A 255,007-nucleotide genomic window follows, 5' to 3' on the forward strand; every position below is an offset into this window, starting at 1 on the left:
GATCGCGTCGTTCTAACAAACAATTTGGCGGGACGTGCACTGGCAGACGAAACACTGAAACTACAAAAACGAAACACTGTGCGACACTGCAGCAAAAATGTGATGTCAGTTGAGGGGGGCCAAACAGAAAAAAAAAAAAGAACGAAAGTCCGTCAACTTATTGGCAAGTTTTTCATCGGGCCCGAAATGAGTTGCAATGGGGGAAAAAAAAGTGTGTCGGGGTGAATGTGTGTGTGGTGAGGGGTTGAAAACGGCAGGACGACTGACCTGAAAACGAAAAACGGGGGGGGAAGAGGGTACCTTCGCTGGGGCCCGCCAGATGGACGACTAAGGGGGGTGGGGTGAAAACCCCCTCCACCCCCCAACCTTTCACAATGCAAACCCCCACCAGTCTCTCTCTCTCTCTACCCTTATTACATATACAGACGTATACAGATAGCCAAAGGGAGTTCTTTTAACCACCCTTGGCTCCGCCTCTTTCTCCCTCCGTTCGTGCCTTCACAAGTTGAACGCGCCAAAAAAAGAATAAATAATTGGTTGTGGCTTTACTTACTTTTGCTGCAGTAAAATGATTTAATTTTAGAAACTGTTGTCATCTCTGGGAAATGTCTTATCATGGTGAAACGCAACGAATTGCACGATTGAAACTGTATGGACGAACGACCTATTTGCCAATCAGAACGTTAAATCATCCACGAATTGGGTGCACGCCGTGACTTTTATGCAACACTGAATGAAGAGCTTGGTTATGTGACCGCTAGGTGACGCAAAACTCGCAGTCATTTACAAACAACTAAATCGTTGAAATCACGGTGATTACGTCGTGAATGGTCAAGGAGTTTTCGCAAGGTGTTCAAGTGATTCAGTTGCGCCCAACTTTCTAACCATTCTGTGGAACACTTGCCTTTATAAGTTTATAATTTGAGCGCGTAAAAATGTCGTGTCATATCCCATAAGAATCAAAATTCTACAGATTGGATTTTATCAAGTTTTAAAATTATCTATAATAGATAATTTCTAAAATTATCAATATCGCGATGAGAGTCTTCAAACAACGACATGAACAAATAAGTAACAATATTTAACTTAAAAACCCACTAGCCATTCATCCATAACCTTGCATTCTAAAAAAAAACAAAAAACGTTAGGTAAATGGAGGTACAAAAAATATTAAGCAATAATAAATTCTATGGAAAAGGAAAGGTGAGGGGCTGGTGTGGTAGCGGTTGCTAGCCAGCTAACTACTATCATGCGAGTGTTGCTTAATCGGACATGCCATTTAAGCCGGCTTGAAAGGCCCTAGGAGGATCCCAATTAATTTTTTAGCATGGGCTCCGGGGATTCTTAAAGTCATCGACTTTACTTTCGCCTTGTTCTCGAGGTGTCGCCTCGATCACTCGATAGTCCCCCTGCGTGATTATCACCCGTGATAATCACGCTACATCCCAAACCACAAGGTGGGTGTGCACACAAGTCTTTTATACCGTTCAAAAACTCACAAAACATTGATTGCAACTTGCTCTCGATAGCAAACAAATGAATAATGGCTAATCGAATGAAATTTGTATGTAATTGTGTTCTACACCCCCGACTCGCCAAAGTTCATTTAATGAAACTATCGATTTTATTATAAAAACAATAAATTAATGCTGTAAAGAGTACCACTACTGATCAAGGGCAACACCCTCGTATGCTTTACTCAATGCAGTTCGGTAGTCTGGGATTTCTCAATGAAAGTCTTTTGAAATAACCTCTTGGTTTCTGAAATCTCAACCCACAAGCAGATGTTTGATCCAAGAAAATGTTTCCAATCCAAAATTGGAATCATTTGTCTAATGCTAACATTTATCCTTAAAGCAAATGTCGATTACCTGAAATCAGCTTCGTTCTCAACGGCTAGTAGTGTCACACCACGATGTCTCTGAAGGTAACGATTTTCAAATAATTGTCAAATTCGTCCCTCTTCATCAAAGTACGTTCTAGTCGATTATGGCTGCTGCATCTTCTTAGCTGACATCTAACTTCTGACATGAATATGAAATCCACAGTTAAACCACCATGCCACAAGCCCACAAATAATTGTTCCATGTCTTTACATATTTAAACCTTTTCCTTGTTCGTTTTCTAGTCTTTGTTTTTGGCATAGCTAATTGACATAAAAATCCGAACTCAGAGGATCCGAAACCATTGAAAATCTAACACGTTACCTCAGCTTTGGACATGCACTGTGATTTCAAATGGCAGCATTGCACTGGAGATCAACATGTGTTTGTTTTCGTTTTAGGCATGGTTTTTAGGCATTAAATCCGATGATTATTTTCTCAATCTCTCAGTTTTTTCTCAGAAAATGAAGATTCACTTGCAATTTTCTTTGTGATGTATTGAATAGTTTTTTTTTTTTCATTCGTGATGTTTTATTCACATGGAGGGCGTTTCGTACCCAACCTTATTTTTGTACATCTAATCCAAACTTACGCTTAGTCACTTACAGAATGGGCGCGCAAAAATCATATGGTTGTTGTGAGCCGTTGCCTACCCGATTTTGCTTCAATAAAATTATTAATAAATTAGAAATTCAAGAAACGCAAAAGGAATATTTCAAAATCTTGTTTGCATTTTTATTATAAATCATGATTAATTCTTAATCATTTTCTGAACGTTTTTACATTATTTTGCATAATACAACAATCAATACCATCTATCGGCCTGACTTGAAAAATATCAACTTCAATTTTTTAGCAATTTCACCAATCTGCCTCCGCCCTCATCGGGGATCATGTAAGAATTTGCAAGATCCTTTGCCACTGCCCGTTAATATGGAACGTGATTCAGAAATTAGTTTAATTAGAATATTTTTTACATAAAGGGTTTTCTTTTTTGTTTCTGTGCTGTAAGTTACCAGGAGGTATATAAAATACCCGCTAGGTGTCACAACCGAAATTGCCTTTCACAATTTTCTTCTGCTTCTTCTCGTGTTCTTCCACGTGTGTCTTTCAAAGTAATCGACAAAAGTTCCGTTGTTTGTTAAAATTTGATTCTTACTTGAGATAATTCAATTAGTTGTTTCTTGTGCGTCTTGAACCCTGGTCGTCCCTCATTGGAAAACTTCTCCCTGAAGGGTAATGAACTTCTGCTGCTTTTTATACAATGTATATGTAGCGTATCTTGAGACTAGTTCAAAACGCTCGGCAACTTTCAGGGACTTAGCGTTACGTTTATTGTTTGTATGAAATTTATGAGTAAATTCAGTTTTATCTGTGATAGAGAAAACCTGTCACACAGGCTCACATGAAAAGATTGTTGCCAAAGTGTCAATATGGAATATATTGATTCTAGCTCGTGACATATTGCTGTTTGAGAATAGCTCGTGTACAGTTTGTGATTTTTAACTATTTGGAAGTGAAGTGTTGGATCTGTTGGTCCAGAATAAATAAGGCCAATGGAGATGTTGTGAATGAGCATTCACATCAAACATTGGATGTAATCTGACAGATGCAACAATGAGGGAACCAGAAAGTGTCTGTGTAGAGACTCTCCCCATTTCCATTCAGTGCCACGAGTCTCTTCTGTACAAATTGCTGAGTACATCTGGAGCTGAATCCAGCCGGTACTTGGCATAGCCCTGAACATTCTGTTGTCCTGTAATAAGAAACACACGCAATGTATGGTTAGTCATCCCGTTTGAACGACTAAATTAGTTTAAAACTTACGCGCATCTCTCGGTCCGGACAAGCTGAGTGTTCTGTTGATCAGCCCCCTCCAAATTAACTACGTACATCCAATTTCCACGGGTGTTGACAGCCGTCCGTGGCGCAATGAAAGAAGATGTTGTTGGGCACAACTTTTCCTCGTTGGAAACCTGACGAGTTACTCGAGTATTGCCCGACACCGATTGTTGGTGCCTTGGCGCTACCCGAACGTACCTTGGCCACCAATGATCGTGCTCAATTTTACTATTGATGTAAGGTCCAGCGTAGGGTTGTTTTGCAACAACAGTTGGGTATTGTGTAGTGTGTATTTGCGGAGCGGTAATGTTGCTGGCGATATTTAGGAAGGTACGAAAGTTATGCTTAGCATCATACTGAAAGTAGCAATTGACTTACGTTGTCATTAAAGTCATGGTGTTCATCGATTCATCTTGCAAAAGTGTTTTGAAGTCGAAGCTGTAACGTTTCACTAGATATTCAATAACTTCCCTGGATTTAAATTTGGTTTTTTAAATTTCTTTATTGGACAATAAAGAAAAACTTAAATTGAATGTCTGAAGAGGAAATTTACACATGAACGACCGACAAGGCCCGACAGGTAGGCGTGGCGTCGGCCTTGGTTTCATTCTTTTCTATTGCACACTGAATATATTTGAGTGGGTACACTCAGCGGATTGTCACGGCCGAGAGCGTGCTTTTCTTCCATTTCTTTCGACAGTATGTACATCATTGTTTGTTTTATTATTTAAAAGTCCATGGCCGACTACGTCGAGGTTAGCGTTTAAACTATCGTACGACATATGCCATTTTAAAATGTCTCCACGAGCAAAGTGTGATTAACAACAGCAACAAACGCGATTAAGTTGCTTAAGAAACTTACGTTGGGTAATATTCTATTTGAGTGCAAAAAGTGTCCCAAGGTCCAGCGCACGATGGCCTCTTTCCGCTCGGTGCCGGCAGGTAAGGTTGTGATCCGCCGTGAGAAACATAATGAGGTTTTGGATAGGCGTAAGATCCGGGATTTCCGTCGACCAACTGCGTAGCCAGATACAACAATGGGACAACTAGCCAAAGATTGGGTGATGAATGGGACATTTCGACCGAGTTATTGCGCTGTGTCGTTACGTGGTTTTATCTAGCAATTGCAAACAACTGGTTAGATGTTGAAACAAGGAAGAACAAGTGAAAAGTATGAGTCAAAGAGACGGAACGACAAAAAAACGTTGCCTCACCGTCTGATTTCTGTAAGAAGACTGACGAGTCAGGCTCAGTTTTTTGGCCGAGTACAAACGACGTCGAGCGCCGCCATCCGCCTCTCTCTTCACCTCCGTCAAGGTAGATTGGCGAACACGTGCGCCTTTGATTATCGCTCCGCTCCGTTACTTTCACCTTTTATTATCGCCCTTTTTTACGCTAGAAATAAGATATCTTTTCTTCGTCTTTATTTTTAGCTGTTTCCCATTGGGATTTTATGAAAATATTGCATTTTATAATTTCATCCGGTGGGATTTCCCATTCACGGCTGTCTCAGTTGCTTCCTATTTCTGGCCACGCTAGTAAAATCGAATGTCGTGAATTAGATGAAACATTGGGAGGGAAAAACCAAACCACGAATGTGTATTCGGGCCGTCATGCTTTAAAGATTTTTATGGTATTTAATAGACCTCGAATGTAAAACATACCAACTGACCGTGAGAGAAAAAAAAAAGACAGCCAAATTAGCGCTAATAAAGAAAATACATTTTCTTTTCTTATAGAGCACAAAGTCTGGAATAACAAACGATTCGATCATGCCGAACAATTGGCCACTTCTTTAGCCGTGAAACAGAAAGCGAACAACAGGGGAGGGCGTCGGATGCTGTGCGTTCTTTGCTACCCTTTAAGTTGCTCGAGGTTATGGAAGTCACGATATTGCGCATAGATTGATATAATTATCGTACCTGTTATGTCTTAATAGACAATTTGTTTGTTCTTTATTTTTGCAGGCCTTTTGAAGAACTGATTTAAGTTGAAAAAAAAAAAAAAAGAGAACAGAATGGAGGACGCCGTCGAGGACAAGAAGAAGGCCCATCGTGAACGCCGCGCTGGTAAATTAGTTTGTCGAAAGGACTTTGTTCTTATGAACATTTAAATGGTGACGGCCGTGAATAATTATTACAGGGCGCAAGGCGGATAAGAAGAAAGCCAAGGATCCTCATGTACAAGAGATGGATGCTCGTCAGCGCAACCCTAAAGCCTTCGCCATCCAGTCTGTAGCCAAGGCTCAAAAACGATTCCACAGGTAAGTCGGTTGATTGATCAAAACCTTGGACCGACTTCAGTGTTGTAACAAGTTGTAGGGTGATGTAGTTTCGCTTGGCTGGAGGGTTGTCCTTTCATCTACGGGCGGTGATTTTGTTTACGTTACCTTGTCAATAACAATTTCTTTTTTTCCGCACAGGGCACAAGATTTGGAAACGAAAAAGCAACATATTCCGTTAGTAGACAGAACTCCCCTAGAACCGCCGCCGATCATCGTGGCCATCGTTGGCCCGCCCAAAGTTGGAAAAACCACTCTGCTGCAGGCCCTAATAAAGAATTTTACTCGACAAAATGTCACGTCCATCCAGGGACCCATCACCCTCGTTACGGGTATTACCATATTCACTGAATATATTGCGTCTTTTCAGGTTAAACAATTTATTTTGCGCAAAATTATAGGGAAGAAACGACGGGTGACTTTTATGGAATGTAATAACGACATCAACTCGATGATTGATATTGCCAAAGTGGCTGACCTTGTGTTGCTTCTGACTGATGCATCGTTCGGCTTTGAAATGGAAATTTTCGAATTTCTAAACATCTGTCAGGTAATGTTTACAGAAGACTTCCCACGACTGTAAAAAATTAATGGTCTTGAAACAATCCCAGGTGCATGGATTTCCCCGAGTCATGGGCGTTCTGACTCATCTGGACATGTTCAAAAATAATAAACAGCTCAAAAAGACAAAGAAGGTGTTGAAACATCGATTTTGGACTGAAGTTTACCAAGGAGCGAAATTGTTTTACCTTTCCGGTCAACTCCATGGAACTTATCCGAAACACGAGGTCAAGAATCTTGGCCGGTTCATTTCGGTCATGAAGTTCCGCCCTCTTTTGTGGAGAACGACTCATCCCTACGTTATGGTTGACCGTTTAGAAGACATGACGCCACCTAATCGGCTACACGAGAATCCCAAGTGCAACCGGGACGTCTGCCTTTACGGCTTTGTCCGTGGGGTACACTTGAGAAACCATTGCCCGGTTCACATCCCAGGCTGTGGTGATTTCCGTCTGAAAGACGTGTCGTTTCTACCCGATCCATGCCCGCTACCCGACAAAATGAAAAAACGTTCTCTAGTCGAGAAAGAAAAGCTAATCTATGCCCCCATGTCGGGTGTAGGTGGCATTATCTACGACAAGGACTCAATCTATATTGAGCTGGGGGGTAGTCACTCACACACCAAGCAGGAAGATCCTACAAATCCTAAATCAGAAATGATTTCATCGCTGATGAAGTTGCAAAGGACTTTAGATGCCCAAATGTCTGAATCGAGGGTGGAAGGACCCACTCTAGCTCAGGCAGATGATGACGAGGACGAGGAACCGTATTCCGATCAGGAGTAAGTCGGATTATATCTCATTTAAGCACGCAAATACTGATTAGTATTTAATAATTTCAGGGACGAGGCGGGCGGTAAACCGCGCGAGGAAATCGTTCATGACGAAGTGTCTGGGCGGACCAGAAGAAAAGCCGTTTTTAATGACAATCTCGAAGAAGAACTAGGTGACGATGATGACGAGGAAGATGAAGAAGAACGGCTGGACGATGAAGATTGTGAAGAAGAATTCGAAGAAATCAAACTGCGTTCCATCAATCCCAAAGTAATTGACGTTCAAAATTCTTCCGAAATAGAAAGTTTGCTAAAAATTTGCATAATATTGTAGGATCGAGAAGAGAAACTGGTTTATGAAGGGTCTGAAGAGGAAGACGAACTCCCCGCTGTTAATCCGAATGCGATTTCTACCGAAAAATTGAGTGCTACAGCGAAACTGCGCAAACAGCTTGCCGAATTTCTCGACGAGGATGAGAGTGAAGACGAAAGTGATGGGGACGATGAAATGCAAACCATCATTGAAGAAAAAGTGGAAGGAGTGGATGGTCAGTTCCGTCGAGGTGCCGTCATTTACGATCTAAACGACGCGGTTGAAGAAACCGCAGAACCCGCGCGGAAGAAACCTAAAACTGGCAAAAAGAAACCGATTGACAAAGACATGGAAGTCCACATGAAAATCAAGTCGACTCTTGAGGCCCTCAAGAAGCCGAATCTGGTCAACAAGAAACCACAAGAGCCAATGGAAATGGAGGACGAAGAGGAAGAGTCGGAAAATGATGATATCGACTTGAAATGGAAAGACAATCTGGCACAAAAAGCTTCTGAAGCGTTTTATCAAAGACAAACTGGCAAAGGAAATTTGCGGAAGTTAGTTTACGGTCCAGATATCACAGAAGAGAAAAATAGCGATGAGTCGGACGCCGATGATGGAGATGATGATCGTCTAGGTGGATTGTTCAAAATTGCGTCAGACAAGCGGCGTCACACCCAAAACACTATAAGCACCAAGGATAACGTAGACAGCTCATTCTTCCGTGTTGACAAACTGCAGGATTGGTCGAAGCCGGATGTACTTGATAGTATCCGCGATTGCTTCGTCACGGGCAAGTGGAAAGAGGATGAAGACGCCGAAGAACTGTTGGCCATGGACGATCTTGACGATATGAATTCTGAAGGTGATTTCGAAGACCTAGAAACCGGACAAGTCTCTCAAGCTGGCAAGAAAGACGGTGCTGAGAAGAAAGATGAATCGCCAGAAGAGGAGCGCCAAAGGTTAATCGAGAAGAAACGGAAACTCAAGGAGCAGTTCAATTCTGAATACGATGAAGGCGGTTCCAAGAAAACCAAAACATATTATGATGACCTTAAAGAAGAGATGGATCAACAGGCCAACCTCAATAAAAGCGAATTTGATGGTATGGATGACGAAACTCGCATCCAATACGAAGGTTTCCGACCAGGAATGTACGTCCGCATGGAAATTGAAGATGTTCCTTGCGAGTTGCTGACGAATTTTAATCCAATCTACCCGTTGATCGTTGGAGCTTTATTGCCAGGCGAAGAAAACATTGGATTCGTGCAGGTAAAAATGTAATCTTATTCCTTTTGACTTGTAATATTATATTATTTCTTTCTGTTTCTATCAATAGGCTCGTCTGAAGAAACATAGATGGCAGCGTCGTATCTTGAAGACGCGAGATCCCTTGATCCTGTCCTTGGGCTGGCGCCGATTTCAAACCATACCCCTGTACTCTATACACGATCATAACGGACGTCACAGACAGCTTAAGTATACACCAGAGCATATGCACTGTACAGCTTCGTTTTGGGGACCGTTGACACCTCAAGGCACTGGTCTGTTGGCCGTTCAGTCCGTCTCCCAAGTTCAGGTACGTATTCTACTTGATGCTTAAATTGCGCAATAATTCACGCGTTTTCTTTTTTTACGTAGGCTGGATTCAGGATATCAGCAACAGGCACCATTCTCGATTTGGACAAATCAACTCAGATTGTCAAGAAACTTAAATTGGTCGGTACGCCGTTCCAAATTTACCGCAAAACGGCTTTCATTGAAGGCATGTTCTCGTCGACCCTCGAAGTGGCCAAGTTCGAAGGGGCTTCCATCCGTACGGTCTCCGGCATTCGCGGTCAAATTAAAAAAGCCATTCGCAGTCCGGAAGGAGCGTTCCGTGCGACCTTTGAAGATAAAATTAAATTGAGCGGTAATATCAAGTTTTTTGTTTAAAACCAACACGGCGATACATATTTTTCGTTTATAGACATTGTCTTCGTGAGGACGTGGTTCCGGGTTGACGTTCCGGAATTTTATACACCCGTAACGTCTCTGCTCTTACCTCCCGACGCCAAGAATACCTGGTTAGGAATGAAGACATTAGGCCAAATTAAACGTGAACGAAACATCAAGAACGAGGTATTTAAAAAATTAGGCAATTCCCCTTGTGGTGTAATTTATTCTTCTTCGTTTTAAAAGGCCAATGCCGACAGCATGTACACGCCCATCGAGAGGAAGGGTCGCGTCTTCCAGCCACTGGTAATTCCACGAGCCCTTCAGAGTGCTCTACCTTACATCAATCGTCCCAAAGTGAAGAAGGCCGACCATACGCCGGGATCCATCGAAGCTGTTAGAGCCCAACGTCCTGCCGTGGTGTTGGAACCCCGAGAGCAGAAGGTGGCTAAACTAATGGCCATGCTCAAGACGCGCTATGAAGACAGAACAGATCGTCTCCACGTGGAAGCCGTGGAGAGACTGGCAGCTCACCGTGCTGTGGTCCAAGCCGAGGCACAAAGAAAAGTATAAAACTGCATTCTTTACCATTCGATTAGTAAGCAATTAACGGTTTTCTTTTTCTGTGTTTGTTAATTAGATGAAGAAACAGAAGGAAGCGCGGCAGTCAGTCTCGCGATTATTGAGTCGAGCTGAAATTATCAAAGAAGCTAAAGCGCGAAAGAGAGGAGGCTCAGGCGGAGGGGAGGACAGTGGAAGGGGTGGAAGAGGTAGAGGGCGGGGCAGAGGTCGAGGAGGGAGAAGGTAGTAACATTCTGACTTCCTATGTCGGTATTCCCCCCATATGCGTACATCTCTGGCCCTGTGTGTATACTTCAATCGATGAAACTCGATATAGAGAATTGACGAGCGGAATACACTTTCGTTTTCCGACCGTCGGTCGAACCGACCTGATGACGTCTTTTCCAAAAATAAAGGGAATGTTAACGTTACAAAATTTTGCTGTTAATATTTAAGTAGTTTCGTTTTGTTTTTAACACATTCAGGTGCCGACAATGAAACGTGTCGTCTAACTGGTAGCACAAAGTTTTGTTTTTATCCAATTTTCGCTAATGTTTGCTTCCCTGGCGTTTGGTGACTGATCCGAATGATGGAAAATCACGTTCTAGCACAACTGAGTGAGTAGTTTTACCAAATCTTGCATGACTTTGTAAATGATTTGGAATTTAATTACCCGCCAATTGATGCTTGTCGTTCGTTCAACTGTCGAGAACCTGAATGTTTTCCAAGTTCTGAGTTATCCAGTTCGAAAGACAGCTGTCAATGATTCTGAGTACATTCTACCTTTATCGGTGATTGATAGTGATAGCTCCGTTCGTGATCTCCTTTGTCTTTAAGTCCAGAATCGTGCTTTTGTTATAATGGTGCCAATAGATCGGCCGAGATCTCCGAACAGAGAGAGAGTACGCCAAAGAGAGAGTCCCTCTTTTTTTGTTTGGCTTCCTCGAATCTCTCGCCTTTCTTTTGTTTTTATTTCCGGGGGCCGAACAAACGCCATCATCTGGAATTTTCTTTCTGCATTGTTTCTTGCTCTATTATTGTTGAAATTGTTCCAGCGATAAGTCTCGTCTGTCAAACGAGGCCGTAGATCGCTCCAACTTCTCGTGCCCTCTCTCACGTTCCATTCTAATTGAATGCAAATCGTGAGGTCAGTCTTTATGGACATGGGGGCGAGCAAAATCCAATCTAGACGATCGGCGCCTAGGTGGATGTCGGATGATGTAGTGCCTCTCCCTGCTGACTGGAAGGACAGCCAAGTAGGGGGGAGAGATAGGAGCCCTCCCCGGCCCTCTACCCCCATGTGTCAGGGCCATTAGCATATCAGAATGGAGGAATACAATCAAGAGCTCGTCGATTTGAGAAAGACTCACTTGGCCGTGCCGCGAAGAAAAAAGACGTTAAAAGCCATCCAGTGGGTGGAGGGAGGATAGCTAAGCGGAAGATAAACGCTTCAGTCCCACAGGAGCGAAAGAGATACGAGACGTTTGTTTCTCCATCCGTAAGTTTTTTCTTTCAATGTTCACGAGCATCAGGTTGATTTACTTCTCTTCTTTTTCTTTTCTTTCTTGGATATATTTCTATAGATATGCGCTGTTATCCGGATTTGGAGGTGGAATGCGCAGTGTACAAATCTGCCTGCTAAGAAGAATAGGTGCCTGATTGCATCTATTGTCCAAATAAAAGGCCCTAACAAGTTAGCAGGTTGTTGATTGCTACATATGTTTCATTGCAATGTCAGAGCTAACGCAGTTGTATACAGTTGATATGTTTTCTCGTTAGAGAATTCGAACTAGTTGAACCCGATGGTACAATGTGGAAGACTGAGAGCGCCGGCGTGGAAGAAAAGGACTCCAAAAAAAAGAGGGTGGGACCGAAACGGCCAACTCTTTTGACTCATCGAGGGAGTCTCTGTTTTTCTTGCCTTGTGCGTCTTCTTTATGGAAGAGAAGCCGAGCCATTTCAGATTTTTAGTACCCCCAGTGTTTGGCTCTCGTAGATGATTCGTTTCCCGCCACTCTGCCGGGTCAGTCGCCTACCGTCTCCGCTGTGCGTGTTCCAGTTACGACGTTGGCCAGTACTACCCGCCATGTACTTACTACGCAATAATATCTAGTTGTTTTTTTGTTTTTTTTTCTAGCGCATGGTAAGTTGGAAATCGAATCCAAATTTTGTTTGTGTGTAGGCCTGATGTCCAGTTTGATGTAAACACAGGACGTTCTTAATAAGTTTAATTGATTGGTCATTTGGCCAGTATCAGTGAATCTTTTGAAAAGCCTGTTGATCGGACGATGCTTTTAAGTGGTTGACAAAAAAAAAATAACGATAAATAACTAAATAAAAAGGTTTTTGGGGGGGCTCCCGCTTGAGATATCCCGATGCTCCCGGAGAACGCGAGCGCTAGCAACGGGACGGTAGTGGAGGGCGGCGGAGATAAGCTCCAGTGCGGAAATAGCCCAAACAGTTCGTCGTCTTCAGCATCGGTTGAGAGTCTAAAGCAGCCGGACATGATGGCAAAAGAAACCACCCTGTCCGGCAAGGTTTCCGGAGCGGATGAGCAGCAAGAGCTCATTCTACTAAATCATCATCCCGACAACGACGAAGACAAAGCGCAAATCGTTTTCTTCCTTTCGGAGACGGCCGCAAGTGCCGGAATCCCCCGACCGGACGCCACCAACGATTTGCCGGCCCTAGAGGAACGTGAAACCTGGGCCAAAAAAGCAGAATTCCTCCTGGCCGTCATCGGGTTTGCGGTTGATCTTGGCAACGTCTGGCGATTTCCTTATATTTGTACGTATAAATTAGATTTCTATGAGATTTGCTCGTAACCAGTTAAAACTAATCCTATTTTATTTTCCGTTGACAGGCTACAAAAACGGTGGAGGTAAATTGCCATTTTTGATTTGTTTTAAATGAGGTGCAATAACCAGTGTCTTTCTAGGTGCATTTCTCATACCTTATGTCGTAATGATGGTGTTTGGTGGTCTGCCCTTATTCTATATGGAGCTTGCCCTGGGTCAGTTTCATCGCAGTGGCTGTCTCACCCTCTGGAGACGTATATGTCCCGCACTTAAAGGTAGAAACACATCAATGTGCTAATGATATTCTGATACCAAAATTGAATTAATGGTAATGCGAGGTGAAACAGGAAGAGTGAAAATGTCTTACGTAACTCTTCCGGCTTTCATAGGAGTGGGATACGCAATTTGCATCATCGACTTCTACATGGGCATGTACTATAACACAATCATCGGCTGGGCTGTCTATTATTTTGTTGCCTCGTTCACGTCCGAATTGCCGTGGACGTCGTGCGACCACCCGTGGAACACCAACAGTTGCGCGCTGGTCGGCCCCGTCGACAACGGCACATTCGTCCGCAGTCCCGCCCAGGAATATTTTGAGTACATCCTTCTCCTTCACCCTCATCCACAAAGAGTCAAATGTTCTCATTGCCCAATTTGAAGATGTCATTATATTCCAACATCTTAGGCGGAACGTATTGGAGAATTACCTGTCGGACGGTTTGGATGATATCGGACCAATTAAATGGTCACTAGCGCTGTGCGTATTCGCCGTATTTATCCTCGTCTACTTCTCCCTGTGGAAGGGAGTTCGATCGACTGGCAAAGTAATTACATTTTGTTCCCCGCCCCTCCCGTTCGTTTGAAAAATGTTTCGATATGATGCGTACCAGCATGCCGCATCATCGGCACATCACTACTACTACTACCCTACGTGTATTCGATCTGATTGGGCTACTCAACTCCTCTTTTTCCGGATTCCTCTTCCGCTTGTTATTGCATCGATCTCGAACCAGCCTTCCTTCTTGACTCGTCTGCCTCTTGGACTATCTATAGATTAAATCTATCAGTCGCTTACTTCTTCGCCAACCAAACTCATTTGGCGGAGTAGATACTTTCTTTTTTCCGATTGTTTTCGCTGATCGGGGTAACACTCCTCTCAGACTGCTTATTTATTTTCGCCTTTTTTTTATTCTCCCCTCCTGCAAACAAATAGAATTAAGGATCGCACAGACTCGCTAATGTAATCGACGGTGAAACGACGTATTGCTTTCTGATCTAGTAGTAGTAGTAGTCGTCTGTTCTTGTGTATTCCATTATTTTGGCACTCTGAGCGTCGCTCAGCTTGATTGGAACAATATCGTCTTTAGAGTGTGTTTGTTAAGCCACTCCACAGTCGCATACCATCACGCCGCACTGCTACCTTTCTCTGTTTCCTTATCACCATATTGAATAGAGCTAGATTGAGGGACTCGATAACTTGAGAAAGTCGAGAGAGCGTGATTTTCTCGCAGAAATTGGAAATATCCACTTGAAATGTCGTTTCATCGTATTCACGTTTTTAATTTTCTTTTTCTATTCTTTCGGTGCGAAAATCTAGGCCGTATGGATCACGGCTGTAGCCCCCTATATTGTCCTGATTATCCTTCTCATCCGCGGCGCATCACTGCCCGGAGCCGGCGATGGCATCCGCTACTTCCTCACGCCCCAGTGGAGTAAACTGGCTGAAACAAAGGTAATTTTTTTTTTTCTATTTCTTTCTTCAAAGATGTTTTTTTTATTTATTTATATATATAGATTTATTTTAGGTTTTTCATTCTTTTTTCTTCTTGTTTTTCATTAAATGGCTATAGCTAGAAATAAGCCTAGCGAATGAAATTTGACGAACTCGTTTCTTAGCGGGATGTTAAATTTCACTTGAAATTTTTATTAAATTCTGGAATATGGGCTCGGAAAATAGAATGTAAAGACGGCCTTCTTAGATAAGAAAACAAATTACTTTACACGACGCCCGTCTACCCGTTCAATCAATTATGAGGAAAAGGTGGGATGTTAAACTATAGAGTTGTAAAACTGTGTCAAGGTTGCAATAAGTTACTCTATCTCCATTAGCAATAGATGTTTGAATATTTCAGCGTTAACAATAATAACCTCTTGCCTATCTTTATCAGCTCTTTGAAAAAATTTGATTTGATGAATCTTGCTGCCGTCTCCTCTCGAATAAAATCCGTAGTAATAAATTTGATTTCTATGATGGTAATATGACAGGTTTGGACTGATGCAGCATCACAAGTTTTTTTCTCACTGGGACCTGGTTTCGGCACCTTATTGGCCCTCTCCAGCTACAACAAGTTCCACAACAATTGCTTCTAGTGAGTCTCTCCTTCCCTCTTTTTCGGTCTAATCTCTCTTGTTGTTCGAAATGAGCTCTCGATCGTTGACAAAATGCCACTTGAATGGAAAACCTTCTCACTATGTTCTATACAGCTGGAGGGGTGCCAATCGACAAAGCCCTAATAATCCGTGTGTGTAATCTTTTTTTGTTTTGTTTGCCTGGGATATTCGCAGTGACGCCTTGTTGACGAGCTCCATCAATTTGGCCACCAGCTTGTTGGCCGGCTTTGTCATTTTTGCCGTACTCGGTTATATGGCAGAAATCAGAAACGTCTCGATCGATCAACTTGGCCTCGAAGGTTTGCTTATTCGCTTTCTATTCAAAAGGCACCGTAGAATTTAACGTTCCATCCGATTTTATCTAGGTCCGGGATTGGTATTCGTCGTTTATCCAGAAGCAATAGCCACCATGGCCGGATCGACCTTTTGGTCGAATGATATTCTTCTTCCTGTTGATCACCCTAGGTAAAATTTAATCACATAGTTTCGGACTAATTACGTGTATTTAATGTTATCTTTAATTTACGTTAAGGATTGGATAGCACGTTTGGTGGGTTAGAAGCAATGATTACCGGCTTATGCGATGAGTACCCAGTTCTGCTGGGCCGGCGGCGGGAATTATTTGTTGGAGTGTTGCTCGTTTTCATCTACCTCTGCGCTCTCCCGACCACCACCTATGTAATAAAGGCTCAATGTAATCTACTTTAGATAAAGCTATAGAAGTTAATAATTCTGTGATGGGACAGGGCGGAATGTATTTGGTGGATTTATTGAACGTCTACGGCCCAGGCATTGCCATCCTTTTCTTGGTGTTTGTGGAAGCAATGGGTGTGAGTTGGTGTTATGGTACGCAGAGATTCTCCAACGATATCGAATCCATGCTGGGCTTTCAACCTGGACCCTTTTGGAAGATCACTTGGGCTTATGTCAGCCCCATCTTTATTTTGGTAATCAATTACACTATTCTGTTTTTGAGGTCGAAATACCTGGAGTTACTTACTTTTACCATCGTTTCGTTTAGTTAATTTTCATCTGTACTTTGGTCGATCCGGTCCCACTGGATACGCAAGATTACACTTATCCTGCCTGGTCCATCAAAGTCGGTTGGGTACTCACAGCCATTCCGCTGTCTTGCATCCCTGTCTACATGATCTACAAATTTGGCATTACGAAAGGATCTTTTACGCAGGTTCGTTGTTTCAGACGCAATACCTTTACGATTTCTTGAGAAACTGAAGAGAATGATGATTTGTTTGTAGCGACTGGTGAAAATGTTTACACCGGAAGACACGAGTGATCCTCGGAATTTGTCGCAAATATCTTTGACGGCTCGTGATGCCGTGGGACCCAGCAGTGTCGGCCACCACTCCACCTCCTACGGCACTCAAGTCTGAATCAACAACAGAATCCACACTTAATTAAGTATTTTTATTTTTGTTTAAAATTTTTTTTTCGGGGATTAGGAGTTAATTACCGTTCAGCTTTTTTTCTTTTGTTTTATACGATAAGTCATTAGTAATATATTCATGTTCATAGAAGTATAGTAGGGTAATATCATCTGTTATCATGGATGTTTTTCCTCTTGTTGTTTTATAAGACCCCTGTCCTTTCATTTTGGATTCGTTTTATTATTATTAAAAGATATTACAAGTAGCACTTGATGACTGTATAACCCTGAAGAAAGTTCCAGTAAGCAACAGCCGGCTTAAAGGGACTTTATTTTCCTTTTTTTTGTATGCTCTCTTATCTAGACGACAATTCCGTAAATAAACATGTGAGAGTCGGATTGTAATAAATCTTCTCACATTTTTCAATGACAATGCTCCTTCCGCTCAACTAATGGCAACAGCTGCTTTGTGAGCTTATTCAAATTTGTCTATTCAATAAAACATGCAGAAGACATTATGCACCCGCTACATGCGGAAGCGCCAAACAGATGTCAACATTTCCAGACGCATTTGTTTCGTACGTTAAATAATTCTAATCGGGTTGACAAAGAGCAGAATCACAGCGATACATCCTTGCTTTTAAAAAGACTGAAATTGTTTGATACATGTCGAGTACCAGTTTATGTAGATTTCTTTATTGGATTAAAGTTTGTGTTTTAAGCTATACAAAAAATGGAGATCGGAAGCATCTTATACTTCAACTTAGTACATGAACGGGTGTTTCACTTGTTTCACCAAAAAAATTTTAATTTTAAGAATTGTATGAAAGCAAACACGATTTGTTTCTTGTATGCACGGGGATTTTTTTTTCGAGCTTAGGGAATTTTTTTCAGTTTAACCCTGTAGTCTATTGAAAACAAAAATACTGAGAAATCTCATTCTTCCATGCTTAAAGCCAATCCAGCCAGCCAGTCCGAAGGTGGCAGCCACAGCACTACAGCAAAAAACTTATCCAATCAAACACATATTTTCTATTGACGTATAATTTATTTTTCTAAACTACAGGAGCCATTTAACTCACTTTTTATTGACAACCCCTGTTACCTGGTTAACCATTTATTTCGGTAAGTTGATTACAATCCTGCACTGCCTTGTGATAATTTATCTCAGTAACTGGGCACACTCACTTTTTCGTGGTTCCTATATTGCAAACCTTGAACCCACCTCTCATAAGCGAAATAAACCCAACTTTTAATGCCCGACTTTTTGTTAAAAATTTTGTCTTGGAGTTCAATGAAACCATGCCTGTTATAATAAAAATTAAACGCTGATTCCGAATAAAATATATGTTTCCCGCCAGTAAAGCGGTTATTGAATAAAACGGAATCAAATTGGTTTATCGCAACCGCTTTGAATTTGAGTAACTCATAATCTGTAGCTCTCAAACCAGAGCGAACTCTATTTTCGCCACTGTCGGGCTTATTTTTAAAGCTGGCTTGAATGTAATTTTCACTAGATGGCTACGCAGTAGCATGGCAAATTTTGGTTATAGATTGGGAAACTAGATGGCGTTCTGTGTCCTCCATTATGACTATCGACAAAGTAACGTGTGAATTTTGTGTTAACAAATATTTCTTAATTCTTATGGTTTCAAAGGATTGTTCATCTAAAATTTAACGGTATGTTGTTTCACGTTCAGTATTTTCATCGTCAGAAATGTTCTAGAAGGGCGAAATATTAAATAAGTTGCTTTTGTGTGCAATAGTTTCCCTTGCCATCCAATCCAAACTACTGAACGAGATACAATGAACATATTATCCTTCATATTGAGAAATCAATTTTAACACAAAGGCAAAAAGAATCCTGAAATGAAAGTAAGCCATCAATGACCATAGGTTACTAATACTCTGAACAGCACCTTGATTCTAAGAATTTTTATTAGCTTGTAGCAGTGTGTTTTAGTTTAATGATGGATATCATCTCACAATCGCAGTATCTTAATCTATTGGGTGGTGCCAACCATCATCTACCAACTTCCCACTTATCCTTCTTCGTAACTTCACTGTTGAGCTGACCATTATGCATAGACGTCTGCATCTCATATCATGTAACATAACATAATCTATTTATGTAATATTACAGCAAGTTAAATAATTTTGAAATCTTAGAGCTTTTAAATCTTCATCTTCCGATACCATCTCATCCATTTCTTCTAAGCAGCCTTGACCAGCCTTCAAATATTCTGAAATTTCAACACCCTCACCTATTTATGGTATTTATTTTAATTTATTTCTGGGTTTTTTATTACTATTTATTTATTTTTACGTGTTATCTAGTATTCTGATTTTATGATAAAAATTCTGTCATAGGATTGCCGAGTGTTCATCTTCGTATCTACTGGAAAATCATCGTCCAAAACATGTGCTGAAGTCTGGATTCCCGTGCGGCATGAACCACGTGAGTTATATTGGCTTCGCATTAAGAATCATTTTAGTATTCAGAATTTTTTTTTCGTCATTCAGGTGGCATCCAATACCGATAGATGTCGTTCCAGAAGGTGTATGGATCCAAAACAACCCACGGCTATGGCACAGGACATCATCGCGGAACGTCTTATTTACTGTGGTATTGTTTTGTTGTTTTGTTCGTGTGAGTTAACCCGTTGGCTGCCACCCACTTTTCTCCCATTTTTTTTGTAGCTTTAGGGACCGGCCGCACTGTCCTGCCCCATGGGGTGGGGCAGTTGCAATGGCCTTCGCCGAAAGGCGCGTAGGCAATGCACCAGTAGGGACTTCTCTTTGTTCGATGCGGTGGCGGAATCTTGAGGGTGTGCATTCCCTGTAATGGATTCCGTCATCGCATCAGCCCGGACTTGTCTTCGGACAAGTCCCACCTTGGTCGTGGATCCTTCAGATGCGACGCGTAGTTAAGTAGTAACACAACCTAAGGGTTGTAAGGCGTGGCAGCCAACGGGTTAACTATTTGTGTATGTGTGTATATATGTATTTCATTATGTATGTTTGACTTTGTATTTGTGTTGTATGTAAACAGTGGTGGAATTGTGGGAGGCGGTGGGACAATACAAACAATTCCTGTCATATTTTTCTATTTATCTTTTATTTAATGGTCCTCTAATATATACAAGGTATTTAATTGAATCACACCAGCAATGTCAACATATATACATTTCTTTGCACTAGATAGAAACTATCATATTTTTAAGAACAATATCTCCCATTTAGAATGTCTTAAGTTCCTTTTTCCTTAATGAAAATAGAGGTAGTTTTCAGCTACAAATAAAAACGTCAATTAACTGCCTTTCTTAACAAAAACAAAACAATTTTTCTTTTTGCATTGCACAGGCTTTTGAGTTACCTTAGACTAAACTGAACTGATTTCACAAATTAAGAATAGGCTACAATAATCATTTATTAAACAATGTCACCAGGAATATTATAGGCATTTTTGGATCCCTAATGATTTTGATTTGGCCACCACAGAACACCACGGCTTATCAGGGCAGATGTGTAAGAAGTTGTGAAACATCTTAGGCTTTCATGGTGATCACCTAAAATATATTTAAAAAAAAAAATTCTTAACACATCATCATTAGGCAATTGTCTATGCCAGGAAACAACAAAAAGAATCTTGAACAAATTGTAGAAACAAAATAGAATACAAGACAAGCTGCCCCGTTCTTCAAATTTAAATTTCAGCCAAGTTCTGCTTTCACCTTTTAATTTGAGAAAAAAGGAAAATACATTACGATAAATAGTAAAAAGATCATAATGATAGTTTGGTGAAAAAAACTGAACGCAAAGCTAAATTCCCCTTGGAAAATAGTTTACAGAGAAATTGAATTACGAGGAAGCATACCACGCCGGGGTATGCTGACACGTTGTTAAGATAAAACTTTCCCCCCTAAAATTCTGCTTACATTTTTTTCTTTCTGCCGACATTAAAACTTGTATAATGATATCAATTAGAAAAACAATGATAACAGTGCGGTATACTTAACAAATCTCAAATTCGGCAGGGCGTTTCCAATTCGCGAGACAACCATCATGGCGACCGAACTCGGCTGAGTCACCCGAAAAACAAACGACTGACATTGGAACGAAATTCTTTAGTAGTTGGCGATTTCTCCACCAGATGCTTTGACAATATGGCGGCAATCAGAAACTTGAATTGACGACTGTTCCATGATTGTCCTCCCTTGTTACATAATATTACTAAGGATAATTGTTAATTTTAAGTATAAGCTGTTTCAGTCACCTTTCAAGTGATCACATACTATTTTTTTCCAGGACTCTCCAACTGCGAACAAACAAGATGAAACACCTAGTGGGATTTAACCGGGAAAAAGTTATTCAACATATCCGAACTCCAGGGTACTAATACTAAATAATCACTAATAAAAGTAGGTTTTACTTTTTTAAATTCTGAACCAGTAGATTTCATTATTTGACTAGTTCATTGTGACAGAGTGGTTATTCAAAAAAGCATTTACTTAAAATTTTTTGAGTTTGGAAGATAAATTCTTGTGGAATCATTGAAAAAAATGTACAGATGTTAAAAGTAACTAGTTTAATGCATGCTTTATATCCTGCTTGACATTTTCACCACTGTCACAAAGTTTGGTATATAGAAACAATTACACAACCATTTGGAGTCACTATTAAGTTTTAGACATTCAAAAGATTTCAGCAAATCCTACTTTAACTTTAAGGAATTTCATTTTCAGGCATAAAAAAACACATGATGTGTTGTCCAAGTGGACTGGTGACTCCTCTAAACTCTTTGCATCTAAAACTTTTCTAAATCCGACTAACTATGAAGTTCTTCTCACTCATGAGCACCTGACGATCAGTCGTGTTGAAGAAATGATACGACAAACCATGGATATTAAAGTGTTCTATTAACGTTATTATCGACATTTGTTTTTCTTCTAACATCACGATACAGCAAACTATTGGTAAATTCGAAGACGACGTAGATGACTTCAATCCTTTAACAATAATTATCTCTCTCAACTTAACAAAAACATCCCATAATTATACCAGCAAGAAAACTTCGTAGTTTTTATGCTACTGCTTTGTTCCGCCAAAGGAAATTCGATTTCTATACTATTATGTCGACTTGAGGAGCCTCTATCTAACAGGACAGTAATTGTGATATTTCCGTCCCGTCTCCAACTTGAGAGCTGAAGGAAAGCCTCTTTTGTAAGATACCAAAAAGCTCCGCCCCACACCGAGTCGATTGGTTTATAGAATGACAACTGCATTAGTATAGGATAGGGTTTACATGTATAACCATATTGTTTATAGCTCACCAGATGAAGAAGCATTGTGTCCTGTTATGGGGTAGCAGCAAATTGTATCGACATCAGTTGCATTTCTAAAAGGAAACGTGTCCACTAGTCCAACGTTATTTATCGGTCTTTCTTTTTGGTAATGGTTGATTTCCTCTCTCAAAAGAAATCATGTGAAAAGCAAGCCAATTGCCGATAAAGGAATACCATAGGCAAAGTCCAAAAAATTTACGGAAGTTGCTCATCAAAAGCAAAACAAGTCCATCGGGTCCTATAGAAAGTAAGGTAACATTGGTCTACAAAGCGTTGTGAGTACCATGACAACTCACTGCAGTTGGGTGAATAAACCCCGCAGAGTTTTCACCGGAAGGGAGAAATCCAGCGGGTGACTTTCTTTGGCCAGCAGCAGGATCGTTTCCTCTTATAGTGTAGCACAGATACTACTTGTATACACAAGATATAAAAAAAAAAAATCCGGTTTTTTACGATAGGCCGGATGGGATACACTAGGGGATCCTACCAGCAAGTCTAGACTGCTGCTTATTTTGAAGAGGAAAGGAAATACACAGTTCGATACCATAAAAAGTACGAAAATAGTTTTCTTTCTTCAAAAACACGGACCTGGTTTAGTGACGTCACGCTGGCTATAAACCTCTTTGTCAGTTTCGATAGATGCTCGTGAAAACGGGAGCGATTTCAGGAAAGGATGGGGTTGAGCGCGTGTTATATCCTTCTTCTGGTGGAATAATCTTCTTTATTATTTAGGCTGATGGGGTCTCTAGCTCAACCTTCTTATATCGGCTGTATAATTCTAAGAAATTTAATAATGTCGTGCGTACGGATGGTCGCTCAATGTCCTTTTGAATTCTGTTTTCTTCTCTCCTTGCTGCTGAATATAAAGAAATTATGCAGGGCAGCATGTTGTGGTCAAACAAATTATGCATAAATACCTGAAAGTTTTCCTTTTTCTTAATATAATATATATTTTCTTTTCGCACATCAAATTTACTCGATGTCCATCACATACTTTAGCCTCGGGGAATAATTAAAAAGGCGTGACGCGTTTCATCGTAATGTCTTCCCGTCATTAGGTTTTTCGCACGGTCTGCGGTCGTCCTCTGCGCGTCGTTTGAATGGCAAAATTTACTGCACTATACCCGCTGGTGCTGTACAGTCAACTCTGCGGGTCATCCGGATACTAAATTATGCCAGCGCAGTGAGAGCAGAATTAACGACCTAAACACCAAAGATAAAAGATCTAAACATTAAGGATATTATTTTAATCTTTTAGAGAGAGAGAGAGAGAGAGAGAGAAAAGAAATAAATAAAAGGATAATGCACAGCAGTACTTTTCCCATGACCAACGATAAAAAGGGCGTGGTGGTAGCGTCATGTCGTTTGGTGTTCCTTCTATATTATAGGCGCATCCATTGCGAAATAAACATTCGGTCCCATAACCATCAGCTGGACAGACGATTTTGAAAGGAATCATCCATCAGCCGTCCATACAGAAAAGCTCGGGAATCGCCAGGTCTCACTTTTAGGGACCATACCGTTCACCGTTTAATGATGTAGTATACCCTACACGCGAAGAGGGTAATGTAATATTATTTCCATGTTATTAATAATAGCATTTAAAAATACCAGAAATAGAATGAAAACTAAAGTTCATTTTTGCTGTAGGTTTCCTTCTTTTTCCATAATCCCCGAGAACTTTATTTTAAAAAAGCGAATGCGAACGAGTAGAAAAAGAGAACCATGTGCAAGCTCACAGCATACGGTGGGCAGCTTCCTTTTAATGGACTGACGGACGAAAGAGATGAATTAACCCGGTTCGGTGGATTTATTCTTTTTTCTTCCTCTCTCTTTCATTCTGTTGTGTACATATCCACGCCACTCTGTCTGAATTATTTCCAGGAGAAAGAATCGTTTCAGCTTGGGGTATATAATCAAGATTGGAAAGAGAAGGCCACAGCAGCCCATCCAATCTTGTACGTATTTAGCTCTTCGTGCAAACCGAGTGCTGCTGACCTCCCAATGTAAATAATGTAGAGTGACTTTGTTTGCCGCACATGCTGATAGTGACACAACAAAACTGCAAGTCAAAAGGAACTTACCAATCTGCAAAAGGAATAAGAAGGGCATTTTTTCTCTTGGGCAGCAAGAACGATGACACATCAATATACTTGAGCGAACGAATTGGACCACTTGTGAATTGATCAGCACGCAGGATCGAACTTGGAGCAACAAAAGAATCGTTGCATAATGTAACGGGAAATGAAAAGGAAATCCACCCGTGGTAGCTAGTCAAATGCAGATGCTTCGCCTTTCACGTATAAATTAAATAGAAATCTAAAAGAAAGGAAAAAAAATAATTATTCATCAAGGGGAACGGGGTAGTCCATGCCCGAGCTACACACAAATTACAAAATTTCAATCAGTTTTCATTAAGGCTCTTTTCTTGCTTGTTTGTTTGTTCCGGCATGAGTCGGGTTCCCAGATTTGGGGGAACTCGTGTGTGTTTGTTTGGTTTAACTGCAATGTATACGTTAGGCCCTATACTTTGCGCTGTATACATCCCTCATGCTATGGCCGGGTTCTTGTTGTTGTTTTCTTTTGGAAGGGTAGAGGCGTGGGCGCTAGCGGACGGTTCGTAACAATCCTTTATCTTTCTCAGTTTCATTCCCCCCATATAGTTTTCTTTCTTCCTTCGGCCCCTCCCATCAGATAAGCACAGCAGGGTCATCAGGAGTTGACTGCCAGCCAAAACTTTAGTGTACACAGTATATGTAACACGGAAAAATATATAAAAAGAGAGAGAAAATATATATAAATAGAGCATCAAACCTTCCATGTCGATGATGTGAAAAAAAAAAAAAAAAATCGATTGAACCCCGGATTGGAATCCCCGCCTCTACTGGATTTTTCTTTCAGGCCGTTCCGATTAGAGTAAAAATATAATCGGCAATCCTGGACGATCAGTGTTTTGTGTGACATCCGTAGTCCAATCACAAATGGCTAGTTGTTTCCTAATGTAAGCCAAATTTCAACAGATTTCAATTACAAATCGTCCATTTTGAATACATAGAAATGCGTTCGAAGTGTAACGATATTTGATATCGAAAGAAGAATAGCTGCATCACGAGAAAATAGAAAGGAAACCTTATGGATCCATTACGCATATTAGGTACTGAAAGAAATCCGAATAAACAGGATAATCCTATTTCCATCACGAAACGATTGGGCCTCAATAGGCTTAGGTAAGAATCATTTCGCTAAGTGCCGACTACTTAAAATGAAATAGCAAAAACATTTCAATAATCAATATGGAACTACGTTAAGAGATTTCAAGTTTTTCATCTTTTAAAAGAGCCCGTTTTTACGAACACGTTCCCATTCTGCAAAGCGCCACTATCGAAAAATAAATGAAAAATGCGCCAGCTGACATTCGCGTAAAACATGACAGCCAACTACATCTCGTTAAACAAACACAAATTTCAAAGGATGCGAAAATATCTTTCCCGAAATCGTTTTTTACGTTCAAATGAACGGAGCAACGCCCAAAGTGTCACAACAAAAAAACAAATGTCCAGGAAGCGTATAGCACGGAATGGTTGTTGAGACATTTGAAGTGGCCCATTAGGACAATACACTGCAACACACGTATTTCTTTCTTTCTTTCAAAAAAAAAAAATAAATCCTTTCCCAGTGTGTAAAGACAAAAGAGTTTGATGATCTCAACATTCTGAAGCAAGGGAAACGGGAATCGATCCTTTGTCTTTCCTCCACACGCAATCCTTATATACTGTACACAAATAGCCAATAAATCCCGGGTGAAGTATACACAAAGCGAGGAAGAACTGAAGGGGGTTGTATTTTTTTATCGGGTTCTCAGAGCTTGAATAATCCGAACGCCACACAGTTCGCTATCCATCTACGAAATGGAACGTCTTTTATGTCGATATTGACTCCCAACATATAGGAACTGTCACGGGCACCTTTGAGTCAATGCCTTTAGTATCGGAAAAGCTGATCGACCGTTATAAAATAAAACAAAGTCAAAGATAGAAGAATGATTAAAAAAATCAAAACTTCATTGAGAGCTAAAAAGTCGTTTCTCTGGCGTATGTCAGCGATGCTGTTAAGCTTTAATTACATGCTAAGCATTTGAAAAGCAGCTCGGCGTTCATCGACTTCTATTTTTAAAGCGGATGCATGGAAAAAAAAAAGAATTTGGTGCTGTCTGTATAGAACTGTACATCGATGGCTAACTTGATTTACTTTCCCATTGACACAGACTTGCTGCCAACAAACACAGACGACGCTTATTGGATCATTTCGATAGATCGCCGGCTGCGACCAGATTTAATTCCCCCGGTTTTTCTCCTCACGACTCAAATCCCCCCCTCAAAAAAGAGATCCTCTACACATGTAAATAGTTCATAGGCAAGTTTAGCCAAACGGCAAGCAGATGGACGACGCGCTGCGTCGAGACTTAACGATCCGAATCGTGAAATAACACAGAGAAGAAGGGAGCGCGACAATGTCTCTCAACGCACATCGACTAGACTGCCCCGTCACGCTATTATTATTTAGGCCACGACACGAAAGAGAGACATTGGTTTTACTGTTGTTCAAATATCATTGTCCCTCCCCAAGACGCTGTGTGCCAAGTCTTCGTTCATATTTCCCAATAATGTTCTCGTCTTGCTGCTCTTTCACTATCTGTATTTACAGTTTGCTAACCCTTTAAAGACATTCCACCCCACTCTCCTTTTCCGTCTTCCAGCTATCTCCCTTACGCATATAGCCGTGCCCGAAGATGTTATGTCGACACCCTATGCGATGCAGTGCATCTCTATATAGGCTTATCGCAGAGTGTCGTCACCGCATCCGATTTATTTTTTCCCTATTGCCCCGCTAGCTGTTTGTGGGCCTAGACGGTCGAATATTCCAGCCCAGTTTTGTTTTCTTTTTCAGAATGCAAGATACAAGTAGACATGTATATGGGCTTTCTTGGAGATCGGATGTATAAAGAAAAAAAAAAAAAGAAATTGTAACGAGATACTTAGATAGGAAATACGAGACCGGAAATGTTCCTACCTTTCTGTAGCTATTTTTTTTTTCCCGAGGCAAGAAAGTGCATGCGAAATGATTCTGCTGGCAATGGTAGATACTCGAGGGCTGGGGAGTTTTCTCCAGTGTTTCTCTTATTGGATTTCGACCTAGACGAAGAACAATTACATGTGACGGATTTTAAACAAAAACAAAATAGGAAACAAACCTGGAAAGACAAGGAACTCACGAAAAGATCTAAATCCAATCAAGTCTGCGTAGTAGATACAGGACACAATCGGCCGGAGGGTAAGAAAGAACATGTTAAGCAAACAATAGCGAAATGCAAAGTAAAGGATGCAAAATGAAGAACGCGTAAACGCGCTAAATTCAAATGTTCATTCTTTCGCTTTGTATTTTGCGTAATTGTACGGCAGACGTATAAAGAAATTCTTGTTCAACATCGTCTCATTCCCCCCCATTCAAATGTACAGACACACTTACACACATAAGGATAGTCATCCTTAAAACGATTACGAGAATTCCAGCACCCAAACTACCGACGCATAAACATCGGGTTTAATCGACGGGAGCGGGCGGGACTTCGCAATAACGAGTACACTTCAGCCCGGCCAAATCGTTTGGACACTTTGCCTGACAGCGTGAAAATTTAAAAAAAAAGTGCCATTTTCTTCACGAACGAAAGAATCGGGCGACCAAATGTGTTGCGTCATGCGTCATCAATAAATCCCAATGTCATCCCGTCGCTCCATAAAATTACATTCTTTATAAATGATGAGAATAAATGGATGAATACACGGATGGATGGGTGACACAACCAAACAGCAGAGGGTTGACATTCAAGGGGGAGCACACAAAAGTTCCTTCCGGTCCACATTTCTTCTTCCAGATTTAAACTAAGCGCCATAGATGAACACAGAAGATACACAGCGACTCGTACTTAAAAATTTTCCACCCCGGTAACTACTTATGTGCATTTTTTTTTTTCTTCTTCCTCCTCCCCCTCGTCTTCTCCCGTTTTTTTTTTTATTGCCATATTCACGGTGCCATGGTTTCCTTTTCATTAAAATAAGATGCGTACATCACTTAGCTTGCGTGTTTGGAACTCTCGTGGGGCGGCCAGAGCGAAAGACGGTGGTGGTTTTATCCCCCCCGTTTTCTTTCGTGCACGATGACGGGTTGACACCAGACCGATTAAGTTAATGCATTAATAAAATTGGCGATGGGAAAAAAATTTAAAACTTCAAATTAATAATGAGTTTTCTTGTTTTTTTCTTTGAAACCAATAAAAAAATGAATGGAAAGCGAAGGAAGACGGTGTGAGGGCTAGAACAAACGGGAAAAAAAAATGGTGTGAAATCAAGTGGAAGTAGTTTTAAAATTGTACACAAAGAGGAGGTTTCAGCCCGACGGGGCAATCGGGACCAATAGGAAAACGGAAGCATGGCGAGAGGAGGTGGGAGATTCGCGCCGGGCGAAAATGATTGGCCCAAAACAACCGTAAAAATTACCTACTTTCTATAGCGCCTATCTCACGCTCGATACACGCATTTACACATTTTACACACAACACACACACACACACACTAGAAGAATAAAACAACATTCTTATTCCCTCCCCAACTGTTTTACAGATAGCCGGAAGGTTTCTTTTTTCGCGAGCAAAGACGACGCAATGCGTTAATCATAATACCGACCTGCGATCGACACACTTCAATTATATGTACACGATGTCACTACGGATTAGTCCTTTAAGTCAGCGACATTGGGCCCATAATCCGTGTCATGTGATGAATTTTCCTTTCTGCGTTTCTCTTCTTCTTCTATACATCATTCGGTTGTGCACACACGGCAGAAAGAAAAAGAAAAAAAAAGGGAGATAATAGAAGGAGAAAGGAAACACACCCAGAAAGGATTAACACGATCTATCCGGTTTTCTTTTTTCTTCTTCTTCTAATATACTCTTCTTTTGTTTGATTCTTTCTTCTTTTCCTTCCTGTTTTTCATCCGGTGCTAGCGCGCGGATATTCGGCCGTTTCTCCAACACACAACGTGAGAGCGCACACAGAAATAGAGTTTTCCCTTTTGCTGGATGCTGTTGTCATGGTAATGAAGCTGCTAGACGATGAGGATCCCGACAGAAGACGCAAGGACAAGTAGAAGAAAAAGTAGTAGCCTACCATTCATCCAGATGCTGGATGCGTCGAGATAGTAAGCATTCCGGCTGGCTGTTTGTCCTACACCATAAACATCAATCCAGGATAAAGGCGGAAAAAAAAAGTGGGGGGGAGTTTCAAATTAGTTATTCCGATCGAAATAAAAATCGGCTTGCTACTAATTCAATGCAATACTTTTGAAAATGTACAATGCTCTCAATTTCCCAAATTGAAACGTACACTGACTGCAACCATCTGATTTAGTTTGCTGTACACAAACTATCGATCCATCCCACCCTGCCCTTTCTTTTTTTTTTTTATTGCTTTGTCAGTTGAGAATGACAGACTAACAAACAGTCAGTCGGTGACAATAGTGAAAATAAAAGGCGAGCATGCAAAACTCGGCTGTTTCGACACGTTCATACTTAATACGTATGCCAAGCGCATAGCTCCTCCTTGCCGAGTGAAAACAAAAATGTATTTTGTCTTGATTTTTTCCTCTCCTCCGCTTTGTTGTTGATGCTTTTTTATTTACTTCACAAATTCTCCCCCCTTTTTCTTTTCGCTTCCCGTCAGGCCCGACGTGAACGATCGATAGTTAATATAAGTTGTATAGTAGCAAAGAGTCTCGAATTGCCTTTGGTGCGCACATAAACATTCCGATGCTCTCTCCATGTTCCGTATCCTTTTCAATAGAGACCTCCTGACTTGTGTAGTGGCGGTCATCATTTCCTTGTTGATTTAAAGTCACAGTATTTCAAATGTAAGAACCAAAAAAAAAAAAAAAAGAATGAAAGAAAAAGGACGGGGGCCAACGAGGTTTGAAGTGTGCTGGAGAATGTTTGATCAAACAACACACGGGATTCATCGATCGCTGGCGCTCGTCGCTTATTTTAGGAAGGGAAACAAGTAAAAAAAATAATAATGTGTCGAAATGAAACCGACCCGAAGTCCTTGGTCCACACATAACTTTGCACTTCAACAAAAGGGTCAATTCCGCACGAAACCTCCAATAGAAAAGAACAGACTTTGGGACTTGCCTACGCCGCTTCGAAATGAAGTTTTCAGTTTGCCAACACAAGTAATCAACTCGAGCAAACACACACAAAAATACGTAACAATGAAAATGATCTAACCTGAACTCATACTGCTGCTACTGCTCCGGATGGGCGCTGGACCTATACAAATTAAAAACAAATTTTTTTAAAATTAAATGGTTAATCATAGTCGGAAATATGGGAAACCCTTGGAATTAACCGAAATATATAGATCAAATACTCAAGACAAAAAGGAAGGAAAGAACAGACATCACACGCACTAGAATCTAACGCTCCGTGATGTGAATAATTCCAATTAGGCATTCAAATGAGAGATAGCAGAAACACTGCTCGAAGGTTGACATTTGAAATTTAAAAAATAAAAATGTTGGAAAATAGTCTATAGAAATTCTCTTTTACGGTTTCAGAAAATAGGAATGAAAAATAAATATCCTTTCGGGTTGAATTAATGATCAAAAGGGGGTAGTATGCTTCATGGTCCGGTATCCACGGTAAGTGATATAGCTTTTGAATGGCTTCCTCTATACGAAAGAAAACCAACAGAGGATGATGGAAGCGCAGCATTCAATGGATCTTTTTTTTTTTTCTAAATAAAAGAGTCCCAAGCGATCGAGGACGTCGCTTTTCTTTACCTCCCGCAACGCCCATTTCATCTTCATTTTCCAAGAATTTAAACATACAAGTTCCGACGAATAACGATATGAAAATGTCTTTTAAAAAAATACATATCGACATCATTTTCAATACAAAACCGGTTGAATTAAGGACATGATTGCTTCACTTCTCGATATCGATCGAGGGTACTTCATTTCTGTTCGAAAACAATGACACGAAATTTGAAACTTTTGTTTTCAGTTTCAAAACCACAAAACGCACCCCGCCCGCCTTTGTGCGTTTTGTGCCCACCCAGCCCAACTTTCGTCATTAAATGTTGGGAGGTTATATCGATCCAATTTTAAACATTTGAAGGGAAGGAAGGAAGTAAGAAAAAAGAACTCCACCAAAGACTTCCATTAAACTCGAGTTCAATCTTCAAAACTTTGAATGACTTTTTAACTTTTGCCCACCCCACCAAGCGCCTTCGTTTTCATTTGCTCCTTACGACAGGAGCGAACATTGTGACGACAAGAAGAAGAAAAAAAAAGAGCCATGTAAAATGGGAAATATCGACAGGATCCAATAAAGTCCTTGCCTAAAGGCTGACTCATTTAACATGGCGGGAAATATTCAATTTTTTCAAATTACCTCCAAGTTTCGTACGCCCCTTTTTTCTTTCCATTCCACCAAACCGATAACGGAAAATTAGACTTTACCATCGAATACAAAATTGAGAGAGATCCCGTTAAGCCTTTCACGCACAAAAAAAAATGCTTTTTTCCCCCAGAAAGTATGGATTTTAGTTTCCAAGTTGAACCACAAAAATGGATGGGAAGCTCGGCGGAATCGATCAACGTTTACAACAGCCTACCATATTATTCCCTTCAAAGAAATGAACAAGAAAATGTCGATAGACGTAGAAAAGGACAAGCAAATAAATAAGATGAAGGTAAAAAAAATAAATAAAAGGTGACCTGGATAGTAAATGAGTCTGCGAGCGATTTGATACTGCGTGGCCGGAATGGACAATACGCACTCGAAAATGGTTTCCTGGCGGAGTGAGCGGTCGTGGACTACCCGGTAGAGCGTCACATCGTAGAGTCCGCGTCGATTTACAACTTCAGCCGGCATTCCATCCATCTCCAATCTAAATCGATACATAACAAATGACTTCTTTTCACATCAGAAAAAGGTTTAAATCTTTTTTTTTTTTTAAATGTCAACCCAACCAAGACGGAATGCATCACGTGTCCAATATTTCACTAACTTTTTTTTTCTTCAGGCTTTCCCGTCAAATTAATTGCGTACTACTCCCCACCCAACGGTTACTAACTCCTTGTCGATGACTTGGGGCTTTCCAAACCACTTCGGGCTCAAGAGCTACCAATTCTGTATCCTTACAGATTAGGCGTTGGCCATATAGGACGCCTCCCACACACACCTACTCCAAACTGTCTTGCAACGAATTTATTGCTCGCACACGTACAACGTCGCTCACCGATGTAAAGAGAAAAAAGAAAGAACGGAGATGGGATTCCATCACCTGGGTCAACGCGACCGCTGCTACATGGCCGGCGGCCCCACTTTTGGGCGAAAATCCATCAGTCCTCTCTAAAAATATCGATAGAATCCCATCAGCCAGAGAGCGAAAAAGTATTACCTACACACACACATATAAAGGTCCTTTTATTCCTATATTTCTAATATTCCAGGTGGGCAAAATTGTGAAGGGTCTTTCTCAATGCCCGATAACACCGCCATGTGTAATGGCGGAAAGGCCATAATCCTTGGACGCGTTAGAAATACAAGAGATCGATTAATCAGGAAATAAATATATATAAACTTAGAAAAGAGAAAAGCAAGTCCAGGGCACTTAATAAAAAGATTTTTTTTAGGGGGGGGGGGCTACGGTAAAAGCGAAATAAACCTTAGAACGCACACACACCCCCAAGACAGTCAAAGAGTTAAGTAAGATGAATCGGAGCATGGCCCATCATCGCCAGGGTGCCGCAGATAGAACGACGGCCAACGAACGATCGAGTGATGGACGATCTATCACCCCCCCCCACTAAAAAACCAAACCCACATGCACACACCACCCCGTCCTTTTTTTTTTTCTCTCTAACTTTCCCATATGATCCGTCCACGCCCAAAAGATCGATTCATCCATATCTTAAGAAGTGCACGAAGAAGAGGAAATATCAAAGAAATATGAACTATGTCTTTGGAGGGGGGGGGGGGGAATGATAATCACAAAATAAATGCCGATTATCGTATGCAAATTAGTAAAAATGTCACATACCCGGGACGATCACCACGATAGAGCTGAAGCCGAGGTCTGGGCGAAATACCTTCGACTCTGCACGTCACGTTGACAGCGTCAAACGACATTTTCTGATGCCATATTTCAAGATTGCGAGCAGGAGCTATAACGGACAGGGAAAAAGAAACGTGTTGATTAGTTTAAGTTGTTCGCATTTTATCACAAGGACGAAATAGGTACATCATTTAATCTTCCCTACATCAACAAGCTAATGGTTTTACATTCCACCTCCATAACATAAGAAGCAGCAGCAGCAGTAAAAGAAGATGGACGATATGGCTGATCTGCCCTTGCCACGCGCATTTCTTTTTATTTTCCATAAAGTCTCCATCATTCACATGTTTTCTTCTTCTTTCCAACACCCACTTTGTCATCCTGATGTTCGCATATAGACTCACGCCATAACTTGATTCATTTCAATTTGAGGGCTCTACGCCATTTTCTTTTTTGCACCCCCTATCCCATAAGAAAAGAAGACAAACGAGTTCGAAACTCACGCAGGGAGGGGGGAGAAAAAAAAATAACAAGATGTTCCTAAAATCGACAAATGATGAACGGTCCACCGTAGCCGGAAAAGTCATTGAATCATGCTTCCAACCCCCCGTTCTTTTTTTTGTGTTTCGCCAACAACCTACCAGGCTGCGTACATACCCTATACAACACGCATCTAAATCTTTAAAGCCAACATGGATTCATCTTTCATACTAGTCTTGTTCAATATCTACTTGAATTTTCTTTTATAGCTAAAAGAGCGGAGATGGGCGACACACTATGTAGATGTGGAAGTGAGCCAATATTTTTCATTCGGAAACGGACCCCTCCCTCCTTATGGTACCCATCTCTCCCAGCTTTCGAACCATTTGGCGTCAAAGGGAAAGCCAACAGCTGCTACGCCCTACATCTCTTATCTGTATAGCTCCGGCGAGACCGTTGTGGCTTCCTCATCATGCAACCCCCCTTTTTTTACAAGGCTACTGGGTATAGAGAGAGTAGTTAGTAAGTTTACAAGACTACGTTAGATGGATGATGCGGAGGCAGGTTTCCTACACGACATTACCTTCATCATTTTAGGCTATAACGCGATGACGATTATTCACCGTGAACTCACGAAAATGTCGAATCAAATTTCATTTTTTTTTAAAAGAAAACTTACTGTAAATGATCATGGTCCGGGCGGCGACAGCCTCCTCTTCGACGGTGGCGACTTTGCAGCGATAGACGCCACTCAGTTCGTAAGTAGGTTTAAGGATCTCGAGCGCCCTGTGCCGCTTGTGCGGGTCATTGGACGCCCGATAGTCGAGATTGAGACGGCCTTTGAGCACACCAAGATCTTGCGGCCGTTTGCCCGGTATCCATTGATAGACGGGACTGGAACCGTTCTGGAAATACCATTGAACGACCAACTCGGATTTCTTGTCGGCAGAACGTAAAACGTAATCGCAGTCGAGGATGACCGACGTTGCCGAACCGTCTTCCACTACGGCCGGTACGCGCATTTCAACAATTTGAAGCATTGGTCCCGAATCTGTCACGCTGCTAACGCTCCCGGAAACGACCGGAACATTACCTAAATATTAATACATAAAAAGAAATAGTCAATATATTTTTTTTGAAAGAAAAAGAAGAAATAAAGAAGTTTTTATTATAGGTCAAATCACGCAAATCCGCACGACACAACGGAATTCCAACTTTCAAAGATAAGTACTGGAATTTGCGCTGATTTTCTAAGGTATTCTCTCTTTTTTTTTTTTCCTTGCTCTGTTGCCTGTCTACGCGGAAAGTTGCAACCGACACAAAATAATGATATTCACCGTGTGCTACCTTCAGATATTGATCAATCCCGTCACGAACGGCGAGTTCGGGGACCCACCAAGTTTTTATTCGTCTTTTTTTTTTATTATTCTCTCTTGTTCCAGACTTTCTTCATCGTCGCTGCGAGCCCTCCCCGAAACGTCGCACGCGTGCACACACAAAACAGGAACACGGCAGCGGTTACCGAGGTAGACTTATTGTCCTGTCCCAATATTGTTGTATTTGTGTCCCTGCGCGTGTACGTAATTGAACGAACTCTAGCGTGTCCAATCGCCCATCATCTTTTTTGATCAAAACATACCTCCCCCCTTGTCAAAAGATTGAAAAGTCACTCCTTCCCGGTTCGCTTTTGATCGGGTAAGAAAAGGTCGGTGGAGGCGACCGGACAACATCCCGCCCTAACTACGAAGATAAATCTAAGCGACGATCAAACGATGCGTTTGATCTTCATGCCTCGCTAAATCCATTTGCTTTTCGACTAAACGGTTCTCGACATCGCCAGCTGCCTGGCGCCACTTTCAAAAATAAACAAGGCGGGTGAGTGAATCGATAGGTACAATTTAACTGGTGCACCAAGTAAAACCCTGTTGGATGTTTGGTGGCCTGCAGTTGATAGCACCAAATCTGGGCACCGCGAGATACAAAGCTCTTTAATGAGAGTCACGTGACTTCAAGAGCACAGAGAGACGTATACGCTTTTTAAAAAAAAATAATAATAATAAAAACTATGTTTCGGGGCTGTCTCTACACTCTCTCTCTCTTAGCTCTGGATATACGTAACGATGTAGTGAACAATACAAAAGGATGAACGGTGGGGTGGAGGGGAGGAGAAAGCTAGGCGCCCAAAGACGGGAGAAAGACACACTACCCTTCATTAATCGGCACTCCCTGACGGATCGTATAGCAGTGGTAGTTAATTATCCGCACACAGCAGCAAGCGCTAGCAGAAAACTCTTGCGGCTGGTACACGACAGCAAGAGACCGACGCCATCATCCATCAAGACGTTGGCGATTTGTTTCGTCCCCAGCTTCTCCCCCCCTCCTACCGCCATTCGCGTGACATTGGAGCGACATCAGGAAGTTAGAAACATCACCCATCGCATCGTGTGCCAAAGGATTTTTTTTGCCCCTTCTTGTGATGATCCAACAGTAGAAAACCGGAAGGACTGCTTTAAAAAAAATTTTATAATGCACCAGGGTTGTTTCTTTTTTTTTTAACAATATAGGGGCGAATTTAACGTGTGCGGGTTTAGTTGACATTAGAATATTGTTGGACAAAGATCGCGTGGTGGGGTGCCATAATATCGAACGAGACGGGCCACAATTCCGGACTATTCAGATTTTTTCAATATGGACACACACACACAAAAAGGAGAGAGCGGGACCGTGAGTTTAGACGCGAGAGGTTTGGATGTATTTATGCCGACGACACACGCCCGCAGAGGGACGTGCGTGTAAGATTGAGGAATAAAAACGCAAGTTGTCCGAACACGACCTACTGGACAGAAAGGGAATGTAACAGTTTTCCTACCCCCAGCCGTTAAAGGTAGTAATATTAAAGCGGGTGGGAGGAATAATCGATTAATCGATGGGTATGGTGAAAAATTGTTTTTCTTTTTTTTTTTCTTTGTATCCGCCAGTTGGTGCCAGGCCAGAAGTCACATCGGCTAATCATAATAAATAATTGCTTTTTCCTAGATTTTTCGCTAATAAACCACTAAGGATAATACATTTTAAACTGGTCCACCCCATTTCTTCTTTTTTTAAGCACTTGCCTAACGAACCTGAAAAACGATCCGGTTCTTCAGATGAATCAATTGATTTTGAAGGAGGGAAAAGAATAAAAATCTTTAAAATGATGATGAAAAAGGGCGAGGGACGAAACGATCAAAAGTTCAAGCGAGGATTCTAGCGGAAGAGGAGCTCTTTTATACGACCTTGTTACCTTTTCTTTATCGTCTTTGAAAATAAAGACGACAATTAAGAAGAAACCCTGCGAAAAAAAAGGGGGGACGGCTAAAAACGTGGCGGAAGAACATCGATACGACATCAAAAACTATTTCTAAAAATCTCTTTTCGCTTATTTCAAAACGATCGATAAAAACCCTGAAAACATATTTCAACTGGCCAAATCTCGTCAAAATAATATCGTTTCAGGCTTAACGTCATGAACGATTTGACCGAATCGGACAGGATTCATCTGAAAATGGCGCTAGTCCCAAAGACGCGGAAAAAAATGGACCACTTTGGTGGCCCTTACCGATTATCAATGAAAACGTAAAAAAACGAGACATTTCTTAATAAGAAAAGAAGGTGGAGCTTAAAGAGTAGTTTTTTTACCTGTAACGGTCGAGAAGACGACGAGTGAGATGACCGAAAACATGGTGAAACACATGGGTTGATGATGGAAGCAGTGATAATGGTGGCGGATGCACCTAGTCCACGAGATGCCATCCAGTACCGCACCGCACCGAGGAAGAGACAGCAATGAGCTGCAGAAATGAATGCGTTTCCCACTAATGAAACAAAATGTTTTTCAATCAAAGATGCTAGACACGAACGATATTTGAAAACAACTCTCAAACTGCTGAATAAGGGGCAACGTAACTGACCGTGATGGTGGCACGTTTGCAACTGACGTGGTTTGCAGCCAATTCACCAGTCTATGTCCAAATGCGAAGCCCGTTTGATTCGGAACACGTACAGCGGGACCCGAACAACAGAGCCATCTAGTAGCATTTAAATTGCTATTCGCCAAAAAAAAAAAGGCAAATCCATTCCTTGGCACCTCTCACAGCTGGGGAGCCTCGGAAAGCAATGAATAATAGCAGATCGTATGACTCTTCTGCGCAGCAAGCTCCTTCTTCCGTCTTGGGGTGTCATTCATTATGGGGTGGCTTCTTTCTTAATATGGGGTAAATAACAACCTCATCCAAGATTATGAATTGTATGTAGAACCGTAAAGAAACCAGTAGTTGTAGTTCTAGAAGTTGTAGAGCCTTACTCGAGGCGGATGTTTTTTAAAACTTGTGAGTCGACTTACCTCATTTCGTAGTCATTTGTGTACACATCCGGCTGAGCGATGCGCTTAGGAGTGTGCGGCAGTTCAGTCGGCAGCTTCGCAAGCAATTAGCTTGATTGGTAACGTAATCCTGTGCCGTGTTTTCATAGCGCCGTAATTCTACACCAGCATACCCGCGACGGATGACTTCTCAAGAAAAATACCTGAATAAAAAGACAATTACAAATGTTAAAACCTTTCTGTTGTCAATTTTTCTTGAACAGAAAGTTGCACTGACAATAGAGGAAAGATTCCATTTCACAAAAGAGGGGGGGAATCGAGAAGTTGCCTGCATTACGAATATCGCAGAAATGTAAAGCGTTATTAGATAGCATAGAGGTAATAGATGCCAACCCATGAGCGGTGACTTAGGTCGAATAACACCAGTCAACAGAATGGAACCCTAGTGTCATATGACAACTCGTGACGAGTTTAGGTAGTACACGCGGATCTAGAATCCAATGGGCTCGGCTGTCCTTTTCCCAACGACTTTGTTCAAATGAAATCAGATCCAAATAATACTGGGATTAAAATTAAAATAATAAATTTCTTGTCAACCCATTTCATACCTTGAATAAAGTCGTTCGTGAACAGTCACAGTAGATTGGCCGGTTTTGGTGGATCGTGAGCATGCGACTGCAATCAACTGAAGTCTGGTCAATTTCCTTTGATGGCTGCAATAAAATAAAAACAAAAGTTTTTAACAATTTAAGTTGGATTTTAAATCGACGAGCGGAATTTTTTTTTATTGATTTAACATAAGATGGCAATAGACAAAGGTAATATGGCCATGGAATTATGACTTTTTTGCAAGTATCCCCATTGCGACAATTTCGGGACTTGGACGGTTTGGTTCAATAAATTGGACCGGCGGGAAATCGTGTCGTAAGATTTCTATTCAACACAAAAACAACAGTAGACCTCACAACATAATTACGACCTGGTAACGACCGACTAATCCCCCGGGGACAACGGAAAAGGCGGCTTTCTTTGAAAGTAAAAATAAAATCTATTACATGCATGTTTGTTTTTCCCAAAAGTTCGCAAGGTTCTACCTGAATGAAGTTAATGGCGGTTAAATATAACAAACCTAGGAGGGAAATTACATTTCGCACAATTCTATCTCAGGATATTGAACATTCGGAATATGTTTTTCATGGTTACCCAGAAGAGGAAACGGCAGGTCGCAGATGGCTAATCAGAACGTATACACGGCCAATGTTCACGGTACCCCCCCTAGGTGAGATCATTATCGCCTAGAATTCCGCAGCAGATCGATCGCATCGCTTCCGAAGAGAAAACGATCATTACGCTGATCCTGCCCGCGGAATCTTTTTTCACACAGTACTGGTTTTTCCCAGCTGAATTGAACACAGGGCACTAATCATTGAATTTGTTTCTTACCGAAGAATTTGCAGAAAGTAACCATGCCATATTTAGTTTCAAGCAGATTGCACCTATAAATAACGTGTAGAATATTAGTCAAGCGTTAGAAAGAGAATTCTTTTAATAGCTACCATTGCTTGTTGTTGAAAGGAGGATCAACTCTTTGGCTATGGTGTTGATCAAGGAGTTCTTGAAGTTCAGACTCAACAGCCCCAGTCTTTGATCTAGAAAAAACACTGGTGGCTTTGCTTGAAGTTGTGATGGGCTGTCAACAAGTGGCAAAAAGAACTGAATTTCCTTTGACTATGACGCAAACTTCCTGGCTGACGTCAAGTACAACGTACAAGTAAGGTTACAAATGGATTAAAGGTCAATCGGAATCAGTGGAACACATGCATCTATTCAACCAGACATCAAACTACTTTTGTGAATGCCGGATGGTTCACTGGATCTCCTAACGAGATGGCTCCGCCTGAAATTCGACTTGAAAGCAAGCATGACGTGCCAAACACAAGATTTTATGCTTAGGAATCCTATTCAAATGTTAAAGGAAAATATCTAGAACTTTTGGTCCTACAGTTGGCATTTCCTCCCCAACAAGTAGCTAACAGAGAAGTTGTGCAGCAACGAGAGCAGAAAAAGTTTTCTTTCAACATTTTTTGATTGTATAGCCATAGATCCTAATTACCAGATCTCTCACACAGCTTTTCAGTTTCTATGGGGTACCCCATGTGAAGCACTTCGAAAAAACTTGTTCTATCATTAAGCTGCACCTTGTTTGTTCCTCGGTGGTGAAACCATTTCTTACTAGAAAAGCTATTCAACACATCTGGATTCTGGAATATAGTACTGCTGAGCTTTAAGCGTGTGTCTGAAAGGACGAATAAACAAAGAGAGTTGAGAAAACAGATCGGTCCTTCACAGAAAGTGAGCATAAAACCACGTGATTGGAATCTTCTCAATGGCACGAGCAACAAGCAATTATTACAAAGACTAAAATTTAAGAATTAATTACAGTTTCATGGTGACGATGACGAAGGATAAGGAAGCGATGACAGTATGAAACAGTGTGCATAATCAATGCAAGTTCACTGGGATACAAACAGCAACCATTTTTGTTCACTTAACCCCTTTGAAAATTCACGCCATAAAAGGTTGCACGAACAGAAGACACATAACTGCCATCTACTGACTTTAACGTTAACTGGTCAACAGCAGTCTAAGTATCGGCAATCGAAAAACTAGTCTGCGCTCTGCACTGACTGCGGAAGCGAGACCGAAAAAGAAAATTCATGACAAGAATACTGCCACAATATCGTAATAAATTAAGCATTTAAACAATATGTAACCAGCAGTGTCCACGACTTCAATTTTTTTTTTTGCTGATAAAAAAAAAATCAAGATCAGCGACAGTAAGGTGCTGCTACCTAGCGGTCATATTTTAAAACAATTACTTCATTCGGGACCTAATTTTTAAAATATTAATAAAAAAAGCTAAATAAATAATTCAAAATCAAATATCCCTTTTCGGCACTTTCTAGTGGCATACTAATGCCATGAGAAGTTTTCGTCTAGCATTAAGCCGTAATGTCGTTCCCAGTAATCCTCAGGATTATTCTTTAATCAATTTTCCCTTGTTACTGGCTATGAAAATTTATTTCCCAAAACGGATAAGTTTGCTACGGCAACCTTCGCAAGGCAAAGAACGCTTTAAGGAGGAGCTTAAAAAGGCTTCGACCAAATAATTCATGATAAAACTATTATACCCCACAATAAAAACCCAATTAAGATTAAATGGCAGCACGAAATGTTGGAAGAAAACCAATCGTGTATAATTCGTCACGTGACAGAAGCACTACGGTAATTGAACGCTTTAGAAAATGGTTAGTCAAAAATTGGCTTCGTTGGGCTAGGTGTTACCACTCGTTGCTTGGTCCGATTTCAAGTTAAATTCGTCGACAATGGAATGTTATTTTTACGGCATTGGCATACCAGCTGGCCATGGGTCATTGTACAATGGATCTCTGCAGCAAAATCCTTCTTGGTTCGTGTCTTTATTCAGGCAAGCCTAATTTAAAAAAATAATGAACCGATTAATTTTTGTCAATTTAGCAAATGACTTTAATGCAGTTAAAACCGATAAAAAAATTATGACTGATAAATTACCATCAACGGAACGCGGAGGTACTCTTTCTCGTAAGGAGACAACCTTACTGGTGTGTTAACCATCACACCGTCAACACTGCAGAATTCTTCAGTCACGCATTTCATTGCAGCAGCGCATCCAGGAAAAGAACTACCCGGTGGGCCTTGGAGGATAGAAGCAGTACTGCCATCACAAATTGTTAGTATGCAACCATAAGTTAATACCCCAGGCGATAAATACATAAGTCATTGATTAGTTGAAAATTAATTTTGTCTTTTTACTTTGTCTGACTCTGAGAAGCTTGGTATGTAGGTTGGTGAGAAGAAGGTGCTGGCTGTTGATATGCAGGCCGGGCAGGTTTGAAACCAGAAGCCGTGTGTGGGGGCGTGGCAGGTTTCTGGGCAGGGGGTGGCAAATAGGATTGCGATGGTGGTTGATAGGATGCAGAAGCCACTTGGGGGCTGACGGGTCTCGGTGTTGGGCCCGGTGAAGTGGGAATAACATATTGGTTGGTCTGCTGCCCTTGTTGACTAAATGAAACCGCAGCACCTTGACCTACTACGGGTCCTTCCATTGCTACTGGATGACCCAGCAGCTGTGGCTGTGACGGTTGGTCGATTTCCATTTGACTGACCGTTGTTAAAGGACGAAACTGAAGGCCTGCCATTATTGGTCGAGACGGCAGCAACAGATGCAGAGACTACAGGTCGATTTAATGAAGCACCACCTGTTTGAGTTGGTACCTTGGTCATACCGGGCATAGGCATGCCAGCGGGCCAAGGATCTTCGTACAACGGATCCCGACAGCAGAATCCCACTTGATTAGTATCGGGATTCGTACATTCCTTTGAAGAAAATCACATTTTAAAATTTGATTCGTCAACAATCAAATTCTGAATATTAGACATTGGGCTTTAGAAACGTACCATCAATGGAACGCGTAGGTATTCCTTCTCGTACGGAGATAACCTCACAGGTGTGTTGACCATAACACCCTCGACACTGCAGTATTCCTCGGTCACGCATTTCATAGCAGCTGCGCATCCAGCAAAAGGTGGGGCCGGTGGACCTTGAAGAGTACTTTAATGGTGAACCATAAAAATTAGCATCATCCATCAACATGACATTGGATAGCTCTCTGTGAAATTTACTTTGTTTGCTGCTGGCTCTGAGAAGCCTGGTAAGTCGGTGTGGGCGGTTGGTATGCAGTGGCAGGTCGTTGAGCTTGGCCAGCGGGTTGCTGGTTAAAAGGTCGTTGTGATGGGGTCCCTGAAGGAGGGCCGTAGTGTTGAGATGGTTGTCCATGCTGAGCGGGTGATGCTTGATTGAATGAAGAAGCCGCAGCACCTACACTAGACACTGGCCTTCCATTGCTACCTGTAGAAACCGCAGCTGTGACTGCAACGGCGGGTCGATTGACATTTGACTGACCGTTGTTAAAAGACGAAACTGAAGGTATGCTGTTAATGGATGACACAGCAGGAGCAGAGACTACAGGTCGATTTAACGAAGCACCACCTGGTTGGGTCGGCAATTTGGTCATGCCGGGCATAGGCATATCAGCGGGCCAGGGATCTTCGTACAATGGGTCACGACAGCAGAATCCAACTTGGTTAGTTTCGGAATTCGTGCACTCCTTTAAGATTTAAAAAAACAATCTGATTAATAATTAATGAAATGCAATGGAAATCACGAATATTACCATCAATGGGACCCTGAGGTGTTCCTTTTCGTATGGGGATAGCCTTACGGGTGTGTTAACCATAACACCATCAACACTGCAAAATTCTTCGGTGACGCATTTCATTGCGGCCGCACATCCAGGGAATGGCGCAACATTTGAAGACTGACCTTGAGATGCAGCCCCACCACTATACAAAATCATTGCCGGATCGTTAAGCAAGATTCGTCACGCATGATGGTAGCCCCCAAAATAAAACTTACAAATTCTGGGACTGATGAGGAACTTGTGCCGAATGAGAGGATGATGCAGCAGTTGGAGGCAGGTACTGCTGGCTGACATAATTTTGCTGCCCATTACTGTTGCTATGGCTGGATGCTACTGCGGAATGACCAGCAGCTCCAAAACACTTTCCTCCACCACAACCAGGAACTAAGGGACGGGCGTGAGCTCGTGATGTATCGATAGCCCGAGCCCCGGAAGAAACACCTCTGTTTTGTGCTGCTGTTTCACTAAAAGGTGATTGAGATCCTTGCCACCAGTACTGTTCGTTATTAGAACGACCTTTCATTGTCGGGATGACAAAAGCAAATGTAATTCTCAGAGATAATAGAAATAAGATTGAGTTTACCTTGTTGAGGTTGTTGTTGAGCTGTTGCCTGGATGCCAAGGGAGTGATAACTAGATCCACTGTATGCGATCCCGTTTCCATTAGGACCGGATCTCGACGAGAACGAATGCCCGGAATACCGTTGATTGTTGTACGGATTGCTGTCTGCTAATTGGATAAGACAGACGAAAAGGCCAACGAATGTTGCCAAATTGATGCAAGTCATTCTTGAATGACACTGTTTACCTGATTAAGATTTAAATGAAATTAAATGAAAAGTGAATTTAGAGTTTATTCTATTACCTTGATCAGGGTACAGTTTCTCACGTAGAATCCGGACGAGAAATTGCCGGACGAAGAACGCCGAAAAAACCTGAAGATTGAACTGGTTGATGTTGAAGCCGAAGTCGTTGGTTTAAATACTCTTTCGGCTTTGCCACCTTGAGTTTGATGGGTGGGAGGGTATTCTTCTATGGCCACAAGCATTCACTTTCAATTGTTGCTCCGCCTTGTCGAGTACCATTGCCATGCAAAAATCGAGTTAAGGGGGAGGGATTTCCCAGTTTGCCTGTGTACGAAGGAAACAAGAAGAAACCCGGAGATGGCCCAGGAAGGAATTTGGTTTGTTTTTTTCTTTTATAAAAAAAAAGGCAACGTCACGATCCAATTGCGTGAACTTGAACATCCGCTATCAATCCACAACATCTTTTTATGCATCGATTTTTATTCCAGCATTTTTTTTTAAATAAAAAGAGTAATTACACTACTCGAATGTAGTTGCGAATTCGGGTGAATTATACAATAAAATCTAATATGACCTTGGGTGAAAACATTACTACATTTGAATTCTTGATGTGAAAACAACTGTGGCGAAATGATGGTAGACCACCGTAACGCCGTGTCCGTGACGCCGATTTTTGTTTCCAGTGCCGCGTCTGTGGCGTAGGCGGTACGCCCAATTTCTTCCGGACCAGGCGGAATTATCAACCCCAAACAAGAATAATAAAACAGATGAGTAACCTAAATTCATGGATAGACTCATTTTTATTATTTGTGATCAATTTGCGGATGTTTCTTTGCTCTAGCGAGGCAAATTCCTGCAGTGAGGCGTGACGATCGTTTGCATGCAACAGGATCTAGGAGGAGGGAAAAGGGTTTTTCCCAATCTTGTGAACCTTTTGAAACATCTCCTTAATCATGCTGGTGGTTTAATCACTTTCGTTTATCGTATATACTCACCGGAAATGTTAAAGATAAGAACTATTTCAATATCAAAAATTCCTCTAACTATTTGCGGATTTGAAAATTATTTGAACAGAACTAAAGCCAATTAGAATTCTACTTAGCCAAGCGAAGCTTATGTTCCAAGGATGTGGTTCTGAATTGGCCAAATCAATCATTATTTACAGACAAGGTAGATTAAATGGCATTAAAATATTGTTACGCAAGACCGAAGACTAATTTTGATGTTCTGAATTTCCCATGGTCGTCGTAAACCACCGATGAAGGATACAATCGAAATTCGCGTACACTAGAAGGTCTCGTGACAATTATTCGCTTTACCCGTAGGCGGAAAGATCCGCGCAATCTTGCAAAGAACTCATCCGAGTGTCGCATCACGCCTTCAAGGTTCTCTCGTCTAATTGCGAAACGATTATTCACTCGAGTTTGTGTGTGTGTTTCCCGCCCTGGTGTTTTTAGTTCCTGTGTGACTTGCATCAACGAACCCGCACGAGATTCTATTGTTGCACGAACGAGGGCTATAAGCCGACGTGTTGTGACGAGTCACGATCACACACCACCCACTCTCGTTTCAGAGTTATTTTTGATAAACTTCGCAGGATGATCGGTTGAGCGAAAAAAATGGACCTTTAAAACTGGTCGTGACCTTTAACCCCTTTTAGTTCCGGGTTGGGGTTTTTTTTTGCACGCATATCAAGTCACGTAATGCAATGATAACCGATAAGGCCGAAAGGTTTTCGCAAATGTCTTTTCGATTTATTGTTATTTCTATTGCGCGTAAAATAGAAAGAAAAAAATATTTGTTTTAGCGTACCATGTATAAAGAATAGTCCACTAAAAATGGGTAATCTATTTCGGGAACTTTCTAACTGCTACAATGGATATCCCAGGTGTGCATAACACACACAAAACTTTCTTGTGACCCTTCTATTTATATTTTCCCCGAAACCAATCAAGAATCTCTTTCGTGCTGCCATCGTTAAGCTTTTGGCTTTGAAAGACATCGTGAAACAATTGAATGCCGGTTAATACTCTCAAAATCTAAAGTTTATTTACACAGCATGGGCGCGGTATTCCATGTAAATAATTATGGAAATTTTCCACAAAAACATTTTCGTCCACCTTTTAAAGAAGTTTTTCATTAACCCCACACCCCATATCAGAATGCAGATTATTCTCTTCAATACGGAGGAAGGGATGAATAATAATTGTGTTGTGAGTAAACGACGGAAAAAATGAAGCGAATCTCACGCCCTGCAGATAATGTAAACACAATTGGATATTCCCATCACTCACGAACGGACATGTCACAACGAGACCGGCTTGAGAGTCAAAGCTGGCTATTGTCAGTTTATCAATCTTTAAAGGCACGCGCAAAGAAAACTTAACTGCTTGAAGGAATCCATTTTGGCGTGAACAGTGTCGCAACTTTGTTTGGGAATTCCCCCGAAAAGTAAATAAATTAATATAAAGACGTCATCCAAAAAGGTTTGGAGGGGGCTGGTGTGGTACCGGCTGCTACCACTACTATCATGCGAGTGTTGCTTAATCGTACATGCCATTTAAGCCGGCTTGAAAGGCCCTAGGAGGATCCCCATTAATTTGTTGATATGGGCTCCGGGGATTCTTAAAGTCATCGACTTTACTTTCGCCTTGTTCTCGAGGTGTCGCCTCGATCACTCGATAGTCACCCTGCGTGATTATCACCCGTGATAATCACGCTACACTCCAAACCACTAGGTAGGTGTGCACACAAGTCTTTTATACCGTTCCACAGCTGATAGAAATTGATAGTAAATGACGGTAAATGTTATTCGACGATATAACAACAAGTAACTATTTTTTACAAGAAATATTTGTGAAATTGAGTTGAATATTACTAAAAGATTAAAGTTCATTTTACAAAATATCTTTTTAAATCCATGAACATCTGAAATTGATTCGAAAACGGTAGTATACAGGTAGGAAGGTCTTGGCTAGTTGCAATTCCAACCGTTTTCATAATTGCTTCTAAACACCATTATGAAATTGTCAATCAAATTTGTTGTTAATTGTTTTTGACCATGTCTTAACTGAAATAACTCTAATCAACGTTATAGGCAACATCTACTTGTTATTGGCAGCCAGTCTCAACACCAGGTAAATTGTCCGTGGTCCTTTCTTCCACAACAAAAAACTGATTTCGTTATCTTGTCATGTCTAGTTGGGTAATGGGTATAGGTTAGGAAATCAATTCAATCGCTCCGTTCAAAACCGGATCATCGGTACCGTTCTGATCTCAAAACGCAATTGAATATTTTTCTTCATTCCACGTTCAATCTGGACTTGATGTATTGACGTATTGATTCTAAACGCTCATCAGTAATGACAATGGTTCCTACTGAACAAAATAGTTAGTAGAAAACTAACGTTTGAAATGAATGGATGGGCTTTTGAGTAATTGGCCTTAGGCAACGAGTGACTAGGTGAAGGTAAGTATAGACGATTTGTAGAAATCACCTTGAAAGATCTCACTAATCACGCACCACCGAAGCGTTATCGTGCAAACGTGCAGATGAAGGTGAGTCTTTTGAGCAGACACAATCACGTGGCCTTAAAACTGGAATGGCGTGGCTGTGAATTCAACTTGTCCCGTTACTCGGTTTCGCAATGCCCCTGATATTTTAATTGCCATTAAAGAAATTCAAATTGAATGAAGAGCATCCCAGTTCTCGTTCTTTATTGACCGTTAAAAAAATGCACAAACCCTTCAACACGACGGGAAAAAGCCATAAATTTGCATATCGAAATGTCAGCGTGTTCGTCGTGTATGATTTTTGATGTACAGAAAATCCTGGACGAACCGTAGAAAGTGCGCAAGTCACGACTATACAACTGAAAGTTCACGATTCACGTTTCGGGATGTAAGGATGCTACATTATTCACCTAAGAAGGAAATCAGTCTGTCATCGAAGTCGGTCATGGGTAAACGAATCCTCATGATGATTGTCGTGTTATCCTTTCCTTCTTCAAATTGTTGGCTGAAATGAAACAAAAAGCGACCCCAGCTCTTTCGTTTGAAATTTTTTAAAAAGATTCTGTTAACAATTAGCAACCATAGGTGGGTTCTTTTGAACTATATACGCATTCTAATGACCTTATTACGTCGTGAGTTGTAAGCAATTAAACTAGTTGCGGGTGCCGCCAAGAAGAACTAACGGTGGCTCCTGTTTCGCTACGAAGATCTAAAGAGGACCGGTTTGTTTTGCCTAAGCTCATTAAAAAGGTGTTTGTTTAAAAGAAGCAAATCGTTTCTTGTGTGGTGCACAAATTGCTGCTATTAACATACTAAATTAACAAACTGGAATTAGGAAAAAAAGTAAACAAATTATTGAGCAATAAATGTCTGTCTATTCAATGTCGTGAAATCAAACAGATGATCTAATCGGCCTTGAATTTCGTGATTGGAAAAAATGATGAGCAGCGCGCCGGTGACAGTGAGGGACATCGTCTTCTTATTGACTAGAACATGACATGCATTCTATACCGGTCGGCTGTTGATCATTGAATTACGGGGCGAATAATATACATGAAAAATATTCTACGATTGTCACATCATCCGGTTTTCAGCGGATGTTCTTCATCAATTCAACGCGCAGGTGGAATTGGAAATGAACGGCTGCTTAGATCATTGTCATGGTTTTTTCCATAGTTATTGTGTATCCTCTTGACGCGGCCGATTATTGTCAACAGTTCAATTTTGTGGCTTATAAAAAGGCATGGACTGCTTTCTCTTAAAACTACGCGCGTTAGTAGTCGTCCAGACACTCGACCGCTGTGCATATCCGTATCAAAAAATGGCAGACAAGTACATCATCCTTACCGTGTATTGGCTGAGGATATTTAGCAGCAACGTCTCATTTCTATTTTTGTGTTCCAGATTCGAGTTTTTGTACTTTGCTGTCGTGTTTTCCATCCTCCGATTGAGTCACGGTTTACCTGTCTCTTCGGACGTTGACACAACAGGTAAAATTAAAGTTTTCTTTTTTCTTTTCAAGCAGGGATTTTAAAATCCATTTAAATAATTCAAATAGCGGCAATCGAACTGGCAGAAGCTATGGATGCGACGGCCGATCCGTGCCAAGATTTTTTCCAATACGCGTGCGGCGGATGGATCAAAAAGAATTCGATCCCAACATCGAAATCGGGCTGGTCGCAATTCGACATTTTGAATCAAAAACTGACTCAGGACTTGACAGGTGGGAAAAAGTCATCCAAAATAACTTAACAATTTCATACTGAATTTGAAGAAATGCAGATATTTTGAAAGAGAAAAATTCTCTGGTCGATCCGCTTCCTGTGAGACTTGCCCGTCAAATGTACAGCGACTGCATGGACAACGGTAAAAAATTATTAAACGAAATTTGAATACACAACAGTCAGATGTAAAAATGTAACGCAAATTTAGATACGACCGAGAGTTTGGGATTAACACCTTTAACTAATTACTTGGACGGGTTTGGTGGCTGGCCGATGACGTTAGATCATTGGAAAGATTCTTCATTTAACTGGACAAAAACGACAGCGTCAGCTCTCACCACTTTCAATTTGCCCATCATAATCAGCATCTTCAACGAGTTGGACACCGATAACACGAATGCGAGTTTGATCTACATCGACCAAGATTCGCTTTATTTGCCTCGTTCAGTTCTCGTCAATATGACGGGCAATCCAACAATAGCGACGGCCTACAAGAAAATAATAGTCCAATCTGCCAAAGCGATTCGAGATTGGCAGCGGAGTAACGTCACCGACGTCGAAATCGAGAGCCAAGTCGACGCTGTTTTGAAATTCGAGTCACAGTTGGCGACGGTATTCTAGAAGACACTCGCGTAGTTATTCAGCGTTTCCTAATTCATTGTCGATTCTAAACAGATCACCGTTTCAGATGGAGATCGTCGCAATAGCAGCCGAATGTACAATCCAATGACGTTGATGGAACTTCAAAATTGGACTGACAGCCTGTCCATAAATAATTCTCCTAATAAAGTGTGCAATCTCAATTAACGTCAGGAATTTTCAAGAAATGCATTTTAATTGTTTGTTTGTTTGTTTGAAGATTAATTGGCTAGATTACCTCAACGCAATTTATTCTTCAGCTGATATCGCTATCCCGAAAACTGAACGACTTGTTATAGTCGAGCTGGATTATTTAAAACAGCTCGTTCAACTGTTGAATAAAACACCGCCTCGAGTGTTAGGTAAACTCATTTTAATTCCTAGATTTAGAAAAATAAAAAATAATTCAACATTTCAAAATGGCTGTAATTTTTGAAAAATTAGCAAATTACATCCATTGGCGCATTGTGGATGCTCTGGCCATGTTCACTAACCAGCGCATGGCTGATTTGCAATTTGAATTTGCTAAAGTGAGTGAGGGCATTTCAAAACCCATTTCGAGGTTCGTGTAAACCACCTTGTTAACGTTAATTACGTAATATATTTCCGTCAATGGCCAGGTCACACCAATGCGTCGATGTCGTCAACGAGCTCATGGGAATGGCATTGGGTTCAGTTTACGTGCAAAGAGTGTTTGACGATCAATCTGTTGAAGAGGTAATTTACATTCTTGTTTAAATGTGAACATTTAAAAACGATTAAATCGTACAGATTAAAGAGATGATTGTCAATTTGAAAAAATCGTTTAAATCTCTGCTAAGCGAAGCTTCTTGGATGGATTCGACAACTAAAACAATTGCAAAAGAAAAAGTAGACGCCATGATTGAATTGGTTGCCTACCCCACATGGTTAAAGAACAAAACTGCCTTGGAGAATTACTACGACGGGGTAAGTGAATTTACCATACGCTTTGCGGTGGGCTAAAATTCAACATTTTTCGGACAGATTATTACAACTTCGACGGGTTCCAATTTCTATAATATTCAACAAGTGCACTCTTTTCTTAATCGAAACAATTTGGCCAATCTCCGTGAGAAAACTGATCGCACCGAGTATTGATTTGAACATTTTGTTCCAATTGATGGTTTAAAATAATAACCTTAAAAAAAAAATTCAAATCGCAGATGGAACGAGAAACCAACTATTGTCAACGCTTTCTACTCTGGCACCACCAATTCAATTAGTAATTTTTTTTACCGTGAATTTGATTATTTGTCAAAAACGAAATTGAAATAATTTAGAAATAATTTTACCCAGCTTTTCCGGCTGCCATTCTACAGCCCCCGTTTTTCGGCAAAGGGCGTTCGGCGTAAGTACGATCTGATCAACGCTTGTCTCCAGACACACCCACAAAATTTAATTATCCTAAAATAAAACAGGGCAATTAATTACGGCGCTATGGGTAGCATGATCGGTCACGAAATAACTCACGGCTTCGACGACGAAGGTAAACCATTAATTCCAACGCTTTTCATCGATCAACTGACTGGCAAAGACTCGCGTAGGTCGACAGAGTGACAAGTACGGCAACACGGCTCAGTGGTGGTCGCAGAAAACACTGGAACTGTATCAAGAACGGGCCACGTGCTTTATTAACGAATACTCCAACTTCACCGTCTTGAACGGCTCAAAAGTTGCTAAATACGATTTAAAAATTTCATTTGAAAAATAGCAATTTAATTCCCATTCATTGACATTTAAAGTTGAACGGGGTCAATACCCAGGGCGAGAACATTGCGGATAATGGCGGAGTGAGGGAAGCCTTTAGAGCTTACCGTTACTACGTAGCAGCCAATGGCCGGGCTGAAACGACCAAATTCGAAAACTTGACGCCAGAGCAAGTTTTCTTTCTGGCTTACGCCAATAGTTTATGTGGAACTAATACTCCTCAAATGCTGAGGACTCTTATTGAAAAGGATCCTCACAGCCCTTATCGCTATCGCGTCATAGGAACTTTGTCCAATAACGAAGACTTTGTCAGGGCATTCGAGTGTGGTCCAGACACGCCGATGAATCGGTTAAATAAATGCGTTCTATGGTAGAACATTATATTGTAAAATTAAATAAATTAACATTGAAAGCCTTACTGATCATGCCACCGTATACCTTTCATTTTTTTTGTTTCTACGTCAGCCAATTAAGAAATTCATGTCAGTGTTTGGCCTACATCTCAGATGCTTATTCACATTCAAAAAGAAAGAAAATGTCAATTAAAAGATGTCATGAGCTGGAAGAAGACCATGACATCCAAATTATCTTCCACTAAAGCTGTAAATAGAAACAAAAACTGGGTTAGGAATTTTGGAAATTTGGTTGGCAATCAATCAATGTCGTCAACTCTTCACCTGGAATTACAGCATTGCATGATTCATAAAGCAAGCTAAATGCCATAATTGATGGATGCATGCAGTATTTTTGAATCACCTCACATTCACCAAAGTAAATGAAATCGGCAACCAAAACTACAAAACTTAACTGGCCTCATTTTCAAGGCTTCAAATGGACTTCACGGTGAATATTGGCCTATTGGTTATCCTATTAGTTCACACAACTAAAGAGGCGACCAGCATCTGTTGGCTTTTTATTGTTTTTCCAAACCACGAAAAGTGTTTCTAACAATATGCCCACGTTCCAACGGGACAGCCGTTTCCAAATTCACTTTCCCAAAAATAGACACGCAAGTACCTGTTTTATACGGACGAAAAAGAAATTTTCACAATGACGATGAAATGCAGGGTAACAGTAACGAACTATTTAGTTATACCTCGGCTAGGATTAATTAAACGAGTAAAAGAATGGCTTACCTGCGTTGCCGGAAAACAGGTATTCAAGTTCTAGTGACAAAGAAGAAAGAAGAAAGAAAAAACTACACAACGGATCGATTTGATTTCGCCTAGGGTATAATTCCTATTTCCACTTGATTACCTTCGCATAAGCGAAGAGGAACACAGAAAACCTTCCGTTGTTTTGACAACTCGCCTCTTTTCACGTCAAACCAAGTCGTCTGCTAGTGACAGCTGGTTGCCAGATAAATAATAATATCCTGATCTCTCGACTCGTTTTTTTTGTCTAGCTTGTGAAATGATGTACAAGAAAAAAGCGAAAGCTATTTACGACCTTAATATTATTATTTTGTGAAAAAAAAAAGGAAAAAAGAAAGGAAATATAATAGCATAGCCTCAAGGTAGAAAGCTTAACCTTTTGCAACATTGATCCGACGTCTCCTATTACGACTCATTGTTATTGGTCAAATCAAACGATAATATCTATTCCAACAACTAAAATTGACCCACAATATTCATGTAACTACCGTAATGTAGTTGCGTTGGTATGCGCGTCTTTGCCACGTGTAAAAATTATGTCTTTTGTGCGTTTTGACATTAAAAAGCCAACGTTAAAAAGCGGGGTCATCAAGAGATCCAACAATCGACTGCGTGTGCGTTCGCGATATGATCAATAATCATGCACGTTGAATTGCCGATCTTCTCAGACAACTTCCCTCCTTTTTTTCCCCCTCATGTCTGCGTGTAGGCTGCTGTCCTCTTTTACGGATCGATAGAAGTCGTGCCCTCTATGAATCGGTTCCGCATCGTCCCACCCACCACCACGGTCCCGAAAACCTTTTCACTGCTACCGTAATACGCGGACGGTTCTCTCTCCTTTTCATCAACGGCGCGCACACAAAACATGGAAAGGGATATATCTTTCAATGGCCGACAATCACAAGTAATCACATTGACAAGAGAAGGAGGACAGAAAAAAAAAAGGGGGGTGGGAGGGACTGTAAACGACGTCAAAGAGAAATAGATGCAGAGGAGGGGGGGAGAGAGAGAGAGAGTTAGAAAAGAGATCAAAGACAAAGTCAAAGAGCTCCGGAGTCGGTAAAATTCCACACACACTGCGCACATATGAGACTTTGAAAAAAAAAAATCCTTACAGAATGCGCATATATGATTCCGGCACACAATTTTTTTTTTCTTTTATTATTCTTTTGAACTCGTTGTGTTCCTACTTTTTTTTTTTTTCTGCGGCGATGGATCAAATAGTTCGTACACGCCAACCGAAATGTTCCATACATGGGGCCAACCGTTTCTGTTTCTTTCTTTTTTTCTCGACATATCCGTATCGATTAGCCGTGGGGCTCGTTCATCCGCCCAGACTACCCCCTCCTCTAAAAAAAAAAAAAAAGAACGGACATACAAAAAAAAAATATTCCTCCCATTTTGTTTTTCACTCCACCTACCCCGGCCGGAGTAGGTGAAAATAATTTTTTTTTTCACGTTCATCACCTAATCAATTTCCCCAAAGACACACTTTAAAATGAGTTCTCGAAGCGAACGTGAAAAAAAAATAAAATAAAAAGACGTGACGGCGATCCTGGAACTCCTATTTATAGCCACTCCCCAAATGTGTGTGCGTGTGTGTCGATGCTCTTTGCGTGTGTATACAAGTTCGAATTGCGTCGTCGTCCGGTTTTTCTCTACCACCTAAAAAATAAAAAATAAAAAATAAAAATAAATAATAATTTTCCTGTTCGACTCTTTTTGGTTTCGTGACGTCACGCATTTTTCCCGCGGGAGATTTTTTTTCTTTTTTCATTAAAAAAAAAACGAGGAGGGAGAAAACTGCCTGACGCGCTTTCCGTTACGGCACAACTTCCGTTATGTGTGTGTGTTTACGCTTAGTTCTGCAGTTCTTTTTTCTTATTCTTGTTGTTGTTTGTTTCAATTCTTTTTTTTTTTTTTCAATTTCATTTCAAAACAAAAACAAAAAACAAAAAATCCCGACGCGTCATTTTCGTATGACGCCACAGTGTCGTCGTCTTCATTAGTTTTTTAAGGAAGGGATGATATCAAAAGAGGATTAGCCGTTCCACTTTTGACGTAAGACACACACACACACACACACACTCACGCAATGGAGGTCACTACCGGGAACTTCGTCCGGCCGGGACCATTAAAAAAAAAAAAAATGTCGTTTCTTTCTTGAAATGTACCGTTTGGGGGGGCTGTTGTTGAGTTCCTTCAAACTATCGAGCAGCAAACAATATATCGACCTAGATTTTCAACCAAATATAATCGGGTATGCATTTTGTTGTTGATAGTAGATTTATATATATATATATTTTTGTAATATATTTGGTAATATACGCAGCAAGAGAGAGAGAAAACAAAACAGTATACACAATGTTGATTACACACACACGCAAGGACCAAAATGGATGGAGAGGGGACTGTGTATAATTCGAATTTTGCCAAACAAAACAAAAAAAAAAGTCTGTTGTTTTTTAATAATTCATTCCCGTATAACAATAACACAAAGGAGAAACAATGTCAGTCGTTGGAGAGGGAGGACGGACGAAAAAACTTTCACGCCCATTGTATAACTGAACCCACCCCCCTCCTTCTTTTTGAGACAAAAAAACCCCCAAAAAATTAATGAAAATGGCAAATTTTTTTTGTTTTTGTGTGCACGTGGAATTGTTCTGGCGTAACAGAACGGTGCGCTACTCCCGTCTTTTGTTTTTTTATTTTTCGGGAATTTAAATCCCCCCCCCCTCCCCTTTAAATCAATGACTTTTATTTTGTATGTGTGTTGCTGTACACGTCGTTGTGTGTGATTTTTCTTTTTCTCAAATCTTACTTTTTATTGTAATTAATAATAAAAAAAATAATAATAATAATAATAATTGTGTGTGTCGATAAGGATCGTGCGGTTGGAATTTCTTTTTTTTTTTTTTTTGTAGAGTGAGAACATGGGTGTGTATCGATGAAAGAAATAATTGTGTCATCGCGCGGCTATTTATGTACACACAAATAAATGGCTGGGGGTAAAAGGAAAAAAAAAAAAGGTCAACATAATCATCGATTTTTTTTTTATGTAGTTTTTCTTGTGATGAGGGGATAAACATTTAAATCAAATTTTTTTTTTAATCGTTTTTTTTTTTTTCATTTCTTTTTGCTTCAACGCGAATCGAAAATAGACCAGAGATTATTAGAATAACGATATACATGTGTGTGTGTGTTATATTATTTACAAGAGAGAGAGAGAGGGAGAGAGAGAGAGAGAAATGGCCGGAATTCCGGGTCATATTAATTGTTTAAGAAAAGATGGCACCATGTGCGCGGATTCCGGAATTCCGGCAGGTTAAGACATTTTCTTTCACATTCCGGATCTTGACGATGGATGGCAACACACACACACACACCACACCTTCCACCCAACAAAATTAAAAAAAAAAAAACGTACGTGAATGATCTCTCTCCCCTCCCCCTTTCCGCTCAACAGAAATGAATAGTAGAAAAAAAAAAAAAAGGGAGTCCAGCGGGGGGAGAGAGGACCGGAATCAATAACCGGAAGAATGGGAATAGGAGGAGGGAAAATAAAGAGACAGGACACGGGTATCATATGATGATGATGATGGCGGTCAATAAAGACACACACGGCGGTTTTTTTATTTTACTTTCTTTTTCTTTCCTTCTTGCTAATGTTTGACGTTAACGGGTTAACCGAATGGCGCTGGAGTTGGAAAGAGAAACGCATTCAAACGTCGTCTCGTCTACGATTCCAAAGAAGTGATGAGTGAGTGGAAGACAACCGACTGAAGTTCGCCGAAGAGCGAAGACTGGCCACAAGAGTAGGTCGACTGCTGAGCGGAAGCGGCTGCGGAAGAATTGGATGTGACCAGCGAGAGGCCGGAACACGACGTGTATCCGGTGAGAATGGGCGAATTGTTTTGATTGGTTGACGATGACGACGAGATGGACGAACTAGTTGCGATAGAAGACGATGACGTCGTCAGTGACGGCAACGAGTTACACGGACGTAGTGCCGGTCGATTCCGCCCACTGACGTCACTTCCGCTCGTAGTACTCGCGTTGCCGCTGCTCATCTTTGGCTTCTTGACGCACTGCCACGCCTCTCCGGCCTCTTCCTCATCCTCCAACGACGAGATCATGCGCGGCGTGGGCGGCAGGTACAAATCGCTGAAATTCAATCCGCACGACGAGTCGGGCGACGACGTGCACCCGATGGCCAAATCGTCCGTGACGTCAGCCGACGTCCGCCGCCTTTTAATCGACGCCGCCCGCGACTGGCCGTTCATGTTGGCCGCCTCCAGCGCCAAGTCGGCCGCCGAGACGGGCAATTCGTCGCAGCTCAACAACGACCTCGTCGTCGTCTGCAATTCGCGTCCGCTGTCCGCCTGTTCCAGTCTGACGGCCGGATGGTGGAGCCGACTGGCGCAGTCGGACGACGCGTTCATCTGCTGACTCACTCCGGCCGTCTTCTCGTCCCTGGCGTCGCGCTGCAACCGCCTCAACGTGTTGTTGAGCAAGACGGACCGCCTGAGACACGATTCCGCATCGTCGATGCGCCTCAATTTGGCCAGCGACAGTTTGAGGACGCGCTTGCGTTCATCGCGCAGCCTCAAGCGCGGACTCCACAATTGAAACGTGGCGCTGCTGCGTCGGCTGCCGTTGGTCGACGCGGCCGAGCCCAGCCGCCGGCAGTAGGACGATGAACTCAATCCGCTGTTGCTATTACTGTTGTTGTTGCTGTTGCTGCTCGGCGATGATGAGCTTGATCCGCTTCCGGCTAATCCGCTCATGGATGACGACCGGCTGTTACTGTTTCGACACCAAGACAAATCCGTTTTCGATCCTGTTTTGTTTTTTTTTAGTTTTAAAAAACACGGGTGTAAAAAAAAGGGAAAAAAACTGTTTTAATAATCGATAGTTTAAACGTTTTCTTTCGCGTTCAACAAACACGTCACGTAGACTCAATCATGTACCCCCCCCCCTTTTTTTTTCTTAAGACATTCCGGATGCGTCATAGAACGCAAGGAATGAGATTATTTGGAAGCTGAAAAGAAAAACGTCACTTTTTTTTCTTTCTCTCTTTTTCTTTCTAAAGGGAAACGGAAGTTGTGGTTGGTGGTGATTTGGTCGTGTGTCAGAAATTTCAGGAGACCAACGGAGGGAAAAAAGGTTTCAAATTTTTTTCCCTTTTGGTTTTTCTTATTTGTTCAGAATAAGAAAAAAAAAAATTGTCGGGAGTGTAGTGTTACATGGCGGATGAGACTCACGAAGTGGAACCGAGAGTTTTTTTTTTTCTTTTATCTGAGTTTAAAAAAAAAAAAAGATTTTTTTTTTAACATAGGGGGCGATGGTTGTGTCAATAAAAAAAAAATGGGGATACTGAAAAGTGCACGCAGGAGCCCAGTGGAACGTGATAACCCGTTTTTGTGTGTGTGTGCGTCTTTTACGCATTTCTTATCGTTGAACTCGACCATCGCATCACAAAGTCGTGTAATTGCGTTTAGATTTTCTCGTCAAACGCGATACGAAAATTGATAATTCGACCGTGAGAAAAGCATCATTTGACAATTGGGTGAGTTAAAATTTGTGTTTTTGTTTTTTTAATACATCAGAAAAAAATGGCCTAAACTTGTTTTCTGCATCTTGTTAGTGTTTTTTTTTTGTTTTCTTTTCCTACCGAGTTACAAAGAAGAAAAAAAAAAAAAGGAGACAGAAAGAGAAAACCAAAGAGGTCGTTGACGCGCTCCTTCTGCCACTTCCGGCTGACCGTGACGGCCCTCACGGTTTTTTCAACCTCTCTTCCCTCTATCGTTACATCTCCTCTGTTTTATCCCCATTTTCCCACCCAAAATTTGAACACAAAAGAAAATCCCCAAATTTCTTATTTCATTTTTTTTTTCTAATCTGCCTGAATTTTTAATCGAAAAAAAAAAATGTATATATGCTAATTTGACACAAGTTAGGGGGAAGAAAAAAAACAAATATTTGAATGATTTGTGACAGACTGAGATTTCCCAGATTTTTTTTTCAAGTTGATTGACCTTGGAACTCGGCTGTGTCCATCGGGACTCACGCCCCCTTCGTTCCCTGCCGTCTTTCTCTGTTTTGATACACACACACACACACACGGCGTCGTCTCTCAACAGCAATGTCTTTAGGGAAAGAAGAAGAAAGACAAGAGAGATAAGGTTGCATGATTCTAAACGCCCTCGGGCTACTGGATCGGGAGATTTTTCGTTTCTCTCGCACCAAGTTCCACACACACACACACACACACAGAGAGAAAAGACACAAAAGGTAAAACACGTCAGTGTGTACTATACACCTTTAGTCGCCAGTGTATACAGACGTGGTAGTCCAGGGGGGTAATTGACCTTGGTTTTTTGTTGTGTTAAACAGACGAGTAGCGGTCGCCCTCCCCTTTCAACGGTTCCAATTGGGGGCTCACTGTTGCCTCGTTTGAAGCTTCTTTTATTTATTTTTATTTTTTTCTTAATTTCTCTGTTGCTCAATTTTGAAAAAAAAAAAGGGGGGCAGATACTAAGCGACGAGCATTTTTTTTCTTCTTATAACGAGGTGACTGGAAGAAGAAACAAAAGTTAAAAGGGAGGGGGGAAATGTCCTGGATTATGCCTGGAAACCCACACACGAAGTCAACGAAATAGAGGGGAGTTCGCGTCGGCACCGCGCCAGGTGTCATCAACGCCAGGTGCAAAAAAAAAAGGTTCTGTATTGAGGTAAAATAGAACCAGAAGCTAAGGACGAATCAACAAGACCGAACGAATAAAAAAATTAAACCGGGAGAACGAAACCAGGACGATCTCTCTCTCTCTCTTCCTTAGAACTTTTTTTTTTGTTGTTGTTGATGATCTAAATAGCAACGGGATTCACTGACTTAAGAAAAAACAACTCGAATTTCAAGTCCTGAGGCTATTCCATAATTGAAAAAAAAAAAAATAAAAAATTGTGTCTAGTTGAATTTCGCCATTTTGGTTTTAGAAAAAATTCGTTTTTAGAAGAGGGAAATAAAAACTTTCACCGAAAAACCTCTCCGACCGTGACGACACGTAGCGGTACATCAGGTTCGACAGGTTTCGGCAACTTTTTAAACCCCATCACCAGAAAAGGGGAACACACACACATACAAAGATTTAAAGAAAACCGCAAATTAACATCTGTTATATAGTCCCCCCAATCGTTAACAGCAATCTATTATCTATTAATTCTTTAAAATGAAGGGGAAAGATTGAGAAACTCGCGAGAGATAGCGGAGAAAATTAAAATTCTGTATCTTTTCAAAGAAAATCGCGGCCTCAATCAGTTGGCAATTCAACTCTTGTCACGTAGCGGTAGCCATTTTTGATCCACCCTTGGTTTCATTTCCTCTAAACCTTGGGCACAGGGGAGGGAAGAAACGAATTGCCCTCCACCCGCTCTCCGTAAATGGTTCGATTTCATCGCAAAATGAGGGTAAAGTGACCGTGATCGTCTGAACGAATCCAAATAAAAATATGGCTACCTTGACCTCGATCGTGTAAGATGGGAAATTCGACCTTAAACACAAAATACACACACACACAAAGTCGCACCTGAATTGAAACAAAAAATAATAATATATTTGTTTGTTTTTTTCTATCTGATTAGGGAGGGGGGTGAAAGAGAAAAATTGCCCGTGATGACGTCACACGCGACACACGTGATTACCTTCATACGGCAAGGTCGCCACCTATCGAGCGCGCAAAAGCCACACCACGATAAACCACCTCGTTTCACCCAAGTTTGGTAAGAAGAAAAAGAAGAAAAAAGAAAAAAGGAAAAAAGAGCGCCAGTGCTCTTTTTCTTTAGTTAGCCACGGCCCCCGCTAGAGCGACATTTTGCAGCAGGGCACCCTACTTTCCCTCGGCCCTTCTCTCTCTCTCCTTCCGTTTGGTATGTTTCACTTGAAACATTGTTTTTCTTCTTCGTCACACCATTTTCTCTCGTCAAAGTGGGCCACGACGTGACAAACCAGAGAGAAGAAGAAAAAAAAGGGAAATCGAAAATACTTAAAACATTTGTAGAAAAACAAAACAAAAACTGACCTGCAATTGCTCCTATTCCATCGTTGGCGCAATTCAGCTGTTCCTTGTTGCTGAGAGAAACCATCAGGAGTGGATCGGGATGGTCAAAGTCTGTCACTGTGTGGCTACTGGCACCCCAACTTCCCGCCACTCCACCACTGCATTCGAAATCCATCAGATTTTCTTCGAATCCGCACGGCATTGCGACTGTTAAAGGCATTTGAGGCTATTGCGTGTAAAATGTCGTAATTTCTTTTCCTTTTTTCTAGGGGCTTTTACCCCAGAAGTGGGATATTGGAATTCACTGCTGATTGTGCAAAACGGAACGACGTCGTTGATGAAACACACTGAACTTTTTTTTTTTTTCGTTCTCTAGAAAACCAACGAAGCGCAGATTTGAAGAAACAAAAACAACGAAAAAAAAAACGGAACTTTTAGTTTTTTTTTTTTTTTTTGCTTGGTGCGACGATTTGAGATGTGCGACTGATCTGGCCGAACGGGGCGGACTGACTGACGTGCGAGCCGAGGGAGACCGCAGTGTCTATAGGACATGTACACACACAACCAGTGTAGTACTGTATATCTATTCTCTACGTGTTGTGTGTGTGAATATGCAGCAGCGCCACCACTATCCCACCACCGTTAAAAAAAACAGCGGAGCTCTCCTTTCTTTCTTTTCTTTTTGTCTCTTGCCATTCGTATCAAACGTACTGAATGTTTCACCAAGAAATCAAAATGTTTTGCCTATCCTTATCTATTATCGTTTTTTTTTTTTCCTTTTTTCGATGATACCAACAAACGAGAAAAAAAAAAACCCAAAACAACATTGCAACATCAGCTGTAATTGAAACCCCTAAGGGCAACATGCACCGGGCAGCTGGTCACCTCTCATCATGACGTCTTTCAATTTTGTTTTGCTCTTTTTGAATTCTTCTGGTCTAATAATGGCGGCGCGCGTGGAAATTTTCCTCAAAACAATTTTCAATATTTGCGATAGTGGCAGACGACGCAACTAGTAAGGATTCGTCCCAAAGATAAACTCACGCTTAGAGTCCCCCCCACTCTTTTCTCTTCAGCCAAGTCTGGACTGGTTTTTTTTTTTTTTGTCTCTCTGTGGTTCTCGAATCCAATTAACCGAAAATTGTTTCTTCTTTTTTAGATGCAAAATGGCAGACAGCGACTTGATGTTTTGACGGAGGAAATAGGGCAAAAAAAAATTTTTTTTGGGCGAGCATAAAATCAAATATTTTTTCAGAGAAAATTACACAAAAGCATTTTAAGAAAATAGTTTGAAAAATCAAAAATAATAATAATAAAAAAAAAAAAGGGGGAAAGAGGAGAGGGACTGTTGGGGAGCTTGGCGCTGTCATCATTGTTGCTGCGCGCGGCCTTGCCCCCTCTCTCTTCTCTCACTTTACACGTACACACACACGCACACACACCCAAAACTTGTTTTCTATCTCTTTTTTCACTGTACACACAGACACACGCTTTCCATCAGTTTTTTTTTTAATTTTATTTTCGCCTTGAGACAAAAATCGTCCCTTTTTCTTCGCAGAAGACGAAGAGAAAGGAAGAAAGACCAAAAAAATCTCTTCCTTAAAAAAAAAAAATTAAAAAGATGAACAAAATAGTTGTGTGTGTGTCCGGAAGTAACCATTACTTTTTTTCTTCTCCCCCGTGTGTCGCATTCCTATTTGGCTCGCACCCTGCAGAAAAATCAAAAATTTGTATTTCTTGTTTGCCTTGTCCCTATTTAAACGCGAGTGTTTTCTTCCTAGACTTGTGAAACGAGCGATGTTGCCTTTTTTTATTTAGTATATTTCAATTGCGCATTAATAATCAGCTGTTGAACATTGCCAGCGAAAGTTTTGGTCTTTCCGGTCGTTACGCGCCCTTCGTCCGTGCCACTTCGTAACCTTTCAACATCCACTTTAACGATGCTAATTTTGATTTTATATGTAAAATATTCGCTATCGACGAAATCCGAAAAATGAACTTTGTCCGCACTGTAATAGCAGTCAAAGTTCATTTATAACATCTCTTTAAAAAATATGGACAACATTGATTCGAATCGATGAAACAGATTGAAATTGGAAGAAAGAGAAATGGACGCTGAATCCTCCCAATTGGATCCAACGTGCTAGTCCCGTCTCTCTCTCTCTCTTATGTATGAGAAGGTCACGTAGACCACTCGCAGTCCCCCCAGCTTCTCCCTTTGTGTGTGTGTATGTGATTAGCCCTGGGCATCTCCCCCCTCTCTGAGCTCTCCCGGTGAGGAGTTTTTTATTTTTTCGAAGGAAAAGAGAGACTTGTCATGTTATACACTCTCTTTTCTCAACCGACACACATACACACACACACACGATGGTTCCAGTTCCCCCCCATTCTGTGTGTGTGTGTGTGTGTACTAGTCTCCTTTTTTTTCCCGTTTTCTTTCTTTTGTCCCTCAAAAATACTTTGTCTGGTTTGGAATGAAAATTACTTCGACAACAGATACACACACATTTGGAGGAAGCAAAAACCTTTTTGAAAAATATTTATATTTACTTTAATATATTTTAGAAAAAAAAAGAAGGGACGTGGAAACGAAATTCCCCCCTACTGTCAAAGAGTGTGTGTGTGTGTAGTCCCATTTGACGCGACTGTGTTTATTGGGTTCAAGGGCTCCACAATCGATAATCTCTTCAGCAGTACCACGGTTATCAGGCTATATAAGGTATACAGAGGCATGGTATTTACGAGAAGTAGATATATTTAATTTTTAATGAAAATTCCCAATTGTTTGCAGTAAAAAAAAAAAACGGTTTGCAGCCAAACATTTTTCATTTGGTAAGAAGAAGAAGAAGAAAATAAATGAGAGCAAGTGAGTTCTAATGGAAATCAGCCACTAGGGGGATATACCCACGCGTCTGGTTAAAAGGGGCGGAGAGTGTGTGTGTTTTTAAAACTGTGTTTAAGAGAGAACTCGTCCCGTTTAAATTTTGATAAACCACTAAACGATGGGGGTTTTGTTTTTCCTTTTTTTTCTGAACCGCAATCTTACCACGTTTTTCTTTTTTTACCGACGTGGGGTGTGTTTCTATTTCCCCCTGGTGACGGTGGCGATCAAAATTATCGCCATCTTGACTGGACTTGTTTTGTTTTTTTTCCGTTTCGACCGATTATCTCAAAATCGGCTGATAACCTGCGACCTTTCAACCGTTTCTTTTCACATTTACAACGATTAAATGTTGGAATTGTATTGAGAGTTTAGTTTTGTTTCAGGAAAATCAAATAAGGCTACATCAGTTTTCTTCTTCCTTTTGTTTAAAAAACCAAGGCCTTGAATTTATTTGGTTTGCTTAAATTTTAGGGGGAGACAGGGTCGATCACGAACTGAAAGTATCGATTAGAAATCGCTAGAAATCGTCTGCAAGTAGGGAAAGGTTGTTGCTGAATGAGGAAGGAATCCATTTTTTTTTCTCGCCTTCTTTTGTTTTTGTTTCCGATTCCATAAAACGTTAAAACTATGATGAAGAATTGTCCGTCAATTTTGTTTTATGGCCAAGAAAAAAAAGGCGTCGTCTTGTTCACGACAGTGTGAAATGAAGAACACGAAAAAAATTCAAAAAACTAAAAATACACGACTTCAAAATATCAACAACTCGACTTGTGGGGGGGCGGGGAGATATCTTACGCAAGAGAAAGCGTCTGTGTTGCAGAATCGTCAAGCTATACAGCCCCCCCTCCCACCCCAGAAAACCGCACGAATAAGAACGGGTTAACCTTGTTGTTAGCTTCACGCGGGCAACGTTGCCGTTCGTCGGCCTTCACGAAAGCAAAATAGTATTGCCTCGTGTGTGTGTGTCAACAACAACACAAAATTTCATCCAATAACTGTTTCTTTTTTTTTTTTCCTGTTGACAAGTTTTTGAGTGCAAATAGCAAAAAACAAAAATGGATGTTTGAGTTTGACTGTAAGCAGCCACTGGGTTAGGTTGTCCCGTATAGGTAGTACAACAACAACAACTGGAAACCGGATGAAAGTGGCCACCCGCCCGCGCATGTAACCGGCCGCCACCGTCTGTCCTCGCTGCAACTGTGTCAAGTGTATTGGCGAGTTTTACGGAGAGAGAGCGACCAACAACAAAACATTAAAGAAAAAACAAAACAAAAGAATGTAGTTGCCCCTTTTTTTTCAGGACGAGAATTTTCATTGCAACTGGTGATCATTGTAGCATTGAAAGAGAGACGTTTTGAAATCGAATTAGAATATTTCGAATTGCTTGGTTACTGTTGGTAATTTGATTGGATCCAATTCTGAACTTTGATCTTGGTCAAGATAATAGATTTTAATCTTTTCAAATAAGGATGTCTGAACTTGAATAGGATTTAAATGTTATCTACCGATGAGTCGATGAATGCGACAACGTTGTTACGCTGCGGGGGGGCATCGCTTCTAGGCGAATATAATTTTTTACATCAGAGAAATTGGGTTACAATGTCACCAGCCGCCATTTCCCTATCTACTCTACACAGACCTATATATAAACAGTTACATTTTTTGTTTCATTCCCCTACTTGTGTTTCCGTCCCTTGTAATAATAATAAAAAAGGATAACTCATCGCTAAAAGAAAAAAAAAAATGTATGTCAACCTGGATTGACGAACATCACTCTCCCGCTCAGGTGCTAATTGGTCCTCCAAAAAAAAAACATGGGCGCCCAGGGACCGGATGCTGCGTGGGTTTTCGTCTGCTAGTCTGCAACACATGGCAAATCGATGGTGTCTTAACATAAACGTTTCTTTATGTGTGTGTTCTCTTCTCTTTGGGTTTTTTTCTGTTTCGCCTTCATTCTGAGGAAACACTACACGCATAGCTTATCACTTTAGCTTTGAACCAGTGTTACCATAGCAACCTTCGAATTTTCTTCGATGGGCTGTCCGCTTTCTTTTTCACCGACATTTTGTTTTGTTTCACATTCCTTTATTCATTTCCATTTCAAGTAAAAAAAAAAACGAACTTTTTTTTTGTGTGACATATTTAGTTCAACAAGAAACGAAGTTGAAGAAATTCATTGAATCTACAGTTTGAAACACAAAACTTGTGTGTTTGTTTCGTCGGATGAAACTTAATTTGATGAGAGACACAGACCCCACTGCTCAAAACTTTTTCGGGTTCGACGTTCTTCTTTTGTTTATCGGATGCACTTTTCCCTCTCTTTTTGTTTCTCATCTCCCAAGAGATGGAGCCGAAACTTTTTGATCATATCATCCCATCAAATCAATCCAAATTTCATTCAAACTTGGTCTCATTAAAAAAAAAAAACGTGGAGTTAAACCGTCGAAAAATGTCCGTTTTTCACCAATTAGTTGCCTGATTTTCTTCTTTTCCTTGTCCGTCCTAGAAAAGGCCGGCAGATTTTTATGTTTACGAGATTTCATTGTTTGCACCGCTTTTCCACGTGAACCACACACACACAGTTAAAAAATATAAAATAAAATGGCTATTTTCGGTCTTCCTAGTTTTGGCGTACAATAATTTTTCAAATCTAGAATTTAAGAAAAAAAAAAATCTTAGTCATAACATCTTTAATGAGATCAAAGAATGTTTTCGGCTACCGTTTGTTTTGTTTCTTGCGTTTATCATAGAGGTATTGTGCGGTCAAAATAATGTAATTTTTTAAAAACCCACTTGGTATTTCGACCGTGTCATACAGCCTCCAGGGCTGTACCGCCATTTTTCTTCTGTGTGCAGCGTGTTTGCTCTACTATCGAAATGCGTGGGGGTGGTGAAGGGGGAAATGCGTATCGACAGTTTTTAGCGCCCAGATTGAACGATCGGTGGGTGGTAAGAAGCCTTTGGGCAAAGCGTGACGTCACAACCCTGTATACACACACACAGAAACGTGGCGGGGGCGCCCCAAATAAAAACGCTTTTCTCTCTCGAGCTCCCAGTTTTTTAATGAGATGCTGAGAAAACCAAGAGACGAAAAGGACGGTGAAACAGGAAACGGATGAACAGTGCCACATAAAGGACGTGGCGACGAATGAAGGAGAAAAGAAATAAGGATCCCTGTGTGTGTGTGTGTGTGTGTGTGACATCACGGACAAAGGCACAAGGTCAATTGGCTATGGCACAAGTTTTTTCCCTTCGTCGCAGGTAAACTATTTTTTTATTTTTCTTGAAACGATCAAAACAAATGAACATCGTAACTCTTTTGTTGATCTTTCCACATTCCTTGGAAATTGATTCCTTTTTTTTTGGAAAAATAAAAAGTTAGCCGATTCGAATTCTAATTGATCAACGAAGGTTTTCCGAGTATTTTGATTGTATGACAAGTGGCCATTTTGTTAGATCCGCCCATCCTCCGTTCCTTCCCTACATAAGCTAGTAGAAGTCAGATCCCTTGGCAATTTCCCGGTCTAATCCAGGGCTCTCTCTTTACTGTCTTCGTGTATCCTGCCTCCTGGCCATTTTTCCTTTCTCCACCATTTTTGTTTCTTTTTTAAATCGTGTGGTGGCGTCTAGCAAACTGGACGGGCATGGCGCCAAAAGACGAAAAAAGTCCCTTTTTTCTTCTTCCCTGTGTACGTTCGCACCCCATTTTTGGTCGTTTTCTAAAAAAAAAAAAAAGACGGCCATCTTTGGATCTTTCCTTTCTCTTTATTTTACGAAAAACCCAAAATAAATGTTTTGGATCTAAAGGTGTACATAAACCGCCATTGAAAGTAAAAGTTTTCTTTTCTTTCTTTGAACTGAGAAACAAGTGAAAGACAACCCTCGTTGAATAGGGAGCGAATTCGTTTTGCGCTAGGTCATCAGACTTACGTATACAATACCTAAAAATAATCCCACAAAACTCTCGCCAGCTTAATGCCCGAAGCTAGAAAATGAATGTGAAAGTTTTTTGGTTTTTTTTTTTGGTTTTCCGATAGATAGTCAACATTTAGAAAGAGGACCGCCGGCATGGCGCATATCAACGGGTGGGTTCTCTTGTATAAATATTCTGGCTGGGCAACAAAAATGAGGGACACAAAACTCATGAAAGCACACGATCGAGTTGCGGGACCCACTTTTTTCTCCCCCTGTCTTTCATGTCGTTCGTGAAGTAGTCGAATATCTGTGTTGTCTACTACTACGCATACACATATTGATTGATTTCTTCTGGACTGTGGTGGTTGTTGCTTATCCAGTTTAAAAAGACGGCACAGAGAGAGAGGCTCGTGTGTAACGTTTCTGGAAATCATGCCGTCGTCGCCGTGGCGACGTCTCGAGTAAAAGGATAAGGCATATACCTCCTTATTGCAAGATAGTCAGATTTCCGATTGAAATGGTTTGTTTTAGACAGGATATAACTATAAGTTTGGGAGGGGGGGCGGGGAGTTCTTTTGTATCTTGTCTCTTTTTGTAATTTTTTCTTTCTACCGTCTATTGAATTTCAAAATTCTGGCTGTACGAAAATGTAGGCAATATGGCCGCCGCAGGCCACCCCCTCCACAACTGGGCTACTGCAGGCAAACTGCTGCTGTGTGGCCTACAAAAATACCACGACACGGGCTTGCGCGCGATAGGGGCAAGGTCACAAGACCATAAAAGCAACGGTACAGCATGTTGGTCTGTGTGCGTTTCCTTCGCCAAGAATTGGAAGCGCCAAGAAAAAGCGGGAAAATGGTTGAAGTTTTTTTTTCGCTTTTTCTCGCCAATAACATAGGAAAACTCAAATTGTATTAAATGAACTTTATTAAGAATCGTTTTCCCTACAAAGTTCATTTAAAAGAAATTGAGAAATCCCACGATTGGTGGCCAAAACGAGTTGAAAATAGATTTTGTCTTGAAAGAGATGAAAACAAAGGTGGAAGGGTCGTGTGGCGACCATGACGGTCTTTTTATGGTTAGGGCGCTGCGTCGGTGTTTGGACAAGTTGTTGGTTAAGGTTGGATCTTTCGAAAAACGCTCGGATGCACTTGGATATAGACGCCGGTATCGGACAAGATGGCACCGCCTAATGGCAGTGAACGACGATAAAACGTTGTGACAACATACGTGTCGTCTGCTAGAGTTGGCTCACATTTGAATCACATCCACACACGTTGGTTATGAAAATAAAACGATGAGCAATCAGAAATAAGCCGAACTATTCGATGCGTCGTATTATTGTAGTGATTCATTCCAAATTCCGTACACAACACGTGACTCTTCCTTTTCTTCGGTTTGCTGTTTATTTTGTGTGTGTTTGGGGGAGGTTTAAATGTGGCCGAATGACGTCACGTAAACGGGTCAAGGTTTTTTTTTCTTTCTTATTAAGTTGATTGCAAAAAAAAAGTGGATCTTTTTTCTGTTAAAACAATTTTTTATTTGTTTAAAGACTCGGCTCTCTTTATCATTACACAAATTTCTCTCTTCTATTTGGTGTGTCGGCAGCGTGACATTGGCCCTGCTCCCTCTCTCTCTCTTGTGTGTTATACGCGCCTTTTCTCGGGCTAAATTATCGATCATCTGCTCTCTCTTTGTGTGAGTGAGAGAGGGGGAGCGAGAGCGAACAAAATAGTTTCGTATGTGTGTGTATATATAAAGAAAAGTTGGAGAGAGAAAGAGACGGATCAAGTGGCGGTGGCGCTCCTGTCTACAAAAGCCAAACAAAGGATTTTTGATAGCCAAAAAAAAAAAAAGAAGAATATAAAAATAACAAGGGAATGGACAAGGATGTAATAATAGTGGCGGTGATGGTGAATTTGTTTGTATTTGGGCGTAGGTATAAGTAGTACGTACAAATCTTTTCATCCGGATTAAAGTAGGGATCGTGAAATTGTTATCCATAAGACTTTTGACATAGTCCATCCCGACCCATTTCAAACTTTTTCATAGGTTTTTATGTTAATGGTCGATGTGGGAACTATTCTTGAAAAGTGTTGTTGTTTATTGGGTTGGTCATAACTATTTCCAGGAAATAAACCAAAATGATGATCATGGCCGCCAATGTGCCACAATTCCAAACGACTGACAGTAGAAACTTAGAAAGTGTTTGGTACGTATATTCAGAACGAGAAGAAGGGTTGGAAGTATACAGTGCGACTTTGTCCTTTTTTTTTCTTCTCGAAAATTGTATGCGTGCGTGTTTGTGCGTTTGACCGTGAGTAGGAGGAGACATCACTTGCCTGGAAGGGCGGTCAGACGTATCACAAGAAAGGCAGACGAATAATTAGTATCTTTCTCTGAATGCCCTTATTGCCATCTAGCGCCAGTATTGCTAGCCAGAAGCTTTTTAATAAGCACTAAAACATCTATGCTGTGCAGTTTCTCATTTTAGTTGCACACACATTAAAATAATCGATGGCGTTGTTTACATAACTTTTTTTTCCTCATAATCCTTTACTTACACGTAAAAATTGTTGGCGTCCATAAAAGTTGTTTGAAGAACAGCTAAGATTTATAAAGGGCGTGCGAAAATAAAATATTTTAAAAAATGAAATAAGAGAGAGAAAAATGTGTGGCAACTCGGGTTCACGGGACATAAAAAGTTGCCCAACGATGTCAACATAAATATTATACGATGTCGTTGGACGATATCTCCTGCTGCTAACTGTAAGACTATATCATACTGTTTAGATGAAGAGATAGGGCGTGATGACATATTTATAGAACGGTTGTTATGAATGCTACTGCTGCTCGTCATTTATTGAAGGGCGCTCTCGTCAAAACCAAATCAATTGTCGGAAAAATGTCGACATTCCATGGTGTTAAAGATCTTTTTGGAGGAATCATTGTTCGATCAAACCAGGAGCCGCACGAAAGGAGCAAAATGGAACAGCTTCTAAAAGGTATACTAATTGCACAAGATTTCATTTTAAATAAGATATTTCATATAAGGATAATAAACAGAATCTCTGCAAGCTTGGACTTGCAATGGTGTGAGGGGTGTGTGGTTTGAAGTTGAACCAGCCTTTTCGGAATGGATTCCTGTGCTGATTCAGGTAGTTAAGTGAGTCCTAAAAAAAAATTCCCTGATTAATTTTTAATCCAATAATTCCCGACTTTCCAAAGAATGGCTTTTCTTTTCATCATGCAAATCCAGAGTTGAGTGTCTTGCTCAAATGGTTGCCATCTGATGAACCCTGTCAAGTACCAGGCTATGCACATACAATGGTTGGTGCAGGGGCCATGGTTATTAATGAAAAAAAAGAAATTCTTGTAGTTCAGGAGAAGTATTATCAACGGCCACATTGGAAACTTCCAGGTGGCTATGTGGATCCAGGTAATTTTAACTTTTGTCAAAAGAGACTTTGGTTATTAAGGAGGTATACAGTAACTGACTTACAGGTGAGAGTATAGCAACCGCTGTCCGAAGAGAGGTTTTTGAGGAGACTGGTATAAAGACCGAATTCGTATCGCTCGTTGCGGTTCGTCATCTCCAACCAATAGAGAAGAATCCCAGTGCAAGATATGGCTGTTCTGACATCTATTTTGTAGCATATCTCAGACCTGTTGAAGGAACGGAAATCAAAATATGCCATCGTGAGCTCAAAAGTGCCTGTTGGATGCCGGTAAGTTTCAATCGTAAACATGTTTGCGGCAATTTAATTTCAATTTGCCTTGGGTGTACTAGTTAACCGAGTACGCGACTCATCCGCTGGCTTTCGAGGTCGGCAAAATCTTTGCAAACCAGCTAATGGCGATTACCGATGTAAATAATCCTGCCTCAGCAATTAGTTGTCTCGAATCAATCCATCAGATAACCAATAGCAATAGCCAAATTTACTTAGTCGAAGGGGGACACAAATTTCAACTACCATAAGTTCAGAATTTGGTGTCCCAACATTTAGTACTTGAGACATCCAAATTCTTAGTTTGAATTGTTGTAACAATTAATCCTATAATAATGCAAATAGGAAATTAAACACTGCCCAGTTTAATGTAAACGCGTGATCTTGTTCTGTCCAATACAGGTCAAAATTTTACTTGTATAATTTGTTAATTTCTTTCATCACTAGGTGGCGTCGGCATAGACGATTTCGTAAAGTTCCGTCAACAATGGCTGATCGTTTGACACAGCTTCAAGACGCGATTAATGCGGTAATTAGAGCAAACTGCATTCAAGGAGTCATGTTTTATAACAGATTTGTTTCCTCTTTCAATTTGTGCTTCTAGCAAGCAGATAATTTTTGCAATGCTATCGGTATCTTACAACAAACCGCCCCACCGGCTACTTTCCCGGGCTTCGATCGCGCAGGCAATCGAACCCCTCAACAACAACAAGAAGACCACGCTTCCCTTTTTGCCACGCTAATTGCTCGCTGTGCAAAAGACATTGATGTCCTTATCGACTCGTTACCCAGCGAAGACTCAACCACAGAGCTTCAAGTATGAATGGATCTTTACGAATGAGATTTAGTAATGTTGAACATTTGTTATTTGATTGTAGATCGCAAGTCTCAGAAGATTGGAGGAAGGCAACGAGGATGCTGCTGCACGACTGAGGGAGGTTGTGAGTGAGGGAGAGCTAATGCTAGAGAAGATCCAGAATGCCCTACATGACATTGCACAGACCCAACTAGCAATGCAGAGTACAAGCCCAAGCACGTAACTGATAATTTCTTTATTCCTTGTATCCTAATTTTGATAATGAAAGAAAGGAGTGAAACAAAATAAGTTCCTTACAAGATTTAGCATTTCACGACTACCTAAGTTTAAGGCTCTTGAAATATTCAGTGTAAAATTCTTAAACATGTTACACACAGGTGAGGGAAGTCATTTCAGGAAGGAAGGAAGATGGGGTGACAGATTGTAAAAAGAGACTCTTGAAAAGGATTCCAAACTTTATTTACTTTTTTTGTCTTCATTCTGAAGAAGAAGAAGAAAAAAGAAAAGTTTTTTTTTCCTTCTTAAAATGGAGAAGATGGGGGGAGTTGTCTGTTGAAGAAAGAACACGCAGACCATTTGTTTAGGAATGGCGTGCAACAAAAAAAAAAGACGAAACGAGAGGGGGGAGCGGGAGAAAGAAAAACGATAGAATGTTGTTTAGCTTTTAAAAGAAAGAGAGAAAAAAAAATCTCCCGTGTGTATAAATATGGTGCTGCCATCTTCACGATCCCTTTCGGCAATCTCTTAACTCCATTCCAGTCGTCGTAAGATGAAAGGGGTTGGCAATGAAGGGGGGGGGTAATACAGAGAAGAAGAAGAAGAAAAAAGAGTGGGTGGCGTGAAGTCACCCCACTTCCTTTTTTTTTCTTCTCCCCACCATTTTAACCCTTTACCAACGCAACAACGAAAGCATCAGTTGAATATCGGGAAACATTATTTTTTTTTCTTACCTTTCGGGAATAGACAAAATCTAGATTTTTTTCCACTCCCTTTTTTCCGTCGGCAATCGAAATCATTTGACCAACTGTTACGGAAAAAAAAAAATCTGAATATCATTTTAAAGAATTTATTATTATTGTAAAAATCCAGCAGTCTTATTATTTGTTGGAAGAGTTGAAGCGCCGCATACCGCTCCGGGGCCATCCAGCAGCAACTGTCTGCATCCCTCCTTTTATTCTTTCTTAAAAAAAAAAAAAAAAAATGTTTTAGTGTATTTATTTATTTATTTTTTTTTTATTTTAAAGAAAACAAAAAATAATAAAAGGAAAGGATAGAAAGGGGGGAGTGCTGCTCTAAGCTCGCAAAGGTTCCTCACTACTTTTTTTTTTCTACTCTCTTAAACGAGTTCTTCGGGCTGTGTGCAACGTCTGGTTCCCCCCTTCCACCCAACCCCTCCTCCTCCCCCCACTGAGATTCTTAACACATACGAGACTTTTATGTTAATTCTGTTCCTCTTTTCTTTTTCTTTTTTTTTTTCTTCTTCTCGTCTTCCCGATATTTTCTTATAACATTTTCGACCGAAATAATAAATACTCCAGTGTCTGCGTCTGCTGTTGTGTTGGTTATCAAAAAAGCCAGTCGAGGAGGTTTTATTTTATTCCGGACGTGAATTTTCGGGAACCCGGTTGCGCTTCGGCTGTAAAAAATAAAACCACTTCCTGGAACTATACAGAGCCCTCCCTTTTTTTTTTTTTATTTAAGTAATCTCGTTTTTTCTTTCCCTCATTCTTTTCTTTTTAATTTATTTATTTTCTTCATTAGTTTTTTAAAAAATTCCCTCCTGATTGATTATTGTTTTCCGATTTTTTTGCGCACGCGTTTGTTGATATTCGTGTTGGTTCTAGTTCTACACGCGTCTACGCTTTATTACTATTTAAAATAAAGCAAAGTACATTGTACGAGCCCCCTTTTTTCTTTTTTCTTTTAATTTCTTTCTTCTCTAGAAAGAAAAGTTAAAATAAAAAAAGAAGCTCCCTGTCCGGCTGAGTGAGCTAAGAGCTTCAGGGGGAAGAGAGAAAAAGGAAAAAAAAAGGACAACATTTTGTGGGCGTGAATTTCTCCCTTACGGACATTGTCGCCGACATTTTCTGTTTCTGGGGAGAAGACTGAAGAGAATTAAAAGAAAAAGGAGGGGAAAAAAATGTAAACAAATGGCCGCCGCTAGATGGCACTGTTCGGGACAGGTATATTACATACATTGCATAGACAGTGAAAGATGCACACCTGTAGATAGTAGGGGCAGGGGGGATGTTTCTTAAAGATATTCCCTTTCTTTCCAACAGGTTCTTCCTTACATTGTAAAATATTTTCATGATTTGCTTCACCCATATGTCATCGAGTATTTTTTTTTGTTCGTTTTAACTCACTGCGATCGCATAACACGAAATACTTAAAAAAAAAAAAACATGTAAAAAATGTTGACAATGTTTGAATTTTTGGCGGGAACGATTTAAATTAAACATTTTCTTTTTTACACGTTAAAATGATATTATACATTTGACGAGAAATGATGAAATAAGATGGAAACTGTTGATGGAGTTGAAGAAACGAGTTGGGAAATGGGAGGAGGGAACGACATGACTATCATTCTCTTTCCCTTTTTTGACCATATGTGGTTGAGAAGAAGGATGGAACAAACAAAAAATGTTCCTATCTATAACCCTTTTTACTTTTGTTGTTGTTGTTGTCTAAGGGTTAAAAACTCGAAAAAGAAAAAGAACGTTCTATCACACTCGACCATCTTTTCTACCCCTCATCGTTTTTTTTTCTTCTTTTCTTTCTGATTTCTCTACCCTGAAGAATCTATGTCGGTATAGAAAGATACCCCACATACAAAAAAAAAAAAATTCCATTTGATATTCAAATAACCAACTGACCTAATTCACAATCTATCCTTTCATGATACAACCCCGGAACCCTTTTTCTTTTTTACGTAAAGTTGAAAAAAAAAAAAAAAAAAAAGATTATTCTTTGAGCCTCAATATCAATTGACCTCGTCTAAAAGTTGATCCTATACCTTTTAAAATACTTGCAGGTTGAATCTTTAAATTTATGAATAATATTTTCAAATGACTTCAAATATTTGCCGGATGGAGACGATCGATATTTTTATTCCGAAATAGGAAGAGGATATCCGTCCATATATCTCCCCTCCAACACTTGACGTAATGTAGGTTACAATACAGTTTTTTTTTTATTATTTTTTTTTTCCTATAGAAATGAATAAGAATTTTTAGAAAATACACATTTGGGGGGGGGAGAAATGTTGGATAACGGGAGTGGAGGGGTTAGTTTTGCTGAGGGGTTAGATTATTCAAAAACGTATATACATTTGATGGAAAAGAAGAAGAAGAAGAAAAAAAAAAAAGGGGTGAACGAACTCAACAAAATGTTTTCTCCCCCCCTTTCTCACCCCCCATCCAGCTCCATTATTTTGTTGGCGTTCGTTCTCGTATATCTAGACCCTATACGTGTGCGGGGGTCGGGATTTGAAATTTATGTCTTCACGGTTCTCACAGAGACTTTAAAGAAAGAAAAAAAAAAAAATTTCGATGCTAGACAACAAACACGTACTACATTTTTTTTTTACTTTTTTTTAATTAAAAAATGGGAAAACAACAGACAGGGGTAAAAAAACAAAAAATATCATAAAATGAAGCGAGAAATTTTCGGTCGAGTTCCTTTGTCGGTCAAAAAATTATTCTTAGATATTTAAATGGGCACAACATATCGGCCGCAAACACGAACAAAAATATGATCCGACTCGAACTCTTTCCGATAAATAAAAAAACAAAAAAATGATGGTGAATTTTCGTGTTGATTATTGCCTATATGAAAGCGGATTTGAATACCATAGAAAGGTCACACTAATATTTCGTGTTTAATTTAATAAAATTTTTTTTTTTCAATTCATTTTCTCGAACGTTTAAAGAAACAAACACGAAATCATTGTTGCGAACAAAATTCATCAATTATCGTAAACGAGGAAGAGATAATGAACGAGTAGAAACATTACCAGCGTAATATTTAAAGAATGAATAATATACGCGGATGTATTTTTTTTTTAAATAATAAAAAATAAAAAAACTAGCATTCACCAGCAACGATTTCAACAAAAGCGACAACAACAACAAAAACCGTTTGATCGATGGACTCTTCTTTTATTTATTTTTTTTTATTTTATTTTTTTACGTAACGGAATGCAGAAAGAAAAGAATTCGAAAGCGGAGGTAGAGTCAAATGTATATTATATCATTGTTAATATCATTATTTATTCGTTATTTGGGAAGATTGTCTTTTCAACGGAAATTTACGTGATCATATTTAAATGTAAATTTAAATATGATTTCAAATAAAAAAATTTTGAACTCTACTCGAATCAATTTTTTGAATATGATAAAAAGGAAAAAACAATAAAAACAACGGCTAATCATGCTATAATAATCATAATTGTGCTCCTATTTGTGTACTAATGTCAGTCCTGGGGGCGCAAAAAAGTCGACCCCCCCCCTCCGCCTCACACTATGTAGATCCCCTTCCATTTTAAATATTTAACTTCACCCCCCCACACCACTAACTTTTCTTTTTTCTAGTACTGAACGTCATTGTAGCTTCCCCTTACCCCCCACTTAAAAAAAAAGTATATAAAATAAAATATAAATATACTAAAGTAGACGTATTCATATTATAAGGAATAAGAAGACAAAATATATATATATTGGACTCATTTCTGTGTTTGGGGAAGGCTATAGGGGGTGAGCAAGATATCTTCGTGTGTGTGTGTGTGTGTCAGTATGACCCCTCTTGATTTTTTTAAATTATTTTTTCTAGTTTTCTTTAAAGAAAAAAAAATCGTCTTTTTGAGCACACACACACACACACACACACAAAATAGTCCCCCCCTTTGAAAAACTCGTTTGGGGTACCGCCCATCTTCTTTACAATACTCAGACTCAGAGTTAACACACACACACACAAACATACGTAACTTTTTAAGTATTTTATTTTATTTTATTTTTATTTTTTTACGTCCAAGTGGGTAATTTCCGATTTTGTTGAAAATGCTTTAGGGACGGATTCGCGCATTGAAAGCCTCAAGCGATTTTAGCGCGCGCTAAAATGAAAGCCGATGGAAAAATCGAAAGTGAGTGAGAACACAACCTGCCTTTGACTTTGTAGCATTTTCACTACTTTGATATTTTTCATTTCGAAAAAATTCTTTTAACTTTTTTTTTATCGCATCGTTACGTCTGACGAAATTTTGTTCTCCCCTCTTCTTCAGAAAAAAAAAAAAAAAAAAAAAAAGTGGAACAAGGTCGTTCGGGAAATCGTTTGTTTCAATCGACCGCCACCAGGCGTCGCTGAGGGGCGCGGGAAAAATTCTAGTTTCAAAATCATAGAGCACTTGAAGCAAAGAAAAAAAGCTCAAACGACTAGACATTTTTCTACCACACCATCCTGTCTCATCCCCCTTTTTTTTTTTTCTTCTTCTTTTTTAACACACACATACAAGGATAATGTCTGTCTGGCCCCACCCCATCTCTTGATCCACCCCTCTTTTTTTTTTTTTTTTTTCACGGAAGAAAACAAAAAAAAAAAAATTTTAACGACCGGTCGGGGGGTGTATAGGAAAAGACGAAGAAGAGTAAGGGGGGAGGGGGGAAGAGAGTGATTATTGAACCAGCTGCTCGAGGGGGGAAGTTATGTGGGGGACGCAAGCGGCGTTAATACACACACCCCCTCAAGAAATGGGTAAAAATGCTTATTTTCGTGATGACGCGAAGGAAATGGAAACGAAGTAGACGCTCATATCAACCTGTTCCTTTTTCCTTAAAAAAAATAAAAAATACAAAAATAAATAGTTTATGCTTCACCTGCACATTTCCGCCATATTGTTCACGACACACCCTATACACGCACTTTTTTCTAAAACTCATGCGGTTTAGAAATAAGAACAAAAAAATATGCCGGTAGCGAGAGAATAAAATCGTGCCGTCAAAAGAAAATAATAATAATAATTAAAAAAAAAGGCTATTTGCAAACTATAATCTGTTAAGTAGATTCTAATCTCGGATTAGTGGTTGTCTTTAACACTAATCCCCACAAAGCGGCGAAGCGAAAGAAGAAAAAAAATCACAATCGGCAAAAGAATTCGAATTTCCTTTTAAACCATCGGTGGATGATACACACAAAGAGATGATTACACACAATAAGACAACACAAGAAAAATTTGAAAATTCAATCAAATTTAAATGAAAAAATATATCGGACGCATAGACTAATTCTTTATTTTGGAGGGGAAATGATGATGATGGGATTATCTATAGAAGCTCGCCCCCCCCCTGTCCCTTATATGATACTGAGGGTGGGGTGCACCTGTACATAAGTCCCTATACATAATATAAAAAAAAAAAAAAGAAAAAAATAGAGGGACCCCAACGTACAAAAGGATAAATATTACATCCTTATGCTATACAGACGAGAGAATTTATTCACCTGTTATTCAATGGAATTTTTCTTTTTTGCTTTCTATATCCGCCATGTTTTGTTGTTGTTGTTGTTGCTGCTCCTTCTCTATATATGGGAGAAAATAGAGACCCCCTGACGTATGGATCCCCCCACTGTGGAATAGAACGTCAATGTCACGTGACCCTTTTTTTTTCTTCTTCTTCTTTTCAAACTGTTACAAGAAAAGAAAAACGAGATTTTTTTTTTTCTTCTTCTTCCCCCACGGAGCGTGACCCCCCTGGTTAAAAATCCTGTGTTAAACTTTAAGTTTGATTACAACCAATTCAGCGTGAAAAGGTATATAGATATATTTTTTTCCTGATGGACTCCCGCCGTCACCGCCGCCCATTTTCCCAGTCCCGCGTTCATTTATAACATATCCCTCCCTTCCTTTTTTTTTTCTTTCTCTCTCTCTCTCTCTCTTTCCCCTTGTTATTCCCCCCCTCTTCCTTCCTCCCGAGTTATCAGCTTTTTCCCCTTTGTCGCGTCTATTCGCCTCTTTTTTCTTACCCCCCTTCGAGTTTTGAGCTTCACGTTTCTCCTTTTTTTTGGTTTTTTTTTACTGTTCGTCTTTTGTTTTTCAACGTGAAACTGTCCCGATATTATTCAAATTCATTTTGTTAACCCTCCTTCGAGAAAATCACCTGAAAAAATCCACATTTTTTTTCACCAGTCACGATTTTTGTTTTTTATTTCAAAAAAAAAAAAATAATAATAATTTCATTTTTCATGTACCCATCCTCCAACTCTCCAGTTGTGTGTGTGTGTGTGTGTGTGTATGTGTTGCTGCCCTTCGTTCGGGTCCTTATCTTTTTCTCCTCTACATAGGATGAGAGTAGGAGGAGTGGGGGTGTCGTCATGGCGACCGTGTGATATATAAAAGCTCTAACTTCTCTTTCTTTTCTCCACACCCCCCACCAGTGTGTGCACTCCCATCCCCTCCCTTTTATATATACACATGAGCAACATTCGAGGGGGGTCGTCCCCCTGGTCGGTTTTCCTATTCTATCCTCCATTTTTTTTTTCTTTTTCTTTTATTTTATGAAATATTTTACTTCTTGTAAAAGAAAAATAACCGTCCGTCGGTTCGGGAGAGAGAGAGAGCCAAAAAAAAAAAAAGAAGTTTTTTAGGGGAAGGAACGCGTGTGTACTCGATCACCAACCAATGGACACACACACACACATGAGGGGGGATGCTCCTCCCCCTCCAGGGAAACAGAGGGGGGAAAAAATGGGGGAGTGTGTGTGTGTGTGTTAGTCAGGGAGGAGGGGGGTTTAAATTACGTATAGTTGTATAGTATAGAGTAAGGGGGGAGACGAGGGGGAGTTGCCAAGGCGGCGAAGGGTGCAGCGACCCCTAACCGTGTGTGTGTGTGTGTGTGTGTGGATGCGGGTTTTTGAACGTTCAGTCTGTGGGCAGCAGGGACATCCCTCGGTTGTCTGCAACCCCCTCTACCCCCTGAAAATATCATTTCCACTTTTCAAGTTTTTACGCCATAGCATTTTCTTTTCGTTTCAAAAAAGAATTGAGTCTTCAGTGAAAACATTTGAGAAGAAACCGGCGTGAGATCGGGAGATATTGTGGTTATTGTTTTGGGTTTTTCGAAAAAAATGTTAGCCACCATCACCCCTCGTTTCCGAGTTTTACGCCGCTAGAGTGTGTGTGCAGTGTGTGTGTTGGAGCTTTTTGGGATAATTTACCACACATATTTCTGTAAGTTGATTCCATTTTTTTTTTTCAAATAGCAACAGACGATTCGTTATTTTTCAAATTTCCAGTTCTATCCCGATTATTTTTTTCCCCCCTTTCTCGTACAAAACATTAATACGAAAAGCGCTGTTGCCAGTAGCAGCAGCAGGTAGTTTTTAACATTCTCCCTAGACGCGTGCAGCCATCTAGCGGCGGCTATCAATTGCTGCGTTAAAATGACAAATATTGGCAGAGATTTTCCTTTTTATTTTCTGCAACGACTACAGAAAGACAGCAACAGGTAGAAAAACAAAATGGGGTGGTTTCATTTTTATTACTCACCCGCCGAAAATCTTTGCTGAAGATTACCGCATTCAAACAACAACAACAAAAAACTCGTTCAGGTTGTACGGAAAACGTCGTTAAAAATGTGGGGTTTTCTTTATCCTCCCCCCCACCCACCATCTCTCTTCGAAACGTCATAAAAAAAAAAAAACCTTTTTGTGTGTGTGTGTGTGTGTGTATGTTACTCAGAGACCCTGAAGGGGGGATTTTGAGTTTCCTTCGTGTTTCTCCCGAGTAGGCGGAGTCAGACGTTCGGGTGGTAGGGGGGGGGGACGAAAAGGGGGAGTTGTGGAAAAAGCTGGGGGGGTTGGAAATCGTCTCGTGAAAGGAGACGGGGAGGGGAGAACGTGAAAACTGGATAGTCGTGTCGAAGGAGGGAAGGGATGATTTTCTTTTTTTTATTAAAATATTATACACTAAGGGAAGACTAAAGGGGAAAAAAGAGTTAAAACTTCCATGTCGGTGATCTCACTAGGTCACTATCGGTCAAGACGCCATGCCGTTCACATCCCTCCTCACGCTACAGATTTTAAGTGTTAAGCCTTTCACGCTGTGCAACGCTCAAGTTTGATTTAATATCATTAAGTAATAGTGCGACGAAACAGCGTGCGTTTTCAGAACCGGTGTTTTGGAGAATTATATTGATTTGGTTTGTTTTTCTCGATTCTGCAGTTGCAGTTCATCCTCACAGATGGTGTAACGTTCGACGTCAACAAAAGACAAATTTGAAAAAGAACGATTTGTCTTTGAAAGACGTTTTCCTGGAAACAAGTGCATTTTGCAAGTGAAATATCTTGATTCTGGTGCAGCATTTGACTGACCTTTCGAACAGGAGGAAGAAAATAAGGAACAAGAGGTTCACTTCCTCACGCCACATGCAGCCCGGATCCTTGGCCAGCTTCATTGGACCAGCTACAAGGATCAGGCAGCCGCCATGGCCCGTCAGGCCGCCAGTAACAATCGAGATGAAGGGGGAGGATCAACAGAAGAGGACAGCGTACTGCGCTTACGCTGGAACAGCCACGTGGAGAGCCTGCAGCAGCTCTTTGAAAACCTCCTCGAGCAACAACTCTTTGTGGATGTGACACTAGCCTGTGAAGGTGGCTCGCTCAAGGCTCACAAGGTGATGCTCTCTGCTTGCTCAACCTACTTCAGGCGTGTGCTCCACGAGACTGGTTCCAAGAACCCAGTCATCATCATGAGAGACGTGTCTTACAGTGAGATGGACTTTATTCTGCAATTCATTTACCGTGGGGAGATACATGTGCCAGAGGCCAGACTTCCTTCGCTACTTAAAACAGCCAGGCTGTTGGAAATTAGAGGACTATCAGACAAATTAGATCAGCCATTTGACGAGACCAAACCCAGTGAGACAGAAAGTCGCAAGAGAAGGAATAGTGATGGAGCTACTAATGGGTTCCACAGCCCACCACATTCACCACAAGTCAATGGCAAAGCCAAGAAACCCACCCACACTGTAATTCAAATCCTTGATCAATTTTAAACTTAATATTGATTATTTCCTATTTTGAAAATATTAAAACAGGTGACCAAAGAAGAAGAACTGGATAATGAAGAGATGGATTCCGATTTCGATGAAACCGATCACTCTCAAACGAATAACGAACATAATCAGACCATGGTAATTATATAATTCAAAACTCTCCTCGTTAACATTTTAAATTATTTCTTAATCATTTTCCAATAGAAAAACGAAATGATGGACCAACGATTGACACCACCAACACCGTTGGATCTGAGTAACGGTGACATTGGTGCCAGTGACGAAGAGAATGAAGTTCCCAGTGGCCATCAGTCTGATAAGAAAAAATCTGCGTCACCAATTCCCGTGCATGTCAAATGCGAGGTTCCAGAGCTCAACCAATCGCAGCAAGGAGCTGATGAAGACGATGAAGAAGAAGAGGATGACGCTGTTAATCCTGATCAGTACCCATTTTCGATGCTGGCCGATTCGGACCAAAGCGGAGGCGGTGGCGCCGGTGTCGTAGTTCAGGCTGTTTGCCCGTTCTGTTTCAAGGACTGCAAACGGACCGCAGAGCTGCGGGCTCACATTCGAGCCCACACTGGCGAGAAACCTTTCCGCTGCGACATTTGTTCCGCTCCGTTTGCCCGCTCGGCACATCTCAAACGTCATCGCCGCGTTCACACGGGCGAGAGGCCGTTCGAATGCCATCGTTGCCAAAAGACTTTCTCCCGCCAAGACAAGTTGAAGCTCCATATGGATCGACACCGATTGAGAGACACGGGCGGTAAAATGATTGTTGGCCGTCCGAAAAAAATCGCAGCCAAGAAAAACGAAGAGCAATCAGTCACTACACCCAGCACGTCATCTGCCTCCAGTTCGACACCGACACCAACGTCTGTCGAAATGACGGGCATGGGTCAGTTCGCTTTCCCTGGAGCTCCAGCCCGTTCGGGTCCACCCCAATCGCCCAACGGATCTAATAGGACCACTACACCTTCACCCAGTTTACCCTACAGCGATATGAACTATTTTTCGTTACTATCGCTGTCTCAACGTGGATTGACTATTTCGTCTACAGCCACTACTCAATCAGGCCAGCAGTCTGATTTACCCTCACCGACCGTACCCAATTTGCTCAGTCCTCAGGCGTTACAAGAACTATCGCTCTTCCGGCAAGGTGGAACTAATTCCAACTCGACTCGTGGCCGTCAACAGCGATCGACTCGCAGTACAGCGGCAGCTGCTTCTAATCGTTCCAGCAGCCGCAGTAGCGTCGAATCCGCTTCGGAAACGCTACTCAATTTCGCCCAGCAAGTGGGCGAAGTGGTGGTTGGTCACTCGTCGGCAGCCCAATCGTCTTGACAAACGTCGATTGCGTTGAATTAAAAACAACAACCTTCAAAAAACAAAACAAAAAAGTTAGTGCCTCCAACATCAGCAGAATTATCAACACATCTTCACTCAACACACTTTCATTCTTCCCTTTTTCAGCTTTTTTCTTTTCTACTAGTTTTTTTTTTTTCACCCATGTTGTCGCCAAATGAATATCTCGTGTGCTAATTGAGGACATTCTTTTCTAGATTTAAATTCGTTCAAGAATAACGTGCGTGTTTTCTTTCGGCAATTTTCCCCGATTGAAAGGATTTCATTTCTTTTTTATGGGGAGAATTCCTGCTTTGAATCGTAGCTTTTTCGTTACATCGTCGATTGACGGGCGTGGACGCGTGCAATATCGTGTGCAAGATGACCAAATCTTTATCAACTGTTGGATAAAGAAAATGTTGTTTTATTTTTAGTTTTTTTTTTATTTTTTAAATGGTGCGCGAATCGGGTTTAGTATTGGAAAAAGAAAGCCTTTATTCATCACCCTCGCCCCATCACTCGCTTCAAAAGACGTTGTGTCAGAGGATCCATTTCAAAATTCTTTGTCGGCCACCTTTTTTTTTTTTTTTTTTTGTCTAATTGATTTTTATTTGATTTTTTTTTTTTAGTACGAATGGCTTTAGTTGTTTTTCTATTGCGATAAAAAACAACAATTTGAAATTCATTTTGCGTGCTAAAGATCCTCGGTCATGTTCACACTTTCTACCAAAGGCTCGTGTCGTTGTGAAAACAAAAGAAATCAATTTTTGGAAATTTATTTTTTATCGAAAATTTTTTTTTGCAAAATTTGTGTTCCAATCCTAAAAAAAAAAAAAGAAGAAAGATTCAAGTGTGCAATGACGCCATTCAGGTTAACAATTCCTTTCCTATAAAAAAAGATCCTAAACATTTATTTTATTTTTTTTTTTAAATTTTTAAAACAGATTCATTTACTTTCTTTGGGAATTTAGTTTCCACTTTGACTTGATCTAAAAAGAAATTTATTTTTTTTTGTCATCATTTATTTTCGTGTATGTGTGCGTGTTTTAATCAAGAAATTCTAATCGACACAGACGCTGTAGAAGCCTGTTAACGACCCCGTGAAAATTCTAAGTTGCATTTTTTGTGTGTGCATTTCAAGTGTGTTACATGCTGTGTAATGATCCAGTTTGAGGAAACATATGATCCCTTCTTAGATTTGTTTTTTGAAGATATGAAAATCACGATTTAAAAAAAGAACGCGCAGCAGTTTGCGTAGCAGTTTCTGGAAGATCTCTCTCTTTTTTAAATTTTATTTCTCTTTTTTCCCGTTTGTACAAGCACATGAACCAAAATTGAAAACGTTTCGGACCCTCCAATCACAACAATCGAATAGCTTTAAACTTCGATGCCTGCAACCTTTTTTGTTTCTTTTATTATTTTCGCTTCTCCCAAATCCCCCCCTTAAAATGAAATTTTAATTTCTTTAAAGTGTCTTTTGAAAGAAAAAAAAATTTTTTTTCGTATTCATACGTAAAATTACGATTTTGGCAAAAGGAAAAAATGATAAAACACTATCCCAGTTATGTGCACCAAATAGCTCCATTTCTCTTGGTCGAATTTTGTTTTTCTTGTGCGAGTGATGTGGCTGTGGCCAGTTTAACACAATGTGTGTGTGTGTGTGTGTATGTTTAACACAAATTATTCTTGCATAATGTGGTGGCCTCTAAAAAGAGGGACCTAAAAACAGACCCACTAAAAAATTGTCTCTTTCTCTCTTTCCTTATCTTCATGTCTAGCGCAATTAACAATTTTTTCTTCACACTTCACGTCTCATCGACCAAGAATTTGTACGTGTGTACGTTAGACGTGTTTTGTTTTCTCTCGAATGAAAAAACAAATATGGACGAATGTGTCTCAAAAAGCTACCTAAACCTAAGCTCTTTTAACCCAATGATTTCTTGTGTGTTGTTTCGAGCTTCGAATCCCGCACACACTTAAAAAATTTTTCACTCTAATCGATTTCGTTTGGCAAACAAAAAAAAAATTCAAATTGTGTACAGGAAATACGAAGAAAAAAAAAATCGGCCAACTAATTTTGGATTTAACAAAAACAAAAAAACCGCGAACCCAGTGCTTTTTATAGACATATTTGTATACATTTACATCTAAAACAATTTCTAATTTTGATTGAAAAAAAAAAAATAATTAGTTGTTACCTTTTTTTTTTTTTTCTTAAAAGGGAAAGACATTCACTTTTTCAGGGGACTAGTTCTCATCTGGGAGGGGGGGGGGGGCAAGACAATTAAAATCCCGTGTGGTTGGCTTTGTTCAATTGTTTTTTTTTCGTTGTAAAAGTGCGTGTGTATGTGTTGTGTTTCTTATAAACATGATCGATCTTTTTATTAATTGACGTGCGATTGTCTGAATGCCTGTTGATGATCAATCAAGAGCAATTGCACCAATATATGACGATTTGTCCAACAGTTTATCGTTTATTTTCTTCGATGGTGTCCATTGTCGGGTTTCATGCAAATTAATAATAAAAGAATCACCACAATTAATTCGTTTTCTCAGCACATTTTTGAACTTAATTAATAATAATATTAATTTAATTTAATTTTTATTAAGGATGTGAATGGCAGTCGACTGGATGCCTCACGACCCAGTGGAATTGTAACTCGAGCTCAGTGAAGGTCAATGAAGTTTAAAAATAAAAATATTTCAATAAATTGCTTTTAGGAAATCAATCGACCGGTACAAAAAAAAGTTGAAAAAGACTTTTTTGTTAAGCGTCTTGCTCAATGCTCGTTTAGTAAACGGGACAAGGTGACACACGAACAAAAAGGTAAAACTCTTCAAGCGTGATATTCTGTCGAGTATAATTCAAAATAATGATGTCGGTTCTACATTTATGGTTGATTGTTTCCCAGCAGTTTGTTGGAAAACAAAGGAAAAGCAAAAACAAATTGCTTTTCAATCTGCGAAAAACTAGAGCTCTCCTTTATGATATTCAGCCCAAAGTTTAATCTCAACAACAGTTAGGGCCTTACTCACGGCCGAACGTTCACTTGTGACCTTTCTATTTTTTTCGTATAAAAACTCAACGTCTTCGAAATAACTGCTATCAATTCCTCCAGCGATTCGACGATACATATCAACTACCGGTACTCTACGACATGGCAAAATTCGCTGTAAGTTTGAATTGTGTTAAACGAAAATTGTGTAATTTCAAATGTCATTCAACTGTTTCAGACTGTTTTAATTGTCGTATCCATCGTGGCTGCCGTTACAGCCAATGGCCGATATTCTTATGACGATTACAAAGCCCATCAACCAACATCTTATGATTACCAAAAGAATCAATATAACCAGCCTTCTTACGGTCACGATGAAAGCCATAGCTACCAACCGACAACCTACGAGCCTAAAGGATACGGTAACTATGGTTACCAACAGCCCAAAGCTTATGGTAAGCAGCAATACAGCTACGAACATGCCCAGCCCGCTTCTTACGATAAAGGTCATACTTATCAACCTTATGACAACAAAGGATCTAGCTACGGATACGATAGCACGTACGAACAACCGAAATCTTACGGCAGCTATCCTTCAACCTATTGAGAGACCATATCCTTTTTAACAATGTGCACCTTATGGTTAAAGCGTATTGTATTGAAATTGAATACTCCTGGACATGTCAATGATGATAAATAAAATTACGTTGGGACCCAAATGAAACTGATTAACTTTTAAGTGTAGACATAGTGCAACATGTTTCTTTGCATGTTTGTTGGTTCAAGAGAAACGTAATCATTAAGACTGAAATAACTTGGTGTGTGACGAATGATTTTAAAATGCCATTTTATTCATGTTTTCAGTGTCTAAAAATAGGGATTTGAAAACACTGCCATCGATAGATTTTCCAATATTTTTAAATTAATTGTTAGAAGAACGAATGCAATTTCAGATTTTCAGAAGTTGTCGTTGATGTCGGAGTAATTGAAAGATTTAGTAGCTTCCGTATTTGTTTGCGCGAGGGTAATAGGGGGCTTTGCTACCGTAAGAAATTGGCGAGTAGCTACCACCTTTACCGTAAGGTGAAGGAACGTAATCGCCACCGTAAGTAGGCTTTGTGTAGCGTTCATCCTTCTTGTATCCATCCATCGGATATGGGTGTTTACTGTATTGACCACCAGAGTATCCATCCTTCTTGTATCCATCCATGGGATATGGGTGTTTACTGTATTCACCACCAGAGTATCCATCCTTCTTGTATCCATCCATGGGATATGGGTGTTTACTGTATTCACCACCATAGTATCCACCATTGGCCATGGCGACTGCTGCAAGAGCAACGAGTACGAGGGAAGTCTGCCATCACAAACCATAACAATATAAACAAATGAAATCTGAAGATGAAATTCAAAGAATACAACAAACAAAGGTGCATTGAAAATAGGTGGATTACTTACAGCGAACTTTGCCATGTTGGAATAGTCGACTGTTGCTGGAACAACTGATGATCACGTCTCGGCTACGGTCGCTATTTATACGAAGAACAGGAGACCCAAGAACGAAACCATCGAACATGAAACTGTAAATGACATTGACGTCACTCTTTTTTTTCGTCATGAAAATCATGGAAACCTTGGCCTGGGTTGAACGACTGATATTAAAACACCACATTAGCCCCACCACTACAGATTGCTTTCGCAAGTTCAATGGGGAAAGTACTTGGGTGTTCTTCAAAAAGTTCCTTCTCCGCAATTTCTGTTAGAAATACTTACGTTGGGTAACTATACATTGTCCCTGACGTGTCATTTGTGAAATATTGATTAAGAAATCTGGCACATTTGCTTATGTAAAGCATGATATTTAGACGAAAGTGAATGTGAAGGTTGATACAAATTTCAACACAATGGAGTATACCAATTTATCTATTTAAAATTCCTATTGGTGGTCACCGTCTCCGAGTCCATTCTCATCATTTGTTTCCTTTCATTAGAAGTTATGTTATGCGCTTTTTTCCCCAGAACAACACCTGCGGGTACACGCAGCAGTTGCTGGTCAAGTGACTTAAATATTAAGCACATTTTTAAATCGTCCTACTTTTTGACGTGTCAAATTGATTGGTGATAGAGAAAAAAGGGTTTGTATTTCATTTGTCAATCATTTCCATTTAAAATTGCAACACTATTTAAAACGTAGTACTGAAAATGAGCTCTCGAGAATGTCCAAAAAGCTTTTAAACTTTTCTCTGATGGTCACATTGAACTTATACGAATGTTCTATTTCCAGCAGGCCATACTAGCATAAGACTTTCCCTTTTCAATATAAACGAATCTCTTTTTCATAGCGATCGAAATCAAGAATAGCAAATCAAATACCACAATGCAACACCAAAGAACCGTTTTAAAAATTTCTAACAACAGAGAATGCTTTGACCATCATTATGAAAACGATGGTATATATATTACATGTAATTCGCGTATAGAATTAAATTTGAGATGACACAATTGGATTTCTTTTTATGCTGCCCTTGTTTATTTCACCTTTAGACAAACAGAAAAGGATGTTTTCGATATATGTTTTCGTTTTTCTGGGGACATGTACTTAATAGTCTAAGAAGACTTAATCTATAACCAATTGAGAAGATAAAATTCTTGAAGTCGATCATCAGCTGGTCGGACTGCCAAACGTGAGTTGAAATGGAGTTGCTGTGAGATTTATACTAGCCCCTGCGATTGTTGTATCCTGATCCGTAAATCGAGGACGAGTAGTCTTTGTCATTACCATAAGCTCGGCTGCCACCGTTGTATCCGCCATGGTAAGATCCGCCATTGTTGTATTCAGCTTTCATGTAACCACCGTTACCATACGGGGATCCACCGTAACCATACGGGGATCCACTTTTTCCATACATGGATCCACCGTAACTTCCATACATGGATCCACTTTTTCCATACATGGATCCACCGTAACTTCTATACTGACCGCTGACCAAGGCAACAGCCACAAGAGAGAAGAGAACAAAAGAAATCTAGAAGCAACAGATGAATCATACAGTAATGGACAAAACAAGCCCGAAAAGATGTCACTCAAATATTATGTCTTTATAAGCAAGAATAGACTGGTATTAACTAAAGTTAACTTACAGCGAACTTGGCCATGTTCATTTGTTGATTGTTATTGGAGTGAACTGATGATTACAGACTCGGCTGCAATCAGTATTTATAGGAAGGAATGGAACGAAAGAACTTGGTGGGAAGCTAATGGCATTGCTGTCCCTTATTTTCGTCATGAAAATTATGCAAACCTTGGCAGACTCAAACAAAAGGACCACCTCAGCACTTGATGTAACAGCGCTTTCGTAAATTTGAAAACGAAAATAATCTTTCGATCTTGTATTACTATTTCAGTTGAAGTGCTGGTTACGTGGCTAAGTTTTAAAATAACAAATCTTAAATAGAGTCAAAGTTATTCAATATGCAAATATATGCACAGTTTTGCTAATCCGAAATGCACTTTCATTTAATCGCCTTAATATTCAATTTGGAATTTTTCAGTCGGAAATTCATATTGCAACTCGAATGTGGATTTATCCGAGCTCCATTTCACCTTACTATCTTATTACCAATCATTTTTTTATGCCAATGCTGAAATTCTTTCATTACCATATTCAGTATGAAACGCGGGCAATCTTTGGACAACCAACAAAATCGCCCTTTCTGTTAAGTTGAATGCGGGATTTCAACTTGTCGTTCATGAGTTCAGACCGCGGTCCGTTCTGCACTAATGAGATGCGGGTAGTACGTATAGTCTACGCACGTGCATTTTTATCTGGAAACCAAAGTCCTGATTTTACACGTGTTCTTACGGCAACTCTTGAAATCTAAATCAAGTCTTCACTTGATGAACGTTTACCGTGACAATCCATCATATCGTCTTGCTACATAAAAGGATGACCCAACGAATGTATACGTATTAAAATGTCATTGCTACGACAGGTGTTTTTCAATTTCACGATTTGTTCTCAATTTCATCATCAACGTTTTTAATGGGATCAATGACTTCAGATTTCAGCTTGGGTGTACCTGCATATCGTTAAGGTATTACATGAAAGCGTTAACTCTACATCGAAGGGCTCACCGGGCTCACCAGAGGTTGTTGAATTGGTTTAGGGCTACTTGGCCCACGATGTACCCCAATGTAAATTGGTATACATAGTAATTATGAAAAATAGGAAATATTTTTAAATGCTCATCAATTTTAAAGCCCAGATCCGTGTGCCGTAAAACTGGCCCAAGAAAGTCGGTTCAATTTGAAATTAGAATGCTATGTATTTATTGCTCACTATGAGAAATTCTGGGAAAATTCTTTCCTCAGTTGAAATGTCCACATACAGATATTTAAATTTGATATTAAAAAGTATAAATCTCAGCAGAGAAGGGAAAGCAAGTTGTCGTTGATGGCCGTGTTGCAAGGGGGTAGTGAGATTAATAATGTTTTCGTTTTGCTGAGCCATCTGAGCTGGATCCTACGCCGTAAGGGTCAGCCCCAAAGGTGGAATCTTTTGCCTTTGGCGGAGTTACGTAGCTGGATTTCGTGTCATAAGACACCGCCTCATATGAGGAACCTTTGCCATAAGATTGAGTGCCATAGTTGGGTCCTTTGTCGTAAGAATCAGCCGTGTAGGTTGAATCTTTCGCCTTTGGTGAAGCGCCATAGTTGGACCCAGTGCTGTAAGAGTCAGCATCATACGAGGAACCTTTGCCATATGATGGAGTGCCATAGTTGGGTCCTTTACCATAAGAATCAGTCACATAGGTTGAATCTTTCGCCTTGGGTGAAGTGCCATAGTCAGGTCCTGAGCCGTAAGAAGCAGCTCCGTAGGTGGAAGCTTTCGCCTTTGGTGGAGCTACGTAACTGGATCCTGTGCCGTAAGGATCAGCCCCATAGGTCGAATCCTTTGTCTTTTGTGAAGAGCTATAGTTGGGTCCTTTGTCGTAAGAATCAGCTCCGTCAGTTGAACCTTTTCCATATGATGGAGCTACGTAGCTGGGGCCTGAGACGTAAGAATCAGCTTCGTAAGTCATATCTTTCGCCTTTTGTGATGTACCGTAGTCGGGTCCAGTGACGTAAGAAGAGCTCGATTTTGTGCCATAAAAGTCAGCCCCGTACGTCGAAGCTTTCGCCTTTTGTGAAGAGCCATAGTTGTGTCCTTCGCCGTATGACTCAGCTCCATAGGTCGAGTCTTTTTCGTATGATGAAGTGGGATAGTCAGGCCCTGAGCCGTAAGAAGCAGCTCCGTAGGTGGAAGCTTTCGCCTTTGGTGGAACTACGTAGCTGGATCCTTTACCATAAGGTACAGCTCCATAGGTCGAGTCTTTCGTCTTTTCTGAAGTGCCATAGTTGGGTCCTTTGCTGTATGACTCAGCTCCGTAGGTCGAAACTTTTGTTTTCTGTGATGTGCCATAGTCGGGTCCTTTGCTGTAAGAATCATCTCCGTAGGTGGAAGCTTTCGCCTTTGATGGAGCTACGTAGCTGGATCCTTTACCGTAAGGTTCAGACTCATAGGTCGAATCTTTCGCTTTTTGTGAAGGGCTATAGTTGGATCCTTTGCCGTATGGGTCAGCTCCATAGGTCGAGTCTTTTTCATATGATGAAGTGGCATAGTCAGGTCCTGAGCCGTAAGAAGCAGCTCCGTAGGTGGAAGCTTTTGCCTTTGGTGGAACTACGTAGCTGGATCCCTTACCATAAGGTTCAGCTCCATATTTCGAGTCTTTCGTCTTTTCTGAAGTGCCATAGTCGGGTCCTTTGCCGTAAGAATCATCTCCGTAGGTGGAAGCTTTCGCCTTTGGTGGAGCTACGTAGCTGGATCCTTTACCGTAAGGTTCAGCCCCATAGGTCGAATCTTTCGCCTTTTGTGAAGAGCCATAGTTGGGTCCTTTTTCGTATGACTCAGCTCCATAGGTCGAGTCTTTTTCATATGAGGAAGTGGCATAGTCAGATCCTGAGTCGTAAGAATCAGTTGCGTAGGCGGAAGCTTTCGCCTTTGGTGGAGCTACGTAGCTGGATCCTTTACCATAAGGTTCAGCTACATAGGTCGAGTCTTTTTCATATGATGGAGTGGCATAGCTGGATCCTTTGCCGTAAGAGTCAGCTCTATAGGTCGAATCTTTTCCAGTGGATGGAGCTACGTAGCTCGATTTTGTGCCATAAGGGTCAGCCCCATATGAAGAACCCTTTCCATTTGATGGGGTGTCATAGCTGAATCCAGTGGATCCGGTGTTGTAAGAATCAGGTCTGTAGGTCTCCTTTGCCTTTTGCGACATGCCATAGTTGGGTCCGTTGTCATAAGAATCATACGAGGAACCTTTTCCATGTGATGGAGGGGCATAGCTGGATCCTTTGCCGTAAGAGTCAGCTCCATAGGTCGAATCTTTTCCATTGGATGGAGCCACGTAGCTCGATTTTGTGCCATAAGAGTCAGCCCCATATGAAGAACCCTTTCCATTTGATGGGGTGTCATAGCTGGATCCAGTGGATCCTGTGTTGTAAGAATCAACCCCGTAGGTCATATCTTTCGCCTTATGTGGAGCGCCATATTTGATTCCGGTTCCGTAAGAGTCGGCCCCATAGGTTGAATCTTTGCCATTGGATGGAGTGCTATAACTTGGTCCAGCATTGTATGGTTGGTATCCATTACCATTGTATGACTGTTTATTGCCCTTGTGGTTGTCATAAGACGGGTATCCATCGTTGTTGTATCCATCAGCCAGAGCAGCGGCCACGAAACAGACGAAAACCAATACGTTCTGTAATTAAGTCAACATAATAAATCATAAAATAATTATACGATCACCCCGAAATTGTTTCTAAACAAATTTTGTTGTTTTTTTGAAAACTTCAGTTTAAATGCAGAGGAGAACTTACAGCGGGATTGAACATGTTGCACTGTTGATTGTTGCTGGAGCAACTGATGAAAATGTTTGGAACTGGATTCGTTTTATATAGAAGGAGCAGAGGGAACGAACGAAACGGCCAGGGGGGCACGTATAGTGTCATCGATGTCGCTTTTCTCTGAATATCACGCAAACCCCTTGTCCTCGGTTGAACCACTGAAAGAGAGATGACCTCATCAGCCTCAGTGACGTACAAAAGGCGATTTTGCAAGTTAAAAGATGAAATCCCTAAGCCATTTTAAAAGTCCATTAATGCTGCAGTGGACTTTACAGAAATAAGCAACCGAAAATAGAAGCAGAGAATTTCAACGTTTAAAATTGAGATCATTGTGTTGGGTAAAGGCATTTTTATTTGGCGCGCAGATTGTTTCGAATTATTCTTTTTGGATTTCAAATTTGAGCAATTGCAAAGGTTTTTTATTTTTTATTTCATCACCAAAGCAATAGAATGACATTTGGCTATTAGTCCATTATGGTGATTAACTAAGAGCATTTACGACTTATTCACCCATTCGTATGATTCACTCGTTAATAGTCCCCTATTCTCATTTAGTGGCAATTTCCCTGATTGATGCAACAGATTGCGCGCGTCCCGTACAAATTGCTGGGGTGACTCCATTTTTATCGAAAGAACTCGAATCTAAAACTCTTCACAATCACCATTAAAACGAATAGCTTAAACCATTTAAAACTCTTTGCATAGTTTATGGGGGATACAGATTATCATATGTCAAAGGATTGATTCGTTTCTAGATTGCTCTCCGTAAATTTCACCCTTAACATATTGAGAAAGCAGTTCGAGTTAACAAAATGAAACAAATTGATAACGACTGATTAGGATGCGGTTGTTGTACAACAGCAAGATAAACGGGCCGGTCCGCGGCATGTGACAATGACGAAAGGCTTGTTGCATTCGAAAAATGCAAGTGTTTTTCTCCCTTTTTAGTTCCATCAAGTTGCAACAGTCTTCCAACTATAGAACATGGGTTCCCCTTTCTTTGTCACAGGCCAAGGCTGCATGAATTTAACATTATGGCGACATCAGTTTCATGAGCACCAATTCCGATTCTTTTTTTATTTTCTCCTTCTTATAAATACCTGCTGATTTCCAGCGAACTTTCGTCAGTTCGCTGTTTGGAGCACCTTGAAATCAATGGCCAGATTTGCTGTAAGTTCGTTTTTGCTATTCATTATTCTTGATCGCATTCATTCGGATGCAATTTTCTTTTACGGTTTCATTGCAGATGTCCAGCGGTGGATAGTGAAGCGATGAATAGTCTAGTGGTGGATCCCCTATAATCAATGGATGCTATTGAACGGTGGATAGCCCAAAGGCGGACCCCAACTTGTCTTGTATCAAATACAATCTTTTATTGTTGAAATTAAGTATTATTGTGTGGGGGAAAAAAAAAACGTAACTGAGAATTACAATTGATGAATGAATACACAGCAAAGGAAACAAACCAAAATGTCCGAGTTCAAAAACACTTTCTATGACAAATCAAACAAAGTTCTAAACGTTTTTCTTTCTGCATCTGTCATACACGTGTCAGTTCCCATCGTAAATTTCAGACGTATACAAGCCAAAGAGTTTGAAAGTTATGTGTGTGCCGTTATAGAATTCTATTTTTGAATCTGCTATCGGACGTTGCTTCAGTTCTGTTGCAAGATGAGGGCTCAACGATTGGCCATCGAACGAGAAAGTCTTCGCTTTAACACGAATATCGATTGCTTTTTTTGAATTCGCTAAATATACAACTGTACGAATCATGTTTGTAAATGATGTTTTACTCGTAAGATCGCTTATTACACGAGAAGAAATTGACCCAAAAAGGAAACATACCTCTTGTTGTCTGCCTTACTTTAAAATGAGATTTCAGCCTACGTGTATACTATTCAACAGAGTGAAATGAAAGCAATAAGCAACCGGCCTTTTGTTATGCTAGATTATATGTAAAACTATAAATATAGCAGTTAATAATGGCTGTCGCAATACGAGCAAGCTTAGCTCTGAATCTTATGACATTATAAATATTTGACTTTGATTTATACCTTATATGTAAATCGAATTCATTAGACAGCGGCTTCGTTACCGCTCCCGGTGAAAGAAGGAAATATCTGAAGGTTTTTCTAAAAATGGATGCAAGCTGTTTAATTTAATAGAACAGCCAATTGAAATTACAATTTCTAAATTTATCGCATTCTTTTTGTTTTTTTTTACCTCGTCCACGAAAGCATTTTGAATTCTTTTCAACAGATACGAAGCGTTTCTCGTTAAGAAAATTGCAAAAGAACCTGTTCGTGTGAACGACAAGGGATCCTTCATGTCAGCCATTCACTCCCAGGCCAAGGTTTGCATGGCTTTTTAAAACATCGTCGATATCCCGCCGTTCTTTTACCTCCTATAAATACTGGCTGGTTTCGGAGACATTGTCATCAGTTGCTTCTTGGAGCAATACGACCATAACACCTCTGAACATCGACTACCAAACATGGCTAATAAATTTGCAGTAAGTTAAATTGAATTTTCAAATTGCATGTGCAGATTCTGTTCATTAAATTGTGCCCACCTTTTTTGCTTACGAATATTTATGACAGGCTGCATTGATTCTCTTGTCCTTTATGGCCGTTGTTATGGCTAATGGATACGGTGGAAACAAGGGCCCCTCTTACGACAAGGGACAAAAGGGCTCGTACAACGATAAAGGATACAATGCCCAGCCTTCATCTTACGGTACGGGATATGGCAGTAAAGGTCCAGCTTACGACAACACGCCAAAGTACGAGCCTTCACCTTACAGTAGCAGCCCGAAATACGAGCCTTCGTATCATAGTAGCAGCCCAAAATACGAGCCTATGTCTTACAGCAGCAGCCCAAAATACGATCATATGTCTTACAGCAGCAGCCCAAAATACGATCATATGCCTTACAGCAGCAGCCCAAAATACGATCATATGTCTTACAGCAGCAGCCCAAAATACGATCATATGCCTTACAGCAGCAGCCCAAAATACGAGCATATGCCTTACAGCAGCAGCCCAAAATACGAGCCTTCGTCTTACAGCAGCAGCCCAAAATACGAGCCTATGTCTTACGAAAAGGGATACAAAGGTATGCCATCTTACAAGGGTAAAGAAAACAGCGGACCCACGTACGAATCCGAGTCTTACGATAAAGGATACAGTGGCACCCCATCATACAAAGGTGAAGGATACAGCACTGGCATGCCTTCCCCTTACGATAACGGTCCCAAATACGGACCTGTGCCTTACGGTAAAGGATACAACGCCCAACCGTCGTCCAATGCTGGTGGACAATACCCACCTTACGGGATGAAGGCAAACGATTACGGAGCTAACTATCAGCCCAAGGCGTACCCCCCACCGTACGGCGATACGTACCAGAAGCCGAAATCTTACAGAGATTACCCACCTTATTAAACTGTGAAGCTTATTCTGCTTATGCCTTGAACACGTCCATTTCTTATGTCAATCGCACTCTTGCTTTTACCCATTTTTAAGCACATTTATTGAAAGGTGTTTTTTTTTATAATATGATTGGTTTTAGTTGTTGGTTAATAAAATTTGATCTAAATGGTACGAAACAATTTGAAGCATTTACTCGCCAAAAAATAAAAGAGAAACACTGGAAATTCAGGGACTCGTAATAACACGTGTCTCGTAAATCTTACGTCAAGGATTTTGCGAAATTGAAACAAAAATTGAGGGCGTTTACCAATGCCGCTTTCCCACATTTGACGGCCGGCTGTGTTTTTTTTTTTTTTTTCTTCCTATAAATACCGTCCGTCTTCAAGTCGACCGTCATCAGTTGCTCCGTCCAGCAATTCGACAACATCAACGGACAAAGCAAAAGCAATCAAACAACCCAACATGGCTCAATTGGCGGTAAGTTTGAAATCAAATTCAGTTCAGTTTGAATCATGTCGTGTGTGTTATATTGTTTGTGTCTCTTGTTTTGTTTTACGTATAGATTCCTTTGTTAGTTCTCGTTGCTCTTGTGGCCGTTACGATGGCCAGCGATCCGTACGGTGGAAATAAGGGTTACGCACCATACGGAGGATCCTATTCTTACACGGTCAAGTACGATGGTGGATACGATGGCCAGAAAGGGTACGATAAGGATTACGGCTATGGTGCTGGCCCTTATGGTTATGACAAGAAGCCCAGTTATGGTTATCGTGCTCCTCCTTACGGTTATGACAAGAAACCAAGCTACGGTGCTCCATCCTATGGCTACGAGAAGAAAGGTGGATATGGTCACGATGCCCCATCTTACGGCTACGATAAGAAAGAAAGCTATGGTTACGATGCCTCGCCTTACGGATACGATAAGAAAGAAAGCTACGGCGGTTCTCCTTACGGATACAACAAGAAAGGAAGTTATGGTTATGAAGCCCCGTCTTACGGTTACGACAAGTACGAGAAGCCTAAATCTTACGGTAGCTATTCCTCAAGGTATTGAACCTTTGCCACAACTGACCCATAACGAATAACCGTAAACCTGTAATTCCAAAATTTTGATCTGAATAAAACGTATCTATTTTCAAAATTGCGCGCATTTTCACCCATTTCATGTCAAAATTTACTAACAAAGTACATTTAAAAAAATTGGAAATTATTGCTGAAAGACACTTTAACATTTTCGTTTGGCAAAGAACAAACAACCAATCGTAGCCGCTGCTGCTAGCAGTTCCATAACGGATGCAAAAACAAACGCCACCCAGTACGACCTTCCCGGCGTACTGTCCACTAGCAATCCAGCCTGTAAAAAATCGTATTTAAATGAAAATTCTTTTAGAAATACAACTCAATTATGTTGATTGAATAACGAGCTTACGATTGGCGGTCCGATGAGGATTCCAATACCTCCGAAAAACATAGTAATTCCAAAAATGCGGTTTAAATTTTGGCTTCCAAAAAGAGAGCGCGGTACGAGAGCTGAGCAACAATTCAAGTTTATTTTATAAATGTATTTTTTAACGTTCATTAGGAAAGCAAACTTACCAAGCAATAAACACTGACAGCCAAACGTAACGCTGAATAAAAAACCTTGGATAATCATTTGGATCCCGTTGACAACGACTGGAAATGAAGCGATCGCAATGGCACACACCAGCTGAGAAACGGCGTACACTTTCGTTACGTCCAATTTCCAGACTGTCACAAGTGGCCCGATAACTAAACGGCATACGAGATCACCTATTCCCATAGTGCTCAGCATAATGATATAATATCTAAAATAAGAAACGAAAATATATTTTTAAAAATCAGATCGTGAACGATCGACATACTCGACAAGATCGAGGGAACGCGCATAATCTGCCAGTAGAATGTACGGTATCGATGTAGCCACAGACCAAAGAAAGCAGCTGAGATGTAGCATCCAACAGCAATGGGTCATCCACTTTAACGACACAGCGGTGGGAAGGTCATCAAGTGCAGGGGTTTCCGCGTTTAGAGTATTTAATATCGTCTTAACTTCTTCGTCTGTGCAAATTTTATCGTTCGCGAGTGGCAAGCTTTCGCAGCTGACGATTTCTTTTGGGATTCTCGGTGGAAATATCAAAGCGCCCAAAAATGTCAACTGGAACGTGCAGGCACCGGTGATGAGCATCGCACCTCTCCATCCGTAAATGCTGATAAGAAAACTGAAGAGCGGACCGAACACGAAAATGCCCAATCCAACACCCGATTGGCTCAGCGAAAACGCAACTGCGTGTTTCTTATTGAAACTGTCCGAGATGGCAACGATCCACGACGTGTAATTAAGACCAAGTCCAAATGCTAAGCACGATAGAATAACCAATAAAAAAACATCCTAGCATTTATAAATACTATGATATATTTCTTTTTACCTGTTATCCCACCGTAAGTAAAAAAGAGCGTTACAAGATTTGGGGCTAAGCTGCTTAACGCTAAACCAATCATAGATGTCATCCCACCGACCATAACTGTCCGACGACAGCCAATCCGCTGTATGAATAATGTAGCTATCGGACCTAACGAAATAAAGCAGACAACCTTGAAAAGATATGTAAGGAAAAAAAATAAAGGAAAGCTGATAAACTCTTTGCGTGATGATAACCTGCTAACATGTACACGCCATTATTGAGCGATCCGACCCAGGCGGTGGCAGCGCGTGACGCTTCAAATTCGTTAAGAAGTATGGGGAAATACATGCTGAAAGTAAAGTAGACTCCTATTTTTATTCGAATGTAAGAAACAATGTGACTTTTTTTTTTTTCAAATGAATAAAAGAAAAATTGTTCGAACCCGACGAAATCGCTGCCGCAAAAATGGAAGCCACAGCAATAACCCAAGCCCATCCAGCGTCGATGTCTGGGCTTCGGTTAATGCTGGAAGGCGTGCGAAATTTTTCAGTCATTTTTGTGTGTGTGTGTGTGCCTCCCTATTCATTACACAAAAACGTAGATCGATATCGAATGTTACATTTGCTCTTTTAAATAGAAAACTATGCGTTGTAGGTCTACGAACTTGCCTTGTTTTATCTACCAGATGAGATGTTTTTGCTTTCTCTTTTTCTTCTTCTGGAATTGAACTAATTTTAGAAATCCCGACATGGGCATGAAAGGCGTGTAATTACGTGTGACACTATCGTTCACGCCACTGGACGACAAGGAGGTCTTAGAAAATCGAGAACAAGTGCCCTCGCGATGGTTTTGTGCTCAACTTTAAAGCGTTGCACATGTTGAAGAAAATGTTTGAGGCACGACCGTGAGCTTCCCTGTCATGGTGCTGTACTGCAGTAGGCGAATCAACTCGATACTAGTGTCGTGATGCTCTTGTTTCATGGAGATTGTGCTCTACGCATGCGCATCAACTCCAGACACTGAACGGGGGAAAACAGCCTCTCAGACACAACCAGAACTTTGGACACTGGTTCTTTTGTTGACGTAGGACGTTACACTGAAAGATAAAATCATTTAAAGGGGGACACACATGTGCCTCTATAAAGACATATTTTTCACGCCGAACGAGGCATACTGGCCCACAATGAATAATTCAAGGATTTTTGCCCAAAGCCCTATAAATGTGGTGTGTTTACCCAAAATTCTAGGTCAAATTAGAACGTATCGCTTTCTCTTCTGTGATTTCTTGTTTATTCCCTCCGTTTTAATGAGAGATTCATCATCTTTTCTGAAACCTTTTACTAAAACCTGTTTTCAATTTCAATCACGATAAATGAAAACCACAAAATCAAAGTTTTTCTAAATCCTTGTTTGTTACAAGGCATCTTTATCGGGGCTCTTGACGTCATAGTGCAATTATGAGCTACGCGGCATGTTCCTTAATTTACCTGTCAAACATTTTTCAAGCCGAGCCCTCCAATAATGTCAATTTTATTAATTAAATCTGGAATAAAGGAAATTACTTAAACGGAGTTGTTAAGTCTAATAATTCTATTCACGTTTGCCTTCTGTCACGGTTAGTGAATTCGCACCTTGAGGGACAGAAAAAAAAAAATGTTTTACTGAACTCCGGAAAAAAAAACGTCCATTTTGCTTTGTAGGACCTTCATTAATATCAAGGTTTTTGTGTATATGAAACTGAAAACTAGGGCGTCATCAATGTCGTGTGCTCATCGGTCCGTTTCCCTCATATAAATAGTGGCCGTCTGCGAGTCCATTGTCATCAGTTGTTGGATCTCTTTGCAGCTCTTCCACAATTTTTTGCAAAACGCGCTATTCCTTACCCGAAATGGCTAAATTCGTTGTAAGTTAACAGCTGTGTTAACGTATTTTTAAAAAAATTTCAGTTCATTTTAAGTTTTTATTTTCATGTGTGACGTACAACCAGACAGCTTTAGTTTTGCTCGCTGTCGTAGCAGTGGCCATGGCCAATGGCCCATATTCTTCTGGTTATGGATCTTACGGAGACAAGAAAGGAGGCTATGATGCTTCCCCTTACGGCTACGACAAAAAAGATAGTTACGGTTATGATGCCTCCCCTTATGGATACGACAAGAAAGGAAGCGGCTACCAGGCCTTCCCTTACGGCTACGACAAAAAAGTCTACGGCTACGATGCTGCCGCTTACGGCTACAACAAGAAAGATAGCTACGGTTATGATGCCCCCTCATACGGTTACAACAAGAAAGACAGCTACGGTTACGGTGAATTCCCTGTCACCTATTACAAAACAGGCGGCTATGAGGCCCCAGCTTATGGTTACGACAAATACGAGAAATTGAAATCTTACGGAAGCTACCCGTCCAGCTATTGAATCCTTAAACTAACACCTGTTTCTGACACGAATGCGTTGTATACTCTCCGGCCAAAGGAAAGCGGCTTACCACAAAATTTGTTATGTGAACGTATGTTGCATTGCAAAATCTCGTGAATGTCTATCATAACTAATACAATATTTGTAATAACACAGTTGTTTTTGTTTTAAGTTTATTTTCCTAATAGAAAGTACAAACAAAAAAGTGAAAGAAGGCGGCCATCATGGATTTTTGGTCTCCCTTCCCTCTGTTATGGTGTACCGATAAATTTCTTACATAATACTCCCCCCTCCCCTTAAGTGTCAACTTCGTATGATATTAAAAACTGGCATTTAGCTAAAGTCGATTGCGCAGTCAAGATCAGTGTGTTTGAACTCGTATTTAGTGCAAAGTCCATAAGCACATCTTCTTTTCCTTGCACCATCGTTGTCTGTCAGATAGTTATGGCGAATTCTCAGTGGATAAGGGGAGTGGTGGCTAATATCGACGACGTTTTCTTTGTGAAATGTACGATGTTATGGTTAGAAAAAGCCCGAAACCAAACGAATTCGGTCAAATGGCGGGGTTTAGTATAGAAACACTTGTGTGATGTCTAATAGTTTGATTTACGTCATTTGTGAATGGAATCACAAGAATGACGTGGATATCTAGCGATCATTCTTGCATTGTATCGAAGAATATGCGGCTAAAATCTGTGTTCAAGTGTGGTTGTTAAATTGCAGCATTGTTGCAGTTAAACAATTTCGTCAAACATCACCAAGGACAGTGCGTTTATCTGCCCAGTTTGAACGTCAGTTCTATTCGAGGTTGATTGCTTCTGTTACAGGCAGTTAACCTGGTAAAATGGTAGGATAGAAATAAAACAAATTCTATCACGGTCAAAGATAAGAAACTGTACTCCGCTCGAATAAACGCCGATGCGGTCTTTCAATTTAAACCCAAGGTTTGAATGCAATTGATTATACGAGCGCATTGTAAAGGCCAGCACGTTCTCACCGACTTTTTTTTTTCCCGCCTACTCGTTTTTATATAAAAAGCGAACGACGTTTAGTTCAACATCATTCAGTTGCTCGTTCCAGCAAGACGTCCATTACAGTCCCATTTCAGAAACAATTCAAAAATGACCAAAATCTCTGTAAGTTAAACTTTGAAACGAATTTTCCGATTTTTTTTTGTGCACACATTTGATTTGATGTATTTTCTTTTATGATATTTAAATACAGGTTGCTGTTGTTGTGATTTCTCTTATGGCAGCCGTGATGGCCAATGCTCCATACAATGGCAACTGGAGGGGCACTTATGGACCTTACGGTGACAAGAAAGACAGCTATGGTTATGATGCTACCCCATATGGATACGAGAAGAAAGGCAGTTACGGATATGATACCCCATCTTACGGTTATGAGAAAAAAGGAAGCAACTACGATGCTTCATCTTACGGTTACGACGGGAAAGGAAGCGGAACAACATCTTATGGATACAATAAGAAATACGATGCCCCCGCTTATGGTTATGACAAGAAAGTAAGCTATGGCTATGATGCTGCCCCGTACGGATACGACAAGAAAACAAGTTACCGTTATGAGGCCCCGGCTTACGGTTACGACAAGTACGAGAAACCAAAATCTTATGGCAGCTACTCATCAACTTACTAAACCGCCCAACTGCAACCCGATTGCCAAAATGAAAAATGCATTTGAATTTCTGACCATGCGCTATAGTTTTTATATTTAACGTACGTATGCGTTATGTGTTGGTGGAACATATGCACGAAAAAGAAAATTCTTCCTGTCTGTGAAAATATGGATAAATAAAAATAATTGGTTTCAAGTTAAAAACAATTGTAATGTCAATTAAAATAGATGATGGACAATTTGTGTATACCATTTGGCAAAGATTGTTTCGTTTACTTAATCACAGTTACGTTAGACAAATAAAAACACTGTCAGTTCCAGTCGATTCCATCTTTTCATCGACATGGATGGATTCGTCTGGTATTTACGGTTCAAACAAAAATCAATTGTTATGTGTTTTTGCAAAGGCTCATTGTACGTGTGTTCTCTAATTCCATCAGTCGTTGCTTAAGGATATCAGTGGAAGGACCCCATAGGATGGGGTATAGAAAATAGTAGATTTGACACGTGTCAATTTTAAGTAAGAGGGTTGGCAATTTGGAGTAGAAAAAGTGGGAAAAGAAAGAAATGATAAGTATATGGGAACGAAAAGTCCTTTACGTATACCCTTCCACATCGAAATTTTAAGGGAAAAGTGAGGACATTTGTTTGTTTTGTTGGTACCAACCTTTTCGAAACAAGTGATTTTCTGACTACGTTCTGTGAGTGGTTTAGTTTCCCTTTCAGCAACAAATGGATGAAGTACGACATAATTATCCCAAAGACAAAACTACACGAAAAATGATGACTATATCCTTGACAACATCTGTGCTAAGGCATGCCCGCAGTATAATAGAAACACGAGGATGTTAATAGCCAATCCATTTAAAACGGCCAACATAGTGGGAAACCGAGAACACACCAATATAAGGGTAATTATCAGCCAATTTTCTTCAAACATTAGCTCTGCATTTACGACTGATTGTTCATTATGGCCACGACTGGTTAGCACAAACTCACTTGTTTTGAAACAAAATCACAGTACTTTCTCGACTGTGACAAAACAGTTACGTAAGGTTTCGTCTAATGAGCGACCCAGTCCTTCGGTTATGTGCCACATGGATTGCATGACATTGAACACGGCCTATCCACCCCGTTCTTTTTCTACTATAAATACCTAACGAATCCGAGTCCACTGGCATCAGTTTGATCAGTCCAGCATTCCAGCAAAAGCAAGCCGTTTGCAATCAGTAGCATTTTTGCAGTTTAATATGGCTAAATTTACCGTAAGTTGCAGATCAAATTCTTCATTTTGTGCACCCAACTTAACGGCTAATGGCCATTTTTATTTCTAGACTTTAGCGGTACTTGTTGCTTTCGTAGCTGTCGCTATGGCTAGTGACCAATATTCCTACAAAAAGGGAAGTTCGAGTTTCGATGTTTCGTCATACGGTTACGACAACAAAGGTAGCTATGTACCCCGTTATGGTTACGAAAAGAAGGAAAGTTACGGTTACCATGCCGCTCCTTACGGCTACGGGAAAACACCAAGCCACGGCTATAATGCCCCTGCTTACGGTTACAACAAGAAAGGAAGTCACGGTTATCATAGTGCACCTTACGGTTACGATAGAGGAAATTATGGTTATCGTTCCTCGCCCTATGGTTACGCCAACAAAGGCTATGGTTATAACGCCCCAGCTTACGGTTACGAAAAGAAAGGCGGCTATGGGTACCACGCTGCACCTTATGGATACGATAAGAAATTGAGCTACGGATACGGTGCTCCAGCTTACGGCTACGAAAGGAAACCAAGCTACGGGTACGGTACTCCGACATATGGTTACGACAAGAAAGCCAGCTACGGTTACGATGCTCCCTCTTATGGTTATGATAAGCACGAGAAACCTAAATCTTACGGGACAGTTTACTCCGCAGCAAGTTATTGAATTGTTACGCAGCCTGGCCATTACTGACAACTCGTATTTCCCTATCACTTGCTACGATTTAATTGTGTTCGGTTATTTGAATATGTGTGTTGTGCTTTGCTTTTCTGTGTCTTTTAAATTGCTAATATAATGTTCGTAATGGACCAAAATGAGCAAAGCTTATTGGTCTCCAGCGTCAATTGTTAACCAGCACGTAAGGTTTTAAACCAAACGTAAACTTCCACGAAATTTCTAAAAGCGTTCTGCTTCTATTTTTGCGACGCTTTCCATTTACGAAAAATAATTGACGCCCAACAATTGCATTGTAAGTAGACGAGTCCAAGTAAGATGGCCGTTGTGGGCTCGTCTGTTTTTGTTTTTTAAATTAAAGTGTTTATTAGCGGTCGCAGGTTTAGTATGACGAAATTGTTTTAAACATGCAACGGGAAAGTAAAAAACGGGAATAGCAGTTGTGGAGCACCTAAATTTGATCACTTGGGCGGGACGTGTGTCCAGTTTCACGATTTACGATCAAAGTTGTACTTGCGGCTTATCGTTTTTCCCATCCGTGCAAATCTACAGAAGAGATGTTATGGTTGTTTTCACCTCAATGTTGCAAAACATGCCTTTTTTAAAAATTAACTAAATCGATTTCGTTCAATCTTTGGGCCAAGGTTTACATGGTTTCTAAATCGTCACGGTAAATGTTCTCGTCTGCATTTTCTATCTATTTCGTTGACGTATAAATACGCGACATCTGCAAATTCACTTTCATCAGTTGTACTCCTTTCGGTATAGTAGAGGAACAGTTCAGCTTATTCCGAAGAAACAACAGTTCCAGCATGACGCAAATCGCCGTAAGTGTTGAACACATTTTTGCATACTACTTTTCTGGTTTGAAATCATTTCATACAAAATGTAATGCAGGTTTTGTTAAGTGTCGTTGCTCTTGCAACTGTGACAATGGCCAGAGAACCTTATTCTTATGGTGGAAAGAAGGGCAACAATGCTTACGGAGATAAAAAAGGAAGCTACGAAAGTGGTACGTACAGTTACGACAAAAAGGACGGCTACGTAAGTGACACATTTCCTTATGGCTACCATAAGAAAGAAAGCTACGGTTATGAAGGCTCTCCTTACGGTTACGAAAAGAAAGGTAGCTATGGCTACGATGCATTCCCTTATGGTTATGAAAAGCATTACGGGTATGATGGACACCCTTACGGTTACGGAAAGCAAGCAGACTATGGATACGATGTTGTCCCATACGGCTATCATAACAAACATAGTTCCAGTTATGATGTTGCACCTTACGGCCGTTACAGTTACGAAGGCTCGCCTTACGGTTACAATAAGAAAGACAGCTACAGTTACAGAGGCTCTCTTTATGGATCCTCTCCTTACGGCTATGAAAAGAAAGGAAACTACGAATACGACACGTCTCCTTATGGATACAACAAGTACGAGAAACTTAAATCTTACGGCAGATACTCTTCGAGCTACTGAGTTCCATCACCATTTCATACTCTTAAGGCCTTAAGGAAAACTGGATTTATTTAACAAATATGCTTAAACAAGCCACTTTGTACATTGCAAATAATAAACGGGATGTAATTGTTTACACAAATCGGCCATTGTGTAATCTGGATTCTGCATTTACGTTAAAATACACAGATAAATGAATAGAACGTTCCGGTTTTCCACGACATTGTCTACGGCCGAAATTCCGGTTGGTGGGAATAGCAAATAGCAATAGAGTTTTTTTCCTGTGTTCCTGTGTATTAACGCTGCTAAATTTAGGGCAGCCATAATACTAAACCATTTGTTTCGCCATAATTATTCCAAGTTTGTTCGACCTTCGATAGAATTCTGAGAAACTTGGAGGCAGGGTCATCATTTTCGTCATGGCATACATGAATATTCATGAAGACCTAATAACCATAGGCTATTTGAATCCTGAAATCTTAGTAGGTATAGCAGTTCCACGCCACGTCTCAACCACGAACGTTGTCTCGAAGCGTTCGTCGTTCTAGTTGCAATTACTTGTTTAACTCTACATTCTCTAATCACAGTCACATTGTTTTTATTTCACGGTAGAAATTTTCACAGCTATTAAACGATAGAAAGTAGCACCAAGTAGAAGAAACTGTGTCCTCCATTAGTGAAATCGATTCAACATGTCCCATAAAGTTAACTACCCATTTTCGGTAACGACATCTCAGTCACGTGTGTGTTTCAAGGTAAATCTATACGTGTAATTACAAGCTCTTATTCGTTAACGCTTTCACACTGGTCAAGATCGTGTAGTTTTCTCGATGTATAAATGAATTTGTCGTCCATTCCAGGTGCCTCAGTTGATTCTTTCTACAACTTGAGAAACAAAAGCTTCCAACACAGAGTTTCAGTCAACTTACAACATGAAGCTTGTCGTAAGTTCCCATCTCAGTATTTGATTTGTGTGTTACAGTTAAATGGTTTGTTTTTCCAGATTGCCTCGGTGTTTGCTTTCCTCATGGCAGTATCCTTTGCCAAACCAATACATCTGTATGGATACGAAGATGGACCTTATGACGAATATTTCGGTTATGGCGCGTCTCCGTACTATGGTTACGATTTAGCACATTTCGGCTACGACAGAGAAATCAGTAGCTACGGCTACTACGTCGGACCTTATCCTACCAACTACGGTCATGAAGAATTCAACGATGGACATGAAGGCTCGGCTGATGGACACGATAATATCAGCGAGTAATCTTACATTATGTGTTACGGTAATGTTATACTCCTTGAGCTGATTAAGTCGATCCACTGCCAGATTGTCGTATTGTTACCGTGAAGGCTATTTATTGGCAGGTGTAGTACCTCAGCAAAATCTTCTGTTTTTGAAGATCTTAATAAATTATGTGATTTAAATTCATTTCATTATTAGATGTTAGATAGTTAAAATGTCGATTAACAGTTTAATGTGCTTTTTAGTAACATTTTTATTAAATCGAAAGTTGTCATTGATCAAAGAAAATCAGAATAATCAGCACAGTCGGAGAGACGTGAACATCAGTGAATGTTTTAAGCAGTTGAGCCAATAGGTCCAAACTTAATGTTGCTGAACTTGATAACGGCGTTGGCCTGTGTCACTTCCACTTCTGACGGTTCACCTGATGTGGTCGGGCACGGTCCACGAGCGATACCTGGTTGGTTAGGGTCTCCATTTGGAGGATAATTGCTGTCCAGCCAGAGCATGTTGACATCATGATCGTCCCAGATAGACATAACAAGGACCATGCCCTTTTTCATGGCTTCGCCCATCTTTTTAAGGCCACCTTTGTTTTTATGGTCGTCTATGTCGCCAAAAAGAGCCTTCGTGGCGGAGCACATCTCGTCGGTAAGGGAATCGTAAGGAGCAACGCCATCGAAGTTGACCTGTTAATTTAATGTAAATAATATTCTGTTCAACTGATTTTCTTTAACTGATTCTACTTTAGAGTTTTCAATTCGCCGTCCGTCCTGGATGTAGAAACGACGGAATTCCTTAAAGTCTCCGTTGTCAGTGCCATCGGTGGTGAGGAATTGGGAGACAACAGTGAAAGGTCTAGTGGTGTCAACCTGGAAACTGGAACCGGGACCGTAGAAAGTGCGGTCGTTCAAACGGTAAGAAGCAAAGTCGCAACCATCCTTGTCGCACATGCCATTGTACCTGAACAATTCAAGTTGTTGAAAAATCTAATCATTTTATAATTTAGACATAACTAACCTGTCACCAGAGTCATTATCACCGCAGACAGTTCCTTCACATTGAGTCTGGTCGTTGGTGGTGCACGGATGGGTGGTGAAAGCTTGGCTCTGCTTGTTAGCCTCCCAGATGTCCAATTCGGCGCAGCAGTTGCCATAGTGGCCTTTTCCAGAGTTGGCGTCTTCGGGGCTTGGCACCCAATCCTTTGAGTTGGCCTTTCCGTTGATCCACTTGATGTCGTGGGGGCACTGAGCGTCACAATAACCGGTACCGTACTTGGCTCCACCCTTGTTGGTCGGATATTTAGCAGCACCTCCATCAGCATCCATGGATACCTGTTTAATGGTATGCAATTCACCTTTAACTTGTCACGAATTTATTAAAAATAGGGCAACAGTTTTAACTTACGAAATAGAGAGCACCGTTCAAGCCACAGTCCAGGCTAGATACATCGACGTCGTAGGTGAATTCCCTGTTCAAAAGCTGGAACATGCGATACCTGGAAAAGGTAATTCCGAATGTTAATTAATCCGCTAAGATGATTGTGAAAGCTTTTACCTTTGTTTGCTGGAATCAAGTAGGTAAGTCCTGGAGCCGATGTTCTTGCTGTAAGGTCCCTGGGTAACGAATTTGAGGGAAAGGGCATTGCCGGAGGTGCTGCCACCATAAGTTCCGGTCCAGTCAGACAATGGGACACCATCGATGGCGCAGTTGGTAGTGCAAGTGTCCGGATCCGGGCAGAGAGAATTGTCCCACAAATTGCCGGTGTAGCAATTGGTGTAACCGGTAGTCTGCATCAGCGTAAGGTCAAACAATGTTTTAACGTATCAAAGAATATGATTTTATTTCTACATACCGTGTGGGTCCAGCGCCAATTGGCATCGAGGACGACACCATCGGCTTCCGTTTGACAGTTACCAGGGCCTGAGCAAACGGAAATGGGCATGTTCAGAGGCTCTTCTGCTGCTTGAGTGCCCACGTTCTGTGAAGAAACGGCTGCAAACAAGCAGAAGCACCACGAAGCCAATACGATTGAACGCATGACGGTGATTTTTGGGCGGTCGGAAATGTGTCAAGTGCACAACCAGTTGTGGACTAAACAACCTGAAGTAGAAGTCGACCAGTCCGTCATTTATATACCTGCTAGTCTACGCGTTTAGCATGGACGGTTATAGTTTTTCAAACACGAAACGTAAACAAAGCTTATCATGGTAATAATTGTAAGCTAGTATTATCCACCAATCATCTAACAGCTACTAAATTTTGAGTCAATTACAGATAGGGGATCGACCCGTGGATACGAGAGAACACGAGGATCTTGATCAAACAGCAGGTAATGCTACAAAGTTCAGTCAAAAATTTAGTGGCATGATTTTCGAAACTTTGGCTTATTTACTCCAGTTGTGTTGTTTGTTGGTTTTGGTTTTAGAGGGCACTTATTCCGTTTATCATGTTTACACGAACTTGGGTTATCGGCAGGGGAAAAACGTTGGGATCGTTACCATCGGCTATGGGCCCCGAGTTAATGATCTTTCACGTCGTGTGCACTCTACATGTTACGCACAATGTGGATGTAACGTTGTAGTTAATGTAGATACGAACGTTCATTTGCATTTAGTGGGTGTGGACATTGCCAGAAATATTTATCACCAAAATTTAGCTGTTTGACTGCAATAGGACGGCTGGGGATTAAAGACTTTGTTGTCCTCGTCTATGACGTCCATCCAGTTTTAGATAAATCTATTAAGCAGTATAGTTTATTGTTTAATAGCGTACAACTATTGAACTTAGGTGGTGCATGTTGAATTAAGGATAGAAGGACGCATGGAAAAGGCTTTTTTTTTAAAGTTTATTTGACGATTTAGTGAATCCCTTGCATGACGTCAATGCTAATCTGTTTACCCCGATCTGTTACATCGGGAATAAACTAGTCTATAGTACCAGGCGTGTCATTTTGACAAGTGACTTTTGACAAGCCTGTATGGTTTGTTTCTCAGCTGCAGTAGCCAATAATTTTTCAAAAAAATAGTTTATTCAAGGGAACGTGATCACCTCGTGAGCCATACTCTGATTGGGTGAATTTGGTAAACATTTTAGCTAATCTGGCGTAAACATTGTAAAGCGATCGTAAAAAGCGTGGGACGTATAGGCAAATAGTATTTTCAGGTCAGAACAATGACAAACCCTTGATTAACTTAGAGATATGAACCATTCCTACCTCAACTCTAATATAATCAGGTGAGACATCTCGATTCTAAACAAATTTTTTTTTTAATTATTTTTATTTAAAACTGCGTATTTTTTTGTATTATGTACAAGGACGATGGACGTTTCACATTAGCCAGTCGGGACGTTCATCTTGGCCGTCTTCACCATCGTCCGGTATTCTGATGGATTCCGTCTCAGCTTCGAAAAGGTATGGCCCAATAATTTCTTGAAGATTATTTTCCACTTGTTCAAGACTAATACGATCTTCAGGTTTCTTTAAAATCATAGCTTCAATCGTGCTCTTGAATCGATGTTGTTCCTCGGGTAAATCTATTTGAAAGTCAGTATTTATTGGAACGTTTAATTAGAATGGCAAACTTTGTCTTAACTTACATCTCAGAATAACAGGTTTTCCATTTAGAATGTTCATGTAAATTGAATCTAATCCAGAGCCAAAGGGATGCCAACCTGGAGTTAGGTAAAAGAAAAACACGCAGCCCGCCGAGAAAGTGTCACTGGCGATGGAACCTCTTTTCTCTGAGAAACCTTGATCGTCAGGGTTATCCAGCAGTTCTGGAGCCAACCACAATAGTTGACCATCCTGGTTAATTGAACGGTCTTGGCTGACAGAGTATGATCCGCTTAGGTTGCTGACTGATTTACTGAGCCCGAAATCGGAGAGAATGATGCGGGTTGGAAATGATTTTGAAATGAGTATGTTCTTTGGTTCAATGTTGCGATGGGCGAATCCTTTGCAGTGAACATGTCGTAAACCTCTTACTATGTGTAGTAGGACGACTGCAACAGGTGGCATTGGTCCGTTATACCGTCTCATGCAGTACTGATGAAGCGTAGCGGCACATAGTTCAAGTGCAAAGTATCTGAAACGTTGTTGCATTTAAACTGATAATTACTTTATCAGGCTGAATGTGAATAGCGTGTTGGAATTAGGATACTAGCAATTTGTGTACTTGATCGAATTTTCTTCTTCGACGTGTAACAGTTTGATGACGTTTGGATGGTCAAGTTGGCGCAGAGCTTCATCCTCTCGTTTGCTTCTCTGAGTGTCCTGTTTTATTGCTGCGATTTGATTATATGCTGCATCCGGCTGATTTTCTACTACAATCCATTTGATGGCGACCTCCTTGCTACCATTCAATTTGCCCCGGTGTACGTGACTGAACTGGCCTCTACCTAACAATAAGCGCCGTTCTGTTTTGTCCAACCAAATCTTTCCGACATCAATTCCTGGCATTTCAAAACGAATCTATTCAGTAGGTATCGTAACGGTGGATGAACAAATCCTAAGCTTGATTGATTACTGAGATGTACAGCTGGAATAGATGCACTATAGGTTTGGTTTTTCAGAAACGACTAAAAAATGTTGAGTTTTCATGATTTCTGCATGACCATATCAGCAACGTTATCTACGGAAGTGGTCTAATTTCGTTCTTTATTTATCATGCAGTTACACACGACAGTTTCTTATCAATTAACAGCTGAACATATCAAGCGGCAATCAAAGATTGACTATCGATCCCACTGATATGGAAATTGTGAAAAGGATACATGTGACGGGAAATTTAAATCGGAAGGTAAATATGCTGATTTTTTTGTTTTTGCGTATGTTGCAGTTCTTAAAGAAACGACCACCTGCGTTGAGACTATAAACTAATCACAGGACTTTTTCTTGTTTCAAAGAACGACGGTTAACTTTTTTTATAAACGTTTACGAAAATCACATAAACTGTGTAATGTTTCGGAAGCCGCAAATGGGCTGGATGAGACAAACTTACGATGATGATGCGTTGCGAATTAAATGCCATTCGGAATGTGAGATAAAAGAAATGGATATGGTGGTCTCGTATCCAGAGCATTTACATCCAAAAAAGCACCATAATTACAGTAATGTTTTTGTACTTTTGTTTTCATGTTCTCAAACCGGAAATTATTTATGGAGAATATTTTATAGGGATTCATTTCCGCCATTGGCGTGGCAATTAATATCCTTGCCCTTGGATTCTTTTTCTCATACCTGAGGAGCAGAGCATCGCCCAGCATAAGGAAGAGCTTCAAGCTGTGGAAGAGATGGGAACATCTAAGGTACTCATCTTTTTTTCACACGAGAAACTATCCTCCGTTTTTGTACATAAAAGGAACGCTGATTGCGATTTCAGACAGTCGCTTGGCTAACTTCACAACACATCCACGGCAAAGAATGAAGTTAATATACCTCCTCTTCGCCATCTCTTTTGCTTCGGTAATTAGACTATTGTAGAAATCCTGGTGAAATTTCGTTTATTACAAATCATTATTTATTCGCATCAATTCAGGCCCGTACGCTAACTGAATCAAAGGGTAAATCAGTGATCGGTTTCCGCGATGTCACCCTGGATCGTGTCGCCAAAATTGTGAGTTTTTTCTGTTAGGCAAACTAATATTTGCATATGAAATTTTCACGTTAAAATTTGTACATCGTGTAGGATTACGAAGATGACCCAGCTTCTTTCCGTAAACTGACGCTTGCGGAAATGGCCCGCGAGTTTGCCGCATTCGAGGACAGCAACGAAAACAAAGATGTAAGTAACACCGGCCTTGACATTAATGGATAGATGAAAAATGCAAATTTAACAAACACCATTGCGAAAATGCCATTTTTTAGGAAGATGAAAATTCAACAGTCTTGACGACACGTGTGGGCAAGAAGCGGAAAGGTGGGCACGGAAGTCGTTCACATGAACATGACCACAAAGACTCTGGGCAACGCGGTCACTCGCACAAACATAAACAAAAAGGCTCCGGACATCATCGCCATTCGCACGAGCATAAACACAAACATTCACATGAACGTGGACATCATCGCCACCATGGAGCTGGACATCACCACAACGGAGAACATTCACACGAGAGAGGTGACTAACCCGTTAACGCTCATATCTTGATTGCAGTAGAACCCAACAAGTTGTTTTGATTCATTTCAGAAACTGAGTTAAAATCTGGTACAAGTTCAACAACAGTCGCGATTACATCATCTTCGATCTCTACACCTACGCCCACGCCCACGCCCGGCACTACATCTACGTCCACACCCGACACTCCACCTACACCTTCCCCCGACACTCCACCTACACCTTCCCCCGACACTCCACCTACACCTTCCCCCGACACTCCACCTACACCTTCCCCCGACACTCCACCTACACCTTCCCCCGACACTCCACCTACACCTTCCCCCGACACTCCACCTACACCTTCCCCCGACACTCCACCTACACCCGGTACTACACCTAGCACTAAACCAACAACCACGACAGCTGTGGAAAAGAACACTAGCCGGGAACAAGGAGGTAAAATGAGTACATAGGTTATTTGGAAATAACGTTGCTACAAAAATGTCCCACAAGTCGCGAGAGAAAACTGAAGCAAAAAGTTATTTGACTGATTTTCGCAATTAATCTGTACTATTCATTTGTTGCCTTTTGCCATGATAACGCACACGCATGCTTACAAACCAAACATAACATTTTGATAAAAATTGCTTGTCATCTGTTGCTCTATGAAATTATGGGTTTTTCCATGTCCTCCCATTTTTACGGAAGAGAAAACCTTGGCGGATGGTCAATAAACCAACAGGTTCACACAATTATGAGGATTCTGATTTTTTGCTGAATAATCGTGTGAATTGTTGGCGTTGCTGCCATTCCACGATACACACGGTAGCCCAAGCTGTTTTTGAATCTTATTTTGGTGTCAGCCATTGTCAACAGGTCATTCAGCAACAGTTTCCTGAAGTATAAAATCTGGCAAACATTTTTGCAAACTGTCTATTGTTGTCCTGACAACGTTCGAGAATGAAACTCATCGTTATCCTGTCTATCGTTTACTTAAGTTCGGTAATTTAATTTGTATATTGCCTAAATACTGTAGTTTGTCGTAAAAAAAACTTGATCCATCCAGGCCAATCCGGTCGATGTACATTCGAAGCCATCAGGTAATCGCCTTCAAATGATTGAACAGGAAACGCTTGATCATCTCACCGAATTAGTTTTGGCTTTGAAATCAAATGGTAAGTTAAATTCAACACATTGTAGTCGCTTGATTTTCAACTTATTCGTTCTCTTTGGATTCAGACATTCCGAAACATATCGGTGAACTACCCGTGTCCCAATTGGTAACGTATTGTGTTTATCGTAGATTAATTGTCTGTCCTAAAAAATAATTTTAACGTAATTGTGTAAGACTGGCTGTATTACGCCTCTGCAACGTGGAATTATCAAGACCTGCATTTTCAAATCAAACTGTAGCAACAAATCGGGAAATGCGACACTGTCGGGTTTGTTTATAATATCCAGTTGTCCTAATTGACCCCAATTTTCATCACAGAAAAATGAAATTGCATATTTCTCTTAGATTGCAGCAAAATGGAAATTCCAACTGACAAAGGGCACGAAGATGTTTCTTCTGATGTCGTACACCATACAACACATTCCATATTTCCCGTAAGTCTCATCCGAACTAAATTCAAATTTACACAGCTATACGATTACGATTTTTTAGATGGTGATTGAATGTGTAGTTGGAACGCTCAGTCCTGTAAGTTATACCTGAAGCACATAAATTTTAAAATGAGACATTATTATACGACTTGGAAACTACTATTGTTCGTTGTTCTATTTCAAGCCGGGCATGGTTGGTTTCACCAACATTACATATTTGAAACAAGGAATCATTGACACAACTTCGCTGTCCGAGGAGCAAAGAACCAGTGCCTTACCTGTGCTGGAATCATGTTTGTCATCGACTTTTACTCTCCCTCAAATCAATGATATGAAACAATTAAGTATGAAGTCGGGAGAAGGTACATGTTCTTCCTTCAAGCATTTCTCAATTGCCAATATTCAAATTCGTTTGTTAATTTCGCAGGTAATAGTTCGACCATTGCGATGAAAGCTATGATCTGCGCTGCGAAGGCAATATTACTAAACGTTAGCTGAGTAAAAATTTGATGCAGATGATTTGTCTCTTTAAATCCAATGTTTTTGTGTCTACAAAGGGATGCCCGGCCGTCGTTCAAACAAGAATGGCTGAGCAGCAAATTCAAATGTCCGCCAACGTAGCTGTCATGACTGATAACGACTCTGCACGGTCAAACAAAGTATGAAGCAAGTGAAGACATAATGAAATTTTGATGCAATCATATGAAATGTCCATTCGTTTTTCTGTGTTAAAATACAGGAAGTGGTTGATGGTAACTCTTCGGTTTGCAATAAGTCGATGGAAACTCCTACCAAATACAGTGAATAACACGATAGAAAAAACAAATTTATTTACCCGACGATTGTAATAATGGCTATGCAGTATCAAGATTCAGCATAAATAATAACACATTTTCTGTGTTCTATATATCCTTTTTCCTTATTTGTTACGCCTTCTCGAAAAGCAGTTTTCTTTCAATATACAAACGCATTTAAATCTTGTTCTTTTTTTAAATATTCCTGCTCTGATTAATCAGCTATTAATATGTACGTAAATGTTTTGTATTTATACAAAAACTGCATGAAACATCGAAGACACGTAAAAGATGTAAAAAAAAACAAAAAAACAAAATATGTTTAGATTTACACAAACTAACGGAAGCGATATCGTACAAGCAGAGTGGCGCAGCGGAAGCGTGCTGGGCCCATAACCCAGAGGTCCGTGGATCGAATCCACGCTCTGCTAAATAACTTATTTTCGTCATTTCTACAATGTGGAAATGACTAAGGAAAAATAGGAGGTCCTGTAAACAATAACAATGACTGTATAAATCGATTCAGTGATTCAAATAGAGTTAACATCCGTAGGCTAGTCGACGTACGTGTGCGTGAAAAGTATAAGCTATGTACGGTGAAAACAGATTCCGGCGCTATAAAAGCGTCCAGTTGCGTATTCAGCGTTTCATTAGACTCATTAGACATCCCAGGTTGAACATGAGTGTTTTCATCGTCCTCTTTATCGCTTCTTTGGCTTTGGTAAGATTCTTTTTGCTTACGTTGTGCCTTGCTAAAGTGCTAAAGTCATTGTACCATTCATGTGGGCTTGTTAAACGAATCCAGGTTAACCAGGCTCATCCACATGGTGGTCATGGTGCCGATACGTTACATGATGGTGATCATCTCGATTTTTTAGACTTGGCCGCTATAATTGCAACATCCACGCAACACAACGGTAACTACCGAAATTTTCTTTTTATGACTCTACGTTTGATCAAATATCTTTTACCTCAGATATCGATGACGAAGCAGCACATTTAACAAAGTCCAAATTGGTGAGTCAATGTCGTCAAATTTCGTGAGTGAACTGTAGCTCTATTTTATTTTGTATGCACGCATTTACATATTAGCTGAGCTGTATTTCAGAAGAATCTCGAAACGAGATCCACGAGCAATGCGAAGAGCAATTTCATGGAAATCCTGATCACACACCTTCGGTAAATAGGCACATCCATTTGTTCTGGAACGTAACTAGTCAACTAGACTAATACTTTTCACGTTTTTTAAAGATGACAGCCATCTGTATTTTAAACATGATGAACGTAGTAAGTTAAAATCAAGAATTCATAACGTTACCAATGTGTTCTATTGCAAGCTATCTTTGCAAATAGATTGACAACGCTACAGGAATTGTTGATATCTCCTTGCTGAATGTGCTCACCATTGAGCCAACCTCCCTTACAACTGAGCAGAAAATCTTAGCGTCTGGAAACCTCAAATCTTGTATCGAATCTAACTACACTTTGCCAACACCTCCTGATTTCATGCTTGCTTCTAGAAATATGACCAAGGGTTGGATAGCAGTTGTTCCCGTTTTACCTGTAATCTGCTAACATTTTATTTTACCTGTTGTCTACTACAGAAGACTTTGTGAAAAAATACGATCGAAACAGTGCGATGCGAACTATTGTTTGCGCGGTAAAAGCTCTCATCGAAAACGCAAGTTGAAATATCTTTAAATGCAGCTGCTGTATATTTGCAATGTAATGGTTTCATAATTTTGCAGGGATGTTCCAGCGCTTCACCCATGGCTGCTTTAGTTGTTGCTCCAGTTAACTCAAACGATGACAGTTCCTCGGACGAAGATTCATCCCGTGTATTTTAAAAACTTTTCAGAGCTAATTTTCAGTTTGAAATATCTTTTAAAGTGTCCTTTGCAGGATAATGACGATGATTAACTTAAAAAAGGCCTACTTCGACACCCCTTGACATAAAAACGGAACAAAAATGTCTTTGCCGTCTCTGGATTTCATCGATTAGAGAAATTAATCAGCAAACAAAGGGATTTTGCTTCAAATTTACTACTTTCTGATATAAAATGGAATTCATAATATAGGCTATTTCTGCCGGTGTAATGAAATGTAATCTGAATACAGCATATTAAAAAATCAAATTTTCTTTTGCTATCTTTTGTTTCAACTTTCAAATGTATTTGATGTGACAGAGGGGATGAGTGAACATTCTGGTGTAATAATTGTCTGGACTTGACATTTTGCGTACCCTTCCCTGTGATTTACTTCTCGGAAATGCGACGTAAAAGCGGAAAGGAAGAGTAGCCTACGCAAACACGAAAAGGTACAAAATTTTTCCTGTGCATCACGCAAGTCTGTCATTTTAGTCTTGGAGCTTTGCATTGACACGTGTCTTAGAAAATCTATTTCAAGAGGACCTTGACCCATCAAAAATTTCGGTATGATTCTAGACGATTCTCATATTTATTTGCTTCGTTCCACTCGTCCCGTATTGGTAGGCACTGTATTCGTGTATTGCAGTTTTTAACTAGCTATTATGAAGTATTGTAGTCTATTCTGTAACTGAATTATGATGTTTTCTTTCGCTTTTGAATTGGGTAGAACTTCCTCTACGTCCGATTTCGAGGAATCGTGATTTTGAAGAGAGCTGTAAATCAACTAACTAGCCGAAAGAAAGAACTAGTTCCCTATTGTATATATTTGAATGGTACTATGACTGAACAGAAAAACGTTTCAATAGTTATTGCCTGTAACTGCTTAGAACAATTTGTTTTGAGATTCATGCTAGTTTGCTTCCGTTTTTGCCCTAATCGTTCAGCTTTGATGCAAAGGATGTCCCAAAATCCAAAAAATGGGCGTCAAGCTTATCGGAGATGAATCGCCGGATTAAATGAAAAGGGAATTTCATTTCACTGTTTCCCATCATCGGCATTGCAAGTCTCGTATATAAAGTGAACAGCTGTGCTTGTTTAGTAGGCAGTACTTCTCCCAACTCCGAGCGACTTAGATCGAAAAGAAAATGAAATTTTATCTTGTTCTTTTAGTTGCTGTCGTTCACGTTAACTTCGTATTGGTAAGTTATTTTTTTTATTTTAAATTTTCGCGCCGCTTTATTAATTGAAAAATAACCTGTAACCTTGAATATGTTAAGTCTTATCCGAATGGCGAAATCGTGCAAACGCGTGAGTCGCCTAAAGGCCTTTTGGCAACTGCACAAGCTGGTAAACTTGGATTTCCATATAAATAATTTGACTCATTATCAATAGTTAATAATTAAAGTTTTTGTTCAACTTAAAGGTAGTAAGCCAGCAAACTTTGACTCTCCTGAATTCGCACGCTTAGTGGTATGCAAAAATAATAATTGAGAAGTGCATTTTACTGGACGTGCAGAGACATACTATCATTTCCATTCTAGTTAAGCTGCGTTCCCGAGGAAATTTGGTCAATGATGAAGTCTTGCGAGGAAGAAACAACATCTAAGTTGAATACATCCAAGCCAGCTGCAGTGAAAATCGGTCCTCTTAGAGGTACCTACTATTTGCTTAAACATGGAATTTACTTTTAGTTACTATCATAACATAACCTTCAACATGTGAAAACCCACCGATGCTAGATCATAGCGTTGATGGGATTAACAAATCTGCTTTGGACAAATTGCTTTACGATAAAGACGAACTTGACAAGGTAAAAAATAAATTTTTTAATTCGTGTAGTCTACTATTTTGTTGTGCACCATTAAATGCTGGAGACAATTGTAAAATATTTAAAAGCAAATCTACAAAAGATTTTGTTAGCGCACAGATTAACCAGTGCCTTTAACGATGCATGTCTTAATTGCAGATTTTGAGCGATTGTCTTTTAAAGAAGACGGGAACGGTAAGAAAATATTTTCCTTTTTTTTAACGTTAAAATGAGAATGAAAATAGAATCTTATTCAAACCGTATAAAAAGGTGGACGAATTGACTGGTCAGTTAAACATGGGTAGTTATCTCAACTACTTCGAAAATACTACGCTATCTTCCGAACAGAAGTCTTCGGCTATGTCATCCTTTAAGTCCTGTATGACGGCTAATTTAATATCACCGAATTTACCTATTTTTATTCATTGGGTTGAATCAGGTAAATCAAACGAGTTAACTTACGAAGTTTTCCAAAATAAAATTCTAATCGTTTCCGTTCATCCCTGCTAAGCTGATAAAACGGAGGCTGATGCAAATAGCAATTTTGTTTCTTCTAGTTACACTTTAGGGTGTGACATAAAGTCCTTAATTCAGAACGTGAGTTACGAATGCAATCAATACTTACATATCTTGCATGATGCTGTAAGTCTCGTGTAATTTTGTTTGGCCAATTCCAGGGCTGTTCCGATGCTTCCGTCGGTGAATCCACCATAGCATGGGTACTACAGCAAATTCATACCGGTATTGCTAAAGACAATCATCATTAAAAGTGCTGCTGGCATTTGTGTAATGCTTCTTGAACGTGATACTAACCAGGTACTTTCTTTTGCGGGTGTTAAGGTTCCAGTGTAGCCTAATGAAGTTTTCTTAAAACACTCGTCGATCTAGATAGCAGAGACGAGTAGCTTGCATCAGCAACTTGGTAATTTTCAACAAATCAAAATTGTATTGATTTTTTTTTGTTTTAACCCCGGTTTTAACATTTGTACCAAGTGTTGACATTATTATTAATCGCTTAATCGCATGCTGAAAGTACCAGCAGTAGATCTAATAAACAAGATTGAACTGGGAAACTCTTGCACCAAAAAACTGAAGTTTTGTTGTACCCTAGATAAAGACAGAGATAAATATGCATCTCCAGTGGCGCAGTTGGTTAGCGCATGGTACTTATATGTCAGTAGTTATGTGACACTAATCAACAGAGTAATAAGTGTTTAAGGAGCAATGCCGAGATCGCGAGTTCGAGCCTCGCCTGGAGAACATCTATTTTGAAAAAACCGTACAAATACCCAGTGAACACAGAATTTGTGTGCTCTTAAGTTCTTAATGTTCTTTTGTAGTAAATTGACATGTTGAGGCTGTGAAGTAGAATAAAGCAATGGTAGTTTCTTTTATAAAGCTAAACAAGTCTCACCATAAAATATATGTAGCTCAGTGGGCAATTTACCAGTCCGGATAAAGGTTTGGCCTTTTCGCATTAAAATCTAGCGACATAGTTAGATTTGCTACTTACTTAACACATCATCTGGGATCGGATTATCCGGATAATTCCTAATTGTTCAACGACGATCTGGGAATTGTATTTGTCTTGGCTTGATTTTCTTGAGAAATTAAAAGTTATGTCGATATTCCATTCTATTTAGAATATTTATCAGGGTTACAGTCTCTGCTTGCTAATTTTCGGAAGAGACACATTTCCATTCAGTGAAAAAATTCAAAATGGCGGCCAATATTTTGTGTGTAGGCTATGAGGATTCTAAGCATGATTCTAGGCATAGCCCACTGAATGTAATAGTTCAAGCCTGAAGTCTAGAACTGTAAAAGTGACTCACCCCTCCGGCGATGGGAGGAGCTTATTCTCGAATGGACACTAGCACCACCACCAAAGATTCTTGGAACTTCATTGAACAATCGTTAACAAAACAAAAAACAAACAAAACAGTTAGTTGTCGTTTTAGCGTTTTGATGTTAGAGTTCTTTTTACTTTTTGAAAGTGTTGAAATTGAAGACAAAAGTTACGGGTTTGGAATATTTTTCATTGCAAGTCTTCTCCTGTTTAATTGAATAACAAGGATGTAAGTAAACAAAAATTATTAAGCATCAATTTTATCTTGTGTTTATTATTGCTAAACGTCAAGTTACGAAAAGGCCCTGTATAATCAAGAATAAAAAATTTTCAATCCAAAAAGACTAATTATTATTCTTATTAGTAGTAGAGTTATCTTATTAGTTATATTATATATTTCAGGTATAGCATAGCTGAGTGGTTAACGCGTCTGACAAGTGCATTAAATGAGAATAGGTATTAGGTTCAGACCCTATCTGATTCTTGCCTTTTTTTTCAGTGTTAGCACCATTTTATACAATATTTACATTAAATAAACGAAAATTTCAAAAAATAATTACATTGCATTTGTATTCATACAACAAAGAAAAAATTTGAAAATAAACGTAAAACACAATTGTTATATATATAGCGAAGTATTTGTAAAAACGGCATGTTTATATTTTGAAAAATGTTGTTCTTCGACACCAGTAGAACGCGCTGAAGTCCATTCCAAGTTGGAAAAAAGGAGGTAGGGAGTGCGTCAAAACGATTGAACGGGCAAGATAGGGAAGCTCCAGGCTTTAGCTATTACATCCAGTGGGCTATGTTCTAGGGAACATGAAGCTGGCCTAAGAGCGCCACCGTTGGCCAAGGCCAGCCTTGGCACCGAAATCCGTCGAGACGGTCGAGTCAAACAAAGAACATGAAACATGTCAGAGTGACGAAAGTTAGTCATACTTGGCTGAGTTAACCAGTTAAAATAACTTTTACAGGTAGCACCTCAGAATTTGGAGAGATATACAAGTAAGGATTTTGTTTTTTCAGCAGTAATATGTAGCCAATCCTCTCAAGTGGATTACCATTTAAGTTTCGAGGTGGCTTATCCTAATAGAAGAGATTCACTGGGATTGGCATTCCAGATTATAAAGCTCTGAGTGGCCACTTCAGAAAAAAAAAAGGTTAAAATAGTTAATGGCTTTCTATTTCTAAATGTAGAAGCTATAAATGCATGCAATTTTTGTGATCAGAGGAACACAGAACACCCTTGGAACATCATTAGCCAGCCAAACGTTCTCAGATGTATCCACAATGCTGGTGATGGAGAAAAGCTTACCCTTTTGAGCTTTTAAAAGTTATGGCTACTTGAAGGCATCCAGAATACAGTCAACACAAGAGTTGGCTAATCATGATCAGCATTGGTGAGCTTCAACTGATAATTTCAATCTTAGTTAAGGTGGTGCTGTATTACTGTGTTTTTCACAAATTTCATAGTTTAATTTCTTTAATTGATAACAGCTTTTTAAAACTATCTATCTAATCTCTTTTTCTTACTTTAGGCACAGACTATGAAGTAGTCTGAAAGTCATAGTCTCTTACTTCGTAGTCTGTGCTTTAGGTCTGTTTCTTTAATTTGGTGTAACTTAATGACTAATAGGAAAGGGGGTTGCTATTGAAAAACCTGGTACATCCAAGTGCACAGGACTTCTTTTCTGAAATGAAAAGAGAAACTTGTCATTGTTGGTCTAACTAAATGAAGAATTTATGTTTGTGGTGCCTGCTGTGCTATGTAGTGGATAATCATTAATTAACACAGAATACTTGCAAATCCAAGGTAATTTATTGAGAATAACTAATGCTGTTCCATGCAATTTGAGCCATTGATGTACTATATTCATTTCCTCTTGACCTGTTTTTAAAGTGGCTTCAATGACACGGCTACGTATACTTACGAACTGGCCTACCAATGTGTGATAGGACACGCATACTTTCCAGTCTTCCGATTTTACTTGTCACACTGAGCTCTCAGCCTGACCTCTCAGCCTGACTTTCGTAGTAGCTCCTGGGAATTTGCTGATTTACAAGTGTCCAAGATTTGTTCTTCAGATGGATGTTGAAAACCAGTCAAATAGAGTTAAGTATTTTCCAACAGCTTCGTTGACATCAACGTGTACACATCCTTATGCTAGTTTCATTATATTGTCGTGCAACAGTTGGGTGTTCTAGCTTGAAAACAACAACTCCTTCCGGTACTATTTTATTCGAAGAACGGATATCTTTGCTTCATCACTCCACCAGCAAGGAATTGAGAAAGCATGCAGGCAATCATAGAACCTAAGTAGCACACATACCTTATTAAAGTAACCAATTCTGACATCTTTATAATCAGGTTCGATTCGTGATCATTGGATCCCAAATTTCACTAGATTCACAACGGTACCAATGGGCTATTCTTTTGCACGAATGGATGAGGCGCCATCGAAAAACGTCCTCTGTCGAAAAATCGAAGGTAAAATATTAGTGCGCCAAACCCATCCAAAATATCCTATAGAAAATAATTAGTGTCTTAAGCATAGTGAGAGGCTTTAACTTAATTTTAATTTGGCTTGTAACTTAACTGTAACTGAGTAACTTGCTTCCTGTTAACGAAGGTTAAGATCTGTCGTAAGTGTGTTTTGAGACCGCGCGTTAGTGATTAAATTTGCAGACAAGAGTAAACCAGGGCCAATTAACAGATTCAGAGAATGTGTTTTTCATTTAGCGAGGCTGATAAACAGGTGGACCAATCTTGTCCAGTCCTAGTACTGGATTTAACACGATTACCTGCAATCCAAATTCTATATTTAATTGAATTTTTAATGACGTTTGGATCAGCTGTCCCATTTTGCGACTCATGTTTAACAAATTGGATTGCTTCCTCTAAAAAATGCCATGATGGGTAGACTGCATTTCCGGTGACTATGTGTGTATTTCGCAATGGGTGGTGGGATCGTGACCGACACTGTGCAAGATATTGTCTGTTTACCTCCGCAGCCAAATAGAATATTCCCAAAGATCTAAAAATAAATGTCATAGCAGAGCGTGGTTTCGATCCACGGACCTCTGGGTTATGGGCCCAGCACGCTTCCGCTGCGCCACTCTGCTAGTGATAATGCCCTCGTCTTTTGTTGTCCTAAAATTCTCTCAATAAGCTCTGTCCCTGTATGCCCCTCTACGCGGCAATTTCCCTGCTTTCGTTATGGACTAGGGAATAGTAGAACGTCTCCAAATGTACTAAATAATAGCCCGTTTTGCATTAGGAAAACTCGAAACGTTTCCAAATTCGGCGATTTATTGCATATGTTGTAACCAAGTTCTAAAACCGCGCGAAACTCGTAACCGCTTTGAACCCGAAACCGCTTTCAACCTTGATAACGTGCGGCCACCATAAAAGTCCAGCGATGGGGCAACGCCATGGAGGCAGTCACATCTGGTGTGGGCTGCACTACACGCGTTTTAAACAGTGTTCAGATATTTCGTGTTAATTTGAGGTGTATTGTATTTCGATTTCAGTTACTGTAAGGTGCACACCTGCTGCGTATCCTTCGTAATCGCGTTAACTTTTTGAACCTGATCACAATTCAACCCGCATGAAATGGCATCTAAAGCCAACGCCTCACCGAATATAACGTATAACAGGCGGGACGTGCTAGGCAAGGGACACTATGGCGTCGTTTTTCGAGGTTTATTTGACGGCCGTGAAGTTGCTGTCAAACGAGTACTGCAAGAATATGCCCCTATGATTTCTAATGAAAACGAATTTCTTCAGTTGAAGCACCCGAACATTGTGCAACTTCTGGTAATCGAGGAGACGGAAGAATTTCGGTCAGTATTTTAAGAATTGCTCTGGAAACTGATTACGGAAGCAGTTAGATCCGATGTAAGCCTTGAATATCTATTCTTTTTACATTTACAGATTTTACGCCTTTGACTTGGCCGTAGAAAATCTCGATGACTTTTGCCGAGGAAAATATTCTGGAACAATGCCAGATGATAAAGAAGCAATGTTACAGATGGCAAAAGGACTCGAATACATTCACAGCAAACAAATGATTCATTGCAATCTTAAACCTCAAAATATTCGCATTTCGAAAGAAGTGCCTACTCGGCTTATGATCGCTGTTTTTGGATGTTGCAAGAAAACAGGCGAAGGCGGATATGTTTCATTGTCTCGGATGAATGAAACTGACGAATGGATTGCCCCTGAAGTTGTTGAAGCTCGTCAAGATAGAGCTGAAGAAGAAGATGTTGGTGATGAAGACGACTCGGGTGAAGAACTGCATTCCGTGTTCAGCGATATCTGGACTCTAGGTTGTCTGTTCTTTTACTTCCTAACAAGGGGCAAACATCCGTATGGAAATAACAGCAACGATATTAACTGGAACATGTCCGTTACTCGTAAACCGGTCGAGCTTGAGAGTAAGTTTTGTCCACGTTAGTGGCACTGGACCAATAGTATTCTTTCTTAAAAGAAATGTACTCATTAAAATTTGTTTCCTTACATCAGGATTGGACTTACGTAGCAGCGTTGAAAACTACGCTGAAATTATCAAATCTATGGTTACAATAACGCCTACTGAACGAGAGGGATTGAACCAGGTTATATACAATCTGGAAAACGTCTACGTACACGCGGTGGCCCAAGGGGCTTTCGAACGCTCGCATCTCCCAGAGGTTTTCGAACGCTCGCTTCTCCCAGGAGTTCCACCAACCCAAACGCGATTCATCAAAAGTCAGGCAAGGTTTAGATTTCAGGCGGGAGGGACTTCACCTGATCGGCAGACAATCGCCGTGGCACAGATTGGGGGCACAGATTGGGGGCGGCAATTAGTTAGAGACGGGTTGGTTGCACAGGTTGGGGACCAAGGATGGGATTCGCGGCAGACACACCATGCTACGGAAGAATTTTCGACTTATCGCGGTTTAAGTCAGTGGGAAGAACGACTGCAGCGGACTGTTCACAGGCTCTCTAATAAAGTTGAAGAATTACAACACGAATTAAAACGAACTGCTAATATGCTCGAGGAAAAAATCCAACATTCCCACGAGAAAATAGGCCATCTAAACGAGACCGCTATACGCAAAAAAGTTACCTCTGATGCAGCAAAACGGAGCTTGGAATATCGCGAAATAAAATCCCTTACCCAACTAGTCAAGTGCTACTATGAAGCAAAAGGAACAAAATCGTCCGAAGAGGATATCGACAGTGTGTGTCGACACGTTGTCTCGTATCTTAAAAAGAAGAAAAGCGAAAAACACTTCTGTCGGTGGTATCACGAAGAAGCAATCAAGAAAGTAAAGCCAAAATCGATTAAGGATGCAATCTCCGAGCATCAGATCGTCAATAAGAAAGGCAACGTCAATTATGCAGTCACAGCCGTATACAAAAAGTCATCATTCCTCCGCAACTATATCGACGGACCCATGACGTCAGATGACTGGAACAACTTTAGCGGAACCAGGAGCTCAATATTGTTGTTGGCTTTATTTGAAAGTCTCAAAGATAAAAAAGATTTAATGTCGTTCCCACCGCCCGGAATTCTAACCATGGATATCCCGGTGAAAATATCTTCTGCTAAAAATTCAGTCCACATAGAAATCGGGGAAATAAAATCATCAGATGGCGATGCCGTCAGGAAGGCGAGAATGCAGCTGAAAAGAAGTTTACTTTGTTTCCAATGGTTGGATAAAATTATTGAGACATTACAAGTAGACTATTACGGATTGATTGGCACTATATACATTGATGGAAATTGCCATTCATATAAGGAGAATTTTGAAGATTATGAAGACGAATTCACATTTAAAATAAAGTATGAGACCTATACATAATTTTCATTCTTAAATGGAAATTAAGTAAATTAAAATGTGCCTTTTGTGGAGATTGTTAAGTCAGATCTACGTATCCAACGTAGTATTCGTCTTTTACATAAAAATAAACAGTGTGAAAAAATTGACAAATTTGCGGCACCAATAACAACAAATATCTACTTCCTGGTAAATCACCACGCACACCCTCGGAGAAGGTTTAAAAATGAAAACAAATATAGAAAAACAAATTCAATCAGATTTAGAACTAACCACCAACAATTTAGTATAAAGTGGTAAGGCTGCCATAATGGAAGTGAAAATACTCCAGGTTAAACAAGTTTGCTGGAATGTTACTTGTGGGAATCTTTAACTCTCTCAAGAAGAGATATAACAGCTGAATACATTTTGCATTTCCATAATGCTGTTGCCAGCATTCCAACAGTTGGGGTGGTTTCACAATGACCTTCCCACATCAGTAGCATTTGATAGATTACTTCTCTAAATTCATAATGGTTTGCTTTGAAAGGCTCCTCAAGCTGGTCCATTTGCCCATTAGAGAATCCTGCAAGTTCCTGACCAAGAAACCTCCAGTCAGAGCCTATGTGACTGTCCACAGCTAACCTATGCAGGTTTGTGACTTCTTCCTCATTTTCGAATAAGGCTATGAAATTTAAAATATCTGAATGTGCTCTTGCTCTCAGCTAACATTATTTGTCGGTACTCACCTGTTAGTGCTGGAGATAGTTCTGGTTTAGGCTCAGGAGGCTTTTGAATTTCTATGCTTGGGTTATTTCCAATTGATACACTGTTTCCCAAATGCACATTGCTGGCATTGTTTATCTGGATCGCACCTATTTTTACATTAAATTAAAAATTAAAACAACAACTTTTTACATTGGATGTCAACAAGTGTTTTACCATTCAGATAGAAAGGAGCAGCCGAGAGATTTCTTCTATTGATTTTAGCTTTGATCGTGTCCTTAAGATTTTTCTGGGTTTCATCAACTTTTTCATAAGTTTGGAATTTAGAAACGCTTCCCGTTTTACTTACTTCACCTTTATTCGCCATAGAATATCGTAAATAAAACAACTGAAGAAAATACAATAAATCCAGCAACTTTAATACTGTATATATTTGCATGACGTAGGCGGTTGCTTCATCGATAGATGGCGTGGAGGTGGTAAAATGAACTAAATTCTGAAATAATAAGCTTCACTCAAGGAAATTCTCGAAATGTAATCAAAAAGAAAAATCTTCTAGGTAAATATTTTTAAAGAGAAAACACAATATTTTGGAATGATACAAAACCACATTTTGCAGATTTTCGTTAATTAGGACATAACATGAACGTACGCAACGAATGGCCAAGCTCTGAATCAGCTGATTGATTGCGCAAACTGGTTCCAATACGAAAAACGGTAGCAAGCATCAGACTTTGATTAGAATTTTAGAAAATATTATTTTTAATTTAAAAAAACAGTGAAAAGGAGAAAGGAAAGAATAAGTTCTTTTCTATTGAATCCCGTAAAACATTTTCGCTGTCGGGCTATGTTTTGTATAGGTTGCTGAATCCGGTCAAGACAACATCGTAAAAGCGCGAAAATTATCGCACAGCGCCAAGACGTCTAAAATATGAACTACATGTCGATTCTCCATTGTGTTTCTTCGCTCTCGCCTTTTCGATCCAGACGACAAAATCGTTGGCTTGGCTTCTGATTTTCTTTTAAATGACGGTCAGTTTACAGATGTTAACGAGACATTTGACACTTTGTATGATCAGTGGTCCGTTTAAGACTTTGTAAGAACTCGATTCGGTCCACAATGATTCAATTTCCCGGATCACCTTGTAAGTTTGTCCTCACCAAAGACGCAGTTTTCCCACTCTTTGCCGGGAATAGGATTTCTCTCTTGTTCTCTCTCGTGGAAAAAAGGACTTTAGTACCACTATAGCATCTCTTTCTTTTATTTCGTAAACGCTGTTGGGTGTTCCGTGAAATTGCATCGTTTATCAAGAGTCCGAGGTATTTACTGACTGTTGCTACTTTTGTTTTACTTTTGCAGTTAACACGATGTCTCGCCACAAAGACAAGTATGAACCCAGCAACCCTAGGAGATCTCACACCTTTATGCCTCTTGAGGAAGTCAATGCGGGGAAAAAGTCCCAGTGGATGGAGTTGGAGATAACAGGTACAGAACTTTGCATATAACATGTGTCTAGGTATATCAGTGTATGATAGTATTAAAACTCCTTTCCCTTTCAGGTACTATACGCAACCTCAGTCCTAACCTATGGAAGCTGCAGCATCTGACGTCTCTCTACCTGAACGACAACAACCTTACTCGAATTCCACCTGAGATCTGCCGCCTCACATGCCTCGTACAGCTGGACTTATCTTGCAACAAGCTACGCAACCTGCCACCTGAGATTGGGGAGCTTGTGACTTTGCGTGAGCTCCTTCTGCACAACAACTACATCAGGACCCTTCCCTTGGAGATGGGAAAACTCTTCAAGCTACAGATACTTGGCCTAAAGGGTAATCCGCTCTCAACGGATATAATGAGTCTATTCAGCGAGGTCAACGGAACCGACAAGATTCTCTCCTACCTGTTGGATAATCTGCCCAGTAAGTCCAATATTTATTTGTTTCCTTTTCTTTTGTCACTTTGCCATCTTTTTCACTGGCCGAGTTACTGTCCCCTCCCCCCATCGATGATGCCGAATCATAATCGCCGCCCGCTTGATCTCAATAACAGTTGACTTATATTACGGGTTAGTGGTGGTGGTGGCACAGCAGGCTATATCGTAACCTCAATCGCTTTGCGAGGAAATGAGATCAAGAACTGAGCGAGCAAAATGGTACTCGTCTCGACAAAGAAGTAAACACATTTGTAAAGGTAGTCGGTCTCTTCTGATCCGCATTGGATCGATTCGAATTCTACGTTTCAAATTATTGAACCCAAAACTTTTTATCCGAAATTTCCCACCGACGTCTGATCGTTTCCCAAGGAAAACGACCAACATATTTATTTATTTATTTTTTTTTTTTTCCGTCGCCAAGCCGTTGCTTGCAAATCAATCGTTCGTTGCTATGGAAAGGTGAGAAGGAAGGTTGAAGATGGCACCGTTTCGGCGAAGGGAAGTAGGTGCCCAATAGCCTGAGGTGTCTTTTTACAAACCCAACAAACCAATGACGACAGCGCCCCCCCCATAGACAGCCCCCAAATACATCGTACACACACCTGTGTGTGCAGGTCTTGGCCCCGTTGGGCTTATGGGAGACTCTCTAAGGAAGAAACCGTTGTGAAAAGTTTTAGTTGCCGTTCAGCTGCCGACCACGACGGGTCCTTTTGGCTGCTGCTGCTGTCGGGCCATTATTATTTTTTAAAACTCTTTGAAAGGACAGTCCGTTACCCCATTTTTTTAAACGCTGCTGCTACTCTCTTTGTGTGTGTGTCTGTCCTGACCACGTGCTGAAGGAGACATCGTTTTTTTTTTTCTGGTTTTTTTTTTTTCAAACCAAGTTTTGTGCTGGAGACGAACGTGTCGTCGTGTCTTCTTCATCGATGAAGATGGGCACGGTCGACGTGGAGCGGTATACGGGACCGTGTCTGATCACGACGGCAGTCAGACCCAAACCCAAACCGCGTCCCGGCGTTGCAAACGATACGTCTTGTCCGTCGTCAACTGTTACCGACTGCGATAACAAACACGCGACGTCTAATACAAACAATAATGGCGGTCTCGCTCATCATCATCACCATTACCCCCAATTGGCGATCAATGATCCGCGTAACTGGGCCGGAGCCCCACTTTTGTCGATGGCGGCTTCGATCCGCAAAACGAAGAACGGAGGAGGAGGTGGTGGTGGTGGTGGTGGTTGTGGTGTGAACAAGAATTGGCATCCGCCGCCCGTCTATTTGCCAGCACCGATGATGCATCCGGCCAATGCAGTGTCGATGGAAGGCTATGCACCACATTCAAGTCATTTACAAGGAGCACCTTTGATTCGCGTACCGCGTCAGCAACAGCAACAACAGCAATCGATGTCGTACCACAAGAAGAGCATGTCGGCGGGCGTGCACGGCCCATCGGTGGTTGCGGCAAGGCGGCCAATAGTTTATCACCATCCCACGATGCCTCTGACATCGACGGCACCTCCATCGCCTCTTCCGGCGATTGTGTCGCAACGCTCTCCGACTGCATCCTCCGAAATGACGTCAGTCTCTGAAAATGGGGACGCTGGGTCGTCATCGGGTTGTCCGTCATCGAGCAGCGACACGTGTAGCGTGACAAGTGACGAAGGTCTGGCGTCGGGAGGGTCAGATTCCAGTCTGCCGCGGATCATCAAACCGCGCAAGCGCAGGAAGAAACCAGGTCAAGAAACGTCGTCGCTCTCGCTCCATCCCCAAAGGCTGGCCAAAGGCCTCCTGAATGGCGGATCGCACGATTTCACTGGATCGTCTGCTCTGTCCCAATTGGACGATTTGCTTTCGAATCAGGTCGATTCGTTAGCCGAACTGTTTCGACACACAAGTCTTTCTTCGACCAAAACGAACTCGGGTGCTGGTGGTGGTAGCAGCAGCAGCAGTAGCAGTAGTAGTAGTAGTAGTAGTAGTAGTAGTAGTACGACTTCATCGTCTGCTACCAGCACGGATAATTGTATTCTTCCTTCTGCGCAAAGTCCGCCATTGTGGCCCGGTCAGTCGTGCGGAGAAGAAGATATTTGGAGCTCGGGTTGTTGGCATTCGCTATCTCCCGTCTGGTCGCCTTCCGGAAGCGGAAATCCGTCGCCGTCATCTTCGTCGTGCTGGCCAGATCAGCGTGTGATTCGTCGACCGGATCGCCACCGTAGTGGCCAGTATCAGCCGTCGTCGACGTCGTCGTCTGTTCCATTTTTGGATTTGCCGTCGTCCTCATTTCTGAATGCCGGAATGCCGGAATTGGTGCAACATCAACAAAGCCAACACTATCGGCTAGAAGAGGGGCAAGAGCAGCAGCAGCAGCAGCAGACGAACGATTTGCAGTTGCACCTGGAATCGCCACCACCGCTGGGCCATTATCTTCAGGTTTCCAGTCAGCTAATCGCTTCGCCGTTTAACGGCCATCGCGACATTGAAATTCGTTTCTTCTCTTCAACCGGCCAGGCGAATACCACCACCGCTACCGCAACAACAGAAGAGTTAGGAGAAGTAAAACCGGAACAACAGCACAACAACAATCGCGAACATTCAGTTTCTTCTCCCGATTTCCCCCGTTAGGTCATTTGTCAGTGTGCGCAAATTTCGCTTCCTTTTTTTTTTTTCGGTGGTCTTTAACTTGATTTTTTTTTTCTTCTTTTATATAAATGGGTGGCGGGAGAATTTAATTCAAATTTTTCATTTTTTTTTTTTTTCTTTCCTTTGAGTTGTCGGAAAAAAACAAATTCGGACTCGATTTTTGCGGGGTTAAATCCTTTTTTTTTTTTTCTCATTTAATTATTGCTTTTATGGGGGAAATTCTTGCTAAACGAAAAATTAAAGACATGTTGTGACGATTAATTGGAGATAGGGGACGGAAAATTAGATGGAATGTGCTATATTTTGAAGAAGAAGAAGAAAACATTTGATTGGGTTGTTGGTTTTTGTTTGCCTTACGCGTGTTTTTGGTTCGGGAAACCGTATCGGTTGCGACTGACCCACTTTAATACTAATATTAATAAAAACTCGGTGACATCATCGTTGACTTGCTCCTTTTTTTTTTTTTTTTTTTTGTCGTTGGTTTGGTTGGTTGGTTTGTCGTTGTGTGCCGCGTGTGTTGTTGTGAGTCTCGAATGTCTGCCGTGTTGTTTTTGCCTGCCCGTTTCGACGAATTCTGGTAACCCAATCGAGTGAGAAACGGCAGGAAACCTAATACAGAAGAAAAGATGTTACGTTATTATAAACGTTCTTATTTGAAAACAAATAACAAACAAACAAACAAAAAAAAAACTACGGTTTTTTATTATTATTATTTTTTTTTTTCTTGGGTTTTGAACGTCACAAAGTGGCCCGTTGTGTTTTTGTGTCTCGGGAACGGGTGCGGATCGAGACGGGAAAAAGAACTAAACACCCGTTTTGATTCCGAGCGTAACGGACATGAAGGTCTGATCTGTTACTTTTTTTTTTTTTTATTATTTTCTTTTAATGATTTCAACGGCAAAGTTTGTCTTAGTCGTCTGAATATTGCGGTGGTTTTCTTCAGGTGGGGGGAGGGAGGCGGGCAATGGGAGTCTATTAAGAAAAGAAAGAAACAACAAAACAAACGGCTTTTTTTTTTCAAATCCTATTCATTTTGGGTTATGTAATTTTTTTGTTCTTTCTCGTCCATTTTCAAATGACGAAAATATTAAAAAAACGGAACAGGCTCCTCCTCCGGTTAACTTGTTGAAGCCGAACCATCGGCCTCCCCATTTCTATTTTTCCGAATGGGAGTCATTAAAAAAAAAAATGCCGTGCGCTTTATGCGCCTGTGCACATACATGAGCTCGAAAACGGAATGTCTCTCTCTCTCTCTCTTCGTTGAAAACTCCAGGTGCGCATATCGGAGGCACGAAATATGTAAGACACGGGCACGCAGGCAAGCCGGCCGGACGGATTGTAGGTCATCGGGAGGTGCCGTTACATCTCGCCGATGGGAGGTCGCTGCCTACTTTTTTTTTTTGTTTGTCTTCTTCTTCTTCTTCTATTTTCTCTACAAATATCGATGATACTCGAGGCATTTCTTTCCATGAACCGTTCATTATATCTGGTTTTATTTATTTAAAAAAAAACAAACCATATCTACGTTTCGGAGAGAACACGTGGAGATGCAAAAGATAAAGCGAATTCAAGCGAAAAAGGAAAAAAATGTATGTCTGTGTCATCTCTTTGTACGTTTATTGAGGCCACGAGTTTATCTACGCGACAAGTAGTACAAACGCAATTCTTTTGCGCGCATCTGTTTTGTATGTTTGACGAAGAGAGAGAGAGAGAAAAGAAAAAAGGGGGTGACCTACATTTCTCTTTCGTTCTTTATTCCCGTCGTTTTCTGTTCTGCCTCTTCCTTTTTATTCTTGAAGAACATTTTTAAAAAATTTTTTTTTACGGATTATTAAATCTGCATCCGGATTTGGCGTGGTTTAAATGCGGTCTCCCGACTCTTCTTCTTGTTTTGTTACGTATGCTCCCGCGTGCCAAAACGGACGGATCGACGCCGCTCGGTCAGTAGAACGCAACGATGCTGGTGACGTTACTCAACCGGCACTCTTCTTCTTCCTTTTTTTTTTTTAAAAGCTATTTTACACGTAATCACAATAAAAAACAAAGGCGACCAACAGCTTGGGCGGTGAGAAACTGAGGCTGAAAATGATGACTTTTGTGTTTAAAGGAATGCGCTCTTAACTGAGAGAAAATCATCGTTCACGCCTTAGTGATTGGGGCCAAGCGACGATGAATAAAGGTGGACAGGTTTTTTTTATTTTTTCTGTCTTTGTGCTGCTCTTGTTTTTGGGTCCATTTGATTCGTGACGTTGACGGTAGACGATTCTTGTTCGTCATCATCGCACCCGTTTGAGTAGGTTGGACTGTTAGAACTAGAAGAAGACGCAAAGCTAACGGATCAAAACCGTTAGAGCTTTTGGATACGTGAACACACACACACACACGCAGCTTACCATACGTACGCACATGTTGGGAGTCGCAATCCGTTTGTGGGGGGGAGAAGGAAAATGGGGAGAAAAATAAAAAAAGAAGGTCGGACCGCTTAAGAGGTTGAATTATTATGGATACTCTTTTAAGAATTTTTGTTGTTTTTTTTTTTTTTTTTGCCGTTACGGTTCGCCTTGTTCCGACCCAACCGAACTGTCTACACATAAAATGCCGCTTTCTTTCCCGATCAGTCACAATCAACCGTTTTTTTTTTTTTCTCCGTTCGTTTTGCCCTTTTTTTTTCTTTCTTTGTTTTGAAACGTTTCTACAAAAAAGTAACGGGCCTGAACATTTTCTTTCCGGTATGGCCAATCGGTTCCATTTAGAAGGCGCATTTAGCCATCCAGGAAACAACTGCGTACCTTTGAATGTCTTATTCCGTTTGTATCATTTGTTTTTTCCGCCTTCCGAAAATCAAGACGATTGGACAACACAATGGCTGTGTTTTTTTTTTATCATTTGAAGGCTTAATGCAACCTCGATCGTCCGAAGACGGAAGGAGGATTTGTATCCATAACCCGTTAACTTGTTGCCAGAAAGAGAAGTAAAAAATAAAAAAAGAGATAAGTCGTCCGGCCGTTTGTTGGGAGGGTATTTATTTTATTTTTTTTAAAACTTGAATAGGAGGAAGACGAGAAAAATGAGGTCAATCTCCCGGTGCTAGGAAGTAAACAGGCAGCAGCCTCACGGGAAAAGAATTGTGTGTTGTGACGGTTTAGGGCGGGGACGGATCAAAGGTCGTCGGTTCGTAACGGTGTATTTTTTTAGTTTTTGTTTTGTTTCTTTCCCTCCTTCTTCTGCCCTCCATGTTCTTCACAGTCTGTTTTGTTTTTCACTCGTTCTTCCGAGGAATGTTGAATCACGCATTTTTTGTGTTCTTTTCTCGTTTGACCGAGAAAAGATGACGTCGATGAGGTCTCACCCACCTGATGTTCCCTTTCCCCCTTTTTCCGGTCGACCCGTTACATCGTTTCAAGAAAACTGTTTTCGCTTCATCAATTACCGTGACATTAGTTCTGTATTTTTTTTTAATTTATTTTATTTGTCGATTGGCAGTTTGTGTGTGTGTGTGAAAGACGTGCGCCTGCTTAACGGGCATTTAATACGCCATTGGTCTCGCGTTTTGTTTGCCCTTTTTTTGTTCCGTACGATGAAACAATGTTTGAAAGAAACAAACAGTGGACGGCCTTGAGGCTATCGTCCACATTTTCGTGTTCGGGGGTGATGACGACTTCTTCCCTGGTTGTACACGTTGAGCCATTCAACCACATAGAAAACATATTTCCCGTTTACCTGCGTAGCCCCGAAAGGTGTGTGTGTGTCGGTAGTAGGACGCGAGACAGACACGGACCAAAGAAGGGGGTGTGTGTGTGCGTATTACATGCGCTTGAGCGGAGCAACCTAAAAAAGAAAAAGAAAAAAAAAACAAACAGGAGAAATATGTAGGACACTGACAGTGGGCCAAACAGCGTGAGTGGGTAGACGACCCTATTTGTCGGAATACAATCGGTTGCGTCGTTGCAAGGCTTATTTGACAACCAAATCGGGATCGTCACGCGCCTTCGTTTCGACGAGTGAGTGCAGATATCCGCGTATCTGTTGACGGTCCCCATTTTTCGTGCGATATTTTGAAACGTTTGTTGTTTTGTTTTTGTTTTTTTTTTGTTTTTTTTCGATTTTTAGTTTGTTCTCATTTGATTTCAAGGCTCTTTTCCCATAGATTTTCGATCGTTTTAAACAAGTGATTGAAAGAAGGGGGAGATAATGGTATGCAGGGAGATGGATTTGAGAGATTGAAGGGGGGAAAAGGGGTGCATCATTCTGTTGCGGTAGAAGAAGTGTATAAGCAGCGCAAGATGACCCATTTAGTTAAGGAAGGGTCACAGACCCCTTTGTGTCTGGTTCGCCTCTTTTCTTTCTTCTTCAATTTGATGCAAAGTCGGCCGTGACATCATCAATCGAGCCATTGAAGACAGACAAATCAAAACTCAATCACGCGTGAGAGAATTCTGTGTGTGTGTCAGTTTCCAGTTTGTTTGAGCTGGACCGGTCCATGATCTTGAAACGGTATCTTCTCCGTGGGCTCTTGTTTCGAAATGCAAAGAAGACGAGATGCGGTCAGGATGAGATCGTTAAAATGAAACTGCTGTCCCTCATCTTTGTTGCGTAGAAAGAAAAAGAAAAAAATGATGATCACAATGAGTAACCGGATTCGATCCGAATTCTTTGTTTTGTTTTTGTTTGGTTTTTGTTTTATCCAACTATCGATGGTTGACCTAGTGATTAATCACGTTTCACGTTACCCAAGTGCCTCGACGAGGTTATACGGTATGCCAAGTTTGGAAACGTCTTAAGAATGTTGTCCTTGTTGATAGTGAATCCTTGTTTTTGTTTTTGGTTTTTATTTACAAGATGAATGTCAATTCGATTTTCTAACTGTTTTTATTGATTCTGATTTTCCCTTTTTCATTTGTTTTTTGTGCCTCTAGTCACGGCACCCCTACCGCCAATGAGACCGTGGATCCCGCTGGGCCATCCCGACCGAAACCGGCCGACTTGTAAGTTTAATTCGCAACGTCATTGCGCTGATGACTACTTACTATTTTTGATTTAAAAAAAAACAACAAACAAATGGAAATGAGACATTTTCGTTTGTAATTTTGTGTCGTTTTTCTTTCTTATTTAAAAAACAAACAAACAAACAAATGAATTGTAGGTATCTTTACGGTGATGTGCTATAACGTTCTGTGCGACAAGTACGCCACCAGACAGATGTACGGCTATTGTCCAAGTTGGGTGCTCAAATGGGAATACAGGCGCAAAAGTATCCTGGAGGAAATCCGCCATTATTCCGCCGATATCATCAGTCTGCAGGTATTTCTAGCGTTGAATTTCGGCTGCCTAATGATGCTGCAAAAGAGAGAGAGAGAGAAAGCGAAAAGTCTGATTGATTTTGGATTGATTTTTATTTATTTTTTTTTTGCCTTTTGTTCTTATGTAACAGGAGGTAGAGACGGAACAATTTTACAATTACTTCCTGCCCGAGTTGAAGCGTGACGGTTACGACGGCATTTTTTCGCCGAAATCACGCGCCAAAACGATGGCCGAAAGCGACAGGCGCTACGTCGATGGTTGCGCCATCTTTTACCGCACGGCAAAGTAAATAATGAATCATCGTCCTAAAAAAAATGACGCAATTGGGATCTCCCACTCCGATGACGAATCTAAAAAAAAACAAAAAAAAAATCATTTTACATGTGTTTGGTTTAATTTAATTTTTTACGAAAACAGGTTTTCATTGGTGTACGATCACCTGATAGAGTTCAACCAATTGGCGCTGGCCAACGCCGAGGGATCGGATGATATGTTGAATCGTGTCATGACCAAAGACAATATCGGTTTGGCAGCGTTGCTCGAAACAAAAGAGGCCGCATGGAGCAACGGCATCCGGCCGGATCCCTCGCAAATTCACCAGCCGCTGTTGGTGTGCACGGCGCACATCCATTGGGATCCGCAGTACTGCGACGTCAAACTAGTGCAGACCATGATGTTGATGAACGAAGTAAAAGATTTTTTCTTTGTCAAACTAAGTTTCTCTTTGTTCAACCGGAAATGAGGCGGGTGATTTTTATCTTTTTGTTTTTGTTTTGTTTTCGTGCCAACAGTTGAAACAGTTGACCCAGGATGCTGTGGGCCATTCATTCCGGCCGGGGCACAATAAAGCAGACCCGTCTCACACGCAGTTGCTCCTTTGCGGCGATTTCAATTCGCTGCTGGACTCTGGCGTCATCGAGTTCCTTAACTCGTCGCGTATCTCGGCCAACCATCCCGATTTCAAGGAACTCGGATACAAGGCGTGCCTGCAGAAAGGCATCGCCAACTTTTCGGACAAGACCAACGAGTTTACGCACCCGTTCCGGCTGTCCACGGCCTACACGACGGACGTGATGCCTTACAGCAACTACACGTACGACTTCAAGGGCCTCATCGACTACATCTTTTACAGCAAGAACACGATGGTGCCGTTGGGTCTGCTCGGGCCCGTCGATGCCGAATGGTTTAGGGAGAACAAAGTCCTCGGCTGTCCTCACCGTGATATTCCATCAGGTTCCAAATATTTTCTGTTTTTATTTTTATTTTTGTTTTTTTTTGGTTTTGTTTTTTTATTTTATTATTATTATTTACTTTTATCAGTCTGACTATTTTGAGTATTCGCTCGATTATTGTTTTGTTTTTTATTGGTTTTTAACGATAATTTTATTTCGATATAAGATCATTTCTCGTTGCTGGTGGAGTTGGAAATGTCGCCGACCTACTCCGGTCTGGGCTCGAACGGTTTCATTCCTAGGCGGTAGCCCCTAGCGTCACAACAACAACAACAACAAAAAAAAAAAAAAAAGAACCTGACTTATAACTGGTGGACCTCAACAACAACAACAACAAAAAAAAACTGTTTTTTTTTTTTTCCCTTCTTTATATTTTTTTTCTTTCTTTCTTTCTTAAATAGTTGCAAACAGATTCGTGGTATCGCGTTCGGTTCTCGTATCCATTTCCTTCCCACTTCATTGGTCGTTTCATCCAACAGTCCCATCTTTATATCATCAGGATTCTTTTTTTTTTTTTTTTCCCCCTTTTTTTTCACACGACTTCCTTTGTGCTTCTTCATTTCTTTCTGGTTGATTGATTTTAACCTTTCCTCCCCTCTCTTGTACATCTAGGTTTCAGTCGCCCAGTCCGAGTTCTTCCTCTCTTCTAACCTCATCCTCGTGCTCCAACCCTCGTCTCTCAATTTTTATCAGAAAACGAAAAAGAAAAAAAAAAGGCAGAATTTAAACTTCCTTCCATTCTCTCTCTCTCTCTCTCTCTACCCTGGTCGAAGATGGAAATGCTCTTCTTAAAACTCATCATTATTACCATTAATTGAAAAGAAAAAGAAACGATTATTAGATATCAACCTAAAAATTGACCTTCTCTCCGGGATCAGTATGGGAAACCTTTAAAAAGAAAACACAAATTTTTTTAAATAACGTTCCGTACAGTAAAGTAGTATCCGAGTGTTTTGTGTCGAAGAGTGCAAGTGTGTGTGCGTAGTTTCGTTCGATGCGATCCCCCAATCCTCGAATTTTTGTTTTTTTTGTTTTCATTATTCTTTCCGTTCGTTTTAATCGGTGCTTGCAAAACGAAATTTTTTTTTTTTCGTAGTGTCCCTTTTTCGTTCACAATGTCACTGAAGAGAAACACGTTCATTCAAATTTCATCGCTAAACCGGATTACGAAAAAGGAAAAACAAAAATGAAGCCAGAGCTCAGGATCTCAAGCTTTTTTTCTCTCTCTTTCTATCCCACTCTATAAGGTCATGACTGCTAACAAAAAAAAAGAAAAAGAAAAGAAAAAAAGTTACTTAAAATAATTTTTATAAAAAATAAAAAAACAAAAAACAAAAAAAAAAAGAGAAAACAAATTTAAAAGTTAAAGAAAAAGAAAAGAAACGGACAAATTGTATATGAACTTTTACTATTACGTGCCGATATCTTCTTGTATGATGTGTGGAGGAAGGTCCGGCCGGTTGTACTTTTTGACACGTTGCCCATCTGATCCTCGGACCAATATTTTCTTTACTTTTTCGAATTTAATTTCCGGCCAATCTTTTTTTAACATTTTTTTTTTTTTCCTGTTCTTTTTCGGTTTAAACTTCTCCTTCAATAGCGCCATAGCTTTTTATTTCCAAAATCTATCTTCTTTTTTTATTATTATTATTATTATTATTTTAATTTCTTTCTTTGTAGGAATAGAGTAAATATTTTGATTCATTACTGGGCTTCAAAGAAAAGAAAGGAATTTGAATGAAATCGTGTCAAACAAACAAACACAAAAAAAATAATTCGAATTTTATTTTTTTTTTATTTTAAAAGGAAAGTTTTTTTTCTTTTGTCCTTCTTTTCCCCTCCATGCATGTTTGGTTTGTGTGTGAATGCTTTGTGATGACTTTTAAGACAAGGGGAGGACTAATGAATTGAAATTGCATGAATTTAAGAATTTCGTCAAATCTTTGATGACCATCCACTGTGCATGTGTGAAGTGAGAAAGAAATGGAGGAAAGTTGAAATCCTCCCTCAGCCGAGTGTACAAAAAGAAACTGTGAAACGACGAACGGGCCGACGATGAAAAAGATTGTATACTTCGTTTTTCATGTTTTTCACGACTTTTTCACGAAAAAAATCGTCACATGCGCACCAACTGAAAAAAAAAAAAACTTTTGTCCTCAATGTAGACTTGATCCTACTGTAGACACTCTTCCTCCTGTCCTCCACCCCACCCAAAAGAAGAAAGTTAAAATGAAAAAAAAAAACAAAAAAAAAAAAAAAAATGATTTCTGTACATCATCACAAAAATCCCCCAAAAGGATCGGAATCCCGTTTCCTGTACATTTCATCTACACATACAAACAACATCTTTCACCTTATCTTAAAGCCAATTCTTCCGATTTCTTTTTTTTTTTTTTAGATTTTATTTTTATTTTATTTTTATTTTTTTCAGTTTTTAAAACGTAAAAATGAATTAGAATCTTTACCCTCGACCTACCCACCTTTTCTTTTTCGAGCAATCATTGAAAAATATAAAAAAAAAAACATGTTCAAATTTTTCTCTCGGCTGTAAATGTAACGTTGATCACCTGCGATATGTGCATCGTTCAATGTATTCTATTTCTTTATTGATTGATTGGGTTCCCACTCGTCCCTACACTATACAAATTCTTTCTGTTTTCTTCTCGGTTTTTCAAGAATGGGGCCTGATGTACGAAGGGAGGGGAAATCTTTCATTTTTTTCCGTATTTTTTGCCATTGGGATGGAGCGGGAAAATGGATGTGAGTAAACGAAAAAAATATGTGTCATGCGTTTGATTTCTTTTTATGTCATTCACCGTCAACAACAAACACATCAATATGATATACCTGACAGACATTTGCAATAAGCAAAAAAAAAAAAAAAAATGAAATAATTTGGAAAGTAGTCTGCAAAATTACAACCTACTCGCCATTTTCCATTAAAGTTCGTCGGCTGCTCCATCATAGATTGCAGTTTTGTTCCAAAGCAGCCACTGAACAATGTAATGTATAAATATTTGCTGTTCACTCTACACATGTTAGAGGATAGTGCTTGCTGGTCAAGGTGGTTGATTATTGCGAGAACATAGAAATATTTTTTAATGAATATTTAATAATTGAAATGTTTAGCACTTACACGTGGTCATCGTAATGAAGGTAGGCTCACTTCTTAAAACTCATAGTTATTCAGTACTGTATGTACTACTTACTTTTTAGTTTTTAAAAGTAATCAAGGCAAGCAGTCTTTACTTTTTCTTGTATTTAATTGGAACAAATGACTATTGGCACTTCAAACTATATATACTTGAAAATGGTAGCCTCCTTATTTTCTACAGTTTGCAATTCTAATTTTACTAGACATTGCAACCAATTGGCCAGCAATTCTTCGCTGTAGCCAATCAGAAAATACATTTTCCGAGCAGGAAGACCTTGTCGAATTATGCCAGCTATTCTAATAAGATTGTGTTGACGTTTAATGATAACTTCAGAGCAGAACAAGTCATGCCAAGTTCCTGTCATGAATCGGCGAATGAAGACATCTTCCACCGAAGTTTCTGCTGCTCTTTGTCCATCCAGTAGAGAAGCTAGAACAGGATAAGTTATTATAGACTATGAAATATAGATTTTTTTTTTTTTTATAAGCATACTTGTATCCCAGGAATTCCATGATTTCCTGTGGGCTATGTAATATGGTGGATTGGCCATTTCATAAGTCAGTGGCCTGTTCCTTTTAGGGGTAATTTTGTATCTTCCTGACTGGAGTTTACAACAGACAGCACTGGCGTGGAACTGTCGCAGCTGAGGTACTATTACATTACTAGCGGTGTTTGGTGCCTATCGAAAAAAATTAAATATTAAGTAGTTATACATTACGAACTATTATACAAACACACCATAAGTCGCAACATTTTGAGAAAAACGTAAATACTATATCTTTTCGTTGAAATTAACGAGCGTGTCTTTCGACAAACATCGTCTGCTATTGTCTGTTGACAGGGTAACGCGACGCTGCCAACCCAAGAAATGCTTCTCAGAAAACAAAATTTCCATTCCAAGATTTCCAACTTTCAAGTAAAATATGAGCTATTGAGTTGGGTTTGCCTTTTGGTTTACAATCGTGTACCAAAAGAAGTATGGTATTTTTGTTTTGGTCCAGGTGTTTCCTGGGGGCGTCTATGCATTGTCAGGATAATTTTGACCCAAAGAGAGAGTGAGAGTGACTTGGCGGGGGGCTTATTGAAGAATTATTGAGAATGCGAATTGCTGCTTTTGATAACCAACGTTTTCCTTTTTTGTCGTGAGAATTGTCTTGGGTCGTGCACAACACATTTAAAAGATAGCTTTGTCAGGTTTTTCACCAAACCTATACGCCTATACACCTGGGTCAGTTCGGTTGTATTTTTGCCTGACCATGGCCTGATTAACACATTTTAGCCGGTCGCAGAAGTTAAAAACGCCCCACTCTTATGCTAACTCCAAAAAACAGCGGTTTCACTTTTGGGCTTCATATCGCTGCTTTAACCAGTTTTGAAAGCAACCAACTTGCATGTGCCACTATCAGATTTCGACGAACATGTACGGTCATACCAGCTGGTTGTGCGTGTGAGCCTGGTTGCTTATTCTTGCGTAGTGAAAAAAATCAATTTGTAAAAACATTCCAATATTCGTTATGACACGAAGAGTGAAAACACGTTGCTGCGGTCTTTCCCTACAAGTGGGAACGAAAATCATAGGTTTTTTTTCGTTGGTAAGCCGAGCAGCTGACGTCAGTTAGTGAACAACTTCTATATACGTTCTATTCTTATTCTCCAATAGGTTGGCTACTTGATTCAACTTGTCATTAGTATGATGCAATCAAGTGGTTTGGATTTGGAAGACGGTATGCAAATGTCTTTTATAATCCGTTTGCTGAATCTTTGCCTAAACCAAGTTAACCTGTCCAGTATTTGTTGTTGTTTTTTTGTCACTCAGCTTCACTAGATGCTGCTGAGATTTTCATCATCATTTCCAGCGTGATTGTTAGCTCTGCCCTTCTAGCATGTTGCGTGTTACTGCTACAAGTGGTTTTCAGCAACAGTCGTCCCGTCTTGCTGGTACCGTGGCTCGTGGGCGACATGATAATGAGATCCATACATGTCATTATCCTAATCTCTGGCATTATGCTAGCAATCAATTCCAACATCGCTCACGGAGTTTCTACCGTCTTCATCATGTCGTGCTTTATTGGTAAGTTGAGAATTCAGATGATAAGTGTATTACAGGTTGAACGGCAATATTTGCGCGTATCTTTTCCAAACGTTAGGATTGGAAACTTATTTGTGGTGGATCGTCTTGTGTTACTATCGAGAGCTTAGACACCACGAATCGACCTGCAAAGGTGCAACAACAGCCGAATTGGTTGCCATGTAAATGAAGAGCTTTCAGTTAACTGAACATAAAAGGTATTTCTTTCGAAATCAAAAATTCCACTAAGTCTGTAATCAAGTGATCGATATTTAAACTTTACTTGCGCGCAATATTTGTAAAAATGCTTTTATCCCAAATTCATCCGAACAGCTTAAGAAATATTTAAATCACAATAATGTTGTATACCATCAGATATACGGAAAAATTCTGGCTGAACTCTCATTGTATCGAAAAGTTCAGCGTGAATGGATGTAAAGCAACGAAGATATTGGTACCATGGTAATAGTTAGGAGCTCCACGTATTCATGGTTTTCTGAAGGGTAGCGGGATCCGTTTTCCACATGTAACGGGTAGCCGACATAATGGCTAAATTCATTAGTTCCCTTTCCAATTGGTCCACAACAGCTTCGACGAGCTTCTTTTCGTTCCGCTTAAAACGTATACCGCCTTTAAAGAAATGCGTTTTAATGACAATTAAATGCGCGCGATTGATCTGCTTTTAACAAAACAAAGCCGTTTTCTTACGTGTAAGACAGGATACGATGCAAGGCATTTGTACCCTAAAGCCCGGGGTCTCCCACCGACTCACGCGGTCATTAACTACGGTCATCAAGTCCAACAATCCGTAGGGTTCTTTGTGTGCGTACTTCTGAAGAACGTGGCATAATTCACCGACAAAGACAGCACCTGAAGTTATCAGTTAATTCTTTTACTGGCACCAAAACAGGTGAGTCCTTTTGATTGAATGAAGGTTGCAACAAGGCGTTTACCTTTGTGAGTAGACCGATAAGACAGGAAACCTGGCACGGTAGCCCATGCTTCGAAAAAGTTAGAAACGGCTGGCCGGACGACACTGTCATGTTGAATGTCGTCATAGCAGATCCGTTCTGTTATTTCCGACAAAGAGAATTAGCACTTACCACCTTTTTGCTCAAAATCAGAATAGTTATTTACTTTGATTTTCTTGCCCTTGGCATGCTTGCAAGAAAAATAATTTTGGTTTCTCCAAAAGATGGGGACAGCGATCTCCGTCAAAGTAAGACTTGATTAAATCCAGCGAGATTGGTATGGAATCTGCTGTGAAAATGATCCCCTTGTCGCCGTGCGTCAAGAAACACACGACCAAACTGTCATACTGTCTAAAGTCATACTTTGAAATGTTTTCCATTGTTGTTAGCAATTCATTCTTGCTAAGGTTTTCGTAAATTTCAACGTCGTGGCCAAGCATTCGGAACGTTTCCGATAGTTTATCACGATCAGCATCCGATCCGTAGCGGAAGGTAAGGTTCCCCCTTGTTCTCTGCCATGGAAAATCAAATGTTTTTAAACGTTGAATACTACCTAGCACATGTTCTGTATTACGGGTTGAGGAAGGTCTTGATCGACATAGAATCTCATTTGATTGATGATAATGCAAAGTCCATACGAGATTTCAAATTTGCTGGGACCTGCTGGTGAAACTTCAGGCTGTAATGGGAATTTCGCCTCGATGGCAGTGGCAAGTGGTAGGGGTAAGTCTACTTTGAGCTTCTCTAATGACGAGCTTTCTGTTACAGGTTTGGTTAAAAGATTAGAAAGGTCTTCGTGTCTGGATATTTTGCCTTCCGCAATCCATTTGAGGCAATGCATTTCGAGGCACCACGACGGGTCATTTTTGGGAAATCCTCTCTCAGAAGTCATCTGTTCAACCCATTTCTTTGCTTGCTCTTCATTCATTTCATCAATGAAATCAAAGAGCTTTAAACGTAGTTGATCGATGTGAACAGTGGAATTGACGGCTATTTCAAGAATGTTCAATAATCCGTAGTGCTTTACCACGAGCAGAACTTCAGTCAACTTTTCCGACATATTACTGTTTAGACCATCCTCTTTGTTGCAATGAAAAAGTGGAGTCAGAATAGTGTGACGCCATTCCGATTTATTATTGTAACTTTCTCGTAATGTCGAAATTTTTTCCAGAGCTTCGCGAGGATCTTCATACAGTAAAAATGCACAAGAAATATGATCATACCATTCCAAGGTGTGTTCGATTAAAGACAATGACTCGGTTATCCTTGTTTGAGGTCTGGGAAAGTCATCCAGCAAGAGAGTAGCATCTGATTCCATAAGATCAAACATCTTTTCTCTGCAACAAAATATGAGATTTTGGCATACGTAGGTAACATATATTTGACAACTATATATACAGCATTACCTGTCGTGAACGACTGTAAACGCACGTGAGATCAACGAGAAATAACTAAGTAGGAAGATGTTTTTCTTCTTGACTATCGTACGAACAGGTGCACTGATTACAGCTTGAATACCTTTACTTGAAATAGAGAAATTACACCGGGAACGGAACTTTGTTTGGGCATTTCGCAATCAAACGGCAGTATATAAGTTGGAAGGAGATAAATCTTGGGACTGATTACATACCCATGACTTTACAACGTAGCGTTTGAGCCATTGCTCTAACACAAACTGTGCTCGCGGAGAAACTTCTTCAAAAGATAGATAACCTTGACGCCTTGGGCCCCGTGGCAATGATAATGGAAATTGGAAACAGAACCACCTGATGAATAAAAACGTAACTTTTAATACTGTGATAGATTTATTCGAACCTATAAATAGAAAAAGGGAAGAAACTAAATTCGAGAGATAAAATTTCGTTAAGCAAAAAAGAATTTTAATATTCTGCTTAAATCACCAGGAACAAAAATAACAGCATTAGTACGCAGAACTATTGTGTATTATATCAATATTCAGTAAAACATATTTAGGGAAACACAGATCACATTATTTTTTTTTCGATTTGCTTGAATTGGGATTTAATTAAATGCATTTGGGTAAAACTAAATGTTGCACTAGCTCAAACTAAATTGTGAAGGCTTTAGCCTATGCAATATCACAAATTAAACAAACAAAATTTTTTCCAAAATCCAATGGCAATAATTATCATGATTTTTAACACAAGCCCATGTTCTTTTTACCAAGAGCTTCTTTAAGTTCATTCTTGATATTTTCCATCACTCCTGGATTCTGTTCTACAGTTTTACTTAAGGCAGTTAAAGCTGAATAGCTCATGGCTTGATTCAACGGACAGGATACAAATCCTTCCAGTCTTTCCCACAATCTCTCATAAAGATTGTTCCTCTCTTGCTCTGTAAAATCTTCTCTTAAAGCAGTCATTAAAGGCTTGTAATCACCATATCCTAGGGCCTTTGATATGCCAAGGATTCCTGTTCCTGCCATAGCTCCTTTAAAGACAAAAGTACATAGACAATCAACTGATGTAATGGCAATATGTTAATTTAGCAAATTTGTTAAACTAAATACCTAACACAGCACCACCAGGACCACCAACCAAGCCACCAAGAAATGTAGGAAAAGCAACTGTAGCAGAATCTTTCAGTGGTCCAGCAATGGAAACGGAAAGAGCATGTGTCTTGGATAACTCTTCAAGGAGACCCTCAACCAATTTAATTGCAAGAACCTAAATTCATAAAAAGAATTTTACTTTAGAGCAGTGATCTCTTCCAAACTGGATATTTAAACAACCTCCATGATTGTGGTTATCAGTTGGTATAAAAACTGACTTTAGATGTTGAATTGCACAATAATCAGGCATATAATTCTCACTATGATTGCAACGTTACTGACAAAATACTACAATCCTAAAAGCGCGATATTCATATTTGTATAAGCAATTAAGCCTGTTAGATAAATATTAGGGATTCAGAAAAACATCACCAGGCATGTGTTGCAATATCAGTATTGCCAATTTTTGAAAATAATTTTTTTCATTCCAATTTATCTTTCATCTGCGGCAACCCTGTCACCCGGCATCGGCGCCTCGCTACTTCGTACAAGCAGCGTATACTTTCGTGGCTTTCATTGTAAAAGGAACGTGCGATTGCCACTGGTTTATAGATTGTGTTTGGTTTTTTTAAGACTAATCGGTAGGCATTTTTATCTTTCTCTACGCATTATGTTTCCCTGACGTTAGTTTCTGATATCCGATGGCATACATAAATACTACACAAAGGGTCTAGGTTAATGAAAGTTGGCATGCTTGTATATGTCTAGTTCCTTGAAGGCTTAAGGTTGTTGAGTTGAAAATTCTAACTTTCTTGTTTCTTTATCAGGGCCGAAGCCCAAAAACTGTAACTCAGGATGTCGGGAATTCCCCCATTCTTCATTCCTGGTGTGACACCCCCAAACCCATGGGCAAATGCAGCCATGATGGCTCAAGCTCAGCAACAGGCACAGCAAGCTCAGATGGCTGCTGCCGTTCAAATGCAGGCTCAAGCTGCAGCAGCTGCACAGTTGCAGGCTGCTCAAATTCATGCAGTTCAAGCAGCTCATGCACAAGTCCAGGCTCAAGTTCAGGCCACACAGGGTAGGAAATAACTCTGAATTTCAGACATGTTAGATGCTAAATTTTGTATTATTTTGTGTAGGTCCCCCAGTAATTACCAGTTCAAAACAAGAGCAAATGACAGAAGAAAAAATGCAAGACAAAGCACGGAAATGGCAGCAACTGCAGACCAAGCGTTATGCAGACAAAAGAAAGTTTGGTTTTGTTGACTCTCAGAAAGAAGACATGCCTCCCGAGCATGTGCGTAAAATCATTCGCGATCATGGTGACATGACCAATCGAAAATTCCGCCATGACAAGAGAGTCTACCTTGGAGCCCTTAAATACATGCCACACGCTGTTCTAAAACTTTTGGAGAATATGCCGATGCCTTGGGAGCAAATCCGCGATGTTAAAGTACTTTACCACATAACAGGTTCGTTTCACTTTTCTATGTGCCCTCTCGAATTTAAGTAATCGATCATTTTTTTTCTTCAAAGGTGCTATCAGCTTTGTAAACGAAATTCCGTGGGTCGTTGAGCCCGTTTACATTGCGCAATGGGGTACAATGTGGATTATGATGCGTCGTGAGAAACGAGATCGTCGGCACTTCAAACGGATGCGTTTTCCTCCGTTCGATGATGAGGAACCTCCTTTGGACTATGCTGACAATATCTTGGATGTAGAGCCTCTGGAAGCTATTCAGATGGAACTGGACGCAGATGAGGATAAGCCAGTAGCTCAATGGTTGTACGACAGCAAGCCGCTGGTCGATACCAAATACGTGAATGGAACCACTTATCGCAAATGGCAACTGGAAATTCCTCAACTGGCGACACTCTATCGTCTAGCGAACCAATTGCTCACAGATCTTGTCGATGATAACTATTTCTATCTCTTCGACCTGAAATCTTTTTTCACCGCCAAGGCGTTGAACATGGCGATTCCTGGGGGGCCTAAATTTGAGCCGCTTGTTAAAGATGGCAACACACAAGACGAAGATTGGAATGAATTCAACGATATCAACAAAATTATTATCCGTCAACCTGTTCGAACGGAATATCGAATTGCGTTCCCGTATCTGTACAACAACATGCCAAACTTCGTTCATCTGTCATGGTAAGTCTTTCAGCTTTACTCGCTTGCGGTTTCAATGGCTGAGATATACACAAACTATCCACGAGTATTGGATGTTGGTGGCTGAAACAGTCGTAAATCAAGGGAAACCAAGAGCTGTGGTCTTACTATATTGTACCGTATCAAGCCCTACAATATTTTCTGTATTTTTAGGTATCATACTCCAAACGTAACATTCATTAAGACTGAGGATCCGGATTTGCCAGCCTTCTACTTCGATCCTCTGATTAACCCTATTTCGCATAGACGTACCGAGAACAAGTTAGCCGAAGTGGCTGAACAAGATTTGCTACCAGATGATAGCGAAGAATTTGAATTGCCAGAGTATGCAACACCTCTTCTCCAAGTAAGTTGTAACCAATCAACACCTCGTCTCCACGCTATGAATATTTCACTCTTGAGCCGTCTTTTAATAAATGTATCTATCAATAGGAGTGGCCGTTGTATACGGACAATACGGCAAACGGCATTGCGTTGCTGTGGGCGCCCAGGCCATTCAACTGTCGTTCCGGTTTCACCCGTCGAGCGTTGGATGTTCCATTGGTCAAAAACTGGTATCGTGAGCATTGTCCGCCGGGACAACCGGTAAAGGTGCGCGTTTCGTATCAGAAGCTGCTCAAGTACTACGTCTTGAATGCCTTGAAGCATCGACCACCTAAAGCCCAGCGCAAGCGCTACCTCTTCCGATCATTCAAGTCGACAAAATTCTTCCAGCAAACAACTTTGGATTGGGTCGAAGTCGGCCTTCAGGTAAACACTCTACCTTATTGGTTATTTTGGGTTGGAATTGTTGAATGATGAGTTGTGCAGGGGTCATGAAACTATCCTTAAAATGTTAGATAGACATTGGAAGTCGGTCTGGCCGTTTTGCTAGCTAGCTTTCGATGGGACAACGCACTCACTGACAATAACGAACCTCCCAAATAGTCATTTATATCTATTTTAACTTGTAGGAAATTAAACTAACCTCTTTTTTTTTCTTCATGTGAATGTAGGTCTGTCGCCAAGGTTGGAACATGTTGAACTTGTTGATTCACAGGAAGAACCTCAACTACCTTCATTTGGATTACAATTTCAACTTGAAACCTGTCAAGACCCTAACAACTAAGGAGCGTAAAAAGTCACGATTCGGAAACGCTTTTCATCTCTGCCGTGAAATATTGCGTTTGACGAAACTGATTATCGACTCCCATGTTCAGTACCGTCTTAACAACGTCGACGCTTTCCAACTGGCCGATGGTCTTCAGTATATATTCGCTCATGTTGGTCAATTAACTGGCATGTACCGCTACAAGTACAAGTTGATGAGACAGATCCGAATGTGCAAGGATCTCAAACATCTCATCTACTACCGCTTCAACACTGGGCCAGTAGGAAAAGGTCCTGGCTGTGGTATTTGGGCTCCCGGATGGCGCGTGTGGCTCTTCTTCTTGCGCGGTATCACTCCTTTGCTCGAACGATGGCTGGGCAACTTGTTGTCCCGTCAGTTTGAAGGCCGTCACTCTAAGGGTATTGCCAAGACCGTCACCAAGCAGCGTGTCGAGTCCCATTTCGATCTGGAACTTCGCGCGTCGGTTATGCACGATATCCTTGATATGATGCCTGAAGGTATTAAGCAAAACAAAGCCCGTACCATCTTGCAACATTTGTCTGAGGCCTGGAGATGCTGGAAAGCCAACATTCCCTGGAAGGTGGGATAGCGTTTTTGCATTCATTGCATTAGTTTTTAGTTATAATTTTTAGGGCAAAATGATGAGTTGTGCAGGGGTCATGAAGCCGTTCGCTGGTGTTGAACGGACGTCTGAGTTGGGCTGGCCGTTTGCTAGACGACTTGGGCGGGACAACGCACTCACTGATTAAAATCTAATTAGACTTAACATTATAGTTAATAAGCGCCGCCAATTTACATAACATTGTCCTTTATTATATTATAGGTGCCTGGGTTGCCGACTCCCATAGAAAACATGATCCTTCGATACGTCAAGATGAAGGCCGATTGGTGGACGAACACTGCCCATTACAATCGTGAACGTATCCGTCGTGGAGCAACTGTCGACAAAACAGTGTGCAAGAAGAACTTGGGTCGTCTAACTCGTCTCTACCTTAAGGCTGAACAAGAACGTCAGCATAACTACTTGAAAGACGGTCCCTATATTTCGCCCGAAGAAGCTGTCGCTATCTACACCACGACCGTGCACTGGCTCGAATCACGTCGTTTCGCCCCTATTCAGTTCCCACCGCTTTCGTACAAACACGATACCAAACTTCTCATTTTGGCTTTGGAACGACTTAAAGAAGCTTACAGCGTCAAATCGCGCCTCAATCAGAGTCAGCGTGAAGAGCTTGGTTTGATTGAGCAGGCGTACGACAACCCCCATGAAGCCTTGTCTCGTATTAAGCGTCACTTGCTGACGCAGCGTGCTTTCAAAGAAGTTGGCATTGAATTCATGGATCTCTACAGCCACTTGGTTCCCGTTTACGATGTCGAACCTCTAGAGAAGATCACCGACGCTTACTTAGACCAGTACTTGTGGTATGAAGCCGACAAGCGCCGCCTATTCCCGCCTTGGATTAAACCTGCTGACGCCGAACCACCTCCATTGCTAGTTTATAAATGGTGCCAGGGTATTAACAACCTTCAGGTAATAAAGAAAATACCTTTCGTGTTTCCTGGTTAACGATCTGTTATCGATACTAATATTCGTTTGCGAATTTTTCAGGATGTGTGGGAAACGTCAGATGGCGAATGTAACGTAATGTTGGAAACAAAATTCGAGAAGCTATACGAAAAGATCGATTTGACTTTGCTCAATCGTCTTTTGCGCCTGATTGTGGATCACAACATTGCCGATTACATGACAGCCAAGAACAACGTGGTCATTAATTACAAGGACATGAACCACACCAATTCGTATGGTATCATCCGTGGTCTGCAGTTCGCCTCGTTCGTGGCCCAGTACTTCGGTCTTGTTCTCGATTTGCTTGTCCTGGGTCTTCAGCGCGCATCAGAGATGGCCGGTCCGCCACAAATGCCGAATGATTTCCTCATCTTTCAAGACGTAGCTACAGAAGTTGCCCATCCTATCAGGCTCTATTCACGCTACGTTGATCGCGTTCACATGTATTTCCGGTTTACAGCTGAAGAAGCTCGTGACCTGATTCAGCGTTACCTGACAGAACATCCTGATCCCAACAACGAGAACATTGTCGGCTACAATAACAAGAAATGCTGGCCTCGAGATGCCCGCATGCGTCTGATGAAGCACGACGTCAATCTTGGTCGTGCTGTTTTCTGGGACATCAAGAATCGATTGCCGAGGTCGGTTTCAACCATTCAATGGGAGGGCAGCTTCGTCAGTGTCTACTCCAAGGATAATCCGAACTTGCTGTTCAACATGGCTGGATTCGAATGCCGAATTCTCCCCAAATGCCGTATGACTCACGAGGAGTTTACGCATCGTGATGGTGTCTGGAATTTGCAGAATGAGATCACCAAAGAACGAACGGCCCAATGTTTCCTGCGAGTCGATGACGAGTCACTGCAAAAGTTCCATAACCGTGTCCGACAAATTCTGATGGCCTCCGGATCCACCACCTTTACAAAGATCGTCAACAAATGGAACACAGCTCTTATAGGTCTTATGACATACTTCCGAGAATCGGTCGTCAACACTCAGGAGCTATTGGATCTACTGGTGAAGTGCGAGAATAAGATCCAGACTCGTATTAAGATTGGTCTCAACTCGAAAATGCCTTCGCGTTTCCCTCCTGTAGTTTTCTACACACCCAAGGAATTGGGTGGCCTGGGCATGTTGTCCATGGGTCACGTGCTCATTCCGCAATCCGATTTACGTTGGTCTAAACAAACGGACGTAGGCATCACCCATTTCCGTTCGGGTATGTCGCACGACGAGGATCAGCTCATTCCCAATTTGTATCGTTACATCCAGCCATGGGAAGCTGAGTTCATCGATTCGCAGCGAGTCTGGGCTGAATATGCGCTCAAACGTCAAGAGGCTTCAGCCCAGAACCGTCGTCTCACTCTAGAAGATTTGGAAGATAGTTGGGATCGTGGTATTCCTCGTATTAACACGCTGTTCCAGAAAGATCGACACACTTTGGCTTACGACAAAGGATGGCGTGTCCGAACGGAATTCAAACAATATCAAGTGTTGAAACAGAACCCTTTCTGGTGGACCCATCAGCGCCACGATGGTAAACTGTGGAACCTCAACAACTATCGTACAGACATGATTCAAGCATTGGGAGGTGTCGAAGGTATCCTGGAGCATACGCTGTTCAAGGGAACCTATTTCCCTACCTGGGAAGGTCTCTTTTGGGAGAAAGCTTCCGGTTTTGAAGAATCGATGAAGTACAAGAAATTGACCAATGCCCAGCGGTCCGGTTTGAATCAAATTCCTAACCGTCGATTCACGCTGTGGTGGTCGCCTACCATCAACAGAGCCAATGTCTACGTTGGTTTCCAGGTCCAACTGGATTTGACTGGCATTTTTATGCACGGTAAAATTCCAACGCTTAAGATTTCATTGATTCAAATCTTCCGCGCTCACTTGTGGCAGAAAATCCATGAGTCTGTCGTCATGGATCTTTGTCAAGTCTTCGATCAGGAATTGGATGCGCTGGAGATTGAAACGGTGCAGAAGGAAACTATTCACCCTCGTAAATCTTACAAGATGAACTCCTCTTGCGCTGATATTCTTCTTTTCGCCTCCTACAAGTGGAACGTTTCCCGGCCGTCCTTGCTGGCTGATTCTCGTGATGTCATGGACAACACGACGACACAGAAATACTGGATTGACGTCCAGCTGCGTTGGGGCGATTACGATTCGCACGATATTGAACGTTATTCACGTGCCAAGTTCCTCGATTACACGACAGATAACATGTCCATCTATCCGTCACCGACTGGCGTCCTCATCGCTCTTGATTTGGCGTACAATCTGCATAGTGCCTACGGAAATTGGTTCCCCGGATCCAAGCCGCTTATCCAGCAAGCTATGGCTAAAATCATGAAGGCCAATCCAGCTCTCTACGTGTTGCGTGAACGTATTCGCAAAGGCCTTCAGTTGTATTCTTCCGAACCGACGGAGCCTTACTTGTCGTCTCAAAACTACGGCGAACTTTTCTCCAATCAAATTATTTGGTTTGTTGACGATACCAACGTCTACCGTGTCACCATTCACAAGACGTTCGAGGGTAATTTAACGACTAAACCTATCAACGGAGCCATTTTCATCTTTAATCCTCGAACGGGTCAACTTTTCCTCAAGATTATTCACACATCTGTCTGGGCTGGCCAGAAACGATTGGGTCAGTTGGCCAAGTGGAAGACAGCCGAAGAAGTTGCCGCTTTGATTCGTTCTTTGCCCGTGGAAGAACAGCCCAAGCAAATCATCGTCACACGCAAAGGCATGTTAGATCCCCTCGAAGTCCACTTGCTGGATTTCCCCAACATCGTCATCAAGGGTTCAGAGCTTCAGCTTCCCTTCCAAGCTTGCTTGAAAGTGGAGAAGTTTGGTGATCTTATTTTGAAGGCGACAGAGCCCCAAATGGTTTTGTTTAACCTTTACGACGATTGGCTCAAAACCATCTCGAGCTACACTGCATTCTCGCGTCTGATCCTCATTCTGCGCGCCCTGCATGTCAACAATGACCGGACCAAGGTGGTGCTAAAGCCCGACAAGACCACCATTACCGAAGCGCATCACATTTGGCCCTCTCTGACGGATGAGCAATGGATCAAGGTCGAAGTGCAACTCAAGGATCTCATCCTGGCTGATTACGGCAAAAAGAACAACGTCAACGTCGCTTCTCTGACACAATCCGAAATCCGAGACATTATCCTCGGTATGGAGATCAGCGCTCCATCGGCCCAGCGTCAACAGATTGCCGAAATTGAGAAGCAGACCAAGGAACAAACGCAGTTGACTGCAACGACGACACGAACAGTCAACAAGCACGGTGACGAAATCATCACGAGTACCACCTCCAACTACGAGACCCAGACATTCAGCTCCAAGACCGAGTGGCGAATTCGAGCCATTTCAGCCACTAATCTGCATCTGCGAACCAATCACATTTACGTTTCGTCGGATGATATCAAGGAGACGGGCTACACCTACATTTTGCCAAAGAATGTGTTGAAGAAGTTCGTTACCATTTCAGACTTGCGAGCTCAAATTGCTGGTTACCTTTACGGCATTAGTCCGCCAGACAATCCCCAAGTGAAGGAGATCCGCTGCATCGTGATGCCGCCTCAGTGGGGCACACATCAATCGATTCATTTGCCCGTCCAGCTGCCTCAGCACGAGTACCTGAAAGACCTGGAGCCCCTCGGCTGGATGCACACGCAGCCCAACGAGTTGCCTCAACTCTCTCCACAAGACATTACGACTCACGCCAAAGTGATGGCAGACAATGCCAACTGGGATGGAGAAAAGACTGTGATTATCACCTGCAGTTTTACACCCGGTTCATGCTCGCTGATGGCCTACAAATTAACACCCAGTGGCTTCGAATGGGGCAAACAAAACACAGATCGTGGCAATAATCCAAAGGGCTATTTACCGTCGCATTATGAGCGAGTGCAAATGCTGTTGTCTGACCAATTCCTCGGCTTCTTTATGGTCCCCTGTCAGGGATCGTGGAACTACAACTTCATGGGTGTTCGCCATGACCCCAACATGAAGTATGAACTTCACCTTGCCAATCCCAAGGAATTTTACCACGAGGTTCATCGACCATCGCATTTTATGAACTTCTCTTCGATTGAGGAAGGTGACAGTGTTGGAGCAGATCGTGATGATTCATTTGCTTAAATATCTTCAATCACTTATGTCTGTGTGGTCATTTTGTATTCATCCCGGGTAAATCCCTATATACGCGTTCAGGAGCAAGAGAGATGTTAAAAGTAAACTGCTAAGTCCTACCTTATCGGTCTTTGTGTTTTACTTTCCAATTCTTATTACTTTGATTGGTTTCCCACTTGTATCTGTAAGATGATTCGCAGAATACAATAGAGCAAACATTTTATTTCCATTTGCAGTATTCCAGTTTTTGTTTAATTTCGACTGACAAGCCCCTGTCTACATGTTAGATGTTCTATAGATTAATAGATATTTTGGACTTTATAGTTCGAATGTGTAAACTGTACTGCGTTGTTTTAACTTATCAAAGGCCATTGTATTAATCTGGGAATATGTATTGGTTTTGGGCAAAGTAATGGCCGTCATAATAACATGTGATTGGACACTACTTGTTGATTTCTTTTGATTTTATTTTGAATACCCATCCCACTCGCTACGTCAGTAAGAGGTTTTTAAGAAGTAATGTGGTTTGGTTAGGTTTTAAAACGTTTTCGTTCAAAATTCTCAACCCAAAACAACGATTCCCTTTCATCAGAATAGTTTCATGCACAGATCTCTGAGTGCTTTTCTTTGGCTGAGTTTTTGACGAGAAAACCAGTTAAGAACGAAATCTTTTGTACAGCCACTTTCAACTTTCCCCATTTTTGTTTGAAAGGTTAACCCATTTTTTTTCGTTGTTGATGGGGGAAAGTCGTCTAAGGAATAAATCACTCCCATGAACTTGTTTAGTTTAGTGTACTTGATTACTTCTTTCTATCCAGGTTGCAGCCAACATGTGCTGCAATCTGAGGCAGTGCTGTACCTCCGAGTCTTGGCTACGACTAGGCGCCATTATTGTTGGTGTTTTATCCGTGGTAATTAAAAACCTTGCTGGGGATTCAAAACAATCAAACGTTTCTGTTTCCATATATGAACATGTGAAATTCTTTGTAGACTCAGGGAATTATGGGCTTTATTCTTGCTTCGTTTGGTGCCACCCACATCTTGCCTTACTACACAGGTTTACAGCCATATTACGCGTGATTTAGTCGTTGATTAAATAAATTTTTAGATCTTGATTGTTGCCAAAATAATGTGAAATTAAAATTTTATTTCGGATTGCAGGAAACAAGAAGTTCTTGTCCATTTTCTTGATAATGGTTGTCATCACACTCAACATGATTGTTTGCTCAGTTCTGCTTCTGATTGTTGCCGTAAAGAACCGTAACCAGAAGCTTCTTCTGCCCTGGCTTATTGTTGGAGCATCAACATTCACCATAGGAATTATTATAATTTATCTCCTGTTAAATCTGGTAGCTTACATTGGCCCTAGCAGCATCGTCGGTAGGGCTCTATTTATTGTCTTTCATCTTTTAACTATACGTGGTACTAATTTATCTTTGCTCTATTTTTGTAACACATTTTGGCAGCACTTTTATTCTGGTTGGTGGTCTACAGCTACTATCAACAGCTAGAGAAAAATCAACAAGAAACGTTCACTCAATTCATTTTCTAGTTCGTAGCTAAAATCATCCATAATGTTCGCCATACAGCCTTACCTGTTACCAATATAGATATTATTTATTCTGCATTTATTGTAAGTCACTGTGTGGCAACTGGCGAGAATGACAGAAGAATTATACTCCAACACTCGTCTCTCTAAATATTGGACACTTCAAATGGCGAGAAATGTTTTGTACCGCTGTGATTTTCGTCTACGTTTATCTAACTACAACGGCAGAGGGAAAAACTATTTTTTTGTAGCAAGCGAGAGGAAAGGGGGGGGGGGGGTTGTAGAAAACAATCCTTTACAAACCTAACAGCGGAGCAAAAATTTCCCTGCCACGTGGAAGGATCCGATGTTTATGGAGACCAGTAGTACCTACTTGAATTTACTTTTGCTTTTCATTTCTTACCCACATCTAAGTTAAAGTTCTCCATGTACTTTTATTTTCTTTCCCTAACTGTTTATTGACTACGAATTCTGCTCTTCTTTATTGTCGTGCTATTTGTCTCCGTGTATCTTCGTTAAAGGAAATTATTTGCTGCAAGCAATGTGTCAAATTAATCGAAAGCAAGTTGGTCCACCATTTTCGTAAATTTCAAACGTTCTGTTAAAATAATCGATGCAAGAAGGGCGTGAATAGCCTGTCTGGTCTTTAAAATATTCCAATTCTTTTCTTCAAATCGTAAAACGTCAGAGAACAGCACAAAAATGCCCATAATCTAAACTCTTTGTATTTTATATCACTTGAAAAACGAGATTGGGGTAAGGGCGAGGTAATACGTAACCCTTCCTATAGGTGAAGACTGAAGAGTGAGGAGAAGAATCAAACGAAAAAAGAGGGAAACCGGGTTTCCATTTTATTGTTATGTTTGTAGGGTAGTGGTATAGAAAAGAGAAATTGACGTAAATTTTTGCTAACCTTGGATTTTTCTCTTTTCTACGTACTGTACCTAAAAATTCGACACGTGTCATCCAGTTAAAACAGGCAGGGTCAGCAAAAGAAGTCTATATATCTTGGAGAGTCGATAGATTTCCCCATTGGATTACCGGCTTTGGTTTGGTGCATACTGCTTCAGTCTTGCCAAATTATCTATCATGGCACTTTGCAAATTGACACAATGCTGTTGCGGTTGCTCACTCCAAACCGGAACCAAAGTGATTGGCGTTTGGTTTTTGGTAATTCACCCTGATATTCCGTTCATTTTCATAGTAATTAATTTTTTTATATTGTTTGCAGCTAGGTGCAACTGGAAGACTTGTTCAGGCTTTTAGTCAGATGCTCGCCAGTTTCGACCGAGAAGATGGTACAGTGATGGAATACGAATTGTTGGAGTAAATGTGTTAAATATAGCCTAATCACGATGTACACAATTTTTATCTGTCATAGGAGACAGCATGCTTCTCGATTCCATTAGCTGGATGATCGGATCGGTTGCTGCAATCGCAGCCACCGTTTCTGTACTAGTTGCCGCCTGGAATAATCGCCATCCGGTGCTTATTGTACCCTGGCTCGTATTAAAATCTGTATCTTTGACTGTAGGTATTGCATTTGTGTCCTACAAGGGTGTTAGCTTTACAAGAGCTAATGGCAGTTCCAGTGGTATTTGTTACTTTGCTGTTGCCCTTGTTGCAACAGGTAATTGTTTTGACAGTTTTTACTTCAATCCACTTTATAATTTATGATTTTTCTGTAATGATGTTTCCACAGCTATTGTTTCCTATTCCTGGTTGGTTATCTACAGTTATTACCATGAACTGGTGGCGACTGGGAAGAAGTTAGCAAAATGCGACGAAGAAAAGGCGATGAAATTTGGTGCATGTTAACTTGCGCAAATAGACTGCAGCCTGTACTTGTTAAAAATTAAAAATGGGTTAACATACATTGTGTAAGATTGCTTAATGAACCACCTTATTTAAGAAATAATGGTTTTCAGTAGTTTGTTTCAGAGTCCGATGTTACAATGCAGGGTTTTGTTTGTCTAGTGGAATGATTTTCGGTTGTCCTTGATTGCTTGTATCAGCCACTTTTGATGACAATAGATGTTACCAATTTTTGGATAATAGTTCGTCTTGCCTCCTTCGATTCACTGTTTCGTGATTTGAGATGGAAGGTTTAACCACGATAGTGGTTTAACCTTAGCTCAGATTGGTTATTCTTTCTTAATTTCGTCTGCTGCTACTTGTTTATTGTTTTCGTCGTCGTTTTGTCGAGTGTTTGAATAGGTCTCAGTCTACCTGTTACTTTTCCCGAGCATGTTTTCGGTTCTACCAAAAAAAATAGTATCTCCCGTTTTGTACAGCTTTCCAATTAAATATGTTAGCTCAACTTCTATTAATTGTAATACCGCCATCGGCATCCCATTTGCGAAAGCCAAGGAGGGAAGTTTTGTACAAGATGCTCCGCACCTAGAAAATTCATTTGAAGGCGACGCTTTTCTTAAGAGAAACTTGGAGCGTATTTTGCCGAATAACGTGAGTAATTGCTTCTTTTCCCATATATTTTCCCCCAATGTGTGACATTTTGTTCTTTTGTTCCCAGGTTTATAGTGATGTGAAAAAGGAATTATCAGCCTTTGGTGCTCGTGTAGCTACAGACATCTACAAGTATTATAGACTTTTACCTATCAAGGATATTTGGGCTACAACATTTCATTGGATACAGGCTGGGTAGAGAATGTGAACTGAGTCCTCCTTACATGAAGCTTCAAGATGCCTGGGCAAACCCTCATAACAGAGTTGGTAAATATTTTGTGTAATTAAACATATTTCTATTGCAATTTGTTTTCAGTACTGATGTTTATTACTTGAAACAATCAAAATAGTAACTTGTGAATCTTGGAAGGAACTGAAACGAGTGTCAGCTAGAGAGGGCATGGTTGCTCTAGCATATGAAAGGAATCCAAAGCACCAAGGGTTTAGCCGCTTTATTCAGATGTCAAAAAATTATCTTTTTTATCCTTCATCAGGACTCTATAGCTGCCCACTAGCCATGACTGATGGAGCTGCAAAAACCTTAGAGGTAACCCAAAGGATCTGATTTAAACAATGGATACATTTACCTCCTAATGTACACATTTTCATAAATAGGTGAGTGGATTTAAGGATCATGGTGGAGCATATAAAAATTTAACATCAAGGGACCCGGAGAGGTTTTGGACATCTGGCCAGTGGATGACGGAAAAAAGAGGTACTGTGCAATATTTCACCTGTCTTAATAGAAAGTGCCACGTTGTGACGGCAATGTCTTACACCAACAGGTGGTTCGGACGTGGCGGGCGGCACTGAAACTCTGGCAGTGCAAGACCCAAACTTCAGAAATATGTACAAGCTTTATGGCTACAAGTTTTTCAGTTCAGCGACGGATGCCGATGTCGCTTTGACACTGGCGCGCGTAGTAGATCCTGCTACAGGCAAAACTACAGCTGTAAATTTACGTTTCATTTTATGGTACCTGGATAGGTTTTTAATTTTGCTTGTTATTAGGGAACTAGAGGGTTGTCGTTGTTCCTTGTCCATGTGGACCAACCGAGCAATTTACACCTGATTCGTCTGAAGGAAAAATTGGGTACTAAGCAATTACCTACTGGCGAACTCTTACTGGATGGAATGAATGCTGAGTTACTAAGTGAACCTGGCCGAGGAGTTGCTTCAATTTCTCACATGCTGAACATTACTAGACTGCATAACGCATCCGCATCGGTCTCTGCAATGCGACGGTAATTTGGTCGCAGAAATCCTGTCTGTGGTCGTCGAGACCAACATTAAATTTTTTACATTAATTCTTCGTCCTCTTAGAATCATCAGTTTAGCTCGGGATTATAGTAATAGGCGAATAGCATTTGGAAAAACCATTCGTAATCACCCGTTGCATGTTCGCACGTTGGCGGATATGGAACTAGAATGCAGAGCTGGATTTGTCTTGTTTGCCGAAGCCGCACGTTTGCTCAGTTTAGAAGAAAGTGGAGCCGCCAGTAACGATCAGCAACAATTACTCCGTCTGCTCCTCCCGCTCCTGAAACTGTATACAGGAAAACAGTGTATAAAAGTAGTTTCCGAAGGGGTTGAATCATTCGGGGGTCAAGGGTACATGGAAGACACAGGTAATAAAGCACAACCAGAATTCTTATCATTCATTCAAAGTTAATTTGCACTTTTGTTTACTTGGTAGGCATTCCCGTAATTTTACGTGACGCCCAGGTATGGTCTCAGTGTTAATAATTTCTTCAAGTTTCTTTTTGTTTTTTTTTTATAAAATAATTCGCTTTTAGGTAACACCTATTTGGGAAGGGACAACCAACATTTTGAGTTTGGATGTACTTCGCGCAGTGGCAAAAACTGAAGGACAAGTTTTGGTTGCTTATTATCAAAGGATCCAAGGTGTCCTCGATTCTTCCGTAAATCCCTCTCTATCTGAGTGTTGTTCTCTGCTAGAGCAATACCGTTCCCAGTTGATATCTTTTGCTCAGAATAATTCTGACCAGTTGGAGTATGTTGCACGTGACTTTTCTTTCGGCCTGGCTCGTACTCTAGCTGGTGCTTTACTCCTGGAACATGCTTCTTGGAGTGGGGCAGTCGAAAGTGATGTTGCTGCCGCCGAGCGTTGGCTCAGACAACGAGATCTTGTTGCTCAGTCACTGGCGGTAGAAAAAATTTGCAACCCATCTGTAACATCTATCCAGAAACTTGATGAGGCTTTAGTTTTTGATGGATACGATGCAAAAAATTTGCTATCGCCTCTGTTTTAACTTAATTAGCATAAATAGATTTATTGTAGGTGAAGGATAAACTGCTCGTGATACATTTTCAGCTGATTTACTTCCCTTTTGGTAGATATTTTTTCCCATTTACTTTTCGAATATAAAAATCTATTGTAGTTGAGCATATGTGTAGATAGCAGTAATTTCGAAAAAGAATTGGCAGACTAGACTATCCACGTGCTGGTGTGGTATTTTTTTATTTTATTCATTGTGCCGTTACCACTGAAAACAGAAGATAAATAGTATTTCCTGCGGATCAACGGTTAAATACAATGCAAGTAGGAAGGTTAGGGTAATTTATTAAAGTGCCTTTTCGCTAACATTTAACAGAATAAACTAAAAAAAAAAAGAAGCCTGCAGCATTTCATCAATATTTAGTGCAATTTTTTATATAATCGAAGGCTTCCTAGTTCCTGTTATATATTTGAACTCGGAAGGATATAGTTTTCTTGTTGAAGCTAAAGTTGAGATGGATTCCAGTTAAGTCTTTTTTATGATATTCAATTTCAAGCAAAATTTTTTGCCCGTATTCCATGACCCGATTAAATCTGCATTGATGGAAGTTTCTAGAAGTTAATTGCCAAGATTGATCTTTTTCCGCCCTAAATAGGCTACGTTGAAATGTTGTGATTTGAATATGGTTGTCTGAGTTGTCACAACCAAGCTATGTCTATTTTTTTGTGCTACATTATTATCGCGATGTCATTAATTTTACATTGGAATATAACGTGACTCTTTTGGGAATGCAGTGGGTACCCTATTCCTTTTTTCATTTCCTAATTTTTTTTCTAGCCCCAGTTCTATCTAGTTTATTTTTATTTTATTATTGTTTGTAAGTGGCTCGTCTCTTTTAGCCGAAGAATTTCGTTTGCTGCCAGAAATTCGTCTGCTACAAGGGGATGAGCAACAAACCATTCACAAACAATAGTTAAATAAAAATAAACCAGATAGAACTGGGGCTAGAAAAAAAATTAGGAAATGAAAAAAGGAATAGGGTACCCACTGCTAGGAAGAAAAGGGGGAAAATCTTAACTTTAGTTATGAAAACTTATTTTTTAACGTGAAGAAGTGGGTTTCTCCATAAGACTCTGCAGCAGCAGCAGACCAACTTCAACACAAATGAGATTTTCGCATTTGTGGAGAACGTGCAACCTAGGATGTTTTACTACTCTATTGCCCCCACTCTTCCCCTACTCTATTTAATATTTTTTCTTTTCATTCAAGCAAAGTTGATGATTCCGTTAGTCGTTAAGTCAGTAGCACCCACGTATGAATCCGGAAGAAGGGATGTTGCAAGCAGCAAACCGTTTCTCCATATTTTCTGTTTAACTGAGCAAAACCTTTAGATTTAGGTCAATATTTAAAAGAAAACCGGTAAGTCAATCGATTCGTGCAGTTGTATGCTATCAGTAACAAGTTTGACAGTGGGCGAATCACAAACAGGAACAAATACCTGTATGACGGCAGGATGCGTAGGGGAGAGTGGGGGCAATTGATACACTTTTTGGTTTTTTGTATCTCTTGAAAAAAATACTGAAAAATTTAATATAAAAATTATATGGGATTGTAGTCTATTATCACAGCTACTAAACAGTTTTTTTTATGAGGAAAAATTAAGTTTAATAGTAGTAAATTGTAAAAAACTGAGGTCGCTTCGAGTGTTTTAATTGCCATGGTAGCAGGGCATTTGAAACGGTGTGTCGGGGCAATTGCAACGTGGGTTTTCCCATAAGGAAGCTTCTTTATACCCACATAAAATCAAAATCACGATATCTCAGCAGCCACAACTGCTAGTGTGATCAAATTTTACCATTAGGTACAATGCAATTTACAGATTTTTAACATATGCTTATGGTATATCGTAATTTAGTTTAAAAGATTAAAATAATTAAATAAAAAAAAACATTAAGCAACATGCTTTTTCAAATAAACCCCAAAAGCTAATACAAGTATTATAGTTGTGTTAATATGTTGATTTACATTTTTTGAAATGAATTACGTCAAATACTTGCAAAAAAATGCAACCACTCGCAGACAGCGAATATAAGCAAAGTGTTTCAATTGCCCATTCAATTGTTACATTTAATTATTTAAAATTGTGAGAATTAGTATTTAATTTTAAAAATACGCAAAATAGTGGAAGAATTTCATCTTTCCACCGATTGATTCCACCGATTGCTTACAATCCTACTTCATGGTGACACACACACACACAGCAGCAACACGATCTCTGTTTTCGACTCTAAACCAGATTTTTTGTTCTTCTTAGTGTAATAATACCTATGCAATCATCCATCGTTCATTTCAATGGCTCTGAAGTAAAAAACGATGGAATGTAAAAAGATTTTTTCTGTATCTTGAAAGGTGAAAGTACAAATTTGCCAATCTTTATACACATATGTACTGTAATCCTGTCAAAATGCAGCTCCAGAATGTTAGCAGGAGACGTCATCAGTAACTGGTTTAACATATTCATACCTGTTTCTTTATTGACGGGTTTTGGGATTCGGCAAAATGAAAGTTAACTTAGACAAGGTCAAACCTGTTTGCAAATCGAGATCGTAACAGAATTAGGCTAAACGTGTTCTCCAGTCTTCCATCGGCGACCGCATTGATTGCCAGATTGTTTTGTGACCCAGTGACTACTTCGTAGCGATCAAGCCTTTTGTAATCACAGGCTTCTGTTTAATCATCCGAGCGTCACAATTCATACGTCCATTGTCGTGAACACACAATCGTCATGTGCTGTAAATTGAACCGATTTTGTTGCTGTGCCTTTTCGCTGCAAACGGGTACGAAAGTCATTGCCAATGTTTATTTGGTAAGATCCACTAAAGAATTTTACCAATTCGTTCTTATTAAACCTACTACTGTCTATTACGTAACAGCTTATTGAGGTTCTAGTGCTCACGTACTTTGGAATATCAGAGTACACAGGATTATTTTCCTCTACAGGTATTTTTTTATTGGTGACTATTGCTTTAACAGCTGGAATAAATATTCGATTGGCTCTATATAGATTTAATCACGATGGTGGTATTAGCCATGTTAAGCACGATCCTGGTTCTCATCTCTGCCACAAAGGATAGTAAAGCGTCGTTTCTCATGCCTTGGCTCTTCATGTGCGCCATTTTGATTCTTGGTGGAATGGGTTACGTTGGATGGATCGTCATTCAAACTGGAGGTCATGCAGTCATCATCTTTGGCTTCATGTTGGTCGGATTAGCTGGTCTTGAAGTGGCAGTCGTTTCAGTAGCTTCGGTTATTGGAGCAGGTAGTTAATTAAAGAGTGCATTTGATGAAGAGTCAAATCTAGTTAATCATTTAATGTGGTCTAATTGACTCAATGCAGCCCTTTTTCTGTATAACTGGTTGGTCGTCTTCAATTACTACCATCACCTGGTGGAAAAGAAAAGGCAGCCTTTTGAGGAAGATGCTGCCTCCATCAGTTACATAAAGTATCCTTAATGACGAACCGTCGACTCACAAGTCATTCCCTCCAACCAGACAGGAATCCGATCTAATATTATATGATTTAATAACAAAATTTCGTTATTTATTTTATGCACTGTCGATGTAGTCAAGAACTCAGCGGCGATTTACGTCCTTGATGGCTAAGTATTACTATTTTTTTAAATGTTTTCCCGTAGACCTATAGTCTATGATTACCACGATTGTCTCACTCGAAATCGTTTAAATTCACGTGTAATTTATATCAAGGTGTGCACGACTGCAAAGGCTAAAAGCATTTATTGTCCATTTATTAAAAAAATTATCCATCTAAATTATGGAACACCCCTTCGTTCGTTTAACCACTATCACTTATATGTAAACATTATAGTGTACTCCCTCCTTTTTTTAATACAATTCCATGGGTTGCCAAATGGAGTGAAATCACGTTTTTGTGCACCTGCAACAAACGATTTTACGAGTGACTATAACACATTTGCGTTATTCCGTTTTTCGAAGAAATATTTTTAAAACGAAAAATCCGCTTATTTGCCTTAACTCTGTAGAGGTGCGTACAGGAGTTAAATTTTACGTTTTCAATTGGGGATGGGAGTTCGAACGAGACTGTATAGTGTAATATTATATTGTCTAGAATGTGATGTCAAAACATATTAAACCTTTTTTGCGCATGCTCATTTTGCCATTCCTGGATATATAATTTTCATGGAAGCTTCTCCAGTTCACAGTTCTCATGGTGTAGTTGGTTATCACATCAGTCTAACACACTGAAGGTCTCCAGTTCGAACCTGGATGAGAACAACCAGTTTTAAACTTCAGGATTAGTCAGATTTAATTGCAATGTTTACGACAGGATTTTTTTTTTCTTTTGTGGCAAAAACATAAATATCAATACGATATTTTGTTAACTCAAACTAATTTGTTGTCCTGTGAACAACAAACATAGATTCGTCTAACAGATATTTGATATAGTTCTGTTTCTGCTAGAGCTCTCACAATTTTTGCAACTACATTTCTTATTTTTCCTTCATATGACCATATATTGGTCAATATATATCAAGTTCTCATGGTGTAGTTGGTTATCACATCAGTCTAACACACTGAAGGTCTCCAGTTCGAACCTGGATGAGAACAATTCTTTTATTGTAGCGTTTGGAATCACTTCATAAAATACACTGGTAAACTGACAAGTTTCATTTAAAGGCTTTGGGCTTCTGACTTCTTAGGCCTTGAGAAAATATTTTCTTTGGAATAATCTGGAGTGTTACTATCTAAAACACAATTTTGTCTAATTGCTTCTCAAATAAGCTGTAGTTGTTGTGTAGAAATTGAACTCAGTCATAAATTTTACTCAATGGAATTGATAAGCCAGACGGGGAGGCAAGCCAATCGCAATTGCACATTCTCTACTTTATTGAAGGGTCATTTAATATGTTCTCATGGTGTAGTTGGTTATCACATCAGTCTAACACACTGAAGGTCTCCAGTTCGAACCTGGATGAGAACAATTCTTTTACTTTTCAATAAACTTTGTACAAGTTGGTGAGAAAAATGTGTGAGTGAGAACCCATTTTATTTTAATTCTTTAAAGTAAATGTCAAACTGGAAATTCATTTAGCCAATGACGTGTTTTGGAAGTCTAAATGCTATAATGCCTATTACAACGATAGTAACCCTCTCGGAGTGCTAGCGGTATTGTCCAATAGATGGCATTAAATTTTGTTTCTTTTTGGTTTTTCCGTCTGCTAAGAACTCGTGCCTGTTGCCTGTAGTGTGTAGTCCATGCTGTAATCGAAGCGAACGAAGTGAAGTTATTTCTTCCTCAGCTGATTGAGTTGTTATCGAACAAGAAGGGAAAAAATAATAATAGTAATATCATTCTCATTTAAAGGAGTGTTTTGAAGTTTACTTTGTTTTCACATCATGACTCTTAATGCAGCTCGCATTCTCTTAACTATAGCTCCGATTCGGTGGAATAGTAAGGCAAGTTCAGCCTACAGACTTCAGTCCCTTTTTACAAGCTCTCAAGTTTCCCAGAGCAATGAACAAGCTTTCTGGGACAGTGAAGGGTCAATAATAGTTGATCAAACAAAACAAACTGGAGATTTGAAGCACCATGTTGTTAATAAACAAAAGGAATCAAGGAAGGAAGATTCTGAAATTGTAAGAATAACCAGCTTTGGGCATGTAAGGTTAGATCTGGATAATCCACCAATTGAACACAAAGACCTCAACATTTCTAAAGAACCAGATTCCTTCAACTTTATTGATTATCAGTTTTTTGGAGGCAAATTGTCTACAAAGGAAACTCCATATCCCACAACAGAAAACCCTAAATTTCAAGCATCAGATGTTCCAATTGACACAAATCCTGTTGACCAGGAATATTTTTATCCCTCTTCAGCTGAAACAGAAAAGGCAAATGAAGTTCTTTCTGCACCTTCTGCCTCTGAGCTTGAATTTGACGAAAATGAAGTTGATGATCAGTATTTTGGAAAGAAAAGTACCACAAGTGCACCACAAGCACCACTAGGGAAAGTATCAGCCTATACCTACCTGAAATCACTTCAAGGCAAACATGTTTTGAGTTTGAACAGTAAAACTGATGACTCAACAAACAATGATGATAAAAGCACCAAAAAAATATATGAAGAAATGCTTCCCAATTTATTTAAAATGCCAAATGATGATATTGTTTTCCTATTGAAAAAATCCATTATTTACAATAAAGGTAATTTGATTAGAGTATTTCGGTACACACAAATTTGACATTTTCACGGCCTCTCCATAGATGGGATTGTTGCATTAGACAAACCATACGGACTGGTATCGACAGATGCTGATGGAAATTCAACAATTGTTCTCGCTAATCTGCTTCCAGCACTAAGTCGAGTTTTGCGCGTAGAAAAATTATACACTGTCCATAGGCTTGACCGTGATACAACTGGTAATAATACAACCAAAACATGTTTAGAATTTTCCAATTAACTTGCTTTCGTGTTACTTTAAGGGGTTTTGCTTTTAGCTTCCAATCAAGTCGTTGCTAACAAGCTGAACAAACTCTTTTTCGATCAACAAATAAAGAAAAAATACGTAGCCATCACGAAAGGAATTCCTCATATCAGAGAAGGTACGTGTTGCCTTGCCACCTCTTTGTGTTACTCGATTTCAGCGTCCCTTTTTTCTCTTTAGGGACCATTAGTATTCCCCTTACAGAAAAAAGTATGGGTGAAAGACAGCGCATGACACTCAGACCAGTTAAAGTTCACAGCAAAGATTCCGTAGCAAGTAGCAAGTATAACGCTAAAGGAAAATCGTTTCACGCCGTCACCCACTTTAAGGTATATACATATAGTTTCATATGGAAGATTTTTAATTTACAGAATTTCCCATCTTGTGTAAAGGTGAAAAAATCCTCTGTAGGCGCCGCCTTTGTGGAGTTAGAACCTGAAACTGGAGTCCGACATCAACTGCGAGTTCATTTAAGTGAAGGCCTTAACTGCCCCATATTAGGTGATCATAAGTATTCACATGACGACAAGTACGCCCCCCAAAAGCTACCGCAAACTATGCTGGATCTTTTAGCTGTCAAACAGTCAAAAGTTAGAAATATTCCCATGCATCTTCATGCAGCTTCCATTGTTATTCCGGGATTTGGCGAAGAAGGAAAAGAACTTTGTATTAACTCTCCGCTACCCCAATTTTTCCGATATACGATGAAGAAACTAAAACTATTCAAGCCGAAAACAGAATGATACAATCATTTGTCCGTTTAAGTAGCAATAAAAGAATGATTTCCTATTTTGTATGTTTTGTCTCTTCATCTATAATTGTGTATGCTGTTTACTGAAGCATTTTCCGCCACGAGGTACGCCGTTTTCGATTTACGTGACAGCAACAGTGCAAAGATTTTTGAGGTGGTTTGTATTTTACTGAGCGCTAAATTGTTGTTATTAAAGGGAATTGTGATTGCCAAAAGCCTCAAACAAAAAAACTATAAACATATGGAAATTACAAAATGTTATATTGTGAATTGGCAACGTCTTGTTTTGGTGGGAAGAAAGAATGGTTTTTTATAGACGAGCAGAAGAATACTGAAAACCGTACATTATAATACGCGAACACCCCATTCTGCATCGAATACTGTTTTTTTTATTCCTGTCTGAAAGTTATAAACACAAAACAATCCAGTAATTGTCAAATTTGTTGGACAGTTGACTAAAAAAACGTTCCATATTTCTGTAATATGAATGCATTACCGATAGATGTAAAAAACAACGTGCTAATAAAAAACTATGTTTACAATATCTTTTCTACAGGATGGTGAACAGAGAGACGTTATGTCAGGATCTCGCGGGCGCAAAGTAACGGTCAGTAGGCCTGGTGCTGACCCAAGATGGCCAGAACGCCAACAGCCTTATTACAATCAAAATACATCTATACCAGATCTTAGAAGTGGCTGGGATAACTGGAATTTTCGTCCAACAAATGGGTTTAATGCATGGCAACATAGTTCTAACTTGCATCAGGTCTGGCCATCAACTCAGTATAGAGGAGGTTACTTCAATGAAGATCGTCTTCCAAGAACGGGAGATTTTGATAATTTTCAGCACAGATTTCCAAATTCATTTAATGCACCTAACCATTTTGCAGAACGTAGCTTGGCACATTTGAACCACACACCACTTAATGAATTAACTAGTGGCAGCCACAGTGGGTCAAGAGATCTAGCAACCCCTCGTGAAACTTCATCATCACACAATAAACAGCCAATCTCTGCAAAAGATAAGCAAAATGTTCAGAGTATGAGAAGTAAAGTCACCGACAGATCTGCTGCCGGTAGGAGTAGAATACCAAGTAGTGAATCACAACAAGATAGCAGTAATCAAAGTCCTAGAGTCCCAGTGTCTACAGCTGAGAAGCAAAGTGTACCTGCAAAATCAACCAGCTTCATGCCTCCTAATGACGATTTGAGAAATAAAGTAAAGGCTTCCCTTGAAAAATTTGCTGCAGCAAAAGATCAAGTTCCTGCGAAGATGAATTCGTCTACATCGGCCGAACCTCTTTTACCATCTTCACCCCAAAAAGTGCGGGAGTCTCGTGTACCAACCGTGGAAACTTTACCTTCTCCTACTACCCGGCATGCAATCAGACTCCCGGCAGGATGTCACCGACGCACATCGCAATCAAGCTCAACATCAAATTCAGCAGTAAACAACGATGCATCTAGCAACCCGCTGGAAGGCATTGGCTTCATTCAGAATACAAGTAGCGGAAATCCCATTTGTACTGACCAGGTAACAGTGTTTCTTTTTACTTTCGTACATTAATTTGGGGGAAGAGAAATATCACTATGCTGTTTGAAATTTGCTTTATATTCGTTGTCTTAGACGTCAAGGGTCGCCAACGCAGCTACGATCTCGGGTAGTGATGTGCCGGCACAGGAAAATGAGCCATTGACTACCATCCCCAAGGATCAGCTAAATAAGTACATCAGATCTATGGACAATCATCAGCGAAGGCAATTGGTGGAACAGCCACGAGCCATTATCTCGCAATACATGCTTAATCACCTAGTACAGGAAAACCAAACTGCAAGAGCTCGGCAATTATCATCATTACGTTTTCGAGTGAGCTCAAACGAATTGGAATTTTCTTCGAGAACAGAAACCAATGTCATACTGTCAGAAGAACTTGTTGACGAATTTAAGGAATTACTTTCACGAGGTGACGAAGAATCTGTTACGCCCGCATCAACGTCGAAAAGACCAGATTCCGAAGATGAAGACATTCAAGTCTTAGAACCACCACCAAAAGAGCCCCCCTTGTGCATAGACTTGGATCTGGATGATAAGTCATCACCAGATGCTTCGCCATCTCCACTTACACGTTTACCTGCCGAAAATCCCGTCTCTATCCAGCAAGATAAAAAAGCACCGGTATTCGGTCGGGTTGAAAGTCCTAGCTATCGTAATAATAATAATTTAGCTGGGGCAGACCGTACGCCCGCTTCCCCTCTTATGGCGTCTTCAAGATCAACTGTAGCATCTACGGAAGTTGTCCCTGTACCGGAAGTACCGGTGCAAACAAGTGTTGTAACGGAAACCACTACAGTGAGTCAAGCACCCTGTCCCGTTCCAGTAAATGCTTCTCCTGTCTCTCGCTGTAACCCTCCTTCTACCATGATTGCTCCAGTGCATCCGCAGTCAACTAAAAACAGGCCAAGCTCAGCCTCCACCAGTATCCCTCCGTGTATTACTACAACCGTTTCGGCGGGGAAGAAAAGTTTCCTAGAGAAACCAAGCAAAAACAAAAAAAGGAAGGAAAGACGAGAGATGAAGAAAAAGGGTGGCCAAGAGAAACCAAATTCGAAAAAACAAAAGAAAAATAAGAAAAAATCACCAACGACATCTCCTGTGAAAACGAATGCCGAATTGATGATCCACTGGAGAGAAGCGCAGAGTACCTCGGAAAATACGGCGGAAGCTGGGGAATCAGACAAGACGGAAATGGTGGCATCGGCCCTGGAGCGAGCAGAATCATTGGAAAAAGGACCCCAGTCGGGCCGGACGAAAAGTGCTCTCAACTTTCTCTTGGTAGATTTGCAAGCTGAGGAACAAGAAGGAAAAAATAGAATCGCTTTGATTGATCGAACAATTGAAGAGCTCCAGTTGGAACGTAAAGCTCTAACTGATAAGGTGCTTGCCCTCAAACAAAAACAATTTGATCTTTTACGCTCGGCACTGTGTTCAAATACTTTTGACGATGACAGCTCATCTGTGCCCTTAGAATCCGTAAAAGCGGCGATTAAGGTAACATTCTATTCTATTTTTTATTGAAATTAAACAGTTCGATTAAACATTTATCGTTTTCCTCAGGCACCTCCCGTCCCGGAAATAGCTAAAGATGAGCACAAGGTTGTGGAAGACAAAGCAACCAATGATGACACATCAACCATCCAGGCAACTCCTACTGTAGCCTCCATTCAGTTACTGAGTCTAATGCACCAGCTGGAAGAGAATGGGGTGCAGGTGAATCTAGGTGACGTGGAACTTGCTGTTCCATTAGATCCAGCTCCTCCAGTTAGTGCCATTACTTCGCTAGGAAACAAACGGAAAAGAATAACCGGTGATGATTCAAAACAACCGAAAAAAAAGGGCACGCCGACTAATTCTCCATCACGAAATGCTACCTGTGCCCAAGCTGTTGAGAAGCTGGATCAGTTGCCGGCAAACTCGCTTCTTATACATCCAATTCAGTCAAACCATACTCCAGGTCCATTGCAAACTTTGTCTGTTGGTCAAGTCAACCAGATTTCCTCTACTATTTCTGCCGTTATTGCGCAATCAGTAGAACCTAATTCTGAAAAAAAAGCAGCGTCGCCACTCGCCCATGGCGGTCAATCAAAAAAGGCAACAACTTCCGAGATATCGGTTGCCGCAGAGTCTCAAACCTCATCAAATGAATCATCTATGACAAAATCTCACAACGTGCCTTCGTCTGCTGTTAAAGCAATGGAGCCTAAAAAGCTAACGAGCATTCATGAGAAAACCGTCGTGGACAAAAGTGCACCTAAAACTTCTCAGGCGGTGGAAAAAGAAACCTATGTCACTATCTCGCGTCCCGCTGAAGCTGTTCGCACATATTCACGACGTGAAGATTCCACTAACCAGAAAACTACACCAAAACCTGCTCCTGTCAATACCCAGAGCGCTGGAACGAATGCCAAAACACCTCGTCCGGCTGGATCCAATCAAGTGATTGACCTTGCTGCAACCCACCCGATCCCTATAGAGAAAGCTACAAGTTGCCCTGTTCCTGCCGAGATCGCACCTCCGCCGTCTCTCAACGCATCTTCCTCTCCAGATTCATGCAATTTTGTTTTATTACGATCGCATCAATCGTCCGTAAGGTGCGTGTTTATTTGCGGCCCATGCGCGTTCACAGCTTCGGAAGATGGGACGGTGCATATCTACGACCTTATGACGAATTCGTTATCAATGCGGATACTTGGCCACACAAAGCCAGTCACATGGCTGTATGCGGCCTCATTGAATACACCAAGTGAAGTGCTGAAAACCATCAGATATACAACAGAATATCTTAATCATCTGACTTTGATCACGGGTAGCGAAGATGCCCATATACGACAGTTTTCTCTAGACAGTGGTGCCCTGCTTCACGAGAAATTTTGCGACTTTCCGTTGACGTGTGTAGTCGCTCACAAACTGCAATCGAAGCTCTATGTTGGTACTACCGAAGGAACTATTTACACCTACACTCCCAAACTCAACGCGCTGAGAGCAAACAAGTTCAAAGTAAGGGTAATCGCTTTAAACACTTTCTAATTGCAAAGATTCATCATTTTTGTGTTGCTCAGGCAAATGCCGAAGTAATTTTCATGAAGATATTAGTTGTTCGTGGCAAAATAGCAATTATTGTGGCAGCAAGGCGAATGGATCCTGTTATCTATGATCTGGAAACGGAAGAAGCACTCTTCACACTTACTTCCAACATTCCCAGCAGTTCCTTTTACTCCATTTCGACTGCTGCAAATCTTGTCTTCTGTTGTGACGCCAACAAAAACGTGTTCAAATTTGATATAAATAGCGATAAGCCTCTTTGTCAAACGGATACACGTAAGTTTCTCGTAACGTCTATTGGTTTTGTTAACGTACTTCATCTACAATTTTTTCCTCTCTGTAAAGTGCCTTCTGCTGCCGTGGGCTCGTTTTATGATGGCAAACGATTCCTTGTTTTAGGCTGCATGGATGGAGTCATTCGTGTGCTAGATACTACGCAGAAACCGCCTTCTCGTCTTTTTGCCTTGCCAGGACATGTTTTGAAAACACTCACATGTATGAAGGTCGTCGGGGAAAGGGTAATGGTTTTGTTTTCTTTTCGTTTTGTTTATCTTGGTTTACGGGTTGTAATTATTTCCGTAAATTTTGATGTTTATTTTAGATTGTTGGTGGATCTCTGAACGGAGAAGTTGCTTATTGCCGGCTCCCCAATCTAGAGGCCCTAAGTAAAAGTCAGCCGCAAATGTGAAGACACGTTTCAGTGTGAAGATAATCTACTTTAAAAGTAGTGGAATTTGAATAATACATGATTTGGTTTGATTTTCCTGTTTTTGTTGAAATTCCGATGACAAAGAATACAGTAAATGCTGGTGTCAATAATACACTGGCAAATGCTCGGAAACGGAAATTCATTTTCCATTGTTTTTTAAATTTCTTTTCTTTACATTTGGTGACTGGTACAACTTTGATTTACTGTTTAGTTACTTAGTTGCCTAGCAGACGACGTAAGTGCTGTTGTTGCATTTTCGTTCAGAGCTTGTCGGCAAACATTCTTGTATTCACAAAAGTTCAATTGGCTGCATTTAATATTTTGTTGGCCAGCTAGAATGCCTGAAAGTAAGAAAGTTCATTATCTTTATTTTTCTTGAAAACATTTACAAACATATTGTCTGTTTTTTCAGGAGATGGACAGGATTCAGGACCGGGGGAAGCGTAAGAGATTATCCCCAAATAGTTTCTACAAATAGATCTTGTATCATGCAATTGTTGGTTTAAATTACAGATCCTCTAGGTTGACCAATGATGATTTCAGAAAGCTGATGATGACACCACGGGCTGGATTTGGTTCAGGATTGTCAGGTGCTTCAAGTAACTTGGGTATGGGTTCTGTTAGAGGTGACAGTTCAAGTGTGCGGAAAACGTCTCATGGCAAAAGTGACCAGAAAAGAGCAAAAAAAAGGTAGTCTGTCAATTGTTACAAATATGTTGATATGTTGATACCAAATACATTTAAATTATTTTAGTGAATATTTGAAAGAGAAAAAAGAAGAAGAAGAAATTCTTGCTGAGCTTGCCAAGAAATATCGCGACCGTGCCAAAGAAAGGCGCGATGGAGGCGAAACATCTGGACCTGACGCTTTAGCCACACTTGGAGCATACCGTGCGGTTGCCCCAGATATTAAATCGTAGGACAATCATGGCTTCATAAAGCAATAACAATCAAATAACCAGTGCATTTTTCTGTTCAGAACAATGGATGCCGCTGAAAGAAGAAAGCAAATGATTCAAGAGTCAAAGTTTTTGGGTGGTGATATGGAACACACTCACTTGGTGAAGGGTCTTGATTATGCCCTACTTCAAAAAGTACGTAGTGAAATTGAACAATTTGAAGAAGAAGATGACGAACAGTTGGAACAAGCTGTGGAAGGGGAGAAGGGCGAAAAGGAAGTTGAGAAAAAGAAAGAAGGAGAAGATGAAATCCAGTTTAAAACAATAATTGGGAAAAATATATTCAGGTATAAATCATTTATCTTAAAAAAAGATCTCGTCTAAGCGTTTGGATTTATGGTTTCTGTGCTACAGGGCTGTATTCCGATCAAAGCCACCAGAAAGGAATGAACATTTTCTTCCCGGAAGAATGGCCTATCTTATTGAGTTGGAAGATGAAAATGCTGAATCAGATATCCCCACGACCGTGTTACGAAGCAAAGCCGATTGTCCTGGGCTGGAATCCTTGGCCACTTTGTCTACGAATGACATTGTAATTAATAAATTGACGCAGATTTTATCTTACCTACGGCAAGGAAAAATCGGCAAAAAAATCAAGAAAACCAAAGAAAACAAAGAAATGCCACCGCCACAACTAATCCCAGGACTAAAAGTCAACAAATCGGCAATAGTAGAAGACAATATCTATAGCAACATCGGGACATACGTGGCACCTACTAGGGAAAAATCTTTGTCTAGTAGGTCAAGAGACAAAGAACGGCGAGGCGATAAACGTGAGTACTTTGAGGACAAATCCCGAAAAGATATCGAAGGAGATCTTGATCGAGATAAGGCATTGGATGCCACGAAAAGTGCTACTGTCTTAGAAGCAGAACGGACCCTGGGTGCCCTTCTGAAACCTGGAGCGGCTGATGTAACTTGAAAGATGTGGTTGAAGATTAAATATCTCGTATTACATTTGCCATTGTTATTTTGCCAGAAACGAGAAGGAGCTTCTACCAAGAAGGCGGATAAGATGCTTTCGAAGCTGTCCGCTGAACCAGAAGGATACGCTGAATGCTATCCTGGATTTGAGGAAATGAACGACGCCCTGGAAGATTCCGATGACGAAGCCGATTACTCAAAAATGGATTTGGTATGAAACATATTTTTGCATTTTTCCGAGAGCGATCAAGTTAAAAGGATGTTTTGGTTTTTACTAGGGAAATAAAAAAGGGCCAGTCGGTCGATGGGATTTCGACACAGCGGAAGAATATGGCGATTACATGAACAAGAAAGAAGCCCTTCCTAAAGCCGCCTATCAGTATGGCATTAAAATGGCTGATGGACGCAAAACACGCAACAAGACTGTCGTCAAGACAGATAAAACAGAGAAAGCCGAACTGGACCGGGAGTGGCAAAAGATCCAGTCTATTTTGCATAAACGTAAAGGAGGTCCTTCTGGTGAAACACAGTAAGTGGTGTTGAGTTTGATACCTAACGTGTTTTGTTTTTTATTATTATTATTGAAGATGTTCGTAAATTTATTTATTTACTTTTTATTTTCAGCAAACCCGAGAAGTCTGTTCGTCGCAATTGATTTTATTTGTCCTCGTATTGACCGTCAAAAGTTAATAATTTCGCCTGCTTAACTACACAACGTGAATGAAAGATTGTTTTGATACCCTCACTAGCTTCATATATATTTCATCACAAGTGCAGTGAAACAATTCCAGATCAGTCAAATTTTGCCACTTTTCTCTAAATAGAAATGATATTGGCCAACGATTTTTAACAGGACAGAAAGTGAGAAATAGTGGTCTATCTAAAACCTGCTAAAATGCCGTTTTAAGACTGACCAAATCGAAAAGGGAAAAATGAAAATGCAAAAAGCCACAATGCACACCGACGAATGTCTGAAGTGGTATGTGACTACTATGGCACAAGTCTGTCTTAATTTTTTTTTAACAAGAAGATTGGGGCTGCACTCATCGCAACAGGCCAAATGGATGGAAAGAGGGAAAAGGCTGTATGGTAAGGGTTTCCATTTTCATCTCGAAAGTCATCGGATAGATAGCATATCGCGGTCACCACACTTAAGAAAGTGAGAAAGAAAAAATAAAAAATAAAGAGAAAGTATGATTGAATGTGTGGAATGTATCTAAACTGCAAAAAGGGAAGAAAGGAGGGTGGTGCCAGAGAGGGTGGCCACAGCGACAAATCATGTAGTGATTCAAGTTCGGTGTGCTAATTGTACTATTTTGTTTTTAGTATGGGACGTTGGAGAAAAGGTAGGACACCGATTCGCCATTGTGGGTGCGTCGTACGGCCTCAGCAAACATCATCGAGACGTCTATCACCTAGCATATCAGGAAATAAGCAGTAAGCAATAGAACATACAACTAAATCCAGTAAGGGCATTAACCTGTATTTTGGAGCACTCTTTCATGTGTCTATCTTGAGGTATAGAATTAGTGACCACTACCGCCTCGAAACAGGCGTTGTTGATGCGAGATATGGCAGGGCCTGAGAAAATGCCATGTGTTAAAATGGCATATACTTTCGTAGCACCTGCTTCAAGTAACCTGTAAAAAAACCAAAACAGAATGGGTAAAACAATTAATTTTTTTTAAAGAGAGAAGTATAAATTACTTGTCTGCGGCGTGGCAGATTGTGCCACAAGTGTCGGCCATATCGTCGACCAATATGGCAACACGATCCTTGACATCACCGACAAGCACCATAGCTGCTACTTCATTGGCTTTCTTTCGCTCTTTGTGAATCAAGGCAAAATCAACATTGAGTCGATCGGCAATCGATGTGACCCTGTTTCAAAAATATGTTGCGAGGATGTTAAAAAACATAATTCCTATTTCCAACTGTACCTTTTAGCACCACCCGCATCGGGCGAGACTATAATACAGTTGCGCCATTCGGGAATGTTCTCTTTGATCCACTTCAATACGGCGGGCTCGGCATAAAGATTATCAACCGGGATATCAAAGAATCCTTGAATTTGAGACGCATGTAAATCCATTGTAATGATATGATCTGCTCCAGCTACACTTAACATGTTAGCCACCAGCTTGGCTGAGATGGGGGCTCGACTCTGTTCTCCAGAATAAGTGATTCATTCAAAGATTAAAAGAGAAAAAGACATAAACACTATGGAAAGAAACCTTTTTTACGTACATCTCCAACTAGCAACTATTTAAGTTTTACGGAACAGGCACTGACCTTCGTGAAATTATTATACCCATAATACGCAAAGCTGTTGCGCGTTGGCGATTTGTGAAACGACAAAGATTCAGAAAGAAGGAGTACAACCTTTTACTAATAAATTCCCCTATGAAGCATCGACACCAGAAATCCCATCGGTTGCACAAATCGCCACCGGATCTTGAAGTGACCATAATCGCAGCCAGGGCTGATACTGTACGCTTTTTTTGAGGGCTTTGAAGGATCGTATTTTTTTGGACAGGTGATAGGAAGGAGGCGGTGCGCAGATTTCAGGCAACTACACAGGACAGCTATTTTTGTTCAAACCAAAAGGGGAGCACTTACCGTGTGTTGCACTCCCTGAAAAATTGGCAACAAATGAGCTATCAGCAAACTGGCGCAGGACAACTTATTCAACAACACTAACAGATAAGGGGGGACTGAAAAGTTTGTTAATGGGATCAACACAAAGGTTATTTGAATATTTAAATAAGATCTACCCGTAATGTATCAACTGAGCAGCAGGGCAATCCAAAGACGCCAGGATCTAAACTTACGTTTTCGACAAGTTTTAAATTCTAGATCTCACCTTGTCTTTTTTGTCCTGTCTGGCATAAGGAAAACATGGGATGACAGCAGTGACTCTAGAAGCTGATGCAATTTTACAGGCATTGATCATGATGAGTAGTTCCATGAGATTGTCATTAATTTCTCCAGATCCACTCTGGACAATGTAGACATCTTCTCCTCGTACAGATTCTCCAATCTCAACACTAATGGGAAGAATGACAGTAACTAACAATGAAGACCAGGGTTTAATAAGAAGGAAAGTTACTTGGTTTCGAGATTAGAGAACTTCTTTGCCACGACTCGGCCAAGTTCAATACCCAAACGGTCGACCACTTTTTGAGCCAAATCTGGGTGAGATGAGCCGCTGAAGACCTTGATGTTGGGCATTTTTCTGCCGAGATATTTACCGACAGAAAATTTGGGAGAGAACTGGGCGGTGAGCTTATTTTTCAACAGACACCGGGCTCTTCAAAAATAAAGAAACAAAGGAGGAACTAAAGACGTGTAATTTCTAAATTATTCAATTGTATTGATTAAATACCGATTCGTGTCCGCACGTCCTGGCATTGAGAGTCCACTCGCCTGCTTACCAATCAGTGGTGGCTCTAATATATTAAAATGTCTCCAGTCTTGAGGAGGCTGCAGGCTGTTGATATAATCGGTGTCGATTCTCAAATTATGATCTAGTTTTATCAAAGATTTGTGGCTTCTCATACGAGTATTTAGTCAACGTGAATATATTTATTTTCTAATCATCCATTGTACGTGACATACTTACCACTTTTATTTACAGGTAAACTAACGAAATGGCTTCTATGTCCTATCTTCTAAGTGTTGCATCTCGCATCCGATTGAAGACTAGATCCGCTACACTGCTGCAACTCTGCAAGCTTTCAATGTAAGGTCCTTAAGTTTCAATTTTATACAGTTCTTGAAGGTAATAACTATCTACAATTTAATTAGCCACATAAGCCGAATTTATAATGCCTTTCTCCTAAAATCCTAATTCCTAATTAATCCAAACGAAGAGTCGACTCCGTAATAGGCACACAAGGGATGGCATGCGAGAACCACGTGGTTATTATCTAGCTTAGTAACATAAGAGAAAGTCAGACGACTCGTCTGGTCCAGTTCATTGACCATCGGCACCTAACAAAATTGGAGATATGGAGATCGCCCGCCCAAGGTCGTGTACCCAAGACTGATGTAATGCCATACTGAACTGTTTACATAATTTATAGTAGTTATAAGTAAACTGTATTATGCAACACCCAGAACCACGTGCGAAAGATGTACCAGAACCTGAATTTAGTGGAATTGATTCATTAATAAACGTACGGCTGGACAGCTTGGCCATGGCTTGGCGATTAGTATTATTACCAACTAGTTCCCAATAGTTCATCATCTTGGAATGATGGCAAGCTGTAAACTGATCGATCATGGTATGAAAAGAAAAAACAAACATTGCATGTTAATCTACATTTAAAACTAATCAATTAATGGGGATGAATAATATCACTTTTTCACATTTTACAGGACGGACTATTAAGGATTAAATAATGCTTTCATACAGTGCCTGAAAATTGTCTACCAAGAGAAACATGAGGTGTGGGACCTCATCAACAATAGAGGTATGAAATCTGAGGTGGCAGATTACATTGCTGGTGTTAACTGATGTACTATTTTGAAGCAGATCCTATCGAATTGCTTGCTGAGATAAATGATTGAAATCTTATTTGGGTTCATCTGACAGATGAATGAGAAAATCTTTTACTTATTTGTGATATATCATCAGGAAATCTAGCAGTGAAATAATGGCTGGCTAAGTTAGAAAGATGACCGAATCGCGAGGTGAGACGTCATCAGGGCTGGGATCTCTAATTCCACCATTTTGTGGCATCTGACGTAGACGCAGAGCTTGAAAGTAACCCAGCTCAGGCCTCCTATCACGACCCTCTACCATATCTTTGACCTGGGTAAATGACAGAACAAATGTTTAATTTAATTGGTTTTACATTCGAATTTTTTTCTTTATAGTGACCTGTGAAGAATGGACGACAACGGCATTCTTCTCAGCTAGACTGTCACGAGTGTGATGGATATCGTCCAGCGATATGCCTCGACTGGCATCATCCACTAAAATCGTTCGATAACCATGTTCCAACGAATGACTGGCCGTCGCTCCTTGAAAAATAACCCGATTTAGTGGATGCTTTCATTCTACCTTCGCAGTCTTCTTGATTCGAACGCCATATTTTGCTTACCGACACAAACATCATAGGCTAATCCACAAACGTACAGGTCAGTAATTTTCTTTTTTTGCAGTAGAGAAGCCAATGGAGTCTTAGACATCTTGTTGTTATCCCAAAAAGCAGAATAGGAATCGATGTCCGGATGAATCCCTTTGTGGACAAATATCCCGTTATCCAGTACCTAGAAACAATTTGATAGTTTAGTTGATACTGCGCGTTTTTCTTTATTTCAATTGCGTGAAATAAAGAAAACCTTGACGGCTGAGTGGAGCTCTGCTCCCCATGAATTTTGGACGCAGTGCTTCGGCCATAGTTTTTGCTCGTTCAAGGGAGGTCCTTCAAATATGACCGTGTCGTATAGAACTGCTTCCTCCGCCTTTTTCTGCGGGTAACATGCATATAAATAACAGCTAGTAATGATGTAATGGACGGGTTAATTTCAAGTCTAATTCTGTCTAGTCACATCAACCGATTAAGTGTGATGGATGTGAATTTTCCATTTAAAAAATCAAGTTTCACATAATTATAGTGTGATGACGTACTTGGCTAGTTGGATGTAGTTTACGTTTTCCGACGTTCTCGATGAATGAAACGTGGTTTTCGGGATGCCAATCAAGGGAATAGAAGACCACTTCAAATGGTACGGTTTCCAGCATTTTATTGGTGGGTTTCAGTACATCTTGGCCATTCTGCATTTGTTAAATTTAAATAATTGTATTTTTTATTATTAAGCATTGTTTTTGTTTTCGTTTGTTTTTGTTTTTTTTCCTTTTTCTTCTTCTTTTTTTCACTTTTACCTGCTGTGCCGGGCAGTTAGATATGGAGAGAGATCCAGTAATAAAATCGTTTTGAACGTCGACTATAATCAAAGCGCTAATAGGACGGACAATCTAAGAATTCACCGATCAACAGAAAAGAAATTAGATATTTTTAAGTATCGATTCCACAAATTCCCTACTAGTATATCTTGCTACATCGAATAATTTTTCGAGTTGGCTTTAGACTTTACTTCATAATAAAAAAAGGGGTTCTTCAATCACAATTTTCGAAATTGCGCGTAAGATGGAAAGGCCGAAAGGGGAGGCAGTGGGCGGAATGAGTGATTGAATCGCGTGTCAGCGTGTCACACTATTGCAGAAATGTGTGTGCACTGGGCTGCAGACGTGAATGTAGAAAGTAAAAGTTTTCTTGTTGTTTAATGTTGCAAACTTCGACTTGTGATTGAGTAGCCCTTTATATTTATTTATAATATAGTGTACTGCTATATATATATGTTCCGAGTTCCATGGCTGACAGGCAGTAGTGGTATTACGCGTGTTTTCCAACATCGCATAAACATGCCGGGCCAATTGAAAAGACACGCGATGCAGTGAGTGTTGCGTTTCTTTTTTCGGATACGTTTTTCTCGCTCCCTACAGTGGCCGTCTTTTTCTTGCTTACTACCCGTGTCTCGAAATATCTAAAACATACGCGAGGTCATTTTTTTTACGACCCTTTCCTCGTGCTGCTGCACTAACACAACAAAAGCTCGGCCGTTTCATCGATCAATTTACTACGACGTGTTGTCTAGAACGTTCCCCAACAGGCCCTTATCTATGATCGATTCAGTGTTTGCGTTTTGATAATAACATTGAAGTTATAGTTCTGGAAGTTACCTATTACTTGTTACTACATGTTTTTTTGTTTTTTTATGTTATTAATTTTTGATCCCAATTTCTCTTTGTTAACGTAGGTTGTAGATATAGGAACTCTGAGTATTACAATACTGCCCATCGAAATGCAAATTTAAAAAAAAATAAACTTACAGGCTTTATCCATTGCTTCCAGCAGAAGGCAAACTCTTGGAAATCCACATATCCATCCTGTAAAAGGTAATATTAATTTGTTATTAAATTGATTTTCATTTGCATTGTGTGTTGTTTTTTTGTTTTTGTTTTGTACTTGGTTTCGATCAAAGACGTCAAACATTTCTTGCAGTCGACAATCCTCTATGGCGTAAGCTTTTCCTTGTTCATTACGGAAGAGAGTACGACACAAGGCAGCAAAGTCAGACAGCGTCATCAAACCGTCACTGCAACAACAAACGCATAGAGTGACACACTGGGAAAACGGAATATTTTCAAACTAGTGACGTCAGTGCTAGCGTGGATTGACCTTCATACGACCCGAACTCGAGAGAAAACTAGCCCGGCTGGTGTAAAAAGCCAATTCACGGCCTGCAATTTGAACGTATGTATATCTTGCATATTTGCACTTTGGATATAAAAACGCGAGGCATGGGAATATGCATTGTACAAGTGAACTGTGGGATCGATAAAATTGTGTACGTCATCGTTTCGTGACCGTCAACTAAGTCACCGAGGTATATAAAAGAAAATCCAAGAGGAAGTAGTCGTGAGGGGGGGGGGGAGCCCACACATAAACGTGGGATTCTAGTTGTGCACGTCCCTCGATGAGCTAGCATCGTAGGTATACATATGGAAGGATTGCGTGATTGGATATTGCTGCACAAAGAAAACTATCCGGATTCAGTTTTCTTTTCCGTTTGGCTCTCACGGAAGTCAAACTAGAGACCAGGTCTTGTCTAAATATCATTTGATGCAAATTTAAAATATTTTTTTTAAATTATTATTTGAAATAAAAAATTCGCAATATCGATCTTTTCATAGGAAACCTTGGATTAGTCATGTTTGTCAGGAGGCGCTACCGCAATAACTGCATTGTGTCTTTGTGTGTCCGTGACATTAATTTACAGACTGCAATTTTTTTTTCTTTTTTAAGGGGTTGAGGGATGTTACTTTATAGTCCGGTTTTCATCACCGTATAATGCCGCCTACTATTCTTGTACGCTAGCAAACATGGATTATGGAATGTGTAACAAAGTGGATATAGTGACATGAAAATGCGGAGTGAGCTAATTTAAGCACCACGCTGTAGCGTACAAGGTCCCTGTCACTTCAAACTTGCAACGTGTTTGCTCTAGTTGATGCCTGTACTCACACCGCTCTAAAGGTCACAGGTCTCAAATGAGCACCTACCCAGTTCACCAGCCTTAAGATATTACGTTGGCAACTGCCAGCTGGCTAAAAATAGCGGGAGGAGTCAATGAGGTGATGTTTTGGTACAATGTTTTCCAGCGTTTGCAATGACATTGTGTTTAGGATGTGCATTCGTATTGTCTGAATGGAAAATTGTACGCAGCTTAGCTTAGAAACAATGGAATTTGTGGCAGTGGTCGGTCGATACTGAACAAACATGCATAATGTTTTAAGGATCCAATGAAAATTAACCTACTTGTCTTTGTCGAATGCTTTGAAACAGGCTTCCATGTCTGAAGGAAAACTGCCGTTGTTGATGTCGACCACGGCTGGATGTTCTTGATCCAGCAATTCAACCAACTGTCCTTCGTCTGAGGCGGCGGCGATCAGGTCACTGCTGCACTGTTCGGCCATTCGAGCGGAATAGAGGACCAAGGAACAAGGCAAAACCTTTCGGCACGACTTGAGTAAATAGCTCCGGGTTGCTCTGGTAACGGTGAAACAGCACGGACAGTGCGGTCTTGTATATCGTATTGTATATGTTATTATAGGCCGTGCACGTTCAAACTTGCGCTTTTTCTCCGCAACTTCCTTGCTCCTCTCGTGACAATCAAGGACACGGAAGTTGATCCTGTCGTAAAACAAGAGTGCACACCGATATTCAAATCAAATTTTATTGTAATAAGAAAAAAATATATAACTAGCTTTTGAGGGGTTAAAACAATGGCCTCCACTTTTCACCTGTACTTACCATTTTCCAGTTTCTACCAATTAATTGCGATTGAATTCCTCGAAGCACTTATCGTTATGTAGTTGGGAATGGCTTTATCATTCGTATGCAAGTTGACAAAAGCCAACACTGTCATGACTCGCCAGATGGCAATAATCGGGATGTGAGAAAAAAGTGACAAAAAAAAATGCAACTCCCATCCATTTTGCTTTATGACGCACTGACCGCCCTCCGCCCAAGGCCTGAGTTATGTATGAGGGACTGTTGGTGCAAAACGAGTAACAAAAAAATTACTCGAATTTACCAAACTTTATGCCTTTCAACCGTCTGACAATGAAATCAATTCTAGCATATCTTAATTAAAATTTTTGATAAACGTAAAAAATTGGGAAAATTGTAGATGACGACTATCTTACGTGATATGCTTACTGTAAAGAGTTATGCAGGTAACTTTCGCACTCATCTTTCATTTTTACCTGCTGTCGTACGACGGTGTTGCTCTTACTGGACTGTCGTTTTTCACAACGTGGCGTCAGAAATAGGAATGTAAATTTATCACTGCCGGTGGCGATTGATGCAGAAATATTTCTTTTGTACCTTGATTTGAAATTTTTCTTGTTAGGAGGAAACGTATGCTGATACGCATAAAACAAGGTACGCCGAGTATAATCAGTTTTCACCAACAGCGAAAGTGGAGCGCGACTTCCGCTGCCATACTGTTATATTTTTGAGTAATTGTTAACGTGAAGCGCCGCGGCGTACAATTTGGGCAATGCGTGCTTAAATTTGGCCAATGCGTACATAATTTATTTTTATAGTTATTATTAATTTTTTTTGGTTAAAATTCGAAATCATCCATAATTCGTGAGATAGTCGTCTTTGTTGGCAGTTATTAATGCGCATTTTTTTGGAAGCCAAAATGAATACATCTGTTAACGACTATGCAAAGTGAGCTTGTCTCATATATTTCTAGTTAAATACAGTAAAAAACTAGTAATAATAAAATCCATTGGGAAACTGTATGCATATCTTTATGTATTGAACTATAAAACACAACTTAAAGAATTACAGTGAGCCAGGGATTCTTCTCTGCCTCATTTCATCAACCCATTCAGAAAGCAATGTTTTTGTTGTTTTAGGTGCAGTCTCAAAGAAGAAATGTGCAGGTGGACTACCTTCTTCAAGTCGAACAAAGTAGTGGCAATGGAAATAATGTACCAATCCAACTCTTCCTTTGGCATGTCTCCGTATACCTTTCATCACTAGTCCCTTGGTTGCAAATGACTCTGCTACCCATAAATTGCTTTTAAACTCCACGTTGTGTTTCTCCACAGCTAGTTTCTGTGCCTCCAACAGGACTTCTTTGACATGAACAGCTCCTTGCTTGTTCACAAAGCTCAGTTGCTTTATAGCTTCATCAACCGACATTCCCCTTATCATTGATGCCACATACCACATCTTAAAAGGGCTGTATTTGATGTTTGTTCTCATGTGGCAGACATACTGCAACAACAAAGTTATCTGATGAGTGATTTTCTGGATAAGAACAATTAAAACTTACAGCTGGTCTTCTTTCCTCCCCAGGAAGCTGTGGGGCGAAAATTTTCTTGTTGTAGATTGGCCATTTTCTGGGCCCTTTTGGTGGGTTGTATGGCATTGCGACTGTGTTTGAGGTGTGAAACAAAGTTTTACCCAACATTGCATTGCCTGATGTCCAAGAAGTGGCATGACTATATGCAGGTTCAAGGCATTTGCAAATGGAAAGGAAGCTCTTGGTTTGGAATTGTCTCAACAAGATCTCCATTGTTTAAATCCTGGTATTATAAACACGGTAATAAATAAAAGAACTTTAACTTGAACAAATGTTATTTATTCACCTGGTAGAATCAAAATTGGAAACGTTTGAGTGGTTTTTCAAATATTCGACATGTGCAAGATACATAAATATTACCAACTGTTTAGCTGTTTAGCAGAATGCTTATACAAAATTAAAGCAGACGCTCAGCTTGGTAATCATGACAACAGTGCTCGTGACGCTGATGTTGTTATAATTTGAACCTGTCCTTTTCCCTTTTCACTTCAAGTTTTCTTGGGCTTTTGACTTAAAAGACTGAATGAGATAGTTGCTGATTGCTATATATTTTCCGTGAAAATGGACGATGGCTACGATAATCAAGAGTGGGGGGAGAGTTCGGGAATGAGAGGGTCGTCGGAGATGGGAGACGTAAGTTTCGCTTATTCTCATGTCAAATCCCTTGAAAATCGATGACAGTGAATTCCCCAATCATTTTTGAATTGTATTGCCATATAGTCTGACAATGAAGATCAATATATGGAAAATCCTGCAGAAGTTTTGGAAGAATGTCTTCAAACATTTAAAACTCAAGACTACATCATGGAGCCAGGCATTTTCAACCAACTGAAAAGGTAATAATATATCATAGCTTAATCCTAGAACAAAACATTCAATTAGCTTTGTTCCCAGGTATTTTACAGTTGGTGGAAGTCCAGCTCATGTCATCGAACTTCTCTCCCAAAACTATTCTGCCTCTGCTCAGATGGCTAATTTGATGGCAGAATGGCTCATCTTAGCTGGGGCAACAATAAATGATGTTCAGTCAATGGTTGAAAATCATTTGAAAGAAATGATCATTAAAATGTTTGATCCAAAGAAAGCAGATACTATCTTCACAGAGGAGGGAGAAGTAATAAACACAAAGAGCAGTAAATTGCACACTTTTTTCCCTTAACAGTAATTTTATGAAATAATTTATTTAGACACCTGCATGGCTTACTGAAATGATTGAGCATCCTACTTGGAGGTCATTGGTCTACAAACTGGCTGAAGAATATCCTGACTGTCTTATGCTGAATTTTACTATCAAGGTACAAAGTAAAAACTACGTCTTTGTACGGGCTTGTAAATAATTCATTAAATTAAACTTTGCAGTTGATATCTGACGCGGGATTTCAAGGCGAAATTACAAGTATATCTACTGCTGCGCAGCAAATTGAAGTGTTTTCTAGGATTCTAAAGACATCAGTTGGCCAGTACTCTGAGAGCAATGACGACGATAGACAAAAGCACATTCAAGAATGCGCTGTAAGTGTAATTTATCGGCTATCGGTTATAATTTATAGTATTTTAAACATTGTTAATACTACTCTGAACGTTCTCAGCGGATGATTTGTCATGGTCAACATACCTTCGTGTACAGCGAAGTACTGCTAAATGTTTTGTCTCAAGAACCTAAAGGAGGCCCGTCAATCAAGAGGCTATCCCAAGAAATTACCCGTCACGCGATTCAATCGTCAGTATTCGAAATTTCTGAATCGACTTCCTAAAAAGTAATGGGAAATTCTTGTAAAAAGCTTTCTTCTCCGCCACTTCGCAGGGGTCACAACGTCACAGCCATCATTATGGGTCTTAATGGTTCAGCTGCACATCCGCGCGCCAGTCAAGCTTTATCCTCAATGTTGTCTCGCAACGCTTTAAATCCCGCTGACATCACCAACTTGTATAAGCTGTACTCGGCAGCTGATCCCCCACCGGTGGAATTGATTCGTTTACCACAGTTCATGGGTATGACAGTATTGTGTGTTTTTGTTTTTATAATTATTTTTTTTTATCGTTGGAATATTTTAGAGTTACTTCTTGATTCCTTGTTCAAGCCTGGAGTCAAGCTAAATCCTGAGCATAAATCGAAATACAATTATCTTCTCGCTTACGCTGCTAGCGTGGCTGAGGTGTATAAAAAGAACCAAAGGAAAAACACCAATCGAGATGAACTAAAAGCCACGATGCAGGTACGTTGCTTTCTAAAAAAAAAGTGTCTGCCTAACTAACCAGTATTTCTGCATAAGGCTCTTGAGAAGGCTCATCAAGTATGTACCACAGCAAAAGGCTCGACTGAACTGATAGCTGAGCTCGGAACTCTGTATCAATACATCCGCTTTCCTGTTGTCTCTATGGGCGTATTTCGCTGGGTTGAAGCAACTGTGCTTGAACCTTCCTACTTTAAACTGAGCACTGAACATACTCCTGTTCACCTGGCTCTACTGGATGAAGTAGCTGCTGTGAATCCTTTACTCCATCCAAACATTCTTGACTTGTTGGTTCGGCTCTTTGAGTCGAGACAGGACGAGTTAGAAATTCTTGTTCAACTTGAAATGCGTAAAATGTTGCTTGATCGTATGGTCAATCTGTTGACGCGTGGTTATGTCGTACCTATTGTCAAGTACATCAAACAATGCTGGCAAAGAGGCGACACCGATATTTCACTAATTCGGTACTTTGTAACGGAGGTAACATAGTTGGCATCGTTTTTCAATGATGTCTTGAAACAATTTTGATTTGATTCAAGGTACTCGAGTCAATTGCACCACCATATACATCCGAATTTGTCCAACTCTTTCTACCAATGGTTGAAAACGAAGAAATTACTGGAACAATGCGTGGCGATGGTGACAGTGATCTTGTCTCAGATTTCATAGGTTTGGTTTTTCTTTAAGCTCACTCTTAAAAATTTTATTTACGTCTTCTTTTCTACCTAGTGTATTGTAAAGCCAACTACGTCGTCGTGTCCTAACATATTACATATCGTCCAAGAAGATGTTTGTTTCCGATTATCGTAGCAATTTTACTCGATACGGATGTGACTTGTTAAATTTTTCTTTCTTTTCTTTTTTTTTTTTTGTGTGCTCAAAAAATAAATTGACTGAAATTGCTGATGATCAATTAGTACAACTTGGGATGTTTGTCTGCGCTGAGCGAGCAAAATGAACAACAAGGGGCTTACCTTGAAGCATAACCCCATTCGTCTCGTTAAGGGCTTCTCTGGCTCGATCTACATTTGGAAGAGTAATAAAAGCCTGACCTTTCATCCTACCTTCAGTCATAAGGCGAATATCGAACCTAAATATAAAAAAATAATAAAATGTATAACAACTGCTGAATTGCCACCTCAAGCCCTATCTTTGTAACTTACATGTTGCGTTCTTCTTCTGAAGTCCATAATACATAACGACCAAAGATGTGCTTCAAATCCGACTCTTTAATGGTTTTCGCTAAATTCTTTACATAGAGTCGTGAACCAGGAACTCCAGCCGAGTAGTTCTTGAAAATGGGAAGTAGCTTCATTTCTGTGAATAAATAATTCTATTATTAGGCTTATATATTTGACATGAATGGTTTTTAACCTTCTTCTTGAAGTTTGTTGATTTGAAGTTTTCTTTTCGAAATGAATTCGTAATTGTCCTCATCAGACTGATTTTCGGAAAGCCGTATTTGCTGTCCGTTTTCTTTGGGGCTAGCAGGTGGCGGGTCAAATGTTCCAAAACTTCCTGTATTATCTTTTTTTCTGTCGCATGGCTGATCGTTAACCTGAAGAACTTCGGATGATATTTTGAATTCCAGTTTTTTGTTCGAAGTTAACTCATTTTGCTCAAATATTTCTGAGACTGTGCGACCAGCTGAGGATACTTGCTTCACTTTGGTAGGGACAGTTGTTGGGTTGGTGAATAATTTAAGTTTGTTTGTCCTTTTCAATTGTTTTTGTTTTTTACGCCTCACACTTATATTAGGGATTACTTCTTTGTCACCAATTACAGTAAAATCAGTTTCCAACTCTGATTCTTCTGTTTCTTCTTTGTAGAGCTCTTCCATTTCAACTTCTTCAATATCTGATGGCTCCACTATAATAATAGGCTGGTTTGGAGTATGAAGAAATGGGGGAGGTAGGTTCATACTTTTCATAAGCTGCAGCACTTTTTGATAGAAATCAGCATTTCGTAACAATTCAGCCACAATATTATTCACTACATGTTCATCAGCAGGAGGGTATTTTGCACAGTTTTCCTCCTTAAGCTGTTTTGGTAGAAGGTTAGTCTGTGGAATGTCTGGCAAGACTGTGAAATCTGCATATTCTGCAACAATCCTTTTACCCAAGACTAGTAGCTGGTGCAAGCGAGTTAATGCATAGGAAGCATCTTCATGTGAGCTGAACCTTAAAATTATTGGGAATAAAATCATTACCTGTTAATTTTTATAATATTTTAATTTTCATTACTTGACAATAATGGTGCTATTCCTCTGTCTTCCTTTTGGTTGTTCTTTCTTCACTGTTTGAGCACCAAAAAATTGGAACAGACCGTTCAAATCTCGCTCTGTCAGACATTCCGGTAGACGGCGCACAATCAATGTATCAGGCAAAGCAGGCTCCATTTCTATTTCCCACTACTTCATCAGTGGTTCTTTTAATCCAGTTAACACTTCGACTATTACGTTCAAATCATCCAATTTTCACATCAACTGGTGTTATATTTTCGGCCTTAACGAATCTCCATCGAATGTGGTTGAATCATTTAGACAAGGTAAAGATTTGCCTGATGGCCTTAAAAACGAAGAACTGTTGAAAAACTGAAATCAACAGAGCAATCATAGAAATGATGATGATGAGATCATATCGTAGTTCTTAGATTTCAAAACGCAACAATAAGAGCACCGTAGAAAAAGAAGTTGGTGGCGCTGATGAAGCTTTCTGTTTAGGGTTCTTCTGATTAGTTCTTTAGGATCTTTAGTCCTATTCATTCATACAAGGCGTTAAATTGAATCAAGTAGTAGATTTCGCCGCCTTTTACATCTATTTCCACAATCCATTAAGTTCGCTGCACCCGTTGCCTGGGATCCTGGACATTTCTAATTTATCGCTTTTTGAAACGTGGCAGATCCATTGAAAACCATAATACATCGATTGGGTATTACCTTCGTTTAGGTAGGATATTTCGTTAAAGGATTGGGCGTTCCATCATTCAGAAAGAAAAAATAACAATAAGGTGCTATTGTAACAATTCTAAGATATTATTGGTAGTCGACTCTTCGCAGGACAATGTCTACGTGCTCGGTGAACGTGTTACGATTTGAGATTTTAAAACATTTTCGATAGAACCGTCTGCTCTTAGAACAACGAATTAGATATACATGTTTATATATATGTTATAATTACTTTTTTTAAATTCAGCAATTCAGTTTTGTTACCTGCAACTCTAAATTTTCTTTGATGAATCAGCTAGTTAAATATTCAAGATTAACAAGTTTTTTTTTGTTTAGGCTAAATCTGCAAAATGAAAAGCACAAGAGTGTTAATTCGAGCCAAGGGACGTGGTCTCTGCATTGAAAGAGGATTGTATGATTGTTTACAAAAAGAATTGTTTGCTGATGTCACACTGCATTGTAATGGAAGAAAAATACGGGCCAATAAAGGGGTCTTGGCTGCAGCTAGCCCAGTTTTTTGCTATCTTTTAAAGGATTGGCCATTGACTGATGATCCATGTGTCATCATGGCTGGCTACACGTACTATATGACCAAAAACTTTGTCTTTTATCATTTTTAATCCTTTTTTCTAATGTCCTTCTAAAGTGTAGAAGAGGTGCAAGGCCTTGTTCGCTATATCTACACAGGGCAACTTACTGCACCACAAGTTCAAGGATCTTCATGGGAAAAGATCATAGATGATTTTAAAGTTGGATCTCCAATAGAGCATGATGATGATTTAGCAAGCATACATGAACTGACAGATTATGGTGATGCCTCACCAGTGGTAAAGAATTTTTGTACTTCTGTTCTGGTAAACTAGGCTGATGACAACTTGTTGGAATAGTATGAGCCAGAAGCTAATGGGGTATGCCATCTCCAACAACCACAGCAACAGGTATTTCATCCAACGAGAAGTCCAGCTAAGGCTGTAGGTCCAAAGATCGTAGCCGTTACATCTCCGCGGCCTTTGATCGTACAAGTGCAAAGCCTTACGCAACCGCAATCCACAAACCATGGCTTAGACATAGCCAGTGATGCCAATGACATTCCCAATGGTAAGATCCTAGAGGAAGGGGGTCAAGTAGTTGCTAATATGGAGTTGAATGAACCAAGTTAAAAGTCAAAACAGGAGAATGTCACAATGAAAATAAACTTTTATTCCCCATTTAGAAATGACGGTCGATGAAGCAAACGAGGAACTTGCACCTGAAGTTGCAATACCTTCCATAGTGGGAAAACGGAGACTTGGGCGAGGTGGAAAAGTGTTGAAGCGGCTTCAGAGGTCGAAGCAGCCAGATGAACCTCTTTCGTTGACAGTGCCACCGGTTTCAGTAGCAGCTCTTAAAAAACTCGCTCCTAAAAAAACGAAGCCATCATCTAAATTTGCTCGGAAAAAGTATGCTTGCCCCCACTGTAGTCGACGCTTTCTTACCAGAGGGAACATTAAAAACCATCTACGGATACACAGCCGGGACAAACCATTCCAATGCCCGGTTTGCCAAGTAAGTCCTATAATTCTAGGTTTTCCTACATTCATATAGATTTACCTTTGTATTTTTCCCATCCTAGGATTTGTTTTCCTACCAAGGTGTTTATCAGCGTCATTTAATGAAGCATTGTGAACACAACGAAATTGGTGACAATGAAATAGCGCCAATGATTGCCGACTCACTCCGTTTAGCTGACGAAATCGGTATTCTAAATAAAAAAACAATCAGTGTTGTAGAAGGGGAGGAACAGCAACGGAAAAAAGAACTTGAGGAAAAAGAGCATCAAAATGCGGAAAAAGATGTTACACCCGAAGCAGAAGAAGATGAGAACGCAGAATTGATGGAAGACGAAGAAGCAAAAATAGCGCTAAAGTTAAAAGACAAAACAAAAGTAGCAGGTAATATCAACTCCCTCTCTTTGTAACTCAACAATAAACTATGCCTACCACTTGTAGGCTCATCGGAAACCAATGTTAGTTCAGATGAGAAAGTAGATAACAACCAAATTGAGGGGGGAAATGATACAGCAAAAGAAGATGAGGCGGAGGAGGTTAAAGGGAAAGTGACTAAAAAAAAAGATTCGACCAATGTCAGTCTTAAGGGTAAACAGAATCTTCCCGCAGCCCAAAAAGAGAAAACGCCACCTAAACCGCGTGCAAACTATCACTACCAAGTCATAGAATGCGACTTTTGCCCCATGCGTTACCACAAATGGTAACATTAATATTAATATTATGTGGAAATGGTCATTTGCTAACATCTGTAAATATTACATTAAGGAGTGCCTTTTATATCCACCGTTGCACCCATACAGGAGAAACGCCTGTCATCCCTTGTAGCGTTTGCGAAATGGAATTTCCGAACATCAAAGGTTTAATGAAAGATTTAAGAAATGAACATTATTTTCGGAAAATATTCTCATTCTTGTATTCTTAAAGCTTTAAAGGAGCACAAGATCAAGGAACATCGTGAATCCATCTTTCCATGCGAAGGATGTAGTCGAACTTTCTTATCAAAAAGCGCTCTGCTCTTGCATCAACCCGTCCATTCAACCGATTTGAATTATCAGTGCCGTTCTTGTCCAGAAAAGATGCGGACATTTAGAGAGCGTTACGTACACGAGCGGACTCATACGACAGCAGATGTGACTCAGACTCCTCACCAGTGCACTCACTGCCAAAAGCAGTTTAATACAGTAAGTTATACTAGTCAATCGTTAAGATTCAACTGATCCAATATAATCACCCATGGCAAATTCAACAGTTGGTGAACTTGCGGTATCATCTAAAGGTGTGTGGGAAGGAAATGGATTCCAGCACGGTTTAAACGGCAAGATATAAACACTTTTAGCTGGATCAGCGCCAATTCGAAAGTACTAAGAAAAGATCATTTTCATTTTGGCATGTATTGAGGTAATCTAGACAGCCAACATTTTTTTTTAAGTGCCCCCCATGTTTTCGTCCACAATCCAACATTTTTTCCCCTTCCCTCACGCCTTTTTCTATTTCTATTTCTTTCGATTTTTGACACCGTTTAATTTCCTTTGATTGTTCGAAGAACATGTTACATGCGACTGAGCAGTGGATTTGCGTCAAAGATTAAAACCGCATTTATTTTTTCTTTTGAAACGGAGAGGACGTAGTAACGATTTAATGTTAAATTTTTGGACGAGAAAAGAATAAAGGGAAAATCTTTTCATTTTAAACAGATTGTACACTGCATTCTCTAAGTAAATGTATCCTCCATTGTCCAGTTTTTTCCACCATCTACCTTTCTTTAAAGATAAACTTTTGTTCACAGATTGAAGGGATTTATATATATATATATTTTTTTTATTTGTTTCTCCACCTGGCGATGGTAAAATAGACGACAATTTAAATTTATTTATATTTTCGGACACCATGTTTTGTTTTCTGCGGTTTACTCATCTAGGAACTCATTTAACGAAGACGGGTCGTCCTCGACAACAATTTCTTCAAGGCTAGCTGTTTGGCGATTTACCTGACTCAATCCTGCAATCAACAAAAAATTTCGAACTGAACTGGTACAAAAAAATCGCCAAATACCTTAGACTTACTTGGAATAATTCCCGACTCTTTATACTGTCGGATTTCTGTTTCAAAAGCCTGTTCAAAAATAGCTTGTCTTTCTTTGGCTTTGAATATTTGCTTCGATTCATATTCTCTAACTTTCTGTAGATGTTGTGCCACTAAATTACCTTTGGAAGCCCGTAGAGTCATGATTAAGACCAGAGAAGTATGTAAAGATCTGTTGATTACAATTACTTTTTAACTTCTCCAGTTCAGCAAATTTTTGATCTTGCAGCATAATGAATTTTTTTTCACAGTCTTTTAATTCTGAATCAAATTGAGAATCTTTAACCAAGTCTTCTAACAAAGCTAACTGTTCCTCAGTTTTGGTCAAGGTAGCTTCAGTTACACCTAGGGAATGCATGCATTGTGCAATGAACTGTAATTATGACCCCCACTTAGCTTAGCAAATTTTCCCAGGTTCTCACCAATAGAATCAGTTATTTTCTGAAGCTGAACTACCATTGAAGAAACAGAACTCAAGTTGCTGGTTAATGTTGAAACTAACTGATGTTGCCAGCTGATGTAACTTTCTATTGAAGTAATGGCTTTGTCAGCTTGCTAAAAGTGAAAACTTAATCTTTATTTGTACATAGAAGCACATTTATTTCTGAATACCTCTGCTAGTTGGTAATTTATATCTGATGCCTCCCTCATCCTGCACCACTGAAACTGATAGTGGTTCAGCAAATCAGCTCCAGCATCCAACCGTAATCCTTCAAAATGTCTTCCATGGCGTGAAGGTATCACTAAGGGTACATTTGGCTCTGCCAACCCCAATGTTCTCAAACTGTTGAAACAAGTTTTATAATTTTTTTGTTTCTGCAATATTTACAAATATGATAACCTGCTTGCTAATTCTTCTTGAACCTGGAACAGCTTTTCTCTTAAATTAGTTGGTAGCATTGTTGTTCTTGATAAGCTATCCGCAGCGTTTTTTTTTACTGATTGTCCGTTGTCCTGTGCCTACCATCAAGTACTACATAAACAAACTTTCATGCTAGAATTTCAGCTGCATAGCTATTGCAGTATTTTAGCTCATTCGAATTTATGGGAACAATAAATAGAGAACTAAAGGATTTTGCGATAGGGATCAAACGCTTTTCAATACCAACAAATATCGTAAAATCTTCACAAAATAGCTTTACTGAAGTCTCATGGAATTGTACAACTTTACACTTTGTGTAAAGTTAAATTGTAGTTGGAGAGCAGACTACTGTTAAAGATTCCATCAAACCATCATCCAGGGTCGCCATTTCTCTAGAGCATGTTAAATTGACCAGTTGGTTTCATTCTTAGCTAAGAGGCTAAGAACCTGGATCATGAAAATTAAGGAAATTTGAATATTTTTTAAATTAAAAATTTCAAAATGATAGAGGTTAGTGCAAAATAACGCCCTTAATATGACGAAGCAGAAATATTCACACCCCATTGGTCATACCTGGTGGTTGAATGTAGACTCTTACAGATGGCTGTTGACAGGGGCGTAAAACTTAAAAATACGATACATTCATTTGGGTTTGAGATAGTTTTCCCGGACATCGTAATAGAAGAGAAACGCAACCTAGTCTACTAATCCGGTTTAAACAAGGTACACTTGTCCATTTCCAGGCATGCATAGCTATATGTGTCAAACGCCCTAACGGTACAAGTCCTTCCGAAGCTTTCATTACTTTGCTTTTATCGTTTTAGTTTATCGCTTACGTCTATATAAACAACCTCCAAAGATGGCTGTAGCTTCGGATTCTTTCCGCCTTCTGGCTGGTGAACTTATCAAGAAAACAGAACGTTTGAGAGATATGTTGGCTGTGGTGGGGCTGATTGTTATGGGAAAGGTGGCAGTTGACACTTCAATAGCGTTCCTTAGTGCTGTCAGAATTTTCCTTCTGTCCAAACTGCGTTCTCTATCCAACTTTAAGGAAAAGTATGGACCTTGGGCTATTGTCACCGGAGCAACTGATGGAATTGGAAAAGAGTATGCTAGAGAACTTGCTCGGCTTGGAGTCAATATCATATTGATGAGTAGGAGCATAGAAAAGCTTACCAGGGTAGCACAAGAAATTGGTAAAGAATTGAGTTTGATTTCTTTTGTTAATCATTTAAAGGTTATTGGCTTATCATTGATTCACAGAGGCAGAATTTCATGTTGAGACCCAAGTTGTGCAAGTGGACTTTAGTGGAGGTCGCTCAATCTTTGATAAAATTTCAGAAGCTATTCGTGGAAAGGAAATCGGATTGCTAGGTATTGCTTATAATACTCCTAAAAATGAACATGCGGTCATTTATCTTATTATTATTTTTTTAATAAACAGTGAATAATGTTGGTGTCATGTATGAGATGCCTATGGAGCTATGTGAGCTTAGTCAGGATGTGATTTGGCAGCATGTCAATATCAATATGGGCTCTTTGACCATGATGTGCTGGTTAGTGTTACCCCAGATGTTAGAGAGACGCCGAGGAGCGATTGTAAATCTTTCTTCCAGCTCCTCTGTCGGACCGCTACCCTACATGAATATTTACTCTGCTTCCAAAGTGAGTTTTTCTTTATTGAACTCTTGTGTTATTTCAGAAAAAGTAGTCATTTGAATTTATAGATTTATGTGGACTACTTCTCGCGAGCGCTGTCTCATGAAGTGCGAAATTCAGGAGTTACTATTCAAACTCTTATTCCATTCTACATAGCAACCAATTTAACCAAGTTCAGTGACTTCATCGGCAGACAGTCAGTATTGGTACCAAACGCGCAAACTTTCGTCCGAAGCGCCCTATCCACATTAGGCATCTGCGACCGGACAACTGGATACTGGTCGCACGAATTACAGGTGCGTCAACTTCAATTTTCTTCTAGATTGTTCCAAAATTCATAAAAACGTTTCGGAAACTCTGGCAGTTTTTTTCGTGTAACGTCGTGCCAACCTGGTTCTGGATCCGTTTTGGTGGGATGATGCAACAGTTTCTCCGGCGCGATGCGCTGAAAAAACGCAAATAATCAGAAAATTTGTGTCTTCCGATCGACGCGCGAATGGTATGTGCATGTGTGCTGGCGAGCGTATATCCATCGTATCTTGAAAATAGACCGATATGGAATCAAAGCCGTCCGCTATTTACTTGTCGTGTCATATTGTAGGTTTCATCAAATTGTAAAAGGGAAAGGCGAATCTGCTTAATCAAAGAATTAGTTTGGTGCACTGGTCCGTTACTTATTACTGTTGCCAGGTCAACTCTCTACTGTTTCATTGGTCTCCTTCCTCAGAGACATTCATACGATTTATACTCCTTTCTAGATTTTTTGCTCACTCTAATGCTCCTTAAATTAGAATTGTTTCGTTCCTCAATCTGTTTGCATTTTTACAGTCTGATATTGAAATACATTCCTTTTAAACGAATACTAAACAAACTTATTAAGATGGTTTTCTCGTGTCGAGGTTATCGATAATATATCGAACCATCGCTAAGTGGCGGGAAATTTTTTGTACCGCTGCCGTTTTTGTTCGCTGTTGATACCACTGCAGCAACGTGAAGGAAACCCCTTTCTTCTTTAGCAAGCGAGAGGTGGGGGCAGAAAACAACAAACTGCAAAAATGGCAGCAGACAAAAAGTTTCCCGCCACTTGAAGGAGCTCCATTTATGGAGACGGGTGTACCAAAACATAGCTCAAGGACGATTGAGCATGAAAGCCTTTGGTGTTTTTATTTTTGTTAACTGTGCTAGTCATGAACTTTAGTTTTGTCGGACAGGGGTTGGGTAAGAAAAAGGCACATTTCAGAAAAACAAAAACCCTGTTCTTTTCGCAGTTTGTCAGAAGTCTTCAACGTGTTCTGAGCTGTTGAAAACAATTGAAATAGACACGAGACACACGTGCCCACGCAGTTTTGCAGTTGCCACCTCCAAGTAGTGTTTGTCCACTTCAATCCAACAAGGTAAGATAAAGTCGTCGATATTTGTTTGTCTCAATCATCATGTCAGCTTTTGTGCCAATCGATATGTCACTAACTGTGATTTTTAACGAGAGCTTTGGTCTTTTGTGCCACCTATTTGAAAAGTCCCAATCCAAATAGTATTTATTTGCAAAAATAAAATGTTTAGCAGAGCGTGGTTTCGATCCACGGACCTCTGGGTTATGGGCCCAGCACGCTTCCGCTGCGCCACTCTGCTCTATTCAGTTTTTCAATAGTTGTGCTGATAATTTTCGATGATCGATAAGAGCAAGATAAATCTAGATTTTTCGCGTCACACTTTTTTTTCTAATTGTTTTCAGATCAAGCCCATTAGTACACTAAAATAATGACGCATCCCATCTCCCATGTTTCACTAAGCTCTTTCAGTCTTTATCCATGCAAAATGTACAGTATGTAAAATAATTACCACGTCTTTCTTGCTATCTTTGCCGGGTGGGAAAAAGCCCTTAAATCCGCCATCTGCTGCTCTACTTTAAGGCCAATTTCAAAAATATTTCTAATGCGTAAAACCCTAAGTACCGTAACAGCAAATGGCGACGGAATGGTGTAGGTTAGAGATTTGAAATTCCTTAAGAAGTTGGATTCGAAACCCTCAATTTAGTATGCCCATCGTTGTTTTTCTGACGTCTCCAGTGGCGCAGTTGGTTAGCTCATGGTACTTATAGACAGTAATTCAGTGATGCTAATCATCAGTGTAGATTCAGGTAGAAAAGAAAGAAATGCCGAGGTCGCGAGTTCGAGCCTCGCCTGGAGAATGAAATTTTGACGTAGTACCAAATCCTTTGTGTTGTATCTCATGTATGCGTGCATTCGTGGAAGTTGCAGGCAGAAAATGGCGTAGCTAAGCCTAAAATGTTTGTTGGGCTGTGGCAAAATTCTGATTACTTTTGATCACGTCGTTTCACGTTATTATTCCGCTTAATCGTGATTATAGGAGAAACAACGCATTTTCCCTAGACATGTATTTTACCTTTTTGTGCCGCATCAAAATCATAAAAAGATATCTATTATGGTTTCAAATGTAGCGTGCTTGGCCTGCTCAAACTTTCTTGTTGTCAGTAACTGAAGGTGCACCTGTTTGTCCATGTGGTGTACCTGTAAATGTTGATAACATTACATCGGCTTTGTGAGAAACCTGTTAATAACTTGATTGACGAATTACTTTTCGGTTTCCAAGAAAAGATAAGCTTTTCCAAATTAAGGAAAGATGCTTCTATACAAACGGAAATCCCAAATGCCAATCCGAAAACAATGATGAGCATACCGAAGTAAGTGGTAAACTGTCCAAACAATGTGTAATAATATTGCTTGCGCATGGCGGAATAGAAGAGGTTGATGTAATCGTAATGGATCAAGTAAACGCAATAGGTTAAACGGCCCAGTGGCAAAAATCCCTTCCACGACAGGATGTTGTTAATAAAACCTGCATGTGACATTACCAATCTGCATTTTCAATCCAGCCTCTTTGATTAATATTTATTTTGTACCTCCATAGCCATGGGAACAGGCGAAAATGATCCAGGCTATTACGCAGGCCCAGGCAGTTCGACTTAGAGGACCGTAGGTCATCTTTACAGCTGGACTAATCTCGGGTACTTCTTGTTGATCGACGTAGGGTGCCAGACCGTAAACGACCGCCAGACCAACAGCAGTAGAGAGCGTCCATCCTAAACTGACTAAAAGCTTTCAAGATAACCATTTAAGTAGTATTAGTATTAATGCATCATTTGATAATTGGTGGCTAATTTTATTATTTACTTTTGGTAGTCGAAATGAAGAATGTTTGGTGACGTGTAAATACCAGCCCGTCCAGATGCCTACAAGGTAAGGTGGCGCTCGAGTCCACGTTTTGTAATAATAGTTATTAAAGTAGCTATCTGATGTTTCATATGTATGGCTATCACTGCATCAAAAGAACGCCACTAAGTTAGTTCGATGCGATTAGAACATCCATTTTTTTTATCGTACGGTCGCGTGAAGAAGTAACTGGGGGGTAGGTCATCTCTAGCGTAAAGGTAGAAGATAAAAGCGTGACAGGCAAGTGCAACAAAGGCCAGAAAAGCAAGTCCAAATTTTTTCCAGCGCCAAAGTGGATAAACGAGGAGCGGAGCGATGATGAAAAGTTGGGTATCAGCTGCCAGATACCACGATTGCGATATGCACTGTTACCGAAAGTTGAAAAAGATTGAGGGCCTTCGGACGAAAATTAAACTGAATTCACCTACCGCGTAACGAGCATCATATGGAAAGAGATTATTAACTGTAGAAATCAATATTTAAAATTAGTAGATGTTTAAATTGAAAGCCAAGAGAAGCTTGAAACTGACTGTAGAGAAAGTTCCTCCACCAAGCGATGCGACAAGCATTTGAATATTGAGTCACGGTGTACCAATTAGGGCCTGTGCCGAGGTAGACAATTAGAGTTGCAACGAAGCCAAGGATGAAGGCGTATACGATCGTCAATCGTAAATATCGATGCAAAAAGTAGAAACCAATGTTGAACTTTCCTTTGTTGTTGTCCAGTTCGCGGAGAAGAAGGAAAGACACGAGCAAGCCGCTAATCAAGAAAAACGTGTCAACTGCGACGGATCCATTGGTGATAGGTTGCATACCCCAGCCATAAGCATCCTGCAATTAGACACAATGAATGCTATTGTACGGAATTTCGTTTAAAAGAAAACAAATATCACCATAAGAACTGCTTTTGGGTTCATAGTTTTGGAACCCAAAAAGCTCCAACTGTGTGCCAAGACAACCCAACAAGTGGAGAAAAAGCGGATACCGTGGATGCAGCCGATATTGTCGTTCGCCGACGGTACTGTAACTTTCATCGAAAGGATTTTTCTCCCATTGGTTAGCGCCGAGAAACAATGCAATGCGCGTATTTTGAAGTCGTCTAACTGGGCGTCAAAACCAATCACAAAGAACCTTCGCCAAGCTTCGTGAATAGTCGCCAAGACAACCAGTAGGCCAATAACACTCAACACCACTCTGGTTACAAAACGCGCAAATTGTTAGTTCCGTTATACCACAAGAGTATGTGTGATTTATATTTACATGACTGTTATAGTGGCGCCATCGAAAGGTGGTGGATCATTATTCTCTTTGAAGCAATACTGTTCGTCTGTCACGGTCACAATAGATTGATTAGCGATGACGTAAATCCCAACAAGTTCAGCGACGGCATGACCGAGATCATTGGCACTACAAGATGAGGGAAGGCAAAAGCTGATGCTAGGCAACAAGTAAGTGTACGAATTCGCTCTAGACAATTTGGGTTCGACGCGATCTGATCCAAAAAATGTGCCTAGGATTTGGAAAAGTGTTATGTAATTGCTTCGTTCGTTTTGCTCCTCAGTTTGCGATTCTGGTGGAAGTAGTTCCGATTGGTCGACCGGTGCAGTTTTGAAAAAGACCTTGCAGTACTGTCCGTTGAAACGAGGCGCCTGAACGGCCTGGCATTCGTCAAACAATCCGTCCGCTTGTACATTGAAAGATCCAAATAATCCTGGTGGTAGTTGACCGGATGACTCTTGCACTAATATAATCAAAAACATTGGCATTGTGCATTTTGTGTGTGTCATCATTGATAGGATTGCGTACAATGCGAGATTCGATCATTATAGATAAGTGACACGATCAGCAATTGGGATGAACGACCTTTTTATCAGTTTTGAGGATAAATCGCTACGTTGTAATGGGAATGTTTCTAACAATTCTTCCTTAACGTAAATGAATTAACACTATGACTGAGAGAAAAGGAGGAACAGCATGTCTTATTCATCGTATTTTAAAATAATGTTTTTACAGAATGATTTGCTGAAATTTCGACTCACTTTGCAAGGCCCACAAGCTCCTATTGGTGTAGAGGCTATGAACGTAAAATTGGCTATCCTCCAGACATTTTTGGCTGATGTTAGTGGCCACGGCGGTTGGAAACGAAGAAGATTTCAGTGCGACAAAGACATCGTGAAGTAAAATAGCAAAATCATCGATCTTTTCCGTGTTTCCTAACTCTTTCAAAATGGGGTATCCGAAGATTTCCAGGACTTCATCAACGTCCGGCGATATGACCAAACCTTGATTCATAAGCTGATGGGATTCCACTCCTAACGGCACTACAAGAAAAAGAAGCATCCATGAAGGATCCATGGTACCTGGGAAACTGTTAGAAGCTCGGTACGTTTAACTAGTTGACTAGTGATGGTTTTTATACGCTTCCATTGATTGAACGGGTTTGCACCTTTTTTGCTTGTCAGTTACAATCTTATCAGATGGAAAAAAGGCGTAACTGTTTTGAGGGTTTTGGGTTCTGTTATCGCAATTGCATAGATTAAAGGCCACAAAGGAGAATTTATGTACTCATTTTCATCTTATTTCTCACTAATTGTGGTGGAATCACGTTAGCAGCTGTAATGAGAAAAAACTCCGATGATTAGACGTAAATGTATTGACAAGACAACTTTTTGATTGAAAGAATTTTAAAAATGGATAAGGTCATATCCTTGTAACTGCTTTACAATGACTCGGCCACTGGTGCATCAAGATGTGTTTTAACATTTCGTTTTGTAGTCAACTGGAGGATCAATTACTTCCCCCTGTGGTTTGCCTGTAATTCAATCATTAAGTTTCATTAACGACGTGAGAGGTTTTTATTAATTAATATTTTTTATATGAATCACTTTTAGGCCTCGAAGAGAAGATGAACTTTTCTAAATTGAGGAAAGATGCCTCTAAAGTGACAGACACCACAAACGCCATTCCGAAGCAAATAAGGAGAATTCCAAAACAAGTTGTAAACTGGTCCGGCAAAGAATAGTAGAAACGCTTGCGCAACGCAGCATAGAATACAATCAGAAAGTCGAAGTGAATGAGGTAGACGCAATACGTCAGCCTACCCAACGGTAAGAATCCCTTCCACGACAGCAATCGGTTAACAAAACCTGCCAGTTGTGGACGTCAATCAATACCATAATCAGACGTGATCAAAGTTCAAATAGTAGGTACCTCCATAGCCACGTGAACAAGCGAAAATAATCCAGGCAATAACAAAAGCCCAAGCTGTTCGATGTAAAGGTCCATAAGTCATTTGGACAACAGGACTAACCTCTGGCACTTTAGACTGGTCGACGTAAGGCGTCAACCCGTAAATGATGGCAAGGCCAACGGCAGTGGAAAGAGTCCAGCCCAAACTAACCAAAAGCTTGAACAACACATGTAAGACGTTACTGTTAGTACTTGGTAATTGGAACATTTTTATTGTTTTACTTTGGACAGACGTTGCTGTGATTGCTTGGTGACATGTAAATACCAGCCGGCCCAAATACCAATCAGGTAGGGTGGTGCTCTAGTCCACGGTTTCACGTAGTAGTGATCATAATAATCAACAAAATTGCCTAATTCATCACTAAATTAAAAAGAGAAGAGTTTATTTAATAATCATAGGAAATTGATTTTCTAGCTCCATACGTGCGTGTGACCCAAAGGGTGGCACTGAGGTCGTCTCTAGCGTAAACGAAGAAAATACTCGCTTGGCAGAGAACGGCAATAAAGGCCAGCCATGCCAGTCCAGGTTTCTTCCAACGCCAAAGCGGATACACGATTAGTGGTGAGATGACAAAGAGTTGCATATCGACAGCCAAATACCACGTTTGTCCCATGCACTGAAAGATATTAAATGAAGAATGCTTAAGCCCAGTAAGGGAAAACGAAAAGAATTGTCTTACCCCATAGTCAGGATCCAATGGAAACAAATTGTTAACTGTCCAAGAAAAAGGAAAAATCAGTAGGTATTAACATTTTAAACACCAAGAATTATTATCATTTTTACTGTAGAGAAACTGTCTCCACCAGGCGTTGCGACATGCGTTTGAATACACAGTCACGCTGTACCAATTAGGACCTGTCCCGACGTAGATAGTTAGAGCTGCAATGAAACCGAGAATGAAGGCGTAGACGATCGTCAAACGTAAATATCGATGCAAATAATAAAGGCCGGCGTTGAATTTTCCTTTGGTGCGGTCCAGTTCACGGAGCAGAAGGTACGAGACGAGCAACCCACTCATCAAGAAAAAGGTGTCAACTGAAACAGTGGCATTTCCAATGGTTTGCATCCCAACTGTTTTGAGATCCTACATTATTTCGCGTAAGAAAAAAAATCTTTTGTCAATTAACAATTAGGTTTGAATCCTACAAAGAAATGTTTAATCTGACCTCAACTAAAGCTTTTCGATTCATAGTTCGACTGGCAGCAAGTGAAAAAGTGTGGCCTATAACAACCCAGCAAGTGGAGAAAAATCGGATGCCATGGACACATCCGAGATTGTCATTTGCAGACGAAACAGATACTTTCATCGACAGGATTTTTCGCCCATTACTTAGAGCTGAGAAGCAATGCAATGCGGTCAGAGCTTTGCCGTCTGTTTTGGAGTCAAAATCGGTCCCGCAGTACATCCGCCAGGCTTCGTGAACTGTCGCTGCAACAACTAGTAAGCCCACGATGCTCAAAACCACTCTATCGATAACACATTCAAAACAAACTAGTAAACCTTATTCTTTAGGTTTAGATAATATCTTGATTTTTTAACTACATGACTGTGATGGTGACACCGTCGAAGGGTGGAGGATCGTTACTCTCTTTGAAGCAATACTGTTCATCTGTCACGGTCACCAGAGATCTATTTCCGATGACATAAATTCCAATAAGTTCGGCGACGGCTTGCCCGAGGTCAGCAGCAGTACAAGATGACGGAAGGCAGAATGTGGTACTTGGGTAAAGGTAAGTATTTGAATTGGCAACTGCCCGTTTGGGTTCGATTCGATCCGTTCCGAGAAGATTGCCCAAGATCTGAAAAATTGTTACGAAGTTGCTCTTTTCGTTTACTTCTGTGGGCGGAAGGATTTCTGACTCATGAACAGTTCGAGTCATGAAGAAAACGCTGCAGTACTGTCCGTCAAAGCCTGGTGCCCGAACAGCCAGACATTCGTCGAAGAGTCCATCCGCATGAATGTTATTAGATCCAAAAAGTCCAGGTGGTAGTTGTGCCGAAGACTCTTGCACTGGCGGATTAATAGCAAACAATTATGGTAAAGGATTGCTTCTCAAGCCGTTTAACATGTAAAATTCTTTTTATTTCATTGTTCAATATTATGAAATGCACAGCTGTTAACGAAAATACCATGTCACGTGTAATAGGTACTGCTTCGTAACGTTGTTATCCGTTCTCCTTGTGACACCGGTCATAGTGACAAATGACTCAAAACAAATAAGATTGTGATCGTTCTTTGAATTGTTGTTTTAATGACACCGTCACACGTCCATCATATGATGCAATATGATAGCATCTCATTGAAATGAAATTTTTATACGCATTGCTTGAATTTTGTTAATTTAGGTTGGTCAACGGAAACGAAAAATTCTAAATTTCACTTACTTTGCAAGGCCCATAGACTGCTGTTGACGTAGAGACTGTGAACATAAAGCTGACTGTCTTTTAGACATTTCTCGCTGATATTGGTGGCCACGGCCGTTGGAAACGAAGACGATTTGAGGGCCGCAAAAACGTTATGAAGTACAGAGGGGAATTCAACAATGGCTCCAGTGTCTTCCAGTTGCTGTGTGATGGACTTCCTTAACTTTTCAAAAATTTCTTCACTGTCTAGTGACATGAACAAAGCCGGATTTTTTAAGTGCTGAGATTTCCCTCCTACACAAAGTAGGAGAAAACTTGTCATCCACACGAGGCGCATGATGGGTAAGTTGTGTCAGTGAAAGCAGTTCATATGCTTTAGATGGGCGACTAACGACTAAACCTTGAGTACTTATACTAGTAATTAAACTCCGCCTCCTGCAATATCTATCTGACATCCCAATATTCCTGTTTGGAAGTTGGAATCTATTATCTAATGAAGTGACAACAATTATCTGGACAGTGATTTACGTTACGCAACAGGAATTCCGTTTTCGAACATGTTAGATTGATCACCATAAATGGTAAGCTGTACATACATTACGCATGTTTTTTAATGTTATTTAAACGGTGTTCTAGTTACAAATTTTACAACACAAACTTGGTGTTTGTGCTAAAAGATCGTTGCTAGCCGTGAATTCTATTTTTTCCCAATCGAACCTTAGAGTATGTGATAAGGAATTGTTGAGATGTAATAACTGGCTGAATAATGGATTAGGAAATTTGTTTTTAGTGTCTTCATTGTATTATTATTAGTGTCTTGATATTGTTGGGGTTAACCCCAACAAATATTTGTTTGGTAGATTTAAGTTACCGTTGAAAGATTACCTAAACAATTGAAGGTATCATCAACGTCATAAAATCCCCCTGTGTTATAAGGTAAATTTAATATTTTTTTTTTTTTGTCCTGGAATGAATTGCCTTTTTAAAAAATAAGAGCTAAGTCTGATATGCCTTGAGTATTTGTTAACCGATTTTGCATTTCCCGCAAAATCCTTGGCTCTGTACTAGTCGACAAAAGCGCCACCTATTATTTGTTCAGATTTGTTTGCCAACATCTCAAAGATGGCGTTGCAGTGAACGAAAATTTCTTTTATGATAAGTTTTGTTGACCAACTACTACTCTCCCATTTCGTTTTTCTTTTAATTTATTTGTCGTTTCGTGCATACCCAATGTGTTAATCAAAGCCTACTGAAATAACAAAAGTATGGCCAGTGACTTTGACGAATTTGCAGCAAGGCTAACTGCTGCTGATCCGGAAGAAGTCCAAGTTGCAGGTCCGTCACTTGAACAACGTAACCAAAGAGCGAGTGTTATTGTTGTCCAAACTGCTTCCACGGAAAACAGAATTGGTTCTGTGGAATCGGACGTGACCAACGAGGTTCATACAGATCAGGATAGTCGACAGAGTTTAGCTGAGAGTAATGGGCCATTGTCTCCCATTTTGATTACAAGTAGACGCCGGAGAGCTAGAGGTATGTATAACTGAATTTGTTTTTGATCATAGGTGACATTGCAATAATTTATTTAATTTTCCTTTCTTGCACAGATGAAGGTAATGAGGAGGAGGAAATGGAAGATGCTGGGCCCCCCTCAAGAAAAGCTAAATCAGATGCTGAAGGAGGTTTCCTTTTAGAAAAAAAAGACAAATCTATAGTGGATGATGAAGAAGATGGTCAAGTATGTTTGTTACCAATTGCATTATTTCTAAGAAATTAGTCTTATGCTTTTGGCATGCCTTTAGGTCTGCCCAGTTTGTTTTGATGTATGGAGTAACTCTGGGTCCCACAGAGTTGTATCTTTAAAATGTGGACACTTGTTTGGGCAAGCTTGCATAGAACGTTGGGTTCACTCTGGTGGGAAGGGGGCCAGGTGTCCCCAGTGCAATGAATCAGCTCAAAAAAAGGATATTAGACCCATTTATGTTAGGAATTTAAAGGTAATACTCACTCATTTAAAAAGTCTCTTTATATACTTAATTTGAATTGGTTGATTGCAGGCAATAGATACCACAGAAAGAGACAGAGCCTTGGCAGCTCTGGAGCATGAAAAAGAAAATCGCCGTAGGCTAGAATTAGAATACCACAAACTTCAAATTCAAATGACAGCCAAAGAGCAAGATATATTACGATTGCAACACGAACTCCAGCAATGTCGGGCAGCCTTGTCAGGCGCTTGTTTAGCAGCCAGTGGTCAGGGTGCCGAGTTACCTTTAGCGGGGGCGGGTCCTCTATTTGGGTCTCAGCCTCCTGGAATCTTAGGCCGTCGTCTAGTTCTTGATTCTACATTAGAACTGTGTAAAGAAGGTCAATGCCGAGTCATGTCCTATAGCGAGCATTTAACTCTACTAGTAGTGTCTTATGCTGGAACAAATTCGCATTTGACGGGCACTGGGGTCAAGAAGGTCAACGCTTTGGGAGGATTTCGCACCGTTGGCTACATTGCCGTTCATAGGAAGCCCATTCGCGATATGGCCTTTCATTTGGAGCAGAATGATCTGCTCTTAACCGTTTCCTTGGATAAGACGGCCAAGCTAGTAAACGTTCATAGTGACATCGCTGTTACCTCATATTCGTGCGATGCACCTCTATGGAGTTGCGCCTGGAATGCCGACAATAAATACCAGTTTTTTGTCGGAACCGGTACAGGCAAGGTGTTACTTTATGATACACGTAAGCCCGGTGATGCTGTTGACTGCTGGTCGGAGCCAAATAGTATGTCGCCTGTCACAGGCCTTGCGTACCTTCCGTTCAGGTGAGCTTGACATCTCTGCCAATCGGCCATAATAGTACCCGGATTAAATGTCGTATTTTTTATTTCTAGTCCGGTGACAACTTTCCCAAGAGGCGGGCTCTTCGTTCAACGTCTACAGTCATGTGTCTTCCACGAGTCACGGACAGACGGCTTTGTTGCGCATCCGCTGCCTTTAGATGGGTCGTTTACGTCGCTTTGCGTTGAACCAGAAACGCGACATTTTCTTGCGTCTTCAAGGCCTAACAACGCTCATCCGCAGGTCAGTATTTATTAGTACTTAACATATTTTTATTAGAATCTTGAAGTATGCTGGTAATCAAACTAGGCTCGCCATACGGTCTGTGCTCCTTCGTGGACTGTTCTGGGCAGCGATTCGTCCAACGGTGTTTGCAGTAGTCATGCCATTACGACTATTCAAGCCGGAACACAGCAAAAATTGCTTTCGCGTTCGTGCCTCCTTACTGCTCCAGGCTCCACTGAAGGTAGGGATCGATTCATTTCGACACGAATCAGCTTTATACTCTTAACAACTCGTCATATCAATTGTATTTTGGATTTAATTATTATTTTAGGTAAGCAGTTAATAGTGGCTGCCCATCAAGAGGCTGCCCAATGCATTTCGCTGTGGGATGTTAACTCGTCAGCTGTGCTTCAAAAACTGCCCTGTTCAGATCCTGTTTTGGATCTCCTTCCTATCCGCGTTAATGGCGTCCATTTTGTTGCCGCCTTGTCCGAAAAGAATGCACGTTTCTACAAGTGGACATGATCCAGGAAAGCTTTCACTTTTTCAGTAATTATCATATACCACTGTGGTCATTTCATACCAAAACTCAGATTTGTACAAAATTTTTGTAAATATGAACACGTCCAATCGGATTCTTGTTTTCTTTTACCAGTTTAAAATTATATTGTGTATTTGGCTTTTCTTTTCATGTTCTGTGCCTAACATTTAGAAACAGCAAATCGTTTTCAAAAACGAGAAAAGGATTTTAAGATCAGAGTTTTTTAAAAATTAATCACTTGGTGGTCCCAAATATTCTTGAGAACTATGGAAAAAAAACGTCTGCCTGACCATCAGAGAGGAAACGATTTCACTTCCATTCAGCGATTTGACATCCAACTCATCTGGCACAGGAAACGTTCGGTGAAATGGCAAAGGTTTTCTCATAAATTGCACAAAAAAGGTATTATAAAACCCAAATATGTGAGCGACAAGTAGCTGGTGCGTTCAATTTCTAGTTACAGAAACTTAAGTATATTGCAGTAGACGGCGCGATGCAACAGTCCTGGACGTCGTAAATGTTTGCCGATAAAACATCATTGTCGAGAAATCCATTCGTCTTCAGGACAACTTCGTCGCGTAGAGATGTGTAAGATAGACTATAGTTATTTTGTTCTGAGAATAAGTATCTGAGGATTATGTGTGCACGTCATCTAAAATATCTGTCTTCAAACGACGAATCCCGAAAGGCCACCCTCAAACTCGGTCAGGATGAGATATTTGAGAAAGGTCAAGTAGTCGGTCTCCGTTGCGAAAGCCATGCAATGACCAAGAAACAGGTGGCCCCTTTAGGAAAAGAAAAGAACAAATTAATAAACTATTGCAGCATATGACACCCCCTCTCCCATACTTTTTGGGCACAGGAACATCTCGCTCGATAAAGGTAATGCACCACCTGGAAAGAAAGATTTCGCAATTTGGGTCAGTTAGCTTTTCGTTAGGGGAAAAGATTATTACTTTGTGGGCGCGTTGCGCCTTGAATCGCCTCCAAGGTACCACAGGATATTCTCCAAATCCCAACGACCGTATATGGTATGATTCTATTATAAGATTATGCTTTTTATTAACTGTTTTCTATTGGATTACGACAGAAGCAAAACTAACCTTCAGATCTTTAAGGAGAGTAAATCTGGCTTGACAGAATTCGAAAGGACATTGCCTGAAGCCTTTGTTTTTAGGTCCGGAATAATGGACCTCGAAAATAGATTTGGGTGACAAACTCTGTGAAACATAAATGTTGATTACCATGGTTAGGGCCAAGGAAGTATCATAAAAGTTTTCGACGTCTCACCTTGTCGTTATCACAGAGCTTCGCAATGGTGGGATGTTGACCAAAAAGAAGATGATTATCTTTGCGATATTCTTCAGACCAATCTGCCCATTTGAGTAAAGCAGGAAGTAATAACTCTTTTAAATGCAGCGGTCTTCTGAGATCACCCTGACATATAGACTCCATCAGGATAGCACTATTTGCTTTATGGTCGGCTGGTCGTAATCCAGGTATGACGTCGCAAACTTTTATCCTTGGTCCTATCTGTGGAGGAACATAGTGTCATCTACGATTTATTCTATCTACACGGATAACACTGAAAACTAACCTCGACGGCGATATCTTGGTCAATCATTTCGCTGAAAATCCAAGTACGGATATCTCCTGCCGTTTTTTTGGCGAACGCCCCTTGTTCTAACCTCTCTTGCATTTCGGAGATCTGATCGTTTACAGCTAGCTTCTCCCGATCAACGTCAAAAAGCCAGGGATAGTACTGAATCAGTTGAAGGACTACATCCGTTTCCGCGTTTGTGTGGCTGCAAGAATGAGAAGGATTAATGGTAACAAAAATCTATCCGAAGTAAAAAAATGTTAATCCTACCTGAAGTTTGAAGTATGGTCACGTGCGCTCTCGACAGTCATCAAATTAGGCCCCCAAAGGGCTGCCAAATTACTGACTGACATCAAGTTTTTTTCGCATTTATTTTGTACAGCGTGTAGATGACCAAGGAGTTTGCGTAGGGTTCGCCTGTTAACGTGTGGCAGCCCACTGATTAGATGCTTGTAGAGTTCCAACTGATGTTCGTGACTGTCCAGGGTCAGCCCGTCAATCCACTGGGAATAGAGCTCGTTTGTGAGCAACGGCTCAGGTAATGTGCGAAAAAACCTTTTCAGAACGTTAGCAACGTCGTGTTCAGTGTACTCGTCGCACGAGATGTGGACATTCCAAGCGTCATAGCGAAGTCCGACGAGCAATCGATTGATTTTAGATTGAACTCCACTCCTTCTATAAATACCCTCGGTAAGCATACCATAGGTTTCAATGAATTTAATGCAACATTCCACCAGAACAGGAACATCGTCTGCTGTTAGTTGGTGATCTTCCAAATCGGTGCCAGATTGAAGTGCAACAGCGCGGCTAAGAAGAAACCATGCTTCTGTCTCAGCTTTGAGATCACTTTGGATATAGCAGGTGTGGTCTGGCCAGTGGATAACTATCGGTGAACCAACTTGAAGGGCGTACGGACTACCTCCGCCATCGCTCAACTGAGACACTGAATGAACCTTACGTAAATCTTCACAGACGATTGGCCCAGCTGTCTTTTTCACCCAAAGTTTTTTGCTGTAGGATTGGATAAGCAACCAAGCTATTTGCCATTCGCCAGTTATGCCATCTTTGATAAATACCCGACCGCTACGAGTAAAGCACTTCCGCAATTCGGGTGAGAAGATATCTCCGTAGGCAGATTCTAATATCCACTCCATCCACTTAAAGCGTTCTTTTGCAGTATTTACAGTTATAATGAGCTTGGATTTTTCTTTAGAATGTGCTAGCTCGAAGCAGAGTGACTCTTCTGCGCCAGACAGACCAATTGACACAAGTTTTTCTAGATTTATCTCGTAAATGGGGGCCTCGGTTGTTTGGCCGGTGAATGCGCTCAAAACACGGTTCTTTAGTTCAGTCCACAAGTTCTGTGGATCCTTTTTACTTCCACTTATGCTCCAGATAAGCATTCCCGCATGGCCTAAAGTATCAGTGGTGCCAAGCTTCAGTTGTTGTGTGGTTCCAGACTCTGTCAGATCTGATTCTTTGATTTGTGGCACATTGGTAGTGGAAAATCTCTTGCGCCCTGTCAACCAATCTACATTAGCAACTTTATTCATCAGAACTTTGACCTTCTCCTTATGTGTTGCATTTTTTGGTGCAGATGGGCAAGCAGGAAGTTCTTCCTCTTCTTCACTGGTGGTTGATGATTCAACACATGGTATAACCAGTGCTGGAACTTTTTCTTGCTTCATCTGGAATTCAACTCTTCCATTTTCAATAGCTACAGGGTCATACTGGTGAACCTTAAAGCTAGCATTCCTTTTGGGCAATGGAGGTGGCGCAGAGTGATCGGTGAAGTCAATATGACTCAATTTTAACACTTCAGAGTGCTTTGGCCGACTTGACGATGTCACAGATTTTCTCTGAAGTACCGGATCAAACGCATCTAAAAGACTTTGGCGAGGTCGAGTAGGCTTGGAGGTTTCTTGAGATGGATCCGTCCGAAATATTCTTGAATCGGCTGAACTCGTCGGTGTCAAGTGGCAGGCCATATCTGGGGGATAAACAATTTGCGAGTTCCGGAAAACCACATTCTCATACAAGTCTTCCTGCTCATAAGCCATGTTTTGTTCAGCAGATAAGTAGATATGTTGTATACGGTGTTACAGAAAACTAAACAAACATGCATATATTTTGACAGCTATCGATTAACTAATCCACACCTTTGTTTTGTTTTTTTAAAAGAAGCAAACGCCATCTATCGAGTAGCATGCGTGGAGTGATGATTCAACGAGATGATGAAAACACTTGGGAATGATTCATCAAGGGCCACAACGTGGCCCCACAAGCCCACATGAACAGATGCGCAATACATCGAACGCGGGGTTCAACTTTCTGGAAATGTGTCCTTGTTCATCGTTGCGCATAATGTTTTTGTTAGCAAGGAAAATGGCACTCGGGGAGCCTTGTGTTTTGTAACAAAAAACAAATGAAATAAAACAGCGCGTGTACGTTTCAAGATCCTTCGTTGTGCAAATAAACGCAACTTGATTTTCTCACTTACAGCAATTGCGTTAAAATGAAAAAAACAAAGCACTTCTTCTCCTCAATAGTCCTAAAACCATGTTTTCCGAAAATGTCCTCATGATACTCCAAGATATTTGAGATGATGAACGACAATGAACGAAAGCAGATCCAATTTCGTTAAAAAACGCCCTTGCTATGTACATATGTGTCAGCACGAGAAAGGCCGGTTCAGCTCTCTTTATCTTAAACAAAAGGATTACTCATATTCCTTAAAATCCCAAACGATTTTCGATGCAATTTTTTATTGTTCTTAAGGTCTTAAGTTTTCTTTAATTCAATTGACTATAAAGGCGCCATTTTTTTGGCTGCTCAGCCTGATAAAAACGGGGAACTCCCATCCCATAGACTTCTAGGCTTAATCAATATTAAATCATTATCCGCAGAATTTATCTTCTTTCTTTCAAGCAGATACCTCAATGGGAACTGGACCATGAAAGTTTTCCATAATGGCCCACGAATAAGCTTTCTCTCCGCGTGAAAGGTGTGAAAATTGCAAGAGAAAGTTTTGATTCAAATCTAATTGAGGCAGCAATCCAACAGTTTCTTACGATGATTGTCTGCAAAGAAATTTTAGTAATCCATCAGCCTATTCTGTCCGGTACGTCCTTTTATGCTCAACAGTCAACACTTTTTATTACATTTCCTTTGTGCTGCCCAAATGTTTGTGAAATTCGTTTGTAAATAAAGGGGCGTGTTTGAAGTTTAAATCTTTGTTTCTTAAGGCGGTCCGAATGGGATACAACGTGGCGATTGGATCAAGAACGGCCTAGCAACCAGATCAGCTGTTTCTCCTCCCATATCCTACCTTAATAAAAGTACTTTACCGTAAAATAACAAGCAGAAGAAGCTATTCGATTATTTTTCGATGAGAAACGAAAGCGTTAGGGGTTGGTGTTTATTATCCTCCTATAACTTAGATAAATTTTGGAAATTAGCAGATTCAAAACTGATCAACTTAAACGAAAGAAAAGATGTGGTGTCTGGTTGCTCAACCGAATGCGACCAAAAATGCAGATTTGGTCATAGAAGTGAGGCTCAGTCACAAAGCTACAGGACAGGAGTGCCTCAATCAGGTGAAAAAAAATTACTTTTCCAAATGTCATCCAGTCACATTTTGGTAACAGATGCATTTTTGTATATTTAATAGGTCTGTCAAAAGCTTGGAATAATTGAGTCAGATTATTTTGGCCTCCAATTCACTACAGCCAGAAAAGAAGAAATCTGGCTTAATCTAAGAAATGAAATACGACAAGAAATTCATGCCCATCCTTTTAGACCAACCTCTACCGATGGAAGTAAACCAGCAGCCATACGTTTTAGATTGAAAGTCAAGTTTTGGGTTCCTCCTCATCTAATCTTGCAAGAATCCACAAGGCAACATTAAAGATTTATAAAACTCTTTTAATTTTCTGAATCATTGTTTTGAAAATAGGCATCAGTTCTATCTGCAAGCCAAAGTAGATTTGATTGAAGGCAGGTTGTCAGTTGCAGATCCTGCTCCAACAGTTCGAATTTGTGCTCTTGTAGCTCAGTCTGAAATGGGAGATGCAACAGGAATGCCCTGCCAGACCGAATCTTATTTACTCAGCTTTTTCCCTCATGTGACTGTTCAAGACCTTGAATCTTTTCAAGCTAGCAGGGATGAGTGGATAGCACGAATTCTTCAACAACATCAAACCTTAAAGGTTCTTGTCATCCTAAAAGTGTTTGTTGAAATCCTTAATAAAATTATTTCATCACTTTAGGGTATGTCAGCCACTTTGGCTGAGTATTGGATGTTGAAAGAAGTTAGCCAGTTAAAAGACTACGGTACTGAAACTTTTCGGGCACGTTGGATTCTTGCCGAACACGGGGCATCTATGCGAGAATCGGTCCAAAGTACCGTAGCGGTTAGCCCACAAGGTGTATGCATAACAAGTATCGAAAGCGATCATCGCTTAAGGTAAATATTTCAAACAAATTTTATTTCCGCTAGTAAGAAAGCTGGTGATTTTTCTCCCTATAGCGTTCCGTTCTGTGCAATTCAAGCTGCCACGAATCACAACGTACGTTTTCTGTTGAAACATCGGAACGATTTTGGTGGCGTGGAATGTGCATCGCTTAAATTAGAGACTTATCAGGCATCGATAGCATTGTATCGGTCCATAACGGAGAAGCACGCATTTTACAGTTGTGAGACTGTTCGCAGCGCAGTAACTTCTCAATTTGTCCGCGATTTGAAAGGCACTATCGCATCATTTTTCAACGAAAATACTGATCTTGGTAGCGTTCTACGAAATGAAGCCTTTATCTGAACTTTACCAAGAACGAACGCTTTCTTTTTTGTCGTTTTCTAGGAAAAAAATATATTTTTGATATTCAACGCACTTGTCGTGAGGTCTACGACAATGCTAGACGGATTCTTTATCAAGCCGGAGACACGCAGGTTCCGGCTCCTTCCTCACCTTCTTTGAGCTTCGCAACTGGTGTGACATCTTGCTCGGATGCCTCGTGCAAAGTAAGTCTGATTTTTTTCTTTTTTTCCTTTTCAATATTACGTTGTTCTTATGCAACGAATTTTCTATTGATCATAGTCTACACGGGAACAACTGAATCGGCTACAGGAAGCGCTCCTTTGTCGTATTTGCATGGATGATGATATTTCTGCCGTTTTTTGTCCCTGTGGACATGCCGTGGCGTGCTCTCTATGTGCAAATCGCTGCGTACAGTGCCCAGTGTGCCGAGCTCCGGCCAATCATACGCAGCCAATTTTCTTACCTTTGTCGGTTGTGAAAGAAGGTTTCACAATGAACAGCGGTATTGTACTTTGTATTCCTACTGCCAGTGCGTTATAATTTTATCTTTAGTTATATTAGGTAACAACGGTGCGGAACAAATCGAGGTTTAGCTGTCTACCCAGTTGCGCCACCATAAAATTTTTTTGATATATTTCGTACTTCAATGCAAACTACGTGACTTCTGTGATCCGTAATTTGGCGGAATAAGAGCGGCCTGCCCGTTTTTGTTTTCACTTACTTTAAATACCTCTCTATTTGTACAACTAACTTCATGTGATGGCTTTGTATTTTCCAGTTTGATTTTTCCAGAGGCTGATAAATGATGCTTTACATTTCAAACACTAAATTTTTTTGGCTTGGATTCAACAATGAAGGCAACAATTTATTTGAAAGAAGCTTAAGACTGTGTATTTCAGACTTTTCAGCAAATGATCAAAAAGGAAAGTATGTACAGAACCAAGAGGTCTAAAGAACCGATTCATATTTTCAATCAATCGTCGTCAAGGGCTGCACGCCGTCGGTCAAATTTGACGGTCGTTTCTTGTTTGGTTTGCTCACTAACTTGTTCCAGCAGGCCTTTCAGCTCATTTTCTCCAAGCTGGCCTCCTATCTGCCCCCGTCTTGCCATATTTACCAGCAAGTTTTCCACCATTGCTGCCTTCTCTGGTTTAGCAATCCTAATTGTATTCACTGATAAAATAAATACATAAGAAGCCAAACTTTCCACAATATCAAGAAGCTTTATCAGAAAGATTTTTCTTACATCGTGCTCTAGCAGGCTGATTAAGAACTTGTGACAAGATGCTATTTTTCATATCCTCTTGCTGCTTTCTTTCATCCTCTTGTTTCTGGGCAGCCTACAGGACAATGAAATACAAAACTTGATCATTTGAAAATGCAAGCCAATATACTTGATTCGGATCTCCGTGGTTCTGTTGCTGCTGTTGACGCATTGCAGCCATCCTCTGTGCCCTAATTGCTTGCAGTTCATCGTCAGCCATCTAAAAAAAAACGAATAAAATAATTCCGGAATAACATGATCGAAGACCAATTTTGACCGAAGACAAATATTGTAAACCCTGTTTTGATTGACGAAAAGGAAAACGAGTGCAAATAAGAAAGCAATTTTCCTTGAGGTATCAAATAGGGCATACCTTGAACCAATCTTTCACTATTTATTCTGGTTAAAAACTGAGGGAGATAAATTACATACAAAACCCCAAAAAGGCAAACGAAAGTGACTGTCTACTGCTGGACGTGCTGTAGTGCCCGAGTCTTGGGAGTGGTGGAGACACAGACACGGAGACGGAGCCAGACTGCCTGTACCACAGTCAGAGTCATGTAACCCTGGTTGGTTCACGCTGAGAGGAATCCGTATACCGCGTTTCGTTGGTCTTGGTGTCTAAAATTTCGATGGTTTTGGGGCGGGGCATAGTCGTGGAAACTCGAATCAGAGTCATCTATTGAGAGAAACTGAGTTATTCAACTGCCATTGTCAGTGTTTCTTTTCGAACTTAAATTTTTCAGAGTCGTGATTGGCTGTTGAAGTTTTCAAGCACGTTTCCTGATTGGTGCATACATCACACACCCGCTGCAGGCTCTGACTGCTATTTCCGAAATTAGACACAATGATAGACGATTTTCCTCATGTAGTGAACCAACCAGGTTTCCATGACTCTGCCACAGTCTATATTCTTTTTTGTTTGCTGTGAATTGCTAGATAAAATGTAATTTTCGTGTTTCGTATCATACTTTTCAACAACTTTCTTTCTTTGTAAATAAATCATTATTATTTCTTCTTTTTAAATGAGTTTATTGAGAAATTTTGTAAAATTTGAAAAATGTGAGAGACCACCACCACGGCACCACCAGTCCACCAGAGAGGAAAAAAAAGAGATGGGTCTTCATTTGTTTTTATAAATAACAGGCAATGTTGCAAAAGGCCAATTTCTTTAGTTACATAGTGAAGGTCGTTTTGCTGTGTTGTGTTTTTAATCTCATTGGTTTCGTTCGCTATAATTTCGGGTAAGTCAAAAATTTTGGTTACTCCTTGATAAAGACAACTGATCCTCAGCTCATAAGTGTTTGGAATGCACATGAAAAAACAGGAAAAAGGTTCAAGATTTACCAGTAAGGTAGAAGGATTCCATTCATTTTCCAAATTGTCATCAATGACAGTTTATCAAGCAATCTGCTAAGGTGTGGACGTCTATTTTTCTGGTCACATCACTGGAGATGCTCGTGAAATTAAAAAATGTGATTTGCAAGATTCTGTTTAGCAAAGGGTTTAATGCTCTGATTTTTTCATGGCAGGATGGAGAGCTGAATAGCGAACTGAAAGCGAAAGGTGTTCTTTTTACTTATACATTAAAAAGGTTGGAGAGAATGGCACCTTTCTTTAAGTAAAATTTTTCTACTTAGTTCTGACAGCCTTTTTATTGAAAAACATAGCTCATACACTTATCTTGTCTGCTATTAATAGGCAAAGCTGTTTACAGTAGGAGCTAGTGTTTTTGGTACAGTTTTTCAAGACCTGTGCCCTGTCATAGTAGGATGGGGATAAAACTACATACTGTTTAAGATTCATGTTTGTGTGAAAGTGATGTATGAACCAGTTAAAGAAGACCAGGTTAAAATTTATTATCAACAAGGTATTGGCAACCGCTGTGAAAATGCCGTAAATGCCGTAAATGCGTTCATGTGTTCATGTGTTTTGGCATGGCTTAATTATGTCAGACATTTGACCATTAATATAGGAGAGATAAGAAATGTAGAAGAATGGGGGCGTTTTTCACTCTTTGATTCATGAGAGAGAGGGTACAATATCAATCCACTTAGCTAAGTTGTGTGGGGGAACCTTTTTGTACTACGGGTGAATAGATTGAACAACTTCCTTTTCTTTTGCAGATTATCGTCTTGTTTCACCCTTCGCGTTTTCATAGGATCAAAATAGAACCAGTGGCGAAGAAGGAAAATGTTATCTGATGCGCTGAGCGAGTAAAATCTCGCAGGCACTGCCTCAATCTCTTTTATACGAGCTGACCTGAAGAAGGTGACAAGATACCAATTCTTCTTGGTGTTAAAAAAAAAAAGAAAAAAAAAAGGAAATCTGTATAGTTAAATCAACACCTAATTGCAGTCAGTCGTCAAAAGACGACACGAAAGCCTAATGCAAAAAACAGCGGGACTCACGCGTGTCGGATCAGGACGAGCTTCAGCTGGTCGTGGTCAACGTAATAATTTTGGCTTTCATTTGTCCAACGTAAGCTACGATGGCAAAATTGCCGGACTCTATGACTTGGAGGAAACCCTTGGTTAGTTAGTCATTCAGTTTTATTTAATCGGCTTACTAAAATTATCACCTTTGTTTTACTGAAAGGTCGTGGTCATTTTGCTGTCGTGAAACTGGCGAGACATGTCTTCACTGGAGAAAAAGTGGCCGTCAAAGTAATTGACAAGACTAAATTGGATGAAATTTCGCGAGCGCATCTCTTCCAGGAAGTGCGATGTATGAAATTAGTCCAGCACCCGAACGTTGTTCGACTTTACGAAGTCATCGATACGCAAACCAAACTTTATCTGATTCTGGAACTTGGCGACGGCGGTGATCTTTATGACTACATAATGCGGCATGAAAACGGACTTGATCAAGAGTCGGCGCGACATTACTTCAGACAGGTATTCGCCTTTTTGACAATTTGTCTGACCAAGATGATAAGCGTGTTACGATCCTCTTTGGATTGTTACAACGGTAGGGGGGACGTATTTCTATTAATATCTCCTCTCTGTCGCTGGTCTGGCGCCGTTCGATTACGCTATAAATAATTTGGCAAAGCTTCTGGAATGTCTTGTGAAGAGTTAAGCGGTTGTAGGGCAATCTATTTACAGCCTTGATTGATGAATTCTTACATAGGTGGAAAGAGAGAGAGAGTGAGAAAACATCATTTACCCATTACTTTTTATGCAGGTAGTGCATGCTATATCGTACTGTCATCAGCTCCACGTAGTCCATCGAGACCTCAAACCCGAGAATGTGGTGTTCTTCGAGAAATTGGGAATGGTGAAATTGACGGATTTTGGCTTCTCAAATAAATATAACCCTGGCCAAAAGTTAGAGACTTCTTGCGGCTCGTTGGCTTATTCAGCACCTGAAATTCTACTGGGTGATTCATACGATGCACCCGCAGTTGATATCTGGTCATTGGGAGTCATTCTATACATGTTGGTCTGTGGTCATCCGCCTTTCCAGGTAATAGAAAAAGAAAAAATTCAGCATTTTTAGTATGTATCTTTATTTTTGGTATAGGAGGCAAATGATAGCGAGACTTTGACGATGATTATGGATTGCAAGTACACGGTACCACCCCATGTATCTGAAGGCTGTCGTAGACTAATAGGCCGAATGCTCCAACGTGATCCAGCCAACCGCGCTACTCTTGAAGAAATCGCAAGCGATGTATGGTTGCAAGATGGTGCAGCGGCTTTGCCACCCTCTCATTACCTGCCTTTAGTATCACGTGAACACCTCACGGAAGATGATCATGCCATTATATTGCAAAAGATGGTTAATGGCAACATCGCCACGAAGGAAGAAATTTTAGACGCACTGGACAAAGACGAGTACAACAATATCACAGCTACTTATTTTCTTCTGGCCGAGCGTAAATTAAGAGCGCAGCGTCAAGAGCAAGCACAAATGATTAGCCGGCGACAACCTACTCTCGCTCCTCCACCTTCAGAACCAGAACCCCCCGATCCAAAGGTACGGATGGGTTTGTTTTCTGTGTATTTAATTCGATAATATTAGAAGCATTATTAATAGGAGCTGATACCATTACCGGATGACAAGCTTCCGTTCAAGACTATACCGGTTTTTCCCAGTCGAACAGTAATGGAAGCGATGCAAACGTCTAGTGTTGGTCGTCCGCGAAAATACAGTGACGTCGCAGAAGAGGACGAAGCCACTGGAGGTAGCGGAAGTGAATCTAGCCGACGGAGCCAGAGGTATAACTCTAACAACATTCCTTTTTCCTTATTTTTATTATCAAGTATAAATAAAAACAAAAATAAACCATCGTTTCTTAGATCGTCCAGCAATTCGTTGACGAGCCAGAGAACGTCAAATACGTCTCTAGCCAGTCAAAGGGCATCAAACAATTCATTGGCCGGTAGCTTGAGAGCTCGTGGGTTGTTGACTAATGTCTCCACTATTCAGTCAGTCAATAAAGGACCCGCACGTTCATCTGAATTACGCCTCGATTTTGCGGATAAAATCACTCCCCAAGTCCCGGTTTCAAAGTTAGCAGCCACTAGCACGAAACCACTGGAAACGCAAAAAAGTATCGATCAATATATGGAAGTACCTGCGCCATTCCCCACTACCTCTAATATTGGCCTGGGTCTACGGAGTCCTCGAACTTCACCTTTGACGTCGCCAGTCACATGTCAAAGGGCTGGCATTTTGGCATCCGGACGAGCAACTCCAGCCTCCATTTCGCCAACATCGCCCTCTACAACCCTTTCTTCGCCTGGATCTTCTCCAAACGTCATGTCACCAACTGTCAACAGCAAGACCCGTTCGACCTTGCCATCACCAAACCGCGTTTTGCATTCAGTGCGCAGTTCCCCTCAACTGATCCTCAACGAAATCTTTGAGGAGGCCGAGAGTTGCAGTGACAGCGAATCAACTAGCAGGGGAGAGCCAACAGTAACGTCGGCCAAGTCACCTGGTTTGAGAATCAGAACAACTATAAATGGCCATAGACATCGTCCTTCTCAATCTGGACGTGCTACGTCGGCCGGCCCTAGTGCACGCTCATCAACATCACCGCCCAGTTTGGTTAGGCGGTACGAGCAAAGGCGCCAATTAGCAAAAGCTAGAACAGCGTCGTGTTCGTCTTCGGACGCCAGCGATGACGATAACGAAGGGCGGAAGAAGCGTGCCGAGAAAATAAAATCACTTCCACCTAGGAGAGACTCGCACGATGACTCCAGCGACCCAGGTTGCGATGGTCCCGGAGGCGGTAATGATGGTGCTGGGATATCAGGAGGTAATGCCGTTTTCATTGTCGTGGTTGCCTTTGAATGGCTACATAAATTTTTATGTTTATTTTTAGGTGGAGGTGCAAGTTCCATGGATAGCTATAATCGGGCCGGGTCTAGCTCACAAGCACCGAAGGGCTCGGATAGCGGTCACCATAGTGGTGGCTCTTCTGGAGGACGGCGTCACCTGCAAACGACTGATGCCGTTGACCAGCGCAATCCCAGATCTAGATATCGCATTGTAGGTAGCTCACATGGGCGGAGATATACAAATGCCAGTTTCTCGCTTCTGAGCCCCCATGGGCTTGGAAGCGAAACTCACCTTCGGGTCTCGCAATCACTCACCTGCTTAACTGAAGTCTGTGAAACACCTGAAAGTCCACGCAGCACGACAAACATGTTGGAAATTCCTCCATCTCCATCCACTATGGCCCGCATACCCGCAAAAAGCTGCGGAAACTTGGAAAAGATTGAGGAAATTGCTTCGCTAGACGGATCCCCGGAAATGGTGCTCGTTTTACCTCCGTCGCCTTTGCCAGCTAGTCAGCCTTCCTCCGAGAAAGGATCTCGAGAGACAGTCATGATCCAAGATGATGTGGTCATGGATACGGAGCCGGAGCCCCCACTGACGGGCTGCAGTTGCAGTTGCACTACGCCAACCGGTGGCAAGAAACACAAACGGCTTAGACAACTCTTTTCACGTCGAGAAGGGACAAATTCATCGTTCAAGGTAAATCGTTGTATGTATTATAGTGAAATTCATTCTAACAATTCACTAATTTAGAGATCGGATAAGCGTCCGTCTGGATGGAAAAGCCGTGGTCGAAGCAGTGGTGAAGACGATACAATGGATGCCGATTGTAAACCGCCAGGAGCCACCGATCCAGATGAAGCCGCAGAGGTTGACCGAGGCAAAACAATGAATTTCCTACGAAGTCGGCTCTACAAGGCCCGCTCACTCGGCTGTTTGGTTAAGGAAAGGATACTAGTAGAAGCATCACATTGTCAGTACGAGTTATGGAAACGCTTTGGTCGCAAAGGGGGCATCGTGGGTGTCGTGACCCCTAGCGATGTCAACATGAACGGACCAACTCACTCGCCAATACCGGCCAAACTTTCATCTGTTACCTCTTGTTCTTCGTCGGCTGAATGTTCCACTCCATCTCTTGCGGTTGTGCACAACGTCACTCAGCACTGTACCTCGTGTTAAAAATTTTGCCGTTTCATCTCCCCCTTTTCTCTTCGTTTTTTGTTTACCATAAGAGTTTATCGTGTTTGAAAGTTATCGACTCCGCTAACGAGCCGCAAGAAAAGTACGATTGAATTGTTGGTGTGTTTTTGAGAAGAAAAAAGAAAAGGAAAGATGAAGGTTGTCGTGCACGTTTTGTCTTCGTGTCTCGATGTGTTCACACGTTCCCTTTCCATTTGCAATCACTCGTCAGCTGGAACCAATGCCAGTGATACGTAGCAACACAAAGGAAACCAAATTAATTTGCAATTCAGATTTGTTGGTATTGTAAATCTTTTTAAAAAATCTCCTGTCTATTCATTTTAATTTAACCCTTAACTTATGTGTTGTCTCTCGTTGGACTGCTGCGATAGGTGGTTCTATCCGCGTCATATCTCTATCTTCCAACACGTTAAGTCATTCTCTGTACAACTCCCACTTTGTCTTTTAATTTTTTCCTTTCGACAACTGTGCTATCTCCAGAGTCAAAGAACTTTCAATTCCCACTTGATTTATTTTAGTTAAAATGCATGAAAAATAACCAGCAAATATTGATTGTTGAATGAAAAAATTTGTGTGGACACCACAGTTACCGAAACCAAAACCCAACTCGTTGTTCTATTCATGGAAAATACTGTGTCTCTCCCTCGGAATATCCATTGCCGTAGAATATCTTAACGTTGTGTGTTCCTGTTTTAGCTTCACTATAGACATTATAGAGAGAAATATTACTTTAATACTTGTTTCTATTTGCGGTCATTCTTGTCCGTTCATAGCGTTTAGCATGCGATTCCGCTTAAGAAAATAGACAACTGTAGTAGGGAAACGATATAAGTCCTCCCTTACTCCCCTATGGTGTTTATGGCATGCGTATCAGTGAAGAAACAAAGAAGATATAATTGGTCATATATGTTGTAAAAAAGCGAAATCTTATCGCTAGATGGCCAGTGCGTTTTTATCAAACACAGCTGATTAAAAGAGATGTTATGATTGCTGTCTTTGGTGCCTAGTTTTTGTGGGGTGCGAAGGTGTAAGTTTCTTCTGGTGGTTGTGATTCAGCAAAGAAACGAAAATGAGTGAATCTGCCAATGTGATAGCCTGGGAAGAGGGCGAACCAGCTGCAGCACTTCTTGCACCGGAGCAGGCCATGACTGCCGTGGTATCCAGTAGACTCGGTCAGGTGTTCTTCTTAACAGAAGACGGTAGAGTTTACTTGTCGACCCTCAAACAAGATGGACTTAGTGGAAAATTGCAGGAATTAGCATTGCCATGCCAGACTGTGGTTGGTATAGCATGCAACTCAGTACATACAATTTTTGTGACTGATCGTGGCAGAGTTTTGAGGTCTGAACTAGAGACACCTGAAAAAGTTGAAGAGCTGGCCATCAAACAGCCCAATCTTTGCTGCCCCCATGGTGTTGTTGAGGATGGAGGAAGACTCTTTGTAAGGGAAGTGTCATCTCACTCCAAGAACGTATTGTTCATCTCAGATTCTAGCAAAATTTGGGCAGTAGATGAAACAAAGTCTTTGTTGCCAGATAAGCTTCCAGCCTTCGAGAACAAAGTACCCATCAGTATTATGTGTGGCACCAACTTCAGTGTAGCTCTTGTTCAAGATTGTGAAAACCCTACTGATAGTATTAGTAAGTCCAACACTTCAATCAAAAGCAACTGGGATTCCCTGGATGGAGTAAATATTTCTAAGGGTGGTCCCTTTGATGGGTTGTGTGTGGTTGGTTCCTGCCTTGAATGCAGGGAGCATAGTCTTCTTTCACTTCATTCACTGGATCTCAATACCTCACAAAGAATTAATCAAGAAGATTTCAAGGACAATGTGAACTCCCTCGCCCAAGTTTGTTGGTCTAAGGCAGATCATTTAGTCCGCCAAAGCGCGTTGTTGCTCAATTCAACACCTCAACTCGGCGCGGCAAAGCAATTTTTAACTAAGCAGCTGTCTTGGGTTACCGGTTTCGAAGCGGATGATTGCAATAACAGTTTAGCAGCCTCATCGACGCTAGACTCTGGAAATAATGTGACTCAACAAGTGGCTAGCCGAGTAGCCGAAGGAGTTCGAAACTTGGGTGATGCTGTCAACCGCATGTCTCGCCATTGGAGCGGCACCAGCCAAGAGGAAGCAGCCCTTCAAGTTGCAGCAACTCCTCTTGAGGTTTCTGCCACGACGGAAACGAGTAGTCTTCCCGCTGAATTGCTCAGCAGTAGCAGCGGTGAGGATTCCCCTGCAGCACCGGCCACCCCGCGGTTTATTGTTCGACAGTCTCTCCAGAGTCATCATCGTTGGAAGCGCAATGGGTCTTCAAGTTTATCGCTGGATTCTACACTACTCCGAATAACTGACCGAGAGAAAATGACGGGGCTTCAACCGGAACGACTCGTTTCATTAGGCCGGCAGCTACTTCATACATCTGTTTGGGCTTGGGGTCAAGGAGGTGTAGGTCAACTTGGATTGTCTGATTGCGTCTCACGCGAAACGCCGACATCTGTTCGACATTTGTTGGGTATTGGAGTTTGCAAAGTGGCATGCGGATCGCGGCATTCGCTGGCCCTAACGTTGGATGGACGTGTACTGGCATGGGGAGCCAATAATAAAGGGCAAGTGGAACCAGGTGAAGATCTTTCTTTCATGTCAATCCCGATTGAAGTATCGCTACCTTTCCATGCCACCATCCGAGATATCGCTGCCGGAAGGTAAATTTACAAATCGTTAATTGAAAGCGCCTTTATTATTGACAATAAAATTTGTTTATTACTATTGCAGAGAACACACGTTGTTATTGACGAGTCATGGTGAAGTTCTTTTTATGGGCTTTTCTATGGCTACTCAAAAATCAACGATAATGAGGCTTAACCTACCTGCCCAAAGTCCCAATGGTAAACCGAGTCGAGTATGGGCAACCGGTCCTCTTAGCTGTTGTTTGCTGTGCAATCAGAGCTGCCGTTGCTGGCCACATTGGTCAGAGTTTGTTTTATCTGAACAGCTTTTTTTGCGCAATTGTCTGAAAGTTGCCCGGGGCATTTTGGATCAGTTGGAATCGTCAACAACTAATTCAGCTGTTCGTCGTGAGTTATTTGATCGCTATCGTGACCTAATGGCCTGCACTGCCGTCAATGTTCACTCTTTGATCGAGACGGACGACTGTGCTAACCTAAGCATTGGCCTCGTTCGTTGGATTAACGAATATATGCACGTATGGCGTAGTTATGGCCAGGCACTTTGTAATGCCACAGTTGTCCATTCTCTTGTACTCAGCAAGAGCGAAAATGCACTTTTGGATCCGGAAATATTTCCTCAGGTACGTCGACCAGGTAGTGATAATTTTGCAACGCTAATGAACGAACCGCTCGGTCGGCTCAAAGAGTATTCAATTCATCTGGAGAACCTGATTGAAAGTCATCGTCAACGAAATGATAAGAATATGGATCGTTATAAATATGCTAGTCAACGGTGTCTCGATATGGCTGCTACTTTGATGCAAGAGTGCCGGACTGCCGATCTTACAAAGGCTTTTTGGGATAGCTGCTCCGCAAAACTTACTGGTATGTATTTATAATTAAAGTAATAATTGTGTTGACAATGTTTTATTTTATGTTATCTTATTTTTTCTTTTACTTTTTTCCTGTCGTAGATACCCTGAGAACCCCAGTCCGCCGCCTGATTCGCGAATCCCGATCTCACCCTATCGGTCTGGTCAATTCAGGCCGTTTTTCATCGCATTGGTTTATTATCTTGACTGACGTGTTGGTCCATGTTAGTGGTTCTTCCAGTCATGTTACCTATCCCTTGGCCACTATTTGGGTTGAGCCGATGCAGGAATCCGAAAATGTCCAAATTAAGGTACTGCATTGAAATAATTCATAGCCATTAGCAATTATGGTAGTTATCATTACTACATAAACATTTCACTTTTTTCTTTTTCTACTTAAGAATGGGCTTTCTTTGACGATGCCGGAAGAGTCGATGACGCTGACTTGTCCAACTTCAGCCGACAAGATAGAATGGCTAGTAGCTCTACAGTCTGCCATTAAGCAAGCTCTCTTAATCGGCGACGTAGAATCCAATAGTAACGGGCGAACAACACCTCCGCTTGTACGCTCTGCGTCTTATACTTTTACCAAATTGCCACATCTGAAAGATGTGACCTATAAAGGTAGAGTTTTGAACACAGGACTGCTGCCTTGTCGTTGAGTCCAACTTTTCTATTTACAGGAGCCTGGCTATGTGGGAAAATGCATGGGGAGGGAGAATTGCATTGGCCCGACGGCCGTGTTTACCGAGGAAGTTTCCGGCAAAACCAACAGTACGGCTTTGGTTCCTCTGAGTCTTTTGGCCCCAATGGGACGACTTACGAAGGCAGTTGGAAGGATGGCAAGATGAATGGATACGGCATTCTTAAGTATTGTGCGATTTGTTATTTCTATCTTTCGTTGAACCGTGGATTTAACTTTCAGTTTAAATATCAGGTACGCCAACGGGGACGTTTACGAAGGGAATTTTCAAGACGGCCAGCCGCACGGACACGGTACGCTGAAACGGGGTCATTTTCTCACGTCTGCCGCTCATGTCTATGTTGGGCAATGGGAGTCTGGCCAGAAAAACGGGTACGGTGTAATGGATGACATAGTCACTGGTGAGTGTAGAATAGTGAATCACCATATTTGAGCGTTGCCTAGACTTTACATGTTCGTTCCAGGTGAAAAATATATGGGCATGTGGCAAGCAGATGCTAGGCATGGGCAGGCTGTTCTAGTTACGCTAGATGGCCTCTACATAGAAGGCAGTTTTACTAACAACAAGATGACCGGCCAATGTGTCATGTTGTTAGAAGACGGGACGAGCTATGAGGGAGAAGTGGCTGGTGTAGGTATTCTTGGTGGAAAAGGACTCCTCCAATTCCCAAATGGTGATATCATTCAGGGTACATTCCACGGCTCTTGGTCTGACGGCATAAAAATCAATGCTACCCTGACCAAAGCTTCATTATCCGCACAATCACCATTGGGTCCTCCTACTGGTCTATCTATGGGCCACCTACAGCAACAACATGGATCTGGTGTTCCAGCCGAACGAAAATGGGGAGCCATTTTCCATCAGTGCTGCTTAACTCTCGGTCTTTCTCCGGACTGCGCTCAATGGACAGCCGATGATTCACTTCGGGCTTGGGACCAAATTGCCGCTGTTCTTAATCAGTCGAAACAAAGAACGACCAACGACAATCAACTCCGACCCAAGATACACCATCACCGTCGCCAGGGATCATCTGTTTCATCAAAATCAGTCAAATCGGAACGTTTAACATCAACTCAACCAGTAAATGTGGAAATTCCCGAAATACTTCAACATATTCCAGACTACGGTCGAAACCAGCTCAATGGCGATGAATTCATAAGAATTGAAGCTTATTTACATATGGTATGACTTGGTGTCTCTATTCCTTATGCGTTTTTGGTGTATTGTACCATTATAAGGTTTGTACGACAGGCTTTAGAATCGGAGATTCACCCATTAGGGAAATTGGCTTCCCAGATAGGGGATGTCTATCGAGCTACTTACGTCGGAGTGGGTGCCCACCCCCGACTTCTACCTCATGCTGTTGCCGAAGTTCACTCTTTCGTGAGCCGTCTGTATGCATTTGTTCGGCTCCTATTTCCGGCTCTTCCAGAGGATCGAACTGTCCATCTAATTCCAAATGGTAATAGGTCTTATTTTATGAACGTTTAGTATTTTTACTTATTTTGTGAAAAATATTTTTCATGCTAGAACCGTCCAGCGGATATCAAGAACTGCAGGCAGTTGTTTCAGCTAATACTCTACTTCTCCCCTTACTTTTGCCTCGACTTTATCCACCGCTTTATACTCTCTATGTTCTACACAATCAAAAGCTGGACGATCTTTATTGGGAACGACTGCAAAAATGGAATCGTCAATCAGACTCGGCGTTGATGAATTTTCTGGGAGTGGATCAAAAATTTTTCATTGAAGAAATTGCCCCCGATGGCAGTCATTTTCCAACAGCTGTTGATTGCCTACAACAATTAAGTACGACCTTTTCTCCTGGCCAGAAGCTTCGTGTGATTCATCAAACATTCCAAGAAGTTAGCCGTTCAGTGCAGACTCATTTGGGGGCAGATTACGTCATGAACATGGATGATCTTTTCCCAGTGTTCCTTTTCGTCGTTGTCCGTTCAAGGATTCGTCACCTTGGCACGGAAATTCATTTAATTGAAGACTTCATTGACAAGCATGTACAAAACGGCGAGCTTGATGTGATGTTTACTACGCTGGAGGTAAATTTCACATATAATTATTTATTTTCCAAATAATTATTAGTTCTCCTTAGGCTTCCTACCAATACATACAACATGAGAAGATGACCTTTAATTAAATTCTGAACAAAGTATTTTAAGAGTTCGTTGTCTGTCGCAATAAATATCCTCGAAAATAATCTAAACATTGAGTTCGAATGTCACCAGCGTTGTATTTCAGGTAACACAAAGGGTTAACAAAAGTGCTTACAGGGAACAGCTTATTCCCTTTGTGACAACTTTTGGCGAGCCAACTTCTTCTTTGAAACCTTCTTTTTGTTGGTAACTTCCTCCTCCTTGACTTTGGAAACAATGTCTTCCTTCTCAGCCAGGATCACTTCCATGTGGCAGGGGCTGCTCATGTATGGGTTGATTCTTCCGTGAGCACGGTATGTTCTCCGGCGCATGTAGGGAGCTCGGTTGATCTGTAGATACAACAAAGAGCCATTTAGCAAATTCCTTTTACATTCTTTCAATTAAATACTATAAATTTAAGTCAGATCCGTCTTGAAACATTGCAATCTGTCAGCGTTTAGTCTAGAATGCTAAGTGGTATAATCATACTAAAATGCAGTTTTTTTCTTTAGAAAAATAACTTATTTCTACCTGAATGTGATCAATGACCAAGTGATCAACATCTAAACCCTTAAGGTCAGCATTGGACTCTGCATTCTTCAGCAATTGAAGAAGGAACTCAGCTGACTTCTTGGGCCAACGTCCCTGAGTGGTACCCCATTGTTTAGCCTGAAAGGTTGGTAGTTGAGATTAGAACTCATTCTATTACAGCAGAAAAATAACAACACTTTTTCATGTCAGATCCGTCTTGAAACATTGCAATCTATCAGTATTATGTCTAGAATGCTTTAAGTTACATCACACAATCAAGATCCTCGAAACATAAATTTTCTTTTACAAACCTGTGCGCACCGGCCGACACCTCCATTGTAACGACGGAATGGGACACACTCCTTATGCTGGATGACATTCTTGAGGAAGGCTACAGCCCTCTTCAATGGCATACGCTTGATTGTGTTGGCTGCTTCCCTCGTGTTCTACTCAACCAAGAACGATTTTTGTAGAACACAAATTATCAATGAGACAGAAGTAACCGTATAATACCTTGAAATGGACGCGGAGGTTGGAGCCCCTAGCCTTGCAAGACTTGGTCGGGTTGTCTGGTTCACGTGAATACCGACCCATTTTTCTATAAAAAGATTCAAGAACGTTATACAATAACCACAAAACAAACGAAATTAATGGTTTCTCAATAAGACTAAACAAATAAACGATGTTTTCAATATATACGGATAACAGAAAGACACACTGTTCACTTACTAGTTCCAGTAAGAGAGAAGACAAGACAGACAGAGAAAAGAATTGATGATAACTCTCGCTAGGTGGACGTTACCGCTTCCTAAGGGTGCGTTCATGGAATTGTGGTTAGTTATTAAAAATAATTAAAATCATATTGGCGATATTCAAAATTTTAAATTTAGAATAAAATCAATTAAATTTTTTATTATGTTTTATATGCTAGAATACTTACATAAAAATACGTTCGAAAAAAATTCATCATTGCAACCGTGGATTATTGTCGGAGGGCTGTCAAATTTTTGTGGGCTGTAATTTTGCAATTCCGGTCTGTTGATATAGCTACTTGTTTATTCGTGTTCGATTTTGGAATAGTTTTTGTTAGATATCTAGTTTTTCATTTTATTATTGAAGTGAAGTCCACAAACCTTCTTTGCTACTCACCAAAGTCATTTGGAGAATTTAAGCGTAGCGATTCGATATATCGGAAACGAGAAAAGAATGTCAAAAAACAAATTCAATTTAACTCTTCCACCAGTGGAGCCAGACCCAGTCTCCACTCCCAGTCCTGGAGAGACATCAGGCAGAAGTAGTAACATAGCAGCAGCTATCAACTCTGCCAAGTCAATGACACAGACTAGTAGTGTAGTAATACACACTGGAATTGAGTAAGTTACTGGCTGCATTTTGACACACCAACCTCTAGATTTTTATTAATTTAATTATTTCACAGCAGTGGAAATACAACAATGGGAAATACAACATTAGAAGCGTTACAAAGACAGCTAGAAGAACTAGATATTGATGACCTTCAGAGACAGAGATTGCACAAGTTTCTCTCACAAAAACAGGAAGTTGGAGAATTGACTGATGATGATTTTGACAAACTTGGTGAACTAGGTGCTGGAAATGGTGGAGTAGTAACAAAAGTCAGACACCGTCCTTCAGGTTTAATCATGGCCAGAAAGGTAAAACCAAAATAATTGCAAGCAAATATTTTCCTGACACACCACTATATCTTTCAGCTAATACATCTTGAAGTGAAGCCTGCTATCAAAAAGCAAATTATAAGGGAGCTGAAAGTCCTTCATGAGTGTAACTCACCTCACATAGTAGGTTTTTATGGAGCATTCTACAGGTATTTTAAGTAAAATGAGTCCTAAAGCACAGTTTTTACTCTGTTTTAAATTTTTTACAGTGATGGGGAAATAAGTATTTGTATGGAATATATGGATGGGGGATCATTGGACTTGATTCTAAAGAAAGCAGGCAAAATTCCAGAACAATATTTAGGAAAGATAACCATTGCTGTAATGTGTCTTAACAAATTTCAGTCTTTCTATTGAACTTTGAAAATAAAACATTATTTTACAGGTTCTGAAAGGGTTGAGCTATCTCCGAGACAAACACCAAATTATACATCGGGATGTCAAACCAAGCAATATTCTGGTCAATAGTCGAGGCGAGATCAAGATTTGCGACTTTGGAGTCTCAGGCCAACTCATTGACTCTATGGCGAATTCATTTGTAGGAACAAGAAGTTACATGTCGGTATGTTTAGATAATCAAAAGGCTTTTCGTTGTTTTCTAGTCCTAATTCACCATTCTTTAACAGCCAGAGCGGCTACAGGGAACACACTATTCTATTCAAAGTGATGTATGGTCTCTGGGGCTTTCGTTGGTTGAAATGGCAATAGGCATGTACCCTATTCCGCCACCTGACCCGCAAGCTTTAGCTGCCATTTTTGGTGCGAAGTTCAGTGAAGACCCTGACAACATGACACCGTCACCCAGCAGTCGATCCCCTCGTCAAAGTAGTGATAGATTTTTTCTTCTTCACGCATAAGCTGGATATTTCAATGAATTTTGTTTAAATAAAGGCCAATTTCCCGGAGGAGTAAGTAACGGTCCCAGGCCAATGGCAATATTTGAGCTTCTGGATTATATCGTCAATGAACCGCCACCCAAACTACCATCTGGCGTCTTCTCCGTAGAATTCAAAGACTTCGTTGATCGGTGTCTCAAGAAGAATCCGGCTGAACGCCCTGCTCTTCGCACCTTAATGGTTTCTTTTACTACACAGTTATTTGTAACCTTAACAATAGCATTTAAAAAATTATTTTTACATTAATTTACAGGGTCACGAATGGGTAAGGAAATGGACTTCTGAAAATGTAGAAATTGCTAGTTGGGTATGCACGGTCATCGAGTTACAGCCTTCCACACCCACTAAACATCCCGAATAACTTTTTTGGTTTTCCACTTTCTGATAAACTTCTAACAATCATACTGTTTAAAGAAAGTCCATTATCTTTTCTTGTGCTTTTCTACTAAAAAAAAACATTGCAGATTACAGTTGGAGTTTTATATGTTATCCATCCACAGTAGCACCCAAAAAGCCCTTGAGCTTGCAAATGTACTGTTTGTCCGAATCGTCCAATTTTGTTTGTCAGCTCGTCCGCCCGGTTAACACAGGGTAAGTAGATGTGTTTTAATTTTCCAAAAACAGTCGTAGAATTTGTGTGCGATGCTATGACATGGTATACGAAGCAAATTAATGCACAAAATTCGATATTTCCAACGTGTACCCCTTCTTTGTTCGCCCTGCCACTCCAATCCTTTGTCAGATCGAGAAGCTAGATAGTTAATGAAGACAGATCCGTCTTTGATGTTAAAGCTTGGAAAGAAAAGATGAGGAAGTTGGAATTTTCTATTTGATGAATTTGGCGGCGTGCTGGAATCACCCAGACTGAACATTCCAAGCTCTCCTCACCTTTTTTTTTTCCCCTCCAAATAAATTCTGCTGTTCGCGCCTATATAGCTGCAATTTTTCTGACTTATTTCCCATTCCTTCTTTGAATTGTAGCAAAGAAGCAGAACTTAATTGACGCAAAAAAGAAAAAAAAAATCGCATTGCATGCTACTGGACTCGGCAGAGTTCGATAGTCCAGAACTATTGTTTAGTCCCCTCTCCTTTCTTTGCTTTGAAACGAAGAGTGAGTGCACATAACTGTGTATGATTTAGGTTTCCTCATGAATCAAATATAAAAAAGTATTGGTTCAATCATCGTGAGTGAATTTAGTGCGAAGTGCGGTGATATTGTGGCGAACATCTCGTGACAGCCGCAGTTGGGCAGCCGCATGCGTCAACTGGATGGCACAATCTGGATGTGCAGTATGTGGAAGAAGAGTGCATTCTCGATCCAAAATAACGGCCATCGTCTCCATTAAATCAGCAAACCCCATGGAAAGCGCTGCTCGTTTAAGCCGGTTCAGCTCCTAAATGCAAAACAAATTTATCTAGTACCATGTTGGTTTCTTTACTCTAACAATTCGTGCACCTTATAAAAGTGCTGAGTCTTATCCGGCATTTTCCTTGCGTGGCGTAAGATTTTCTGAATGTCAGCCTGTAAATTGCCTGGTTGCACCCAGACCACACAACTTTGGGCATAACTTCGCTTTTCATTAGGTTTGATTGGAAAAGTGGTAAAACTGCCCGGGGCGGAGGCCTCGCTTAGTGAGCCAAGCAAACTTAAGTCCCCAAGCCAAGGTATGCACTTTGTTCCTTTCGAAATAGATTCGGGTGAAGTTAAAATGAGCAACAGTGTTGATAAATTTTGAACGGTACCTGGTTCGAAAATAGAAAGCATCAAATTCGATTTCTTTTTGCTGTCGGCCCAAGAGTATAGAAGGCCGAACCACTTTTCTCCTACGCTGCATATAGCGCCCATGTTTTCTACCTTACATAACGATTCAAATTGGTCATGGTACTCGTTTAGAACTACATAGAAAAAGAATAGTACTTTAAGCGCCCCATGAAGTAGAACGCAGAACGACGGATTCTTTCCTTCTTCTGGCACGGCCAACAGATCGTCCTCCGTTTCGCCCTCAGCTTTTAGCTCGGCCAACGAAGCATCACCCTTGTTGGCCGAGTGTACGGGAAGCACTAGGTGTCTCGACACGGCAGGCGGACTTGCAACATCAACTAGGTCGACGAAACCACATATGGTGATATCTTTCGAAATTTTACAATGAATAACTTCCATATCTCCAATGTGGTGATGATCCTATCATACGACAAACGGTGTCACTATATCTTGCACTTCAAACATATCGCTCTTTGTTATACTTACTCGAGGAGGAGGATATAGTAAGATTGAATCGGACAGTGAACCTGATCGCAAAGTGCCCTCAAACGAACTGTAATGAAGTTCGGCAATTTTGGCGAACAAGTTTTGCACGCTCTTTAAGAATGGTATACAAGATTTTACAGATAAACCTGACTAGCTAAGCAAATTATTTGACAAACCTTTGAGGAGAGTCCTCCTTCTGGTACAAAGACACTTCCTTCTGCTCCAGACAGATCAATTAGTTTTTGATATACTGGCATACTAACAGCCAGAGATGGGTCATCTGGGGCTGTGATAGGTATTACATGGAATTTGGCTGGAAAATTGAAAGGCAGAAAGGGTAGAGTTTCTTCTGTCCTTGAAGCACCTCTGTTGCTTGCATTTAGCAGACTTCGTGACAGTCCCAAAATATTAAGACTTGAGCTCCCATCCGTAATAAGGAGTATCTGCAAATGTTTAAGGATTCAGTTGGGATAAAACCTACACGGCAACTTGAAAGCTATTTCCTACATGACAAGGTGTGTTTTGTCCCCACTCTTCATTTATCAACATACTGACACCATGTAAAGCAGCTTCCAAACAGGTTTTATCACGGTCTTCTATATTCTGCAGTTTGGCTCTAACAGCATCATAATCTCTGGTAAATGAGCTGAGAATTTCATACAGTGACGAAAAGACAACCTGAAGATTATACCATAGTAAAGATTTCGAAATTCATAAACTTAAGGAAGGAAGACTAACCAATGAAACAAACTCGAGTTTAGAGTGAGCGTTAAGATGATCCAATAAAACGTTAATTCCTTGAACGGCTAAATGCTTTCTCTGGTATTCTTCCTCGTCGTCTGGAGTACTTGCTACTCTTGACATAGAAAGAGAAACGTCTAATACGATCGCAAGAGGCATTTCAATTTAATAATTAAAAAAAACAAGTTTCATTCATTAGATTTTCAAGTTTCAAAATATTGAACATGGTCGTCTTCTCGTCTACGGAGTAGACTAGAAAATCTAAACAGTAAACAACAATCCCGGTGGCTTTTTTGAAATCGTGGCAACGCTGGATTTATACCACGACAAGTTTAGTACCACATAGCGGCCTTTCGTCGAATTAGGTGTTGAGACCAAAACCCCTGTTCTCCGCCATTTTCCTCCAGTCCCGAAGAGTTTTTCTGCCTGTCTGTGGTGTTGTCGTTGTGTGTGTACGTCGGATGTGTGTTGATGTACGTAACCTCGTTACGTGCGTGATAACGCCACTGTTCAATTAAATATTGTGTGATTGTCCGACGTGTTGCACAGAAGTAATCTATAGTCGTCTAGTATTTTTATGGAATTGAATCGCGGCTTGAAATTCGAAGGCAGAGGCAGAGAGAGTGGCGCCATTGACAAATGTCGAAGTTGAAATGGAGGCGTCGTCCATCATCACCCAGGTTACCCGTGAAGAGGATCAGATAACTAGTTTTGCCCAAGAAAAAGGTGATATATGCAAAATATTTACACGAATTCCGAATTTATGTTACCCTATGTTTTCCGCTACTCGGCTTATTAGACCGCCGGGGATGGAGGGAAACTGCATGTGTGTCTGTGTGTGTACATGTATGTCTGTTTGTGTGTGTGCTCTGTGTTCCTATAAGGTGTGGGAGGGGTGGGGAAGATCAAGGGGAGGGGTATTAGTAAAGAAGGAATGAGAGTGGAGGTGAGGCACACAGGTGAAATCTTTGTGCCCCAGAGCTATATTTTGCCTTAACCCCATTTGGAAGCCTGTTCATTCATTCATTAGGTTTCTGTTTGATTTTTCAGTTATTGTAAAAACAGTCAGTGGTTCAAGCAGTACTACTGGAAGTGTAAAAAAATCAGCCAGAGGTTTTCTTAGGTCCTTGTTCTGTTGCCTGGGAAAACGAGGCAGCTCTGATCAAATCAACAAATCTTCTAATAATGGTAACAGTTTCTAAAAATGTATTGCTTTTATGATTTTCAAGTTTGATAAAAAAAATTAGGTGGCAATTTAGTTATCAATGGTGGAGGAGCTGGCAACGGAGGTGGATTTGATACAGACAATGGAGAAGAAAATGGACGCTGCTCACCTTTGTTACAACAACCATCAGCAAAGTACCTATTGCCTGTACCCCACTATCAAGATAGTCAAAGGAAGTGTATGGTGATAGATCTGGATGAAACGCTGGTCCACAGCTCGTTCAAGGTGAGGATTAACCTTTGATATTCGTCGATTTATATCTTGGCACACATTTTTTAGTAAACGCCAAGTTATCCGTCGCCTTGAATGAAGTTCAGGTTCCCCGACGTTTGGCTGCTAGTTAACTGTTTATTTTTGTTTTCGCTGCCCGCCCTTTTTTCCTTTTCCCGTTTTACTTAACAGCCCATAAGCAATGCTGATTTTATCGTTCCCGTGGAAATTGATGGCACGGTTCACCAAGTATATGTGCTCAAGCGGCCACATGTAGATGAATTTCTTCGCAAAATGGGCGAGCTGTACGAGTGCGTGTTATTTACAGCCAGCCTGGCTAAGTATGCTGACCCTGTAGCTGACCTTTTGGATCAGTGGGGCGTCTTCCGATCCCGCCTCTTTCGGGAATCGTGTGTCTTCCATCGTGGGAACTACGTTAAAGATTTAAGTCGGCTTGGCCGAGAACTCCAAAAAGTGGTCATTATCGACAATTCGCCTGCTTCTTACATCTTCCACCCTGACAACGCCGTAAGACAATTATCTTTTCTTCCATAACCAGGACCTCATTAATTAATGGACGATATTGAATTTCAGGTACCGGTCGCTTCGTGGTTTGATGACATGTCAGACACAGAGCTCTTGGACTTAGTCCCCTTCTTTGAGCGACTTAGCCAGGTTGATAATGTCTACACAGTTTTGCGTAATTCAAATCACGCTGCTCTTACCAACCGTAGCGATTCGCTCAATCCCAACGTTGATTTGAATTCGATCCCAATTAATGTGCCCTAACCTATCTCCTTCTCATAAGACGGGCGATCCATCCAATGCAGGGGTTTTTACAAATTTCAATCCTAACCTATTGTAACGCCGACTCTTATCTAGATTGTGAGTGATTTTAATCTCGTCGTGAGCCTTCGGTGTGGCCTTCGTCTTTTTTTTCCATGCAGCTAAATGACTTTAGAAGAAGAAGAAGAAGAAATTTTTTTGTTTTGACTCGATGTTTCACACAAGTGCATATTAACGGACCCCACCAATTGGCCAAGGAAAGAAATGTAATCAATTTACCCCATACTTTCTGTGAGACGGTTGTGCGTTGTTTGTGAGCGTGGTTTCCTTCGTCCACCGAGTGGTTGTATCACACACGAGAAAAGTGCCTGCCTCTTTCGTCATTATCTATCTACCTGTCAACCCGCGTTAGACACGAGAATGACCTACGAGTTATCAAATGTAAGAAGACGGGATAGCAAAACAGGAAGAAGAAAGTAGCCAACTGACCATCGTTCGAATGACCTTTTGATATCTTTCTTTTTTTCCTTTTTTTATATTACCTTTCATTAAAAAAATTATTATAATCGACTGGTTGTATTGTGTAGATAAAACTGTGAATCTACAGCTGCATTATTTGCTGTACATAAGAAAGAAAAAAAAATAACTCCCACTTTAGATTTTTGATCTATATTGGATAGGCTGCGTTGGATGTTTTCTTTTGGGGTCAAGTGCCTTGTGTTTTTTCCCTAAAAAACTTTGTTTTTAATTTGTTCTTCCCACACACAAAAAAAAAAATCATCCAACGTACCGATCACTAACTCGTGTTCAGAAATCATTTTTTGTAACTTCGAAAATCGTGTTCCATTTTCTTTTCTTAGTGTCCTAAGTTGATTTGTTTATTCATTAACTCATACTCATCATCTTTCTTCCCCTTGCTCATCCATTTACTACAACCTGGACAGTTACTCTGTAGAGACATAATCCAAGGGTGGGAAATTTATGGAACTAATTCGGTCTGTCTTATTGGTTACGTTCCCATTTTCTCTCCACGTTCTTCATCCGCCGGTGTTGATTCCTTGAAAAGTTTATTATTTCTTTAATTCTTTCGCTAATGTTTTATAACCGTTTTTAATGCTTGTGGTTTCATCCACATTTCACGCCAGCTAAGCCTAAAACATCAATATTACCTTTAAAGTGTTATGTCCCCCACTTTCTGCGCTCTTTTTCATCTTGACTTTTGTTACCGTTGGTTTGTTTATTTTTATTTTTTCCTTTGTCTACTTCGTCATTTCTGTTGATTGGAGCATCCGTATATCTTTTCTGCACGCCATGGACTACGTCGTTTCAAACGGTCATGTCCTAGCCCCTCATCTCAGCCGCAAGTGCCTCCCCCCGTTTGCGAATTTAATCCTTAAAGGTGTTGGTCAGAAATGATCCTTTGAAACATCACTCTAACATGGTCAAACGAGGTTAAATCGCATCTAATAAAACTACCAAACCGGTGTGCCATATACAATCCCAATTATAAGATCTTAAGCGAAAAGAAAAACGTCTGGCGGTGGAAACCTGAATGATCAGCAAAATTCGTCTGCCCCCATCATTCGTCTGTTTTGCATTAAGGACGACGGACTAGCTGCCACCCCTCCCATCCACTCCTCGCAACACCCAATCCATGTATTACGTTACTAGATTAGCTCTCGCGTCCTATCATCACCGGCTTCTCTTTTTTTTTTTTTTTTCATTTGTGCTCAAGACGACGCAATACATAATGATTGAGCCGACTGATGATTGGTTTAACAAAATTTCAGCTTAACGTCGTTTGATTGAGCCATTCGCACTAGTTCGAGGAGAAAAAAGTAGTGGACACCGGGATTAGGTAGAGGTGAGGGGTTCCTTTTTCATTGTACTTCTCTTTGAAGGCAGAGGTTTTTTAGGCGACGGTTGTATTAGACATCAAGAACCTGACGATAGCAAGTTAAAACATGGCCTTACTTCTTTAATTTTTGGCTCACGAATGTGTGTCTGTGTGATGGATACATTGGAAAATAATCTGCTCTGTAGCCACAAAATATACAAAGACATACTCATTCTTTTTTGTTATTTGATTGCTTGATAAAACCAATCTTATTCGATCCATAACCTAGTTTCCCGATAGGGATTCTTGTAAAACGGAATGGCATACTACATGTCTCCTCATGAATCATGTCGACCGAAATTTTTTCTGTGATTTCTCCCGATAGATGGTGCTATTTTTCCGCAAAGGGTTCTCTATTAATCTTTTATACGTACGTTTTATCACCTTCCAAGTTAGAACGCGGCCAATGGTATCGTCTTGTATAGAAGATAACGCTACAGTCCTAAGTCGTGCTCCTGTAATTTTGGACTGACGGTGAGAGATTGCCAAGCGATTTAGACGACCGACCCGAGTTTTGGGTATATTTTTTTGACAACAGATGGCGTTGAAAAAAAGTCACGAAACTAGGCGAAATCAGGCCGCAAACTTACTTTTGGAGACCAGCTTTCAGCGTCGCCTAGCAACGGGCTTCATATGAAAGGCCGTGTATATAAGCAATTTCTATTCAGTTTACGTAAGGTTGTTGTGTTTTGTGTTTGTGTTTTCTTAATCCCATTGCTTCGCCGCGTGTGGAACTTATTCATCGCATTGGTAGGTGTGTCTTATTCTGTGGTATATTCAACTGAACGGCTTTGTTGGAGATTTGTTTAACGGGGAGCTAATAAATGGTAAGTGCGTTCCGTTTTAAAGATCTTTTGGCTACCCTTCCCACTTTTTCATTTTTGGCCAAATTTCAAATTTTGCTTAAAATACATGATTTCGATTCAGAATTGAATGAAAATCACGAAAATCAGGTTGATTTTTCCATTTGTCTTATAGTTTTTTATTTAAACGTTGAACATCATCAATTAAAATTGTGCGCTAACAGCACTGTTTTCGTTAATTTTTAAAACGGCTGGTTTAACGAGAAAACCAATGACTAAGTCGAAATCAGCGTTCAATTTCGAGTATGCCGTGTGATTTTTGGAGAATTTCAAGAGATGTTGTTTTTGCCGATTTTGACAAAAGTGGGAAGGCTATACCCTTCCCACTTTTTCATTTTTGGCCAAATTTCAAATTTTGCTTAAAATACATGATTTCGATTCAGAATTGAATGAAAATCACGAAAATCAGGTTGATTTTTCCATTTGTCTTATAGTTTTTTATTTAAACGTTGAACATCATCAATTAAGTTGGTGAGCTAACAGCACTGTTTTCGTTAATTTTTAAAACGGCTGGTTTAACGAGAAAACCAATGACTAAGTCGAAATCAGCGTTCAATTTCGATTATGCCGTGTGATTTTTGGAGAATTTCAAGAGATGTCGTTTTTTGCCGATTTTGACAAAAGTGGGAAGGCTATACCCTTCCCACTTTTTCATTTTTTGGCCAAATTTCAAATTTTGCTTAAAATACATGATTTCGATTCAGAATTGAATGAAAATCACGAAAATCAGGTTGATTTTTCCATTTGTCTTATAGTTTTTTATTTAAACGTTGAACATCATCAATTAAAATTGTGCGCTAACAGCACTGTTTTCGTTAATTTTTAAAACGGCTGGTTTAACGAGAAAACCAATGACTAAGTCGAAATCAGCGTTCAATTTCGATTATGCCGTGTGATTTTTGGAGAATTTCAAGAGATGTCGTTTTTTGCCGATTTTGACAAAAGTGGGAAGGCTATACCCTTCCCACTTTTTCATTTTTGGCCAAATTTCAAATTTTGCTTAAAATACATGATTTCGATTCAGAATTGAATGAAAATCACGAAAATCAGGTTGATTTTTCCATTTGTCTTATAGTTTTTTATTTAAACGTTGAACATCATCAATTAAAATTGTGCGCTAACAGCACTGTTTTCGTTAATTTTTAAAACGGCTGGTTTAACGAGAAAACCAATGACTAAGTCGAAATCAGCGTTCAATTTCGATTATGCCGTGTGATTTTTGGAGAATTTCAAGAGATGTCGTTTTTTGCCGATTTTGACAAAAGTGGGAAGGCTATACCCTTCCCACTTTTTCATTTTTGGCCAAATTTCAAATTTTGCTTAAAATACATGATTTCGATTCAGAATTGAATGAAAATCACGAAAATCAGGTTGATTTTTCCATTTGTCTTATAGTTTTTTATTTAAACGTTGAACATCATCAATTAAAATTGTGCGCTAACAGCACTGTTTTCGTTAATTTTTAAAACGGCTGGTTTAACGAGAAAACCAATGACTAAGTCGAAATCAGCGTTCAATTTCGATTATGCCGTGTGATTTTTGGAGAATTTCAAGAGATGTCGTTTTTTGCCGATTTTGACAAAAGTGGGAAGGCTATACCCTTCCCACTTTTTCATTTTTGGCCAAATTTCAAATTTTGCTTAAAATACATGATTTCGATTCAGAATTGAATGAAAATCACGAAAATCAGGTTGATTTTTCCATTTGTCTTATAGTTTTTTATTTAAACGTTGAACATCATCAATTAAAATTGTGCGCTAACAGCACTGTTTTCGTTAATTTTTAAAACGGCTGGTTTAACGAGAAAACCAATGACTAAGTCGAAATCAGCGTTCAATTTCGATTATGCCGTGTGATTTTTGGAGAATTTCAAGAGATGTCGTTTTTTGCCGATTTTGACAAAAGTGGGAAGGCTATACCCTTCCCACTTTTTCATTTTTGGCCAAATTTCAAATTTTGCTTAAAATACATGATTTCGATTCAGAATTGAATGAAAATCACGAAAATCAGGTTGATTTTTCCATTTGTCTTATAGTTTTTTATTTAAACGTTGAACATCATCAATTAAAATTGTGCGCTAACAGCACGGTTTTCGTTAATTTTAAAAACGGCTGGTTTAACGAGAAAACCAATGACTAAGTCGAAATCAGCGTTCAATTTCGATTATGCCGTGTGATTTTTGGAGAATTTCAAGAGATGTCGTTTTTTGCCGATTTTGACAAAAGTGGGAAGGCTATACCCTTCCCACTTTTTCATTTTTGGCCAAACTTCAAATTTTGCTAAAAAATACATGATTTCGATTCAGAATTGAATGAAAATCACGAAAATCAGGTTGATTTTTCCATTTGTCTTATAGTTTTTTATTTAAACGTTGAACATCATCAATTAAAATTGTGCGCTAACAGCACTGTTTTCGTTAATTTTTAAAACGGCTGGTTTAACGAGAAAACCAATGACTAAGTCGAAATCAGCGTTCAATTTCGATTATGCCGTGTGATTTTTGGAGAATTTCAAGAGATGTCGTTTTTTGCCGATTTTGACAAAAGTGGGAAGGCTATACCCTTCCCACTTTTTCATTTTTGGCCAAATTTCAAATTTTGCTAAAAAATACATGATTTCGATTCAGAATTGAATGAAAATCACGAAAATCAGGTTGATTTTTCCATTTGTCTTATAGTTTTTTATTTAAACGTTGAACATCATCAATTAAAATTGTGCGCTAACAGCACTGTTTTCGTTAATTTTTAAAACGGCTGGTTTAACGAGAAAACCAATGACTAAGTCGAAATCAGCGTTCAATTTCGATTATGCCGTGTGATTTTTGGAGAATTTCAAGAGATGTCGTTTTTTGCCGATTTTGACAAAAGTGGGAAGGCTATACCCTTCCCACTTTTTCATTTTTGGCCAAATTTCAAATTTTGCTTAAAATACATGATTTCGATTCAGAATTGAATGAAAATCACGAAAATCAGGTTGATTTTTCCATTTGTCTTATAGTTTTTTATTTAAACGTTGAACATCATCAATTAAAATTGTGCGCTAACAGCACGGTTTTCGTTAATTTTTAAAACGGCTGGTTTAACGAGAAAACCAATGACTATAAGTCGAAATCAGCGTTCAATTTCGATTATGCCGTGTGATTTTTGGAGAATTTCAAGAGATGTCGTTTTTTGCCGATTTTGACAAAAGTGGGAAGGCTATACCCTTCCCACTTTTTCATTTTTGGCCAAATTTCAAATTTTGCTTAAAATACATGATTTCGATTCAGAATTGAATGAAAATCACGAAAATCAGGTTGATTTTTCCATTTGTCTTATAGTTTTTTATTTAAACGTTGAACATCATCAATTAAAATTGTGCGCTAACAGCACTGTTTTCGTTAATTTTTAAAACGGCTGGTTTAACGAGAAAACCAATGACTAAGTCGAAATCAGCGTTCAATTTCGATTATGCCGTGTGATTTTTGGAGAATTTCAAGAGATGTCGTTTTTTGCCAATTTTGACAAAAGTGGGAAGGCTATACCCTTCCCACTTTTTCATTTTTGGCCAAATTTCAAATTTTGCTTAAAATACATGATTTCGATTCAGAATTGAATGAAAATCACGAAAATCAGGTTGATTTTTCCATTTGTCTTATAGTTTTTTATTTAAACGTTGAACATCATCAATTAAGTTGGTGAGCTAACAGCACTGTTTTCAATAATTTTTTAAACGGCTGGTTTAACGAGAAAACCAATGACTAAGTCGAAATCAGCGTTCAATTTCGATTATGCCGTGTGATTTTTGGAGAATTTCAAGCGATGTCGTTTTTTGCCGATTTTGACAAAAGTGGGAAGGCTATACCCTTCCCACTTTTTCATTTTTGGCCAAGTTTCAAATTTTGCTTAAAATACATGATTTCGATTCAGAATTGAATGAAAATCACGAAAATCAGGTTGATTTTTCCATTTGTCTTATAGTTTTTTATTTAAACGTTGAACATCATCAATTAAAATTGTGCGCTAATTCAGCACTGTTTTCGTTAATTTTTTTTTGTTTGACATAACTTTGATTTTCGATTCAGAATTGAATGAAAATCACGAAAATCAGGTTGATTTTTCCATTTGTCTTATAGTTTTTTATTTAAACGTTGAACATCATCAATTAAAATTGTGCGCTAACAGCACGTGTTTTCGTTAATTTTAAAAACGGCTGGTTTAACGAGAAAACCAATGACTAAGTCGAAATCAGCGTTCAATTTCGATTATGCCGTGTGATTTTTGGAGAATTTCAAGAGATGTCGTTTTTTGCCGATTTTGACAAAAGTGGGAAGGCTATACCCTTCCCACTTTTTCATTTTTGGCCAAATTTCAAATTTTGCTTAAAATACATGATTTCGATTCAGAATTGAATGAAAATCACGAAAATCAGGTTGATTTTTCCATTTGTCTTATAGTTTTTTATTTAAACGTTGAACATCATCAATTAAAATTGTGCGCTAACAGCACTGTTTTCGTTAATTTTTAAAACGGCTGGTTTAACGAGAAAACCAATGACTAAGTCGAAATCAGCGTTCAATTTCGATTATGCCGTGTGATTTTTGGAGAATTTCAAGCGATGTCGTTTTTTGCCGATTTTGACAAAAGTGGGAAGGCTATACCCTTCCCACTTTTTCATTTTTGGCCAAATTTCAAATTTTGCTTAAAATACATGATTTCGATTCAGAATTGAATGAAAATCACGAAAATCAGGTTGATTTTTCCATTTGTCTTATAGTTTTTTATTTAAACGTTGAACATCATCAATTAAAATTGTGCGCTAACAGCACTGTTTTCGTTAATTTTTAAAACGGCTGGTTTAACGAGAAAACCAATGACTAAGTCGAAATCAGCGTTCAATTTCGATTATGCCGTGTGATGTGATTTTGGAGAATTTCAAGAGATGTCGTTTTTTGCCGATTTTGACAAAAGTGGGAAGGCTATACCCTTCCCACTTTTTCATTTTTGGCCAAATTTCAAATTTTGCTTAAAATACATGATTTCGATTCAGAATTGAATGAAAATCACGAAAATCAGGTTGATTTTTCCATTTGTCTTATAGTTTTTTATTTAAACGTTGAACATCATCAATTAAAATTGTGCGCTAACAGCACTGTTTTCGTTAATTTTAAAAACGGCTGGTTTAACGAGAAAACCAATGACTAAGTCGAAATCAGCGTTCAATTTCGATTATGCCGTGTGATTTTTGGAGAATTTCAAGAGATGTCGTTTTTTGCCGATTTTGACAAAAGTGGGAAGGCTATACCCTTCCCACTTTTTCATTTTTGGCCAAATTTCAAATTTTGCTTAAAATACATGATTTCGATTCAGAATTGAATGAAAATCACGAAAATCAGGTTGATTTTTCCATTTGTCTTATAGTTTTTTATTTAAACGTTGAACATCATCAATTAAAATTGTTGGTGAGCTAACAGCACTGTTTTCGTTAATTTTAAAAACGGCTGGTTTAACGAGAAAACCAATGACTAAGTCGAAATCAGCGTTCAATTTCGATTATGCCGTGTGATTTTTGGAGAATTTCAAGAGATGTCGTTTTTTGCCGATTTTGACAAAAGTGGGAAGGCTTATACCCTTCCCACTTTTTCATTTTTGCCCAAATTTCAAATTTTGCTTAAAATACATGATTTCGATTCAGAATTGAATGAAAATCACGAAAATCAGGTTGATTTTTCCATTTGTCTTATAGTTTTTTATTTAAACGTTGAACATCATCAATTAAGTTGGTGAGCTAACAGCACTGTTTTCGTTAATTTTTAAAACGGCTGGTTTAACGAGAAAACCAATGACTAAGTCGAAATCAGCGTTCAATTTCGATTATGCCGTGTGATTTTTGGAGAATTTCAAGAGATGTCGTTTTTTGCCGATTTTGACAAAAGTGGGAAGGCTATACCCTTCCCACTTTTTCATTTTTGGCCAAACTTCAAATTTTGCTAAAAATACATGATTTCGATTCAGAATTGAATGAAAATCACGAAAATCAGGTTGATTTTTCCATTTGTCTTATAGTTTTTTATTTAAACGTTGAACATCATCAATTAAAATTGTGCGCTAACAGCACTGTTTTCGTTAATTTTTAAAACGGCTGGTTTAACGAGAAAACCAATGACTAAGTCGAAATCAGCGTTCAATTTCGATTATGCCGTGTGATTTTTGGAGAATTTCAAGAGATGTCGTTTTTTGCCGATTTTGACAAAAGTGGGAAGGCTATACCCTTCCCACTTTTTCATTTTTGGCCAAATTTCAAATTTTGCTAAAAATACATGATTTCGATTCAGAATTGAATGAAAATCACGAAAATCAGGTTGATTTTTCCATTTGTCTTATAGTTTTTTATTTAAACGTTGAACATCATCAATTAAAATTGTGCGCTAACAGCACTGTTTTCGTTAATTTTTAAAACGGCTGGTTTAACGAGAAAACCAATGACTAAGTCGAAATCAGCGTTCAATTTCGATTATGCCGTGTGATTTTTGTAGAATTTCAAGAGATGTCGTTTTTTGCCGATTTTGACAAAAGTGGGAAGGCTATACCCTTCCCACTTTTTCATTTTTGGCCAAATTTCAAATTTTGCTTAAAATACATGATTTCGATTCAGAATTGAATGAAAATCACGAAAATCAGGTTGATTTTTCCATTTGTCTTATAGTTTTTTATTTAAACGTTGAACATCATCAATTAAAATTGTGCGCTAACAGCACGGTTTTCGTTAATTTTAAAAACGGCTGGTTTAACGAGAAAACCAATGACTAAGTCGAAATCAGCGTTCAATTTCGATTATGCCGTGTGATTTTTGGAGAATTTCAAGAGATGTCGTTTTTTGCCGATTTTGACAAAAGTGGGAAGGCTATACCCTTCCCACTTTTTCATTTTTGGCCAAATTTCAAATTTTGCTTAAAATACATGATTTCGATTCAGAATTGAATGAAAATCACGAAAATCAGGTTGATTTTTCCATTTGTCTTATAGTTTTTTATTTAAACGTTGAACATCATCAATTAAAATTGTGCGCTAACAGCACTGTTTTCGTTAATTTTTAAAACGGCTGGTTTAACGAGAAAACCAATGACTAAGTCGAAATCAGCGTTCAATTTCGATTATGCCGTGTGATTTTTGGAGAATTTCAAGAGATGTCGTTTTTTGCCGATTTTGACAAAAGTGGGAAGGCTATACCCTTCCCACTTTTTCATTTTTGGCCAAATTTCAAATTTTGCTTAAAATACATGATTTCGATTCAGAATTGAATGAAAATCACGAAAATCAGGTTGATTTTTCCATTTGTCTTATAGTTTTTTATTTAAACGTTGAACATCATCAATTAAAATTGTGCGCTAACAGCACTGTTTTCGTTAATTTTTAAAACGGCTGGTTTAACGAGAAAACCAATGACTAAGTCGAAATCAGCGTTCAATTTCGATTATGCCGTGTGATTTTTGTAGAATTTCAAGAGATGTCGTTTTTTGCCGATTTTGACAAAAGTGGGAAGGCTATACCCTTCCCACTTTTTCATTTTTGGCCAAATTTCAAATTTTGCTTAAAATACATGATTTCGATTCAGAATTGAATGAAAATCACGAAAATCAGGTTGATTTTTCCATTTGTCTTATAGTTTTTTATTTAAACGTTGAACATCATCAATTAAAATTGTGCGCTAACAGCACGGTTTTCGTTAATTTTAAAAACGGCTGGTTTAACGAGAAAACCAATGACTAAGTCGAAATCAGCGTTCAATTTCGATTATGCCGTGTGATTTTTGGAGAATTTCAAGAGATGTCGTTTTTTGCCGATTTTGACAAAAGTGGGAAGGCTATACCCTTCCCACTTTTTCATTTTTGGCCAAATTTCAAATTTTGCTTAAAATACATGATTTCGATTCAGAATTGAATGAAAATCACGAAAATCAGGTTGATTTTTCCATTTGTCTTATAGTTTTTTATTTAAACGTTGAACATCATCAATTAAAATTGTGCGCTAACAGCACGGTTTTCGTTAATTTTAAAAACGGCTGGTTTAACGAGAAAACCAATGACTAAGTCGAAATCAGCGTTCAATTTCGATTATGCCGTGTGATTTTTGGAGAATTTCAAGAGATGTCGTTTTTTGCCGATTTTGACAAAAGTGGGAAGGCTATACCCTTCCCACTTTTTCATTTTTGGCCAAATTTCAAATTTTGCTTAAAATACATGATTTCGATTCAGAATTGAATGAAAATCACGAAAATCAGGTTGATTTTTCCATTTGTCTTATAGTTTTTTATTTAAACGTTGAACATCATCAATTAAAATTGTGCGCTAACAGCACTGTTTTCGTTAATTTTTAAAACGGCTGGTTTAACGAGAAAACCAATGACTAAGTCGAAATCAGCGTTCAATTTCGATTATGCCGTGTGATTTTTGGAGAATTTCAAGAGATGTCGTTTTTTGCCAATTTTGACAAAAGTGGGAAGGCTATACCCTTCCCACTTTTTCATTTTTGGCCAAATTTCAAATTTTGCTTAAAATACATGATTTCGATTCAGAATTGAATGAAAATCACGAAAATCAGGTTGATTTTTCCATTTGTCTTATAGTTTTTTATTTAAACGTTGAACATCATCAATTAAGTTGGTGAGCTAACAGCACTGTTTTCAATAATTTTTAAACGGCTGGTTTAACTAGAAAACCAATGACTAAGTCGAAATCAGCGTTCAATTTCGATTATGCCGTGTGATTTTTGGAGAATTTCAAGCGATGTCGTTTTTTGCCGATTTTGACAAAAGTGGGAAGGCTATACCCTTCCCACTTTTTCATTTTTGGCCAAGTTTCAAATTTTGCTTAAAATACATGATTTCGATTCAGAATTGAATGAAAATCACGAAAATCAGGTTGATTTTTCCATTTGTCTTATAGTTTTTTATTTAAACGTTGAACATCATCAATTAAAATTGTGCGCTAACAGCACTGTTTTCGTTAATTTTTAAAACGGCTGGTTTAACGAGAAAACCAATGACTAAGTCGAAATCAGCGTTCAATTTCGATTATGCCGTGTGATTTTTGGAGAATTTCAAGAGATGTCGTTTTTTGCCGATTTTGACAAAAGTGGGAAGGCTATACCCTTCCCACTTTTTCATTTTTGGCCAAATTTCAAATTTTGCTTAAAATACATGATTTCGATTCAGAATTGAATGAAAATCACGAAAATCAGGTTGATTTTTCCATTTGTCTTATAGTTTTTTATTTAAACGTTGAACATCATCAATTAAAATTGTGCGCTAACAGCACGGTTTTCGTTAATTTTAAAAACGGCTGGTTTAACGAGAAAACCAATGACTAAGTCGAAATCAGCGTTCAATTTCGATTATGCCGTGTGATTTTTGGAGAATTTCAAGAGATGTCGTTTTTTGCCGATTTTGACAAAAGTGGGAAGGCTATACCCTTCCCACTTTTTCATTTTTGGCCAAATTTCAAATTTTGCTTAAAATACATGATTTCGATTCAGAATTGAATGAAAATCACGAAAATCAGGTTGATTTTTCCATTTGTCTTATAGTTTTTTATTTAAACGTTGAACATCATCAATTAAAATTGTGCGCTAACAGCACTGTTTTCGTTAATTTTTAAAACGGCTGGTTTAACGAGAAAACCAATGACTAAGTCGAAATCAGCGTTCAATTTCGATTATGCCGTGTGATTTTTGGAGAATTTCAAGAGATGTCGTTTTTTGCCGATTTTGACAAAAGTGGGAAGGCTATACCCTTCCCACTTTTTCATTTTTGGCCAAATTTCAAATTTTGCTTAAAATACATGATTTCGATTCAGAATTGAATGAAAATCACGAAAATCAGGTTGATTTTTCCATTTGTCTTATAGTTTTTTATTTAAACGTTGAACATCATCAATTAAGTTGGTGAGCTAACAGCACTGTTTTCGTTAATTTTTAAAACGGCTGGTTTAACGAGAAAACCAATGACTAAGTCGAAATCAGCGTTCAATTTCGATTATGCCGTGTGATTTTTGGAGAATTTCAAGAGATGTCGTTTTTTGCCGATTTTGACAAAAGTGGGAAGGCTATACCCTTCCCACTTTTTCATTTTTGGCCAAATTTCAAATTTTGCTTAAAATACATGATTTCGATTCAGAATTGAATGAAAATCACGAAAATCAGGTAGATTTTTCCATTTGTCTTATAGTTTTTATTTAAACGTTGAACATCATCAATTAAGTTGGTGAGCTAACAGCACTGTTTTCGTTAATTTTTAAAACGGCTGGTTTAACGAGAAAACCAATGACTAAGTCGAAATCAGCGTTCAATTTCGATTATGCCGTGTGATTTTTGGAGAATTTCAAGAGATGTCGTTTTTTGCCGATTTTGACAAAAGTGGGAAGGCTATACCCTTCCCACTTTTTCATTTTTGGCCAAATTTCAAATTTTGCTTAAAATACATGATTTCGATTCAGAATTGAATGAAAATCACGAAAATCAGGTTGATTTTTCCATTTGTCTTATAGTTTTTTATTTAAACGTTGAACATCATCAATTAAAATTGTGCGCTAACAGCACGGTTTTCGTCGTAATAATTTAAAAACGGCTGGTTTAACGAGAAAACCAATGACTAAGTCGAAATCAGCGTTCAATTTCGATTATGCCGTGTGATTTTTGGAGAATTTCAAGAGATGTCGTTTTTTGCCGATTTTGACAAAAGTGGGAAGGCTATACCCTTCCCACTTTTTCATTTTTGGCCAAATTTCAAATTTTGCTTAAAATACATGATTTCGATTCAGAATTGAATGAAAAT

General features: G+C 40.2%; 62 protein-coding genes, 5 long non-coding RNA genes and 5 other non-coding genes across 145 annotated transcripts in view; 44 read left to right on the forward strand and 28 right to left on the reverse strand.

Moving 5' to 3' along the window:
• LOC116917382 (DNA N6-methyl adenine demethylase) overlaps positions 1–1,096 on the reverse strand; it is a 13,934-nt gene extending 12,838 nt beyond the window's left edge. The window contains exon 1 of one of the 2 annotated variants that reach the window (XM_045173957.1): positions 554–1,096. The gene's annotated coding sequence lies outside the window, so the exon portion shown is untranslated. Of the gene's footprint in view, positions 491–553 lie in introns of those variants that run through there. The other variant, XM_045173946.1, reaches the window with a different exon arrangement.
• A 1,865-nt stretch (positions 1,097–2,961) lies between these two features.
• Positions 2,962–10,579, forward strand: LOC116936510 (ribosome biogenesis protein BMS1 homolog). Of its 2 annotated transcripts, XM_045173964.1 has the most exons (14): positions 2,962–3,119; positions 5,465–5,600; positions 5,693–5,794; positions 5,868–5,988; positions 6,148–6,338; positions 6,408–6,556; positions 6,618–7,348; positions 7,409–7,610; positions 7,674–8,924; positions 8,992–9,231; positions 9,294–9,564; positions 9,622–9,773; positions 9,834–10,154; positions 10,228–10,579. In XM_045173964.1, the coding sequence occupies exons 3-14, from the start codon at positions 5,743–5,745 to the stop codon at positions 10,393–10,395; spliced, it is 3,849 nt and encodes a 1,282-aa protein (XP_045029899.1). In that variant the 5' UTR covers positions 2,962–3,119; positions 5,465–5,600; positions 5,693–5,742; the 3' UTR covers positions 10,396–10,579. The 2 variants fall into 2 exon arrangements, with proteins under 2 accessions (XP_045029899.1, XP_045029896.1); XM_045173961.1 differs by lacking the exon at positions 5,465–5,600.
• On the reverse strand, positions 3,305–5,063 carry LOC116936527 (protein spaetzle 5). The gene is made up of 5 exons (XM_032943688.2): positions 4,940–5,063; positions 4,588–4,842; positions 4,104–4,196; positions 3,711–4,037; positions 3,305–3,639 (listed from the first exon to the last, which is right to left on the reverse strand). Exons 2-5 carry the CDS (start codon positions 4,800–4,802, stop codon positions 3,468–3,470), a joined length of 807 nt encoding a protein of 268 aa, XP_032799579.2. The 5' UTR covers positions 4,803–4,842; positions 4,940–5,063; the 3' UTR covers positions 3,305–3,467.
• Positions 10,580–10,729: 150 nt separating the features above from the next.
• LOC116936546 (sodium-dependent serotonin transporter) lies at positions 10,730–17,157 on the forward strand. The gene is given in 17 exon segments (XM_045173986.1): positions 10,730–11,646; positions 11,732–11,849; positions 11,908–12,291; positions 12,491–12,935; positions 13,012–13,029; positions 13,087–13,221; positions 13,336–13,546; positions 13,635–13,773; positions 14,547–14,681; positions 15,215–15,318; positions 15,515–15,639; positions 15,706–15,773; positions 15,775–15,805; positions 15,873–16,018; positions 16,087–16,287; positions 16,362–16,529; positions 16,600–17,157. Coding segments are annotated over 14 exon segments (2,028 nt in total). The 5' UTR covers positions 10,730–11,646; positions 11,732–11,849; positions 11,908–12,291; positions 12,491–12,523; the 3' UTR covers positions 16,735–17,157.
• A 1,107-nt stretch (positions 17,158–18,264) lies between these two features.
• On the forward strand, positions 18,265–19,828 carry LOC116936547. Its single transcript, XR_004401765.2, has 6 exons — positions 18,265–18,407; positions 18,494–18,602; positions 18,671–18,835; positions 18,897–19,000; positions 19,098–19,185; positions 19,251–19,828. It is a non-coding gene; the product is annotated as an uncharacterized LOC116936547 (long non-coding RNA).
• Positions 19,829–20,139: 311 nt separating this feature from the next.
• On the reverse strand, positions 20,140–40,816 carry LOC116936524. Of its 30 annotated transcripts, none has more exons than XM_045179914.1 (24): positions 40,524–40,815; positions 39,640–39,732; positions 39,527–39,579; positions 38,692–38,796; positions 38,477–38,611; positions 38,105–38,286; positions 37,674–38,044; positions 37,402–37,577; positions 34,403–34,816; positions 33,229–33,352; positions 31,901–32,073; positions 30,408–30,449; positions 27,324–27,368; positions 27,143–27,264; positions 24,157–25,068; positions 23,684–24,065; positions 23,389–23,620; positions 22,990–23,275; positions 22,369–22,925; positions 22,061–22,310; positions 21,004–21,069; positions 20,747–20,943; positions 20,408–20,461; positions 20,140–20,296 (listed from the first exon to the last, which is right to left on the reverse strand). In XM_045179914.1, the coding sequence occupies exons 8-15, from the start codon at positions 37,454–37,456 to the stop codon at positions 25,048–25,050; spliced, it is 996 nt and encodes a 331-aa protein (XP_045035849.1). In that variant the 5' UTR covers positions 37,457–37,577; positions 37,674–38,044; positions 38,105–38,286; positions 38,477–38,611; positions 38,692–38,796; positions 39,527–39,579; positions 39,640–39,732; positions 40,524–40,815; the 3' UTR covers positions 20,140–20,296; positions 20,408–20,461; positions 20,747–20,943; positions 21,004–21,069; positions 22,061–22,310; positions 22,369–22,925; positions 22,990–23,275; positions 23,389–23,620; positions 23,684–24,065; positions 24,157–25,047. The 30 variants fall into 30 exon arrangements, with proteins under 30 accessions (XP_045035849.1, XP_045035846.1, XP_045035847.1 ...); XM_045179911.1 differs by having other exon boundaries at positions 20,742–20,943; XM_045179912.1 differs by lacking the exon at positions 20,408–20,461 and adding an exon at positions 20,666–20,677 and having other exon boundaries at positions 20,742–20,943.
• Positions 40,817–41,316: 500 nt separating this feature from the next.
• LOC116936515 lies at positions 41,317–44,396 on the reverse strand. The gene is given in 9 exon segments (XM_045179824.1): positions 41,317–41,576; positions 41,675–41,837; positions 41,936–42,207; positions 42,209–42,734; positions 42,806–43,290; positions 43,357–43,525; positions 43,599–43,899; positions 43,967–44,191; positions 44,249–44,396. Coding segments are annotated over 8 exon segments (2,214 nt in total). The 5' UTR covers positions 44,172–44,191; positions 44,249–44,396; the 3' UTR covers positions 41,317–41,483.
• Positions 44,397–48,945: 4,549 nt separating this feature from the next.
• On the forward strand, positions 48,946–52,211 carry LOC116936516 (neprilysin-1). Its single transcript, XM_032943669.2, has 15 exons — positions 48,946–49,192; positions 49,261–49,425; positions 49,485–49,568; positions 49,635–50,038; positions 50,102–50,215; positions 50,286–50,427; positions 50,510–50,627; positions 50,686–50,782; positions 50,837–51,013; positions 51,071–51,177; positions 51,250–51,308; positions 51,383–51,434; positions 51,505–51,572; positions 51,631–51,758; positions 51,829–52,211. The coding sequence occupies exons 1-15, from the start codon at positions 48,946–48,948 to the stop codon at positions 52,165–52,167; spliced, it is 2,301 nt and encodes a 766-aa protein (XP_032799560.2). The 3' UTR covers positions 52,168–52,211.
• On the reverse strand, positions 49,040–54,486 carry LOC116936548. The gene is made up of 9 exons (XR_006651991.1): positions 52,930–54,486; positions 52,471–52,810; positions 52,232–52,393; positions 51,901–52,158; positions 51,557–51,762; positions 51,379–51,490; positions 50,518–50,771; positions 50,304–50,445; positions 49,040–50,207 (listed from the first exon to the last, which is right to left on the reverse strand). It is a non-coding gene; the product is annotated as an uncharacterized LOC116936548 (long non-coding RNA).
• A 759-nt stretch (positions 54,487–55,245) lies between these two features.
• Positions 55,246–61,526, reverse strand: LOC116936523 (uncharacterized protein DDB_G0271670). The gene is made up of 2 exons (XM_032943677.2): positions 61,026–61,526; positions 55,246–57,787 (listed from the first exon to the last, which is right to left on the reverse strand). The coding sequence occupies exons 1-2, from the start codon at positions 61,222–61,224 to the stop codon at positions 56,685–56,687; spliced, it is 1,302 nt and encodes a 433-aa protein (XP_032799568.2). The 5' UTR covers positions 61,225–61,526; the 3' UTR covers positions 55,246–56,684.
• LOC123476947 lies at positions 58,354–63,723 on the forward strand. Its single transcript, XR_006651994.1, has 2 exons — positions 58,354–58,516; positions 60,589–63,723. It is a non-coding gene; the product is annotated as an uncharacterized LOC123476947 (long non-coding RNA).
• A 993-nt stretch (positions 63,724–64,716) lies between these two features.
• LOC116936552 lies at positions 64,717–70,490 on the reverse strand. Of its 2 annotated transcripts, none has more exons than XR_006651992.1 (3): positions 69,760–69,901; positions 66,609–69,613; positions 64,717–66,538 (listed from the first exon to the last, which is right to left on the reverse strand). It is a non-coding gene; the product is annotated as an uncharacterized LOC116936552 (long non-coding RNA). The 2 variants fall into 2 exon arrangements; XR_006651993.1 differs by adding an exon at positions 70,368–70,490 and having other exon boundaries at positions 64,718–66,538; positions 66,609–70,145.
• Positions 70,430–74,246, forward strand: LOC116936525 (mediator of RNA polymerase II transcription subunit 21). Of its 5 annotated transcripts, XR_006651989.1 has the most exons (7): positions 70,491–70,808; positions 70,870–70,961; positions 71,032–71,242; positions 71,308–71,531; positions 71,594–71,671; positions 71,979–72,060; positions 72,136–72,278. XR_006651989.1 is itself a non-coding variant. In XM_045179941.1 (6 exons), the coding sequence occupies exons 2-6, from the start codon at positions 70,640–70,642 to the stop codon at positions 71,780–71,782; spliced, it is 885 nt and encodes a 294-aa protein (XP_045035876.1). In that variant the 5' UTR covers positions 70,430–70,572; positions 70,630–70,639; the 3' UTR covers positions 71,783–71,951. The 5 variants fall into 5 exon arrangements, 3 of the variants coding, with proteins under 3 accessions (XP_045035876.1, XP_032799576.2, XP_045035885.1); XM_045179941.1 differs by lacking the exons at positions 71,979–72,060; positions 72,136–72,278 and having other exon boundaries at positions 70,430–70,572; positions 70,630–70,808; positions 71,594–71,951; XR_006651990.1 differs by lacking the exon at positions 71,594–71,671.
• Positions 74,247–80,253: 6,007 nt separating this feature from the next.
• LOC116936519 (zinc finger and BTB domain-containing protein 14) lies at positions 80,254–86,281 on the forward strand. Its single transcript, XM_032943671.2, has 4 exons — positions 80,254–80,569; positions 81,563–82,367; positions 82,437–82,532; positions 82,599–86,281. The coding sequence occupies exons 2-4, from the start codon at positions 81,825–81,827 to the stop codon at positions 83,736–83,738; spliced, it is 1,779 nt and encodes a 592-aa protein (XP_032799562.2). The 5' UTR covers positions 80,254–80,569; positions 81,563–81,824; the 3' UTR covers positions 83,739–86,281.
• A 470-nt stretch (positions 86,282–86,751) lies between these two features.
• LOC116936541 (transcriptional regulatory protein LGE1) lies at positions 86,752–87,453 on the forward strand. Of its 2 annotated transcripts, XM_045168151.1 has the most exons (3): positions 86,752–86,911; positions 86,973–87,189; positions 87,271–87,453. In XM_045168151.1, exons 1-3 carry the CDS (start codon positions 86,897–86,899, stop codon positions 87,339–87,341), a joined length of 303 nt encoding a protein of 100 aa, XP_045024086.1. In that variant the 5' UTR covers positions 86,752–86,896; the 3' UTR covers positions 87,342–87,453. The 2 variants fall into 2 exon arrangements, with proteins under 2 accessions (XP_045024086.1, XP_032799607.2); XM_032943716.2 differs by having other exon boundaries at positions 86,973–87,453.
• Positions 87,454–87,564: 111 nt separating this feature from the next.
• Positions 87,565–88,462, reverse strand: LOC116936539 (cysteine-rich and transmembrane domain-containing protein WIH2). The gene is made up of 2 exons (XM_032943713.2): positions 88,193–88,462; positions 87,565–88,091 (listed from the first exon to the last, which is right to left on the reverse strand). The coding sequence occupies exons 1-2, from the start codon at positions 88,205–88,207 to the stop codon at positions 87,729–87,731; spliced, it is 378 nt and encodes a 125-aa protein (XP_032799604.2). The 5' UTR covers positions 88,208–88,462; the 3' UTR covers positions 87,565–87,728.
• A 785-nt stretch (positions 88,463–89,247) lies between these two features.
• Positions 89,248–90,020, reverse strand: LOC116936542 (probable peroxisomal membrane protein PEX13). Its single transcript, XM_032943717.2, has 2 exons — positions 89,876–90,020; positions 89,248–89,760 (listed from the first exon to the last, which is right to left on the reverse strand). Exons 1-2 carry the CDS (start codon positions 89,894–89,896, stop codon positions 89,452–89,454), a joined length of 330 nt encoding a protein of 109 aa, XP_032799608.2. The 5' UTR covers positions 89,897–90,020; the 3' UTR covers positions 89,248–89,451.
• A 1,050-nt stretch (positions 90,021–91,070) lies between these two features.
• LOC116936514 (hornerin) lies at positions 91,071–93,680 on the reverse strand. Its single transcript, XM_032943666.2, has 2 exons — positions 93,657–93,680; positions 91,071–93,538 (listed from the first exon to the last, which is right to left on the reverse strand). Exons 1-2 carry the CDS (start codon positions 93,669–93,671, stop codon positions 91,217–91,219), a joined length of 2,337 nt encoding a protein of 778 aa, XP_032799557.2. The 5' UTR covers positions 93,672–93,680; the 3' UTR covers positions 91,071–91,216.
• A 2,434-nt stretch (positions 93,681–96,114) lies between these two features.
• On the forward strand, positions 96,115–97,285 carry LOC116936533 (adhesive plaque matrix protein). The gene is made up of 2 exons (XM_032943705.2): positions 96,115–96,195; positions 96,284–97,285. Exons 1-2 carry the CDS (start codon positions 96,178–96,180, stop codon positions 97,124–97,126), a joined length of 861 nt encoding a protein of 286 aa, XP_032799596.2. The 5' UTR covers positions 96,115–96,177; the 3' UTR covers positions 97,127–97,285.
• A 167-nt stretch (positions 97,286–97,452) lies between these two features.
• Positions 97,453–98,255, forward strand: LOC116933423 (putative eggshell protein). Its single transcript, XM_032941192.2, has 2 exons — positions 97,453–97,591; positions 97,677–98,255. Exons 1-2 carry the CDS (start codon positions 97,577–97,579, stop codon positions 98,166–98,168), a joined length of 507 nt encoding a protein of 168 aa, XP_032797083.2. The 5' UTR covers positions 97,453–97,576; the 3' UTR covers positions 98,169–98,255.
• On the reverse strand, positions 97,700–100,639 carry LOC116936522 (monocarboxylate transporter 13). 2 transcript variants are annotated; one of them, XM_045168152.1, is made up of 8 exons: positions 100,206–100,639; positions 99,980–100,115; positions 99,792–99,905; positions 99,562–99,705; positions 98,998–99,490; positions 98,711–98,940; positions 98,544–98,654; positions 97,700–98,468 (listed from the first exon to the last, which is right to left on the reverse strand). In XM_045168152.1, exons 2-8 carry the CDS (start codon positions 100,089–100,091, stop codon positions 98,134–98,136), a joined length of 1,539 nt encoding a protein of 512 aa, XP_045024087.1. In that variant the 5' UTR covers positions 100,092–100,115; positions 100,206–100,639; the 3' UTR covers positions 97,700–98,133. The 2 variants fall into 2 exon arrangements, with proteins under 2 accessions (XP_045024087.1, XP_032799567.2); XM_032943676.2 differs by having other exon boundaries at positions 98,222–98,468; positions 98,544–98,644; positions 100,206–100,634.
• Positions 100,640–101,278: 639 nt separating this feature from the next.
• LOC116936378 (prisilkin-39) lies at positions 101,279–103,789 on the forward strand. The gene is made up of 4 exons (XM_032943524.2): positions 101,279–101,440; positions 101,525–101,947; positions 103,003–103,086; positions 103,175–103,789. The coding sequence occupies exons 1-4, from the start codon at positions 101,426–101,428 to the stop codon at positions 103,604–103,606; spliced, it is 954 nt and encodes a 317-aa protein (XP_032799415.2). The 5' UTR covers positions 101,279–101,425; the 3' UTR covers positions 103,607–103,789.
• Positions 103,790–104,713: 924 nt separating this feature from the next.
• Positions 104,714–105,656, forward strand: LOC116936534 (prisilkin-39). Its single transcript, XM_032943707.2, has 2 exons — positions 104,714–104,850; positions 104,920–105,656. The coding sequence occupies exons 1-2, from the start codon at positions 104,836–104,838 to the stop codon at positions 105,511–105,513; spliced, it is 609 nt and encodes a 202-aa protein (XP_032799598.2). The 5' UTR covers positions 104,714–104,835; the 3' UTR covers positions 105,514–105,656.
• A 540-nt stretch (positions 105,657–106,196) lies between these two features.
• LOC116936535 (putative eggshell protein) lies at positions 106,197–107,180 on the forward strand. Its single transcript, XM_032943708.2, has 2 exons — positions 106,197–106,349; positions 106,420–107,180. Exons 1-2 carry the CDS (start codon positions 106,335–106,337, stop codon positions 106,996–106,998), a joined length of 594 nt encoding a protein of 197 aa, XP_032799599.2. The 5' UTR covers positions 106,197–106,334; the 3' UTR covers positions 106,999–107,180.
• A 289-nt stretch (positions 107,181–107,469) lies between these two features.
• On the forward strand, positions 107,470–108,405 carry LOC116936545. The gene is made up of 3 exons (XM_032943721.2): positions 107,470–107,732; positions 107,838–107,921; positions 107,981–108,405. The coding sequence occupies exons 2-3, from the start codon at positions 107,910–107,912 to the stop codon at positions 108,242–108,244; spliced, it is 276 nt and encodes a 91-aa protein (XP_032799612.1). The 5' UTR covers positions 107,470–107,732; positions 107,838–107,909; the 3' UTR covers positions 108,245–108,405.
• A 53-nt stretch (positions 108,406–108,458) lies between these two features.
• On the reverse strand, positions 108,459–110,264 carry LOC116936521 (probable 1,4-beta-D-glucan cellobiohydrolase B). Its single transcript, XM_032943675.2, has 6 exons — positions 110,079–110,264; positions 109,781–110,013; positions 109,631–109,721; positions 109,244–109,557; positions 108,970–109,186; positions 108,459–108,912 (listed from the first exon to the last, which is right to left on the reverse strand). Exons 1-6 carry the CDS (start codon positions 110,262–110,264, stop codon positions 108,559–108,561), a joined length of 1,395 nt encoding a protein of 464 aa, XP_032799566.2. The 3' UTR covers positions 108,459–108,558.
• A 1,290-nt stretch (positions 110,265–111,554) lies between these two features.
• LOC116936526 (serine/threonine-protein kinase/endoribonuclease IRE2) lies at positions 111,555–112,685 on the reverse strand. 2 transcript variants are annotated; one of them, XM_032943686.2, is made up of 3 exons: positions 112,402–112,685; positions 111,824–112,311; positions 111,555–111,760 (listed from the first exon to the last, which is right to left on the reverse strand). In XM_032943686.2, the coding sequence occupies exons 1-3, from the start codon at positions 112,683–112,685 to the stop codon at positions 111,555–111,557; spliced, it is 978 nt and encodes a 325-aa protein (XP_032799577.2). The 2 variants fall into 2 exon arrangements, with proteins under 2 accessions (XP_032799577.2, XP_032799578.2); XM_032943687.2 differs by lacking the exon at positions 112,402–112,685 and having other exon boundaries at positions 111,824–112,328.
• Positions 112,686–113,194: 509 nt separating this feature from the next.
• Positions 113,195–115,073, forward strand: LOC116936531 (fibronectin-binding protein A). Of its 3 annotated transcripts, none has more exons than XM_045168154.1 (7): positions 113,195–113,335; positions 113,403–113,533; positions 113,587–113,690; positions 113,764–113,841; positions 113,914–114,009; positions 114,093–114,342; positions 114,412–115,073. In XM_045168154.1, the coding sequence occupies exons 3-7, from the start codon at positions 113,649–113,651 to the stop codon at positions 114,792–114,794; spliced, it is 849 nt and encodes a 282-aa protein (XP_045024089.1). In that variant the 5' UTR covers positions 113,195–113,335; positions 113,403–113,533; positions 113,587–113,648; the 3' UTR covers positions 114,795–115,073. The 3 variants fall into 3 exon arrangements, with proteins under 3 accessions (XP_045024089.1, XP_032799588.2, XP_032799586.2); XM_032943697.2 differs by having other exon boundaries at positions 113,608–113,690; XM_032943695.2 differs by lacking the exon at positions 113,195–113,335 and having other exon boundaries at positions 113,391–113,533; positions 113,608–113,690.
• An 89-nt stretch (positions 115,074–115,162) lies between these two features.
• Positions 115,163–116,902, forward strand: LOC116936528. 2 transcript variants are annotated; one of them, XM_032943689.2, is made up of 10 exons: positions 115,163–115,323; positions 115,388–115,496; positions 115,561–115,601; positions 115,670–115,763; positions 115,841–115,929; positions 115,988–116,023; positions 116,111–116,288; positions 116,354–116,415; positions 116,484–116,585; positions 116,666–116,902. In XM_032943689.2, exons 1-10 carry the CDS (start codon positions 115,282–115,284, stop codon positions 116,732–116,734), a joined length of 822 nt encoding a protein of 273 aa, XP_032799580.2. In that variant the 5' UTR covers positions 115,163–115,281; the 3' UTR covers positions 116,735–116,902. The 2 variants fall into 2 exon arrangements, with proteins under 2 accessions (XP_032799580.2, XP_032799581.2); XM_032943690.2 differs by having other exon boundaries at positions 116,111–116,270.
• A 399-nt stretch (positions 116,903–117,301) lies between these two features.
• Positions 117,302–118,855, forward strand: LOC116936529. 2 transcript variants are annotated; one of them, XM_032943692.2, is made up of 9 exons: positions 117,302–117,441; positions 117,526–117,637; positions 117,697–117,737; positions 117,813–117,899; positions 117,972–118,007; positions 118,074–118,254; positions 118,325–118,401; positions 118,469–118,558; positions 118,611–118,855. In XM_032943692.2, the coding sequence occupies exons 1-9, from the start codon at positions 117,310–117,312 to the stop codon at positions 118,638–118,640; spliced, it is 786 nt and encodes a 261-aa protein (XP_032799583.2). In that variant the 5' UTR covers positions 117,302–117,309; the 3' UTR covers positions 118,641–118,855. The 2 variants fall into 2 exon arrangements, with proteins under 2 accessions (XP_032799583.2, XP_032799584.2); XM_032943693.2 differs by having other exon boundaries at positions 118,623–118,855.
• Positions 118,856–119,504: 649 nt separating this feature from the next.
• On the forward strand, positions 119,505–121,468 carry LOC116936532. Of its 3 annotated transcripts, none has more exons than XM_032943704.2 (10): positions 119,505–119,787; positions 119,866–119,935; positions 120,012–120,058; positions 120,130–120,241; positions 120,328–120,398; positions 120,555–120,590; positions 120,666–120,834; positions 120,907–120,992; positions 121,073–121,136; positions 121,236–121,468. In XM_032943704.2, the coding sequence occupies exons 1-10, from the start codon at positions 119,734–119,736 to the stop codon at positions 121,250–121,252; spliced, it is 726 nt and encodes a 241-aa protein (XP_032799595.2). In that variant the 5' UTR covers positions 119,505–119,733; the 3' UTR covers positions 121,253–121,468. The 3 variants fall into 3 exon arrangements, with proteins under 3 accessions (XP_032799595.2, XP_032799594.2, XP_032799592.2); XM_032943703.2 differs by having other exon boundaries at positions 119,516–119,787; positions 121,073–121,164; XM_032943701.2 differs by having other exon boundaries at positions 119,525–119,787; positions 121,073–121,211; positions 121,284–121,468.
• A 61-nt stretch (positions 121,469–121,529) lies between these two features.
• Positions 121,530–121,655, forward strand: Trnai-uau. Its single transcript has 2 exons — positions 121,530–121,567; positions 121,620–121,655. It is a non-coding gene; the product is annotated as a tRNA-Ile (tRNA).
• Positions 121,656–123,076: 1,421 nt separating this feature from the next.
• Positions 123,077–128,220, forward strand: LOC116936518 (probable serine/threonine-protein kinase drkD). Of its 8 annotated transcripts, none has more exons than XM_045168474.1 (9): positions 123,088–123,246; positions 123,311–123,401; positions 123,471–124,054; positions 124,142–124,353; positions 124,434–124,558; positions 124,610–124,729; positions 125,773–126,084; positions 126,176–126,678; positions 126,767–128,220. In XM_045168474.1, exons 7-9 carry the CDS (start codon positions 125,855–125,857, stop codon positions 128,089–128,091), a joined length of 2,058 nt encoding a protein of 685 aa, XP_045024409.1. In that variant the 5' UTR covers positions 123,088–123,246; positions 123,311–123,401; positions 123,471–124,054; positions 124,142–124,353; positions 124,434–124,558; positions 124,610–124,729; positions 125,773–125,854; the 3' UTR covers positions 128,092–128,220. The 8 variants fall into 8 exon arrangements, with proteins under 8 accessions (XP_045024408.1, XP_045024411.1, XP_045024409.1 ...); XM_045168472.1 differs by having other exon boundaries at positions 123,471–123,641; positions 123,780–124,054; positions 124,142–124,558; XM_045168475.1 differs by having other exon boundaries at positions 123,471–123,641; positions 123,878–124,054; positions 124,142–124,558.
• On the reverse strand, positions 127,907–129,190 carry LOC116936536 (protein immune deficiency). The gene is made up of 3 exons (XM_032943709.2): positions 128,989–129,190; positions 128,796–128,921; positions 127,907–128,731 (listed from the first exon to the last, which is right to left on the reverse strand). Exons 1-3 carry the CDS (start codon positions 129,137–129,139, stop codon positions 128,421–128,423), a joined length of 588 nt encoding a protein of 195 aa, XP_032799600.1. The 5' UTR covers positions 129,140–129,190; the 3' UTR covers positions 127,907–128,420.
• Positions 129,191–129,646: 456 nt separating this feature from the next.
• Positions 129,647–142,663, forward strand: LOC116936520 (CCR4-NOT transcription complex subunit 6-like). Of its 4 annotated transcripts, XM_032943674.2 has the most exons (9): positions 129,759–129,917; positions 130,133–130,258; positions 130,333–130,695; positions 138,265–138,333; positions 138,492–138,649; positions 138,780–138,934; positions 139,067–139,337; positions 139,441–139,882; positions 140,048–142,663. In XM_032943674.2, exons 1-9 carry the CDS (start codon positions 129,893–129,895, stop codon positions 140,128–140,130), a joined length of 1,692 nt encoding a protein of 563 aa, XP_032799565.1. In that variant the 5' UTR covers positions 129,759–129,892; the 3' UTR covers positions 140,131–142,663. The 4 variants fall into 4 exon arrangements, with proteins under 4 accessions (XP_045024416.1, XP_045024417.1, XP_045024415.1 ...); XM_045168481.1 differs by lacking the exon at positions 140,048–142,663 and having other exon boundaries at positions 129,647–129,804; positions 139,441–139,974; XM_045168482.1 differs by lacking the exon at positions 140,048–142,663 and having other exon boundaries at positions 129,739–129,869; positions 139,441–139,974.
• A 457-nt stretch (positions 142,664–143,120) lies between these two features.
• Positions 143,121–143,934, reverse strand: LOC116936561 (28S ribosomal protein S24, mitochondrial). The gene is made up of 3 exons (XM_032943733.2): positions 143,775–143,934; positions 143,529–143,715; positions 143,121–143,465 (listed from the first exon to the last, which is right to left on the reverse strand). The coding sequence occupies exons 1-3, from the start codon at positions 143,787–143,789 to the stop codon at positions 143,176–143,178; spliced, it is 492 nt and encodes a 163-aa protein (XP_032799624.2). The 5' UTR covers positions 143,790–143,934; the 3' UTR covers positions 143,121–143,175.
• A 121-nt stretch (positions 143,935–144,055) lies between these two features.
• On the forward strand, positions 144,056–145,397 carry LOC116936560. The gene is made up of 4 exons (XM_032943732.2): positions 144,056–144,628; positions 144,697–144,760; positions 144,853–145,107; positions 145,184–145,397. The coding sequence occupies exons 1-4, from the start codon at positions 144,551–144,553 to the stop codon at positions 145,288–145,290; spliced, it is 504 nt and encodes a 167-aa protein (XP_032799623.2). The 5' UTR covers positions 144,056–144,550; the 3' UTR covers positions 145,291–145,397.
• Positions 145,120–147,405, reverse strand: LOC116936557 (caspase-8). Of its 2 annotated transcripts, XM_032943727.2 has the most exons (6): positions 146,650–147,405; positions 146,242–146,587; positions 146,058–146,174; positions 145,813–145,974; positions 145,563–145,734; positions 145,120–145,250 (listed from the first exon to the last, which is right to left on the reverse strand). In XM_032943727.2, exons 1-5 carry the CDS (start codon positions 147,403–147,405, stop codon positions 145,574–145,576), a joined length of 1,542 nt encoding a protein of 513 aa, XP_032799618.2. In that variant the 3' UTR covers positions 145,120–145,250; positions 145,563–145,573. The 2 variants fall into 2 exon arrangements, with proteins under 2 accessions (XP_032799618.2, XP_045024418.1); XM_045168483.1 differs by having other exon boundaries at positions 145,120–145,734.
• A 595-nt stretch (positions 147,406–148,000) lies between these two features.
• Positions 148,001–149,071, reverse strand: LOC116936562. Its single transcript, XM_032943734.2, has 3 exons — positions 148,828–149,071; positions 148,606–148,762; positions 148,001–148,526 (listed from the first exon to the last, which is right to left on the reverse strand). The coding sequence occupies exons 1-3, from the start codon at positions 148,831–148,833 to the stop codon at positions 148,234–148,236; spliced, it is 456 nt and encodes a 151-aa protein (XP_032799625.2). The 5' UTR covers positions 148,834–149,071; the 3' UTR covers positions 148,001–148,233.
• A 7-nt stretch (positions 149,072–149,078) lies between these two features.
• LOC116936554 (pre-mRNA-processing-splicing factor 8) lies at positions 149,079–157,822 on the forward strand. The gene is made up of 9 exons (XM_032943724.2): positions 149,079–149,228; positions 149,415–149,668; positions 149,730–150,062; positions 150,127–150,745; positions 150,917–151,109; positions 151,196–151,513; positions 151,759–152,454; positions 152,698–153,405; positions 153,484–157,822. The coding sequence occupies exons 2-9, from the start codon at positions 149,443–149,445 to the stop codon at positions 157,600–157,602; spliced, it is 7,212 nt and encodes a 2,403-aa protein (XP_032799615.2). The 5' UTR covers positions 149,079–149,228; positions 149,415–149,442; the 3' UTR covers positions 157,603–157,822.
• Positions 157,823–157,973: 151 nt separating this feature from the next.
• On the forward strand, positions 157,974–160,249 carry LOC116936563. 3 transcript variants are annotated; one of them, XM_032943735.2, is made up of 5 exons: positions 157,974–158,305; positions 158,412–158,504; positions 158,584–158,650; positions 158,755–158,973; positions 159,060–159,719. In XM_032943735.2, exons 2-5 carry the CDS (start codon positions 158,424–158,426, stop codon positions 159,143–159,145), a joined length of 453 nt encoding a protein of 150 aa, XP_032799626.1. In that variant the 5' UTR covers positions 157,974–158,305; positions 158,412–158,423; the 3' UTR covers positions 159,146–159,719. The 3 variants fall into 3 exon arrangements, with proteins under 3 accessions (XP_032799626.1, XP_032799627.1, XP_032799629.1); XM_032943738.2 differs by lacking the exon at positions 157,974–158,305 and adding an exon at positions 160,113–160,249 and having other exon boundaries at positions 158,336–158,504; positions 159,060–159,123; XM_032943736.2 differs by lacking the exons at positions 157,974–158,305; positions 158,584–158,650 and having other exon boundaries at positions 158,333–158,504.
• Positions 160,147–161,199, forward strand: LOC116936559. The gene is made up of 4 exons (XM_032943730.2): positions 160,147–160,312; positions 160,374–160,440; positions 160,524–160,772; positions 160,845–161,199. The coding sequence occupies exons 1-4, from the start codon at positions 160,232–160,234 to the stop codon at positions 160,958–160,960; spliced, it is 513 nt and encodes a 170-aa protein (XP_032799621.2). The 5' UTR covers positions 160,147–160,231; the 3' UTR covers positions 160,961–161,199.
• A 98-nt stretch (positions 161,200–161,297) lies between these two features.
• On the forward strand, positions 161,298–164,183 carry LOC116936555 (acyl-CoA dehydrogenase family member 11). The gene is made up of 10 exons (XM_032943725.2): positions 161,298–161,608; positions 161,676–161,740; positions 161,799–161,875; positions 161,959–162,155; positions 162,224–162,323; positions 162,394–162,560; positions 162,620–162,852; positions 162,932–163,236; positions 163,305–163,333; positions 163,405–164,183. Exons 1-10 carry the CDS (start codon positions 161,390–161,392, stop codon positions 163,879–163,881), a joined length of 1,869 nt encoding a protein of 622 aa, XP_032799616.2. The 5' UTR covers positions 161,298–161,389; the 3' UTR covers positions 163,882–164,183.
• Positions 164,184–166,074: 1,891 nt separating this feature from the next.
• On the forward strand, positions 166,075–167,777 carry LOC116936558. The gene is made up of 4 exons (XM_032943728.2): positions 166,075–166,714; positions 166,782–166,848; positions 166,913–167,167; positions 167,246–167,777. The coding sequence occupies exons 1-4, from the start codon at positions 166,634–166,636 to the stop codon at positions 167,359–167,361; spliced, it is 519 nt and encodes a 172-aa protein (XP_032799619.1). The 5' UTR covers positions 166,075–166,633; the 3' UTR covers positions 167,362–167,777.
• A 311-nt stretch (positions 167,778–168,088) lies between these two features.
• Positions 168,089–168,162, forward strand: Trnav-aac. Its single transcript has one exon. It is a non-coding gene; the product is annotated as a tRNA-Val (tRNA).
• A 259-nt stretch (positions 168,163–168,421) lies between these two features.
• On the forward strand, positions 168,422–168,495 carry Trnav-aac. The gene has a single exon. It is a non-coding gene; the product is annotated as a tRNA-Val (tRNA).
• Positions 168,496–168,794: 299 nt separating this feature from the next.
• Positions 168,795–168,868, forward strand: Trnav-aac. The gene has a single exon. It is a non-coding gene; the product is annotated as a tRNA-Val (tRNA).
• A 233-nt stretch (positions 168,869–169,101) lies between these two features.
• On the forward strand, positions 169,102–171,162 carry LOC116936556 (mitochondrial RNA pseudouridine synthase Rpusd4). The gene is made up of 5 exons (XM_032943726.2): positions 169,102–170,092; positions 170,153–170,308; positions 170,372–170,491; positions 170,554–170,702; positions 170,766–171,162. Exons 1-5 carry the CDS (start codon positions 169,285–169,287, stop codon positions 171,114–171,116), a joined length of 1,584 nt encoding a protein of 527 aa, XP_032799617.1. The 5' UTR covers positions 169,102–169,284; the 3' UTR covers positions 171,117–171,162.
• A 258-nt stretch (positions 171,163–171,420) lies between these two features.
• LOC116936564 (flocculation protein FLO11) lies at positions 171,421–176,571 on the forward strand. Its single transcript, XM_032943739.2, has 7 exons — positions 171,421–171,602; positions 171,681–172,658; positions 172,752–174,173; positions 174,240–175,679; positions 175,742–176,000; positions 176,070–176,242; positions 176,326–176,571. Exons 2-7 carry the CDS (start codon positions 171,702–171,704, stop codon positions 176,410–176,412), a joined length of 4,338 nt encoding a protein of 1,445 aa, XP_032799630.2. The 5' UTR covers positions 171,421–171,602; positions 171,681–171,701; the 3' UTR covers positions 176,413–176,571.
• Positions 176,572–176,642: 71 nt separating this feature from the next.
• LOC116936567 (protein Red) lies at positions 176,643–179,042 on the forward strand. 2 transcript variants are annotated; one of them, XM_032943745.2, is made up of 9 exons: positions 176,643–176,780; positions 176,846–176,876; positions 176,947–177,123; positions 177,188–177,349; positions 177,413–177,679; positions 177,747–178,305; positions 178,372–178,527; positions 178,595–178,845; positions 178,941–179,042. In XM_032943745.2, exons 1-9 carry the CDS (start codon positions 176,771–176,773, stop codon positions 178,969–178,971), a joined length of 1,644 nt encoding a protein of 547 aa, XP_032799636.1. In that variant the 5' UTR covers positions 176,643–176,770; the 3' UTR covers positions 178,972–179,042. The 2 variants fall into 2 exon arrangements, with proteins under 2 accessions (XP_032799636.1, XP_032799638.1); XM_032943747.2 differs by lacking the exons at positions 176,643–176,780; positions 176,846–176,876 and having other exon boundaries at positions 176,953–177,122; positions 177,186–177,349.
• A 466-nt stretch (positions 179,043–179,508) lies between these two features.
• Positions 179,509–181,859, reverse strand: LOC116936570 (ribose-phosphate pyrophosphokinase 1). 2 transcript variants are annotated; one of them, XM_032943750.2, is made up of 8 exons: positions 181,702–181,859; positions 181,426–181,626; positions 181,180–181,363; positions 180,936–180,950; positions 180,257–180,480; positions 180,024–180,197; positions 179,797–179,956; positions 179,509–179,731 (listed from the first exon to the last, which is right to left on the reverse strand). In XM_032943750.2, the coding sequence occupies exons 1-8, from the start codon at positions 181,725–181,727 to the stop codon at positions 179,639–179,641; spliced, it is 1,077 nt and encodes a 358-aa protein (XP_032799641.1). In that variant the 5' UTR covers positions 181,728–181,859; the 3' UTR covers positions 179,509–179,638. The 2 variants fall into 2 exon arrangements, with proteins under 2 accessions (XP_032799641.1, XP_032799642.1); XM_032943751.2 differs by lacking the exon at positions 180,936–180,950.
• Positions 181,860–182,394: 535 nt separating this feature from the next.
• LOC116936568 lies at positions 182,395–187,900 on the reverse strand. Its single transcript, XM_032943748.2, has 10 exons — positions 187,610–187,900; positions 186,707–187,081; positions 185,354–185,483; positions 185,218–185,274; positions 184,210–184,302; positions 183,955–184,101; positions 183,666–183,794; positions 183,425–183,593; positions 183,202–183,344; positions 182,395–183,132 (listed from the first exon to the last, which is right to left on the reverse strand). Exons 1-10 carry the CDS (start codon positions 187,648–187,650, stop codon positions 182,983–182,985), a joined length of 1,434 nt encoding a protein of 477 aa, XP_032799639.1. The 5' UTR covers positions 187,651–187,900; the 3' UTR covers positions 182,395–182,982.
• A 295-nt stretch (positions 187,901–188,195) lies between these two features.
• LOC116936573 (39S ribosomal protein L22, mitochondrial) lies at positions 188,196–189,198 on the reverse strand. The gene is made up of 3 exons (XM_032943757.2): positions 189,058–189,198; positions 188,742–188,994; positions 188,196–188,683 (listed from the first exon to the last, which is right to left on the reverse strand). Exons 2-3 carry the CDS (start codon positions 188,982–188,984, stop codon positions 188,246–188,248), a joined length of 681 nt encoding a protein of 226 aa, XP_032799648.1. The 5' UTR covers positions 188,985–188,994; positions 189,058–189,198; the 3' UTR covers positions 188,196–188,245.
• Positions 189,199–189,261: 63 nt separating this feature from the next.
• Positions 189,262–191,914, forward strand: LOC116936566 (negative elongation factor D). Its single transcript, XM_032943744.2, has 11 exons — positions 189,262–189,404; positions 189,492–189,607; positions 189,666–189,885; positions 189,959–190,066; positions 190,131–190,283; positions 190,361–190,491; positions 190,576–190,763; positions 190,827–190,987; positions 191,045–191,485; positions 191,545–191,674; positions 191,735–191,914. Exons 1-11 carry the CDS (start codon positions 189,333–189,335, stop codon positions 191,767–191,769), a joined length of 1,755 nt encoding a protein of 584 aa, XP_032799635.1. The 5' UTR covers positions 189,262–189,332; the 3' UTR covers positions 191,770–191,914.
• On the reverse strand, positions 191,720–193,409 carry LOC116936569 (RNA-binding region-containing protein 3). Its single transcript, XM_032943749.2, has 4 exons — positions 193,249–193,409; positions 192,380–193,185; positions 192,169–192,322; positions 191,720–192,095 (listed from the first exon to the last, which is right to left on the reverse strand). Exons 1-4 carry the CDS (start codon positions 193,401–193,403, stop codon positions 191,915–191,917), a joined length of 1,296 nt encoding a protein of 431 aa, XP_032799640.2. The 5' UTR covers positions 193,404–193,409; the 3' UTR covers positions 191,720–191,914.
• Positions 193,410–193,413: 4 nt separating this feature from the next.
• Positions 193,414–197,190, forward strand: LOC116936565 (zinc finger protein 37). Of its 3 annotated transcripts, none has more exons than XM_032943741.2 (10): positions 193,414–193,552; positions 194,289–194,532; positions 194,599–194,779; positions 194,840–195,050; positions 195,166–195,497; positions 195,565–195,883; positions 195,941–196,199; positions 196,265–196,356; positions 196,424–196,680; positions 196,749–197,190. In XM_032943741.2, the coding sequence occupies exons 2-10, from the start codon at positions 194,303–194,305 to the stop codon at positions 196,809–196,811; spliced, it is 1,944 nt and encodes a 647-aa protein (XP_032799632.1). In that variant the 5' UTR covers positions 193,414–193,552; positions 194,289–194,302; the 3' UTR covers positions 196,812–197,190. The 3 variants fall into 3 exon arrangements, with proteins under 3 accessions (XP_032799632.1, XP_032799631.1, XP_032799633.1); XM_032943740.2 differs by lacking the exon at positions 193,414–193,552 and adding an exon at positions 193,769–193,953; XM_032943742.2 differs by lacking the exon at positions 193,414–193,552 and adding an exon at positions 193,991–194,014.
• A 57-nt stretch (positions 197,191–197,247) lies between these two features.
• Positions 197,248–198,861, reverse strand: LOC116936572 (dysbindin protein homolog). Of its 3 annotated transcripts, XM_045168486.1 has the most exons (8): positions 198,724–198,833; positions 198,423–198,541; positions 198,194–198,365; positions 198,004–198,136; positions 197,771–197,926; positions 197,563–197,703; positions 197,410–197,497; positions 197,248–197,333 (listed from the first exon to the last, which is right to left on the reverse strand). In XM_045168486.1, the coding sequence occupies exons 2-8, from the start codon at positions 198,479–198,481 to the stop codon at positions 197,318–197,320; spliced, it is 765 nt and encodes a 254-aa protein (XP_045024421.1). In that variant the 5' UTR covers positions 198,482–198,541; positions 198,724–198,833; the 3' UTR covers positions 197,248–197,317. The 3 variants fall into 3 exon arrangements, with proteins under 3 accessions (XP_045024421.1, XP_045024420.1, XP_032799645.1); XM_045168485.1 differs by having other exon boundaries at positions 198,423–198,861; XM_032943754.2 differs by having other exon boundaries at positions 197,248–197,497; positions 198,423–198,848.
• Positions 198,862–199,011: 150 nt separating this feature from the next.
• LOC116936571 (inactive hydroxysteroid dehydrogenase-like protein 1) lies at positions 199,012–200,962 on the forward strand. 2 transcript variants are annotated; one of them, XM_032943752.2, is made up of 6 exons: positions 199,012–199,166; positions 199,268–199,639; positions 199,707–199,817; positions 199,888–200,108; positions 200,171–200,398; positions 200,467–200,962. In XM_032943752.2, exons 2-6 carry the CDS (start codon positions 199,303–199,305, stop codon positions 200,563–200,565), a joined length of 996 nt encoding a protein of 331 aa, XP_032799643.1. In that variant the 5' UTR covers positions 199,012–199,166; positions 199,268–199,302; the 3' UTR covers positions 200,566–200,962. The 2 variants fall into 2 exon arrangements, with proteins under 2 accessions (XP_032799643.1, XP_045024419.1); XM_045168484.1 differs by lacking the exon at positions 199,012–199,166 and having other exon boundaries at positions 199,239–199,639.
• A 174-nt stretch (positions 200,963–201,136) lies between these two features.
• Positions 201,137–208,824, forward strand: LOC116936579. Its single transcript, XR_006642717.1, has 12 exons — positions 201,137–201,496; positions 203,031–203,238; positions 203,303–203,359; positions 205,346–205,509; positions 205,575–205,714; positions 206,224–206,439; positions 206,536–206,752; positions 206,813–206,869; positions 206,997–207,324; positions 207,389–207,680; positions 207,775–208,023; positions 208,096–208,824. It is a non-coding gene; the product is annotated as an uncharacterized LOC116936579 (long non-coding RNA).
• Trnai-uau lies at positions 202,162–202,290 on the forward strand. The gene is made up of 2 exons: positions 202,162–202,199; positions 202,255–202,290. It is a non-coding gene; the product is annotated as a tRNA-Ile (tRNA).
• LOC116936575 (nose resistant to fluoxetine protein 6) lies at positions 202,427–205,687 on the reverse strand. Its single transcript, XM_032943759.2, has 10 exons — positions 205,372–205,687; positions 204,593–205,073; positions 204,226–204,526; positions 203,863–204,163; positions 203,761–203,795; positions 203,504–203,697; positions 203,294–203,438; positions 203,023–203,218; positions 202,698–202,958; positions 202,427–202,630 (listed from the first exon to the last, which is right to left on the reverse strand). Exons 1-10 carry the CDS (start codon positions 205,685–205,687, stop codon positions 202,575–202,577), a joined length of 2,286 nt encoding a protein of 761 aa, XP_032799650.2. The 3' UTR covers positions 202,427–202,574.
• LOC123469457 (nose resistant to fluoxetine protein 6-like) lies at positions 205,966–209,347 on the reverse strand. The gene is made up of 10 exons (XM_045168471.1): positions 208,969–209,347; positions 208,126–208,594; positions 207,749–208,049; positions 207,366–207,666; positions 207,262–207,296; positions 207,005–207,198; positions 206,804–206,942; positions 206,543–206,738; positions 206,218–206,478; positions 205,966–206,144 (listed from the first exon to the last, which is right to left on the reverse strand). The coding sequence occupies exons 1-10, from the start codon at positions 209,282–209,284 to the stop codon at positions 206,089–206,091; spliced, it is 2,268 nt and encodes a 755-aa protein (XP_045024406.1). The 5' UTR covers positions 209,285–209,347; the 3' UTR covers positions 205,966–206,088.
• A 605-nt stretch (positions 209,348–209,952) lies between these two features.
• On the forward strand, positions 209,953–212,635 carry LOC116936576 (E3 ubiquitin-protein ligase RFWD3). Its single transcript, XM_032943760.2, has 7 exons — positions 209,953–210,480; positions 210,555–210,685; positions 210,750–210,944; positions 211,005–211,759; positions 211,829–212,018; positions 212,085–212,241; positions 212,332–212,635. The coding sequence occupies exons 1-7, from the start codon at positions 210,213–210,215 to the stop codon at positions 212,523–212,525; spliced, it is 1,890 nt and encodes a 629-aa protein (XP_032799651.2). The 5' UTR covers positions 209,953–210,212; the 3' UTR covers positions 212,526–212,635.
• A 20-nt stretch (positions 212,636–212,655) lies between these two features.
• On the reverse strand, positions 212,656–216,605 carry LOC116936574 (arf-GAP with Rho-GAP domain, ANK repeat and PH domain-containing protein 3). The gene is made up of 7 exons (XM_032943758.2): positions 214,412–216,605; positions 214,139–214,346; positions 213,832–214,074; positions 213,645–213,761; positions 213,498–213,580; positions 213,391–213,435; positions 212,656–213,326 (listed from the first exon to the last, which is right to left on the reverse strand). The coding sequence occupies exons 1-7, from the start codon at positions 216,199–216,201 to the stop codon at positions 213,209–213,211; spliced, it is 2,604 nt and encodes an 867-aa protein (XP_032799649.2). The 5' UTR covers positions 216,202–216,605; the 3' UTR covers positions 212,656–213,208.
• An 840-nt stretch (positions 216,606–217,445) lies between these two features.
• On the forward strand, positions 217,446–219,780 carry LOC116936577 (E3 ubiquitin-protein ligase MYLIP). Of its 2 annotated transcripts, none has more exons than XM_032943761.2 (8): positions 217,446–217,737; positions 217,812–218,038; positions 218,097–218,349; positions 218,410–218,606; positions 218,670–218,926; positions 219,001–219,161; positions 219,238–219,460; positions 219,511–219,780. In XM_032943761.2, exons 1-8 carry the CDS (start codon positions 217,636–217,638, stop codon positions 219,549–219,551), a joined length of 1,461 nt encoding a protein of 486 aa, XP_032799652.2. In that variant the 5' UTR covers positions 217,446–217,635; the 3' UTR covers positions 219,552–219,780. The 2 variants fall into 2 exon arrangements, with proteins under 2 accessions (XP_032799652.2, XP_032799653.2); XM_032943762.2 differs by having other exon boundaries at positions 217,447–217,737; positions 219,520–219,780.
• A 42-nt stretch (positions 219,781–219,822) lies between these two features.
• LOC116936578 (programmed cell death protein 5) lies at positions 219,823–220,784 on the reverse strand. 2 transcript variants are annotated; one of them, XM_032943764.2, is made up of 4 exons: positions 220,596–220,784; positions 220,353–220,442; positions 220,205–220,298; positions 219,823–220,131 (listed from the first exon to the last, which is right to left on the reverse strand). In XM_032943764.2, the coding sequence occupies exons 2-4, from the start codon at positions 220,440–220,442 to the stop codon at positions 219,932–219,934; spliced, it is 384 nt and encodes a 127-aa protein (XP_032799655.1). In that variant the 5' UTR covers positions 220,596–220,784; the 3' UTR covers positions 219,823–219,931. The 2 variants fall into 2 exon arrangements, with proteins under 2 accessions (XP_032799655.1, XP_045024422.1); XM_045168487.1 differs by having other exon boundaries at positions 220,655–220,783.
• A 528-nt stretch (positions 220,785–221,312) lies between these two features.
• Positions 221,313–227,460, forward strand: LOC116936581 (serine/threonine-protein kinase SIK1). 6 transcript variants are annotated; one of them, XM_032943766.2, is made up of 10 exons: positions 221,313–221,466; positions 222,349–222,493; positions 222,559–222,755; positions 222,821–223,119; positions 223,409–223,690; positions 223,748–224,203; positions 224,264–224,445; positions 224,527–225,491; positions 225,558–226,213; positions 226,268–227,460. In XM_032943766.2, exons 3-10 carry the CDS (start codon positions 222,611–222,613, stop codon positions 226,691–226,693), a joined length of 3,411 nt encoding a protein of 1,136 aa, XP_032799657.2. In that variant the 5' UTR covers positions 221,313–221,466; positions 222,349–222,493; positions 222,559–222,610; the 3' UTR covers positions 226,694–227,460. The 6 variants fall into 6 exon arrangements, with proteins under 6 accessions (XP_032799657.2, XP_032799661.2, XP_032799660.2 ...); XM_032943770.2 differs by having other exon boundaries at positions 222,581–222,755; XM_032943769.2 differs by adding an exon at positions 221,755–221,816 and having other exon boundaries at positions 221,386–221,466; positions 222,349–222,755.
• A 323-nt stretch (positions 227,461–227,783) lies between these two features.
• LOC116936580 (alsin) lies at positions 227,784–233,172 on the forward strand. Its single transcript, XM_032943765.2, has 10 exons — positions 227,784–229,417; positions 229,488–230,266; positions 230,356–230,564; positions 230,655–230,877; positions 230,937–231,123; positions 231,191–231,357; positions 231,421–232,139; positions 232,209–232,419; positions 232,488–233,014; positions 233,068–233,172. Exons 1-10 carry the CDS (start codon positions 227,784–227,786, stop codon positions 233,110–233,112), a joined length of 4,701 nt encoding a protein of 1,566 aa, XP_032799656.1. The 3' UTR covers positions 233,113–233,172.
• A 13-nt stretch (positions 233,173–233,185) lies between these two features.
• LOC116936591 (60S ribosomal protein L17) lies at positions 233,186–234,442 on the reverse strand. The gene is made up of 5 exons (XM_032943782.2): positions 234,368–234,442; positions 234,152–234,236; positions 233,950–234,084; positions 233,639–233,776; positions 233,186–233,457 (listed from the first exon to the last, which is right to left on the reverse strand). Exons 2-5 carry the CDS (start codon positions 234,230–234,232, stop codon positions 233,254–233,256), a joined length of 558 nt encoding a protein of 185 aa, XP_032799673.1. The 5' UTR covers positions 234,233–234,236; positions 234,368–234,442; the 3' UTR covers positions 233,186–233,253.
• A 187-nt stretch (positions 234,443–234,629) lies between these two features.
• LOC116936587 (dual specificity mitogen-activated protein kinase kinase 1) lies at positions 234,630–237,407 on the forward strand. Of its 2 annotated transcripts, none has more exons than XM_032943778.2 (8): positions 234,630–235,011; positions 235,080–235,311; positions 235,369–235,481; positions 235,542–235,653; positions 235,718–235,894; positions 235,959–236,157; positions 236,224–236,408; positions 236,482–237,407. In XM_032943778.2, the coding sequence occupies exons 1-8, from the start codon at positions 234,845–234,847 to the stop codon at positions 236,587–236,589; spliced, it is 1,293 nt and encodes a 430-aa protein (XP_032799669.1). In that variant the 5' UTR covers positions 234,630–234,844; the 3' UTR covers positions 236,590–237,407. The 2 variants fall into 2 exon arrangements, with proteins under 2 accessions (XP_032799669.1, XP_032799668.1); XM_032943777.2 differs by having other exon boundaries at positions 234,632–235,011; positions 235,077–235,311.
• LOC116936586 (integrator complex subunit 14) lies at positions 237,341–239,524 on the reverse strand. Its single transcript, XM_032943776.2, has 8 exons — positions 239,215–239,524; positions 238,984–239,154; positions 238,653–238,919; positions 238,477–238,587; positions 238,147–238,410; positions 237,972–238,083; positions 237,685–237,908; positions 237,341–237,622 (listed from the first exon to the last, which is right to left on the reverse strand). The coding sequence occupies exons 1-8, from the start codon at positions 239,374–239,376 to the stop codon at positions 237,404–237,406; spliced, it is 1,530 nt and encodes a 509-aa protein (XP_032799667.1). The 5' UTR covers positions 239,377–239,524; the 3' UTR covers positions 237,341–237,403.
• Positions 239,525–239,630: 106 nt separating this feature from the next.
• On the forward strand, positions 239,631–243,507 carry LOC116936588 (carboxy-terminal domain RNA polymerase II polypeptide A small phosphatase 1). The gene is made up of 5 exons (XM_032943779.2): positions 239,631–239,943; positions 240,268–240,405; positions 240,465–240,667; positions 240,845–241,180; positions 241,247–243,507. Exons 1-5 carry the CDS (start codon positions 239,871–239,873, stop codon positions 241,439–241,441), a joined length of 945 nt encoding a protein of 314 aa, XP_032799670.1. The 5' UTR covers positions 239,631–239,870; the 3' UTR covers positions 241,442–243,507.
• Positions 243,508–255,007: the final 11,500 nt, after the last annotated feature.

Source organism: Daphnia magna, linkage group LG1 (assembly GCF_020631705.1).
Source record: "Daphnia magna isolate NIES linkage group LG1, ASM2063170v1.1, whole genome shotgun sequence".
Taxonomy (NCBI): Eukaryota; Metazoa; Arthropoda; class Branchiopoda; order Diplostraca; family Daphniidae; genus Daphnia; species Daphnia magna.

Excerpts from the sequence above, each read along its gene's own strand:
- LOC116936586 (XM_032943776.2), bottom strand. The coding sequence starts at position 239,376 with ATGCCTCTTGCGATCGTATTAGACGTTTCTCTTTCTATGTCAAGAGTA. Across the intron at positions 237,909-237,971 it reads GCTTTCTATTTTCGAACCAG|GAACAAAGTGCATACCTTGG; the intron begins GTACCGTTCAAA and ends CTATTTCGAAAG. Across the intron at positions 237,623-237,684 it reads AGACTCAGCACTTTTATAAG|GAGCTGAACCGGCTTAAACG; the intron begins GTGCACGAATTG and ends TTTTGCATTTAG.
- LOC116936565 (XM_032943741.2), top strand. The coding sequence starts at position 194,303 with ATGAAAAGCACAAGAGTGTTAATTCGAGCCAAGGGACGTGGTCTCTGC. Across the intron at positions 194,780-194,839 it reads ATGGTGATGCCTCACCAGTG|TATGAGCCAGAAGCTAATGG; the intron begins GTAAAGAATTTT and ends TTGTTGGAATAG. Across the intron at positions 195,884-195,940 it reads AGACAAAACAAAAGTAGCAG|GCTCATCGGAAACCAATGTT; the intron begins GTAATATCAACT and ends TACCACTTGTAG.
- LOC116936519 (XM_032943671.2), top strand. The coding sequence starts at position 81,825 with ATGGCCCGTCAGGCCGCCAGTAACAATCGAGATGAAGGGGGAGGATCA. Across the intron at positions 82,368-82,436 it reads CCAAGAAACCCACCCACACT|GTGACCAAAGAAGAAGAACT; the intron begins GTAATTCAAATC and ends ATATTAAAACAG. Across the intron at positions 82,533-82,598 it reads ACGAACATAATCAGACCATG|AAAAACGAAATGATGGACCA; the intron begins GTAATTATATAA and ends ATTTTCCAATAG.
- LOC116936581 (XM_032943766.2), top strand. The coding sequence starts at position 222,611 with ATGCAAAAAACAGCGGGACTCACGCGTGTCGGATCAGGACGAGCTTCA. Across the intron at positions 223,691-223,747 it reads GTGGTCATCCGCCTTTCCAG|GAGGCAAATGATAGCGAGAC; the intron begins GTAATAGAAAAA and ends TTTTTGGTATAG. Across the intron at positions 224,204-224,263 it reads CAGAACCCCCCGATCCAAAG|GAGCTGATACCATTACCGGA; the intron begins GTACGGATGGGT and ends CATTATTAATAG.
- LOC116936542 (XM_032943717.2), bottom strand. The coding sequence starts at position 89,896 with ATGAACATGGCCAAGTTCGCT. Across the intron at positions 89,761-89,875 it reads TGAACATGGCCAAGTTCGCT|ATTTCTTTTGTTCTCTTCTC; the intron begins GTAAGTTAACTT and ends TGTTGCTTCTAG.
- LOC116936573 (XM_032943757.2), bottom strand. The coding sequence starts at position 188,984 with ATGGAGATCTTGTTGAGACAATTCCAAACCAAGAGCTTCCTTTCCATT. Across the intron at positions 188,684-188,741 it reads GGGAGGAAAGAAGACCAGCT|TATGTCTGCCACATGAGAAC; the intron begins GTAAGTTTTAAT and ends TTGTTGTTGCAG.
- LOC116936520 (XM_045168480.1), top strand. The coding sequence starts at position 129,893 with ATGATTCAATTTCCCGGATCACCTT. Across the intron at positions 130,259-130,332 it reads GATGGAGTTGGAGATAACAG|GTACTATACGCAACCTCAGT; the intron begins GTACAGAACTTT and ends TTTCCCTTTCAG. Across the intron at positions 130,696-138,264 it reads CCTGTTGGATAATCTGCCCA|TCACGGCACCCCTACCGCCA; the intron begins GTAAGTCCAATA and ends TTGTGCCTCTAG.
- LOC116936570 (XM_032943750.2), bottom strand. The coding sequence starts at position 181,727 with ATGCCAGGACGTGCGGACACGAATCG. Across the intron at positions 181,364-181,425 it reads TTCTCTAATCTCGAAACCAA|TGTTGAGATTGGAGAATCTG; the intron begins GTAACTTTCCTT and ends TCTTCCCATTAG. Across the intron at positions 179,732-179,796 it reads AAGAGTGCTCCAAAATACAG|GTGATAGACGTCTCGATGAT; the intron begins GTTAATGCCCTT and ends CTGATATGCTAG.
- LOC123469457 (XM_045168471.1), bottom strand. The coding sequence starts at position 209,284 with ATGCGCCTCGTGTGGATGACAAGTTTTCTCCTACTTTGTGTAGGAGGG. Across the intron at positions 208,050-208,125 it reads GGTGTCACCATCACAGTCAT|AGTGGTTTTGAGCATCGTGG; the intron begins GTAGTTAAAAAA and ends TGTTATCGATAG. Across the intron at positions 207,667-207,748 it reads ATCGAAAAGCTTTAGTTGAG|GATCTCAAAACAGTTGGGAT; the intron begins GTCAGATTAAAC and ends GAAATAATGTAG.
- LOC116936571 (XM_032943752.2), top strand. The coding sequence starts at position 199,303 with ATGGCTGTAGCTTCGGATTCTTTCCGCCTTCTGGCTGGTGAACTTATC. Across the intron at positions 199,818-199,887 it reads AAAGGAAATCGGATTGCTAG|TGAATAATGTTGGTGTCATG; the intron begins GTATTGCTTATA and ends TTTAATAAACAG. Across the intron at positions 200,399-200,466 it reads ACTGGTCGCACGAATTACAG|TTTTTTTCGTGTAACGTCGT; the intron begins GTGCGTCAACTT and ends AAACTCTGGCAG.
- LOC116936555 (XM_032943725.2), top strand. The coding sequence starts at position 161,390 with ATGTTTTCGGTTCTACCAAAAAAAATAGTATCTCCCGTTTTGTACAGC. Across the intron at positions 161,876-161,958 it reads AAACCCTCATAACAGAGTTG|TAACTTGTGAATCTTGGAAG; the intron begins GTAAATATTTTG and ends CAATCAAAATAG. Across the intron at positions 162,156-162,223 it reads GAGCTGCAAAAACCTTAGAG|GTGAGTGGATTTAAGGATCA; the intron begins GTAACCCAAAGG and ends TTTCATAAATAG.
- LOC116936578 (XM_032943764.2), bottom strand. The coding sequence starts at position 220,442 with ATGGCTGACGATGAACTGCAAGCAATTAGGGCACAGAGGATGGCTGCA. Across the intron at positions 220,299-220,352 it reads ACCACGGAGATCCGAATCAA|GCTGCCCAGAAACAAGAGGA; the intron begins GTATATTGGCTT and ends ATTGTCCTGTAG. Across the intron at positions 220,132-220,204 it reads TCAGCCTGCTAGAGCACGAT|TGAATACAATTAGGATTGCT; the intron begins GTAAGAAAAATC and ends TTATTTTATCAG.
- LOC116936562 (XM_032943734.2), bottom strand. Across the intron at positions 148,527-148,605 it reads TCCTGGTGGTGCTGTGTTAG|GAGCTATGGCAGGAACAGGA; the intron begins GTATTTAGTTTA and ends TTGTCTTTAAAG.
- LOC116936527 (XM_032943688.2), bottom strand. The coding sequence starts at position 4,802 with ATGTCCCATTCATCACCCAATCTTTGGCTAGTTGTCCCATTGTTGTAT. Across the intron at positions 4,038-4,103 it reads ACCATGACTTTAATGACAAC|CAACATTACCGCTCCGCAAA; the intron begins GTAAGTCAATTG and ends AAATATCGCCAG. Across the intron at positions 3,640-3,710 it reads GTCCGGACCGAGAGATGCGC|GACAACAGAATGTTCAGGGC; the intron begins GTAAGTTTTAAA and ends TTCTTATTACAG.
- LOC116936522 (XM_045168152.1), bottom strand. The coding sequence starts at position 100,091 with ATGACTGAAAAATTTCGCACGCCTTCCAGCATTAACCGAAGCCCAGAC. Across the intron at positions 98,941-98,997 it reads CGTTCCCTCGATCTTGTCGA|ATATTATATCATTATGCTGA; the intron begins GTATGTCGATCG and ends TTCTTATTTTAG. Across the intron at positions 98,655-98,710 it reads CTGTCAGTGTTTATTGCTTG|TGTTGCTCAGCTCTCGTACC; the intron begins GTAAGTTTGCTT and ends ATAAACTTGAAT.
- LOC116936567 (XM_032943745.2), top strand. Across the intron at positions 177,124-177,187 it reads CAGAAAAGAGCAAAAAAAAG|TGAATATTTGAAAGAGAAAA; the intron begins GTAGTCTGTCAA and ends AAATTATTTTAG. Across the intron at positions 177,680-177,746 it reads ATTGGGAAAAATATATTCAG|GGCTGTATTCCGATCAAAGC; the intron begins GTATAAATCATT and ends TCTGTGCTACAG.
- LOC116936566 (XM_032943744.2), top strand. The coding sequence starts at position 189,333 with ATGGACGATGGCTACGATAATCAAGAGTGGGGGGAGAGTTCGGGAATG. Across the intron at positions 189,405-189,491 it reads GGTCGTCGGAGATGGGAGAC|TCTGACAATGAAGATCAATA; the intron begins GTAAGTTTCGCT and ends ATTGCCATATAG. Across the intron at positions 189,886-189,958 it reads TCTTCACAGAGGAGGGAGAA|ACACCTGCATGGCTTACTGA; the intron begins GTAATAAACACA and ends TAATTTATTTAG.
- LOC116936561 (XM_032943733.2), bottom strand. Across the intron at positions 143,466-143,528 it reads ATGGAATTCCTGGGATACAA|CTTCTCTACTGGATGGACAA; the intron begins GTATGCTTATAA and ends ATCCTGTTCTAG.
- LOC116936568 (XM_032943748.2), bottom strand. The coding sequence starts at position 187,650 with ATGAAAGATGAGTGCGAAAGTTACCTGCATAACTCTTTACA. Across the intron at positions 187,082-187,609 it reads TACCTGCATAACTCTTTACA|GATCAACTTCCGTGTCCTTG; the intron begins GTAAGCATATCA and ends GTTTTACGACAG. Across the intron at positions 184,303-185,217 it reads GGAAGCAATGGATAAAGCCT|ATTGTCCGTCCTATTAGCGC; the intron begins GTAAGTTTATTT and ends GTGAATTCTTAG.
- LOC116936572 (XM_045168485.1), bottom strand. The coding sequence starts at position 198,481 with ATGCTACCAACTAATTTAAGAGAAAAGCTGTTCCAGGTTCAAGAAGAA. Across the intron at positions 197,927-198,003 it reads GAAAATAACTGATTCTATTG|GTGTAACTGAAGCTACCTTG; the intron begins GTGAGAACCTGG and ends TGCATTCCCTAG. Across the intron at positions 197,704-197,770 it reads TGAACTGGAGAAGTTAAAAA|GTAATTTAGTGGCACAACAT; the intron begins GTAATTGTAATC and ends GGGCTTCCAAAG.
- LOC116936574 (XM_032943758.2), bottom strand. The coding sequence starts at position 216,201 with ATGGCTTATGAGCAGGAAGACTTGTATGAGAATGTGGTTTTCCGGAAC. Across the intron at positions 214,075-214,138 it reads ACCAAGATATCGCCGTCGAG|ATAGGACCAAGGATAAAAGT; the intron begins GTTAGTTTTCAG and ends GTTCCTCCACAG. Across the intron at positions 213,327-213,390 it reads GATGTTCCTGTGCCCAAAAA|GGGCCACCTGTTTCTTGGTC; the intron begins GTATGGGAGAGG and ends CTTTTCCTAAAG.
- LOC116936510 (XM_045173964.1), top strand. The coding sequence starts at position 5,743 with ATGGAGGACGCCGTCGAGGACAAGAAGAAGGCCCATCGTGAACGCCGC. Across the intron at positions 7,611-7,673 it reads TGCGTTCCATCAATCCCAAA|GATCGAGAAGAGAAACTGGT; the intron begins GTAATTGACGTT and ends ATAATATTGTAG. Across the intron at positions 8,925-8,991 it reads AAAACATTGGATTCGTGCAG|GCTCGTCTGAAGAAACATAG; the intron begins GTAAAAATGTAA and ends TTCTATCAATAG.
- LOC116936529 (XM_032943692.2), top strand. The coding sequence starts at position 117,310 with ATGTACGGTGAAAACAGATTCCGGCGCTATAAAAGCGTCCAGTTGCGT. Across the intron at positions 117,442-117,525 it reads TTATCGCTTCTTTGGCTTTG|GTTAACCAGGCTCATCCACA; the intron begins GTAAGATTCTTT and ends AAACGAATCCAG. Across the intron at positions 118,402-118,468 it reads TAAAAGCTCTCATCGAAAAC|GGATGTTCCAGCGCTTCACC; the intron begins GCAAGTTGAAAT and ends ATAATTTTGCAG.
- LOC116936563 (XM_032943735.2), top strand. The coding sequence starts at position 158,424 with ATGTGCTGCAATCTGAGGCAGTGCTGTACCTCCGAGTCTTGGCTACGA. Across the intron at positions 158,505-158,583 it reads TTGTTGGTGTTTTATCCGTG|ACTCAGGGAATTATGGGCTT; the intron begins GTAATTAAAAAC and ends AATTCTTTGTAG. Across the intron at positions 158,651-158,754 it reads CATCTTGCCTTACTACACAG|GAAACAAGAAGTTCTTGTCC; the intron begins GTTTACAGCCAT and ends TTCGGATTGCAG.
- LOC116936526 (XM_032943686.2), bottom strand. The coding sequence starts at position 112,685 with ATGCCAGGAATTGATGTCGGAAAGATTTGGTTGGACAAAACAGAACGG. Across the intron at positions 112,312-112,401 it reads GAAGAAGAAAATTCGATCAA|ATACTTTGCACTTGAACTAT; the intron begins GTACACAAATTG and ends ACAACGTTTCAG. Across the intron at positions 111,761-111,823 it reads AAAACCTGTTATTCTGAGAT|ATTTACCCGAGGAACAACAT; the intron begins GTAAGTTAAGAC and ends ACTTTCAAATAG.
- LOC116936569 (XM_032943749.2), bottom strand. The coding sequence starts at position 193,403 with ATGGAGCCTGCTTTGCCTGATACATTGATTGTGCGCCGTCTACCGGAA. Across the intron at positions 192,323-192,379 it reads CAACAAACTTCAAGAAGAAG|AAATGAAGCTACTTCCCATT; the intron begins GTTAAAAACCAT and ends ATTTATTCACAG. Across the intron at positions 192,096-192,168 it reads TCAGAAGAAGAACGCAACAT|GTTCGATATTCGCCTTATGA; the intron begins GTAAGTTACAAA and ends TTTTATATTTAG.
- LOC116936580 (XM_032943765.2), top strand. The coding sequence starts at position 227,784 with ATGAGTGAATCTGCCAATGTGATAGCCTGGGAAGAGGGCGAACCAGCT. Across the intron at positions 230,565-230,654 it reads CCGAAAATGTCCAAATTAAG|AATGGGCTTTCTTTGACGAT; the intron begins GTACTGCATTGA and ends TTTCTACTTAAG. Across the intron at positions 231,358-231,420 it reads AATGGATGACATAGTCACTG|GTGAAAAATATATGGGCATG; the intron begins GTGAGTGTAGAA and ends TGTTCGTTCCAG.
- LOC116936528 (XM_032943689.2), top strand. The coding sequence starts at position 115,282 with ATGAAACTCATCGTTATCCTGTCTATCGTTTACTTAAGTTCG. Across the intron at positions 115,497-115,560 it reads TTTGGCTTTGAAATCAAATG|ACATTCCGAAACATATCGGT; the intron begins GTAAGTTAAATT and ends CTTTGGATTCAG. Across the intron at positions 116,586-116,665 it reads ACTCTGCACGGTCAAACAAA|GAAGTGGTTGATGGTAACTC; the intron begins GTATGAAGCAAG and ends GTTAAAATACAG.
- LOC116936516 (XM_032943669.2), top strand. The coding sequence starts at position 48,946 with ATGGACTGCTTTCTCTTAAAACTACGCGCGTTAGTAGTCGTCCAGACA. Across the intron at positions 50,216-50,285 it reads TAAATAATTCTCCTAATAAA|ATTAATTGGCTAGATTACCT; the intron begins GTGTGCAATCTC and ends GTTTGTTTGAAG. Across the intron at positions 51,435-51,504 it reads TTCGGCAAAGGGCGTTCGGC|GGCAATTAATTACGGCGCTA; the intron begins GTAAGTACGATC and ends AAAATAAAACAG.
- LOC116936591 (XM_032943782.2), bottom strand. The coding sequence starts at position 234,232 with ATGGGTCGGTATTCACGTGAACCAGACAACCCGACCAAGTCTTGCAAG. Across the intron at positions 234,085-234,151 it reads ACCTCCGCGTCCATTTCAAG|AACACGAGGGAAGCAGCCAA; the intron begins GTATTATACGGT and ends TTGGTTGAGTAG. Across the intron at positions 233,458-233,638 it reads TGGTCATTGATCACATTCAG|ATCAACCGAGCTCCCTACAT; the intron begins GTAGAAATAAGT and ends TTGTATCTACAG.
- LOC116936521 (XM_032943675.2), bottom strand. The coding sequence starts at position 110,264 with ATGCGTTCAATCGTATTGGCTTCGTGGTGCTTCTGCTTGTTTGCAGCC. Across the intron at positions 109,722-109,780 it reads CTTGATTCCAGCAAACAAAG|GTATCGCATGTTCCAGCTTT; the intron begins GTAAAAGCTTTC and ends TACCTTTTCCAG. Across the intron at positions 109,187-109,243 it reads GATAATGACTCTGGTGACAG|GTACAATGGCATGTGCGACA; the intron begins GTTAGTTATGTC and ends TGAATTGTTCAG.
- LOC116936532 (XM_032943703.2), top strand. The coding sequence starts at position 119,734 with ATGAAATTTTATCTTGTTCTTTTAGTTGCTGTCGTTCACGTTAACTTC. Across the intron at positions 119,936-120,011 it reads TTTGGCAACTGCACAAGCTG|GTAGTAAGCCAGCAAACTTT; the intron begins GTAAACTTGGAT and ends TTCAACTTAAAG. Across the intron at positions 120,242-120,327 it reads GAAAATCGGTCCTCTTAGAG|ATCATAGCGTTGATGGGATT; the intron begins GTACCTACTATT and ends CACCGATGCTAG.
- LOC116936525 (XM_045179941.1), top strand. The coding sequence starts at position 70,640 with ATGAATGCTACTGCTGCTCGTCATTTATTGAAGGGCGCTCTCGTCAAA. Across the intron at positions 70,962-71,031 it reads GGATTCCTGTGCTGATTCAG|AATGGCTTTTCTTTTCATCA; the intron begins GTAGTTAAGTGA and ends GACTTTCCAAAG. Across the intron at positions 71,532-71,593 it reads AAAGTGCCTGTTGGATGCCG|TTAACCGAGTACGCGACTCA; the intron begins GTAAGTTTCAAT and ends TGGGTGTACTAG.
- LOC116936564 (XM_032943739.2), top strand. The coding sequence starts at position 171,702 with ATGTCAGGATCTCGCGGGCGCAAAGTAACGGTCAGTAGGCCTGGTGCT. Across the intron at positions 174,174-174,239 it reads CCGTAAAAGCGGCGATTAAG|GCACCTCCCGTCCCGGAAAT; the intron begins GTAACATTCTAT and ends CGTTTTCCTCAG. Across the intron at positions 176,001-176,069 it reads TCTTTGTCAAACGGATACAC|TGCCTTCTGCTGCCGTGGGC; the intron begins GTAAGTTTCTCG and ends CTCTCTGTAAAG.
- LOC116936536 (XM_032943709.2), bottom strand. The coding sequence starts at position 129,139 with ATGGCGAATAAAGGTGAAGTAAGTAAAACGGGAAGCGTTTCTAAATTC. Across the intron at positions 128,922-128,988 it reads TGCTCCTTTCTATCTGAATG|GTGCGATCCAGATAAACAAT; the intron begins GTAAAACACTTG and ends ATGTAAAAATAG. Across the intron at positions 128,732-128,795 it reads ACTATCTCCAGCACTAACAG|CCTTATTCGAAAATGAGGAA; the intron begins GTGAGTACCGAC and ends TAAATTTCATAG.
- LOC116936587 (XM_032943777.2), top strand. The coding sequence starts at position 234,845 with ATGTCAAAAAACAAATTCAATTTAACTCTTCCACCAGTGGAGCCAGAC. Across the intron at positions 235,482-235,541 it reads TTTTATGGAGCATTCTACAG|TGATGGGGAAATAAGTATTT; the intron begins GTATTTTAAGTA and ends AATTTTTTACAG. Across the intron at positions 236,409-236,481 it reads CTGCTCTTCGCACCTTAATG|GGTCACGAATGGGTAAGGAA; the intron begins GTTTCTTTTACT and ends ATTAATTTACAG.
- LOC116936556 (XM_032943726.2), top strand. The coding sequence starts at position 169,285 with ATGACTCTTAATGCAGCTCGCATTCTCTTAACTATAGCTCCGATTCGG. Across the intron at positions 170,309-170,371 it reads GCTTGACCGTGATACAACTG|GGGTTTTGCTTTTAGCTTCC; the intron begins GTAATAATACAA and ends TGTTACTTTAAG. Across the intron at positions 170,492-170,553 it reads AATTCCTCATATCAGAGAAG|GGACCATTAGTATTCCCCTT; the intron begins GTACGTGTTGCC and ends TTTTCTCTTTAG.
- LOC116936558 (XM_032943728.2), top strand. The coding sequence starts at position 166,634 with ATGTGCTGTAAATTGAACCGATTTTGTTGCTGTGCCTTTTCGCTGCAA. Across the intron at positions 166,715-166,781 it reads TCATTGCCAATGTTTATTTG|CTTATTGAGGTTCTAGTGCT; the intron begins GTAAGATCCACT and ends ATTACGTAACAG. Across the intron at positions 167,168-167,245 it reads AGCTTCGGTTATTGGAGCAG|CCCTTTTTCTGTATAACTGG; the intron begins GTAGTTAATTAA and ends GACTCAATGCAG.
- LOC116936560 (XM_032943732.2), top strand. The coding sequence starts at position 144,551 with ATGACACGAAGAGTGAAAACACGTTGCTGCGGTCTTTCCCTACAAGTG. Across the intron at positions 144,629-144,696 it reads TCATAGGTTTTTTTTCGTTG|GTTGGCTACTTGATTCAACT; the intron begins GTAAGCCGAGCA and ends ATTCTCCAATAG. Across the intron at positions 144,761-144,852 it reads TGGTTTGGATTTGGAAGACG|CTTCACTAGATGCTGCTGAG; the intron begins GTATGCAAATGT and ends TTTGTCACTCAG.
- LOC116936588 (XM_032943779.2), top strand. The coding sequence starts at position 239,871 with ATGGAGGCGTCGTCCATCATCACCCAGGTTACCCGTGAAGAGGATCAG. Across the intron at positions 239,944-240,267 it reads TAGTTTTGCCCAAGAAAAAG|TTATTGTAAAAACAGTCAGT; the intron begins GTGATATATGCA and ends TTGATTTTTCAG. Across the intron at positions 240,668-240,844 it reads TGGTCCACAGCTCGTTCAAG|CCCATAAGCAATGCTGATTT; the intron begins GTGAGGATTAAC and ends TTTACTTAACAG.
- LOC116936518 (XM_045168473.1), top strand. The coding sequence starts at position 125,855 with ATGGCATCTAAAGCCAACGCCTCACCGAATATAACGTATAACAGGCGG. Across the intron at positions 126,085-126,175 it reads GAGGAGACGGAAGAATTTCG|ATTTTACGCCTTTGACTTGG; the intron begins GTCAGTATTTTA and ends TTACATTTACAG. Across the intron at positions 126,679-126,766 it reads TAAACCGGTCGAGCTTGAGA|GATTGGACTTACGTAGCAGC; the intron begins GTAAGTTTTGTC and ends TCCTTACATCAG.
- LOC116936554 (XM_032943724.2), top strand. The coding sequence starts at position 149,443 with ATGTCGGGAATTCCCCCATTCTTCATTCCTGGTGTGACACCCCCAAAC. Across the intron at positions 149,669-149,729 it reads TCAAGTTCAGGCCACACAGG|GTCCCCCAGTAATTACCAGT; the intron begins GTAGGAAATAAC and ends TATTTTGTGTAG. Across the intron at positions 151,110-151,195 it reads ATGCAACACCTCTTCTCCAA|GAGTGGCCGTTGTATACGGA; the intron begins GTAAGTTGTAAC and ends ATCTATCAATAG.
- LOC116936575 (XM_032943759.2), bottom strand. The coding sequence starts at position 205,687 with ATGGATCCTTCATGGATGCTTCTTTTTCTTGTAGTGCCGTTAGGAGTG. Across the intron at positions 205,074-205,371 it reads GAGCTTGTGGGCCTTGCAAA|TGCAAGAGTCATCCGGTCAA; the intron begins GTGAGTCGAAAT and ends TGATTATATTAG. Across the intron at positions 203,439-203,503 it reads AGTTACTTCTTCACGCGACC|TGATAGCCATACATATGAAA; the intron begins GTACGATAAAAA and ends CTTTTGATGCAG.
- LOC116936557 (XM_032943727.2), bottom strand. The coding sequence starts at position 147,405 with ATGTTTGATCTTATGGAATCAGATGCTACTCTCTTGCTGGATGACTTT. Across the intron at positions 146,175-146,241 it reads CCAAGGGCAAGAAAATCAAA|AACGGATCTGCTATGACGAC; the intron begins GTAAATAACTAT and ends CGGAAATAACAG. Across the intron at positions 145,735-145,812 it reads CATCGTATCCTGTCTTACAC|GCGGTATACGTTTTAAGCGG; the intron begins GTAAGAAAACGG and ends ATTTCTTTAAAG.
- LOC116936531 (XM_045168154.1), top strand. The coding sequence starts at position 113,649 with ATGAAGTTAATATACCTCCTCTTCGCCATCTCTTTTGCTTCG. Across the intron at positions 113,842-113,913 it reads TGGATCGTGTCGCCAAAATT|GATTACGAAGATGACCCAGC; the intron begins GTGAGTTTTTTC and ends TACATCGTGTAG. Across the intron at positions 114,343-114,411 it reads AGAACATTCACACGAGAGAG|AAACTGAGTTAAAATCTGGT; the intron begins GTGACTAACCCG and ends GATTCATTTCAG.
- LOC116936378 (XM_032943524.2), top strand. Across the intron at positions 101,948-103,002 it reads GAAGCTACCCGTCCAGCTAT|TTCAACATCATTCAGTTGCT; the intron begins TGAATCCTTAAA and ends AACGACGTTTAG. Across the intron at positions 103,087-103,174 it reads CAAAAATGACCAAAATCTCT|GTTGCTGTTGTTGTGATTTC; the intron begins GTAAGTTAAACT and ends ATTTAAATACAG.
- LOC116936576 (XM_032943760.2), top strand. The coding sequence starts at position 210,213 with ATGGCCAGTGACTTTGACGAATTTGCAGCAAGGCTAACTGCTGCTGAT. Across the intron at positions 210,945-211,004 it reads TTTATGTTAGGAATTTAAAG|GCAATAGATACCACAGAAAG; the intron begins GTAATACTCACT and ends GGTTGATTGCAG. Across the intron at positions 212,019-212,084 it reads CTAACAACGCTCATCCGCAG|GCTCGCCATACGGTCTGTGC; the intron begins GTCAGTATTTAT and ends TAATCAAACTAG.
- LOC116936524 (XM_045179833.1), bottom strand. The coding sequence starts at position 37,456 with ATGTGTTTCACCATGTTTTCGGTCATCTCACTCGTCGTCTTCTCGACC. Across the intron at positions 32,074-33,228 it reads TATCGTGGTGATCGTCCCGG|ATTGGAGATGGATGGAATGC; the intron begins GTATGTGACATT and ends GTATCGATTTAG. Across the intron at positions 25,069-27,142 it reads AAAAAAATAGCTACAGAAAG|GAAACAACTAGCCATTTGTG; the intron begins GTAGGAACATTT and ends GGCTTACATTAG.
- LOC116936523 (XM_032943677.2), bottom strand. The coding sequence starts at position 61,224 with ATGCCTTTAACAGTCGCAATGCCGTGCGGATTCGAAGAAAATCTGATG. Across the intron at positions 57,788-61,025 it reads TGGAATAGGAGCAATTGCAG|GATCGAAAACGGATTTGTCT; the intron begins GTCAGTTTTTGT and ends AAAACAAAACAG.
- LOC116936559 (XM_032943730.2), top strand. The coding sequence starts at position 160,232 with ATGGCACTTTGCAAATTGACACAATGCTGTTGCGGTTGCTCACTCCAA. Across the intron at positions 160,313-160,373 it reads TGATTGGCGTTTGGTTTTTG|CTAGGTGCAACTGGAAGACT; the intron begins GTAATTCACCCT and ends TATTGTTTGCAG. Across the intron at positions 160,441-160,523 it reads CAGTTTCGACCGAGAAGATG|GAGACAGCATGCTTCTCGAT; the intron begins GTACAGTGATGG and ends TATCTGTCATAG.
- LOC116936577 (XM_032943761.2), top strand. The coding sequence starts at position 217,636 with ATGTGGTGTCTGGTTGCTCAACCGAATGCGACCAAAAATGCAGATTTG. Across the intron at positions 218,350-218,409 it reads AACAACATCAAACCTTAAAG|GGTATGTCAGCCACTTTGGC; the intron begins GTTCTTGTCATC and ends TCATCACTTTAG. Across the intron at positions 218,607-218,669 it reads GAAAGCGATCATCGCTTAAG|CGTTCCGTTCTGTGCAATTC; the intron begins GTAAATATTTCA and ends TTCTCCCTATAG.